Source organism: Pinus tabuliformis, chromosome 3_2 (genome assembly GCF_031772625.1).
Source record: "Pinus tabuliformis cultivar Carrire ecotype Pingquan chromosome 3_2, CPIR1, whole genome shotgun sequence".
Classification (NCBI taxonomy): Eukaryota; Viridiplantae; Streptophyta; class Pinopsida; order Pinales; family Pinaceae; genus Pinus; species Pinus tabuliformis.
This window is the reverse complement of record NC_142302.1, coordinates 466,423,589-466,711,946: the sequence shown is the minus strand read 5'-3', so window position 1 is coordinate 466,711,946 and position 288,358 is coordinate 466,423,589.

Below are 288,358 nucleotides of genomic sequence, written 5' to 3'. Positions count from 1 at the left end.
TCATAAACCTGGAGTTTGAAAATTACTATTAGTAATTTATAAAAATTATAAAATTAATAGTTGATTTTTATTTTATTTTTTTGTTTTAACGAAGCTAAAATGTTTAACATACATTAAATTACAACATCCATTTTTACTCTTGATCGGATCAAATATTTTTTCACTCTATGCTAGTTTGCATATCACGATATTTGATACCTCTCGGGGGTTAGTAGATCTAGAGTAAATATGGATCTATGCTGGTTTAGTTCCCCATTTAAATAAGCTACATTCTAGGTGAATACCATGGGTCAATACCATGTGCCATTTTGGTGAATACCATGGGTCAATACCATGTGCCATTTTTATTTTTATTAATACTAATATTAGGGTTAATAATGTTTTTTTGCATGGTATTAATAACAATCTAGTCCATGGTATTTGTCCCATAGTATTTTGCCCATAGGTTTCACCTAAATATAATGCATTTTTTTGAGTGTTCGTAAAGTGACTTATGAGTAAATATATAAAAAAAAATAAATTATTTTTTTACCATTCCTCTCATTTATTTATATTTTTATTAATTTACCATACCTCTTTTACAAATATGGTATTTGGCCCATAGGATTCACTTAAATAAAACCTCTTTCCTATTTACCATACCTCCACTTTACTTATATTTTTATTTGTTTACACCCTTGCATGTATATAAGGTGACTTATGGAGTAAATATGAAAAATGTTTTATTTATTTACCATACCTCTCATTTATTTATATTTTTATTAATTTACCATACCTCTTTTATAAATATGGTATTTGGGTCTTTGGCCCATAGGATTCACTTAAATAAAACCTATTATTGAAAATGGGTGAATGGATTCACTTAAATAAAACCTATTCTTGAAAATGGGTGAATGGAAGGTTGTAACTCCTAATTTCAAGGGCTAAATTTACCTTTTTTACCCTCTCCCTTAAAATAAGGTGGGCTATTTGAGGTGATTTGTAAAAATGTACTATGATACAAAATATTCGCCCACTAAAAATTTAAAACCCCTTAATTTCGCCAAAGGGCGAACATTCGCCCCTAAAATTTTCAATGGTTGTGAAATGTTGTTTGCAAGGAATGAATGGTGCATGTTTCCTGAAAATTTTGTGCCAAAAGTTCATCTGCAGCATGATATTGGTCATTTCTCAAATCTTCGGAAACATTAGGTTGAGAAAGGAACAACTCTACCAAATCATCATTATTATGTTCTTGAAAATCATAGATTTGGTTGATGCTAAAAACAGATTGAACTTCTTCCTTGTCATTATATTTATCGTCAAGCCATAAATTGTGTGCTACTGCTGGTGATTGTGTTGATGGGTAAAGAGTGAGTTGTTTCCTTTCAGTTCCTCGTGAAATGATCATATTACCCGATCGACATCCTATGAATGCATCAGCAGTTGCTAACCGTGGTCTACCAAGGATGATAGGGTGTCCTCCTAAATTGGATTTTGGCTGAAGAACTAAAAAGTCCACTGGATACTCCCAAGAGTCCAGTGAAACAATTATGTCCTCCAAAATCCCTTCAGGAATCACTTTAGACCTATCAGCGAGTTCTAGAACAATTGTTGTGTGCTGCAAGTTTGTGAGCTGGAGTGTTTTCATGGTTTCAAGAGTCATCACATTTATTGCGGCCCCAAGGTCAATTAAGGTGTTTGGAATATGTATGTTGTTAATGATTGTAGTGACTTTGGGAATACCAGGATCAACATACTTTTCCATTGAAATGGTGTTTGTCATAAGGCCAGCTAAATGTCCAATAACATGAATGGTTTGTGGATCAACTCTTTTCCTAGTAGGATTTTTAAGGCACAATTCTTTGATGGCTTTAGTATATATTGGAATGTCTTTTATGGCTTGTAGTAGTGGAATTTTTATATAGACATTCTTTAGCTCATCTAAAACGTCAAACTGTGGTATAGACATGGGAAGTTTTGTTTGGACCAATCTATCTGGAAAAGGTGGTGGATGCAACGGTTGCATTTGTTTATTTTTGATGTCATCATTTTGTTTCCTTTGAATTGGAGTTTCATTTTCATTTTCTTCATTTTCTTCTTGTTTATCAGCTGTTGGAGATTCTTTGTGAAGTATCTTACCAGACCTCAAATTGATATTTTGCAAAGGTAATGTGGGATATGATGGTCCCTCATCTACATTATAAGCTGGTCTCTTTGCTCTGTTATTTGGATTTGGTACAGGTTGAGCAGGGATTTGAGTAGGTCTAGAAGGTTGTGGGTTAGATGGAAGTTGTAATTGTGGTGTATTTATTGGTGGAGGAGCAGGTAATGCTTGTTGAGTGGGTTGGGGTTGATGTGGGTAAACAACTTGCTGCTGAGAATATTGCTGATATGGTTGAGGATATGGCGAATATGGCTGATGATATTGTTGATATGGCTGCGAATATGGTTGGTTTGGTTGAGGATATGATTGTTATTGTTGAGAGTATTTATGAGATGGTCTCCATTGTTGTTCTGGGTAGTTTTGGTGCTGCCATGGCATGGGTACATTCCATGAATTCTGAGCATACATCTGATCATGTGCAGGAAATTTCAAATTCTGGTTTGGGAACATACCTTGAGGTGCAGGTTTTGGCTGCCATGGTCTCTTTGCACCCATGAAATACACATTTTCCATATCTGTGTTAGCTGCCACATTACAATTCTGCAAAACCTTGACTTTAGAGCAATGAAATATATCATGATTTTTAGTACAAAAGGCACAAACTTGAATGTTTTCTAATGGGTAGTCTTTTAAGGCATGTTTCTTGTCTTTGAATGTTTTCTAATGGTACATTGAAGTAAACTCAAGCAACGAGAGTATTAACGCATAAAAACTGCTGGAGTAAAACCGTGACTATATTTAAGTGCTGAAGATTGCAATCACATACAAGAGTTCTGTTCTCAAACGATGCAAAGAGATAATAATCGTAACTGTTCCCGAAAACAAATAATACGCAGTCTTTATCTGCTTGTCCCTATCTGAATCGAATGTACATTCATTAAGCAGATGTTTCTGCTTTTACAATGGAATGACTTTTGGTCATTTCTAATCTAAACCAATTTCCAAAAAAAACAAAACGAAACTGGTTTGGGAAACCATGGCTTTTACTTCCTTTGTAACCAAAAGGCTGGGGTTTGACCAGCGTTGACCGCATAACCAGGAGCTTTTGATTTGCTATAGAATCAATTTTTCACCATGCATGTACATTCCAAGTCTCATTCCTATCCATTGCTTTGGCTTGCCTGTCATGCCATGTGTCAGATGATAAACCATTTACAGGATGTTATGACTTCCTGTAATCTTTTTATTTAAAATTCCTAATTTCTAACATAAAAATTCATAAATTAACTTTAATGCAAACTAACAACTATAATGCTATTAATTAATCAATTTCGATGGATATAAGGGGTCTATGGAGGAAAAAGGTAGACAAATGATGGTGTTTCTAGAAGAAAAAGATGGTAATGGAATGGTACCAACAACCCCCAAATAGGATCCTCCTAAGTCATCCGCTGATGATGCCTCCAAACGAAAGCTGAAATATCCTTGCCTCATTTGTGAGGAAGATCATTACACCAAGGATTTTCCTTGACGTGCAGAAGTTAGTTGTTTATTGAAAGGGACCCTGACTATATTAAAAGAGATATTTCCATCTCAACAGACTAAGTTGGTACACCAACCACAATCCTCTGCCTCATCTGGTTCTTAGGTTTACATGATGATGGGTTCATTTCCTATCTCTGTAGCCACTCGATTGAAAGATTATTAGACCCTTTAAAAGAAGATGGTAGAAAAGGAAGCCAATGATATACCTTCTACTTCTGCTCCACTCAGTTCTGTTCCTATCCATATCGAGAAACCTAATAATGAATCTGTCACCCGACTACCTCCCAAAGGTGTGCTTCAGAAGTTGTCCTATCATTTGAACACTAGAACTACTCAACATTACAATATTGTCAAAGATTTAGCTCAAGCACCTTCGATGATGTCTGCTTTGGAAGTTCTCCAAACTTGTCCAACATAGTGGAAATCATTATTGTTTGCTGTAGGAGGCATCGATCCTACTGATTCGAACTTGATTACTTTCGATCTTGAAAACCATGTTCCTCGTACTCCTCATCAAATTTCATTTTTGGTTCAAGTTATTATAAAAGGAAATATGATCCATGGGACTATCATTGATGAAGGTGCTTCCACCTACATCATGTTTATTTCAGGTTGGAAAGCCATTGGTTGTCCACCTCTAAACGAGTCCCTGAACACCTTGGAGGCCTTTGATGGTAGAGGCTCCCATCCTTATTGTATTCTCACAAGTTTTCCCATCACTTTGGAAGGGAAGACTGTCGAGTTAGAAGTATAAGTGGTAGATTTGAATCTGAATTACAACCTTCTACTTGGGCGAAGTTGGACTCATGCCATGTTTTGTGTGGTTTCCTCTTTGTTATGAGTGCTCCTTTTTCCTCATGAAGGGAAAATTGTCACCGTCGATCAATTTTTCTTTTTTATCTTCCAGTGCTTCAAATGGCAACGTCCCATATGTGGGAAATATCAATATTCCATATGAGAGCATGGGGCAAGTATTTTCAAATATTCTTCCTTAATGGGAACTTTTTCTCTCCCACCTTCGCATGTTGCCTCGATCAACATGATCTCTATCTCTACCGACCCCTGGATCATTCCTTCTTTATCAGGTTGATTCATTTGGTGACACTATGCTGCTAAGTCCCTTAGAACAAGCTTATCTTGAAACTATATCAGCTTCCGCGTCTACTTCAGAAAGTCATGATGTTCTTAGTATGCACCTGGATACCTATTCGCAATCTCCTTGGCTTGGTTCTTGGGATTCTTCGATCCCTTGAACGAGATATTCCCCATTGAAGATAGTATTGTTGAGGTTATGTCTCTTGACGAAACTCTTTGGAATGATGCCCATCATCGTTCCTCGTTTCTTCCAAGTCTAAGTGAGATTCCCTCGTGTCTCGAGGATTTTTTTCTCATAACATGATGCATCTACTTCAAACACCTGTTTTGGTGCATGAAGTTTTGCCCGAAGGTAATATGGGAAATATTATTGCAACCATGCTAATCGACATTTCCATTAAACCTGGAATTGTCAAGAACATTCACATTGGGGTTTCCTATTCTCCTGATGAGATCAAGGTTTACACTGACCTTTTCAAAGAACTTTGTGATGTCTTCACTTGGTCGTATGAGGAAATGCCTGGTATTGATCCAATTATTATGGTGCATGAAATACCCACGTATCGTAACGTGAACCCTGTTCATCAACAACTCTGTCCTGTGCATCCCAGGAAGGCCACTTCTATTAAGGGAGAAGTTTAAAAACTTCTAAAAGATGGTTTTATTTACCCTATCCCATTGACAGATTGGGTCTCTAATATTGTACCTGTTACTAAAAAGCAGGGAACAATCCGAGTTTGTGTTGATTATTGCAACATCAATCGTGCATGCCCTAATGATAACTATCCCACTCCCTTTATTGATTAAATCATTGATGAGTGCACTGGGAGTGAGATCTTCTCTTTTAAGGATGGTTTTTCTAGTTACAAGCAGATTAACATATTACCCGATGATCAACACAAGACCGCTTTCATCTGTTCGTGGGGGACTTTTACTTATAAGAATCTCCCTTTCGGTTTTAAAAATGTTGGTGCTACCTTTTAGAAAGCAATGTCATATGCCTTTCATGATATTAAACACATTGTTCAACCTTATCTAGACGACTTACAAGCTCATTTTGCTAAGCATCGTGACCATCCGAACCACCTTCGAGCAATCTTTCTACGATGTCGACACTATAATATTCATCTCAATCCGCATAAATGTGTCTTCTGCATAGAATCTAGTAAGCTCTTGGGTTTTGTTGTTTCCAAAGAAGGCATCCAAATAGATAATTTGAAAGTTGAGGCTATTGTAAATTTATCCCCTCCTTCATCACTGCACCAATTGCAGAGTTTGCAAGGAAATGCTAATTTTCTTCGTCGCTTTGTTCCTAATCATGCTAAGCTTTCCAAGGGATTTACTTGCTTTCTCAAAAAGGGGATCCCATTCATTTGGGATGAAATTTCCCAAAAATATTTCGATTCTCTAAAGAAAACACTCATCAGTGCTCCTTTATTGCATCCCCCTCACTATCATCGCGATTATTTCCCATACTTAGCTGCGGCTGATAGTACCATTGCTATGTTGTTGGTTCAGGATGATGATTATGGCAATGAACATGTGGTTTATTTTTGAGTCGAAACCTTATTGACACCAAAACTTGATATGCTCATGTAGAGAAACTTGCCTTGGCAGTAGTCCATGATGTTCAACGATTTCGCCATCAAATTCTTATATGGAAGACCACAGTGATTTCTGGCTGTAACTCCATGAATTATATTCTGACTCCTTAGTTGTTTGGGGGAAAATACTCTAAATGGATTGTTATCCTGCAAGAGTTTGATTTGGAGTTCAGTGTCGCCAAATTGAAGAAGTCACTCTTTTTTGCCAAATTAATTTTCGCCCTTCCTTCTGGAAACACCTCCACTGATTTTACTGAGAAGATTCCTCGACCCATGGTTTGAAGATATTATTTTTTATCTTCAGACCCAAAATTTATGATCCGAGTTGTCTCGATCCAACTAACGCCACATTCAGCATCAATCTCAACCTTATTAGATTATTGGCGAAACGTTGTACCAAGTCGGTGTTGATTATGTTCCTCGCAATTTTTTCACACTTGAAGAGGCTGAACGAGTTTTGAATGATTGCCACTCTAGGACATGTGGTGGTCACATGTTAGGCTATGCCACTACTCAAAAGATCCTTCACACTGGTTATTTATGGCCTTCTATCTTCAAAGATTGTATTATGACAGTTCAAAAGTGCCATGAATGTCATATTTATAACTGCAAATAGCACGCCCCGCCAACAACCTTACACCCAGTTGTTATCATTGGGCCCATTTTCTAAATGGGGCATAGATTTCATGACATGTAACCCTCGCTCGACCAGGGGGCATGCTATATCAAAGTCATTGTCGAATATTTTACTAAATGGGCCGAGGTGATGTCCACATATAATTCTGACGGTATCACTGTTGCTCAGTTCCTCTTTAACCATGTCATAGCCCATTTTGGCATCCCTCAAGCCATTATCACTGATCACGGATCACATTTTCATTAGTACATGATGGCAGAGCTGACTACTTAGTTGGGTCTTCACCATGATAGCTCAACTCCTTACTACCCATAGGCCAATGGCCAAGTTGAAGCAATTAACAAAGTTTTGATTACTATGCTTCAACGAACCATTGGGAAGCATAAAAAGGATTGGAATCTCATGTTATTCTTGACTCTTTGGGCTTACTAGACTTCGACTAAGACAACCATTGGTTTCACTCCATTCCAGTTGGTTTATGGTTTAGAGGCAACACTCTCGATCGTGTGTGAAATTCCTTTGTTAAAGCTAGCTATCGAGCTACTCCCCAATACCTCGCCTAAAGAGGAGTAGTTACTTTATCTCAAGAGGCTTGATGAGACCCATCGTATTGCTACGATGGTGATCGAAGCACAAAAAAAATGAGCTAAAGCTCATTTTTATCAAACTGTTTCTCCACGAGTTTTCACTGAAGGTGACTTGGTTTTGTGTATGACCAAGCCAACGATAAGTTGGGAGCTAGAAAATTTGAACCTATGTGGCATGGGTTATACATCATTAAATATGCCTTGCAAAAAGGTGCCTATGAGTTGGTTGACTATGAAGGTAAAGCATTATCACAACCCAAAATGGACTTTATCTGAAAAAGTATTATGCTTGAATTCCGTGTAATTACTTTTGTACATTAGTGTGTGGATTCTGTTAGGGCCTAAATCCACCTCAGGCTGAGAAAGGCAGGTCTAGGGTAACATCAAACCACACTTAACCTAGTAGCTAGCCCTACCAGGTCAGGAGAGGGCTCTCTCCTTGTCAATCTCAGGAGAATATAGAAAATGAGGCTTGAGATGACTAATATAAAGACTAATTTTAGGCTAGGTATATGCTCAGAGGAGTTTAATTGTTGGATCAAATGTGAAAGGCAGTTTTGGGTCCGGGGAATGAACTTAGTCTTGCAGATATTTTTGTGGGGCGAGGTAGGCAAATGCTTTAGTACTTTGAATTAAATGACATGGGAAGTCTTAAGACTTGTGACGAGTTGGAGAGGGCATGAAAGTATTAGGAATCCTCTTCAAACAGTAGAAAACATGTAAAACTAAACAAACCCTAAGGTAGAGCATTGCAACATCAATGATTTCCACCTTTATACTTGATTCATTTAGTTAAGCTGAATAGAGAGAGATGATGGTACACATAAACACATGATAACTTGAATCACAAAAGGAAAAACAATACTAAATCACTTTGCCACAAGAATCCCACAAAATTCCACAAACCCTGGTCTATTTCCTTGCCAAACTGCAGAGGTGAATGTACAATAATGCTCAAAGCATTCACAAGAGTCCAACCTTTACAAATGACTGAAAAAACACATGATATAGACCTCCAAACCACCTATGCTATCCATCAGGGGTTGAATCCATGAGAAGAGGGGTGGTTTCAACCATATCTAAATTAGGAACACAAAAGTAGGCAGTGGAACAACTTGCCTCTAAAACCTAGGAAACTGATTCAATCATCTCCAAACCACCTACAACTGATGTATCTACCTTATCAAGTCAATTTTTATCATTTTTACATCATAGTACATCAATTTACATCAGGTCACATCATGAATTTTACCATAAGATAGAAAAAGTTAAACTAGAAAAAAACTAGGTGAAAAACAGAGTTTTTTTAGCAAAATTGGCACTTTTTCCTCCTGTGCGTAGCACCACTTTTTCTATGCGTAGCGCTTTTTCCCAGCTGAATTTGGAGGCCTTCCCCTTCACCAAATTTACTCCAAGTTGGCTTGTTGGAAAGATCTACCTATATACTTTCTAGGACAAGTGGATTTTTTGAATTTGATGCCCATCTGTCCCTCCAAAAATCAGTTCTCCCAACACTGCTTCTTGTGTGGCCAAAAAGTGGCAGAGAGGGCATTTTTTGGGGTGTTTTTGACCCTTTTGGAGGTCCAAAACTTGTCAATATTTCCTAGTAATTTCTGGGCATGCATAATTTTTCATAAGGAATCCAAAAATGCAAAGTTTTCTTCCAAAGGAGGTCATTATCAAAAGCGAGCGCCAGGTGGTGCTACGCACCTGCCGGAAAAACCTGCTTTTTCCATGAAAAATTCAAAATTGCCAAAAAGTTTAGTAAATTTCTTGAAATTTGGCATGAGAGATTTGCATCAAGTACTATACTAGGCCAATGAAGCTTCAGCCAAGATCTTGAGCTTATCTTGCTCTTTCTTGCTCCTCAAAGTCTTCCTCAACTTGGCTTTTAGGCACCTTATCCTAGTTTTGCAAATTTTGTTTCGTGCCAAATAGTGATAAGCCATGTGCCGCAACATATTTTTCTCCTTATTGGATTTCTCAAGCAGCTTCTCCAAGTGCATATTCACCCTCTCTAGCCAAGATTCCTGGTCAACATCAATCTCTTGCTCAAGGGGTGTCAATTTGACTTTCTTTCTTTTTGCTGCTTGCTTGTTTTCCCTTATGGTTTGCAGCTCCATGATTGTCTGTTTATCCTCCAACTACTTGTTCTATTGCTCAAGGTAATTAATGATCCACTTAGCCCTTTCAAGGTTAAGAAATAAGGCATGGATGTTAGCTTCTTGTTCTTTGATGATCTCCTTGAGTCTTGAGCTTTGGGAGCCCAAATCAGTATCCTCATCCTGAATCAAAATAAAATCTCTCTCCTAACCTTCAGAAGGCCCTTCCTCATGCAATGGTTGCTTCCATTTATCCTGTACCTGTTCTACTAAAGAAGAAGGCAAAGCCCCTTTCACCCTGGGTGAAGATAACATTTTCCTGTTGTCTAGTGAAGGAAATGAGACCCCTTCCACCCCAGGTGGAGATAGTACTCGTATGGCAGTTGCAAATAATCTCCTTGTGCCTTTTTCATAAGTGACAAATACTGGCACACCTGTAGCTTGAGTCTTATGAACCTCTGGTTGATTTGAAGGCCCCCCCCTTGAAACACTGATGGGGTCACTTGAGGGCTTTTGAAAACCTCATGTGAAATTAAAGTATCCCATGAAACATTCAACAAACTCAGCTGATGCAAAACAACAATCTTGATCAATGAAAAATGATAAATGTTGTTGAACTGCTGATGAAGAGATTTTCTTTGCACCAATGTAGCCATTTTCTCAATGTTTCTGCATATGAAATAGGGGAGGTTCATCATCCTCACTCTAATGAAATGCATCAATAATCTAACCTGATAAGTGTACAAGTGAGAAAATCTCCCTTCATAGGTGAAGTTTCAGGCTAGGCAATAACTCTCCAAAGGCAGTAAAACTAATTCGTATGATTATTCCATAGGTAGGTTATTGTTATATACATTAGGAGTGATTGTTCAGTTCATCTCCCGATGACTGTTCACATTCCTGATTTATTTATTTACAAATTCCCCCAATCACGAAGATTAGGTGTCAACATTCCCCCCCTTAATCTGAAGGGATGTTGGTGAGTCCAAGCATCATTCTGAATCGTTCAATCTTTTCATTTCCAAGTGCTTTGGTGAAGATGTCTGCAATTTGCTCATTTGTGGAACAATGACGGAGATGGATTGTTTTGGCCTCAACATGATGTTGAATAAGATGATATTTAGTATTGATATGCTTTGTTCGATCATGGAACTTTGGATTCTTGGCCAACTTTATTGCAGAGGTGTTATCAATCATGAGTGGAGTTGATTGTACTTGTTTTACATGCAAATCTTCAAGAATTTTCCTGAACCACACAATTTATTTCGTTGCTTCAGCTGCTGCCACGTATTCTGCTTCTGTTGTGGAATCTGTTGGAACTGATTGTTTGTGTGATCTCCAGGAGACAGATCCTGATCCAAGACTCATAGCATATCCTGAAGTAGATACCCCAGTTTCTTTGTCTCCATCGAAGTCTGAATTAGAGTATCTAGTCAAGCTGAAGTCGTCCACCTGTGTATACTTGATTCCAAGGTCTTGAGTTCCCTTCAAGTACCTTAGAACTCTTTTTGCATCAGACCAATGTCCCTCACAAGGCTTTTGCATGAACCTGGAGAGGATTCCAACAGTAAATGAAATGTCTGGTCTGGTAGTAGTGAGGTATATGAGACTTCCTACAAGCTATCTATACTTTGTTGCATCCTCAAATTCCTTTCCTTCAATAGATGTGAGCTTTAAGTTTTGTTCCATTGGAGTAGAAAGAGGATTGCACTCTGTCATGCCAAATCTGTTTAACAAATCTCCAATGTATTTCTTTTGAGAAAGAAATATGGATTTTGGATGTTGGGTTACTTCAATGCCAAGATAGTAATGAACATAGCCCAAATCAGTCATTTCAAAACTTTACCCCAATTCCTTCTTTATGGATGCAATGTAGCTTTCATTGTTCCCTGTCATTAAAAGATCATCTACATATACCACAAGATACACAACTATTTTGCCAACTTTCTTGACAAATAAAGTTGCATCATCAAGATCAAAATGATTGAAGTTGAGTTTGAAAAGATGCTCAGTTAGTTTTTCATACCAGGCTCGCGGTGCTTGTTTGAGGCCATACAAGGACTTCACAAGTTTGCATACTTTATGTTCATGTCCTTTCACAGCAAATCCTTCAGGCTGGGACATAAAAACATTCTCTTTTAGATCTCCATTCAAGAATGCAGTTTTTACATCCATTTGATGGACTTTCCAACCGTTCTGAGCTGCTAGTGCAAAGAGTGTCCGGATGGTGGCCCATTTTGCTGTGGGGCCAAAAGTTTCCTCATAATTGACCCCTTCCTTTTGTGCAAAACCTTTTGCCACAAGCCTAGCTTTGTGCTTGTCAAGTGATCCATCAGCATTGTACTTGTTCTTGTAGACCCACTTGCAGCCAATTGGTTTGGTTCCAAATGGAGGATCAACCAGCTTCCAAGTGCCATTTTTTATGAGGGCATCATACTCCTTTTGCATCGCTTCTTTCCATTCATCATGAGAAGCAACTTCTTTGAAGGAAGTTGGTTCAAAATCTATAGACAATTTCAATTCACAATCATAAGTAACACCCATATTAACAGGTGAATTAGAGTCATCTACATCACCTCCATTTTGTCGGTTTGAATTTCTAGTTCCTGTTTTTCCAATTTCATCAGGATGAACACTTTCAAGTGTCTTTGTCAGCCACTTTGGGGGACCTTTCTGAGATGGTCCAGACCGCTCTGTTGATTGAGTTGGGACTGAATCAAGATTGAGTCTCCCAATTCTATCAATTACATCACTTAAAGCATCATCCATTGTTGGAGTTTCATGCAGGGGAGATTGTTCTTCAGAAGAAGATTCCACATGTTGATCTAGTATAGGAATCCCCCCTTCAAGATGTGGAATTTGATTATCAAATTCTTGAAATGATTTCATTTTTGTGAATTTATCCAAGCGATCAAGTTGCCGCTCAACAACATTGTCAGATTTGGATGATTCAAGAAAAATTACATCTCTAGATACAACAAACTTTTTATTTACTTCATCATAGAGACGATATGCTTTGGAGGTGTTTGAATACCCCAGGAAGATACACTTACAACTTCTAGCACCAAGTTTGTTTCTATGTACCTTTGGTATCAAAGCATAACAGGTGGAACCAAAGATCCTGAGATGTTTTACCGAAGGAACATGTCCATACCACAATTCATAAGGAGTCTTGTTTCTTATAGCATTAGATGGACATCTATTCTTTATATATGCAGCACATAGAACAACATCAGCCCAAAACATTATCTTTACATTTTTGAAGAAAAGCATGGATCGTACCATATTCAAGATTGTTCTATTCATTCTTTCAACTACACCATTCTGTTGGGGATTATAAGGCACAATTGTTTGATGTTTGATCCCATGTTGGCGAAGATAGTTTTCAAATTCATTTGATGTATATTCTTTTCCATTATCAGTGCGAATAGACCTAATATGAGATTGTGCATCATTTTCAATCCATTTATGAAAATTCTTGAATGTTTGAAAGGCATCAGAGTTGTTCTTCAATAAATAAACCCAACACATTCTGGTGTAATCATCAATAAATGTCATGATATATTTATTTCCATTTGCAGAAGGAACAGGCATTGGACCACATAAATCTAAATGAATGAGTTCAAGCTTCCTATGTGCTCTTGAATGTGAATCATGAAAAGACTGTTTGCTATGCTTTCCTAGAATGCAAGCATCACATTGCTTATGTTTCCTAGGAATTGTAGGCAAACCAGCAACACCATTTTTCTTCAATAAGCGGAGACTGTCATAGTTTAAATGTCCAAATCTAGCATGCCATAATAAACTTGATGGAAGTGTACCTTCTTCATGATGAGAAATATATGAGAAATGTTGTGCATGAGCAGAGGTTCCTTGCAGTTTGAGAAGCCTTTCTTCTTCTATTCCCCTCATGACAAGTGAGTGATCAGATGCTTTTCTTACCTCAAGCTTGCCATCAAACATATGAATGGAGTGACCTTGCTGATGGATGTGAACCAAGGACAACAAGTTTCTTTTGAGCTGTGGGAGATATAGAACATGATCTAGAAGAAAGACTGGAAGGCCAGGCAGTTTAAGCCTAATTGTGCCAAGCCCTGATGGCTTGATTTTTTACTGATCTACAAAGTATACTGCTCCATCAACATTGTCAGTGAAATCTTCAAAAAAATCTTTTCTAAGTCATGTGACAGGTTGCTCCTGAATGAAGCAACCAATCATTTTTGGAAGAAGCAAGTGAAGCATTAAACAAATCTTCATTTACTCCAATGTTACATTGTGCCTCAATATAGTGAGTGGATTCAGGTGCTTTACCTTTGTTTGTATCATCAGTTTTACCTTTATGTTGGTTTCTTTTCTGCTCAATTTTGTCCCATGGTAGCTTGCATGTAGAAGCATCATGTGATCCATTTCTTTTGCAGTGAATGCAGTGTAAGTTTGCCTTTTCTCCTTGAGAATGTCTGCCCCCCCTACCTCTGAAGTATCTTCCTCTTCCTCTTCGTCCACCTCTTCCTCTTGTAGAATCTTGAGCAGGATGCTTTTCTTTATGAGAAAGGCACACAGTCTCTTCAGAAGATTCAGGGGCTGTCTTCTTTCCAAAGGCTTTCTCTCTTTCAACAAACTTTTTCACAAGAGAGTCAAAGGTTATATCTTTAAGATTTCCATTTGCTTGTAAAGACTCAAGATAATTGGAGTAGGTAGGATAGAGTGCCTTGAGAAAAGAAATAAGAGGGATATCCAACTCGACCTTAGTGGATTTGATATCATGCATTATAGACTTTACTTCAGATGCAAGAGCAAGAGGATCATTATTTTTCAGTTCAAGAGTGAAGAGTTTAATCATGAGCTGAACAACTTCAAGTGCATAATGTGAGTCATAGAGTTCTTTCAACTTTTGTAAAGCTTCAAAGGCAGTTGAATATGATGAAATATGGCGTCTCACCTCTTCATTTACAGATGCTGCGATTAATGCATAGGCTTTGCTGTTCTTGTTTTCCCAAATGACGAGCTCTTTGTCTGATGTAGGTTGTACTGGGTCATTGTCTCCTTCTCCGACACACACTCCTTTCCACAACTCATTGAAGATGAGGGTGTGTTTTATCATCCGGGACCATTCAAGATAGTTCTCCTTGCCAGTGAGAACTATTCCTACCATAAAGATGATTGAATGCATTCTGTAAAAAAAAAACTTCTGCTGATAGAAAAAAAATTCTGCTGATATACAGTGAAATTGTACTCAAAAGGGCAAAAGATTTCAAATTCTTTATGCACTAAGTTTTCTTCAAATGTCTGCAAAATTTATAAAATATCCTCCCCTTTTATTTTCTTTTAAGCAAGAGCTCCACACACAAATGAAAACCATTCAATATATATATAATCTGGACCACAGACTTGGACAATATATATATACACCCACAGTGCTCAAAATTAATACCCACAGTGTTTTCCCCGGATTCGCACCACGTTATTATTCAAACCTCAGCTTTAATACACATTCAATACTCGAATTAATACACATTCAATACTCAGCTTTAATTCAACAGCGTTAATAATGCAAACGCATTCAAGCCTTAATTCAACAACGCATTCAATATTCAAAACGCTGTGACATGGCATATACAGCGACAAGCGGTTCATGCAAACGATACCACTCGTCCGGGCGGTGCCAAGGTAAGGAACGGAGGTGATTCGACAGCTCTTCCAGTGCCGATAGATCTCTGAATCGCTGTAACCTTGCCATCAACACTGTAACCTTCCAATCGCTGTGACCTTGCCGTCAACACTGTAACCTTCGAATCGCTGTAACCTTGCCGTCAGCACTATAACGCCGGGAATCATCAAAAAGTTTATAACAGGTTCAAGCTTTAAAGAGCTTATAATTATTATAGTTTTGAAGTAGAGGACAAGACCAGGGTGGCGAGGAGGATTGTATCAATTAAAGAGGAGCCGAAGCCTATTTTGCAGCACAAGGAAATGACACTCGATGAAGAAGGCGACTCTGCGATTTCATGCAGTATACAGATAAGAAATTCGATCAGGCGGAATTCGATCACTATAATGTGCAAGATCACAACCCTCTTACTGTTGCAGGCACCTGTGATCGTTTGAAGGAAGTAGGAATAAAGGGATTGGACAGCAAAACACACTTGAAAATACTGTTACGATGGATGTAAGAGTGAAACTGATATTCATAGAAGCGCAGAGAGCGAAATGAGCTTGGACAGGTCTGCATAGAGGCACCAACGCATCTCTGGGCATGTCAGGCCATGGACAGAGGCAGAGCAGCACTATATCTGGTCAGGCAATGGACAGAGGCAGAGCAGCGCTCAGGACAGAGGCAGTGGCAAACTATTTCAGGATAGAGGCAGAGCAGCGCTCAGGACAAAGGCAGTGGCAAAAATGAAGGGAGTTACAACTATTTTTAGAACTAGCTCTGATACCATGTCAGGCCAGGCAGTAACTCTCCAAAGGCAGTAAAACTGATTCGTCTGATTATTCCATAGGTAGGTTATTGTTATATACATTAGGAGTGATTGTTCAGTTCATCTCCCGATGACTGTTCACATTCCTGATTTATTTATTTACAAATTCCCCCAATCACAAATATTAGGTGTCAACATGAAGTATTTGATAATAAGATTCATGAGTGGAGCATAAGTGTCTTGTAGGTATATGAAAGGAAAGACCCTACTGATTTGCTTTTGATAACTAGCCTTGATATAAGGCTCATAATGCTCTTTGCCCACAAGCTATCCTTTGTTCCACTGTTTACCTACATTTGGAATACCTGTTGCTGTAGCTATAGTTTCAGGTGTCAAAGTGAAGGAAACACCTGCTAAGTTCACTTGGCCATTGTGAAGATGAAGGACAAATAGCCTGGCAAGTTCATGGTGGTATTTCACCCTCTCCAACATCTCACAAAACTGGTAGCAAGACTGATGTTTAAAACATGTTACTACAATAGGACAAGCCAATAACTCTATGAGTGTAGTGGGCTCCTCCTGGATGTGTTTTCATCCCTTATGTGGTTTTCTTGGTGCATGAATATCTTGGGAGGAATCACTCACATTTTCCTCATCCCTTTCATAAGTTGAATATGTTTCCATATTTTCCATTATATGGTGCAAAATGATAAGTATGAAGAGATTTTATTTCAAGAATAGGTGACTGCTGTTTTCTTCTTTGGGATTTGATGAATGGGACTGATGAGCGAAAGGTTTTGATGCTTTCTATAGGGTTATTAGGGAGTGATAGAGTTTTGGTAATGAAGATTAGGGTTTGGGAAATAGTGGGAATTAGGTGTTAGGGTTTGGGAAAAAGGGAGTAAGATGAGTGTAAATGAAAGAGGGAAAGGGGAATAAAATTAAGGAAATTTAGTGGAGAGGGATGGGATATGGGAGAATTACGTAGGGGAGTAAAAATAGCAAGTATGATAAAATTACAAAACCTTGGACATTTTTGCAATGCAACTGTGAAGCAAATTAGCGTTTGATTTTTCACCTATCTAAACACCATCAATGATGATAAAATGTCTTGCTATGGCAAATAGGAGGCTTTACTTACTTGGAGGAATGATGTTGCAAAATTTTGGAGCTTTTAGAAGGTCATTTGAATGAATTTGTGGCTTGGTAGACTAGTGCACCACGCCAACACCTAGGTGCGCTGTTCCTGGAAGGTACGCCATGCCAGTCCAAAGTTCTGTGTAAATCCTTCACCCGGTGCACCGTGCCTATGCCTAGGTGCGCCACACGAATAGGGATTCCAAAACTTTGTTGTGATTTCCCTCTTTTCACCTCAAATCGCGATTTTCTCCTTGTTCTCTCACTTTAGCACAAAAAATGATGTCTTCAACACAAAGAGCACTTTATATACTTTTGATTTTAATTTTTCATTTAGAAAACCCACTTTCTAAAGTTTTCCTTTTCACTTTGTTCTTTAAAAACTTTGTTTTGTAGTTTGGCTCTCTTTTTGTCATTTGATGGACTAATGCTTGGATTTTCTTGTCTCTTTTGTAGGAGCTGGAGTGTAGGAGTTTGGCAAGGTGACCCAGGGCTGCATTTCTGAACTTATTACATATAGGAGAATTAAAAACTACATGAAATTTTTATACATAGGACATAAAAACTCTGTTTTTCCTCGAGCCAAAATGGTGATGCCTTGTCTATATGAGGGCGGACCCAGAACAGAAACAAAAATAAGTCATCGAGTGGGAGATGTAAATCTCTAGGAAAACCTGTAAAGGTGGTGTGCTGGAAATGTGGAAAGGAAGGGCACTACAAAAGGGATTGTAAATCTAAATCTCCTGACAAAGGAAAGGGATTTGATGAGGCTCTTTCTGTAGAGGCGAAAACCACCTCAGATGAAGGTGGGGATGTGTACTTGGCTTCTTCAAGTACACATGTAGATCATGAGGCATGGTTGATTGACTCAGGTGCATCCTTTCACTTCACTCACCATAGAGAGTGGTTCTACGAGTATTGGAAATATGATGGTGGTGATATCTTCTTGGGGGATGACAGGAAGGCTAGAATCATTGGTCACGGAAAAGTAAAGTTGAAGTTGCAAGGTGGAAGGGTTAGAAAACTTCCAGGTGTTCTAAATATTCCTGCATTAGCCAGAAATCTGATTTCTGTTAGCAAGCTGGATGATGCAGGTGTAAAATCAATGTTCTAGAAGGATACCTGCAACATGGTTCGAGGAGCACTGGTATTGATGCGGGGAGTTTGAATTGGAACTCTGTACAAGCTGCAAGGTAGCACTGTTATTGATGGGTGCAATAGTTCTATGGTTCCTGAAAGTGGAGCAGAAAATCTAGTGGTCTTTGGAGAGAAGACCATGTTGTGGCATCAAAGGCTTGGACATATTGGAGAAAAGGGCCTTCGAATACTTCATGGTAAAGGTATCATAGAAGGTATGAGTAATAGCTCTCTGGATTTTGATTTCTGTGAAAATTGTGTATATGGGAAGCAGAATCAGGTGAGTTTCCCCTTTGGTAGTAAGAGGGCGAAATAGATATTAGAACTTATGCACAGTGATGTGTTTGGACCTATGAAGGTTCCATCACTGGGTAAGTCTGCGTACTATGTATCATTTATAGATGACTTCTCAAGGAATACATGGATATATTTCCTTAAGAAGACATCTGAAGTCTTTGATAGGTTTAAAGAATTTAAGGCTCTGGTGGAAAACTAGACAGAGAAGAAGATAAAGGTGCTGAGGACAGATAATGATGGAGAGTTTTGTAGTAAGGAATTTGAAAAATTCTGCAAGGAGTGTGGTATAGCACGACAGAAGACTACTCCATATACACCTCAACAAAATGGAGTTGCAGAAAGAATGAATAAGACATTGATGGAAAGGGCAAGAAACATGCTCAGTGGTGCCGGGTTGGACAAGAATTTTGGGTAGAGGCAGTGGATACTGCTTGTTACCTGGTCAACAGGTCACCTTCATCAAGGTTGGAGGATAAGACTCCACAAGAGGTATGGACTGGTAAGAAACCCTCTCTTTCACATTTGAGGGTATTTGGATGTGATGCATATGTACATGTTCCAAAGGAGAAACAAACCAAGTTGGATAGTAAATCTGAAAAGTGCATCTTTGTTGGGTATAAGGATGGTTTAAAGGGTTATAAGCTTTGGAACCCAATCACATGAAAGGTTGTGTATAGCTAAGATGTGGTGTTCAGAGAGGTGAAAGATGTTATTAAACATGAAGTCCAACAACAGGAACCTGAGAAGATAGAGTTTGAGCTAAAGGAGGAAGAATCAGACTCTACAACAGAGGAGGAATTAGAAGATGAAGAGCCACAAACTTCGGCAGTGAGAAGATCAGTTCGAGAAAGAAGGCAGCCTGAAAGGTATAGTCCATCTGCTTTTTGTTCAAATTTTGCTTTATCTATTACTGACGATGATCCTAGAACTATGAAGGAAGCAGTAGATTCAGAGGATGGAAAAATCTGGAAAGAGGCCATGGTTGATGAAATGGCATCTTTGCACAAAAATGAGGCTTGGGATTTGGTGGAGTGCCCAGCTGGAAGGAAACCCATTGGTAGCAAATGGATGTTCAAAAAGAAGACAAATGTAGAAGGAAAAGTAGAGAAATACAAAGCTCGGTTGGTAGCAAAAGGTTATTCCCAAGAGCCAGGAATTGATTTTGGCGGTATTTTTTCTCCTGTTTCCAAGGTAACTTCTATTAGATTACTTTTATCTGTTGCTGTTGCTTTTGATTTTGAGGTAGAACAGATGGATATGAAGACAACATTTCTTCACGGGGATCTGGAAGAGGAAATCGACATGAAGCAACCTAAAGGCTTTGCAGCGAAGGGTAAGAAAGAACTAGTATGAAAATTAAAGAAGTATATGTATGGGTTAAAACAGTCACCAAGGATGTGGTATCAGAAATTTGATACATTTATACGTGGACTTGGCTTCACTAGAAGCAAAGCAAATCACTGTGTGTATTTTGAATTAATTGGTGACCGTGTTATTTATCTAGTCTTGTATGAGGATGATATGTTGTTGGTTGGAAATGACAAAGAAATTGTCCAGGATTTGAAGACCCAATTGTCCTCCAAATTTGACATGAAAGATCTTGGTGCTGTGAACTATATTTTTGGCATGGAAATTAAAAGAGATCGAGCAAAGAGGAAGCTCTAGTTAAACTAGAGGAAGTATGTCAAGACAATACTGCAGAGGTTTAATATGCAGGATAGTAAATCGGCGAAGGTTCCCATTCCTGTAGGTGTGAAGTTATCTGCTGAACAATGTCCCAAGACACAAGAAGAGGAAGAGGACATGTCTCGTGTTCCATATGCAAGTGCAGTCAGTAGCCTGATGTATGCAATGGTCTGTACTAGACCAGACATTGCACATGCAGTGGGAGTATTGAGCAGGTTTATGTCAAAACCAGGAAAGGAGCATTGGATAGCAGTGAAGCGTGTTTTCAGGTATTTGCATGGCACTAGTGATTATGGTCTGTGCTACCAGGGAAGACCAAGATTGGACAGAGTGTTGGATATTCGTGGCTTTGTTGATGCAGACTAGGCTGGAGATCTGGATCAGAGAAGATCTACAAGTGGGTATGTGTTTAACCTATTTGGAGGTGCAGTCAGTTGGATGAGTAAGAAACAATCTGTAGTGGCACTATCAACTACACAGGCAGAATACATGGCAGCCACTCATGCAAGAAAGGAAGCAGTTTGGTTGCAGAGATTGTGTTCAAGTATGGGGTTAGTATAGGAAGATATAAGGATAGACTGTGACAACCAAAGTGCAATTTTCTTGGCAAAGAACCCTGCATATCATTCAAAGACAAAGCACATTGATGTTCAGTATCACTTTGTGAGGGATATGATAGAAGACAAAAAGGTGTTGCTGGTAAAGGTGGACACTTTGAAGAATACTGCATATGCATTGAAAAAATCTATGAGCTCTGAGAAGTTCTCTTGGTGTAGAGAGACAATGAGAATTTCAGGGCTGGGAAAATGAATAAGCTCTCTTATGGCCCCTTGTGGAAAGAAAACAACAAGTGGGAGAATGTTGGGTTGTGTTATATTCTTTCCACGTAGTTAACAGGGGGTTTGAAGGGCACTCGTAACCCCACTTTATGGGGTCTGGGGCAGTGCCCCGGAAAATTTTGGTTTTGGACCCTATGTTAGGTTGGACGGACCCACCTATGGTTTTGTGCATGATTTTCGCACATGTTTTTTGGACACGATGGTTTTCAGTCCATGGTATTGGACGCGATGGTTTTTGGTCCATGGTATTGGACGCGATGGTTTTTGGTCCATGGTATTGGATGCTTCGGCATGTATAGATATGTATTGTAACATTGAAAGGAACATAGTGAAAAATCAAGCCGGTAGTCCCAGTTTTGGGATCCAATGGAAAAATCTCTGTGTATATGTGTTTTATGTGTTATGATCTCGCATTGTTTATTTTTCTGTGTTTTAGAATTCGTATGCAGGTAATTTCTGTATGGGGTTAAAAGCTACATATCATTCACTCTACCATCAACGAATGTAACAACCCCTGCTTGATTTCCATGTAAAAAATATAAGACCAAGGTCATGGGACACGTATTCCAAGCCAAATTTTGGGAAAAACATCCTAGTGGGCGTTCATTTGATTTATTAGGGCTAATGAAATTGGCAAAGGATTTGGAAAGGAAAAGAGGCATTAGTTGACATTTATTTATGAAAATAATGGAAATTAGGAGAAAAGGAAGGTGAAAGGTTACAGGTTGCATGTGAGGAGGAAATTGAAGGAATAATGAAGAAAAATTAAGAAATTATAGGCCTCAATGATGAAAAGGCTTCTAAGGATCAGTTCACAGACTTTTGTCAGTTCTAGCTTGGAACTCTCTCTCTATTCTCTCTCATACTCTTGCACACTTAGAGTTTCTTGGAGCATTCTTGGAGCATGGTGGCATACTTTGGATTTGGAGCAAGAAGGAAAAAGAAGAGTAGGAAAGCACAAGAGGACATCGGGATCAGTGGCTACAATGAGTTTTTCTTGCAAGTACTGAGTTACATGTATGATTTCCTTGCTAGTTTTGGCATGCATGGAACATGCATGTGGTTTTTTGGTCATGATCTGTCATTGGCATGGAGGATTGTCTGGATTGACAGTGGTTTTTCCTAGCCTTTCCATTTCCTGGATAGCCATGGTGTTATGGGTTTATCTTTGTTTTCTGGTTGGTGCTCATGTTCCTTATGGTTGTGGGTTGAGTTACTAGTTCCTGGAGCCTTGGTGGAAAAAAATGCTTTGGAAGCCCTGTAATAACTTGGGTTGAGTTAATAGTCCTGGAAACCTTGGTTGGAAAAACACTCTGGAGCCCTTGGTGGGCTCAATTACTAGTCCTAGAAGCCTTGGTTGGACAAACGCTCTGGAGCCCAATGGTAGCCATGGGTTGAATTACTAGTCCTGGAAGCTGGGTTGGAACAAACACTATAGAGCCTCGATAAATTGGATGGAGACTGATCTGGTGATGGTTAGTGATGTACGATTGTGAGGTGGAATCATTGGTTGAGGGTTGAGGTGGTTTGGCCTCTGGAAGCCCTGGTTTTTTTTTGTTTTGGTTATTCCATAAGATCCCACATTCATGCATGGAATATGGCACGAGAGTGATTAGCTGAAAGAAAGACTTGGTTCAACCCAGTCTATGGTCCAGTGGTACATGGAAGTCCATGACTTAGTTGGGATTTTCATATGTTAATAAGAGGTAGTTTTATCTTGCGATCTATGAGAATATGTATTGATTATGATGGTGATATTATGGCTGAGTGGCGATGGTTTATATGTTGGTTATCTATTGGTTTATATGCTAGTTATATGATGTATATTGCTTATGGCTCTTGACATGTTTGATGAATATGTGATTGGTTATTGAATGCATGACCTATGTAATTTCCCAATTTTGTGAGCATGAGAGTCACTAAGGAGTTTTTCCCAACTTTAGTAATATTAATTAAAAAGGGGAAAATATTATTGGAGAAAGGTGGCTATATTATTTTATCAGAGAATAACAACAAATTATTATTTTATTAAATGGTAGCAAAATTGATTTAGTGGAAAATGGCCCCCACCAGTAAAATGTTGAAAAGTGTGCAACAAGAAATGCTTGTTGAGAGTGCAACAAGATGATGGAGCTTAGTGAAAAGAGTCGCCTTCACTAAGTGGGCCCGCAGGCTATTTTTGGCGCAAGTCTATTTTTAGACTATATCTATTTTTAGACATATGGATCATGTCTATGGATTGCAGGTTGCTGTTTATGGATGATTGGTCAAGTTGGGAAAAATAGATGGACTTCTATTTTTGATCAAAGTGTGAGTGATCACAGTGTGAGTGATAAAAGTCTATTTTTAGACTGGTTGTCAAAAATAGAAAAGTCAAATATTATTGTCTCATAATAATATTTGGACTATAAGCTTGATCTTATTCTCTTGGAGCACTTCAGTTTGAGCTACAGAGGTGGCACATGCAGCTGTCAGAAGGAAATACACTTTTCTTATGAGTCAGTTGAGTTGTTGCATGCATGAATTCAGTTAGAACTCAATCAGTTGAGTTTGGTGGAGTTGATTGTGGAGTTGATGGAGTTGTGTTCAGTTTGACTTAGTTAAACTAGTTGTAATTAGTCTAACTGCAGATAGACTAATGATGAGTTGTTAAACTAATTATTAACTCATAATACAACTATAGAATACATCAGTTAACTCAGTTGCATGTCAGTGCATGTTCAGTTCAACAGGGACAAGTGGTAGAGAATCAGATTGCTATCAGTTGTGACTATAGTTGTGCACCAGATCTTGCACAATCAAGGGATTGAGTATGCCAATGAGTTTGCTCACGTATTTGCCCAGTATTGTAGCCTTTGCTCACGTCCAAAAAAGTGTGAGTGATTATTTTGAGGTGAAATACGAGTTTGGGAAGCCATTCTCATCAGTTCTTGAGCAGGTATTGAGCTGTGGAGGCAGGCAAGCAATGGAAGAGATTTGGAGATCAGATCTGAGCTGTATTGTGTGTAACAGGTGGAGATACTTGTGAGAAGTATTATGCTGTGTATTGTTACATGATTCAATCAATATAAAATACAGATAGTGTGGGGTTTTTAGCGAGATGCTTTCCCCGGGATACATACTGTGTTAATGAGTTTGATTGATGCTTCTATGTGTGCCTGTGAATGTTTTTGCTTCTGTAAATTGATGATCAACATAGAGGAGATTATGTATTATACATGTTCCGCTTATAATTGTATGATCAGGATAATCTTTGTGAATATGTGTCATATTATTCAAAATTTCTACATAAAATAATATTAAAAAAGGAGTCTAGAGGCATGAGGAGAAATTATAAAAGGAGGATGAACTCATTTTGTGGATTATCTTTGATCATTTGATAATTCAACATTAGTTCACTTGAGATTCTTAGCCAAGACAACCATGTTGTTCAGCACCAGGAATTTCCGAGTAGGAATTCCACCCTCATTTCAGAGAACTTCGAGTGTCTCCCTAGTGAGACACTTTGGCGAACTCAATTCAGAGTTTCCATTGGGCATATTTGCAAGTTATTTCAGCGAGTACGTTCTTCTTATAGGGAGAAAAATTAGTTCAAATTTCTTGTGGGGGAACCAATTATGGAGGAGAAGAACATCAAAGGATTTTCGAGGGTTTTCCCCCTAATTTAGCCAAAGATTTTGTGGTGATGAGAAGGGCTGAGTTGAGAGAATTCTTGGGGCTGAAATTCTACATTTGTGGAAGTGCATAGGGGTTGGAGGAATAGAGGTTGATGAGAGATAAGGGTTGGAGGTTGGAGGTATTCCTAAGGGGAGAATTTAGCCAAAGTTGGGAGAGATTTCCAGTGGTGTATTTGGGCTTAATTCAACAATATCAGTTTTGTGGGGCATTTTCTGGCCAAATTGGGCAATTTGCACTTATTGGGGGTCACAGGGGGTTGGTGGATTCATTGAAAAATTTGCACCATTTTGTGGGTTCAACTTTGGCTTGGGGATAGGCCAAATCCTTTCTCTGTTTTTTAGGTTTTTGGTGGGGAGATTAAGATTAATTTGAAGAAATTTTCTGAGCACTTTTGGAGGCTCAAACAAGGGTTTCTTCTAGCCAGCAATTACAGAATTTCTAGGGCCAACACAGAACATGTAGGAGAAGCCTTTCCTCTGCATCTGGATAACATATTTCTCATCTGGGATTGTTTAGCTTGCATTGGTGAACCCAGGTGCACACATTTCATGCATTTTACTCTTTGCCATATATAAGAAAATGACTGAATTTTGTTGGAGTTTCGGTGTAAATTGTGGGTGGTTTATTGTTGTTTAAATATTTTTGTGTTGTATGGTATTTTACTTTGTTTATCATTATTTTTCCTTTTCGAAACATTACAACCTACTAGATTTTATTACAGCTAATATGAGAGGGCATTAGAACTTCTTGGTGATTCTCAGATAGGTATGCGATCATTATGTTCAGATGTATATTTATGAACTATAGATTTCACGTTCATTGTGTGTTTGACAAAATTTCTGTCATGGTTAGGCTTGGTTAGGTCAATTCCTTGATCAATTTTTGTGTTAGAGACTTTGTCTTGGTGTCATTCGTTATCTTGGAAAGTCTCATTAAGTTTTTGGCAGTGACCTGGAGTCTAGCCCTTAAAAGGTGGCATAAATTTCATTGTCTCAGGCACAAAATTGGCCAAAAAATATTACAGTCGCACCCTTGCAGTGGTTATGCATGCAATTGGAGGCATACAGTCACATGGATGCAGGCTTGTGCATGCGACTGGGAGTCCAGATTAGTGAAAAGGAAGTTAATTCAGGGTTTCGACACATGGAAGGGTGGTTCAACCCTTGGGGATATTGTAGCACTTGAGGAAGGATAATAAGGTTTTGTTTTGTCAATACTTCCTTAGGGTGATCTAGGAGGTTGAATCATATCATAGTAACTCTTCGACGCATATTTAGCTTGGTGGACCAGTAAAATTGGGTAAGTGTGGGAGGAGGGTGTTACAAAGTGGTATTAGAGCAGGTTTCGGTCTCTCTAGGTGATGTGTGGTTTCCATTATCTTTGGGTGATATCTAATACCACAGCGTGGTATCAGAGTATGGTTGTGTTCTCTTTGGGTGATATTTGATGCCACAGAGTGGTATCAGAGCATGGTTCAAAACTTGGACTAGATGGGCCAGATGCTTTTGTCTTGCATGCATGAAGGTTGTATATGTGCTTGTTATGTATGCATGGTGGTGGTAATTGTTACAATTGTGTTGACATGTAGAAGTTGATGATGTTATTTTTGGGATGCGTTTGTCTTGGATGCATGTCGGTTGTATATGCATTTGTTATGCATGTCAGTGTCTATATGTTGTTATGCATGCATTGTCATGGTGAAGGTTGTGGTGCATGAGGTTATTGTATGTATTTATTTCATCATGATGTTGTCGATATGATATGATGATGATATATTAGCTAAGATAGAGCATGATATGCAGATCATCAAAGTGAGGTTGCAACACTAGAACTTGGCGTAAGAGCAGATCGTCATATAGGTTTGTATGGTTGGTATGCAGGTATGTTGGTTAATGGTTGTTATAAGCATTAGGGTTATGTACATGTATGTTAGTCTATGGTGCTTGCGGTTAAATGTATGATAAATGTTAGTTAATCAATGTGATTATATGTACATGTGTTAGTTAGTCATGAAGGATAATAACTTGTTGTTATATGCATTGTGGCCATATGTATGATGGTTATGGTCATTGTACTTAGGATCTTGATGTTATATGTATCATGCTAATCTATATTGGTTTATGCAGATGATTGTGGCTATGATACTCAGGTATGAGTCGATATAATTGTGATATTATAACTCACTAATTTGGATTGACTTGTGCAAATGTGATATCCTCCCCTAAGATACATTGAGTTATGAGTTTGATTGTGTCGTCTATTTAGTGTTTGAGTGTTTGATTGTGTCATATAGTTGATTTATCTAACATGGTACGTTTATAGTTTGTTTGAATTTTATTGAGCTTTGCATTTTGCTGCCCTATGGAGAAAAGCATAATCTAACGATAGGCCATAAATTACTTGATCTTTGAACAATGAAGGTTGGAAGAAGCATTAGCTTTGTTCTCAATTTGTTTAGGCTTATCCTTATATAAGTTTGAAGGGATAGTGGAGTACAAATACTTGAAGCATCCTATTTTTCCTTCATCTTTGAGTTTCGGCCCTCCATTAGGGCATAATTATGTGCTCTTTGGACCTAATGATCAACCAAATTTCAATGGGTTTATGGCATAATTTTTGGGCTAAAAGGTTTTTGTTGGGATAAATATCTTATTGTAGGTTTGGTCTCTTATCTTTATAGCTCCTTCAAACTAGCGAAGAAGCTAGAAAAGACATGATTCTTGTGTGGCCTCATCTCTGGATAGTTTAACAATTGCAATGGCATGATTGCGTTGTATTGTCTTATGTGTAAAAAGTTTGTGAACAATTCGAACTACTATTTGCGGTCAACTATAGATTTTGAGACAAATATCTAAGCATCACAAGCCCTGATCTGAAGTGTGGGTCGATGGTTTTACTTTTGATCTTTGCAATAGTCTCTTAAAGCATCAATTATGAGCATAAAGTAACCATTTCTCTGCCATTTTAGAAGGAGAGATCCCTTATCCAATTTGGTACAAGACCAATGACAAGAAAATACCAAGAACTGTAGTGACTTCTATGGTATGAAGGACTAATCAATTGTGTCAAAATTCTGTTGCAGTATTAGGCTTGCTTTTAGAGCTATACAGAGGATATTGACCTTCATATTTCTTGACAAATAAGGAGAGACATACATGTATTCCATCATGGTAAATCCAAGCTAATTGCCATTGTCTTGAGCAAGTTGGGAAAGTCCAAGTCTAACAAAGTGACGCAATGAAATAAACTGATAGGTTGTGCATCAAATCAAACACTAGATATAAAGTTCCCTTGATCTACATAATAATGCGCACATACGACTGAATTATCAGTGCGTTGGATAAGTGCATATAAAAGGGCATCCATTTCAAAACTACTTGTATGCATCAAAGTTGCTGAGCATTGACTCTTTTGTGTGGATATCAGTTTGTTTGGAGGCCTCATATATGGAATCTGTGAGGGATTAAATAAGTGGAAAATGATTGTACATTTTTGAGGATTTTGGATCTCCTTAAACATCAGATTGTATTTATTCATCTATGGTTCACTTGGTGGCCCTGAGGTTCATATGATAGCGGCTCTTTCTCATTGCTCATACACAATGGCATCACATTGACAGTCATGTTTGTATAATAGTTATTTGAAGGCATGCAATATTGACAGTGACGAACCTTATGATGGTTTGGTAGTAACATGTATGACAATATTCTATATCACATGGATGTGATGCATATGAAAATGACATTGAAGCATGACAATCAACTATATGTAGTGACCTTGTTACATAACAATGACCTTATATAGAGCAGTGATTTTGTCAAGCATAATAGTAACATATATGGTAGTTTGACAATGGTATGGTGGTATGCATGACAATGATATATATAAACTTCATGACATGATAGTGACCTTCACTATAAGATAATGATCTAGATAAGGCAATTACACATTAATGGACGGCTTGACTTAACAATGATATATGATGGTAACCCTAATGATATGACAAAGAATCATTCTATGACTTGAGATCTGAAAGTGACCTTGAGGCATGACAAATTGACTTGATAGTGATCCATATAACAACATCATATACAATAGAAACCTTGATCCTTGATGTGAATGTAACTTAGACGTATGACAGTGACCCTGTAATAGAGATCTTTGATATGGCAACTACAATAATGATGATGTGTATGGTTGTATGACAATGAAGCTTGAATGAGCTTGACAAGGTTATATATGTTGTTTGGTAATTTAATTGAACTTAAATTACTTACATGAATTATCAACCAGGACTAGTAAATTGATGAAGTGTATGTGCATTGTATGTTCTAGAAGTCTTTTATTACTCACACAAATTCTAAATTAAATTGAGTTATCGAGATGCACATGTCTTCTATGAGTAACTTAGTTATTCCTATAAAATAAGAATAACTCTAAAATGATGATCACGCTCTCTTGGTTTCAAACGAAACTACTTTTGCTTATAAAATTCCACACTTTGTTTTGAAATAAAAATCTCACACTTCTGCATAAATATAAATCAATCCCACACTTTGCACAAATGAAAATTATATACACACTCATTTATAGAAATGAAAATTACTTCTTAATCTCATACTTCAATAAAATCACACATATGCATAACACACTTTCATGAAAATAAAATGAAACAAACTCTCTCTTAAACACATTCACATTTGCCTAAATTAAAGATCACACATGTTTGAATTTAACAATTAATTCTGCGAATGAATCTACTGCCTATAAGAAAGACGAAATTTTGTCTATTTGACTGAAATGTAAAGCTATGTCACTGCTACTATGCTCTATCCATGTGCATTCAAAATATGAACAATATAAATGATTAGAACAATGATCTTGACTCAAATCTAAAAGAAATCGAAAACAAAAATACTCAATTGAATAAATATAAATCTATGAAGCTAATTACTAACTGCAAAAAAGGAAATCCTTACTGTCTTGAGGGGGCCCTCCATGAGAAGCAAGAAATCACTACGTTATCGATCAAGCAGTTAACCACGAATGAATTATTACTAAGAAAACAAAATGATTCTTTAAAAACAAAGTATCGATAACAAAATTTCAGTCTTGCTATCGCGTCGTTACTATTATTTTCATTTTTGCTAAGAGACATATTTATAGAGCTCATGGAAGTTAATTGTTCAGATCTATTCACCTAATCCCTATCAATATAAACTAAATTTAACTTGAAAAGATAAAATCATATAATTCCCTCATGATTTGCTATCATCAAAGAAAATCATGAGGCACCAATCTCATTCTCGCTCGCTTGTTGCTGACTACGAAGGTTGACTTCACCTTTGACCGCATTACTAGGACCTATTCCCATCATTCCGAGTCATGAGAGTAGGAGGAAATCGTTGAGTGCTTCAATTGACACCTACCCATATATTTCGCTTCCCAACTGGCACCTTGGAACCTGTCCAACCATGAACTGGGCTGCAGAATCATGTATTAGCTGTAGAATCATTGTAATTCAGTAGCTGAAGTAAACATTAAACTAAATAATAAAGAACATTATCATTTTATGAAATAAAAGACAATTGTATACCTGTCATGTCATAATTCCTGTAACTTGATGCCCAATGTGTTATTATGAAGATAAAAAAGAAATAGATGGGGTGAAAAAGGATGTCAAAAAGAAGCAATTGTGAGGTTCAACATTCCCCCACACGGAGGTCATTGCATGTCCTCATGAAAAATTTCAAAATTGATGAACCCTTCCTGTTATTGAACTTCTTCAGATACTTGAGCCAAAACATCTAGATTTGTCCTCTTTGCTTTCTTCTTGGTGATTTCCATTCTCGGTTTCTTCATTAGAATCTTATACTTCAGACTTATGACTTTTCTCTTAAGGGATTTGTTCTTTTCTTTTAGCTTCTTATTCTTTTCGTACCATAGACCAAGATGTAAGAGAATGTTTTCATTCTTGGTTCTCTGTATTTCATTCTGCACTTTCAATGTTTCATGCTCCTATTTTAAGTGCCTGTTTAGTGTCTCCAATTCATAAATCTCCTGTTTGAGAGTATTTATAATTGGAGGTTCTTGTGGACTATCAAAATGAATTTCTTTTTCCTGATTTGAAGAGGATGCAGTGGCCTTTTCTGTAGCTCTCTTCTCCAAATATTCTATATAATCATATATTTCTTGTTGGACTGGGTCAATTTCGGGTGTTCTTCTTGCTGGACTAGAAATTGGTGAAAAAATGGTTGGTGATGGAGCCCTTGGCTCTTCTTCTTCCTCTAGATTGACAAATTCTATGGACCATCGAGATGGTTCCTTCATTGTTTTATTTAGTCTTTCACTCCTCCTTACAATGGATGAAGTATTAGTAAGAGGAATTTGCTTTTGAATTTTCCTTTGTTTTGTCATTGCTTGCTTTGTTTCCTTTGCTTTTCTTTTGGGTGTGCTTTCTTCCTTATCACTGAATTTCTTTCTTCTAACATTTTTATTTTTGAGATTCTCTAATACATATGCAAGGGGAGTTTCATCTTCTGAGGGCTGCTCTTGTTGTGGAGGTAGGTCATCATTAGGGTTTATAGATAACCTTCTTCTACTTCTCTTTATTTTGTTGTTGGGTTCTTCCTATTCTACCTCTTTAAAGTGGTTTTTGACTAAGAAAATTTCCCAATCATCTCCTATATTTTTGAGGTGGGCTTCAATCAACATTTTTATCAGACCATGATGATACATGGTATTCTCAATAGATTGTATTTTTCTCTGAGTGTTACCAGTCATTTTCTTCAAACTATTGAGTAAGAAATAAGGCAAATTAATTTCATTCCCCTCAAGGAAATGCATCATCAAATGTACATGATAGAAAAAAATACTGCCAAATCTACCTTCACAAGTAATAAATTTTTGAATGACCAATAGTAAATTTCTCCATTTGTTTTTAAGAGTTGTACTTGGGATTCCTTTCTTAAAGACTGAAGTGTCCATACCTGGGTTTTTGAGAAATGTTTTCCATTCACTTCCTTCAATTCCTCTGTTTTTGAACCATCTTTCACCAACCCTAGGTAGCCTAGTTACTTCTTCTATGAAGGATTCTATCAATACTATCTTCACATCTCCAATTTCTTCCTTAACTCCATTAAATGCTCGGGCAAAGGACTTTGTAACTTCTTTTTCATAGCCATTAAGTTTCTCTATAAACTCCAGCCATTGTGCCTGCTGTAACATCTGTCTAACTTGTGGATAACCCTCCATGAATTTATTGCCATATGAATATGTCCTCACAATAACCTCCACGTTGGAGAAGTCTTAACCCGAAACTACTTCTTTTGACAAGGTTATGGAGCAAAAATGGCTTTGGAAAATAGAGTATGGATGAGGGAGAAATTTTCAATGGAACAGGGTTTATGGAGTGGAGTATATGCACAATGATGAGCGGTGAATGGGCTTATGGCCAACTTCGTTGACAAGACATAATATTTATGGTTAAGTCCAAAGTTGGAATAGTAATGATTACTTTAAGTGGCGGTAACAACGTCTATTTTATTTCATAATCTAATGTTTCTTACCTTTATTATTTAATTTAATATTCACATACCTTTAGATTCATGATTCTGATGTTTTCATTGATCTTTTGTAGGTTGTCCCTGGATGCCTTCAACTGCAAGCTTGACCATTTTCTTCTTATGCCAAGATATTGAATTATCCTAGTTGATTCCTGTCAATATCAGCAGCAGAATGTTGTTAAAGCTTCAAATTCTCAACAATTCTGTAGCTACTTATTTTGAAAAGAAAAATAGGGTTACAAGAAAATTGGATTAGAACAAGGTTTTAAAAGAAAATCTAGGGTGCCAAGGGTACTTGGTTTTCATTGTATATTTTCTTTATAAACATGCAAACAGTGTTGTTTTTCATTTTTATACAATTTTTATTTATTTATTTTTCAATATTTTTACTATTTATTAATTTTTTTTTTAGAAAACAAAAGGTTTTTGCGATCAATTTGGAGAGGAAGGAGAATCCTTCCTAATTACCTTCAAATCAATATTGTCTTGCAGATATTTAGCAAACTCCTCCCTTGTCAATGGTTTTAACAATGTAAACTTTGAAACGGGAACTATAAACTCAAAATGGGAACTCTGGCCAAAAAACCCCAAAAAACATAAAAAACAGTGCTAAAAACGAAAAGTGTGTATACTGGAATGATGTTTTTATTTTTTAGGCGTCAATTTTGAACATGTTTTAAAAATGGCAGTGACTACGAAATTTACTATGAAATTTTCGTGCAAAATATAGCTTCAAAATGAAAGTGATGATACTGGAACAATGATTTTTTTTTTAGGGTCAATTTTCAAAAATGCTAATAAAACCAAATTTTTATGTCTCAAACAAAGTTTTTTATGAGGAAAAAACACATTAATGTTTTTGGTAGAATATCATTTTTCTTTCCTAAGGATAAATTTAACATGTTTTCAACCATAACATGCTAGATACAAAAGAAATTGAAATTTTTTCAACTATAAAATTAAAAAACCATGACACTATGAACAAATTACATCACTAAATGAATTCAAAAGTCATTATTTGTATACTGAATAAAACATACATTATATCTCTAATTTAATATTGCATTGTAGATATTTTAAACAATAAAATTTATCATAATTAAGACATATAATCCAACAACATAAAAATGCCTCATAACTTCTCATTTAACACCCTATCACCAACCCCCCACTCTCGACACTCTGACCTCCTTCAACCACACCCCGTGCCCCTGCCTCCTTACCCCCTCTCCACATCCCCACATGACTCGTCAACACTCCCATCCCTACCCGCACCTGCCCCCTCACCCTCTAACCCGCCCCCCCACTACACCCCACACCCATGCGGTCCCCCCTACCCCCTACCCATGCGCGCCACCCCCCTACCCCCTACCCATGCGTGCCACCCCCCTACCCCCCCCTAATCCCCCTACCCATGCCCCTACCCCTAACCATGCGCCCTACCCCGCCCATCCCCCTACCCAACCCCCCTACTCCTCCACCCATGCACCCCCCTGGCCTCCCCCGTACCCCCCCACCTCTAACCCCCTACCCCAAGCACACCCCCCCCATACCCCCCCTCGCTCCCCCCCTACCCCCGCCCCTCCCCCCCCCCCTAACCCCCTACCCCACGCCCACCCCCGCTCCACCATACCCCCCCACCCACGCGACCCTAAAACCCCTGTCTCCCCTCCTCCCACCCACCCGACCCCAACCCCCCCCTCCCCCCTCCCCTACCCCGCCCACCCCCCCCCCGCCCCCTCCCCCCTCCCCCCCCACCCCCCCCACCACCCCCCGTACCCCCCATATCCCCCCACCCACGCGGCCACGCCCCCCCCCCCCCCCCGCCCCCCCCCCCCCCCCCCCCCCCCCCTACCCCCCTACCCCCCCCCCCCCGCCGCTCTCCTCCCCTCCCCCTCCCCCCGCTCCCCTCCTCCCCCCTCTCCCCTCTCCCCAGGCCTCCTCCTCCTCAGCCGATGACCAAGGACAGTGCCACCCACGCAGCCCTCCGCCCCACCTGGCCGACGGCCCGTCGATTCCCGGAATCGACGGGCCGTCGTCCGGGCGGGGCGGAGGACCGCGGGGGTGGCGCTGTCCTTGGTCGTGCCACCCCCATGACCCTCCGCCCTACCCGGCCGGCGGCCGGTCGATTCTTGGAATCGACTAGCCACCTGCCAGGCGGGGTGGAGGGCCGTGGGGGTGGCAAGCCCACAACTCTCCGCCCTACCCGGCAGGAATCGACCGGCCGCCGGTCGGGCGGGGCGGGGGGCTATGAGGGTGGCACTGGCCTCGGCCGCGCCACCCTTGCGGCCCTCCGCCCCGCTCGGCCGGTGGCCGGTCGATTCCAACCGGGCGAGGCAGAGGGCCGTGGGGGTGGCGCGGCCAAGGCCAGCACCACCCCCGCGACCCTCCGCCTTGCCCGACCGGCAGCTCGTCACCCCCGCGGCCAAGGCCAGCGCCACCCCCGCGTCCCTCCGCCTCGCCCGGTCGGTGGCCCGTCGAGCGCCACCGCCGCGGCCCTCCGCCCTGCCCGGCCGGCGGCCCGTCGAGTGCCACCCCCGCGGCCCTCCACCCCGCCTGGCCGGCGGCCCATCGATTCCGGGAATCAACGCGCCGCTGGCCGAAATCGACGGGCTGCCGGCCGGGCGGGGCGGGGGGCCGTGGGTGTGGCACTGGACTTGGCCGCGCCACCCCCGCGGCCCTCCGCCCCATCGACCTAGGCATCCGGCTGGGCGAGGCGGGGGCTGCGGCTACCGCCACCCTCGCCCCCTACCCCGCCCGACCGGTGGTCGATCGATTCCGGGAATCGATCGGCCACCGGCCAGGCGGGGTGAAGGGCCACAGGGGTGGCTTGGCGAGGGGCCGCGGGGGTGGCACTGGCCTCGACCACGCCACCCCCGCGGCCCTCCGCAGGCTGGGCGGGTTGGAGGGCCACGGGGGTGGCGCGGCCGAGGAGGCCGGGTGAGAGGGGGAGGAGGCCGGGTGAGAGGGGGAGGAGGCCGGGTGAGAGGGGTAGGGGAGCAGGGGAGAGGGGGAGGGGAGGAGGGGGGGAGAGGGGAGCGGCGGGGTGGGGGGGGGCGGGCGGAGGAGGCCGGGTGAGAGGGGGGGAGAGGGGAGGGGAGGAGGGGGGGGAGAGGGGAGCGGCGGGGGGGGGGGTGGTAGGGGGAGAGTGAGGGGAGTATGGGAGAGGGTGGGGTGGGTGGTGGTGGGTGTGGGTGGGGGAGGGGGGGGGTGGGGGGGGAGAGGGGGGGGGGTGGGGTGGGGGGTGGTGGCCGCGTGGGTGGGGGAGAGTGGGGGAGAGGGGGAGAGGGGGCGGGTGGGTGGGGGTCGGGTACGGGGTTGGCCACGTGGGTGGGGTGGGTAGGGGGGAGAGGGGGGCAGGGGTGGCCGCGTGGGAGGGGGTGTATGGGGGTTAGGGGGGGCCGTGGGTGGGGGTTGGAGGCGGGGGTTGGGGGGGTGCCGCGTTGGGGGGGGTTAGGGGTTAGGGGGGTTGGGTGGAGGGTTAGGGGGGTTGGGGGGGGCATGGGTAGGGGGGTGGGGATGGGGGTTAGGGGGGGGCGTGGAGGGGGGTTTGGGGGGGTGCGTGGGTAGGGAGTAGTGGGGTCGGGGGGCGGTGTTAAGGGGGGGCGTGGGTACAGGGGTGGAGGGGGGTTTGGGGGGGTAGGGGTGTGGGCGTGGGTAGGGTGTTTGAGGGGGGGTAAGGAGTGGTGTAGAGGGGGGGGCGAGTTGGGTAGGGGGCGCTTGGGTGTGGGGTGTAGAGTGGGGTGGGGAATGGGTAAGGGTTGTTAGAGTGGTGGGTCATGGGTAGCGGGGTTAATGATATTGTCAAGCTTCAAGGGGAAAACAAATTCAAGGATGCAGCTTACATGGTAAGACATTTAAAAGTTATATTTGATTAATGTTGAAAAATACATTTATGTACAAGTTAACTGAACTTTTACTATTTCATGTTACAGGCAAAAGTCAAATCTTATTAACAATGAAGATCAACAATTTATAAATGACTGTGAGTTCATTCATATTGATAGTTAGGCAAAAGATGATAGCCATATGTCTATGATTTTTAATCGGGTGGATGGAAAGAGTCATAGCCAAATACTGACTTATGATGTTGTTGTGAGAAAACTAACATATGAAGACAAAGAAACAAAAGGAGAGATAGTTAACATTTATCAAAAACCACAATTATTGATTAACTATCTTATAGACATATGTTCAAATGAAGGAGATTGGGTTCTGGATTTATTTTCTGGCTCAAGTAAGTTTTGTTATATGGAATTGAATTTCAATATGTTCTTTTTTTAATTAATATGTCATTGTACTAATTTACTTCATTATTTTTTTGTGCTTGATAATTAGGTACAACACTAGGATGTTGTCTTCAAAAATGAAGAATTTGCATTGCAATTGAGAAAGATCCATTACAATGCAATTTCATTCAACAAAGAATTAATGCTCTTTAATTTCTTCCAGATGCAATGCAAGAAATTGGGTTGAAGAAAGGGGACTTTAGTGAATCACGTGTGGCAAAAAAGGCAAAGGAACCCCAACCACCATTACATGGAATGTTTGGAAAGACATACATTGGGAGATTCGCAGACATCAAAGACCCATTAGAAGAGGAAAATGAGTAAAAGGAAGCAGAAAATATTGTGGGAGAAGACAATGATGAAACTCTAGAGGACGAAGAGTTTGGATTACGTGACATTGTTGATTAAATTTAAGTTATACTTGGAAATCAAGCTTTGCAATGTTTTGACTTTGACATTTTATGAAAAGAATAATCAATCAATTAAAGTTGTTATGTGTTCAATATTTGTAATTTGTGATTTTCGCATTGATTTTTAAGTTAATTATTATTTTTTGAAAAAAAAGTGATTATTATTATTTTTTTGACATGAAATTCATAAAAAAAACTATTATTTTAACCATTTTTAGTTAAAATTTTTGTATAAAAATTTTGATTTTGACATGTCAATTCTAGCAAAAAATTATCAAAACGTGTAGGTTTTTTGTTATATTTATGCTAAAAATGGTTATTTTTATGTCCATTGTTAAAAAATATTGTTTTTTATAAACAATTATTTCATGTGGATTGAAAAATTAATTAAGTATGTATAAATATGTAGATTATCTAAAATTCAAACTATCGACTTTCTAATTTAAAAATGCAAAACAATAAAAACCCCACTACAAAAAAAATTAAAATTAAAATAGGAAACAAGAAAATATGAAGAAAACGACCACTTCAAAAACTATCAAATTTAGAAAATAATTATTTACATTTCATACACTAGAAAATTTAAAGTCAAAAAATAGGTCTTTTAAAAAAAAGGGTGTGATGCAGAATACTTACTTTTTTAAATCAGCATGAAAATCACTACCATTCTAAAACGTAATGTACATGAAAAAAATTAAAGTTCCAAAAACTATGCTCTAAAAAAAACATGTGTGTTCTGCATCACCCCTTTCAAAATCAGGTCATTTTTTTGCTATCTCTACGAAACGGGTAACAGTATCAGTTCCTGTTTCAAAGTTTACATTGTTTTTGTGATAAATTCTCAATCAATGACCAATTACAAGGAAGGTCACTTTTTCTTCATCAATGGTTCTAATCCTGAGTGCAACATTATGAAAGACAATTTCAATATCATAAGGTCCAAGCCAATGAGTTTGAAATTTTCCTTGAAAACATTTAAACTTTGAGTCAAAAAGCAATGCCCAATCTCTTGGCTGAAATTTCCTTTCTTTTATGAACTTGTCATGCCATCTTGATCTTTGTTGTTTAACTATGTTAGTTCTTTGAATATCATCTTGTCTTATATCATCTAGTTCATTCATTTGCTTCATCCTTTGTTTTTATGCTTCTAATAGATCAAGACCCAATTTGACTACTGTCTTGAAAGCCTTTATCTTAAACTCAATAGAAAATAAGACTTGTTTTCCATAAACAAGTTCATAAGGAGTGTGGCCAATTGCATTTCTCCATGTGGTACGATATGCCCACAAAGATTCAAGAAGATTTCTGCCCAATGTCTTCTATGCAGATGCATAGTCTTGGTAAGAATTGTTTCAATTACTTTATTGGTGGATTCCACCTGTCCATTTACTTGTGGATGATATGGAGTAGAATTTCGATGTTTGATTTTGTATTCCTCCATTATCTTTTGTACCATCTTGGATGTAAATTGAGTACCTTGATCTGTCACAATTTCCCTTGGGACACCAAAACGGGTAAAAATATCCTCGAAAATAAATGAAACTACAACATTTTCAGTAGCAAAAGGAAGTTCTTTAGCTTCTACCCATTTTGTAACATAATTAGTGCAAAAAATAATATACCTTTTTGTCTTGATGGTGGATTAATTGGGCCAACAAAATCCAAAGCCCATTTATCGAAAGGTTCAATGAGTACCTGAGGCTTTAGAGGCATTTCATCTGAAGGAACATGTTTTCCCATTCTCTGACAATTGTCACATCTCTTAACATATTCCTTGGCATCCTTAAAAAGGGAAGGCCAATAATATCCTAAGAGAAGTACTTTGTAAGTAGTTCTTTTATCAGTGAAATGTCCTCCACATGGTTCATCGTGATAAACCTTTAATATCTCTGGTACTTCATGTTCTGTAATACATCTCTGAATGATTAAATCAAGTACTCTTCATTTATCCATGAATAACATGCACTAGCTTGAATAACCTTTCTTTTCTCTCGAGGAGAAAAATATGGTGGTAACTTCCCTATAACCAAATAATTAGCAATATCTGCAAACCAAGGAGATTTAACAGATACTACAAAAATATATTCATCAGGAAATTATCTTCGACAGGAGCATCATTATTATCATTTTGTATCCTAGATAGAAAATCAACAACTGTATTTTTTTTCTAGGTTGATCCAAAATAGTAATATTGAATTCTTGTAACAATAATAACCATCTTGTAATTCTTCCATTAGTGATTGGTTTATTCATTAAATATCTAATTGTAGAATGATCTGTATGTACAAAGGTTTCATAACCAATGATGCAACGTCTGAATTTATTGATGGCATGGACAACAACTAAAAACTCCTTTTCTATTACAGTGTTATTTAACTCTGAAGGAGTCAAATTTTTACTGGTGTAGTAAACGGCATAAGGAGTTAAATCTATTTCTCCTAATACAACTCTTGAAGTTGTATCAGAGGCATCAATCGAAATGTGAAAAGGTAGTTTCCAATTTGGTCCTTTTAGAATGGGTGCTTCAGAAATCTTTTCTTTCAATGTTTCAAAAGATTTTTGGCAATCAGAATTCCAGATGAATTCACAATCTTTTGCGAGCAATTTGAAAAGTGGAGAGGAATTTTTGTAAAGTTTTCTATGAATCTTATAAAGTAACTAGTAAAGCCAATAAAACTTCTAACATCGGTTTGACAAGTTGGAATTGATAATTTAAAAATAACTTCTACTTTAGATGTATCCACTCTAATTCCATTCCCTGAAATATGGTGTCCTAAAACAATTCCCTCGTTAAACATCATAGAACATTTTTCATGGCTTAATGAGAGATTTTCTTCTTTACATCTAATGAGAATTTTTTCTAAAATTTTAAGAGCTTCTTCAAAGGAATTTCCATAGATAGTAAAATCATCCATATAGACATTCACACAATCATGAATTAGATAAGCGAAAATGCCTAAAACTTCCCTTTGGAATGTTGTAGGTGCATTATATAACCCAAAAGGAAGTACTCGGTAGGCATAGGTTCCCCATGGATAGGTAAAAGTAGTTTTATCTTGATCTTTTGGAGCTACTTGGATCTGGTTATATCCACTAAAACCATCCAATAATGAGAAATATTTCTTTCCTGCCAATGTATATAAAACTTGATTTATAAAAGGAAGTGGAAAATGATATTTTAAAGTTGCTTTATTCAATTCCCTATAGTCAATGCATACTCTCCATTTTCCATTCTTTTTAGGAAAAATTACCAATGGTGAAACTCACAGGCTAACTGATATTGGATAAATGAAATTCACATTTAACAATTTTTCTAGTTCCTCTTTAACAATTTCCTTTAAATTTGGATTCATTCTTCTCTGAGGTTATCGGATTGGTTTGGCATTTTCTTCAATATAGATATGATGTATGCAAGTATTGGGATCGATTCCTTTCATGTCAATGTATTCCCATGCATAAGCAAAGGAATGTTCTTGTAACATTTTTATTAATTCTTTCTTTTGAAATTCTTTAGGATTACTATTGATATTCAAAGTTTTCTTCTGGAAAGATATATATTAAATAATTTCTAATTTTTTCCATAGAATGTAAAGACAATTGATGAGATGATGAGATGATAAATATTTAATATTACATTGTTCTTGAAAATTTTGATTAGATTCACAATATGAGAAAGACTCATTATTTTCAATTAAATTCAAAATCTAATCTTCTTCATCTATTTGTGAAGTAACAAAGATTGGTCGTATATCAATATCATCATCTATCCATTCTTCACTTTCTACCTCTATTGTTGTTTTTGCAGGGGGATACATTGTGAATTTCTTTGTTGAACTTCCATAAGAAATAAACATATCACCAAATATACAACTTATAAAATCATCAACTGTAGCTAACCATGGTCTTCCTAGAATTAATGGATGTCCTCTTAAATTATTCTTGGGTGTTAAGATCATAAAGTCAATAGGATATTCCCAAGAATCAAAGGATACAAAACTATATTCTAAAACACCATCAGGTTTGATAACAGATTTATCTGCTAATTGCAATAATGTAGGTGTATATTGAAGATTAGGAAGTTTCAATTGATTCATAGTTTGTTTACTCATGATGTTTATAGTTGCTCCTAAATCAATCAATGTATTTGGAATTTCGATACCATTGATGTGTGTTTTCACAATGGGACTTCCTTGATCAATATATTTTTGAATTGTTGTTTTTCCCATCATGATATCTGTAATTTTTCCAACTAACTAAATTATTTTGACTTATTTTCTCTTTCTTCCTGGTCTTTTAATACTTAACTCCCTGATTGTCTTTGCAAATATTGGTATTTATTTGATAGCTTGTAACAAAGGATTTTTTATGTAAACATTCTTAAGTTCATCTATGATATCATAATTAGGGAACATAATCTGTTTTTCTACCCCTTATCAATTTTCAATCTTTTAGGAAAAGGTGGTGTTTGAACAGAAACTAAAGGTTGTTCTATGATGGGAGTTGAGTTTATTGGAATATCATCATAATGTGCAGGGGTGGCTTGTTTTTGAGATTTTTCCTCTTGATTAAAATATTTCTCTTCCTCAGAGAGATTTTCTTTTTTAGATTCATGAATAACAGCTGAGGTGACTTCTTTCCCAATATTCTACTCGATCTAAGTTGGACATTTTTTAGATCTAATGGAGTTATCATGTAAGTTTGGAAATTTTGTCCTTCCACATTGTAAACAGGTTGTGAATTTTTATTATTATTCGGGTTTGGAAGTGGTTGAGCAAGCAGTTGATTTGCTCTTTGAGGAAATGGTAATGAAAGTTGTGGATTTGGATTATGAGGCTGAGTTGGTTGAACGGGATGAGGAAAATATTGTGGTGGAAAAACATGATAGGGTTGTTGATATTGAGGATAGAGGATACTTTCCATAAGTAGTTTTCCATACTTGTGCCGAAGGCTGAGGCCAAGATTTCGAAGGCATGGGTGCAGTCCAATTGCTTTGTGATGGCTGTGCAAATGTTTGAGTTTTAAAACCTTGAGTCATATTTGGTTGTGATTTTTCCATGGTCTCTTAGAAATAAAACAGATGGGTTCTACTTGATTTGGTATTACTTCCTCTTGATAGACAACTTTAAGACCTGGTATTGAAGGACATTCCTTTGTATAATGATTTTCTGCACATATAACACAAGTTTCTACACTTTTTAAGTCAAGAGGGCATTCTCTCAAAGCAGGCTTCTTTCTACATTTTGGACAAAATTTAGATAATGCAACATTTTCAGCCTTTTTCTTGTTTTATAATTTAAGGGTATATATTTGTTCACTAAGACTCCCCAAAATATATGTTTTAAAATTGCCAAGCAAATTGCCTAATTCAACCCTACTTATTGTCCCAACTGTAGATTTATTAATCCTAGACATGACAGGATCTCTTGGATTTTTCCTAGTTCTTTCTTTACCTCTTGAATGTGTATGCATAACTCACAAATATATCCAAATCTTAGGTGAGAAATATCTCCTTTGCCCATCAAATTGAGAATATCAATCCACTCATCTCTGATGGATTTTAATAAGAGAGATTTCAAGGTTTCTTCATCTAGATTATGCATTTTAGCCCTTTTAACATTATAAGCAAATATTTCAATGAAATCTTCAAGATTTTCATCTTCTTTTTGCATCATTTTAAAGAATTCATCCTTAAGATTATGGGGCATAAAATAATCCTTATATTTCTCCAAGAATATAGTTTTCATTTGTTCCCATGTTCTTATAGAATGTACTCCTAAGCCCATGACCCGTTTTAATGATGCATCCTTAAGAGTTGATGGAAACAACTTCAACTTTTGAGTGTCAAGCAAGTAGTCATAATATCTACACAAGACTTAAAATTCAAAGAGAAATGTTTCAGGATCTTCACTCCTTAATCCATGAAAATTTGGAAGGATGGAGGGTGAGATATTTTTCATTATGGCCGTGGTATCTTCCTCGAGGATGGGAAATCCAAAAGGATTTGGATATCCTCTACCACCTCCTCTTTTTATTCCTCCACCTCTTCAACCTCCTCTATTTCCTCCTATTCCACGTCCAATCCTAGGTTTTTCACCATTGAAATTATGTACCTCTCCTTCCCCTTCTCCAACCATTGTAGATTCTTCAGAACTAATATATGGTTCCAAAATTGGATTTTCTAGTTCCTCTTCTAGTTCTTCTGGTTCTTCTATCAATGGTAGGTTAAAATAAGTTTCTTCCTCCTCTTCTTCACTAGGGATTTCTAGTTCTTGTCCTAGAAGTTGCTCTCCAGTTGAAGATATAAAAATTACTCCTTCTGTTGGGGATGTAGGATCTTCTTCTTCTATTACAACTTTAGTTGATGAATTTGGTGAATCTTTAGGTTGGATTTCAGATCTAAGTACCTTAGGAAGTTTTTGTTTTCCTGCAGTAGATGGAATATGAGTTTGGGTGGATGGTGTGGAACTACGAGGTCGTGGTGGGGTGAGTGATGATGTTGGGATTAAGCTTCTACCTCTACATACAAATCTACCTCTAGAATCTCTTTCCCTATGCATATCATTTTTGTTTTTTTTAAGTAAAAATAAAAAGACTCCTATATACACTTCACCGACAATGATGCCAAAATGTTTGGTAACTTAATTGAACTTAAATTACTTACATGAATTATTAACTAGGGCTAGTAAAATGATGAAGTGTATGTACACTGTATGTGCTAAAAGTCTTTTGTTACTCACACAAATTCTAAATTAAATAGATTTATCTAGATGCACATGTCTTCTATGAGTAAATTAGTTATTCCTAGAAAATAAGATTAACTCTACAATGGTTATCACACTCTCTTACTTTCAAACAAAACTATTTTTGCTTATAAAATTCCACACATTGCTTTGAAATAAAAATCTCACACTTCTGCATAAAGATAAACCAATCCCACACTTTGCATAAATGAAAATTATATACAAAATCATTTACATAAATGAAAATTACTTCTTAATCTCATGTTTAAAGAAAATCACACATCTGCGTAACACACTTGCATGAAAATAAAATGAAACAAACTCTCTCTTAAACAAACTCACATCTGCTTAAATTAAAGATAACACATGTTTGTATTTAACAATTAATTCTACGAATGAATCTACTTTTTATAAGAAAGATGAAATTATGTCTATTTGACTTAAATTTAAAGCTATGTCATTGCTGCTATGATCTATCCATGTGCATTCGAAATCTGAATAGTAGAAATGATTAGCAAAATTATCTTGACTCAAATCTAAAAGAAATCGAAAATGCATATACTCAATTGAATAAACATAAATCTATGAAGCTAATTACTAACTGCAAAAATGAAAATCCTTACTGTCTCGAGTGGGCCCTCCATGAGAAGCAGGCAATCACTACGCCATCGATCAAGCACTTAACCACACATGAATGCTTACTGAGAAAATGAAATGATTCTTTAAAAATAGTCTTGTTGTCGCGTCGTTACTACTATTTTCATTTATGCTGAGAGGAATATTTATAGAGCCCATGTAAATTAAATTTTCAGAGCTATAGGCCTAATCCTTATCAACAGAAACTAAATTTAAATTGAAAAGATAACATCATATAATTCGCTCATGATTTTCTATCATCGAAGCAAATCATGAGGCACAAATCAAGTTCTCGCTCGCTTGTTGACTTCACCTTTGACCAGATTAATAGGACCTGTTCCCATAATTATGGCTGACGAGAGTAGGAGGAAATCATTGAGTGCATCAATTTCCACCTACCCATATATTTCACTTCCCAGCTAGCACCTTGGAACGTGTCAAACCACAGACTTGGTTGTAGAATCATGTATTTGTTGTAGAATCATTGTAATTCGGTAACTGAAGTAAACATTAAATTAAATAATAAAGAACATTACCATTTTATGAAATAAAAGACAATTGTACACCTTCCATGTCATAATTCTTGTAACTTGATGCCCAATGTGTTATTATGAAGATAAAAAAGAAATAGATGGGGTGAAAAGGATGTAAAAAAGAAGCAATTGTGAGGTTCAACATATGTATGACTGTGATGTGATGATAATGACCTTATATGACAAAGAGCTCATATGGTAGTAACCTTTATGTTTGCAGTGTATGCGCAATGTATGGTTGTGATCTATTTGACAGTATGATGCATGGAAATGACACTGTGACAACGACATATGGATTATGACAACGTGATGTATGGCAACTCATGTGAAAAATGCTGTGAGGCCGAATGAATAAGTACAAAATAATCTTGTGGGACAGAAAAAGACAGTGGTAGTAGCAGCGGTGGTTGAAAAATAGGGTTTTATGTGCATAATGATTTGATTGATAGAGATTGTTTTGCAAATTCTTATTTTGCAGTTTCCTATTGATATCAAGCACATGTGGATCCACTCTAAAAAATGTGAAACATGGTCTGCCGATTGATCAAGGTGGTAGGGTGGTGCAAGGCAAGAGAGTGGAGTCTCCTTTAGTGAACACTTTAGGGTAGGAGGGTGGTGCTATGGCAGGTTGAAGCTTGCATAGGGCATTGGAGCATACTTCTGGTTGCAATTAGTAAACAAGGTGTTGAAGCATCCTTTAGGTTGAAGCTTGTAATTTAGGGTGTTGGAGTGTCCTTGTGGTTGCAACTGGTAGATAGGGTGTTGGAGTGTCCTACAAGTTGGAGCCCATAAATAAGGGGTTGGAGCCTCCCTCAATTGACGTTGAAATATTGATGTACATTTTATTGAAGAAAAAAATTGAGAAGCGTTTGGTGGTTTTTGTCCCAGAGGGGTTTCCACCTAAAAACCTTTTTTATCTACTTTTTTTATGTTTTCACATTGTTGAATGGTGTTGTTTTCTTTTAATTTATGTTTTATCTAATAATAATGTTAATTAATGCTCCGTGAAGATAAAAATAAATTGATTGAAGAGAAATATGGATTCACCCCCCTCTCAGTATTTCCAACAAACTCAACTCAATGCCAACAAAAAGGTCATTGAGTCATAAGAATTTAATCACAAATCAAAGCATAAATGGTCAATGATGACATAGAATGGTATGATCAATAGTATGAATAAAAAAACCTTGCTTGGTCATTTCTTACATGAATATGTTTTGGAAGTGATTATATATGATTGAGTGATGAAGAGTTATACATGAAGAGTATTGCAATGCTAGATGCTTCCTTAATATATATATATATATATACACACACACACACACACACACACACACATAGAGAGAGAGAGAGAGAGAGAGAGAGAGAGAGAGAGAGAGAGAGAGAGAGAGAGAGAGAGAGATAAATTAAGGAAGCATCTAGCATCTTCATATATAACTCCATCACTCAATCACAAACAATCAATAACCAAAGATAAGGAAAGTAGTAATCATTAATAATTCAATCAATAGAAGCAACTTCCTGAAACAGGTAAGGTCAACGCCATCACAACATAGCCATTAAATATAGTTGACATAATAAGAACCTCACATAAATTGCTCAGTAACTAAAGTAAGCTTAACAAGGAGACATATCAATTAAATAAACTCAACAAAGCAATGAGATAAAAGGGAAACACCACCATAATAAATTACCCATGCAAATCTAATCAGATAGAGAGACCATTCATTACGACAAGAAAAAGAAGTGAGTTAGATTCATTCATGAGAAGGTACAAAGACCATAGTAACCACAATAAGTTAATCACTACTAAAGCACCATATCATTCATGTAAGGTTCACATAGTTGAGCCAATTAGGTGAATCGATTTAAGAACACTAAATCATCTAAGAGGGAAAGTCACATAAAAAATCACAAATTACAAAGCATATCAAGATGTGAATAGGGAGGCTTAAACAAATTAGGGGGATCCTACAACCTAGGATCTAGGTTCTATTGAGGTCCAAAAAATATGGAAAGATAGTTGGTGAAACCAAGAACCTATGATGGAATCCATTGAGATATGAACAAGAAGCAAAGATAGATTCATATACTTTTTATAAAACTAAAAAGATTGGAATACAAGTGAGGTCACTAAAGGCCTCCCTTGCTATCAAATTAGTGATAATTATCATGAACTAATTTGATGAACTTAACTCTTGTGCCCAAGGAAAGTACTAATGAGATTTTTTAATCTTAGAAAGAATCAATTATCTAGGCTACAATCATAATCACATTGATTGTTTAGATTTGAGGTGGGAAAATTTTCCACAAGCATGGAAAATTCTATCTCTAAAGTGTTGCTTCACCACCCATTAGTCTTTGTAACCCCAATGGATTCACCACAACATCACACTACTTTCTCCACTTCTAGTCAAATGTCCATGTCCTTGATGGAGGTCATTCACCTCACCCTACAATAGACAAACTTTCTTTCCCATCTTTTTTAAATACATTATGTAGGAATTTATGGGCAAGGAAGAAGCAATCATTTACAAGCTTTATGGGTTGATCTCCCTCTATTAGGACTTCTTTAAGATTTTCCATGCATGGGTGTTCAATTATCCCCTTTACATTCTTATTTGACTTTTGATTTTCATGTTTCCCAAAATCAATTCATTTGATGTGTTGATCCAGGTGGATATTGGTGGCCACCCGCCTATCCCACTTGGACCCCCACAACTGTCTCTTTCAGTTTTTTTCAGTTTCCTTAATTATAGCATAGTTTACTATTTTTAGCAGTTTTTTGGGTCCTAAACTTCCGGAGTCGTTTTGAGGCCATAAACTGATGTTTCTCATCCCAGAGTTGTATTCCTCATATATATATTTCTAACGAGCTATTGTGCATGTCTAATAGAGATCGTATGCCAAAGTTACGACCTCGGGAAGTTGATGTACCAATTTACCCAAATGGGGTCCACAATTTGGCATTTCATTTCCTAGGGTTATGTTTTTGGATGTTTAGGGTTTTCCATTGTTTCTCAACAATAAATAGGCCTTCGAACCTCATTGTAAGACAATTCAGAGGCATGTAGCCACCACATCTCTTCTTAGAGATCAACTACTATCACCCTAACCGGTTTATTTCCATTTCTATTTGTAAGCATATTCTAGTATTTTACATTAATGAAATGAAGTATTATTTCCACTGCATCTCTATCTTTATGGTTATTTTTATACTTTATTGGGTTACTATATAAATCTAGATTAGTAGTATCAGAGGCGGTCTGCTCTTTCTCTTTTTTTATTTGCATGTCCCCAATGAGGTCGGGATATGAGGAGTTAGGGCTTGAACTGGTTGAACCTTTGCATGACCAACCTTGCAAATCCTGACAGCCTCCCATGGCAGATGAAAAGAAAGATGAGGGGGTAGGAGATCCTATCAAAATCTTGCTCGAAGAAGCCCTCGAGCGACAAATGAACGCGATGATGGACAACTTTGCCCAAATCCTTCAGCGGCTACCCAGGGGCGACGTAGCTACTTCCAGTAGCTACTCTGGAAACGCCACACCCTTTAAGGTACAAGTTAACTTTGAAATCCCCATATTCGAGGGTCACGTAGATGCAAATGCCATAGATAAATGGTTAAATTTGCTAGAGGGTTATTTTTTTGTTCATGATTTTTCTAGCCAAGAAAAGATTACTTTCACTCTTCTCAAAGCAACCCCCCACGTCAAGGATTGGTGGGAAACCTACTGCGAGTAGAAGGGTGAAAGTACGGGCTCACTATTTTCAACCACACCCACTTGGAATTCATTCTGGGATGCCATTAAGGAGAAGTACTAACCTATCAAGAGCTATGAGGACAAATACATAAAACGGACCACGTTGCGGCAGGGAAGGGACCAAGATGCACCAGAGTTCACAAATATTTTTCATACCCTTCGCACAAAGTTGGGTATCAAGGATTCTAAGATGCATTTGGTACTCAAATACCATGACTGCCTACATAGATACATCTAGGATGAGATGGAGTTCCTGAACATCTCCTCGCTCGGCATGGTATACCGATACGCCGTCAAGATCGAGCAAAAGTTTAAACAAAAGAAGCGAGATTTTGGATCTACGAATCCGAAGAACAAAGGACAAAGTGAAGGTGGGGTGACCCAAGACAACTCATCGAAGCTGCAAGAAAAGAACAACACCACGAAGTCAAAGAAGGACACAGGAAAGTGGTGTGAGTTCCATAAGAGCCCCACTCATAACACAAGTGAGTGTCGGAGCAAGCAGTCGTTGGTGGTTGAGTTGAAGGCTTCAAAATCAGATGCATGTTCCGACCCTAAGTCAAAGCTCGACAAGGAGAATGACAAAGGGAAGCAAATCATTGATACGGAGCCCAAAACCACTGTTGCCACCGCCAAGGTCCAAAATATTAAGCCCGAAGATCCAGAAGAGGGGGAGCGTCTTTTCCACTCATAGGTGTGGGTGAAGGGTTCGCCGCTGCAATTCATTGTCGACAGTGGCAGCCAAAAGAACCTCATTTCAACAAAGTTCATGAAGCGACTGGCACTACAAACCATACCACACCTGCAACCATACAGGGTTGGGTGGCTTCACCAAGGACGAGATCTCCAAGTCCGCCAACAGTGCCTCCTTCCCTATAGCATCACAGATGAGGCATTATGTGATGTTACACCTCTTGATGTTTGCAATGTATTATTAGGCCAACCATACTTGTGGAGGTGACATGATGTGTATGAGTCAAGGCGCTGTGATATTATTATTTCTTTGTGTAATACATTATATAGGATATTGGAGGTAGCCCCACCTACTGCCACTTCTTTGATCTTGCTAAGAAAGATAGTAAGATCGTCTCCCAGACTAGGAAATTTATTTTCTGTCTGGTTTGCTCCCAAAGTAAGGGGAAGATCGTCACCACATCCATGACCCTCGCGAAGGGTTACTCCACGCAGCAATAGTAGAAGGATACAATCATGAAAGAATACAGGAACATCTTCTCCTCACCCACTATCAAGTCAAGCATTCACTCGATCTGACTCCTAGAGCACCTCTACCCAACGGGTCGATATATCACCACTCCATTCTCGAAAATTCTAAGTAAAAGCAGCGACATGATCAACATCAGGTACCACAAAAGTTTCAAGTGGGCGACAAATTTTGGTTGCATCTACAAAAAGAATGCCTTACAAGAGCCCATCAAAAGCTCAGACCACTCTGATATGGTCCTTACACCATTACCAAGACTGTGGGAAACAATGTTTTGGAGAAAAACATTCCCCCATTCCTTCGCTTGCACCGAGTGTTCAATGTGGACCACCCTCAACCATGCTTCCCACCATTACTGGACACATCAAAGGTTGCAGAACAACTCACGAGGGACCAAGTTCAACAGGTTTTTCCTCATCTCATGGAGGAACTCAACGTAATGGGGACCATTTATTCCTAAGGGGGGAGGAGTGATCTAGATGGATGTTGGTGTCCACCCACCTATCCCACTTGGACCCCCACAACTATCTCTTTTAGTTTTTCAGTTTCATTAATTGTAGCACAATTTAATATTTTTAGCAGTTTTTCGGGTCCTGAACTTCCAGAGCCGTTTTGAGGCCCTAAATGATGTTTTTTGGGAAAAATGGGAGCAACATGGGGCCATGGTATCATGTTTCTCATCCCAAAGTTTTAGTCCTTGAATATACCTTTCTAACGAGGTATTGTGTGCGTCAAACAAAGATCGTATGCCAAAGTTACGACCCTGAGAAGTTGATGTACCAATTTACCCAAACGGGGCCCATGGTTTGGCGTTTCATCTCCTAGGGTTAGGTGTTTGGATTTTTAGGGTTTTCCATTGTTTCTCAACAATAAATAGGCCTTCGAGCCTCATTATAAGACAATTCAGATGCATGTAGCTGCCACATCTCTTGTCAGAGATAAGCTACCATCGCCCCAGTTGGTTTATTTCCATTTCTGTTTGTAAGCATATTCAAATATTTTACATTAATGAAATGGAAGTATTATTTCTATTGCATCTCTGTATTTATGGTTATTTATGTACTTTATTGCGTTCCTGTATAAATCCGGATCATGTGTATGAATGGATTCCTTAAACAAATTGTTTTGTTAGTCAAATCAAAGTGTTGAAATAGTCAAAGGGTTAGTCATCTAAAAGATTTAGCTCCATCTAGCAATTGTGACTATAATGTGATTTCCACAATATACAGTCAAACCATATATACCTCAACCCCATAACCACTAACAAGTCATCTAAAAACTTTTTAGGTTTCATCTCCTAAGTAATACAATTTTGTACCTACTCATGCAACAATAGGTTGTAAACAAGCAAGTTGTAAGATGATCACATGCTATAAACAAGAATGACATAAACTAATTACATGTTGTAAACAAATATATCACAAGCTATTTTCTTGTTGCAAACATCAAATTCATGATCATAACATGTCACAATCAAGAAAAATAAAAAAGAGAATGAAGATGCTTCAAACCTATAAGCTAATCTAACAAAGCATTAGACTCAAGAAGTAGCTAACTACAAAAACTAAAATAAAATCAAGTAGTCAAACTTATTTTATGAAATCAAACTTTGTGTAGGAAAGAAGATCATTAAAGTAAAACATTAAAGGAACATTAATCTATGCAAGAAATCAAATCTTGACATATCCAAGCTAGTCCTACTTAGGGATGAACTAATTGAAATATTTCTTCAAAAATTGACTATTTTTTGGAAGGAGGAATTTGTTCCCCTCTATGTCATGAATATGATAACATTATTGAGCTAATATTTTTTGCCACTTGATATGTTCGTAATGAGGGTGGAATTTGAAAATCATTTTCCCTATCAAATACGTTGAAAATTTTAATATATAAGTTTACCGAAACAACCAAATTCTATCCCAAAATGTGCATCTACAATTCATTTTTCCCCAAAATTTCATTTGTTTCTTTGTTAATGATTATAAGTAGCCAACCCCACAAAAATCACTAGCTGGCAATAAATGAGAAGGTACAAGTTTACATGTTAATAGGTATAAATAGTTGTTCCCACATTGCAACCCACTAGTCATAAATGAGATGGTATATTATCGATATGACATTAATTAAATTAAGAGTGGTTTTTTGGTCATTGCTTCACCTTGGAAGATTTGATGGTCGTTGATTTTCATATTATCTAATCCCATATTAAAACTCTTCATATTACAAATTTGCACCAATCATCTTGCATGATTGATCTATATTTACTATTATAGCTTGTATGGACATTGGCATGGTTTCGATACCAAGCAACCCCTAGCTCCCAACTTCCAACCTCTAAAAATACATTTCTATCTGGTAGAAATGTCCAAAAAAAAGCATTGTTGTGTTTGGGCCCTGACTCTAAGTTGAGTATCATTAATGTTATGTTATTAAGAAAGGTTAATTGAGTGACTAGGGAGAGTTATACCTTGAAAACTATGTTGTCATTAGTTTTCAACTTAGCTTCAATTCTTGTGTGAATATTTCCACAACATGTCATATTATTGATAATTTTTGGAGTGAATTGTGTACTGGATTGAAATATCTAACATTTCGAGGTGACAAACTTCCCTGACTCATTTCTTTTATTCAACTTTCTATGTCCCAGATGATGGGTGGAGTGCCCACCCGAAAATTTGGACATTTAAAACTAGTACACATATTTCACTCCAAAAAACTATTAACTTTTGTTGTTGAAGATGGAAACAACTCTTGAGTTGAGCATTGTGCAAATTGGTGGAAAATTAGAAGAGTGAAGTTCGAAGGTTTTGATGCCACATTCTCTCTATGGCTTGTATGGTGTGCTTAGAAATCCAAACAATGCAACTCTCAATTTACAACCTCCAAGGTGTGTTTATATTCTATCCTTCATAGTTGAACATGAAGTTATCTTTGATTTAGCATAGGAACATGAGAATTGCAATGGGGAATGAAACCTTGGCGTTTGTAAGAGTAGTTGGATAGCAATAGATAATAATTTTTTGTCAAACAATCCAAGTGTACAATTGGAACTTGATGAACTACAGTTTATGTTGGATTTTGAAATAACATATTATGATTTTTGTATATATCCTTAGACTATTCAATTTTCCCCATTTTTCATTATCTCATTTGGAAGAGAGGAAAATAAAGGCAAAATTTAAAGTTGATGCTAAATTTGTTAGGTATTTGTGTGGCTTAGAATCCATATACATTCTTTTATTGTTTTATGGCATGTTATAAACCTTATAAATGTTTTTGGAATCTATGTATAAATTATTTTTGAATCTACTGATTTTCTTCAATTCCAATTAATTGATTTTAACCAAAATCTGAAAAAATATGTAAAATGGAAATGAAAACCATTAAAAGTTGAGGTTTTTTATAGAGTTTAACTATCTCTAAATTCAAGGCTTCTCTTCTAGATTCCCCCCTGTTTTGAATATTGGATGCTTCCTATAGATAATGCATTGCTTGGATCCATTGAACTATTATATGGACAAGAATTGATGGATTTTTTTTTGTAAGTTTGGCAATGATGAGGCGACATCATGGTCATGTCCAATAATAACACTCGAATATGGTGGGGAATTAAACCGATGAATTAACATATAGGAGTTCCTTAACAACGCACATGATCACCATCTATCCAAGACTCCATGGATGACAAGATTTGATGGATCACTCCCACTCCCACCCCCACCAAGGTTGTAGAGTGCACCTAGTTTATGTGTAATTAGGTTTTTTTCTTAGGTATGATCGTAAACCCAAGGTTACCACTATTTTTCATTGTTAATAAAAACCAAAGTGCTAAATCCATATATCTATAACCTTATAAATGTTGAAACTATTTCATATTTAGGCCTCTCTTAGCTTCTATCTACCACTATGGTTTTTGAATTAATGTTACATGGAGTCTAAAAGGGCGTAGTATGTTGCAAATTCCTTTTAGTTGGGGTAGTATATAGAAATTCTAGTGCATCATTGGAGATGAAATCTTAGAGGAATGGTGTGGTTTAACATAAGGTGCAAGAGCTTTTTAAGACCAATATCTAAAGAAAACTTGGTATGTATGTCCCTTTTAATGTAACGCTCCAATATGACTATAACACAATGTTTAAAAGTCAAATAACTCCTTTTCACCTAATAATAAAATGCCATGCAAAGTCCACATTCTAACTTTCCTTTTAAATCTTGTATAAATTCCTTGTAGATTCGAATTGATAATTGTAACTGAAACAATAGACTTGAATCTACTCTACCAACCACGAAAACAATAAACGACCACGAAATCATGAAGCATACAAGAGAAAAAATTCAATCAACACATTACACAATGATTTCCCGAGGAAAGACACAACTAAAAACCCCTGCTATTTGTATATTGCAGTATTAAGAAAATATGAGAAGATTACAATGATTTTCTCAAGCCCGAGCAACCTCTGCACTATATCTATCTTTCTCACAACTTCCTAGACAAGCCTAGGCCAATACTTAACCAAATTTTGGCTTGCCCAAGTCCCTATTTCCTTGTGTCGATTCCTTAGGAATTATCCCCTATTAATTATGGAAATTCCTCTATTGGAATTTCTCAATCCATCGTAGGCCTTCCTTTGACTGCATGCTTCATCTGTACAATTTGGATGATTATACATTTGATAGTACATTGTCATTCAACTCCAATCTCAACTGGGTAACTCTTAGATCTGACATGCATGAGTTATTTATGAGTGAATCATGAGTTAACTAGTTGAACACATAAAGCAACACCCCACTGTCTGACCTCCTACTAGTTCCTCCATTATTTGGAACTAGTTTAACTCACTTTAACTTAGTTAAATTGAATTAAACAATTACAACTCAAAATAAAATCAACTAGGGCTCCTATAAAGTAGGAGCCACTCTACATGACTCAAGTTAGACTTTCACCTCGAATTAACTGAACCAACTAAGTCAAATTAACTTATTTAACTCGTACAAGTTGTCTTGTGATGCTAAATTACAAGTTGTCTCCTAATTTAATTCAAGGGAAAATTAAATGGGGATTTTGTTCTTGAATTTTCAACACTCCCTCTCAACAAGAAAGGGATTATCATATACCCCAATCCTGCATCTATGGAACTCAAATTTTCCTCTTAACAGTGCCTTAGTCAAGATGTCTGCATCATGTTCCTCTCCAAGAATGCACTCTAGCAACATGATTCTCCTCTACACACATCTCATATATGGTGATATCGGATGTCTATATGCTTGGACCGATCATGAAAAAATGGATCCTTATAGAGTTTGATACAACTCGGATTGTCACAGTAAATCATTGTATGATCCATATGATGACCAAATAACCCAACAAGTATCTTCCTCATCCAGATAGCCTCACAAGATGCTTGACTATCATCCTTGTACTCTGCTTCTGCCGAACTAAGTGCAAATGATATTTGGCTCCTGTTGTACCAAGAAATTGTTGCTGACCCAATACTAAAGATTACCCCTGATGTGTTATTCATGTCGGATGGACTCCCTACCCAAGGTACATCTATGAAGCCTTGCAGCTTCACTCCCTTTATTTGCCTATACCAAAGACCAAACTGAGTGGTGCCTCTGAGGTATCTAAACACATGTTTAGCTTCCTTCCAATAGATTTTGGTTGGCTTAACCATTGGTTGACTAATCTGGTTAAATGAAAAACACATGTATAATTGTGTGTTCACCAAATGCAAAAGTGAACCCACAAGTTGCCTATAAATAGTAGCCTCCACTACTTTACCTGAAGTAACATCTTCCTTCCTCCAATTTCCTACTAAAGGAGTCTCCATGGGTTTTCTGCTCTCCATGTGGAACTTCCTCAATATCTCATTGGCATACTTTCCCTAAGAGACAAACAATTCCTCATCTCCTTTCCATCCTTCGATACCAAGGAAATAATGCATAAGCCCCAAGTCCTTTATCTTGAATTCTGTTGCAAGATCCTCTTTGTAATATTTCACCAACTTCTCATCACCTATTAGAATTAAATCATCAACATATAATACTATAATCAATAATTTACCTTGAACCATAATATGGTAAAGGTTTGCATTTGCTTCACTTTTGGTGATTCCCAACTTGGTGAAATAACTGTCAATCCTGGTGTACCAAGAACAAGGTTCTTCTTTCAATCCATACAATTCTCGCTTGAGTCTACACACATGTGACTCTCTATTGAAGGTCTAAAATCCTTCTGGATGCTCAATGTACACCTCTTCCTCAATCACTTTGTTGAGGAATGCTGTCTTCACATACATATGATGTATCTTCCATCCAATCTACGCTGAAAGTGCTAGAATAGATTTGATTGAAGAGTACCTTTCTACTGGAGAAAAGGTATCCTCGTAATCAATTCCCTCTACCTGAGAGAACCCTCTAGCCACAAATATGACCTTGTGTTTCTCGACACTCCCATCTACTGCTTTCTTTACCTTGTAAAGCCATCTAAAACTCACCACTAACTTGTCTTCTACTCTTGGGACCACTTCCCAAACACTGTTTTTGATAATGGATTCATACTCCTCTATAATAGAATCAAACCATAGTGGTTTCTGCACTTTTTTCTCCAATGAGGATGGCTGAAGATCTGCACTCTCGCTCATCAAATCCATGTCGCTAGTGTACCGATCTGGTGACCTCCTCTGCCTGCGTTGTGATGTGGGTGCTCCCACATTCTCTCTAGCGTCATGCATCAATCTTTCAGCTTCTCTAGTGTGCTTCCTACCATCTCTGGATGTCTCTGCATGAGTGGGTGCTTCCATTCTCTGCTCCTCTGCTTGTGGTTTCTCCACAACATCCTGAGGTTCTTCCTTTGGAGCTAAAATCTCCTCATCTACATGTAACTAAATCTCCCTCTCAAGGGAACATCTCATGGCCTTCTCTTCATCGAACTTCAAATCTATACGAATAACTTTCATCCTATGAGATGGCAAGTACACCCAATAGTTGTGAGTTGTATTAGTGTGCCCCACAAATATGCCCAACTCTACTTCCAGTTCTAGATTTTTCCTTGCATGCTTGGTAACATGACAGTAAACTAATGAAAAAAATATCCTGAAGTGTGCCACATCTAGTTTCTTAGCTGAAAAATATTATTCTAGTGTACTCATCCCAATAATTCGATGAGAACTCTTGTTCTGCACATATACAGTTGTGTTGCATGCTTTAGCCAACAAGTGCAACTGTAGGCCTTGATCATGCAACATCGCTTATGTAGCTCCCACAATACTTATGTTCTTCCTTTCAGCCACCCCATTCTTCTGTGGGTTATGGGGTGATATTAACTCCTGTCGAATTCCTTTTGAAGCAAAAATTATTGAATTCATTCGACACATATTCTCCACCATTATCGCTCGTAAGAGCCTTCACTTTCTTGCTAGTGTTTGTCTCAGCAAGTGCTTTAAATTCACAAAATTTAGAGAACGTTTGATCTTTCTTCTGGATGAAGAAAATCCAACATTTACGTGAGAAATCATCTATAAATATTACATAATACTTGTTCTTGGCCATGGAGGCTGTCGAGAATGGTCCACAGACATCTGAGTGAACTCTTTCAAGGATCGCGTGCACTCGATTGTCCTTATAATGAAAGGTGGATTTGGTGTATTCCCCAATGTACACCCTTTGCATGTATCTCTCTGCTCTAGTGCACCCTTGGGAAGTCCTATATAAATTTGGTGCATGATCTTCAAATCTCCATGGTGAAGATGGCCCAATCTTCTACGCCATAATTAACTGATCTCTCGACTCTGCACTTTCTCTTCTTTTTCGCTCAAAGCTGCACAATATTCTACATCCAATTTGTAGAGGTTCTTCACCTGAACTACGATCTGCTTCACTTTTCCTGAGGCTATGTGAAGAAGGAAACCCTTTCCTTTTCTAAATATCACATCGTAGCCATGATCCTCCAACATGGCAACTAAAACTAAATTCTTCTTCAAACCTGAAGCATACATGACATATTTTAATGCGAGAGGAGAACCAAAATCCCTCTGAAAAGTAACAGTATTGATTTTGGTTGTGCTATATCTTCCATCATCTCCCATCTCGATGTGCATCTGGAGTCCTTCTCCTCCAATTCACTGAAAAATCTTTGTTTTCGGTCATATGGAATGAGGCTCCACTATCCAGATACCACACACTACACATCATCGATGTCACCATGCATGTAATGAGTGTGAAATCCAACTTGAATTGTGAAGCTAGAGCTTCACTTACCTCTCCTTCTGAGGGATTCTTGCTGACATTCTTGTGCAGACACTTCATCACATGATAGTGTCCCAGCTCATAACACTGAAAAAATTTAATCTCTGACAAGTCCTTCTTCTTACCACCCTAACTAGAATCCCCTTTGGATTGAAACTTATTTCCTTTCACTTTATTTTCCTTTCTAGCCAAGGCACAATTCTCCTCATCATCCTTCTTGGATGAGGTACCATCTCTAGTGTTCCGCCTTATCTCTTCTTGCACCAAGTTAGACCACAAACACTCCCACTTTGGTAGCTTCTCCCTCCTATTTACTGAATCCTGGTAGTTGTGTGAGCTCTTGGGAAGGACTAGAAGTGCTAGGTTGACCAGATCATCTTCAACAATTGTAATTTTAATGCTCCCAAGCTCATCCTAACATTGGGTGAACCTGCTCAAGTTCTGTGGTATTGTGTTTCCCTTCTCCATCTTGATCTTTTGAAGCTTGTCCTTTAGTTTCAGCTTCATATGGTCACAACTGTTCTGAAACAAGTCTATCAAGCTTGCCACATTGCAAATGGAGTTTCCTTCTCATGGAGGTTCGATACAATATTATCTCGAAATCCTTCCAATATGATCCTCTTCGCTTTTGCAACACACTTCTTCCACTATGCTAGATCTTCAACATCATATGTTATATGTTTAGGAATATTAGTATCTACAAATTCCTTCAACTTGTTATCTTCCAACACTGCCTCCATCATGTCCTTCCAAGCAATATAATTCAAACTACCCTCAAGGGCATATTTGAGTCTCAATCCATAGAAGGCCATCCTGCTAGCTATGAAGAATGCAATTTGATTTTGCAAAGACAAACTCTTATTCTTCTCTTCTATTGTGATTTTAGCTCTGATACCATGTAGAAATTCCTTGTAGATTCGAACTTCTAATTGTAATTTAATAAAAAAATAGACTTGAATCTACTCTACCAACTGCAGAAATAATTAATGATCGAGAAATGACGAAGCATACAAGAGAAATAATTCAATCAACACATTACACAATGATTTCCTGGGGAAAGCCACAACTCAAAACCCATGCTATCTGTATATTGAATTAGTCAGAAAATATGAGAAGATTACGATGTTTTTCTTAAGCCCGAGCAACCTCTGCACTATCTTTATTTGTCTCACAACTTCCTAAAAAATCCTAGGCCAATACTTAACCAAATTTTGGATTTCCCAATTACCTATTTCCTGGTGTTGTTTCCTTGGGAATTAGCTCCTATTAATTAGTGAAATTCCTCAATTGGAATAGCACAATCCATCATAGGACTGCCTCTAACTGCATGCACCACCTATACAATTTGAATGATTATACAACTGATAGTACACTATGTTATGAAACCAGCTCACAAAAAGATAGAAAATATAGATCAACGACTTCAAAATCAGCCTCTTCGAGGGGGCAACCTATTTGACATTACACAAGTGAACAATTCTTGGATGATACAAATGACAAAACCACCTTTCTATATATATGAGTCTAAGGGGTCACAATATAATCAAATCCGACATAACAATAATAATGTAAGGGAACAACAATAACAATAGTGGGATTCTATGGGGCACAATAATAACAATATGGGCACAATAGGGGCACAACAATAACAATAAGGGCTACAATGACAATAGTAATGGGGGAATCACTAGTATTATAGGGACCTAACATGCCCCTCTCCTTCAAAAAAGTGTTGTCCTCAATGCTTGAGTAGTTCTGGATGCTTCTGTATAAAATTCTCATCCTCCCTTGTGGAATCTTCAGAAGGTAAGTTCTTCCACTTGACAAGATACTCCGAAATTGATCGATTTCGTAGCTATTGAGTTCTTGTTTCTGTGACTGCTTTAGGTTCCAATATTATTTTTCCTTCCTTGTCAAGTTTTGGCAATATTGTTTGAATTGAGAGCTTGTCAAGAATAACCTTCTTTAAGCATGAAACATGGAAAACTAGGTGCACTCAGGAAGCTGTAGGAAGCTCCAATTTGTATGCCATAGTACCAATCTTTTGCAATACCTTGTACATACCATAATACTTTGGTGATAATTTAATATCCTTCTTATCTTACTTGAGGGGAATTTTCTTATATGGTTGTAGTTGTAGAAATACCCGGTCACCTATATCAAAACTTCTTTCCCTGTAATTTTGATATGCATGTCGTTTCATTCTATTCTGTGCCAAAGTTAGGTTATCCTTTAAGAGTTGGAGAACTTGTTGTTGATGCTCGATGCGATCTTCCACTGCTTGAACCTTGGAATTTTCTCTTAAATATGATGTGATGGACGGTGGGTGATATCCATAAAGTGCCATAAATTGGGTCATTTTTGTTTCAGTATGGAATGAAGTGTTATACCACCATTCAGCCAAAGGCAACCATTTGACCCATTGTGTCTGATTATCAGATACAAAGAAATGAAGATATCCTTCCAAACATTTGTTTACTATCTAATTTTTCCCATCAGATTGAGGATGATAAGATGAGCTATGAGCTAACTGAGTACCAAGACAAGAAAACAATTATGTCCAAAATTTCCACTAAAAATGGGATCTCTGTCGCTTACAATAATATTTGGGTTTCCATGTAGCTTTTGAATTGTTTCCATAAATGCAGTAGAAATTGTACTGGCTTTAAATGGATGAGATAATGCACAAAAGTGTGCATACTTGGTAAGTATGTCAACTACCACCATGATGACACTCTTTCCTTAGGACTTGGGTAAATCTCTGATAAAATCCATTGAAACCTCCTCCCAACGTTGACTTGGAATGGATAAAGTTTGTAATAGACCCGGGGTCTGTCTTGTTTCAACTTTATTTTGTTGGCAAACCAAACATTCCACCACAAATTTTTGAATATCAGATTTAAGTCCATCCAAAAAATTTCCTTCTTAACCCTGTTGTAAGTTTTTAAAAATCCTGAGTGCCCTCCTAAGGGAGAGGCATGCAATTCCATAAGAATATTTTGTTTGAGTTTGGAATTCTGACATAAGTATAAGCGATCTTTGTACCATAATGACTCAATTTTCTAGTTAAATGTATCAGATGTACTGGGATCTTGTTGTAAATTTTGAATGAGTACCCACACTTCTTCGTCATTATTCCATTCATCCCTTGCTTCGTTTATCCAATCTAGTTGGATAATAGAAATGGCACAAAGAAATGCTTCCACATCCTCATCCTTTCTTGAGAGTGCATCCGCAACAACATTTTGCTTCCCTTTTTTGTATATGATTTCAAAGTTATAACCCAACATCTTTGTGACCCATTTTTGCTGCTCTTCTGAAGATAATATTTGTTCTAAAAAGTATTTAAGGCTATCATGATCCGTTTTTACCTTGAAATGTCTTCCCATTAGGTAGAGTTGCCATTTCTTAAGTGCATGTAGTGTTGCTAACATTTCCTTCTCCTTCTCATAAATAGCTTTGTGTAAATACTTTCCTTTGATTGGACGACTTTCAAAAGTAATTGATATTTCTTCTTATATTAAAACAACACCAATTCCATTTCTTGAGGCATCACATTCCACAATAAAGGTTTTTTTGAAGTCTGACATAGCTAAGACCGGTGCTTGGCACATTGCTTCTTTAAGATGTTCAAAGGCCTTTGTTGCTTCTGCAGTCCATAGAAATGCATCTTTCTTCAATAACGTTGTTAGAGGTGTTGTTCTTCTCCCATAATTCTTAACAAACTTGTGATGATACCCTGTTAACCCAAGAAATCCTCAAAGATGCTTTATGGATGTGAGGATTTTCCATTCCTTAATGGCTTTAATTTTTCTAGGGTCGACCTTAACACCTTCATGAGATACAATATGATCCAGATATTCCACCTCTTTTACTCCAAATAAACATTTGGAGCTTTTTGCATATAATTGTTTCTCCTCCAATAGTTTGAGCACCCTGTCAACATGTTGAACATGATCCTTCCAAGACTTGCTATAGATTAGTATATCATCAAAAAATACTAGAACCAATTTTCTAAGGAAGGGTTTGAAAATGGAATTCATCAAACCTTGAAATGTAGAAGGTGCATTGGTAAGGCCAAAAGGCATGACCAAAAATTCATAATGACCCTCATGAGTTATAAATGTTGTTTTTGGAATGTCTTCAATCTTCATTCTGATTTGATGATATCCTGAACGAAGATCCAAGTTGGTGAAGTAAATTGATCCATGCAATTTATCAAATAGTTCATCAATGATAGGAATGTGAAATTTATCTTTAATAGTGAGCTTGTTGATCTCTCTATAATCCATACACATGTGCCATGATCCATCCTTCTTGTGCACCAATACTACTGAAGCAGAGAAAGAACTTTGACTTGGTTGAACTATACCAGTCTCTAGCATTTCTGCAACCATACATTCAATTTCACTCTTTTGGGCATAGGGATATCTGTAAGGCTTGATGTTTGGAGGAACATTTCCTGGAATCAAATGAAGAACATGATCATGATCATGGATAGGTGGGAGACCTTTGGGAGTCTCAAATTCCTTGGAATGATTATTCAAGACTTTGTGGAGATATGGAGAAATAGATGATTTCAATTTGGGAACCTCTAGCGAACATAATTGTGCAATTATGCTTCGTTGTTATTTATTTAAAAGATTTTTCATTCCATTAGAGTTGAGTATATTTCTTGGTTTCCCTGTGATACCTCTTAATTCAACTTCCTTTCCTTCCAAAGAAAATTTCATGAAAATTTCTTGAAAATTAAAATCTATTGTACCCAAGGATTGTAGCCATTGGAATCCTAGTACAACATCAGCACCACCCATTGGAATGGAAAGCATTAGGCTATTCAATACATATTCTCCCATGGATAGCTTGATATTATGGAACTTTCTAGAGCAATTTATGGTTACTCCACTTGCAACCATCACTTGACACTCTGGTGCTGGATATAGGAAGCAATTCAATTCCTTGGCTATCTTACAATGAATAAAATTATGGGTGCTGCCCGAATCAATCAACACTACTAACTTTTTCTTCCTGATATGTCCTTCTATCTTGATAGTTTGAGGAGTGGTAATTTTGACCAATGCATTACAATATATGTTCGGATTCATTTCTTCTTTCTCTAGGGTTTGTTCCTAGTGTATATCCTCTTATTTTGACGATTTTTGTTCCTTCTCTTCCTCCTCTTCACGATCTATGTAAAATAATTGTTTCTCAGCACACTTATGACCTTTAGTGTGTTTGCTATCACAACTATAACAAATCCCTTTTTCTCTTTTTTCTTCCAATTGTTTGGGTGTAAACCTTGTTACTAGGTTGTGGAAGGTTAGGGAAAAAAACACTTCTATCCTTATAGTTGTGAGTCGTAGGCTTCCTTGTTTCCATAATTTTGCTTTCCATTTTTATTTCCAACCTGAATGCCTTCTCCAATGAGTTAGGTTCCCAAAGGCGAACCTCATGTTGGATGTTATCCTTTAAATTCCCTATGAAAACATCAATCCTATGCTCCTCTGGAATATATTTTACTCTTATATTCAATTTTTGGAAGTCCACAATGTGCTCCATCATTGAGCCCTTTTGTTTAAGGTTTATCATTTGGCTAAAAAAAGTGTTGCTTTTTGTATCCTCATAATGTGCTATCATTTCTTCCGTAAAAATTGCCCAAGTGACAATTTGTTTACGAGAGAAAAGCCATCGATACCATACAAACTGATTTGGTTCCAAATATAAAGTTGCAATGCATACCTTTTGTGTGTTTTGCACATTATGGAGATCGAAATATTGCTCCATTTGTAGTATCCATGTTATGGGATCCTTGCCATCAAACTTCCTCATATCGATCTTTGGAACATGGTGGGTCTTCAATCCAACATTAGAGTCTATGAAATCATGATTAACATTTCTTTTTTTCTCATCATGAGTTTCCTTTACTACCCTTTCACCATTAGTAAGCATTTCTTGTAGCAACTTAGTCAAATCTATCTTCAAATCTTCCATGTTGCCTTTCAGTTTTTCTTCTATACCATCCATCTTAGCATCCATGCCATTCATCTTAGTTTCCATGCCATCCATCTTAGCTTCCCTGCCATCCATATTAACTTTCACGCCATTCATCTTAGCTTCCACACCTTTCTTTAAACCATAAATCTTAGCTTCTATTACCTTTTGTAAGAGTGAAATTTGTTGCACTTGGTCTCGTAATTTTGATATATCTTGTTGCATTTCTTCCTCTTGTTCATGAGTCATGCTAGAGCTTTCAGGTTTCTTACTAGGTGTTTCCATTTTCTTTCTTCAGGGCATCAATTAATGATAATTATGCTTCACTATGCCCTTTGAACTTCAAACTAATTTTTCAACCCAAACATATGCAAAATTTTAAAAAGACTATACACCTTTTCTCGCTTTGTAGAAGCTTGATATTGAATCTTTTTTATATCTGTAATTACGGATCTCAAAGGTCTTAAATTTCTTCCTGCGGTAGCCCTCTAAGTCCTCTTTCCAATTCCACCAGTCTGATCAAAATTGGGTTCTCCAAGAAAGAGTTATTCCCAATCTCCCAAGATGACTCGATTATATAATTTTTCAATGGAGCGAACTTGTATGACATGCCACGTGTCACTGTTTCGACCTTCAGATCTGAAAAATATACAACGAAAACTATAGTCTGTCCTCTTTCTTTAAATTCTTACTAAATTTCAATCTTATGTTCAAAGAGAAAATTATGATGACTTTCCCAAGGTCACCTGTTGGAATGTAATTCAGGAGTCTACAAAAACCCTAACTTCCTCATATCATATCTTCGAAAATATAGCGAGACAAGATCTGAAATTCGGATCCGAGGTTCAGAACGATTTTGGATCAAATGGGTTTTTGTTTTATCTTATGAAACTTCCTAGAGAAAAAGTTATAGTAAAAATGCCACAATGACTTGTTTGGAGAAGCGAAACCCTAGAATCCAAACCTCTAATACCAAATGTTATGAAACTAACTCACAAAAAGATAGAAAATAGAGATCAACAACATCAAAATCAGCCTCTTCGAGGGGGAAACCTCCTTTACATTACACAAATGAACAATTCTTGGATGATACAAATGACAAAACCTCCTTTTTATATATAGGAGTCTAAGGGGTCACAATATACTCAAAGCCGACATAACAGTAATAATATAAGGGCACAACAATAACAATAGTGGGCTTCTATGGGGCACAATAATAACAATATGGGGACAATAGGGGCACAACAATAACAATAAGGGATAAAATGACAATATTAATGGGGCAATCACTAGTATTATAGGGACCTAACACACTGCCCTTGAACTCCAATCTCAATTGGGTAACTCTTAGATCTGACATGCATGAGTTATTTATGAGTGAATCATCAGTTAAATGGTTGAACACATACAACAACACCCCATTGTCTGACCTCCTACTATTTCCTCCATCAATTGGAACTAGTTTAACTGAATTTAACTCAGTTAAACTGAATTAATTAATTACAACTCAAAATAAACTCAACGAGTGCTCCTATAAAGTAGGAGCCACTCTACATGACTCAAGTTAGACCTTCAACTCGAATTAACTGAACCAAGTAAGTCAAATTAACTTAGTTAACTTGTACAAGTTGTCTTGTGATGCGGAATTATAATTTTTCTCCTAATTTAATTCAAGGGAAAATTAAATCATGATTTTCAACAAATCTCCTAATGAAAATGAAGAAATTTTTTACCACTAACATCAATACATGTGAGATTGATTTTCTCATAACTTAGACTTTTTCATTTAATGTTTAAAATTTAACTAGTCCATTTCACCTCATAAAAAAAATCATGGGAAGTCCAAATTCTAACTTTTATTTTATATCTTGAAATGAAAAGGAAGCAAATTTCTTCCATTAGCATCAACGAATATGAGATTCTCATGATTTATACATTTTCAAAATACATAGACATTGAACCCTAATTTTATACTTCATAAACCCGAACACATACTAAGAACCTAACAAACTTAATGAGTGGGCAAGCCCTAAGGCATAAGTACTCTTTAACAATTGCAATTTAGATGGTAGTTGTCATAGGCGTATAGTCTACCTAAATTTTTTCTTTGAAAACTTGAGTTTCTCCCAAAAAAATTGGCACTTGAGACTATGTAGCACCACATTCAATTGGCCACAAGTGCTTGGATAGCCTACACCTTCTACAACTTGAATATGCCTCTTCCTTTATAATTTATTGATAGTTTCATCTTAAGCTATAATCCATAAAATGTAAATAAGTCTTACTCAACCAAGTTTATTCAATAGTAGGCACATGTCCAACTTTGGCCTTTCAAACATCACAACAACACTTTATGAAATACAATATTTTATTACTTAGCCAAAATGAACCAGAGCAAGGAATAGTAAGCATACAACAATTATAAGGAATCCACAACACACATGTATAGATGACACCCAAGGCAAGTTACTTAACTTTATTATAGGAGAATATCATAGATATACGACAATGGAGTTGAAACCTCCTACCTACAACTCTATTACATATGCAAAATGAGTCTAAGGTAATACAACTTTATTCCTACTGCCTAACAAGCTTGCACAATCCAACCCCTAAAGTTACCATATGCAAACCTCATATTGATCCTTTCTTCTTCTTCTTCTCTGTCATGTCCCCATTTTTATTTTCCACTATAGTACAACCAGGATGGGTTTCCAGGGTATGTGATGGCTAGGTCGCAGGAGCAAGATTACATCATCAAGGGTCCCAAAGGAGTTTTGAGGAGCTTTTATGGGATCCAATGGAATTCATTTGGCATATTCCATCATCTGCACAACTTGCCATTCTTTCTGTTTCATTTCGACAACTTTGAAAAATTAGCATTATTAAGGGGCCTAACTTAATTAATTATGCTTGAGGTGGCATTTCGGGAAGATTATTTGATGGAATACCTCAGAGTAATAGCTTGTTGGAACTAAAACAAGAATATATATAGGTTTGGATGTTGAGAAGTGACTTCCAGTAGCCGGAGAGAATATAGTGGGCGATTTACCATTTTCTTTAATTAAAAATAACTTTAATTAGTCATTTAATTAAGGAAAAATAATTAATTGGAGGAAAATACCCAAAAATGACTTAAGTGAAATAAAATAAAATTAAAAGGTTACTTAAAATAAATTCAATGGAGGAGCTTCTAGAATAATAAAAAATAATAAAAACAAGGTGCTTAATCTATCCAGATATATAAAAGAGGAGGAGGAGGTCATTTGGAGACATATTGGATTTGTGTATTGTCTTTGTGGTGAGGTTTTGAGAACCCAGTTCTCTACTTCGGTAGTAGCCCCTGGACAGAAACTATAGGGTGATTCAGTGAAAGTGAGCAAGCACCCATCTCTTCCCTTGGTGAATCCATCCAGGATTCACAGGTTACAACTTATTGATTTTCAGTTTGTTTTGGAGGCCAATTGCGAAATTATTGTAGATCTATTTGGGGCCATCATCTCAACCATATTCCTTCTCTTATATCAACTTATTTACATATTAATAAAATAAGGTTGAGATCTTCTGCATGTTTATATTGTCTGTTATTCATTTGCAGATTCTATTTCCCATTTTTGCAGTGAAATTTTGTGGTTTGATATGTGCAAATTGTTTATAGTGTTGATGGCTTAAATTTCTAAAGCTATTTTCTGAAAATTTTATATTTGGGATATTATAGTGGTATCAGATATGGTTTTCTTGCCAGTGGGTTTTAATCACAGATTACTTGAGAGTTTATATTGAAGGTGTCGGAAGAAATTATTTCCAAAGGAAGCAATATTAAATTCTTCTATTTGTCGGAACTGTGATTTTGTTGCAATAAAATATATTTTGCTAGAGAAATAAGTTATCTTTGTGGATAAAATTTTTTTAATCTATTTTACAGAGGATAATTGTTGCAGGTGCATAAAAAAAAATGTTACCAGACCAGATTTATTGCAGGTGAATTTCCAGTCATTAGCAAGTGCCCAAGTGATACATATTGTCGGAGCCAAATTAGTCTATTTTATTGGTCCAAACTTATTTTGTGAAATTGAATTCATTTTGCAGGGATGGAATTATTTTTCTCGGCCAAAATGATCTTACTTGGCCAAAATTATTTTGTTGGGCCTAAATTCTCTTGATGGATAGAATTATTTTGTTGGGCTGAGTTTATCTTGTCGTGGCAAATTTTTCTTTTTGGGTTGAATTTCTTTTGTTGGGTCAAATTATTTTGTAGCAATTGAATTTATTGGAGCCCAATTTAATTTCCAGAGCTAGATTTATCTATTGGAGCCAATTTTATTTTCCAGAGATGGGATACTTTCTGGAGCCGAATTCATTTGTTGAAACTCAAATTTATCTATTATGCTGAGATTATCTATTGGGGTCAATTTTATTTCCAATAGCTAATTTATTGTTGGGTCAAAATTTTATGTGCTAAGGAGCCATTAGTTGCTGGGTAATCTTCAAGAGAATATCAAAGTTCTTGATTTGATATATTGTTTGTATTCTTTTTTATCAGATTAATATTTCCTTAGAAGTTTATAATCTTGCTTGCAAAGTGTTCGAAGAAATGTCTTCTCATAAATTGTTTGACAAAATGCATCAAATAAAACTTTAAATTTTGTTAGGAGTGAAAAACTCACACTAAATTGGGGATTTCTGGAGAAATTGAAATTTGTCCAAGATTTTTTTGGTTTTTCTAGGTTTTATGAGAGGAGTTCGTGGTTAAAATTTTAGAATTTTCTGGACAATATTTAGGTTGTAAATCTACATTCTTTCAACATTTCGTTTTATTGGTAAATTGGGTAATTCACACCACTTTGTGGGATTGATTTGGCTTAGAGTTAAGCCAAACCATTTTTAGGTTTTTATGGTTTTGGAGTGAGGAGATCCAAGTTAAATTTTCAAAATTTGTTGAGCAGTTTTATGGTAGAAACTTCAATTATTCATCAGTAGCAACAACAATATTTTTTGGGCAGTGTGTGCTACTTGTTTGGGAAATTTCTAGCACTTGGGTCTATTTCCTTTCATCTAGGTTTTGCATGCATGCAGTTTGGTATCAAATTCATTTGAGCATTATAATTCTCTCAAGCATTTTCTCGCATATTTATTTATGGTGCAAGTGGTTCCACTTTATCTGCAAGATATTTGACAAAAGTACTACTTGCTAATTATTTGTTAAAATTTCTCAATGAATTTTTTTAATATTTTCTAAGTTAGTGAGAGAGTATGGTGAGTCTACATGAAGTGTTCATATTTGGACCTCTATCTAATTGTTGAGTATTTCTTGAAGTGAGAGGCCTTTGTATTGAGTCAGCTACTATTATGTACTTTTTTTGTTGTTGTTAGTCAAAGTCATGCATAAAATAGCTTAATGTACTTTTCATTCTTTAGCTAAAACATGGATCAAAACTTCATAAATTCCCTTTATAAATTAGTAGCAGAAATCAAAAAATCCCTTTCTAAGGGGATACTTACTTTGCTTCAAAAGGAGCAACCACAAAAAGAACATGAATTGGGGCCCAAAATTTATGCACTTGGAACAAATTTAAGATGTATGGGGGTTATAATAAAATCCCTTCTTAAACTAGAAGAACTTGCTTCACTCCTCTCCAAGGTGCATCAATTAGATGGGAAGAACTTGATTTGGGCTCTAAAGTTAGCTATGCTTTCTCTCATACAACACAAGTTTTTGGAGCATCCTTGTGTAGGGGTAAAACTTCCAGCTACTTCTTGTCTCAATAGTATCATGATGTTGACCACACCTATACCTTCTTACAGTGATGATATAATGAGGAGAGCGTTTAGACTGATAGTGGAGATTGTTCAGGATTTGAATAATAGTGAGGGTACTACCATTGGGAAGAAGGCTAAGATTCTAGAAGTCATGGCCTTGGTTAGATCTTATGACCTCATGTTTGAGCTAGAGTGTGATGACTTGGTCTCGTAGATGTTCCAATGCTTCTTCAACATAAGCAAACATAATCTTGACACAATCATACACACATGCAATCCATTTTTCCTCATGTATGGGAGACTATGATGCCATTTGTAGGAGGTTTTAGTATAGATTATTTGCCATTTGGAGGAGAGAACAATTAGTCTGACTTGTTCCTTATGAACTAGATGAAAGGTTGGTTAAGCAGAACATTGGTCTGTTCAGGAGACGATTGACCCAGGAAGAGTTGCAGAGGATTGGTGGTGACCAACCATGCAACAGGAATGGGTTGAGGAGGAAGGGCCTTTGCTTCATCTGTAAGGAACCTTGGGGACCTGGCCACTCATGCTTGAGTGATGAGTCACTAGTGACAGTTTAGCGTGAGAAACATATGGTGGAGCATGATTCAACTGAGGAGGATGATATGCACAATATTCATGATGAACATTTTGTGGAGAGCCAGTTGGAGGTTCATGTTGAGCCCATGAAAGAGGAGGATGAGCAACCATCTTTTGCACCAAGCATTGATGAGGAGTAGATAGATGCACAAACAACCAGCATGGTTGTAGTACTTGCAGACACTTGTCGTCAGGGGGTGCTAGAGTCTGGCAAGATAGTTTTGCAGGAGGTTAGTAGACTGGAGGAGAATGGAGATCCCTATCAGATGAGGGAGATGGTGGTGCATCCATATTTGGGTCTACACATTGATGAGGTGCAAACAGATGCAAAAACAACCAAAAAAGTTGCAGCATTTTTAGGCAGCAACCCTCTCCAAGAGTACCTAGAGAGGGATTGCAGCACAACATGCCCACTTTGGCCCATTATAAGGAGAGGATCAAGATTTATTGGGTTAATATTGTTGATGGACTAGACAGAGCAACATGACTTGAGCATGGACCAGTGACAACATAGTGGATTGTTCCCCTACATAGGTATCCATGCATTTGATTCTTTCCATGAATTGGTATCCTATAGATGGAGTGTCATTCTTAGTCATGAGTGTGGTTCAATAAGGGCCCTCAGAGATAGGGGACACTACATGCCCTAGTTGGCAACAGGGCATAGGTTGGTTGTCCATCAAAATTCCTTCATAACATCAAAATATTGGGGTTGACCTAGGTCTATGCCAACAATTGGACTAGAGAGAGGTGATGAGTTGGTATTCTACTTGTGGAGTATCATCTATGGCCAAATAAAAAGTACAGTCACGGTCATGGGATTTGGGTGATGATTGGCCATGGTGGCATCGGGAACCGGGTAGATATATTGGTAGCAAGATGATTCAACAATGGGCTTGGGATCCAGGTATTGAGGGATCTAGTCATGTTTGTGTAGATTTTCCTTTAGATTCACAGCTCATGTAATGCACCAAAACACAAGACAAGAACCTACTCTACTCTTTAAAAGAGGAAACCAATAGATCGATGAAAAAAAAATCGACAAGAGGAAGATAATCAAGGACACATAAAACAATTGTTTCTATGGGGAAACCCATTGCTCAAAACCTTGTCTATCTATTACATTAATCATAAATATGAGTGATAATACAAAGCTTGTTCTCCCAATTCCTGCACAAGTATGATCAACTCTCCACCTCACAAGCCCACACTGACCAACACTTAACCAATTTCTACTGCCTATTGAGCCCCTATTTCCTTGCACAATTCCTAATAGAAATAACCCATATTTAATTGGGAATTCCTTCTTCCATAGCTACGCAATCCAAATCTAGGTCCTCTTCTGATTACATGCATGATATGTATAAGTCAGATCATTCTATAACTGATAGTACATTATCCCTGCACTCTAGTCTCAACTGGGTCTTACTTTGAACTGACATGCATGAGTTTCTCATGAGGGCATCTTCAGTTAGATGGAGTAGCACTAAGGATTAGTGCACCAACTCAATACTAGACCTCTACTAGTTCCACAAATAGTTAGGACTAGTTTAACTAAGCATAACTCAGTCAGACTGAGCTATCTAATTACAACTAAAATAAACTCATCCTGGACTCCTAAAATTTAGGGAGAACATGTACATGACTACAAAAGGACTTCCAACTCGAAATTCCTAAGCTAATTAAGTTACTTAAACTTAATTAACTATTTACAAGTTGCTATGAGAATATAATTCGATTTTAATTCACAGTTTAATTCAAGGACAAATTAAATTGGAATTTCTTGTCACCATTTCTCAACATTCCCTCTCAACAAGAAATTGATTATCAGCTACCCTAATCCTATCTCTGTGAAACTCGAATTTACACCTTAAAAATTCCTTTATTAAAATGTTAGCATCTTATTCCTCCATGGGAATGTACTCCAACAACATAATCCACCTCAAGACACAATCTTGAATATGATGATATCAGATGTCAATATGGTTGGATCGATCATGAAAAACTAGATTTTTAGAGACTTTCATACAACTCTGATTATCACAGTAAATCACAGTTGGATTCATCTACTGAACAAACAAACCAACCATAATCTTCCTCATCCAGATGGCCTCACATGCTCCCTAACTTACATCCATGTACTCTGCCACTGTCGAATTGAGTGCAACCAATCTCTGTTTCCTGCTGTACCAATAAAATGTTGTTGATCCAATACTAAAGATCCCTCCTAATGTGCTCTTCTTGTCGGATGGACTCTCTTCCCAATATGCATCGATGAATCCTTGAAGCTTCACTCCCTCTGTTAGTGCCCTCGAGGTATCTCAGCACATGATTTTCTGCCTTCCAATACAACTTGGTAGGCCTAACCATCGCTTGAATAAACTGGTTAACTGCATATCACATATATGGTCGTGTGTTCACCAAATACATGAGTGAACCCACAAGCTTCCTGTAAACAATAGCATCTACTACTTCCCCTGAAGTAGCATCATCCTGCCTCCAGTTACCTGCTAGAGTAGTCTCCATGGGTTTGCTTCTCTCCATGCGGAACCTCCTGAGTATCTCATTGGCATACTTTTCCTGAGACACAAATATTTCCCCATCACCCTACCATACTTCCATGCCCAAAAAGCAATGTATGAGCCCCATGTCCTTCATCTCAAACTCTCTTGCAAGATCCTCCTTGCAAGACTTGATTATTTGATCATCACTTATTAAAATCAAATTATCGACATATAACACAATGATCAACAATTTACATTCCACCATTGTGTGGCACAGGTTCACATCCACTTCACTCTTGGTGAAGCCCAACCTAGTAAAGTAGTTATTGATCCTGGTGTACCAAGCACAGGGTGCTTACTTTAGCCCATACAATGCTCTCTTGAGCCGGCACACATGTGACTCATAGTCAAAGGTTTGAAAACCTTCATGTTTCTCTATGTACACCTCTTCCTCATTCGTGTCATTAAGGAAGGCTTTCTTTATATCCATATGATATATCTTCCAATCCATCTGTGTTAATAGTGCAAATATAGATCTAATCAATGAGTACCTTGCAACAAGAGCAAAGGTCTCATCATAGCCAATCCTCTCTACCTATGAAAATACATGGGCCAGAAACCTGGCCTTATGCTTCTGATTACACTAGAGGAGACCTTCTCGGGGAGAAAGTCGGATGTGTTGCACTTTAGGATTTTTTGAGCCTTTGTTTATTGCTATGTCTCCAAAGAATCAAGGAAGAAGCTTGAGACGACAACAAATTTGGGGGTATTTGTGGGTTACATAGAAACTCCTCACAAACACCGTATGGACTTACTTTCCCTCAGAATGAAAATTGTGTGAAGGGATGTAAATTTTGATGAGGAGAAAGTGATGCAGTGCTCTGTTGAGAGGGAGCTTCAAATCTCACCAAAAAAATAGCATTTAGATCCAAAGGGGGAACCTCAAAAAGTTGTGTAGAAACCAAAAAATTGAGGAGCGGAGAGTTGAGATTTCCACTGAAGCAAAACCATCCAGAGAATAAAAAAAAAAAACCATGGAAGTTGATAGACTTGTGCAAGATGCAAGGGAGAATGTGGGAGCTCTTTCAAAATTGTAGAGGCAAAAGAGGTCACCTGAGAGGTACAATGGCTACATGGATCTAATGACTAAGCTAGTAGAGAATGAACCATCCTCTTTCAAAGAATCAATTGAGAAACATGTATGGGTTGATGCAATGGTGGAGGAGTATAAATCCATTTTAAATAACAGTGTTTGGGAGGTGGTCCCAAGACCAATAGATAAATTAGTTGTGGGTTCGAGATGGATATTCAAAGTTAAACATGCAACAAAAATAATCATAGAGAAATATAAGGCCTGATTTGTGGCCAAAGTATTCCCTCAATTTAAGGGAATTGACTATGAGGAGACCTATGCTCCTATATCAAGGTATTCATCCATTAGAGAAATTCTTTCTCTAGCTATGCATATGGGGTGGAAGATCCACCAAATGGATGTAAAAACAACATTTCTCAATGGTTTATTGAAGAGGAGGTGTACATAGATCAACCAGAAGGCTTTGAGACATTTGATCGAGAGTCTCATGTGTGCAGACTCAAGCGAGCATTGTACGGTCTCAAACAAGCACCTCGTGCTTGGTAAACTAGGATCGACAACTATCTCACTAATTTCGGCTTCACCAGAAGTGAAGTAGATGCAAAAATCTATAATATCTTGTTAGAAGGTAAATTACTTATTATTGTCTTATATGTTGATTTAATTTTAATTGGTGATGAGCAGTTGATCAGATCTTGCAAGGGAATTTGAAATGAAGGAGATGGGTCTCATGCACTACTTCCTCGAGTTGGAAGTATGGCAAGGCGATGGGGAACTATTTGTATCTCAAGGAAAATATGAAAACGAGATACTACAAATATTCCACATGGAGAGTTGTAAACAAATGGAGATACCTCTAGTGACCAACTGGAGGAAGGAGGATGCCACATCAGGTGAAAAGGTGGATGCTACCATTTATCGATAACTAGCGGGTTCATTAAAGTATCTTGTAAACACATGACCATATATGTGCTATGCAGTTAACCAGCTGAGCCAACTTATGGTTAGGCCAACCAAATTATTTTGGAAGGAAGCTACGAATGTCTTACTGTACCTCACAGGCACTACCTAGTTTGGACTATGGTACAAACATATCAAGGGAATGATGTTGTGTGGCTTCACAAATGCAGATTGGGCGGGGAGTCCATCAGATTGGGCGAGGAGTCCATCAGACCAAAAGAGTACATCAGGTGGAATTTTCAGTGTTGGGTCTGCAACAATTTCTTGGTACAACAATAATAAAATATATCTGGCGCTCATCTCGCTAGAAGCATAATACATGGTTGCAAGTCAAGTAGCATGTGAGGTGATCTGGATCAAAAAGATTCTTGTGATACTATTTGGTTAGATGATGGATCCAACTGTGATCTATTGTGATAATCAAAGTTTCATTAAGCTGTCTAAGAATCCTATATTTCACAATCGATCCAAGCATATAGATATCTAGTATCACCATTTATAGGACACTGTGCAAAGGTAGATAATGTTGCTACAATACATTCCAATAGAGGAACAAGATGTTGACATTTTGACAAAGGATTTTTCAAGGGGGAAGTTCAATTTCTACAGGTGCAGGATAGGGGTGGTTGATAATCCCTTTATTGTTGAGAGGGAGTGTTGAAAAATGTAGCAAAAAAGACTCAATTTGATTTTACCTTGGTCAAATTGAGAAAATTCAAATTTCCACATCAGCAGACAACTTGGAAGTAGTTAACTTGTGTGACATGGATTTTGTCACTTAGTTGGCTCAATAAATTCGAGTTAGAGGAGTTGGAATTTAGTTTATCATGTGTGATTTCTAATTTGTAACAATCAAGGTGAGTTATTTCAAGTTGTTTTCAATTAAAATAGTTCTAACTATTGGAGGAACTAGTGGAAGGTCAGTTGTGGTGAAGTAAAATTATGAGCGCGGACACAAACGATTCCTCTAGCCCAATAATGGGTTTAGCCACAACCGATACATTCTATGAAGATTTCTGTAGGTTAGAACCAATTAATAGGGCCTACCTCTAAGTACACTTATCTTGTTTGGTGATGATTTTGCTTGCTCGCTCCATCTATCTCTCGTTTCCTTCTTCAAACACCTGAAACAAGTAAACAACAACAAACAAAAATTGTGATAATAGACAAATTGTAATGCAACCTACTTAACAAGTAAAGAAAATTAAGCCATAAACATGTATGATGAAACATTAAGTAGGAAATCAATCGATAGTTGCATATATATTGAATCAAGAAGAGATTACAACCATTGTCTTGATGTTTTCGTTCTCCTTCGACAAAACCAGGTTCCCACACATTTCCGTTAGCATTACATGATGGCATCAACAATGATAGTTTTAAGGCTCTTCCCTTTAGGCTTCACACTAAACCAAATTCACACTTCTCCCTCACATAACTAGAGAGCTACAACAATGAATAGCTTGTTGTTTACTCCAAACTTAATTAGCACTAGCACACCAACATTAACACTAGCTTGTGCTTGGGAAAAAGGGAGGTTTATATAGCATGAATGGATGGGAGATGGTTCCTCTTCTCATGGGAGAAGGTATTATCTCTTGAGGTAGTTCCATCTTTATATGGGAAAGGAGCCCAAACTGACATCCTCAACTCCATCTGACTCAACCATTTACCAGACTTCTGTTACGAAGCTTCTAGAGTTGGAAGCTTCGGCTCCTTATTTAAATTTTTTTCCAAAAGAGGATCAGCGCAACTAGAACAAGGCTCAGTCACTTCGATCAGCGCTAGGGACAGTTCTAACCCCTGCATATCGGCGTAAGGAGAACAAGGGTCATTAGTACCGGTCTTGTAAACTGGGAAAAACATAAGATTTTTTGGAAATAATGCAAAAAGGAATTGTTCTTCTCATGAAGAGGGACACAATGGGAGTTTCGTCATGAAGGGAAAGCATGTAGGGTTCACTGTAGAGTTCCTCCAGGATCAAGGAACAAGGAGTACAGGGGAATGACAAAATGCTGTGTAAAAGATGCCCCCTAAAACATGAAGGCCGAACTAGAGTGAGGGATGAAATGCTTTATGAATCAATGTGGGGAACCAGAGTCTGTCGTTGGAAAACCTACAAGCAAGTACAGATACATATACATAACTAAAAACTCTATCAAATGATACATGAATCGTGGCATGGATGTAGCCATCGAGATAATGATCATGTAACTAGATCTAGGTATGGGTGCAACCATCCGATAAAGAGGATCATATCGAAACCAAGGTATGGTCATAGCCATCCAATAATGAGAAAGATCACATATGATAACTCATGGTATGGTCGCAACCATCCATCTGAAAGAGACATGTATATCAACATAATCATGTCACACCGCTTCGCAACCTGGACATTTGTGATCTGAGGCTAGGGTCTTGCGCTCCAACACGACACAATCAAAGTACAAATTCTAACATGTGAATAGATGTGTTGACGTCGAACATGCTAGAAAATCGCTTGATTACCAGTCAATGATGTAAACTGTTAACAAGTGCGAGAGAAACCACCAATAATGACAATGGTCCTCAAGGTACTATCAACACAATCCACAAAATGTGAATAGAGGAACTGAAATCGAACACCCGTGAAATCACCCGATCGAAAGCCATTGATGTGAACTTGTTGTCAGGTGCGAAGAACCTGCCATTAGGGCATGCAAGCTCTAAGGTGCTAGAAGGGAGTCTCTTGATAAACTTCCAGGATAATGAGGTGAAGTCGACAGGAAGTGACCATGTCAAAGGAGGGCCATAATGCATCCCACATCATCGACACAAGACAAAGGGATGCAAAATGATTTTGGATGATGCAGAGAATCAGGGGTAAGTGTAACTGTAGAAGGACAACTCTTGAGCATATTGGCGACACGACTGGAAGTTTGGTAGCTTTTGGATCCATAGGATCGGTCGTCATGATGATGTGGCAGAGATCAAATGTAAGGAAAAAATGAACGGCCCAACCCAAGGAGGTCAATGATACAAAGGAGGATATCCCATCTCAACACGAAACAAGAGTGAGCTGCTAACACAACTGATTAGATTTCAAAATTTCCCCCCACCATTTCTGACAGGTACCCCAGTTATTTTTTAATCACAAGCTTGAAGGGGATAGCATATGCTTGCATTGTAAATTCATCCTTCAGTCGAATCCAACCTAGTAATTTTAATGAGCCCTAGGAAGGAGAAGCTCATGTTCGTCATGGTGATGAATCCGACGTCATTTAATATTTTAACAAGTTCGACAAAGGTGAAACTCGATATCTTTTTCATGTTTAGAGAGTTTGAAAAAGACACGGAAAAGAAAACTCCACATGGTCCCTTTTCGTACATTTGTGTCTCTTGAGCCCGAAAAGGTAGAAAACAATACTTGAGAGAATCGCTTGACCATTTCAGTAAAGGAGTACATTTTTCGTAAATAATGCATCCTAGCCCGAAAAAGGGGTAAACTTACACTGGGTGCACGACGTTTCACATCCGTTAACAAGTTTGAAATGATAAGGGATCAACTATATTTTCATTTTTAAAGGGTTGGAAAAGAGCTTGAAAGTAGACCCCCCCATTTTATTCTCTTTTATGAGTCAAAAGGGAAAAATACTCAGTAATCTTTTCATTTGAGTTTTACGAGTCGAGAAAAAAGTTGAAACGTGACTCGGAATTATCGTCGAACATCCATCACTTGTTGTTGCACATAAAAGGTAAAGTGCATTATCCAATTCTTGAGGCAAAATAGGTCGAAACATTTACAAAACCTAATATTTTCATGAAAAAATTGAATAAAAGGGAGGAAAAGTAAATATTTTTTACCATTTACCGTTTACCATTTTACCTTGCTGTGAAAGACTTTTCACCCAATTTTGCCCTAATTGTTTCGGAGCAGATTGCGGGAGATCCAGGAGGTCGTTCACCGAGCTGCCAGTTGCAGGTAAGAGCCAAAGCCCTAAGCTCCATTTTCATATCATTTATTCCTATTTTCATCCATTTTTTGGATTTTTGATGGAGGTTTTGTCAAAAAAAATTCACCCTCAATTGGCACGACTTCCGGGCACAGAATCACGCTGACCGAGGGTGATTAAAATGGTCTATCACGTCGTCGGTGCATCTGTTTTTAAAACAGGCACGTCAATGCCGTGAATAGGGAGAAAATCAGTTTCCCTTCAAAACCACCGTTGGAATCCAAATTTATTTGGCCAAAAATGTTTATTGACATAAATATATGGTTTTTGCAGGAAAGAATTGTCGAAAATGGTAGACTGGAAAGAACATGAGCATGAAGATGTGGACACCCAGGCACTAAATGATCCAAATTGCCTAAACGCTTTGAGGAACTATGGGCTCGTCAATTTCTTTCTCACACCAAGAATGCAGGCCCAACCTGAGCTGCTTTGATACCTGATTAGTCTCTGGGACATAAATCGAGAAATATTCATCATTGGTGACCAGGAGATGGAGTTAGAAACTTTAGACATATATTTCATCATAGGACTGTCTTGGAGAGGGGAACCAGTCAAATTATATGGGTTATGACTGATTGGGGCAAGTATATCCATGTTGCTTACCGAACATTTCCTTGAAGCCCTAAAATCCAAGAGTGGCAAGATTGAGATTGCCACCATGCGAGATCTAACACTGAGAGTGCTACTATTGACGATCAAAAGAGTGGCAGGGTCCCAAGCAGTGCATGAGACTAACAAGTCGAAATTTCTATATGCCATCGACTGTACAACACCGATGATCTTCAACTAGGAAGAAGCCATGAAGATCAACATACAACGCCAACTGACAAAAGCTAAGGTGAGGAATCTGAAGCAATTTTGCTTCAGATCCGTACTAGTGACCTTTTTCTTGGAACAGGTGCCACTATTCTAGTACCAGTTGACTGAGGTAGATCCTCCAATGCCATGTGACCCACGGATGGCCCGTTGGAGCCATTTGATGCCTAGGATCACTGGGGGCTAGCATATGTCTTACAGGCCCACCTTCTTTTCATGGCTACGACAACAGCTGATCGTCGTGGAGGATTGGCCATACAGTGGCACCAACTTCCATGGAGATCTAGACATGCCACTGCCAGATGGAGAGGATTTTGATGATGAAGGTAAAAAATCAATTTTTTAATTTTGTGATTTTTTAGTTGTTTTTGATATATATGTGTTTATAACATTTTGTTTTGCCAATGCAGATGTTGGACCAGAGTGTCCTACTGGAATGTGCTAGGGGCATCACCCGCCAATTTGATGTCGCTCCTTATTAGGAGGGGAGTGACAACGAGGAGGAGATTGCAAGGAACCTTGAGGGGTTGACTCGTGGTATCCCAGAGTATGCTTGGGTGGGAGACATTCCTCGTCAGTACCAGAGACACACGTTGGGAGTATCAAATCAGATCCATTGATTGTTGACTCGTGTTGCACAAGCCGTGTCATGCTACCATGATCACCATGCTGATTAGTTCCTAGGTACAACATTTTACATTTTTGACGCCTGCATGCCACAGATATATGAGGCCTGCGAGCCGCAAATGTTATTTTGAACACACATATTATTTTGAACACACATGTTATTTTGACCACACACACACACACACACACACACACACACACACACACATATATATATATATGTTTTATTTTCTTGCTTGCTAGTACAAATGCTTTGTTTTGGTTTTTCACATGTTTCATAAATGTCTATCCAACACATAATTAGCTAATGCATCTATCAATGTATTCATGCGTCTACGAATATGATGATATGTAATGTAATCAAAATACCTTTCTAGTAGACGAATACGGAGATACATTCTCAATATTTGAGGGTTTTAGACGAAATGTTTCCTGTTGAGTTGAAGGACAGCAAGTTGTGAATCCAAGTTGACAACCAACTCGCGAATGTCAAGAGCAATGGCTTTTGACAACAGTTCGATGACTGCGCTGTATTCAACAATGTTGTTAGTTGTGCGACCTAAACAAATACCTTGAAGATCAATCAACTCACCGTGAGGGTCATAAATAGTCCATGCCGTGGAGGATAGATTCTTGGTACTATAACAAGCACCATTAGCGAAACCGATGTGAGGAGTCACAAACATTTGCAAAGCAGGGAAAAACATAGTAAACATGAAAGCTGTTTGAAAACTAACACACCAAACCACACTGCACAAAAATGAATGACACACTAATGTACACAAGTAACCATGCAAGATGACCTAAGCATAATACTTCTTGAGATAAAGCCTGTTTCGAGGCTTGTCCAAAGGATTGCCTTCATAATCAATAAGCCTGTTTCGTTTTACAATGTAGGGTCCATGCCACATGGGTTCGAACTTGCCTTCCCCCAACTTATCATTAGCTTGGTCGTATAGTAAAACCAAATCGCCCTTAGAGAATGCGTGGGGGGAGACTGACCAATCGAAATGGGACTTGACTCGCTTCTTTTGTGCTTCGATGACCAAAGCAGCGAGATGACGAGTCTCATCCAACCGTTCTAAATATAAGAGGTGCTCTTCCTGAGGTGATGTTTCAGGGAGAAGTTCAACAAATAACTTGAGTGAAGGAATCTTGCATTCAATTTGAAATGTTGCTTTTAGACCATAGACAAGCAGGAATGGTGTGAAACCAGTTGCGTCTTTGGTCAAGGTTTGGTAAGCCCATAGAGCTGAAAAGAGCATGAGATGACAATTTGACTTGTGCATCCCAATAGTACGTTGAAGCATTGTAACCAAAACCTTGTTCACAGCTTCAACTTGACCGTTGGCCTGAGGGTAATACGGGTTTGAGCCATCATGGTGCAAACTCAATGTAGAGGTCATCTCAGCCATCATGTAATCTCGAAAATGGGAGCCATGGTCTGTGACAATGGCTTGAGGTACGCCGAACCTGGAAATAACATGATTGAAAATAAATTGAGCCACCGTTTTATCGTTTGTAGAGTATGTAGGCATCGCTTCGGCCCATTTGGTCAAATAATCCACAACAATGATAATATAACCATGCCCCCCGACTGAACAAGGGTTACATGTCATATAATCAATGCCCCATTTGGAAAAAGGACCAACGGTAATGACGGGGTGTAGGTGAGCGGGTGGGGCGCACATCTTACGTTGGTAAATTTGGCATTCATGGCACTTGCGAATAGCAAGGATGCAGTCCATGAAAATGGACGACCAGAAATAACCAATGTGAAGGATTTTTTGAGCAGTAGCATAGCCAGACATATGACCACCACATGCCATAGAATGGTTGTCATTAAGAACTCTCTCAGCCTCCTCGAGAGTAAGGCATTGACGAAGCACTGAATCGACACTGACATGGTATGAAGTATCGCCAATAATACGGTAGGGTTGGGAGTGATGCCGAATCCGTCCTTAGTAAACGCAGATCGGAACATGGATATATGGAGATACACAATGATATCATCGTACCGTGGGTCAAGGGTGCTGATTAGGAAAAGAGTCTCGTCGGAAGTTGTTCATCTGCACCAGTAGGGAGAGACGTAGAAGGAAGGGAACAAATCAACTCAGCGAAAACTAGTTACTTCTTAGATTTGGCAATGGTAAACACCAAATTGAATTCTTGCAGGATGACGATCCATTTAGAATACTTTTCCCCCAGTAACTGACAAGTCAGGATGTAGGTGATGGGGTTGCATTCAGAAATCACAGTAGTAGTGCATAAGAGAATGTAGTGCCGAAAACGCTGAACAACCTGTATGGTAGCCAAATCCAACTTCTCAACATGGGCATAACGCGTTTCAGTGTCGAGGAGATTACAACTGAGGTAGTAGATAACGTGTTCATTTCCTTCATCATCGTCTTGGACCAATACCATAGCAATAGTGCTAGGGGCTGCAACTAGGTAAAGGAAGTAATCACGATGATAATCCGGGGGATGCAGAAAAGGAGCATTTACGAGGACAAACTTGAGGTCATCGAAATAATTTTGGGCAACCTCATCCCAGACAAAGAGTGTCCCTTGTTTGAGCAATCGGGTAAATCCTGTAGCTAGCCCAACATAATTGGGTATGAAACGATGGAGGAAATTTGCCTTTCCTTGCAGGCTCTGGAGTTGGTGCAATGAAGATGGAGGGGGTAAATTTACAATGGCCTCGACTTTAAGCGGATCAAGGTGAATACCGTCCTTGGAAATGATAAAGCCGAGGAGTCGTCCAGATTCTATGCAGAAAACACATTTATGTGGGTTTAACCGAATGTTGTAGTGTCTACAGTGAAGAAAAATCTGCCAAAGATGGTCAGGGTGATCTTGGCGCTTACGAGAACGAGTGAGAAGGTCATCCAAGTAAGGTTGAATGATGTTGCGAATATTGTGAAACGCATAGGACATCGCCGCTAAAATGTAGCCCCAGCATTTTTGAGGCCGAAAGGGAGCTTTTTGTACGTGAATGTACCCCATGGATAGATAAAAGCTGTCGTTTCTTGATCGGCCGATGTAATGTTAATCTGGTCATAACGAAAAAAATCGTCCATAAAGGAAAAAATTTTGCTCCCAACACATTCATCAATGATATGATCAATGAAGGGAGTAGGGTAGTTATCCTTAGGACAGGCACGATTGAGATCAAAGTAATCAACGCAAACACAGATCATGCCTTGTTTCTTTATCACCGAGACAATATTTGACACCCAGTCTGTAAGAGGGATTAGATAGATGAATCCAACTTTGAGAAGTTTCTCAACTTCACCCTTAATAGCAGCGACTTTCCTAGTGTGCACTGGGAGGAGCCGTTGGCGAATGGGTTTCGCATGAGGATAAGTTGGTACTTCATGCACAATAATGCTAGGATCAATGGCATGCATTTCTTCATATGACCACACAAACACATCATAGAATTCTTGAAACAGACGTGTATAGGTCTTGATCTCGTCCGGAGAACAAGTTTCCCCGATATGGACATGTTCAACGATACCAGGCTTGATAGAAATATCAATTGGAATCGTTTGGGTAATATTACCCAAATTTCCTTCCGACCATACTTCATGAGTCAGGATCAGTGCCGGAAGCGGGAGGGAAGGAAACTGAGAAGAGAATTTTTTGAGACCAGTAGACATGATCACCGGGCGAGGCAAGAACGAGGAACGATGATGAGTATCATTCCAAGTTGGTTCCTCAAGAGACATTACTTCCATGATACTTTCGTCAGCAAGAAAAGTCTCGGCTAAGGGATCATGAGATTCTGAAGTGCTAAGCCATGGGGGTCGAGAATACGTATCGAGAGAAGTCCTCGAAACACTAGAATCAGAGGATATAAAACTTGAGGCCGAAACAATCTCCATTTAATTGATTTTAGTAGGACTAAGTACCATAACCTCGCCCTAGGTATCAACAAGATCTAGTGAAGGTATGACCCAAGGGCCAGATTTGACCGAGATCATGTTGATAGAGGCAAATGAGGAGGTGGGAGCAGAAAAATTCCCATCAAGGTAGAATCTTTAAAAAGACTTGCCCCCACACTCTCATAGGGAGCACCAATGTGCTTACATACGGAACATTGCCATCCGAGGAGGAAGAGGCAAAGAAGGACAGCTCGTCGACAGTGACGATCTTCCCTTGATGGGGAAAATGAATCACGTGGAATAGGGAGGAGGCTACGACATGCATGACATGGGTCTAGCTTCTGCTAAGTAGAAGCTTATAATTGATATTAGCGTCAAAAATCTCTACTTTGACTTGTACTATCTTGCCCTCCAAAGCAGTGGCAAGGTTAGGTAAAACATCGAAGGGTCGCAAATCGCGCCCGTCGAAAGCTTCCAAAGCGTTTAGGGATTGGTTCAAAGTAGGGGAACAATTGGCCTTCTAGCATGCGATTGACATGATGCAGGTGGAAGAACCTCCATCAATGATAGTCCTGTGGATGGTCTTCTCATTGATGATTACTTGAATGAGAAAGGCAATCTGATGAGGCAGGTGCAGAACATGGTTCACTAGATCAGAACATATCAAATTGGAATCAGTAGGATCAATACCCCCAATAGCTGACAGCAAAGATTTCCATTGAGATGGACAACTTTTGAGCACCTCGAGAGCCGACATAGCTGACGATGTCTTAGCCAAATCCTCAACAATATTATAGTGCTGAGCGGCCTGAGCGTTGGGATTGTACAAGGATTTCCTTAGCACACCTCGAGAGGGTGGACGAATAGCGAAATTAGGGTTAGGGCGCTCGATATGAAGAGGGCTAGAACTCGAGGTAGAAGAAGAAGGGGTGGCCTCTTTCTCTTTCTCGGCTGTCGAAGCAGGAGTTTGGTAATCTTTTGATCTAGTAGCCACATTAATAGGTGTACTCATCATGAACACTTGAGATCCTGAGGAAGCAAATGATTGAGGTTGGTCTACCATTTGAGTCTGCTGAGACGGAAACAGCTCTTTCAGGGCAGCTTGGGTCCCTTTGAGAAAATGACTAACTTCGGATCGTCGAGGACAATCCTTGGTATTGTGATTCTCCTCGCAAATGAGGCACAGATACTTAGGCTTCCGTTGTGAAGAATCACCAAAAGACGACTTAAGAGGACCCTCTTTTGGGGCATCGGATTTACCCTTGCCTTTCCTTTCTTCTTACCTTTCGAGGATTTGTCCACTGTGGTATACTGAACAACGTGGACCTCTGAGGTTTTACCAAGGCCAGCTGGATTCTGGGAGGAACTATTGGAAGTAGTGTTTGAGACTAACTTCTGTTTGGAAGAAGATTTAGCGGAGGTCTGGGACACTGAACCAGTTACTCCATCAAAAAGAGGTGTAGCCTACGACTTTGATGTTGTGGGATCAGATGATGGCCGCGGAGCATCGGGTAATAACTCATACAATGTTCCATATTGAGAATAAACTAGATCTAAGTATTGGGCACGAGCAATGGCTTGTTCTTCGGTAACACATCCACCCATAGCTATATCGCGAGCAATGGGAGCTACGAATGACTTGGTAAACCATTCGGTGAGCAACTGATCAACAATCTCGAATTTGATCAGGCAACATCTACGTCTCCATTCATGGATGTGATCGGAGATGTGTGTTGCAATATCTTGCTTAAGCGATGTGAGAAAATAGGTGCTAGTTTCATAGCGAATCGGCAACTGGAAATGCATGAGGAAAGCCATGGTTAAAGAGTTGAAGTCATGGTAAGTACTTCGAGGAAGCTCGATGTACCACTTGGCTGCAACACCTATGAGGGTTCGTTGCAAAAGACGGAGACGAATAGAATCGTCAACGTAAGAATTTGAAGAGCACAAGAGGTGATATGTCATCGCATGGGCTTGAGCATATTCTTTTGCTTTCCCACTGAACATAGGACAATCACTCGGGATCTTGGACAAAACCGGAGGCCAGTATGGCGAATGAAGGATTGGATCATTTGTGAGGTGAGACACATCTAGAAACTATAGTGTGGCCGAGAACGATAATTGAGTATTAAAAGGCATTGGAGGTCGATAAGCAGGTCCAATCAAAGGAGCCCATCCCTGCTAGTAAGGATTTTGGCCCCATAGTGGGGGATTTTGGCCATATGGTATTTGATTCTACCCCCATTATGGGTTACCTTGGCCATAGGGAGGATTTTGACCTTGAACACCTTGGAACTGTCCGGTCATAGGTTGTTGATAAGCAACATACGAGCTAAGAGGTTGTTGAGCCTGTTTACCTTGGACACATGGATATTGTAGCTGTTGTCCTTGAACATATGGGTTTTGAACCTGTTGTCCCTAAACAAGAGGATTTTGGACCTACTGTCCTTGGACATAAGGATTGTACACTTGTTGCCCTTGGACATAGGGATTCTATACCTTCTGTCCTTGAACAAAAGGATTCTATGCTCGTTGACCTAGGTGATGGGCCTCGATATTGCAACAAGAATGCTACAACTCCCAAGGCTATCGACTTTAATTATCGACCCGGGGTTCATACAAACTTAAGAGGTGTCAGCACTATATGTGCAGCATACAATGTGTCCTTCCTTTGTTGTCATGATGTAATGGAGTGCATGTATTGAAGTCAAAACCTACACTAATTGCATAAAATGAAATGTTTGAAATGGAAATTTAACCTATTGCAAGAAAGAAAGTACAAGGAAAGAGATGGAAATTCAATGCTAAATCACACCATTTCCTAATTAACTGCCAAGAAACTATGCTTTGCAATAATGCTAAATTATCATGAACCAAATGCTACTATCTAAGCATGGAAGTAAGAAGCATCAAACATCACTAATGTGCAAGTAAAGGGACTGAAATAAATCTGTTTTTGTCTTTTTGTCTTTTCATGCAAAATCAAATATGCAAACTAATTTCCTTTGGTGATGTGGCAGGTGAATTAAGGATGTTGGAGGTTGGATGGAAAGGTTAGGAGATGGTTGGATGGTGTGGGATACTCTTGGGAGACCTTTTGTGACTTCCTAGAGGTTTTCCCTCAATTCGGCCTCAAAACAGTCCATTTCAGGAAAACCTACAGGATGTACTAAAAACCTACAGGAAAACCTACAGGATGTACTAAAAACCTACAGGATGATCCTGTAGGAATTACAATGAACCTAAAAGATACATCCGAGAGAAAAATGTGAGGTGTTGGAGGTGATGGGAGGCCTAGGAAAGGTGTGTGATGGGTGGAATGGAGTGGGAAAATTCCTAGGATCACTCAGAACTCAAAACCAAAGTTGGGAGATGGATGGATTTGCTCAAAAAGCTTGGAAGAGTTTCCTTGTGAAATGATGAAATTGGCGAGGGTTTAATGGCTAAGCAAATAAAATCCAAATTGGATGGGATAAATTTTGTTATTAACTATGATGTCTTAGGTCCCTATTCCAATTGAAATCACTCAAAAAGACCTATGTTAACCCATGCAAAAAAAATAAAAAAACATTACTAGTCGAAAATCTAGAAATTTGAGAACTAGTGAGCTAGTAAATCTAAGAAATGCCTAACCAAATCAAGTGCAAATGCAATGGGGTAATTTTTTTTATGAACTAGAATTTTTTTTTGATCTAATGCAAGTGGAATCAATTCGATTGAAGCTCGTTAGCATGCTCTAAAAAAATAGCAGAAATTTACTGTTCTTTGCTAAAAAGGAGGTCCAACAATCTAGATTTGGGTATAAGAAGATTAATCCAAGCAGCTCAATGATTACTATAAACTTCCAAAGATTTCCCAAGGATGAAATAATTCTTGTGATCCTGCAAAAGAACTTACATCAACCATTTACTCAATCCTACAACAAGAAATCATTAACACTAAATGCAGAAATAGAAAGAAATAAAAACTAGAGATGCATGTGAATAAGCAATGAAAAGAAGGAAAGAAGATGATACAAAAGGGCTCTGAGGTTCCTGGGATGGCCAAGCCCAAGGAAACTCAGAGACCTATGGAGGAGAACAAGATTTAGAAGTTGAACATGACATCAATCTTCATTATTTTCATCAATATAATTACATCCCTGTAAGCAAATACAATGGAGCTGCAAGAATATAAACTCTCTCCACCATAACACTAATGAAAATGTCCCCCTAGAGGAAAATTTGACTTGTTACTTATACAAAATGATTAGGAATCGTTCCCCATGAATGGAGGAAGCTTTCCCCACCAAAATCCCTTGATTAGTGGATCTAGTCCCCAATACTAGGAATTTGCATTAAATGGCTGGGAACACACTCCTAAATTTTCTCAATCATTCCCTAGATGCAAATTCGACTTGGTACTTATACAAAATTATTAAGAATCATTCCCCATGCATGGAGGAATATTTCCCCACCGAGATCCCTTGATTAGTGGATCTTCTCCCTTGATTGGTGGATCTGCTCCTTGATTAGTGGAACACATTCCTAGATTTTCTCAATCATTGGAGTTCCACAATTTGTGCCATAATTCAATAATACTTGTTGACTTGTTATTTATTATTGATCCTCTAGTAGTAGGGAACAAGTCCCTAAATTATCTCCTCCTCCAACTCTTCATAATATGCCCAATATTCTCATAATATTCCACAAAAAATAAATAATATTAGGCACAAATATTCAATTATTCATAAACCTTCCAAATGAATATATTAAAGTTAAAAATAAATTATCTAATGCAAAAAGAGAGGTTTAATGTGCTGAAGGATGGTCATAGGCCTTAATTTATGTTTTAAATTAGAGGCACGAGCCTTAATTTATGTCTAATTTAGAGACCCATGATACGCCCTTGCTGAAAGTGTTTCTCATCCTTTGAGCTACTTAGTGACCTCATTGTGCCTCATCCATGGCCCTGGTGGCCTCTCAATTGTGCATTAAGAATCTTGGCTATAAGCTCTACAAGGACAAGCCAAAAAAACATATTTGTGCAAAGAAAAATCCTTGTTTCTTGAGACCATTAGTTTGCCTTCTTCCCCTTATGCAAGATAGTTCTTGATTATTTTTTTAGTTTGGCAAGGTCTTCCACACTCTTATCAACATTATGCTACCTTGTTCCACCATTTATTTACCTTAGGACTACCTCCTGTAGGATTTCTGGGTTACTATGATCCTGTAGGTTTACAAGGGATCTTGTAGAAAACATAGTCCCTTTGTAAATTGAAGTAAAGGAGTGGAAAAAATGACAAAATGGTGGAAGAATGAATGGTAATGAGAAGAATGAATGGTAATGAGTGGTAAAATAAAAATGTGAGTGACAGAGGTCTCTTTGTGATCCTCCTTTGGTCTTTGACCGTCTTTCTTGCTGACCCGCAAATGGAAATTTCATGAAAATGGAGAGGATGCTCTCTTTGTTTGTTTTTGTTTTGTTTTGTTTTTTTACAAGAATGAAATGGGATGGATGAATAATGAATATATAGTGAATATGAAGTGGATGGAGGGCTTGGAGTGTTGTGGTGACCTTGGCCTTTGCAAAAATTTCTTCTTTTAACTACTGTCCTCATTCCTTGAAATCATCACCCTTCATAATTTGACTTTTCAACATTGCATGAGTGAAGGAGTGAGTTGCAATTAACTAGCTGAAGGCGGCTGCAACTGCTGACCAATCCTTAGCTTATAAAAATATTGCATACAAATTTCTAAGTACAATATGCTCAAGAGAAGAGGTCAAGAATATTGCATACATGTACCTACCTGATGGTTGTTGGAGAGACATGCATGTTGTTGCTGAGTTGATGTTGATGTGCAGGTGTTGGATGGTGATGCTGATGATCTTGATGTTGCTGCTAAGCTCTGGAGGAGCTTCTTTGACCTTTGGATCTCCTTTAAAACTGCTCACTACCAATCCTGTAGGTGATGTTCTATATCTTGTAGGTTTACAGGACAACGACTTGTTTTGTCCATATCTCCCAAACGATAGATTGGATTGAGCTGAAACTTTTTGAGCATGTTACCATCAACATTATGCACCTCCCCATAGAACAATTTTGGTCAATGGATGCACGGAGATTGAGAAAAACTAAAAATGGATGAAGGTGATGGAGGCCAATTTCTTGGAAACCGTGCACTGGAATTTGCTGAAATTGCTTGGGAATGTTATCATCATCCATATGCATCTCCCCATGAAATAACTTTTTAAATGGATGCACAGGTATTGAGAAAATGCAAAAATGATTGAAGGTGATGAAGTCCAATTTCTTGGAAATCGTGCACTAGAATTTTCTGACATTGCTTGAGCATGTTACCATCATCCATATGCATCTCCCCCTGAAACAGATTGGCAAATGGATGCATGGTTTTCAAGTTATGGCAAAAATAAATTTCTACTCTATGTATTTTTGTATCTTGTAGTAAAACAGAGCATCCTATAGTTTTTTAGGACATCAAGGAAAATGAGTGGTAGAAGCTTGAGAATGATGGGTGGATGGTGAAAATAGATGAGGGTGATGGATTGGCATGACCTTGGCCTTGTTGGAGCATTTGAGTGAAGTAGGAGAAAGTCAAAATTTGACTTTTTTTTACTAGGCTTGACCAATTTTCCTTTTGGTACCACTTGTTCTTGTTGCTTGCAGATGTTGGAGAGTACATGCATGCATGGAGAAATGATTCTTTTTTTTTGTTTCTTTTTTTTTCTTCTAGGCTTACTAGCCACCTCAATGAGGTTTTCAACTAGTAGGTCTGCCTAGGCTCCTCAAAGGAGGTTTTCACCTAGGATCTTTTTTTTTTTTTTCAACCCATTGACCGCCTCATGGATGTTTTCAATCAATGAGCCAATCTGAGGTGCCTCCAAGGAGATTTTCACCTTAGATTTTTATTTTTTCTCTTATTTTTCATTTTTTTTTCTTCTACCCTACCCTACTTGAAAAACAAAATCACTTTCAAGTATAAGAATACTTCCAATGGAGCGCTGTGCACATCAAGATGACAAACAAAATGATGTGGAGGCTTGAAATGTATGCTTTGACATGTACATGGATTTCAAAGACCAAATGATTTGTCTTTGAAAGGATCAAGCATAGTTGAGGAAGAGAGTGATGCTGCAACTTAGTGACTGTCTAGAATCATATTTCAATGTAGTTGTGATGTCCTTGGTCCTTTTGCTGATCTGGATGATTCTTCATGTCTTCTTCTACCATGATCTTCAAATCTTCCTCTTTTTGTTGATTTTTCTCTCGAATTCATGGAGGATTTGATGGTAACCATGAGGGAGTTCTCTCGATCTTTGATTTTGATGTCTACTCTTCATTAATCGCAGCCCATGGTTCTGTGGTTTTCTTATTTGAGTCTTCTTCTTTTGGATGTGGTCCTTCAATGATATTAAGAGAATTTCTTTTTTGCAATACCCTTTCTAAGCTATGGTGAATACCATTGAGCTCAAGAGGACATGTTTGGAAGTGTTGTATCTCAGCATTGTAAGCAATTTGAGCTACTTCAACGTGTGAGTTTGGAAATGGTGGCACAAGTAGTTGAGTGGGAGTGTATATTTGAGATGGATATGAAGGGGGTTGTGGTTGTGGTGGAGGTGAATGGTAGGGATAACATGGAGTTGGGTATGGAGGATATTGAGGAAAATATTGAGGATATTATGGATGGCTCCCATAAGTTCCTTGCCAACCTTGTTGCCAAGATTGGTTTTGGGGTTGAGATGGCCAATGTTTCCAAGGAAAAGGTGTGTTCCAATTACTTTGAGGTGGATATGCATAACCTTGAAATTTTGAATTAAGCTCTTGCATCATATCAAGCTGAATAGGCTACCATGGTCCTCTTGGAGCTACATAACATATCTGCATTGGCAATTGACTTGCTCCATTTTCCTCTTGGTGAACTTCCTTCAACCTTGGTAATGATGGACAATGTTTAACATCGTGTGATTCTGCAACACAAATATCAGCATTTTCTTTTCCTTCATCTTGCATTCTTAACATTTCTACTTGTTTTGTTAGATTGCTAAGAATTTTGTTTTAAAATCATCAAACAACTTTCCAAGTTTAGCTTGACTTACTGATCTTGATGCTGATTTACCTAGTCTTCCTTTTCCTCTTAATATGTGTTTGCATGTTTCACAAATTTCCTCAAATGATAATTTATATACATCACCTCTACTCATGAGATTAAGGAGATCAATCCACTCATCCCTAATTGTTCTAAGAGGGTTTTTAGTGTGTCGGATCTAAATGATGTAGTTTTTCCCTCTTAACATTATACGTGAACCTCTCTATTAGATCCTCTAGACTCTCATCTTCTCTTTGATTCATTCTAAAGATTTCTTCTTTAAGATCATGATCTTTATATTTTTCTATGAATATATTTTGCATATCATTCCATGATCTTATTGAATTAATCCCTAAACTCATGAACCATTTAAGAGCTCTATTCTTCAATGTTATCGGAAACAATCTCAATTTTTGAGTTTTTAATAAGTAACCATAAGATCTACAAACAATCTCAAATTCGAAGAGAAAGGTTTCTGGATCCTCTAACCTTAGACCATGAAATTTTGGAAGAAAATATGGAGGGATGTTCTTCATGTGCACACTTCCATCAGTATCTTGAATGGGAAATCCGATAGGATCTTCCTCATTGTCATCATCGTCATCAATTTCTTCTACATTCTTCGCCATCTTCTTCTTCTACCTGCACCATGTGATCAAATGGGGGGGTTGGTTGGTGTTGGAGAATTTTGTTTTTGTTTTTATGATTGAATGAAAACTATAATGCAATGTAATTTTCTACTTTTAAAATTAAATATGCCTAATGAATTTTGTTTTGTTTTGTTTTTGCAATAACTAAAAAGAAATGAATCAACTAGGGAATAAAACAATGCATACTTTGACACATCCCCGGCAACGGCACCAAAAAGTGATGGGCCTTGGTATTGCAACAAGAATGCTGCAACTTCCAAGGCTATCGAATTTAATTATCAACCTGGGGTTCATACAAACTTAAGAGTTGTCGGCACTATATGTGTGGCATACAATGTGTCCTTCCTTTGATGTCATGATATAATGGAGTGCATGTACTGAAATCAAATCCTAAACTAATTGGAGAAAATGAAATGTTCAAAATGGAACCTTAACCTATTGCAAGAAAGAAAGTACAAGGAAAGAGATGGAAATTCAATGCTAAATCACACCATTTCCTAATTAACTGCCAAGCAACTATGCTTTGCAATAATTCTAAATTATCATGAACCGAATGATACTATATAAGCATGGAAGTAATAAGCATCAAACATCACTAATGTGTGAGTAAAGGGACTGAAATAAATCTGTTTTTGTCTTTTTGTCTTTTCATGCAAAATCATATATGCAAACTAATTTCCTTTAGTGATGTGGCAGGTGAATTAAGGATGTTGGAGGTTGGATGGAAAGGTTAGGAGATGGTTGGACGGTATGGGATACTCTTGGGAGGATTTTGGTGACTTCCTAGAGGTTTTCCCTCAATTTGGCCTCAAAACAGGCCATTTCAGGAAAACCTACAGGATGTACTAGAAACCTACAGGATGATCCTGTAGGAATTACAGTGAACCTACAAGATACAGCCAAGAGAAAAATGTGAGGTGTTGGAGGTGATGGGAGGCCTAGGAAAGGTGTGTGATGGGTGGAATGGAGTGGGAAAATTCCTAGGATCACTCAGAACTCAAAACCAAAGTTGGGAGATGGATGGATTTGCTCAAAAAGCTTGGAGAAGTTTCCTTGTGAAATGATGAAATTGGTGAGGGTTTAATGACCAAGCAAATCAAATCCAAATTGGATGGGACAAATTTTGTTATTAACTAGGATGTCTTAGGTCCCTATTCCAATTTGAATCACTCAAAAAGACCTATGTTAATCCATGCAAAAAAATAAAAAAACATTACTAGTCGAAAATCTAGAAATTTGAGAACTAGTGAGCTAGTAAATCTAAGAAATTCCTAACCAAATCAAGTGCAGATGCAATGGGGTGATTTTTGTTATGAGCTAGAATGTTTTTTTGATTTAATGCAAGTGGAATCAATTTTATTGAAGTTTGTTAGCATGCTCTAAAAAAATAGCAGAAATTTATTGTTCTTTGCTAAAAATGAGGTCCAACAATCTAGATTTGGGAATAAGAAGACTAATCCAAACAACTCAATGATTACTATGAACTTACAAAGATTTTTCAAGGATGGAATAATTCTTGTGATCCTGCAAAAAAACTTACATCAACTATTTTCTCAATCCTACAACAAGAAATCATTAACACTAAATGCAAAAATAGAAAGAAATAAAAACTAGAGATGCATGTGAATAAGCAATGAAAAGAAGGAAAGAAGATGATACAAAAGGGCTCTGAGGTTCCTGTGATGGCCAAGCCCAAGGAAACTCATAGACCTATGTAGGAGAACAAGATTTATAAGCTGAACATGACACCAATCTTTGTTATTTTCATCAATATAATTACATCTCTGCAAGAAAATACAATGGAGATGCAAGAATACAAGCTTTCTCCACCATAACACTAATGAAAATATCCCCCTAAAGGAAAATTCAACTTAGTACTTATACAAAAGATTATGAATCATTCCCCATGAATGGAGGAAGCTTTCCCCACCAAAATCCCTTGATTAGTGGATCTAGTCCCCAATACTAGGAATTTGCATTAAATGGCAGGGAACACATTCCTAGATTTTCTCAATCATTCCCTAGAGGAAAATTTGACTTGGTACTTATACAAAATGATTAAGAATATTTCCCCACCGAAATCCCTTGATTAATGGATCTTTTCCCTTGATTGGTGGATCTGCTCCCTTGATTAGTGGAACACATTCCTAGATTTTCTCAATCATTGGAGTTCCACAATTTGTGCCATAATTCCATAATATCTTGTTGACTTATTATTTATTATTGATCCTCCAGTAGTAGGGAACAAGTCCCTAAATTATCTCCTCCTCCAACTCTTCATAATTTGCCCAATATTCTCATAATATTCCACAAAAAATAAATAATATTAGGCACAAATATTCAATTGTTTATAAACCTTCCAAATGAATATATTAAAGTTAAAAATAAATTATCTAATGCAAAAAGAGAGGTTTAATGTGCTGAAGGATGGTCATACGCCTTAATTTATGTTTGAAATTAGAGGCACGGGCCTTAATTTATGTCTAATTTAGAGGCTCATCACTAGGACATTAGGATTTTGGGCTTGATGTTGCAGGACTTGTCCCTGGCTTTGTCCTTGCAAGGGTTGACCCTGATGATATGTATATAAGGGTTGCTGCTGCCCGGGTTGGTTCTGCTGCTGCAAGAGTTAAACTTGCGGCTGCAGAGGTTGACCCTACGAAGACATAAGCTGGGAGGTTTGCGGAGCATATTGTATCTGCTGCTGCATGGTTTGCTGCAATTGTTGCGAGGGTTTCCCCTGCGGTTATTGCAGTTGACCTTGTTGCAGTATCATTTTCCCTTGCTGTTGCATGGATTTCCCTTGTGCAATAAAGATTTCCCTTGTTGCTACAAGGGTAATTGAACAGTACCCGAAAAATTTCCGAACTTAATCTGGCCATAGCCACCCTGAAAAGTGGATGAGCCAGGCTGAACGTACTGCCCCTACTGAAGGACGTAAGGTGGATTGACCATTCCTTGAGAACCATATGGAACATAATTAGTTTGGTAATGAACCTGAGCCTCATAAGGCTGCTGATATTAGAAATTGCTTGACCCAGACGGACCAACGAGATTTTGAACCTGTTGGTACTGGACATTGCTTGATCTAGCAGGACCAGCAGGGTTTTGAATAACGCCAGAAGAAGGCTGGTTCATATTAACCATGTGAGCCTATGAGCTACTCACATTGGTGATGCTTGACACCATATAAACACTCAGATTCTTCCCCCTAGGTAGTGGCACAACTTGGCCACTTACTGGAGGGATTGAAGAATTGACAGTAACATTCTTCGAGACTGCCAGTTCAATTGGATGGGTAACTGGGACGGACGATACAAGAGGGTTCAGAATGGTGGGTTGCATCGGGACTGAGGTAACGACCTGTTGGGAGGGCAGGTTCACAATGAATGGACTTGTAGTAGGCATGGTGCCAGACGCCCAAACAGGGTTATGGTAAACTGACGAGGCATTAGGTGTACCTGAAACCAATTGTGCCAAAGACACATAATTAGGCGGCAATTCCCGATACACACTGATGGGAATGCTCCTTGTATAGGGGAAAACTTCAGGAGGAAATGGATGTTCTTCCTCCTAAACAGTGTGTGGAGTAGAAATTTTTGACTCATCCAAAGAGCATTGCCTTCGGGTTCCATAGCTGAGAACAAACGACGGTGAACAACTGAAGAGGTACAAGGAGATAATTCCAAAGGAACACCCGATTGATTGTACGGACTGTACAGACACTGCGATGATATCACAATAGGGTCAAACAAAGGATTCATAGGATAGATAACTAGTCCAAGCTGACCGTCAGTGGTCAGCGAACTCTCAGGAGTTTGGACGAGATTGTCTGGAGATTCCGGGTCAAAATTAGCAGGTGACCCAGTATTTGAAGTAGGTGGAGGATGAGATGACAAAGGTTGAAAGCTCAAAATAATTCCGAGTTCAACACCTTGGTCCTCGAGTGACTCTGGTAATTCAGGAAAATGATCCTCAGACAATCGTTCAGATGGAGGAGAGGAAGAGGAACTAGGTGAACCAGATGGTTCAGCCACAATGACCTTGTCTTAGCTGACAGGAAAAGAGAGAGGTAAACTTCAAGGCTTTAAAATGTTCTTTAGGGAAAACTCACGATTTGGTTTAGAAAAGACTAACAGGATGTTATAAGATCATGGGAAATCAATTTTTTAAGACATATAAATAGACTAGTTCTCTTTCATATTTTAAGAGTCGAGAAAGAAACAAAGATGACTCTATCACTTTCAATTGGAAACAAGCTCAAAAGGACAAGTACTAGAATGATATTTTAAGTTTAATGAGTCAAAAAGATCGAATGACTACTCAGGATTATCTAGGTAAAGAGGATTACTAGGCAACCGTGAACTGCAGAATACCTCCCGGCGAATCGAGAAGTACGGGTAGACGATCTCCCTGAATGTTGTGTTCGGTGTATCACATTTACAAGGCGGCCGAATCGACTTCCTATGGGTGAAGGATTGCAGCCTAGAGGGGTCTCCCATTATATACTCCACGGTACGGGGAGCACAAATCCGTACTAGCATTGTCTAGTGCCGAAGCTAACGACAGTTGCTAGGTTTAAAGACGTCAGAACACGTCTTTAGCCTAGACCTTCTAGATGTGATCTTTAGATGTCAAATGCACCTTAGGTTAATTGAGTTCATTTGAAAGTTTATCTTGAGTTATGTCTTAGTTTTCAGGCCTTAGTGATGTGACTCGAAAGACCCTAAATGCATCTAAATGAGACAAGACCCTTTCAATTCGATGAATTGCCTACACTAGAGAGGGTAGAAAACACACAATCAAATGAAAACAACCAAGCAACCGAAAGAAAAATGATTTTTCACTACACTTTTTGAGAAAATAAACTATTGAAAAATACATTCCAATTCCTAAGTTCCTAACAAGTACACTCCTAACAGTAATTTCAAAAGAAAAGAGAGTTATTTTTCTTTTCAAATGCCAATGCAATCCTAGTCTTCAATGATGCTAATTACCGTAGCATACTGATGCAACAAACTTAGAATTTTATACTTTTCATGAAATGACGAAATGAATTTTCTCATAAAACACTTCAATGGGAAAGTTTTCGAGACAATTAGCTCCCAAGAAACTGAAAAACAAGAAAAGAGAATTTCTTTCAAACTAATGAAACAACGAATTTACCAAAAACAATACAAGCATTGTGATCCATGACGGAAAAGAAACGTTTAGACAAGCAAACGAAAACTTTTCAAACTTGTGTAATGGAGGCCAAAGTCGTAGAAGGACCATAAACAAAATGTAAGGAGTAAATGCACTAACAACTTGACTTACCGAGTTCACAATTAGCTGAATGGATGACAATCTAGATTCCCTAGTGCCACTAACCATCCAATGACCCAGTAAATCAAGCAAAAAGATGACAAATCAACAAGCCAACAAACCAAATGAAAAGTAGCTTTCTAGTTAGGGAGAAGACAATCTAAAAAGCTTACAAGGTCGAAATCATGAGAACAAAACACGCTGGTCAAGATTTGGGGTAAACCCTAATCTTCACTTACAGGCATCGGCGCGACTGCCTAACTGACAACGAGTGCCAGAAGGGGGTTGGCGTGACTGCCTAACTGACAATGAGCGCCAGAAGGGAGTTGACGTGACTATTTCTCAGCATATCACACTGATCGACACAACTGTCAACGAATTAAGCGTGTTGAACGAGGATGCTAAGAAAAAAATAAAAAATTTTAAAAGTGGGGACCAGATTTGCTACTATGAATTTCAAATCCAGACCATTAAGCAGAGGAAAACAAATAGAACTAAAGGGAAATGGCAAAAATATAAAAGTTCACACAAGACCATGAAGTTCCAAGCAAACAAAGAGAAGAATTGGATCCCCAGTATGGTCGCCAATTTATGGTGAAGTAAAATTATGAGTGCCAACACAAACAATTCCTCTAGCCCGATAATGGGTCTAGCCACAACCGATACATTCTATGGAAGATTTCCTTAGGTTAGAACCACTTAAGAGAGCCTACCTCTTAGTACGCTTATCCTGTTTGGTGATGACCTTGCTTGCTCGCTCCAGATATCTCTCGTTTTGTTCTTCAAACACCTGAAACAAGTAAACAACAGCAAACAACAACCGTGATAATAGACAAATTTTAATTCAACCTACTCAACAAGTCAAGAAACATTAAGCCATAAACATGTAAGATGACACATTATGTAGGAAATCAATTGATAGTTGCATATATATTGAATCGAGAAGATATTAGAACCATTGTCTTGACGTTGCCGTTCTCCTCCGACAAAACTAGGTTCCCACACACTTCTGTTACCATTCCATGATGGCATCAACAACGATAGTTTTAAGGCTCTTCCCTTTAGGCTTCACACTAAACCGAATTCACACTTCTCCCTCACACAAATAGAGAGCTACAACTATGAATAGCTTTCTGTTTACTCCAAACTTAATTGGCACTAGCACACCAACATTAACACTAGCTTGTGCTTGGGAAAAAGGGAGGTTTATATAGCATGAATGGATGTGTGATGGTTCCTCTTCTCATGGGTGAAGGTCTTATCTCTTGAGGTAGTTCCATCCTTATAGGGGAAAGGAGCCAAAACTAACATCCTCGACTCCATCCGACTCAACCATTTACCAGACTTCCATTACAAAGCTTCTAGAGCTGGAAGCTTCGAATCCTTATTTAAAAAACTTTCCAAAAGAGGATCGACGTGATTGGAACAAGGCTCAGTCACTCCGGTCGGCGCTAGGGACAGTTCTAACCCCTGCATATCGGCGTGAGGAGAACAAGGGTCATTAGCGTTGGTCTTGTAAACTGGGAAAAACATAAGATTTTTGGGAAATGATGCAAAAGGGAATTGTTCTGCTCATGAAGAGGGACATAATGGGAGTTTCTTCATGAAGGGAAAGCATGTAGGGTTCACTGTAGAGGTCCTCCAGGATCAAGGAACGGGGAGTACAGGGACAGTGACAAAATGTTGTGTAACAGGTGAAGTTCAATTTCTACGGGTGTAGGATAGGGGTGGTTGATAATCCCTTTATTGTTGAGAGGGAGTGTTGAAAAATGCAACAAGAAAGTCTCAATTTGATTTTACCTTGGTCGAATTGAGAAAATTCAAATTTCCACATCAACAGACAACTTGGAAGTAGTTAACTTGTGTGACATGGATTTTGTCACTCAGTTGGCTCAGTAAATTTGAGTTAGAGGAGTTGGAATTTAGTTTAGCATGTGTGATTGCTAATTTGTAGCAATCAAGGTTAGTTATTTCAAGTTGTTTTCAGTTAAACTAGTTCTAACTGTTGGAGGAACAAGTGGAAGCTTAGTTGTGTAGTGGGACTTCAATCTAACTTGATCATCCAATTATCTGATCAATCAGCCCAAAATAGCTAGTGCATGTAGAGAATTTGAGTTCCCCAGTTGTGGTGGAGATTCCAAGGCAATGTAAAATCAGTTGTAGACTAGTCTTGAGTGTACAGGTGTTGCATGCAGTCAAATGATTAACCTGTTGAAGAGTGTAACTAGTTTCGGTCTTCATAATTATATTTGAGTCATGATGTAATGTATTTTTCAAATAAAATAAAATAAAATTATTATTAAAAAATTAACTTATTAAAGCATGGGTTTCATGCTTAGGTCAATTGTGTTTAGGTCAAAGTCTCCATTGAAAACCTCTAGGGTTTATGCTAAGTGTCATTGTCCATGCCATAATGTAAAATACCCTTCTTGGGTTTTATTTGTCAAGAAAGAAATTTATTTTATTATAAAATAAGTCAGTTAGTCCTCCTCCACCAAGTCAACCTCAATAAAGGAAAATTCGGTCTCAACAAGGGAATTTGACCTCACAAACTCACTATTTATTGGAGCAACTCGACTCATTTGGTAGAAAATCTCACACAAGTTCAAATTACAGTAGCTGGTAGTAAAAAAAGTGTGAATTTCAAGAAAGAAGATGGAATCAAATTTTTTGGGGTCTCTCTCTCTCTCTCTCTCTCTCTCTCTCTCTCACATGCAACGGAATTTTGAAGCTGAATCAAAGCTAGGAAACTACATCGAAGCTGTGAAGTTGCATCAAGATCGAAGTTGTGAAGTTGCATCGAAGCTGTGAATCTACATTAAGGTCGAAGGTGTGAAGCTTCTAGGTTGGAGCTATTGAAGTTTATAGATCAAAATTGCAGTCCTAAAGTTGGGTCGAAGTTCTGAAGCCGGGGGTCAAAATTCTGGGTTGAAGCTGCAATTGAGAAGCTGGCACTTGGTAACTTTGAAAGAGACCATCTATCAGACAGAAGAGCTGACTTGGTGGAGGAGGAATGTATTTTGGTCTAGGGTCTTGGTCTATCTCAATTTGAATATACTGAAGGAAGAGTTCTCACTGGGTTTTCCCCTATAAAGGGGTTTTAACCCTGGTTGAGTGCCTACATATGGTGTCCATGATCTTCATGTTTTTACTTTGATGATTACTTGATGAAAATAAGATAAAGGAAGAACATAAAGAATATAATAAGAACATGATAATATCACAAGTAATTATTAACATAAGAAAATCTTTCTGCATTTTTGATTTTCTAACATGGAATCAGAGCTAAGGTGAAGAAGGAAGAAAAAGGCAGGTTGAATATCTGCTAAAGAAAAGGAGATAAAATGAAGATCATTAAGAAGGATCATACAATAAGATAGGCCTACTATCTAAAGGAACTATGTCAAACTCAATGAAGGGAGAAAACAAACTAGAAGGAGCCTCCAACTATAGGCTATGGAAAAATAGGATAGATATCATCCTCGAAAAGAACAACGTTTTGGATATTTTTCAAGGAAAAATCAAGAACCCTACAGATGAAGCAAGTGAAATAGAGAAACAAAAATTCAGAGAAACCAAAATATTGGATATGAATCTAATATTGGATGGAGTTAAGGACAACCTAATTCTATACATATCCAACATAAATTCCACTCAAGAAATGTGTGAGGATTTCACCAAATTATTCACCATCAAGAACATTGGTCAAATAGCAAGCCTCAAGAATGAATTAAGGACTATTAAGATGACAAAAAAAGATATTGTATCATCCTACTTTATAAGGATATCTAGAATTATATATGAACTCCAAGCAATAGATGAACTTTTACCATAAAAAGAGCTCGTAATTACTCCTCTTTTATAACTACCGAAATCTTGGAGTGTTTTTTTCTTCAGGACTTAACAGTTGGAAGGATACTCCATAATTTGAACAAATGTGGAATGCAAGCAGTCAAGAAGAAGCTCAAGTATTGTTAGTAAACAAAAATAAGGAGGATGAAGAAGAAAACACCTCTAATTCCTCTTGTGTGCACCACAAGAAGAAGGGAACCTTTAAGAAGTTCAAAGGACCAAAGAAGAAAGTTTACCTATCCAAGATTGAATGTTACAATTGTCGCAAGATGGGTCATTACAAAAACCAATATCCGAAGAATCCAAGGAATAAGAAGAGAGACAGGGATAAAAAAAATACTACTGACGAAGCTCCATAGAAGAAGAATAAGGCTGAAGAATCAGAAGTCAAGGACTTATACTACTAAGTCCTATATTACATATCCTTCTTAGTTTTGTATTGTTTTCCTTTATGTTTTGGTTTCTAGAATTTGTAGGTCTAACATGTCTTGTTAGAACATTCTTTGAATTATTTTGATAAGTTATAGGTATCCCTCGAGATTGGAATAAGAGGGAACCCTTACCATTTTACCAAAGATAAGTATCTTGTTCTTTGTCTCCTCTTTTATGTTTTCCTTTTCTCTTATATCAAGTTTTGTGTGTATTATATGCTAATGATCTTTTTCTTTATATTTTCCTTGATTAGGAAAGCTTGTTCAATGCTCAAGGGTTATGGAGGAGACTTCAAACGATAGACTTAAAGCATGAAAGAAGTTATGATGCAAAGGAATCCCTTCAAAGAATTGATGTCCTACAAGGTTTGTTAAGGAACAATGTCTTAGACTATAATTTTTCTTATAAAGTTATCTTCATGTAAAAGGTATGTTCATTGTATTTTGAAATTTTCATTACATTTTTGACATCGTTATGTCTAAGGTTTTGAATCACAAACATTCTTGTTAGGGTGATTAATCATTAGATTGAATCTACCCTCACGATATTGTTTGATCATTCTTCTGTAACCCTAACCTTTTGGGTTCACTCTAAACCCCATCCTCTTAGGGCATGCCAATGTTGATTATGAAACCCTAGTCTACTTCGGGTTATTAATGTAGTCTAGAAATCCTATTTTTAGGGTTTTGGTATTGTTATGATATAAACCCTAGTTCTTTAGGGTTTATTGTTAATGTCTTGGTTATATAATGAATCTCTAAATTTTTAGGGTTTGGTAATTGAGAGTTCATAAGAAAAATCATCATAACAGTGATAGTAAGATCCTAGGAATGAAACCCTAGGTGTATATTCGTCTGATCGAAACCCTAGTCTGAATAAAATTATTTTATATCTAACTTTGATGTATTAAAGTTTGTGTCTTGGGTTTACCTAGTAGATATGAATATTGATATAAGATGTTAGTGCATGAAATCCTAGATATGTATATGCTAGTATGCTAACCTAATTGTTGATATTTTATGAATTCTAGGGTTTCTAACGAAGCCCTAGTAGAGATAAATATTCGAGGATATAATGATATTGTTTTCTGATATGATTTATTTTTGATAATAAAAACTAGGGTTTGAAACAAACCCTAGTAGAATATAAAATTGTTGAAACCTTAGATGTATATTAGGATTGTTATTTGATTGAATTATTGATATCTAAGGATTTTTGTCTTGAACATGGAGTCTAAGGGTTTTTAACAAAACCCTAGAAAGAGGTTGGAGTATAATATGTATCTCTTGCTAATTATGAACCTAACTAGGTTTAGGTATTAGATGTCTAAAGTATTTTATTGTTTTTATGCTTCCATTATATTGACATAATTTTGATATAGTTAACTTCATGCTTCTGTATATGTATTTTGGTTGTACTTTCTATTCAAGTTTTTGCAGGTACATAATCTTCAAGATGATGAAGATGTCTGTATGATATTAATAAGCATGATGAAGGAAGTTATATGAATGATGATAATAAAAATGACCTTGACACCATAAGAATGAACGAAGCCATGAAAGGTTATCCGATGTTATAGAAAAAGAAAGTGGTTGATCTCCCTAACTTGAGAGGGAGCCTAGAAAGAGTATATATCCCAGTTGAGAGGGAGGGCATATTATGACAGTGAATACTTTGAAGTAAACAAAAGTATTATTGATAAATATTCAAGAAGCTGAAAACTAAAGACTTGAGAGGATCTAAGGATATATTTGGTGCTGCTGAAGAAATGAAAGAAGAAGAAAGCAACATTGGGATTATTGAGGACCCTGAAGGTTTTTGTTTACTTGTAAAGATATTTGAAAGTTTATTGCTGATTTGGTTTTATATTTGTACAGGTAAATATCTCCATAAGAAGGCTAAACACTTTGGAAACATGCTTGGAAAAATGGATATATCTAATTTAGTTTATTAGGGAGAGATGAAGCATAGAATGTTGGATGCTTGGGAGGACATTTTGTTGGCCCATATGTTGATGTCTAGATCTCGAAGAGGGAGGGTGGCGTTGGTCATGGAGCTCCGACCTTGGATACACACCAAGATCCTTGGGTTGATGGTTAGAAAGTAAGCCTGATGGTACCTATAGTGGCTGAAAGCTTGAGTCCATCTTAGTCCCACCTCGATATAATCGCTTGGTCAGGTTTCTAGTCTACAACACTAAGTGCGCTAGAACTCTTCGTAGTTCATTTTCAAGATATTCCATGTACCTCTATATATTTGTAATTATGAATACCTCTATATATATGTGCATGCGTGTTGTTTCTCATTGCATGTTTTTGATTGATGTTCTAAATTGTGAATTCAATTCCGTGGATCAGTAGAGTAGGATTGTGTCTTGTGATTTCGATTAAAATTTCATGAGCAATTACAATTATACACCATAATTTATTCACCAAGATGAGGATTTTTTGAAGTTGTTCGGCCTTGGAGGAGCCTTGGACCTTTGCTGACCCATATTGTTTCTTACCATGAGAGTGTTTGCATAGTTTCTCGGAGAAGTAGTTATTCTAATATCATCTTGATTTCATTTCTTGGGACTAGAGATATGAAGGATATGGCTCTTAGGTTTTACCTTGATTTTTCTTTTAGGTGACTTAGGCCTTTCATCATTTTTGCATGAAATCTCACTTGTATAGGCAAGACCTATTTTGTAAAATGGTGACCTTTGGAAACTAAGGATGTTATCTAATAATTGAGAACTTTTCAAGTTCTTATTGAGCTTGTCAACTTCATTTCTCAAGGAAATAATCTCTTCTTCAAGCCTCTCATAATATTTTTATTTCTTTATCAGTTGGATCTTCATTACTTCTTCTACTATATTTGCTTCTTCTCGCTGAAGTTTTAGGAAGTTGACATCCTCTTCATGTCTTCTTTCTTGCTGATGCAATTTTTCTTCAAGATTGCTAAATTTCTTAGATATTTCTTCTTCTTGAATCCTTAGGAGAAATTTTTTTCCTTTGTATGGTCAAGGTCTTGATTATTCTCTTCAAGCTCTTTGTTTTATTTTCTCAATCTATTTATTTATTTTAGAGAATACAATAGTTCTGCTTCAAGGTTTACTTCAGCCTTTTCTTCAATGTCTTTTTCATCTTCATTGTCTTTCATGTTTTTGGTGTCTTCATCTACTTGCTTTGTGTTAGGATGTTCCGACACATAGGAAATAGTTAAGTATAACTTGGTCTAGTGTAGAGTTAGGTAAAGTGTGTTTCTTTACTATGTACTTTTGTAACTTACAATTCGATGGTCATGATATGTAGTGATCTAATGGTTCATTCTCTCCTCCGTATCACCGACACTTGATTCGTGGCTTAACACCCGATTGGTCCATGATCTCTATTTAAAGAGCATGGAGGGTCATTTGTAGGGTAACCATTCATGAGAGAAGATTATGTAAATTTTCATTTTTTTATTAATAAATTGCCTAAAGTGGCCGTGTTGGCTCAGGCCGTGTACTGTTTCCCTCTTTGAGACTTTTAACCACATCAACAATACTAGTGTATTGATTTGTGATCTGTTTGTGAGTGGTGTCCTTTGGTGTTTTGTCTGAGGAACTTACCCTGTAAATTCCTACATGGTATCAGAGCTATTTGAGGGCCGCATCCATTGGTGATCCAAATTTGAAGCCGGTAGAACTGCATCCGACTGTCGTTTCCTAGATCTACTGTTATTGACTGCTTTCAGGCTGAGAGGACTACTCTATTGTGTTAGGAGCATATGTTCCAGTGAGGAACCCCTTTTGTTTGACGCGAAAAGGTTTCCGATAGCCCTAGCTATGTCATTTTTAAGATATGGAGGTATACAATGTTTATTTGCAGTTTTTAGTTATTTTCTCTCTGTTTATTTCGGTTCATTTAGCTCTTTGTTTTTTTTATTATCGGATCTATACCATTCATTTCTACGTATGCTCTTTGCCCCACAACTCTGTGTGATCTGGACAAATTAGAAACAGAAAGGAAGGATTTTTCTCATGCGTATGCTCTTTTCCGGCGCGCCTTAGTGTGCTCTCGGAAAACCAGAAACATTGAGGAAAATAGTTAGTTTCCGGCTAAAGCTATCTTCAAGCCGTAAGGTTTGTTTGTTTTTTATATGTCCGTGTTGAGTTTTGTGTTTTTTGTTTTGTAGGCAAAAAAGAGCTTTCTCAAGTAAGCACACACCCCAAAGCTTCAGTGACCAAAAAAAAAAACCCCTTCCTCTTTTCCAAAAATTACTAACCTTTTAATCTAGCTCACTTGGTCCAAAGCTACTTTATGAGAATAGAGGTCTTGAGTTCAAGTCTTTCTTTTTGTTGAGATAATTAGATTAAGTTTGGAAAGGGGACGGATTTTTATTTTAAATATAACATTATCATTCATTTCCGCACATCCCCGCACTTCGTTGACATCTTCAACAACTTTTCTTCAAAAAGCCATAACTTCTTCATCCGGAAGCCGTTTTCAGAGCCATTTTTTTAATCAGCCTAATTTTTCGACATCTTTCCATTGGAACACTTAGTTTCAGCATATATAGCTTCAATTTCTGTTAAAATGGAAAGTCCATGCCAAGTTATTCTTGACAGCACCAACTACTTCAATGGTGGTCCTACACTGTGGATTTACTTAGAAGTAAAGGTATTTATAGAATAGCCTCAGGCAAAGAAGCCAAACCGAAAGATGAAGATAAGGCAGCCAAATGGGAAAATAGGAAAGATCAAGCACGTGGGTTGATAGGGATGTCTATTTCTCCATACCTTAGATTCCATATCACAGAACTTGATACTCCTAATGAAGTAATGAAACAGATCACTAAAGTTTTTGGAATTAAAAATGAACTTAGAGCCCATCAACTCGAAAATGAGTTGCTTACATTGGACCCCAATAATTTTTCTTCCATTGAAGATTTTTTTCCAAGTTCAAGACCCTTAGACTTCTCTTGGAAGGTGTTAAGGTTAAGAAAGAAGATGGTAACCTTATCTATTCCATTCTTACTAAGTTGGGACCAGCCTACTCTGTGTTTGTTTCCACCTTCCATTCTACAAGAGAAGCCTTCATTTCTCAAGGACAAGACTACAAGTCCCCTTCCTTTGATGCCTTTTGTGATTCTTTAATAAGAGAACAAGAAAAAATCTTACATCTTGGTCTTCTTAATCTTAGAAACTCTTCTAAGAAATCCTTAGCCGCCCAGCAACAACCAAATTCAAAGAATCCTAAGAAGCCGTATCCTAAAAAGAATGGTCCTAAACCAAACAAGGGTCCTAAGCCATTTCAGTCTCAAAATGAAAAATCATTTCAACAAAATGATAAGGCAAATAAAAACAAAGGGAAGAAGACTGATAGACATTGCCACTTTTGTAATCGAGATGGCCACTTAGAATCCAAATACTTTAAGAAGATGGAAGCCTTGGAAGCATCAATGAAGAAGCATAAAATCCATTTGGAGCACTCCACATCTTCAACTTCATCTTTAGGAATAGCATTTTCTGCATGTGGTTGTCAAGCATCTCGGTCTGGATATGCACTAAATGTATCTTCTTCTTCTCATTCTCATGAGTGTCTCATTGATTCTGGAGCTTCTTATCACATGGCCAAAAACAAAGCCATGTTTTCTTCTTTAAATGATTGTAACACCAAAAATATATATGTTGGTGACGATAGATCTCTTAGTGTTGTAGGGAATGGAACTGTTCATATAGACAATGGTCAATTCAATAATGTATTATGTGTTCCAACCTTATCCTGCAACCTTCTATTTGTATATCAGATAACTCATTCAGGTGAAGGTAAAATCATTGAATTTTCACCTCACGATGTTGTAATTAAGGACCTAAGAGATCATAGACAGATTTTAGCTACTGGCATTGCTGATGATTCTACAAGGTTGTATAAGTTTAACAACTTTGGGTCATCAAATCTTCCCTCGGTATTTGTTGCTCATAATGATGAAGTGAGCAAACTTTGGCATGAGCGATTTGGTCACTTAAGCTATCGCTCCCTTCAGAATCTATGTAAAGAAAATATGGTGACAGGTCTTCCAATGGTATCTTGCAGAGATGGTGTTTGTTCCAGATGTGTACTCGGAAAACATCATCGAGATAGTTTTGAAAAACGTGCCTCTTGGCATGCCTTAGCCCCTTTACAACTTGTGCATAGTGATTTATGTGGTCCACTTCCAGTTGTTTCATTATCTGGCTACAAGTATTTCTTAACTTTCATTGATGATTTCTCCTGACGCACTTGGGTATACTTCTTAAAACTCAAGAGTGAAGTATTTAACATGTTCTTGGCCTTTAAGGCCTTTGTTGAAAAACAATCTGGACATCAAATTCTTAAGCTAAGATATGATAATGGCGGAGAATATGTTAACAACAAATTCATCAACTTTTTCACTGAGAATGGAATTCAAATGCAACATACTGTTCCATATAATCCACAAAAAAATGGTGTAGCTGAAAGGAATAATTGCACCTTAAAGGAAATGGCTAATTGTATGCTTCAATCTAAAGGACTTAGCCTTAATTTTTGGGCAGAAGCAATTAACTGTGCAAATTACATAATAAATCGCACTCCTACTAAGGTTTTAAAGAATATCACTCTAGAAGAAGCATGGAGCTCAATTAAACCAAATGTAAAGTCACTTTCGTGTTTTGGAAGTGAAGCATGGGCCCATATTCCAGATGAGAAACATAAAGCTTTAGAACCTAAGAGTGAAAAATGTATTTTTGTTCTGAAGATGTCAAAGGATATAGACTTATTCCACTTAAGTCCAAAAATGTTATCATTAGAAGAGATGTAAAGTTTTCTGAAAATATATCGGCCTACGAGCCTAGTTCAGCGGATGTGCCATCTCTCTCTATCCCTTCTACTTCTGAAAATATTTCTTCTTCAGATGATGACAGCGAGGATGACAATCCCCCCCCCACCTTCTCAAGATCCTCCTTTAGCTCCCCAGCTTCCAAAATGGGTCCGTGCTACTTGGGATGCAGCAGGTTCTCTTGCCGATGATCCTACAGATCAACGACGTACACGTTCTTAGTTCGATAGAGCCTCTTCTTTACTAGCTCAAGCTTCAGCTAATTATGATCCTGACACCTTTACAGAAGCTTCAGGCCATCCAGATTGGGATGCAGCTATGAATGAAGAATATTTTTCATTATTGGCAAATGATACATGGGATCTTGTTCCCCTTTCAAAGGGATGAAAACTTGTTAGATGCAAATGGGTTTACAGAACCAAGTATGTACCAGATGGAAAAGTTGATAAACATAAAGCTTGTCTTGTTGCTAAGGGTTTTCACAAGTTGAAGGCATTTACTATACTGAAACCTTCTCCCCTGTTGCCAAAATGAACTCTATCCGCCTTGTTCTTTCCCTTGCTGCCTCTTTCAAATGGGAAGGCCATCAGATGGATGTTAAATCTGCCTTCTTGCATGGGGACTTGCATGAAGAAATCTATATGGAACAACCTACTGGCTTTATTCAAACAGACTCCAGCCTTGTATGTCGGCTTAAGAAATCCCTTTATGGTCTCAAGCAAGCCCTCAGGCTTGGTATGCCAAAATGGATAACTTTCTTTTGGAAACTAGATTTTCTAGGTGTCATTCTGACAATACTGTCTACACCAAGAAAGTGGGCAAGTCTCTTATAATTCTTGTTCTTTATGTTGATGATCTTATCCTTACTAGTAGTGATCCCAACCTTATAAACCATGTGAAGTCCAGCCTTAATAAGAAGTTTGAAATGACAGACTTAGGGCACTTGCATTATTTTCTTGGTCTTCAAGTATTGCAATCCAAGGAAGGTATTTCCCTTTCCCAGTCCAAGTATGCATGTGATGTTCTACGCCATTTTCACATGGAAGACTGTAAGCCAACCCCTTCTCCCTTTCAGTCTGGAGCCAAACTTTCAATCACTTGTACTTCCCCTGAAGTTGATGCTACCTTATACCGTCAACTTGTAGGAAAACGTTTGTATCTGACCCATACTCATCTTGACCTTTCCTTTGTTGTTGGCCTTATTGCTCGGTTTATGCAAAACCCACATGAAAGTCATTGGAAAGTAGCTAAAATAATACTTCATTATGTTCAAGGTACAGTTCAATTTGGGATTCATTACAGTGCAAAAGCATCTCCTCTATTGGTTGGTTTCACTATTTCTAATTGGGCAAGTGACCCTGATGATCAGAAGTCTACTATAGGTTATGTGTTCACTCTTGGTTCAGGACCTATTACATGGGCTTGCAAGAAACAAAGTGCCATTTCTCTTTCTTCAACAGAAGTAGAGTATTGTGCTATCGTAGAAGCTAGTAAGGAAGCCTTGTGGCTTCGTCAGATCCTCTCAGAGTTTGGCTTTCAACAACAACATCTGACTACACTATGGTGTGATAATCAAAGTGCCATTCAACTATGCAAAGATCAAGTCCAACAACAGTGCAGCAAACACATTGAACTGCACATGCACTTCATAAGAAAACTCATTCACGACCATGTTCTTGAAGTGCAATATTGTTCAACAAATGATCAAGTTGCAAACATCTTTACAAAGGCTCTCACAGAGGCGAAGTTTACTAAACTTTGATTTATGGTTGGGGTTCAAGAAGTTGTCACTAAGGGGGGATAGGTTCTAATGCCTCCTTCCTTCTCCTATTGTGTCATATTTGTACATCCTTCAATCCTATCCCAAGTTGTTCTTAAGGGGGGATGTTAGGATATTCCGACAAATAGGAAATAAGTATGGAGGTTTATGCAGTGCATTATATTAGATATCATTTTGGGATTCAACTGCATTAAGTAAGTCATTCACGTATGACCATTTCCATGAGAGGTAGTTGTAACTGACTAATTTCTCATGATTTTTGAATAGTTCACTTAGCACTCATTGCATCAAGTGATGCTCATAGGGGCGAAGAAGTTAGATTGAAACTAGTGAAATGAATCACATAGTGTCAACCATCACTTTCGGGGCATAGGAAATAGTTAAGTATAACTTGGTCTAGTGTAGAGTTAGGTAAAGTGTGTTTATTTACTATGTACTTTTGTAACTTACAATCTAATGGTCACGATATGTAGTGATCTGACGGTTCATTCTCTCCTTAGTATTACCGACACTTGATCCATGGCTTAAAACCTGATTGGTCCATGATCTCTATTTAAAGAGCATGGAGGGTCATTTGTAGGGTAACCGTTCATGAGAGAAGCTTATGTAAATTTTCATTCTTTTATTAATAAATTGCCTGAAGTGGCCGCATTGGCTCAGGTCGTGGACTGTTTCCATCTTTGAGGGTTTTAACCACGTCAACAAGACTGGTGTATTGATCTGTGATCTGTTTGTGAGCGATGTCCTTTGGTGTTCTGTTTGAGGAACTTACCCTGTAAATTCCTACACTTTGATTCATGATCATCCTTGTGCTCTTGTTCCACATGCTCTAGTTTTGATTCTGTAGGGCATAAAGCCAAATTCTTCGTAGATTTTTTATAGTTTTTCCCAAAGTATTTTAGCTAAAGAACATTGACCCACCTTGCCTTTTACAAAATCTGATAGACCACTCAAGATTGCTTCCATCTCTTTTGTATTGTATTATTTTGACTCATCTATACTTGTGTCTCTAGTAATAACTAATTCCCATCACAACCAACAAAGTTACTGATCAAATACGAACTATTACCTCAAAATGAGAACTCTAGCTAAAAAACCCCAAAAATTTTGAAAAAACAACCTGAAAACAAAAAATTTTGATACTTCCTTGGAGGAGCCTTGGACCTTTGCTAACCCATATTGTAGCTTACCATGAGAGTGTTTGCATAGTTTCTCGGAGAAGTAGTTATTCTAATATCATCTTGATTTCATTTCTTGGGACTAGAGTTATGAAGGATATGGCTCTTAGGTTTTACCTTGATTTTTCTTTTAGGTGACTTAGCCCTTTCATCATTTTTGCATGAAATCTCACTTGTATAGCCAAGACCTATTTTGTAAAAAGGTGACCTTTGGAAACTAAGGGTGTTATCTAATAATTGAGAACTTTTCAAGTTCTTATTGAGCTTGTCAACTTCATTTCTCAAGGAAATAATTTCTTCTTCAAGCATCTCATAATCTTTTTCTTTCTTTATCAATTGGATCTTCATTACTTCTTCTTCTCTCTTTGCTTCTTCTAGTTGAAGTTTTAGGGAGTTGACGTCCTCTTCATGTCTTCTTTCTTGTTGATGCAATTTTTCTTCAAGATTGCTAAATTTCTTAGATATTTCTTCTTCTTGAAGCCTTAGGAGAAAAAAAATTCCTTTGTATGGTCAAGGTCTTGATTCTTCTCTTTGAGCTCTTTGTTTTATTTTCTCAATCTATTTATTTCTTCTAGAGAAGACATTAGTTCTGCTTCAAGGTTTACTTCAGCCTTTTCTTCAATGTCTTTTTCATCTTCATTGTCTTTCATGTTTTTGGTGTCTTCATCTACTTCCTTTGATTCATGATCATCCTTGTGGTCTTGTTCCACATGATCTAGTTCTAATTCTGCAAGGCACAAAGTCAAATTCTTCGTAGATTTTTTATGGTTTTTCCCAAAGTATTTTAGCTAAAGAACATTGACCCACCTTGCCTTTTACAAAATCTGATAGTCTACCAATCAAGATTGCTTCCATCTCTTTTGTATTGTATTATTTTGACTCATCTATACTTGTGTCTCTAGTAAAAACTAGTTCCCATCACAGTGAACAAAGTTACCGATCAAATAAGAACTATTACCTCAAAATGAGAACTCTAGCTAAAAAACCTTAAAAAATTTGAAAAAACAACCTGAAAATGAAAAGTGTTGATACTGGTATAACATTTTTTTTTTTTGGTTGCAAAAAACACCCTCAAAACAAAGTGTTGATGCTAAAATAACATTTTTTTTGTGGTAAATTTTCAACATTTTTTAATAATGACTTAAAACATCAAATATCATGACTCTGAAAAACCTTAAAATTTCAACTATAGGCACAAGATTAAAGATAAAATGTTACGTCTCTGAAAAGTCTTAAAATTCCAACGATTTCTAGGTATGACATTAAAGATAAAGTATCATGTCTCTGAAAATCCTTAAAATTCAAATGATTTCTAGGCATGACATTAAAGATAAAATATCACCCCTAAGAAAAGTCTTAAAATTCCAACAATTTTAAGTGATGGTGTTAATATTCTTTTAAAAAATTATTACCATTTGCTTTATATTAATTTATTTTTATTTTAAATGTATCATATCAATAACAATAATATATATATATATATATATATATCTAAGTAATACTATTCTATTGATATGAAACAAAATAAAAATACAACGAGGCGCCGGCCTCGGCGGTGCTGAATAGAGTTTTGTAAAAAAATATCACAAACCTAAACGCGACTGCCCCATCGAGGGGGAAACCAGTCTGTGCGAACATAAGAAAAGACCCACGCAGGGGTCTCAAGTTTTAACATCAAAAAAACCTGCACAGGGGACCTAGATTGAAAGCTAGCGAGCCAAACCAGAAGGAATGTTTACAAAACAAAACATAGCAAAAACCTCAGACAACAGCATATGAAACCTCCAGCTAGCAGTAAGGCGACACCTGGCAACCTAGTCGTCAGTTAGGATGGACCCCCTGGAAGTCGTCTGTAGCAGGTTCTTCAACAATTCGACACGCATACTTGTACCACTCCTCCTCCTCTGCTGACGTGCCACGCAATATGCCACGAACTGGTTGAGTGCTAGCAGAGCTGCCCTCTGCTGCATGCTTGCCTGACGTGTCGCCCTGGACGTCACCAATTGCCTTCGTGCCTCCTGCTCTGCCATTGGTGGCATGCTGGCTGCCAACCAGCTCCTCGCCATGCGGGGTGGTAGAGTTCTCAACCATCTGTTGCTTTCCTGGATCTCGGGCATTCCTATTCCGCTGAGCGGCCCTCTGCTGCTCACCGTTGGTTCTTGTTTGAGCTTCCTGCGGATCAATTTCCTCAGTGAAGGTTATGGTAACAGTGGCGGTGATGACAGGCCGAGGTAGAGAACTATGGAAGTGGAATTGAGTCGTATGAGGAGAGGGAAGAGGGGGAAGGGGAAAATTGGCAGTATGGATGGCTGCATTCATTCTGCGGTCACCCTGGAGCTGAGACCGCCCTCTGCCACTACGTGTGTCTGGGTATCTGCTGGAGAAGGTGCCATGGGAATGAGGATTGGATGGAGAAGAGGAGGGAGAAGCAGATTTAGGGCTGGCCGTAGCGGAAGGAAAAATGCTTCCGCCACGACTGCCCCCTCTTTTACTGTGCATGTGGTGTTGAATGCGCGCCATGATTGAATTAACCTCAGGGCTAACACTTGGGGAAGCAGAGGAATTACTGGGATTGGAATGGCTGTTCAGAGGGAAAACAAAAGGGGTTCTAAGCGTGATTCAACTTACAGTGGGTCGTTTGGGAGAAATGATACCCATTTCCCACATCCACGCAGCTGAGCAACCAACATCGTCTGCCAGTGATGGTGCGAGAGCTTGGCTCCGCAGCCTGAGGAGGGAAAAAGCAGTTTATTAGGGGAGGGAAGAATGAATTATGGTCTGTGGAGGCCATATCCTTATGCTCATTACAAATTTCTCGACTTGAGCACCATAGTAATGGTGCCTGCAAGTCGCCATGAATTTGCCATAAATTGGCCTGGGAGGGGACGCGGGTGGCCATGTGGCCAAGCCACCCGCCGTCCTTCAATCTAATCACCATTAATTGCATCATGAACACGTGCATCTGAGTAATAACAATTTATTAAATATAATGTCTTTTTTATATAATGTATTGAAGTCATTCAATAGGAAACACCTCAATTATGATGAATGAACAACTTTACAAAACAAATGAATTTATATGTGATTATGGAGTTTTTTATACTTTGCATTAAAACATTTATTTTTTTGGAAATTTGTGTAAATATTTTAATTTTAAATAATTTTAAGATTTTGAAATTTGCAAATTGAATTTAAAAAAGTATATTTCATTATTCATATATATGTATTTTAATAATAATAATAATAATAATAATAATAATAATAATTTAATATTAAAATTTTATTTCTTTTGAATTTAATAAATCGATAAATATATTGAAAGTGGGCAAAAAAAAAGAGAGTTTACCCAAAAAAAACTTCTTGTTTCCAAAGTACAATATCAACAAAAAAATTATTCTCCTAGACTTATTACTTATACATGACTTTTATTTTGACATATATATCTAATATAGAAACATTGAAAAAATAAAAACTAAACAAAAATATAATAATAATAACAAGTAAATAAAAATATATATTAAAACATTAAAAAAAATTAAAAACATGACCTAAAAAATATCCAATATAAAAAATGCCAAAAAAATTCAAACATAAAAGAATGTAAAAAAAAATAAAAAAATTAACTTATAAAAGAAAAAAAATTTAATAAAAAAAAAAAAAAAAAAAAAATCTCAAAACACATAGTTTAGGAAAAAAAAAATTAACAAAAATAAAAAGGAAAATATACAAATAAACAAATAATATTGATGGGATATTAAAAAATACAAAAAAAACATTAAAAAATAAAAAATAAACAAAAACATTAACAAAAACAAAATAAAAACTTACTCATATATATATATATATATATATATATATATATATATATATATATATAAAGTTATTAAAAAAAAAAATTGAAAAAAAAACAATAAAAAAATTAATTAAAAAAAACTTAAATTAAGAAATAAATAAATAAAACTTAAAAAATTAGGCCCATGTTGATTTCGGGAATCGATGTGGCCTGCAGGGCCTCGGTTGTGGGTGGAGCGACACTACACAACGCTTCCCCGCCAAGACTTGAGGCCTTGTGGCCAAGGCCTAGATGGGCCATGGTCGTCCAAGGCCGCGGGGCCTCGGGCCTGGTCCCAACCATGCCTAAGGCCCCATGACCCTGAGTGGCTGAGGCCGAGCACGACCTTGGCCGCCCAAGGATGCGGCACAACCCCGCCATGCCTAGGCTTGAGGCCCAATGGCTCTGGGTGGTTAAGGTCAAGCATGACCATGGCCGCCCATGGTTGCTAGGCCTCGGGCCTGGGCAACTAGTTCGATTTCGGGAATTGACCAAGGCCTAATTTTTTGAGGGTTTTTTTTTTTTTTTTAATAAGATTAATTTTTCTCTTATATATATATAGTTTAACTTTTTAAAAGAAAATAATTATTTTTTTTAAACTTTAAAATTTAAAATTTTTAAAAGGTCGATTTCCGTAATCGACTTTGCCCTCTGTTTTTTATTTTATTTTTAATGTTTAAAAAATAAATTCAATAATTTTAATGATTTTTTAATTTAATTTTTGTAAAAAGAATTGTTTTAATTAAGCAAAGTCTTTCAATAGAAATTACATAAGAGAAATTTTTGGCCAATTCGTTTTGAACCAACAAGTGTGGTTCATGATACTTTTTATATTTTAATGGTTTGTTTGTTTGTTTTGTTTTTTTTTTAGTTGTCCTTTTTATTTATTTTTATGTTCTAATTTTTAATTTTTAAGATTTTGTTGTTGTTTTTATTTTTTTTTTGTTATTTTTACTTAAAATTTTATGAATAATTTTATTTTGCAAAAAAGACTTCAAATGTCATCATTTTTTGATATAAACTTCATAGAATTTGTTAATTTTTCAATTTTTTTTATTCAATTTTTTCATAAAAACCTTATATTTAACATGTCATTTTAGCCAAAAGGTTGTGAAATACGTATTTTTTTAATTATACCTATATGCAAAATGTGGATTTTTTGTTGAGTGTTTAAAATTATTATTTTTTAATGACAACCATTTTTTGTGTATTGAAGTATTAATTAGTGATAAATAAATATATGAAAAATCCTAATGTCAAAATATTAATGTTATTATTATTTTTAAACTTTGCAAGAAAAAAAAATTAGTATAAAAAATCATTGCAAAGAAAAACAAAAAAACACATGATTAGAAAATCCTTTAAAAACAAACTTGAAAAATGGTTAAATAATCAACATTTAAAAAAAATGTGCATACTTAGGACATAAAAAAATTTAAAATGTCAAAAATATGCCTCGTAAAAAAAATGTTGATGCTTTTTAAAATCCACATGAAAATTACCAACATTTAAAAAAATTATCCACACTTAATACATTAGAAAATTTAAAGTGTAAAAAATAAACCCTCTAAAAAAGAATGGGTTGATGTTGCATCAACATTTTTCAGAATCAACATGAAAATCACTAACATTTAAAAAAAATATGTTTATATTTGATACGTAAGAAAATTTAAAGTGTCAAAAATATCCTTTAAAAAATGTGTATTCTGAATAACCACCTTTCAAAAGCGGGTGTTTTTTTTTGCTACCTCAAAAAAAAAAGTAATCAATAAAGTTCTCATTTGATCGGTAACTATGTTAGCCAAGATCCATAAAAAGAATTTGCATTTTGGGGCTCCATAATTGACAATTTGTTTCATCAAATAAGTGATATTTTCCAACTTGATTAACTTTTGATTTCGTGACTGAGGAGGAGATATCTTCAGAGGGTTTGGAGCCTTTCCTTCTTGACTTTGATATTTGTGTTCATAGGATCTACCTTGCAGTTGTTAGACTATGCTTGAAGGTACTAGCTTTGATACCAATTATTGGAAATACTTGTGGCGGGGGGGATCAATATATCTTTACAATTGTTATATTATGCTTGTTAAGATCACTAGTTAACCAAAACACAAGATGTACAACAAGAAAATAATTGTATTAATGAAAATGATGAGGACTATAATCCTCTTATACAAAAAATTCAAGCTCCAACTTGTACAGCGAAATCTTTAACTCCTTCTAGGTTCCAAGCTTGAATGAGGACTCCAATCCTCAAATCCCAATCTAGGTTTCTCACAGGGCTTCAACTTTGTATGAGGACTCCAATCCTCTTGGGCACCAACCCTCTCAACTTGCTTCAATTCTTTAAGGTGGCTTCAATACTGCTTCAAGACTTCGAAAAGATTTTTCAAAGTCTTAAAAGATGTCTCCAACAAGGCTCCAATAATGCTTCAAGGATGTATCTAAGAGGTATTCAAGATTAGCTTCAACAAGCCTTTCATATCAACTTCATGTATGCAACAATGGGCCTCTAGAAGTTTCTTCAAAGGTCTTATATTACTACTAGGAAACTAGCTTCACAATATTCTCTAGGATGATACTCCAAGGTCTACCAAAAGTGTCTTAAAAAATCCTCCACAAGGTACTTCAAGACGCCTTCAGATCAACTCCATGAGATAGCCTCAAATATCTTCAATACTGCTACAGGATGTCTTCAAAAATTCCTTCAAAGAATTCTCCAAGATAGTGACTTTGGGCTGCTTTAGGAATCCATTCAAAAAGGTGTTCAATTTTGTTACACTTGCTCCAGGTTTTCTACAAGAAATTCTTCAAACCTTGCTCCAAGAATAGCCTTCAAAGTATGTCCAAAATTACCTTTAGATATCCTTCAAAATTGCCCCTAGATAATGCCTTCAAAACTGCTCTAGGATTGGCTGAAGGTTTGCTACAACATGTGACTTCAGGATTGTTACAAGTTTGATCTCAAGGTTACTTCAGATTTTCTTTAGGATTGCTTTAGATATTCCCCAAAAATGCCTTCCAAGAAATTTCTTCAAGTCTTTTAAAGGATGCCTTCAATGTTTCTCCAGGATACCTTCCAAATGTGCCTTCAAAGTGTTGAAGAATCTAGGGCAAATAAGCTTAGTGTGATTCTTTGTTACTTGATAACAATTTGTGGAGTCTTTTTACTTTTACTTGTTAGCTTAATATTCTTCTTCTTATTATTAATGCATGTGTGTGTACTTCATCAAATTTCTATCAAAACATAAGAACAAGAACACAAGATGTTGGCTCTCTGCCAAGGCAAAAACCTCTCTTCTCTTTAGAGGAAAACCATTTAGTAAGTTTCTCTTATTGAATCTTCTTATTGATCATTTCAAAACCCTAGACCCTTGACTAGAATGTCCTCCAAGCACAAGTAAAGTCCTTCCTTCTTTCTACACTTTGTTCCCCTACACTTCCTTCTTCCGACACTTCGTTTCCTGACACTTCAACCTCCTTCCAACTTTGTTGCACTTGTTATAGAGGAGATACCTTGATGAGACCCTTTCCTTATGATGATCCCTTCCTTCTCTTCACCAACTGAGCTCTTTCTTCAAGGTGTAGGTGCAGACTTGATATGACTGTCCTGTTGCCCTAGATTTCTGCACGTGTGGTGATTTGCTTGATATGGTAATCTCTTTTCTTCCTTTGCTTGAGTGTCCTTCTTCTTCACTTTATTGGGAGACTTTATAGGTTGAGTTTCTTAGCCCAATTGGAGATATGCCAATTGTGGGTTTCTACTGTTATGACCGCATGAAACCTTCCATGTCCTCACACATGTGACTGTAGAATGCCCTAGAAACAATCCTTTAAGATTCAATGTTCTTCCTTCCTTCAATGGTGCACTAGAGGCTCCATTTCTCATATCTTTTTCACCCTTTACTTGCTCATTTGTTGCGATGATTTCAGAGGTAAGTGAGTGTGTTTTTGTGGAGTGGACAACTTCTATATATAGAGGATTTTCCCTCCTTTTAGGCCGACTAGAAGGCTGACTTCTTGTGCTTGCTTCAAATGTTTCTTTGGTGGTGTAACATGCTTGAAGGAGCTTCTTTTATGGTGCCTTTGCATAGGAGGGGACTTGACTTGCTTGGAGGTATTCTCTTGACCCTAATACATGGTGTAACTTGCCCTTAAGGCCTTCAACATTTCATTTTGACTATTTGACTCACCTATAGCTCTTAACATGTGCTAGACCTATTTCAATGAGCAAGAAACTCATTGATATATATTATAAAAAAAAATATTTCTTTTCTTGAATAACAGATATCAAAAGTATATTTATGAAGACCAAACCTAGTTGCATTTCCTTCAACACAAAGTACCCTCTAGAACTCCTCAAGGACTACTTCAGAACTGCTCCAAAATATGGTCTTCAATATTGCTTCAAGAATCCTTCAAGGACTGCTCAAATAAGGTCTTCAAGCTACTCAAAACTTGAGATCCAAATATTTTTCATAGGGTTGAAGTTTGCTTTTACAAGTTTGAAGTATGCTCCTTTAAGGTTTTCTTTACTAAAGTTTGAAAATCAATGGATAAGAGGGTTGAGTTTCAATTAGGCTCTACAAGGCCGAAATTCATAGCTAATGAGGGTCGAGTTTCAGGTTTCTTCATGACCGAAATTCAAATCTAATGAGGCTGAGATCAAGTCTGTAACAAGGCTAAGATTTAGGCCACAAGAGAGCTAAGAATAGTGAACAAAGACACCTCCAAAGATGACCCAAACAACACCTTTCTTCACCAGTAGAGAATGCCTAAAAAAACAACGTCTTAAACACTCCACAAGTTTCTCTATGGTTCATGAAGTATGAACCTTTTCACCACCATAGATTCGAGTTATTTCTTTCTTCATAGCCAAATTGGATAAGTGTTTCCTTTTATTTATATGTTTGCACCCTCACTGAAATGCCATGACTATAGAGGGGCCGACTTGAACTCAATATAGGCAGACATGATTAACTGATTTAGAGTCGAATAGAAGAAGATATTATTAGGTAACTAAATGATTAACATTCGTCCTTCTCTTCTCATGCAATTAATTGTATTACTCAGTGTCAGAAGATTAATATGAACTTGAGTGGCATGCATCATAAATAATGAACCAACAAGAGATGCATTATTTTTTGCACAACAAACTATATTTTGTTCGTTAATTTCTATATCCTCAAACCAAACAGAAGTGATCTCACTTCTTGTAAAGAGATATCTTCAATTTTTCAATAATTTCTTGGTTATGGTGATTATCTCCCACAAAGAATTAAAAAAAAAAGCAACAGACATCCCAACCTTAAGGCAACCCTCAAACACATCAATAGATCGTTATTCATATACCCTCAGTTTATTTGTGCAAATGTTGGGTTTGGTAAGTGGAGGCGGTCCACAACAATTCTCATGTAACACGACAGAGTTAGGTTTGTTTGTGCAAATGTTAGGTTTGGTAAGTGGAGGCAATCCACAACAATTCTCGAGTGCCACAACATAGTCAACATTCAAGGACAATCTTTTGAGAGTCGACATTAGGGATTCTTCTACATATGTTATTTGTTGTTCCTTTATGGCATCAACTCTCTATCTCTTACAGACCATCTCCAGAATTGCTTCATTGAACTTCATGCTCAATCGACTTGGCTTGACATCAATGAAAAAGCTCTCAATAAGGGGGTAGGGGAGGGAGGAACAATGTAAACTTTGAAATGGGAACTATAAACTCAAAACGCGAACTCTAGAAAAAAACATGAAAAACAGTGCTAAAAATGAAAAGTGTGTATATTGGAACGATGTTTTTTTAGGGTTAATTTTCAACATTTAAAAATGGCAGTAAAACCAATTTCTTTTGTGCAAAAAACTTTTTTTTTTAGGAAAAAAACACACTAAAGTTTTTGGTAGAATAACATTTTTCTTTCCCAGGTATAATTTCAACATTTTTTAGTAATGACAATAAAGATAAAATAATGGGATCCAAAACACATTAAAATTCCATCAATTTTCATCCATGTTGTTGAACATATAATAACATGATACTAAAGATCGCTAAAATTCTAATTTTTTTCAACCAAAAAAAAAAATGGAAAATTTTCAACCATAGAATTAAAAAACTTTAAGTTTTCAACACATTTAAACCATGACATTATGAACAAATTACATGACTAAATTAATCAAAATGTCAATACTTGTAGATTGAATGAAACATAAATTATATCTCTAAGTTATTGTTGCATCATAGATATTCTAAACAATAAAAATCACATAATTAAAACATATAATACAACAAACATAAAAATGACTCATAAATTTCATTTAACACCATATGGAAATCAAAATTTTTATCTCAAGATACGATGCAAACATCAGTTATATAAACTGTCTTAGACAATTATTCAAAATCAGCCATATTTTCTTGAACACCATCAGAATTCACATATTCAAATGAATGACTAGACGCAGATGAAGATATTCCATATTCTTCTCTTTAATCAACTAGTGTCCCTTTTGAGTCCACATGCATGCCCACCATTTCAAGTTTCATAATTCTTCTCGATCTACGACTCGTTTCAACAGACTCCCATCTCAACTTTGTTTCTTCTGGTAATGACCTTTTCAGAATCTCTATCGTCTTGAAGCGAAGAGTTCCCCTCTTTTTTAAATTGAATTCATAAACAAGTATGTCAACATCCTCCAATTTTAAGAGGTCTGCATCGATGATTTGTATTTGTATCCTTTCTTTTTCTCTTTCTGCCAATTTTTTTAACAACTACCATCTTTGACTTATACACACCATTGAATGGGTGTGTATTTGTGGCATACCAATGTACTTCAACACGTGCAACATCTTCATTTTCTATAATGAAATTTTTAACCTTAGCAACCCAAAATGGATAGCCATTGGGATCTCCATATGCTAGCACCACGATCATGCAACCCTCCTTAATATCTTGTACTAAACCCCTGTAAAGGTCTTCCATGGCTTCATGTTGTGCACGAGATCTTCTAGAACCAATATACATTTCTCTTTCCTCTACCTGTGAATAATTAATAATACCTTGAGATTGTTGTTGTTCAACAATGTTTATTTCCTCATGTTCATTTGACACATTTTGTGGCCAATTAAATGGAGTTTTCAAAGGTATATCTTCATTTGTTGTTCTCGAAATGATATCACTTTGATTATTGAAAAAAGACTCCTACCAAACTGAATCAACAATAACAAAGTACTTATATGTATATCTAATACATTTTTTTAATTTCTTCCAGGAAATCAGAATAATTTATATCTCTATTCTGCCTACATGCATTATGAAATTTAGCAGCTGATTGTAATAACAATATATTTGACGCAAATATTGGATGATATGGAATGAACTTCAAAAATTCCAAACCTGATGACGATGCCCATTCTGCAGTAGTTGAATACTTCTTGCCCCATATTAGTGTTTTCCCATCAAATTTTTTGATACGAAATTGATGTTGGAAGCTAAAGTCATTAAGTTTTTCAATGCATTTCACTCACCATTAGATCCTAGAATAAACCTTTGCATGTCAATAGTTTCTTCCAACACATCAAAAATAGACTCTGGCATGTATGATTTCTTAATACATTCAATTAATGATGGCAAGCTCCCAACTTCCTTCCTCCTCAATGTGACTGAAAAACGATTGAATATCTGATCAATATAGTCATGAGTTTGCCCAAAAATAAGGAAACCAACCTTTACCTTCTAAAAAATTATCAATTCAACAAGCATGTTTAGATATCCAAAAAAAATCTGATTTTTGTTTTCATGACAAGTGTTGTCCAATTGTAGATACAAAACTTCAGGAATATTACCAGACCAATGAGAAAGCACATCATGAATTATGGTTATTGTTAGATTTGCATCATTATAAATATTTGGAGTTGTGAAGTATACCCTTGGCAACATTTTCCCATGAAGACCATACAACCGATCAAGTGATACTGAATAAAATTATCCTCCTTTAAATTTTTGGGTGTGCAAACAAAATGTGGTAGAAGTGTTTTCTTCTTGTCCATACCATCAATTATCAAACCCAAATATTTATTTGGATTATCATAACAATTCATTCGATGCTTGTACAACTTTTTCCTTTCACTTGCTTTTTGTTCACGATGCTCTTGAAGCGCTTTGACAATGGAATTTACACAACATAAAAGAAAGTCATTAATAAATACGTTTTCATAGTTAATGACTATACAATTTTAAAAATTATTGTTATGAATGCTTACCTCTTTCTGCTCCTTCACATTTATCCCTTTTTTATTTAAGAGAAGCACATGTACTGCAAATCCCCATCCTTGTCTTCTTAGGAATACAGACATTGTTGAATTCTTTCTTCCATATCTTCACAAAATATTGATATGTAATAAATCGACCATTTCCTTCAACACCTTCTACATATTCTTTGTATAATTTGTAGATTTCTCACCTTGAGAAATTATTTGGAATATGTATTGTCTCTCTATTTGGAATACACTCTCCATGCTTTGAAAAAAGTCTTTCATTCATGACATTGCAGTATTTGATAATGTCCCAAATTGTCGTTTACGACATATTTCTAAATAAAATGTGGTATCCTTTTCTAAATTTTATTGTATTATTGATAGACGAAAATTACCCATTGAATGAAACATTTTAAAAGCCTTTCTACAGATAAATAAAGACCCAATATGATAATCATAACCTACAATGTAGATTGCATGCACCCCACTAAACATGAATTTTGCATGCTTTTATTCATTGACAAATATCTCTTCCTTTTCTCCAATGAAAACTTGAAATCCATATGTTTCAAGCAATCTTTTTGACAACATTCACTTGAAATGAGAGCAATGATAGAAATTATTCTCGTCAGATATTTTTCTCTACCCCTTGTATAACTAGAACATCTTGGATTGATACGAAAAGGTTTGCTCCTACTCCTTGATACAATATTTGATGGTAACATCTCCATCATTGGATCATCATCTGTATAAGCATTGCCATCATCATTATGAGGAATATTATCCTCACTATGATCATTTGTACTTTTAAATATTGACTTGGATGATATTCTTCATCTTTCCCTTCTTTAGTGCTATCCTCATAGTCGTTAGAATTAGGAATAAATGGAAAATTTGACTCAATGTTTATTGGATATTCTTCATCATGTGCATTGTCAGTGTTGCTCTCATAGTCCATAGGATTAGGACTACGTGGAAAATGTGACTCTTTACTTACTGGAAATTCTTCATCTTGTCCTTCATCACTGCCGCTCTCATAGTCCTTAGGATTATGACTAAGTTGTTCATCCTACCCTTCATCACTGCTGCTCTCATAGTCCTTAGGATTAGGACTAAGTGCTTCATCGTACCCTTCATCACTACTGCTCTCATAGTCCATAGGATTAGGATTAGGTGGAAAATGTGACTCTCAATTTATTGGAAATTCTTCATCCGCCGCCTTCATCACTGTTGCTCTCATAGTCCATAAGATTAGGACTAAATGGAAACCATGACTCTCTATTCATTTGAAATTCTTCATCACTGCTGCTCTCATAGTCCATAGGATTAGGACTAAGTGGAAACCGTGACTCTTTATTTATTTGAAATTATTCATCATGCTCTTCACTAGTGTTACTCTCATCGTCCATAGGATTAGGACTAAGTGGACACTATGACTTTCTATTCATTTGAAATTCTTCATCATGCTCTTCATCACTATTGTTCTCATAGTCCATAGGATTAGGACTAAGTGGACACTGTGAATCTCTATTCATTTGAAATTCTTCATCACTGCTGCTCTCATAGTATTGATTTCGGGTAGCATTGGATGTGCTCTAGCCACAAAAATTGGTGGAAAGGCTAAAGCACATGAGATCTCGAAGACCCAGAAATGGTATGGGAAGAATCTAGCCGGTTTGGGAGATATTAAAATAATTAATATTTTTAATGGAGTTCCTAAGTCTAAACTTAGGAAAAATAAAATATTAATGGGTATTAATATAGAACTAGGTTAGAAGGGTCCAAAGGTCATGGATCAAGCCAAATCTAATCTTAGCCATTGATTAGAGATTTAGTATCAGTCATTGAATTGTCAACGAGAAAAGTATAAGAGGAGGATTGAGGGTCACTTGGAGAACACACCAGGTTGATCAAGAATTCGATTTTCTGGGGCAAGGCTTGCTGATGAAACTGAAGGAGTGATAAGAGTTGCAGCTAAGGGGCAGTGAATATAGAAGCAGAGAGGTAGAGAGGGTACCGAGAGCATCAACGCAGAATCCGAGAGAGAGGAACACAAAGCTAGCTAGAGGCCATGCAGAGGCAGCCCAGAGTTTTGCAGTGCCTGAGGAGAGACACCGTGGGTGACACAGAGGCTCCAGAGGCTAACGTAGGGCTAGCTGGGCTGATGCTAGGCCAAAGAGGCTGACGCAATCCCTAGAGGCAAACACTGGATATTTCATTTGGTAGATTGGAGCTGAGAGTTGTGGGATTGTTCACCCGGGGTTTTTTAGTCGGAATATCTGTCTCCAACTGAGAGGTACTACTACCGAGAGAATTCTATGTTGGGTGAGTCATTTCCAGCACCCATATTATATTATGAAACTGCTTAATAATAAAACCCTCAGATAGCTACACCAGTTTCCTGCATTGGGTTTTTCCGGGGACATTAGTCCAAAAATAACGATGTCACTCGTGTGCTTGTTTTTCCTTCAGTTGATGATCTGTATGTGTTGAGATTGTACTTGTATTTATTTTCAGTATTTACATGGTAAATACCTTGTTAATTAATAGAACAAGTAGGAAGAAATAAATCAGAAAGTACAAGAAGGATTTCTAACAGTTAGACTTAGAAATCCCAACATGGTATCAGAACATGGTTGCAGATCACAGGATAACTGAGGGCATCATTCGAGCATAGAAGAAGCAACATAAAGAGTTGTCCCGAGTGACAGAAGTTGTTCCTAGTGGAAAAGTAACAAGGAAGGGGTGATGCAGTGCCTGCATCATTAGTTTTTGCTGGGAAGAGGATCAGCGCAGTAGCAAAGAGGAGCAAACCTAACCCACGCAGTTCCCAGTCATCTTTCTCAGTGAGGAAGGATTGATGCCCGTGGCCAAGAGGTGCAGATTTTGTTGGTGCCAGGATTGCGCAAAGCCTAGAGGCTCTAGCCTTCAGTTTGCTAGGGCATAGGAGGCCGTGGGTAAGTTGCGGAGTGAAGCTAGTGGGGTACTGTGGTCAGAACAATACCTAACAGGGCAAGACCAAGGAGGAGGAAGTTGCTACCGAGGATTTCTAGTCAAGAAATCCGAATCAGTGGTGCAGTTGCACTAACAATCGGAGTGGGGGCATCTCGACATTGGCAGAGGGTTTTCCAGGAGGGAAATCGAGGCTCAAAAGGAGTCACACCAAGAACTTCCAAGAGGGAAGTAGAGAGACTTGAAAGAGTCGGAAGAGGAACAACAAAATGGCAGTGAACGGGTAAGATATCAGGACAAACTGGACGAAGCCTCAAACTTCGTAGTCTGGAAGGCTAGGATCTTGTCCATTCTAGATAGGAATAATCTCAAGGACTTTGCCTTGAACACGATAACAGTCCCAGTTGACTCAGATTTGAACGAAAAGTACCAGGAGACAATGGCGAGGGCCAAGAGCATCATCCTTAACGGGGTCAAGGACCATGTAGTATCACATATTTCCAAAAAGGACACGGCAAATGCAATGTGGGAGGCCCTAACGAAATTGTATCACCATACTTCTGTGCAGAGGAAGATGCTACCGGAAAATCAGCTACAGTCATATAAGATGCAGAAGGGAGAACAGATAAACACCTTCCTCGGTCGATTGAAGGAGATCCGAGATCATTTGACTTCCATAGGGGCCGTGCCAGATGAGGAGATGATGGTGAGGATGCATTGAACGTAGTCTTAGAGGATTGGGAGGTATTTGTCTAGAGCATACTGGGCATATCGACCCTTCCAGATTGGGAGGAACTGTGGGCGGCTCTTCGTCAAGAAGAGATCAAAAGGCTAACCAAGGGAGGAAGTAATGGCAAGGGGGTCAGAATCAAGAAGGAGGAAGAGGAGGATGCTGCCGTAGCGTCTAAGGGAAAGAAGAAGAGAAAGAAGAAGGACCTCTCCAAGGTCAAATGCTTTCATTGTGGGGAACTAGGTCACTATGTGAACCAGTGTCCTAGGAAGAAGAGCAAGGGAGAGGCTTTTGAGACCAAGGCAATGCCAGCAAGGATGGAAAAAGAAGTGGAGATAGATGACGACTGTGCCATGAGTGCTCATGTGCCACTTGAGAGGAAGTGGGGAGACATCGAGCTGTAGTCAAACAGACTAAATATAATGAGGGGTAGGATCCTTGAGGTACACAACCTTTTGGATTATACCTTGCTACGGGAGCCCCGAAGAGAATTAGCAAGACTGGAGGATGTCAGTAGAGACAGATGCAGATGGAGTGACAAATGATGCTACAGTGAAAGAGTCCCGAGACAGCGTGAGGCAACAGTGCGAGATGCATGGAGTTGTTACAGCATCACAGAGGTTAGTAGTGGGAGAACTTGTCAACAATAGAGGGAGATTCAACATCGGGAGAGTCTTTAGCCTAACAAGGATGTAAGAGTTGGGTGGATCAGTTACTTCCTTCTCAGTAACTAGGTTGCAGTGCAACAATTAGCAATGGAAGTGTTATGGGCAACACGATGCAATGTGAGGAGAAGGGGATGCAATACAAATGCAGCAGTGGCAGTGGCAGGGCCGTGGGCAGCAGCATGGATGCAGAGGAAGTTGTCGTACAGATGCAGCAGTGGCAGTGGCAGGGCCATGGGCAACAACATGGATGCAGATGAAGTTGTCGTACAGATGCAGCAGTGGCAGTGGTAGGGTCATGGGTAGTAGTACATGATGTAGTAGTGTAGAGGATGTTGGGTGGGGAGGCTTAGCATCAACACAGGGACTGATGCTGGATGATCAGTGTGATACTCAGTGAGGAGTATTACTAGAGCATAGTCCTCGCTAAGAGGGAGTTTTTATTTTGGGTAGAATCGGATGTGATCTAGCCATGAAAATTGGTGGAGAGGCTAAATCACATGAGATCTCCAAGACCCATAAATGGTTTAGGCAGAATCTAAGCAGTTTGGGAGATATTAAAATAATTAATATTTTTAATGGAGTTCCTAAGTCTAAGCTTAGGAAAAATAAAATATTAATGGGTATTAATATAAAATTGGGTTAGAAGGGTCCAAAAGTCATGGATCAAGCCAAATATAATCTAAGCTGTTGATTAGAGATTTAATCTCGGCCGTTGATTTGTCAATGAGAAAAGTATAAGAGGAGGCTTGAGGGTCACTTGGAGAACACACTGAGTTGATCAAGAATTCGATTTTCTGGGGTAGGGCTTGCTAATGATATCGAAGGAGTGATTAGAGTTGCAGTTGAGGGGCAATGAATACAGAAGCAGAGATGTAAAGAGGATACCAGGAGTATCAACACAGAAGTCGGGAGAGAGGGACATAGAGCCAGCTAGAGGCCACGCAGAGGTATCCAGAAGCCACATAGAGGTAGCCAGGAGCTACGCAGTGCCTGAGGAGAGTTAGTGTGGGTGATGCAAAGGCTCCAAAGGCTGACACAGAGCCTCCAGAGGATGACACAGGGCTATTTGGGCTGATGTTAGGCCAGAGAGGCTGACCCAATCCCTAGAGGCATACATTGGAGATTTCGTGGGGCAGATTGGAGCTAAGAGTTGTGGGATTGTTCACCTGGGGATTTTTAGCCAAAATATCTGTCTCTGACTGAGAGATTGTTAAAATTGGAAACTAGGGAAAAACTCCATGTGGGTCACCTCATTTATGGTAGCTTTTATTTTTCCTAGATTCCTCTTGTCGAGAGGTGTAGGATTGATCTAAAGATCATCCGATTCCGACAAGTATTTATGGAGATATGAATTTATTTGTATTTACTTGACAAATTGTCAAGATCGGCTAGCAGTTAAAAGTGTGGCACACATACCCAGTGAATCATATAAATACAAGAGAGGTTGATTCATTTTCTCATCATCTCATCTCACTCATTCTTCTCTCTCTCTCCTTAGCTTTGGGTTATAAAAGGAGCATCTCACACATGGGAAGAAGGAGGACGCATTAGGGAAAGGAAGACGCATTAGGGAAAGGAGGACGCTGAAAGGAGGATGCTAAGACTGTTGAAGGTCTCTTTGACCTATGTTGAGCAAGCGTTGACTCATCAAGGGTGTGGATTTGGTGTGGCTACCTCTCCTAGGAAGGTCACAGATTTTGGCACAAAAATCAAGGCAATCCATCCACAGGTTTAACCAGCATTAACTGCCCTAGTCTTGGGCAGCGGGTTGACTTTAGTCAACAACAGTTTGGCTCTATTTTTGGGGCTGTTCAAGGGCTGTTTCTTTAGGTTGTTCGAGGGCTATTTGACTGGAAATTGACCAAGCAAATTGGAGGTCAATTTCAACTCGTTTGACCAAGTTTGACTTTGTTGATCTAGGGTTTGCTGATGCTGATATAAAATTACAGAATTGTGATTTTGTACTATTTCTCTCTGCTGAATTATTGAAGATAAAAGAAAATTTAATCAAAGGGTTTCCACGCATTGGGGTTTGTCCCTGACTAGCTGCCACATCTTGTGTCTCTTGTCTTGGCTTGTTTTCTGTTGATCGTTTAATGTTCTATCTGCACTTTACTTAATGTATATGTGATTGCTAATCTGTGGCTAATAAGAAGAAAAGAAGTAAATTGCTCTAAGCATAGAACATACCATAATTTAACATGGTATGAGAGCTGAGGTGAAGACAAAGCCCAAACAAGAGCAAGAGCAAGAGCAATCACTGAAGAGAAGGTTGGCAAGTCTATCCTAAAAACATCATGGGGTCCTCAACACTCTTCCCCACTGAAGACAAGCTCCTTGAGAAGTCTGACTATCACAGATGGAAGATGTCTCTCAATCTAACTTTAGAAGATCAGGAAGCGTTGGACCATATGAGAGGCAATATTGTTGTGCCTCCATCAAATGCATCCGCTGCCGCCAAAAGAAAGTGGTCCAAGGGAGAAATCAATGCAAGGAATATCATCTGGAACTCTATCGACAAGCGCCTGGTGGCCTATGTTTTCGAGCTGACAATGTCCAAGGAAATCTATGATAGATTGGTGAGTTTATTTAAAGTTAATGATGCAAATCAAGTTTTGTTCCTCAGAAATAAGCTGAAGGAAATTAATAAGGGGAAAGATGAGAGTATGCAAGCATATTTCTTAAGGATCACTGAGATCAAGAATGATCTCCTATCTATTGGGGAAGTAGTTCCTGACAGGGGAATGACTATCACAACTCTTGGAGGATTGCCACCTGAATGGTATATGTTTAGGTCTACTCTTCTCAACAATAATGTCATCCCAGGATTTGAGGAATTGATGGCTAGATGTATTCAAGAAGAGACAAGGATGGAAGAGCAAGAAATGCCCGACTTAAAGGCCATCCCTCTGCCTTTTCTTCTCATGCTAAAAGAAGAAACAATTCTCGAGCTAAATCCAAAGGAAAGGCTGGACCTAAGGGTGGAAGAAAAGTTAGATGTTACAATTACAACAAAATGGGCCACTATGCGAGGGAGTGCTGATAAAATGGACTCACACCATGACGATGACCAAAATCACTCTCTAAGCAATCAAAGGAATGGCAAGTCAAATGGCAGAGGTAAAATAAATGTCAGAAATCAAGGAAGAGGACAACCCTTCAAGAAGGTAAGAAACTCCAGAGATGATTCTAACATTGTTAACAATTAGCAAAATGAATATTGTCTACCAACGGCCCTCTCTACTATTGCTACCCCGGACACGCTGGGAAATTGGCTTATTGATAGTGGTGCCTCAAGGTACTTCACTGGTTTCAAAGAATCTCTCTCTAATCTGATAGAGAAGGAGACCAACCTGGAAATTGTTCTTGGGGACAACGCAAAATATCCCGTGAAAGGCGTAGGGAATGTCACTCTTCAATTGAATCAAGGTAATACAATTCATTTGCAAGAAGTCCTCTATGTACCTAATCTCAAAAAGAACTTGGTGTCCATTTTGGCAATGGAAGACAAAGGCTACAAGGTAACCTTCATCGATGGCAAGGTACGTGTATGGAAAAAGAATTTTAAGGAAGCCTTCACTCTTGGGTTTTGAGTCGATTCATTATATCATGTCGGAGGAAGTTTGACGGGTGTCATGTCTTGTGACACATCACTTCAGTATGAACTATGACATCAGAGGTTTGCTCACCTTCATTAAAAAGCTCTACCCAATGCAAGACAAATGGTGACAGGGATGCCCGAGTTCTGAGTAGAGCAAGAAGGTGTATGTCCTAGATGTGCCAAAAGAAAGCTCAAAAGGGGACCATTCCCTTCAAGCCAAAGTAAGACCTACGATATATTGTAGTTGGTTCACTCAGACATATTTGGTATGATCCCTGTGAACTCTTTGGGAGGATGTTTATATTACCTCACTTTTACAGATGATTATTCTCGCAAGACTTGGATATACCTCTTGAAAAAGAAGGATGAAGTGTTCACTTGGTTTCGTCACTTCAAAGCCTTGATCGAGAATCAAACTGAAAAGAAGATCAAGATCTTAAGGACTGATAATGGGACTGAGTATGAATCCAATGAGTTCCATGAATTTTGCAAAGAGGCTGGCATTAAGAGAGAGACTACAACACCATATACTCCTGAGCAGAATGGTGTGGTGGAAAGGAAGAATCATACGATTGTGGAAGTTGTCCGTGCTATGCTTCACGATAAAAAACTTCCGAGGTTTCTATGGTCCGAAGCTGCGAATACCGCCGTACATGTGCAAAATCGATGCCCTTATCAAGCATTGGGTTCCAAGACTCCCGAAGAGATGTTCACTAGTAAGAAACCTGATGTATCTCATTTTATAATTTTTGGAAGTCCAGTATATTTTCATGTGCCGGAGGAGAAGAGGAACAAATTTGGTGCATCTGGAAAGAAAGGAATGTTCGTGGGCCATAGCAAAAACACTAAGGGCCATAGAATCTATGTGGCTGGTCAAAGGGAAATCTAAATTAGCCATGATGTCACCTTTGATGAAGATATGGATCTTAGCAAAGTTGACAATCTTCCTACTCAAAGGGGATCTAAAGAAGCTGACACCAGGGAACCCAAGTTAAAGGAAGATGATATGATCCCTGATGTGGAAGAACCTTTGGATCCTATCAATCCCCATCCGCAAGAGCCTTCATCTTCTACAAAGAGGAATTCATGGCTTAGGGGGACACTTGATGATGCTGAAGGGCACATTGCACCCAAGGGAACCTTACGGGAAAGTAAGAAGCCAACCAGGTATCAGGGATACTTGACCATCATGAGCACGATCATCCAAAATGAGCCTTCGTCATTCGTAGAAGTTGTCAAGAATCAGGTATGGAAGGATGCTATGACTGAGGAATATGAGTCCATCATGAAAAATGATGTTTGGGATGTGGTCCCCAGACCCTAGGACAAAGCAGTTGTCACTTCGAAATGGATCTACAAGATAAAGCATGTAGTTGATGGAAGTGCGAAAAAGTATAAGGCTCGTTTTATCACTTGTGGCTTCTCTTAGAAGGAAGGTATAGAATATGACGAGATATTTTCACCTATTGCCCGATAAATCACCATCCGCTCGATCATAGCCCTTACTGCTTCGCAAGGATGGAACCTACATCATATGGATGTAAAGACCGTGTTCTTGCATGGTTCGATCAAAGAGGAGGTCTATGTGGAGCAACCCAAAGGATTTGAGATTCATGATCGAGAATCTCATGTGTGCAAGTTGAAGAAGGCCCTCTATGGGCTGAAGAAAGCACCCCGAGCCTGGTATGAGAGGATCAATAACTACTTGAAGAAGCTGGGATTCACTAGGAGTGAAGCTGGCCCTAACCTTTACTTTAAGGTTGAATATCACAATCCTCTCATACTGGTGTTGTACGTTGATGACCTCTTTTTAATAGGTGCAAACCCTCTCATTCACAAATGTAAGAGGGAGTTGGCTTCTAAATTTGAGATGAAGGACCTAGGATTGATGCACTATTTCCTAGGACTAGAAGTCTTGCAGAAGCTAGGGGAGATTTTCCTATCTCAAGGAAAATATGTGGTGAAGATATTGGAGAGAATCGGTATGGTGGACTACAAGCCTGTGACTACCCCGATGGAGCTTGAATTCAAGAAATTAAGTGGTAGTGTTGTCGGACCCGTTTTATGAAATGATGCTGAGTATCGTCAACTCATCGTAGCATTGATGTTCTTGGTGAACTCTCTTCCGGATATATGTTTTTCAGTCAACATGTTTAGTTAACATATGGTTGAGGCTCACCACTCACATTAGATTGGTGCCAAGAATCTATTGACATATCTTCATGGCATAATCACTCATGGGTTGAGATATAGTGCTGGAGATGTGAGACTACATGGATATACTGATGCTGATTGGGCAGGCAGTGTGGTGGATCAGAAGAGCACTTCTAGATGCTATTTCTCTTTGGGATCTGCCTCGATATCCTGGATGAGCAGGAAGCAGAATTCGGTGGCTTTGACCACCGTCGAGGCAGAGTATATTGTTGCTAGTATGGCCTCTTGTGAGGCGGTCTGGTTGTGAAAGCTCTTCAATGAGCTGTTTGTATTTACATTGGATACCACCGTTATGTGACAACCAGAGCGGTATTCGTTTATTAGAGAATCTCGTATTTCATGATCGCTCCAAGCATATCGATATCAGGAACCACTATATTCGGAATATGGTGTAGCAGGAAGCAATAAGGCTCCAATATATCAGTACAGATGAACAGGTCACCGACATTTTAACGAAGCCCCTGGAAAAGGTCAAATTCTCAACTTTCCGAGAATGATTTGGTGTCGTTCAGAGACCCTTTTATGAGGGTCGAGTATGATGTATTGATCTTTGGGAGCTCCAGGGGGCGCGGGGTACTTCTTGGAGTGACATGCGACCACAGGGTGACTCACCATCCCCTAGTGGTGCACTATGTACAGGGTGAAAGGTTCAACCTTCCCCTATGACACCCTATGGCGACTATAGGACATGATGATTAGTTCTCTTGTGGGCTAGGATTATTAGTTCTCCGTGGTGACTGTAGGAAAGGATGATTATTTCTCATGTGGGCCAGGATGATTAGTTCTACATGATGACTGTTGGACAGGATGATTCGTTCTCCTGTGGACAAGATGATTAGTTTTCCTGTCAAGACATCCTACCCATGTAGTCTGGGACTCATGGGAAGTACCTCTCATCTGATCAATGAGTAGGGAAATGGGGTTAGGGACCATTAGTAGTACTATCGATGGACGCATCATTGTATCTACCATACTCCCTATGCTAGGATGACCTCCATTGATCTGGGATCAATGATACTGATCTGGGATCAATGACACCGATCTGGGATCAGTGAGAGTGGTATGACACACTCTGAGACTGACTTCGGGTCAGTGGAGGATTGTATGATACATCCTTGATTATTTATTCTTCTTCATAGTTCGATCAGAGCAGAGCAGAGCAAAGTAGGGCCAAGTAGTGCAGGGCAGTGCATTTGATGGCTGGGATAGTAGCGATGGTCAGAAGGATTGCAGATGGAAACTAAGGGCCAAACTCCATGTGGGTCACCTCATTTATGGCAGCTTATATTTTTCCTAGATTCCTCTTGTCGAGAGGTGTAGGATTGATCTAAAGATCATCCAATTCGGACAAGTATTTATGGAGATATGAATTTATTTGTATTTACTTGACAAATTGTCAAGGTCGGCCAGCAGTTAAAAGTGTGGCACACATGCCCAGTGAATCATATAAATACAAGAGAGGTTGATTCATTTTCTCATCATCTCATCTCACTCATTCTTCTCTCTCTTTCCTTAGCTTTGGGTTATAAAAGGAGTAGCTCACACGTGGGAAGAAGGAGGACGCATTAGGGCAAGGAGGACATTGATGTGGTTTCCTCTCCTAGGTAGGCCATAGATTTTGGCACAAAATTCGAGGCAATCTATCCACAGGTTTGACCAACATTGATTGCCCTAGTTTTGGGCAGCAGGTTGACTTCAGTCAACAATAGTTTGACTGTGTTTTTGGGGTTGTTCAAGGGCTGTTTCTTCAGGCTATTCGAGGGCTAGTTGACCAGAAATTGATCAAGCATATTGGAGGTCAATTTCAACTCGTTTGACCAAGTTTAACTTTGTTGATCTAGGGTTTGTTGCTACTGATATAAAATTACAGAATTCTGACTTTGTATTATTTCTCTTTGCTGAACTATTGAAGATAAAAGAAGATTTGATCAAAGGGTTTCCCTGCATTGGGGTTTTTCCCTGGCTAGCCGCCACATCTTGTGTCTCTTGTCTTGGCTTATTTTCTGTTGATTGTTTAATGTTCTATCTGCACTTTACTTAATGTGTATGTGATTGCTAATTTGTGGCTAATAAGAAGAAAATAAGTAAACTGCTCTAAGCATAGAACATAACATAATTTAACAGAGGTACTATTGCCGAGAGAATTCTCTATTGGGTGAGCCATTTCTGGCACCCAGATTGTATTCTGAAACTGCTTAATAATAAAACCCTCAGATAGCTGCACCGGTTTTCCCGCATTGGGTTTTTTTGGGGACATTAGTCCAAAAATAACGGTGTCAGTTGTGCGCTTGTTTTTCCTTCCGTTGTTGATCTGTATGTGTTGAGACTGTACTTGTATTTATTTTCAGTATTTAAATGGCAAATAACTTGTTAATTAATAGAACAAGTAGGAAGAAATAAATCAGAAAGTACATGAAGGATTTCTAGCAGTTAGACTTAGAAATTCCAACACATAGTCCATAGGATTAGGACTAAGTGGAAACCACGACTCTTTATTTATTTGAAAATCTTCATCATGCTCTTCATCACTACTACTCTCATAGTCCATAGGATTAGGACTAAGTGGAATATTTGAATCTCTATTCATAGTGGAAGAATTTCTGTTATATTCATCAATATAAATAGAGTTGTTACATGACGAAGATGTTGATTCTTCACAAAGTGAAACTTTGCTATCAGAAGAATCCATGCTTTTAAAACAGAAGAGGTTGAATGATACAAATGCACTCTCTCCTCATGATAATATATAGCTTAAAGAATGAAAATTTCCCTCCAAAGTTTCCCTCCAAAAATTTTCACTGAAAATGTTTCCATCCAAAAATTTTGTTTCATGTATTTTCCTCCATATTTTTCCTCTACAATTTATTGAAAAATTTTAACTAAAATTTTTTTATGAAATTAATCTTTTAAACTAAATCTTTAAATTAAAATTGTAAACTAAATTTTTTACCTAAATTAATTTTTTACTTAAACTATGTAGCATTTATTAGACAATTGAATGTTTCTTTTAATTTTTATTATATCTTCTATCACACATTTAAAATAAATTGCTATATCACCGTAACACGATTTATATATTAAGTTTAGAATAAAGGAAAATTAATACTACATTCACCATGCGATAAAACAATTTCGTAATGTCTGCTTTATCATAATTTACTATATCGCCATAATAAGATTTATATGTTATAGTTTTTATAAAAACAAATTAATCCCATATTCACCGTGCGGTAAAACAATTTCATGATTTCCGCTATATCATAAATTTCATTATCACTATTCCTCACATCACATCAAGGCTTTTCGAGATTCGTTAAAAGACTTGGAGCTATTTTGTGGAGCAGCTACATTGTTATCGACAACATATTCAACAGAAGATTATCACATTATCACATTTGAAATGTTCGTCTCCCTTTTGTTGTGTGCAAGTTTTAAAATTCAATAGGTTTACTAGGAGTTATGTGTCACTTGGGTTTCTATCTTCGTGTAAAATACCAGTCCAAAAACATATTCTAGTAAAATAATATTTAATTTTTTATTAATGAAATTTAGATTCTTCTAGAAATTAAAATTTAGATGAGCCAGGCTTATTTGATAGCCGCATGGCAGGTAGAAGGCCACTACGTCCGCATGGGGCATGGTGGTCCCGTTCATGCCCGTTGCCAGCACCAAGCCCCGTAGCTCAGCTTGGCAAGGTTGAGGGTTGATTATGAGAATCGGGCCTCTACCCCCATGGGCCTGTTGGGTTGTGGGAGTGGGGAGGGAGTGGATGTCGCAACCTCCTCCCGCCCCACCCCCACGGGCCCGTTGGGCCACGGGCGTGGGGCGGGAAGAGGCTACATTTTTTTACTTTTTTACTTTTTATTTTTTTTAAAAAGGTTATGTTTTACAAAATTATTTATGATTTATGATTATTTATCGTTTTTAAATTTTGTTTAGTTTTGTTTGTTTGTATAAGATATTGTTTTTTTTGTAATTTACTGATTTATATATGTGTATATTTTTTGCAGGAAAATGGCATCAAAGAATATTTGTGTGAATCTTTCTGTACCAAAGAATACTAAAATTAAAGGTGGATCCTCAGAAAACACTGCTGAACGAACCAAACCTGAGCTAATAACTACAAAACTATCAAGTGCCTCAAATGATAAGAAGACGATTTCATACTGGAAGAAATCAAAAGAAGTGAAGCTTACAGATAATGTATGGTATGTGAAAGATAGAGAAGGTGAACAACAACTGCAGATATATCTATATGTTGATATCCCTAACGATAGTGGACTTTATGAGGTGCTAGGAAAAGTCATAGACAACTGTTTGATAACGGACACTGAAGTTGTTTATGTACTTACAAAACTGCCCAAGTCACATGACAAGATTATATATCAGTTATTATTGTCAATGTATGACACAACAGAGGAATCTACAAAGATGCGTAAACAAATTATAAATGACATTGCGAAGATATGGTAAGTATTGTTATTTATATTTATGTGTTTTGCGTTATTGTAAATGTATCATTATATTTTTATAACTTAGTTTTTATCGACATATGATATTTTGTTTGACAAAATTTTATTGAAAATCTTTCAATTATGTTGGGAGGAATTCATTTCATAGAGCAAGATATTATGAACGTTGTCAACAATTTCTACTCAGGGTTAGAAGAAGATATGGAAAACAAGCAAAAAATAGTAATTCATGATGCTACAAAACTACATCCAAAGAATCAACAAAGAATGTCTATAGTGGATAAATCTAGAAAAGGTAGACATGTTACTTTTGAAGATGAGGAAGTTGAAACTGGCGTTGAAGAATATGTTGACATTACCGAGGATGAGATTAGAATTGATGAGAAAGGAGAAGATCCATAAAAGACCAAAAGTAAAAATTCCCAGGAATGTCTTTGTTCTAGTTAATGATGAGAATGTTAGGAGGAAGAAAATGAAAGTTGATCATTCTCAAATAGTCAAGGCCAACAGTGAAGATCCTAGTGAAAATTCAAAATAAAGCAGGGAAACCATTACACCAGGAGCTGATTTTGAGGATGGAATTATTAAAACAAAACAAAATGTCATTCGACATAACTTGAAAACGACAAACTTAATTGAGGGCAGTCGTACATTTCAACTTAATGTGAGACAAATATATAAGCCAAGTGAAAGAAATTTAAATATCAAATTAGAAAGCCACACCACCTGCATATTCACAACTTGATGACATTGATGAATTACAATCCATATGCTCATGTGGTTAATTATGTGCTTCTTGTTGATCCAGTTCAAGTTCCCAACAAAGAAGCATTTGATAAGTCAAAATGTTTTGAATAAAATTATTATGTGCTTGGGGGGAACCATTCTATAGAAGCTCAAAGGAAATTGATGGAGGAATATCCCAATAACCCACATTTTGAAACAATGAAATGTATCATTTATGCTAGTTTATCAGATATAGAAGCAAAATTATTGGCATGGGATCACAATAGAGATAATTAATATAGGATGTCTATGAATTTCATCAAAAATGTTAGATTTATTCATAATGAATTTGAAGAAAAATGTGGCGGGGATAAGATAAATGTCACTCTAGAATTTCAAAAGGAATGTTGTATGGAAATAGGCTATCAAATTGAGGAGAAAATCAATTCAAAAGGCGGCAAAGTAAATTCTGATATATTCAGAAGTATTGATAACATTTTCCAGTTGGAATTTAGAACTAGAGAGATATGGGAATTGATTAATGAGATTTTTAGCATGTGGGAAAACATTGGCATTAAAAACCAGAAGGTCAAAAAGTCTAAACCATTGATATGTAGTAGCAATAAATCAGGTCCTGAAATGAAGCAGCTTCTAGAAGATATGACTATCACACCTTGGAGAGAATTGCAAGGAGTGAAGGATGAAAAAATTGTCAAATAAATATTATCTCGCGTGAAGTCATGGGAATTATCATTGGACGAAATGTCTAAGGAATTTCAAAAGTAACTTTGTTGAATTATTTTTATTTATTTCTAGATTATAATTTTCTTTTAAATATAACATATTATTATTGGTAGTATTTGTTATACATATCATTATATTAAATTTTTTTACTTTATCTATTTAGTCACAAATTTTACATGAAAATACAAGAACAAATGGTTAAATTGTTGAATGAAGATAGTTGGGATGATGTTGTACGCAACTACCTGGATTCAAGTTCTACATCAACACTAAAAGATTTTTATCTTGCACTTAAAAGGGTATGTTGATTTATACATTCATTTTTATTCATTTGTATACTATTTTTATTTTATAACTTATACATATATTTGTTTATTTTATTAAATATGAGGAAGGATGCAAATGGAGCACCAGATAGTTTTAGAAGTTTTATTAAAAAAATTAAAATCGAAAGACTGAGAAAGCAACATCTTAGGAATGTTGAATTTGATCCAACTCTTACTCATTTCATTTGGAATGGGCTTGACGCTCTTCAATATCAAGTAATACAAGGTGACTGTGAAGACATTGCTAAACTTATACCTAAAAGGGATTATTCCATAGTTATTGCAGATACTCCCCATGGTTTTAATATCCCAAACATTGACTATGATAGTGACCCTTATACTTATCAAGCTCTTAGTAAAGTGGTTAAGGGATTTGTAGAAGTCACATCATCACCATTATGGAGATTTGTGACATTTCATTTAGACACACAATTGATAATGTTATTGACAAGTTTCAAGGGGAAAAAAACTCAAGGATGTAGCTTACATGGTAAGATGTTGAAATTGTATGTTTGATTAATGTTAAAAAATTCATTTATGTACAAGTTAATTGAACTTATACTATTTCATGTTACAAGCAAAAGTCAAATCTTTTTTTTTTTTTTTTAACTGTAACGGTTATGATTTTTATTTATTGAAAAAGGATGGTGGGTCTTTGCCGAGGCGACCCCTATTACATGGCAGATTTCCTTTTTTACAGCCTTTCAGCTATTACAATTTCACTCTTTTTGGAAGAGTCTTTCCCCATTTGCAGTTAAGCTCCCTTTCCTGAGAGTGCATCCAATGTTCGCCATCCGGTCCGCTTCGCTGTTGGAGTTTCTGAGTATGTGGTAGAGCTTGTATGAGTTGAAGTCTTGTAACACTCTCTTCAGCCTGTCCATAATTTTATTGAGGCCAACATTGTTGAATATTTCCCCTTTGATTAAATTTTTAATTATGATTTCTGAGTCTCCGAAAACTTGGAGACCTTTGATTCCTTTCTCCCTTGCTATCAGACAAGCGTTGAGTAACCCAAGGATCTCAGCTTGATTATTGGTTTTCAGGCCTAGTCCCCATGCAAATGAATCTCTTTATGTCCCATCCGCTGAGTAGATGACCCCTCCAGCACCGGCTACTCCGGGGTTCCCTTTGGACGCCCCGTCAAAGAATATGGAAGTTAAATTTTGGGACCTCCACCATATCTGGAAGATGTCGTCTGGTTCTCTTATTTGCCAATCTGATTTAGCTTTCAAGGGATGTAGAAGATATTTTCGAGGGTGAGGTTCAAGAGCCAGCCACCTCTTTTCTTCCAGCGTGAGCAGAGGATCATCTTTGTGGTAATGTTGTTGGGCCGTTTCCAAGAGGAGAGACTTTGCTTTGGCTGCAACTTAAAGTGGGGATTGCTGTATGTCTTTGAATATCTGCTGGTTACGGGCCAACCAAAGCTACCAGCAAACGTATTCTGGTATCGCTATCCATACCTTGCGCCAAAAGGACTTGAGAGGGATGCGCTGAGGGTAGAAGGCATTCCATGTGGCTATGAAATCCGGGACAGAAATCTGAGGTGGTATGGAGATCTGGGAATCTTGTAGGATGAGTCCCCAAACCTCTTTGGCGAAGAGACATTCCAGAAAAAGGTGCTGGGTAGTTTCACTGTTTCTTTTTCATAGGTCACATCTATGAGGCCCTTCGATCTTCCTCTTTACGAGATTATCTCCAGTTAAAAGCTTGTTGTGCGCTAAAGTCCAGTAGAAAAAATTGATTTTTGGGAGTGCCAGCGGCTCCCAAACCTGCTTCCAAAAAGTGGGCGAATGCTTACTGTTCTTCGAACCTTGGAGCGCTCTATAGCCTTCAACTGATGTGTATTTGCCTGTCCGCCCCCATCCCCAGCTGTCCCTCTTGGTTCTGTTGATCGGCGTAGCCTCTTCGAGGAGCTCCTCCAGAAGGTTTTGTTGGTCAATTAAATGCGCAGATGCTCCGTGGAAGTTCCAGCCTGCCCATTCATCGCGTCTGTCCCAGTTTGACAAGTCGAAAACGTTGTTTATGTCTGCTCTTTCTAACCATGCCCTGAGCTCTGCGATTTCCTCATTCTCAGCTAAAGGTTCACGCACCATTATGCGGTCTTTCCACAAGTGTGTGCGCTTGCCATTTCCGATGATTCTGTACAAGTGTTGCTTGAAAAAATTGCTGCTTTTGCAATAGAGTCTCTAGACCTGTGTACATGGAATTGAGCTGTCAAGATGCATTATCTTGAGAGCGGCGTTGTCTGTGTATTTTGACCGTAAAGTGATGCTAACGGGGTGAGAAGGGTCGTGGATCAATTTCCACAGAATCTTGCCTCCCAGTGCTGTGTTGACGAGGGAGGGATCGCGGATTTGCAATCCGCCCTCAGTGATCGGTCTCTTGACCAGGTCCCAGTTTACAAGGTGATTTTTTTTTCGTTTCCTTTCCCTCCTTGCCATAAAAAATCCCTGAGAAGTAAAGTGGTCTGTTCCATTACATGTTTAGGAGCCAAGAGGAAAGCTGCTTGGTAAATCGGAAGAGCAGACAGCTGGGATTTGATGAGAATGGTTTTTCCACCTTTTGTTAACCAGTATCCTCCCAAAGCTTTGATTTTGGATTTGATTTTGTTGATGATATCAGTCCAGAGAGACCTCTTGTTCATGCCTGAGATTATTGGAAGTCCAAGATACTTGAACCTGTCCCATTGTGCATGCCCTTTGAATCCTAAGATCTTCGCGATACTATTGATCTCCTGCTGATCTGTATTCCAACTGAAGATTTCACTTTTGTTCTCATTGACTAGAGCACCAGATACCCTGCAATAACTTCGCAGGACATTGTCAAAGGCTTTCGCTATAATGGAGGAGGCGCCTCCCAAGAATAGGGAGTCATCCGCAAAGAGAGCATGATTCAGGGGGGCTGATCCATGGGAAGGCTTGAGGCCAGGGAGGGAGCCAGCATTTCTTTCAGATGATAGTCTTCTGCTAAGAGAGTCCGCCATGAGGATGTACAAAAAGGGAGAGAGGGGGCATCCTTGCCGGATGCCTCTTCGAGCTTGGAAAAAATTGGTAGGGCGTCCGTTGATAAGGGGGGCAATCCATGGGGAATCGATACAAGATTTTATGAGCTGAATAAAATGCTGCGAGAAGCCAAAAGACTGCAATACTTTGTAAAGGAACAAATGATTAACTCTATCAAATGTGTTTGCCATATCAAGTTTGATCAACATACCTTTCTCCCCACGCTGCTTGCTTGAGTGGATGGTCTCCTGTACATGTATGACATTGTCCAGGATGTTTCTGCCTTCCACAAATCCTCCTTGAGAGCTGGAGATCAATCTTTTGGGCATAGGCTTGATTCGATTGGCTAAGATCTTGGTTATTATTTTATAAGAAGCATTGCACAGCGAAATAGGCCTAAATCTTGCAAAAGAGTCAGGGTTGGATTCTTTAGGAATTAGGGCTAAATAGGTGGAGTTGGTTCCTCCTCCTATCTTAGCTTTTTTCATGAAGCCTCTTATCATTTTAAGGAGGTCCACTTTTATGACTTCCCAGCAAGCTTTATAAAAATGGATTGTGAATCCATCTGGCCCAGGGGCCTTATCAGCTTCCATGGACCAGATAACCTTGATGATCTCCTCCTCTGAGATGGGTCTGCAGAGCGCTATATTGTCTTCAGCGTTGACTAGGAGAGGAATTTTGGTGAGGAAGTCTACAGTTTCCTCATCGCTGCCTTGGGTTCCATCATTGTATAAGTTCCTGAAGTGATTTTCGGCAGCGTCTTTGACCTGATTGAATCCTTTGCAAACTTGGCCCTCCGTAGTTTTGATTTCAGCTATATAGTTGCGGGACAGCCTAGCTCTGTATTGTCGATGGAAGAATGAGGTGTTACAGTCCCCCGCCTTCAACCAAAGACTTCTTGATTTTAGCCTCCAATGTTCTTCTTCAGCACGAAAGGATTGGTATGTGGAACGTTGTGCTTTTACTTCCTTGTCTAGTAGTTCTGTTGTAATGTCAGCATTTTCCATATTTATCTGCAGAGAGTGCAGCGTCTAGACTGCCTCTTTTCTTTGATTGGTTGGAGTGGGGTCTAGCTTTTTGATCCACTCCTTCAATGCTAGTTTTGTGGCCTTTAGCTTTTGTTCCCATATATAGCTGGTGGATCCTGTAACAGGTTTAGCCCAGGCAGCTTTCACTGTATCCATGAATCCCTTTTTTTCGAACGAAAGCGGACTGAAACGGAAGGGGATGGGCCCCAGATCTTCTTCATCCTCCAGAAGAAGCTGAATTGGCTTGTGGTCTGAGGTTAGTTTAGGCAAAATTTTTGATATGATGATTTTTTTGTTCATCATGAGGGTGCTTTGGACTAGGAATCTGTCCAAGCGGGCAGCTATGTGCTCCAACCCAATTCGATTATTTGACCAAGTGTATCTCCCACGAATTGGGTTGAAGTCAAGAAGGTCCCAGTTCTGGAGGAGCTCCTCCACAAGTGCCAACATGGGATCTCTGCTGCCTGATCTACCCCTTTTCTCTTTTGGATTCAGCACTATGTTAAGGTCTCCTGCTAAAATAATATTGCTTGGGGAATGTTGTTCTAGGAAAGTTGAAAGAGAGTTCCAACAATCTCTTTTCTCAAAATAGTTAACAGGGACATACATATTGAATAGCGAGATATTCAACTTACTAGCTTTATGCTTGAGTTCTGTATAGATCCAGTGCTGAGTTTCTTTGGAGTTTTGTAGCTGGAAAACGATGTCTGACCAAAGAGTAGCAAGGCCTCCAGAGGTACCCCTGGCACTGATTGCCTTGCCTATATTTTTATTCCACTTTGACTTACTGATGCCTAGAAGGGCTTGCCCTTCAATATTGGTCTCTTGGAGCATGAGGATTTATGAGGGTTCTGTTTTGAGTAGATCCTTGACTGCTTCTAGTTTAGAGGGGTTCCCCAGTCCTCTGCAGTTCCAAGAGACTAACTTCATTATTTACTGAGAGGAGGATTGAGGCCTCCCTTGGAAGGCCTCGGTCTGGTATTTCGACTGATGGACATTTCTATTGTGGCTTGGCTTCCTTGGGTTTTGAGTCTCTCTGCCTCTTCTTCTCTCATTTCTTTTCGGGATTTCCTTCCAACTCTTTTGAAGGGGTGCTCGTAGGTTTCATCCTCTGATGAACCTGAGCTTTCTATAGCTTTTTTCTTTGCCACTTCTGCATATAAAGGGTTGGATGGGTTGCCTTGGGTTACTTCGGCTTGACCTGCTTTTTCTCCTTCTTTTCTTGGAGGGGTACTTTCTTCCTGTGCTCGATTTTCCTACTCTGGGGCAACAGGATCGATCTGTGTGCTTGTTGTCTCTTTTGTTTTTGCTTCGCCTTCTTGAATAGGCTTAGAGCTGCTTGGGATTCTTGATGTGTTTCCTTTGCCAGTGCCTTTTTTTGGTAGGGTTGTTTTCTGAACTAGAGTCCATTGTTCCCCATTTTGTTTGTCTGGTTGCTCTTCTGCCCTTTTCTTACAGTGCTTGGCGAAATGTCCATGCCCGTGGCAGTGTCTGCATTTGAAGGGTAACTGTTCGTAGTCCAACTCCTGGATATGCATCCATTCGGCGACAGTGAGCTTGATTGCTTCCGGTAACCCCTCCTCTAGATCGACTTCCACACAAATGCGGGCAAAAGAGTACTGATCTTTTCTTGCGGCTTTGTCTATGTATTTACCCAGCGCGTTTCCGATATTCTCTAGGGATTTTTGGTTCCAGCAGTGGAGCGGCAGGTGGGGAAGTCTCACCCAGACCGGGACAGCTGATGGGACGTCTTGGGAGGGGTCAAAATCTGGGGGCAATTTGTTCAAATACAATCCCTGCGGTCCCATAAAGTATGGGCCATTTCTGAAAATTAAACTTCTATCTTCTATGCTTTCAAAAACAAAGACGAAGTATCCTTTACCTACAAAGTAACTTTTGACGTCTTCTTTGATCAGGGGGTTCCAATTTCTTTGAGTCCAGTCTTCTACTGATTTAGGAGAGGGCTAGAGACCCGTGAACTGCCCAATAAGGCCTCTCTCTGCCAGATTTAGAGCTGCCTTGCACGTCTCTTCTTCAGAGAGGGCCACTGAAGGGATTTTTTTCATTTTCTTGATGAACTTCTGTTGAGTCACCGATGGCGCTCGTTTCGAGGCTACTTCGATCATTGCTTTAAAGGCTATCACTTCTGGAGGCGGAGTGGAGAGGCCCCCTGAAGAATCCATGGAGAAGGCGTGTCAGTGTTGTGCGTAGGGGTGCAGCAGCCACGAGGGTGCACAGAGGAACACCCAACAGCCAAGAGATGCGCTGCCCTTCTGCACTGCCAAGAGTCTGGAAGTTTGGATCGATCTGCGGCTTCAGTGAAGGTGAGCCAGAGGCGGCTAGGGCTCCCGCGGCGCAGCATTCGTCCTTGTTTTAGCAAAAGTCAAATCTTCTTAACCATGAAGATCAACCAATTATAAATGATTGTGAGTTCATCCATATTGATAGTTGGCCAAAAGATGATAGCTATAAGTCTATGCTTCTTAATTGGGTAGATGGAAAGAGTCATAGCCAAGTACTAGTTTATGATGCTGTTGTGAAAAAACTAACATATGAAGATAAAGAAGCAAAAAGAGATATAGTTAACATTTATCAAAAACCACAGTCATTGATTAACTATCTTATAGACTTATGTTCAAATGAAGGAGATTGGGTTCTGGATTTATTTTTAGGCTCAGGTAAGTTTTATTATATAGAATTGAATTTCAATATCTTCTTTCTTAATTTATATGTCATTATACTAATTTACTTCATTATTTATTTTGTGCTTGATAATTAGGTACAACACTAGCATGTTGCCTACAAAAAGGAAGAAATTGCATTGCCATTGAAAAAGATCCAGTACAGTGCAAATTTATTCAGCAAAGAATTAATGCTCTTCAATTTCTTCCAGATGTAATGCAAGAAATTGGGTTGAGGAAAGGGGATTTTAATGAATCATGTGTGGCAAAAAAGACAAAGGAACCTCAACCACCATTAGATGGAATGATTGGAAAGGCATACATTGGGAGATTTGCAGACATCAAATATCCATCAAAAGAGGAAAATGAGAAAAATGAAGCAGAAAATATTGTAGAAGAAGACAATGATGAAACTCTAGAGGATGAAGAGTTTGGATAACGTGATATTGTTGAATAAATTTAAGTTATGCTTTGAAATAAAGCTCATTTTTTGTAACTATTAATTAGTTATACTTGTAATGTTTTGACTTTGACATTTTATGAGAAAAATAAGTATTCAATTAATTTTGTTATATGTTCAATATTTGTATTATGTGATTTTCGCTTTAATTTTTGCATGAATCATTATTTTTTGACATGAAAATCATAAAAGCAAAACTATTATTTAACCATATTTTGTTAAAATTTTCCTATAAAAATTGTGATTTTGACATGTCATTTCTAGGAAAAAATGATCAAAATGTGTAATCTTTTAGTTGTATTTATGTTCAAAATGTTTATTTTTATGTAAATTGTTAAAAATTATTATTGTTTTAGAGACAATTATTTGATGTGCATTGAAAAATTAATTAACGATATACAAATATGTAGAATATCGAAACTTTAAAATATCGACCTTCTTTAACTATCCAAAAATATAAAGACCTCACTACAAATCACTAACATTCTAAAAACTAATGTACATAAAAAAATTTAAAGTGTCAAAAACTATGCTAAAAAAAAATATATGTATTCTGCATCACCACTTTTCAAAATTGGTTGATTTTTTGCTACCTCAACGAAACAGGTAATCGTATCAGTTCTCATTTCAAAGTTTACATTGTTGAGGGGCGTTAGCCTAGAGAGAGAAGGAAATAAGAGCGTGGTCCATGAGGTGGATGGAGGAGACGGTCCATTGATGAATAAAGGGGAGTAAGTTCTAGCTAGAGATGACATAATCAACTACACTCACCCCTATGCCATGTGGGTGACATGTGAAAGAGAAGGAATCAAGGAAACAGGGGAACCCATTAAGGATCCACAACTAAGTCTCTCATAGTTGTGGTAGGTGTTAACCATAAGTTGTGAGAGGACCCAACTCAAGATCAAACATTCGATGAAGCCCCAATGTTGTTGAATCTAACTTTTGGACCATTATAAAAGCTCTACACATGAAATTTTTCCCTACAAGAGCAAGAGGTACCTAACTTTAAGGAATAGGTGCAATACAAAAACATCATGAGGTGAATCCCATGGTTTGAAGTTGAAAATCAAGGATTTGTTCTTTAATCCTTGAATTTTTAGGTCAAAGTCATATATGCCTTATAAGTGGAATGATTTCCACACAAGAACATTTAGGGCCATATTTCAAGAAGTGGACGCCCCGTCAAAGAATATGGAAGTTAAATTTTGGGACCTCCACCATATCTGGAAGATGTCGTCTGGTTCTCTTATTTGCCAATCTGATTTAGCTTTCAAGGGATGTAGAAGATATTTTCGAGGGTGAGGTTCAAGAGCCAGCCACCTCTTTTCTTCCAGCATGAGCAAAGGATCATCTTTGTGGTAATGTTGTTGGGCCGTTTCCAAGAGGAGAGACTTTGCTTTGGCTGCAACTTAAAGTGGGGATTGCTGTATGTCTTTGAATATCTGCTGGTTACGGGCCAACCAAAGCTACCAGCAAACGTATTCTGGTATCGCTATCCATACCTTGCGCCAAAAGGACTTGAGAGGGATGCGCTGAGGGTAGAAGGCATTCCATGTGGCTATGAAATCCGGGACAGAAATCTGAGGTGGTATGGAGATCTGGAAATCTTGTAGGATGAGTCCCCAAACCTCTTTGGCGAAGAGACATTCCAGAAAAAGGTGTTGGGCAGTTTCACTGTTTCTTTTTCATAGATCACATCTATGAGGCCCTTCGATCTTCCTCTTTACGAGATTATCTCCAGTTAAAAGCTTGTTGTGCGCTAAAGTCCAGTAGAAAAAATTGATTTTTGGGAGTGCCAGCGGCTCCCAAACCTGCTTCCAAAAAGTGGGCGGATGCTTACTGTTCTTCGAACCTTGGAGCGCTCTATAGCCTTCAGCTGATGTGTATTTGCCTGTCCGCCCCCATCCCCAGCTGTCCCTCGTGGTTCTGTTGATCGGCGTAGCCTCTTCGAGGAGCTCCTCCAGAAGGTTTTGTTGGTCAATTAAATGCGCAGGTGCTCCGTGGAAGTTCCAGCCTGCCCATTCATCGCGTCTGTCCCAGTTTGACAAGTCGAAAACGTTGTTTATGTCTGCTCTTTCTAACCATGCCCTGAGCTCTGCGATTTCCTCATTCTCAGCTAAAGGTTCACGCCCCATTATGCGGTCTTTCCACAAGTGTGTGCGCTTGCCATTTCCGATGATTCTGTACAAGTGTTGCTTGAAAAAATTGCTGCTTTTGCAGCAGAGTCTCCAGACCTGTGTACATGGAATTGAGCTGTCAAGATGCATTATCTTGAGAGCGGCGTTGTCTGTGTATTTTGACCGTAAAGTGATGCTAACGGGGTGAGAAGGGTCGTGGATCAATTTCCACAGAATCTTGCCTCCCAGTGCTGTGATGACGAGGGAGGGATCGCGGATTTGCAATCCGCCCTTAGTGATCGGTTTCTTAACCAGGTCCCAGTTTACAAGGTGATTTTTTTTTCGTTTCCTTTCCCTCCTTGCCATAAAAAATCCCTGAGAAGTAAAGCGGTCTGTTCCATTACATGTTTAGGAGCCAAGAGGAAAGCTGCTTGGTAAATCGGAAGAGCAGACAGCTGGGATTTGATGAGAATGGTTTTTCCACCTTTTGTTAACTAGTTTCCTCCCAAAGCTTTGATTTTGGATTTGATTTTGTTGATGATATCAGTCCAGAGAGACCTCTTGTTCATGCCTGAGATTATTGGAAGTCCAAGATACTTGAACCTGTCCCATTGTGCATGCCCTTTGAATCCTAAGATCTTCGCGATACTATTGATCTCCTGCTGATCTGTATTCCAACTGAAGATTTCACTTTTGTTCTCATTGACTAGAGCACCAGATACCCTGCAATAACTTCGCAGGACATTGTCAAAGGCTTTCGCTATAATGGAGGAGGCGCCTCCCAAGAATAGGGAGTCATCCGCAAAGAGAGCATGATTCAGGGGGGCTGAGCCATGGGAAGGCTTGAGGCCAGGGAGGGAGCCAGCATTTCTTTCAGATGATAGTCTTCTGCTAAGAGAGTCCGCCATGAGGATGTACAAAAAGGGAGAGAGGGGGCATCCTTGCCGGATGCCTCTTCGAGCTTGGAAAAAATTGGTAGGGCGTCCGTTGATAAGGGGGGCAATCCATGGGGAATCGATACAAGATTTTATGAGCTGAATAAAATGCTGCGAGAAGCCAAAAGACTGCAATACTTTGTAAAGGAACAAACGATTAACTCTATCAAATGTGTTTGCCATATCAAGTTTGATCAACATACCTTTCTCCCCACGCTGCTTGCTTGAGTGGATGGTCTCCTGTACATGTATGACATTGTCCAAGATGTTTCTGCCTTCCACAAATCCTCCTTGAGAGCTGGAGATCAATCTTTTGAGCATAGGCTTGATTCGATTGGCTAAGATCTTGGTTATTATTTTATAAGAAGCATTGCACAGCGAAATAGGCCTAAATCTTGCAAAAGAGTCAGGGTTGGATTCTTTAGGAATTAGGGCTAAATAGGTGGAGTTGGTTCCTCCTCCTATCTTAGCTTTTTTCATGAAGCCTCTTATCATTTTAAGGAGGTCCACTTTTATGACTTCCCAGCAAGCTTTATAAAAATGGATTGTGAATCCATCTGGCCCAGGGGCCTTATCAGCTTCCATGGACCAGATAACCTTGATGATCTCCTCCTCTGAGATGGGTCTGCAGAGCGCTATATTGTCTTCAGCGTTGACTAGGAGAGGAATTTTGGTGAGGAAGTCTGTAGTTTCCTCATCGCTGCCTTGGGTTCCATCATTGTATAAGTTCCTGAAGTGATTTTCGGCAGCGTCTTTGACCTGATTGAATCCTTTGCAAACTTGGCCCTCCGTAGTTTTGATTTCAGCTATATAGTTGCGGGACAGCCTAGCTCTGTATTGTCGATGGAAGAATGAGGTGTTACGGTCCCCCGCCTTCAACCAAAGACTTCTTGATTTTAGCCTCCAATGTTCTTCTTCAGCACGAAAGGATTGGTATGTGGAACGTTGTGCTTTTACTTCCTTGTCTAGTAGTTCTGCTGTAATGTCAGTATTTTCCATATTTATCTGCAGAGAGTGCAGCGTCTGGACTGCCTCTTTTCTTTGATTGGTTGGAGTGGGGTCTGGCTTTTTGATCCACTCCTTCAATGCTAGTTTTGTGGCCTTCAGCTTTTGTTCCCATATATAGCTGGTGGATCCTGTAACAGGTTTAGCCCAGGCAGCTTTCACTGTATCCATGAATCCCTTTTTTTCGAACCAAAGCGGACTGAAACGGAAGGGGATGGGCCCCAGATCTTCTTCATCCTCCAGAAGAAGCTGAATTGGCTTGTGGTCTGAGGTTAGTTTAGGCAAAATTTTTGATATGATGATTTTTTTGTTCATCATGAGGGTGCTTTGGACTAGGAATCTGTCCAGGCGGGCAGCTATGTGTTCCGACCCAGTTCGATTATTTGACCAAGTGTATCTCCCGCGAATTGGGTTGAAGTCAAGAAGGTCCCAGTTCTGGAGGAGCTCCTCCACAAGTGCCAGCATGGGATCTCTGCTGCCTGATCTGCCCCTTTTCTCTTTTGGATTCAGCACTATGTTAAGGTCTCCTGCTAAAATAATATTGCTTAGGGAATGTTGTTCTAGGAAAGTTGAAAGAGAGTTCCAACAATCTCTTTTCTCAAAATAGTTAACAGGGACATACATATTGAATAGCGAGATGTTCAACTTACTAGCTTTATGCTTGAGTTCTGTATAGATCCAGTGCTGAGTTTCTTTGGAGTTTTGTAGCTGGAAAACGCTGTCTGACCAAAGAGTAGCAAGGCCTCCAGAGGTACCCCTGGCACTGATTGCCTTGCCTGTATTTTTATTCCACTTTGACTTACTGATGCCTAGAAGGGCTTGCCCTTCAATCTTGGTCTCTTGGAGCATGAGGATTTCTGAGGGTTCTGTTTTGAGTAGATCCTTGACTGCTTCTAGTTTAGAGGGGTTCCCCAGTCCTCTGCAGTTCCAAGAGACTAACTTCATTATTTACTGAGAGGAGGATTGAGGCCTCCCTTGGAAGGCCTCGGTCTGGTATTTCGACCGATGGACATTTCTATTGTGGCTTGGCTTCCTTGGGTTTTGAGTCTCTCTGCCTCTTCTTCTCTCATTTCTTTTCGGGATTTCCTTCCAACTCTTTTGAAGGGGCGCTCGTAGGTTTCATCCTCCGATGAACCTGAGCTTTCTATAGCTTTTTTCTTTGCCACTTCTGCGTATGAAGGGTTGGATGGGCTGCCTTGGGTTACTTCGGCTTGACCTGCTTTTTCTCCTTCTTTGCTTGGAGGGGTACTTTCTTCCTGTGCTCGATTTTCCTGCTCTGGGGCAACAGGATCGATCTGTGTGCTTGTTGTCTCTTTTGTTTTTGCTTCGCCTTCTTGAATAGGCTTAGAGCTGCTTGGGATTCCTGATGTGTTTCCTTTGCCAGTGCCTTTTTTTGGTAGGGTTGTTTTCTGAACTAGAGTCCATTGTTCCCCATTTTGTTTGTCTGGTTGCTCTTCTGCCCTTTTCTTACAGTGCTTGGCAAAATGTCCATGCCCGTGGCAGTGTCTGCATTTGAAGGGTAACTGTTCGTAGTCCAGCTCCTGGATATGCGTCCATCCGGCGACAGTGAGCTTGATTGCTTCCGGTAACCCCTCCTCTAGATCGACTTCCACACAAATGCGGGCACAAGAGTACTGATCTTTTCTTGCGGCTTTGTCTATGTATTTACCCAGCGCGTTTCCGATATTCTCTAGGGATTTTTGGTTCCAGCAGTGGAGCGACAGGTGGGGAAGTCTCACCCAGACCGGGACAGCTGATGGGACGTCTTGGGAGGGGTCAAAATCTGGGGACCATTTGTTCAAATACAGTCCCTGCGGTCCCATAAAGTATGGGCCATTTCTGAAAATTAAACTTCTATCTTCTATGCTTTCAAAAACAAAGACGAAGTATCCTTTACCTACAAAGTAACTTTTGACGTCTTCTTTGATCAGGGGGTTCCAATTTCTTTGAGTCCAGTCTTCTACTGATTTAGGAGAGGGCTAGAGACCCGTGAACTGCCCAATAAGGCCTCTCTCTGCCAGATTTAGAGCTGCCTTGCACGTCTCTTCTTCAGAGAGGGCCACTGAAGGGATTTTTTTCATTTTCTTGATGAACTTCTGTTGAGTCGCCGATGGCGCTCGTTTCGAGGCTACTTCGATCATTGCTTTAAAGGCTATCACTTCTGGAGGCGGAGTGGAGAGGCCCCCTGAAGAATCCATGGAGAAGGCGTGTCAGTGTTGTGCATAGGGGTGCAGCAGCCATGAGGGTGCACAGAGGAACACCCAACAGCCAAGAGATGCGCTGCCCTTCTGCACTGCCAAGAGTCTGGAAGTTTGGATCGATCTGCGGCTTCAGTGAAGGTGAGCCAGAGGCGGCTAGGGCTCCCGCGGCGCAGCATTCGTCCTTGTTTTAGCAAAAGTCAAATCTTCTTAACCATGAAGATCAACCAATTATAAATGATTGTGAGTTCATCCATATTGATAGTTGGACAAAAGATGATAGCTATAAGTCTATGCTTCTTAATTGGGTAGATGGAAAGAGTCATAGCCAAGTACTAGTTTATGATGTTGTTGTGAAAAAACTAACATATGAAGATAAAGAAGCAAAAGGAGATATAGTTAACATTTATCAAAAACCACAGTCATTGATTAACTATCTTATAGACTTATGTTCAAATGAAGGAGATTGGGTTCTGGATTTATTTTTAGGCTCAGGTAAGTTTTATTATATAGAATTGAATTTCAATATCTTCTTTCTTAATTTATATGTCATTATACTAATTTACTTCATTATTTATTTTGTGCTTGATAATTAGGTACAACACTAGCATGTTGCCTACAAAAAGGAAGAAATTGCATTGCCATTGAAAAAGATCCAGTACAGTGCAAATTTATTCAGCAAAGAATTAATGCTCTTCAATTTCTTCCAGATGTAATGCAAGAAATTGGGTTGAGGAAAGGGGATTTTAATGAATCATGTGTGGCAAAAAAGACAAAGGAACCTCAACCACCATTAGATGGAATGATTGGAAAGGCATACATTGGGAGATTTGCAGACATCAAAGATCCATCAAAAGAGGAAAATGAGAAAAATGAAGCAGAAAATATTGTGGAAGAAGACAATGATGAAACTCTAGAGGATGAAGAGTTTGGATAACGTGATATTGTTGAATAAATTTAAGTTATGCTTTGAAATAAAGCTCATTTTTTGTAACTATTAATTAGTTATACTTGTAATGTTTTGACTTTGACATTTTATGAGAAAAATAAGTATTCAATTAATTTTGTTATATGTTCAATATTTGTATTATGTGATTTTCGCTTTAATTTTTGCATGAATCATTATTTTTTGACATGAAAATCATAAAAGCAAAACTATTATTTAACCATATTTTGTTAAAATTTTCCTATAAAAATTGTGATTTTGACATGTCATTTCTAGGAAAAAATGATCAAAATGTGTAATCTTTTAGTTGTATTTATGTTCAAAATGTTTATTTTTATGTAAATTGTTAAAAATTATTATTGTTTTAGAGACAATTATTTGATGTGCATTGAAAAATTAATTAACGATATACAAATATGTAGAATATCGAAACTTTAAAATATCGACCTTCTTTAACTATCCAAAAATATAAAGACCTCACTACAAATCACTAACATTCTAAAAACTAATGTACATAAAAAAATTTAAAGTGTCAAAAACTATGCTAAAAAAAAATATATGTATTCTGCATCACCACTTTTCAAAATTGGTTGATTTTTTGCTACCTCAACGAAACAGGTAATCGTATCAGTTCTCATTTCAAAGTTTACATTGTTGAGGGGCGTTAGCCTAGAGAGAGAAGGAAATAAGAGCGTGGTCCATGAGGTGGATGGAGGAGACGGTCCATTGATGAATAAAGGGGAGTAAGTTCTAGCTAGAGATGACATAATCAACTACACTCACCCCTATGCCATGTGGGTGACATGTGAAAGAGAAGGAATCAAGGAAACAGGGGAACCCATTAAGGATCCACAACTAAGGCTCTCATAGTTGTGGTAGGTGTTAACCATAAGTTGTGAGAGGACCCAACTCAAGATCAAACATTCGATGAAGCCCCAATGTTGTTGAATCTAACTTTTGGACCATTATAAAAGCTCTACACATGAAATTTTTCCCTACAAGAGCAAGAGGTACCTAACTTTAAGGAATAGGTGCAATACAAAAACATCATGAGGTGAATCCCATGGTTTGAAGTTGAAAATCAAGGATTTGTTCTTTAATCCTTGAATTTTTAGGTCAAAGTCATATATGCCTTATAAGTGGAATGATTTCCACACAAGAACATTTAGGGCCATATTTCAAGAAGTGGGTATGACCTAGACTGGGTTATTATGTTTTTTTCATCCATCTCGATGCTTTCAGAGTGCAAAAAGTGGAGGAATAAACTCATAGGACCATTTTTACCAATGGTACTAGTTTAGAAAATTTTGGGTCAAAAACTTCAGGGGCCATTATAGGCCTTAAATGGAAAACAATTGTCATCCAAACCTTAATATTGACCTAGATTACATAATCTGTAGGTCGATGTCTTTCTAACAACACAAGAATCACCTCAATTGGAGCTCATGTGAGAAAGTTGTCTCTCGAAGTTGACCTGTCAAAATTGACCACCATAATTCGAAAGGATGCCACATCAGCCCCCATCACTCATGGAAAAGGGGTTATCCATGTTATCATGATGAATAATACTCTACAATAATCTGTATTGTAACTCTAGTTAAGAGTTGGAGTAAAACCTAACCACTAATAAGCTATCAGGTTGTGTTATAACCCAACCACTAGGAAGAAAAGGGGTTCCATTCTTTCTGAGCGCATTTTGTTCCATAAACAAGAAAATTAGCCAAGAGGGATAGCGAGAGAGAACATAAAGGATATTTGTGCACTATAGTAGTCCATAAGCCACAAGCCTTACTTCTTTATACTCATAGCCATTTTCTATTCATAGAAAGAGAGTCTTACCTTTCAGTTGGATTTCTCCCGAAAGGGTTTCCCAGGTTATATCTTGTGTGAATTATGGTTTTTGAGTTGTTATTTTGTTGTTCTCTATTTTTTCATAATTATAATTTGCATGCATACAAAATAAACAATAATTTATAGATCTAAAAATCCAAAGAAAAAAAATCCTCGTAATGTAGATTTCATATTTTTAAGTATAAGTTTATTAGATATGATGTGATGAATTTTCCAGTGGAATATTCACAATATTTTATGAATCATATTGATATCATAGAAATTTTCTTAGGGAATATTGTGGAGATTTGCAGAGGATCTAGATCGACTAAGCCAAAAGTCATAAAACCCCAATCATGGTTGATGAATATGTGAATAACCCTCGTGATGCTATAGAGGAGAGGTTTTTGTTGTTGGAAGCACAAGTTGCAAATATTCACTGTAATGTGAATCCTCTCATGGTGGCCTTGACCAATAAGCTTATACTATTTGGAGAAGATGTGGGATCTAACGTAGAGGTCTGATCAAAGGGAAGATCATGAAATCGAGAATAAATAGAGAATGAGCCAAAGAAATTACCCAAAAAAGATCAACCCAACTTGACTGTCGTGAACCATTCACAGTCCCTATTCACATTAGAGGAAATTTCAGCCTAAAGGTGGTCTCTTAAGTAAAAATCAAGAAATTAATTAAAAAATGTCATGTAGACAATTTTTTAATATTACTTTATTTTTATCTATGTTCCGCAATATTTAATAAAAAATTAATATATTTTTCTGATTTTTTACTTTTATCGAAATACATTAATAAAATACACACACACACACGAATTTATATATAATTGTCTATATTTATATTTTATATTTAACTACTTATTTGTGTTTTTTTAACGGTATTGTCTACTGACGCCATAATTTATCCTGGAATATACTTTTTGGTTGGAATCTAATAATTTTTCCTTTATGAAATACATTTTTTAAACTATTTTATATTCAACTATTTAATTATTTTATATTTAGAATATTTTTTAACTATTTAACTGTTTTATATTTAACTATAACTATATTTTATTTTTAACTATTTAACTAATTATTTTTTATATTTAACTATTTTTTTGGTGTTTTTTGGGGCATTGTTATTATTGTCAAATGGGCCCACATTTTAATTTATATTTTTTTACTAATATCAAGATTTACATTGCATTAATAACTTTTTTGATATTCTAATTCATATGGCCAATAAGGTAGTTAAATAATATTAATAAAATATTTTATGAATACCCAAATTAATAATAAACTATTTCGCCGCTACCCAAATTAATAATAAATTATTTCACGGATGCCCAAATTAAACAATTTTAAACTATTTAAGACATGTACTTCTTTTTAAATTTAAATGATTTTGATTGGTTTACATACTATGACATGGAAATTACATGAAAAATTCACGGTCACTTTGAATCTAAATAAAAACTCACAAACCCTAATTCACACAAGATATAACCTGGGAAACCCTTTTGGGAGAAATCCAACTGAAAGGTGAGGTTCTCTTTCTCTGAATAGAAAATGGCGATGAGTATAAACAAGTAAGGCTTGTGGTTTGTCGACTACGATGGTGCACAAATTATCATAATATCAACACTCTGAATCTAAACCACTAGTTGCAACAATTAGAAGTTTATTTTAGTGTTCATCATATAGAGGAAGAACAAAATATTTCATTTGCGTAGTTGAAATCAGATGGCCATGCCTTGACCTAGTGGGAAAGCCACACAGAGACATTGAGGTTTGAGGGAGATCCTCCAGTGACTAATTTGGAGGGCTTTAACACGATCATAAAGTCACAATTGTACACTATCAAGTATGTAGAGGACCAGTGAATCCAATAGAACTACTTAGGCAAACGCAGAGGCAGAGTGTAGCACACCACATAATTTAGAAATATGGACATAGTGTTAAGTATCTCCCCAAAATAACCTAGATGTACTTCTCAAGTATCTGAGGGGTCTACATAACCATCCACAAAAGCAAGTGATGTTCAAGCCCAAAACAATGGAAAAGGCTTGTGTACAGGTCTAGTAACTTGAGAACATAAGCCTTAAGAAATAGGAATCAAGTGGATCGAAGCAAAAGTAGCATCAAAACGCTTATAAGGGAAGAAGAAGTGGAAAGGGGGAAAATATAAGAAGATGACAACCATATCACACCAATTCAAAGACCCCAACAACCACTATAACATTAATGGTCATACAGAGGAGAAGTGTTGGAAGTTGAAACCAATGCTTAACCCGAAGAATAAAAAGAAAATAAGAAGAATCTCATGGCCACTGATTCGAGAAACTAGGTTGAAAGGAGCTCAGACATGGATGAAAATATCATTTGTACATCAATGTAGAAGGAGGGAATCTGAATAGCCTTCAACAATGGAAGATAATGAAAGTACTAGGCTTTTAAATATAAATATACAAGTTTGAAAGACAAATATTAATGCTATATTTGTCTCGGGATCGCAGGAGAATCTCGTTGCAGCAGATCTAGTCAGAAAATTGGATTAGAAGTTCATGATCATTTGACCTCATATCCATAGTAATGGATAAACAAGGATGCAAAGATAAAAGTAATACATAATGAAAAAATAGATTTGTTATCAGTAGAACTAGATGTGGTTCCCCTTGATGTATGTGGAGTGGCGTTTAGAAGTCCCTACATGTATATGTGAGATGAAATCTTCACTCGTGGAGACAACCAATGTCGGCTCATCAAGGATGGAAAAGCGTTCACTATTAGCACACACAAAGGCAAGTCAAAAACTTATTTAGTAAGTGTCAACCAAGCCACGAAACTGATCAGTTTTAGAAAGAAGTATGCTTTATTGTTTTAAGAGAAAATAAGTCTATAGAAGAGTCAGTGAGAACAAAGGCATCCCTGGAGGGGTATACTAAGAGACAAAAACAACAATTAGAATATTTTCTACATGCATATATGGATGTGTTCTAGGATCCTAAAGGGCTACCATGTTGGAAATATTATCAATACTAAGAATGGGGGTGAATCATTATTGGACACTTTTAACATTTGTTTAAAACTTCAATGTTTACATTAATTTATAAACAAAACTTATCTTAAATAACTTCAATGTTTACAAGTACCGACTTGAAGGAGGCAACAACCCCCTAGTTTAACAACACCTACCAGGAGGCACCGACCCCCTAATTTATAGGGTTCAACCTAAAGGAAGCTACAAATCCCTTTCCTTGCTCCACCCTTGCTTTAATAAAGAGAAATAAGGACCCCCCTACCAGGGATATTAACCCTCTCACATACACTGCACAAGAGGAAAAAACTACAATAGTACTTGTTGTCCAAGGTGCAGACCTATAATAGCCTTCTAACTAGACCTAGAAACTTTCAAAAAGTGTGCCAAATTCCCTTCCATAGATAGCCTCTCCAATCCACCCTCTCCTCACTTCTGGTTCATGAGATATGAACCCCATAAACCCTTATTTTCTTCACTTCTTTTAAACAAACCTGAATTTTCCTTGAGTGAATTTCTAAAATTCCTCCTACTCATGCCTATATATAGTGCTCTTCAGGGTCCAAACTGTCATTGTCGAGCCAACTTTTCACTGGCTAGGTTGACTTGTTAAAGACATCATAATTATTAAACTTAAAAAATTCATATCTCCTCAACCGTGATGAGTTAAAGGGAGTTCCATATACCATTGGAAATATATTGTAATAAGCTTTCAAACCATCTATATTATGCTTCCATTTGAGCTATGTAAATGGAGAAAAATGCATTCAAATAAATGGTATCAAATTATATTTTTCTTGGACAACCTTTGACATCAATGACAACTTTTAACAATCTCCCCCTTTGTCATTGATGGCAACCAATATACTCCCTTGTGATCATGCTCCCCCTATCTCCATGCTTCTTGGTCTTTCTCTCCAGCTTTGACATAAATGGAAAATAGAAATTATTATGTTTTGGGCTGCTTCTTTTGAACTTATGGCTCTCTATAATAATTCACCTTTATTTTATGTCTTTTTATCCTTTCATTCCTTGTTATCCTTGGAGCTCATTTGTGTGGCTTTAATCTTGTTTCTCTCCTTTTTGTCTAGGATATAAATGATATTTGATCTTCTTATTGTTGTTATGATATGAATTTATAAAGGAATGAAATGAATATATATTTAAAATAGAAACATAGAGATACAGTGAAATTGAACTTCAATTAATAAATAACAAATGTTGAAAACTATTTACATGCAGAATGAAAGCAAACTAACTCAGACGATGGTAGTTTATCTCTGAGAAGAAATGTGATGACTACATGTCTTATCAAATGTGTTACAACAAGGCTTAGATGCCTTTTATCACAAAGAAACAATGAGAAACCTTAAACATCCAAAAACCTAACCTTAGGATATGAAGTGCCAAAAGGTATGGGTCCCGATGGGGTTAGTTGGAATGTTAACTTGCTAGGGTCGTAACTTTGGCATAGAATCTGCAATTTTGCGCACACAATAGATCATTAGAAATGTGTATCTTAGGAAAACAAATTTCAATTTCAAGAATCCCAAAAAACATCGTTTAGGCCCTCAAAATGGCTCTGAAAGTTTAGGACCCAAAAATTGCCAAAAATAGAAAACTACCGAAATAGGAAATTGTGTTGAAAAATAGGAAACTAATAGAAAAAAATGCTAGGGGTCCAAGTGGAATAGGCAGGTGGGCACCAATATCCATCTAGGTTAGTCCTTCCACCTTAGGAAGAAATGGTCCTTATTGTGTTGGGTGTCTCCATGAGGTGAGGAAACTTTTGCTGAACTTGGTCCCTGGTGAGCCACTTGCCTTGATGCAAGAGTTGTCCAAATTTAACAACCAGATACAATTGTATCCTTTATTAGCAAGTTCTATTAATTTTTGTTTCATGATCCGACCAGTTGTGGCTTTTTCAGTGTAATCTGGGTTGAGATTTGTTTGGGTCAGCTGCTCTACAATGTCTGATGTGTCCAATAATGGTGGAAAGTATAGCTGAAGGTGATCCACATTGAATAATGGGCGTAGGCCAAGGAATGGGGGGATACTCTCAAAATTGTTGTCACCCACAACCTTGGTGATGGTGCAAGGCCCGTATTAGAGTGGTCGAAGCTTCCGATGAGCTCCAGAAAGGCGTTCCTTCTGAAAATTCAACCAAACCTTGTCGCCTACTTGAAACTTATGTGGCACCCAATGTTGATCATGACATTATTTATACTTAATATTTGCTTTATCCAGGATATCATGAACTTTCTGGAGGTGTGTTAAATGCGTTCAATAAACTTGATGGCCTTATCAGCTTCAGATTGAATATGTGCAAATTGAAGAGCTATTTTTTAGTTGTGTTTCGCATAGAGGAGATTCTCATCCCATGTTCATGGATGCTTATAGTTGTACATGCGTAATATGTGCACTATCATCGTGGTTACAACCTCTATCTAGCCATTAGTCTGGGGGAGGAATGTAGTCGACTTGGTGAGCTTGGTGTCCAACAATGACGAAAGGCTTGATCAGAATGTGCTTAGAAACCTACTATCCCAATATGATATGGTGGTCTTCGGGATCCCAAAATGCACCCAAACTCGTTGGAAGAAGAGCTTGGCAGTGAATTTTACTGTGATAATCTTCTTGCAAGAAGAAAATATGGCCATATTAGAAAATCTATCAACGACCACAAAGACATACTTACTTCCATGCTTGATATAAGGAAGTTCAGATATATAGTCCATGGAGATGGATTCCCAAGGTCAACTAGGAGTAGGCAGAGGAGTGTACAAGCCTTGCTTCTTAATGGTTGGCTTGGTGATGGCATAGGAAGTGCATGATCTTATATTCTTGTCAACATCTTGTCAAAGTTTTGGCCAATAAAAGTACTTCTAAAACACTGCCATTGTATTCTCCACAACAAAGTGTCATGTGACCCGGTTATAATGTGCCTTCAAAATCAAATTGGCACCCTCACTTTAAGGAACACAAATATGTCCCAAATATCACAACAATCAATCTTGGAGGTGGAAGTCTTGAATTGGCTTTCTATCCATCAACATCTTGTAGGTGGCAACGAATTCCGAGTCATTTTCATATAGTTGCGTCCATCTAGGGGTCTTGTGCCCACAAGGGTTGAGAACTATGCTCAGTGCCAATATCAGGGGTTGACTGAGGCAATCTATGACATTATTGGTGCTACCCTTCTTGTATTTAATGTACAAATGGATTTTTTATAGGTATGTAGACAATTTCTAATGGTAATCGTTCTACAACTTCCGCTATGTTTTCATAAATTGAAGAGGTCAAAGATCTGTGTGGATGATCATCTCCTTCCCCAAAATATAATGTTTCCATTTCCAGGCATGCATGATAGAATACATTTACTTATCATAGGTGGGGTACCTTTGAACAATATCTCAAGAGTGTTTCACTATTATAAGCTATTGGATGCCCTTGTTGAGGGAGCACTGCACCAATAGCATACTTAGAGGCATATGTCTCAATCTCAAATGGTTTCTATAGGTATGGAAAGGTGAGGATTCGAGCAGAGAAATGGCAGTGTTTATGTTCAATGAATGTATTTTATTGTGACTTGGACCAAAAAAGCTTGGCTTTTGCTCCACCCTTGGTAACTTGACTCAAGGGCCAAGTGATATGAGAGAACCCAAACACAAATATTTGATAGAAATTAGCAAGGCCCAAGAAGTTGTGAGTTTTGTTAAAGTTGTCAGATCAACCAATCCTGAATGCCTTAGATCTTAGCTAGATCCACATGCACACCTTTCTCATAAATTATGTAGCCTAGATATTGGACATGGTCCATGCCAAAGGAGCATTTCTCTAGGTTGACACATAGATTGTGTTGAACGGTGTTATCATTGATGTGAATGTTAGTCAATTAAAGCTCTTATATTTGTCTAAATTAAATAAAGTTGGAAGCCCCACTAAAGGATGGTTGGAAACCCTAGTTATAGGGTTTGGGTTTCCTGGACTAAATAAATACCCCAAACTTGTTAAGGTTTTTTGAAGAATAATATCATTGAACTTACCTTAGATATCATTTCCATTGAATTATCCTCACCAAGCTAATTCTGGTGGTATGTGGCATACCTTGAAATGCTTCACGGTTTGAAATTTATGCTTGATCGAAGTTGAAGGAATAAACTAGCGGGTTAAAACCCCAACACCATGATGATGAGGCATGGCTTTAAAAATTGGCCTAAGGCACAATTTCTCATCGTAAAAGGTCAAAGGGTAATTAAATAAATAAGTTTAATTAAAATTAAAATTAAATTTAAAACTAAAAGAAAAAGAAATTAATTAATTATGTATTAATTATTAAAGTATAAAATGATTAAAAAGAAACATTATTAAAAATAAAACACTAAAAATGTTTCTTTTAAGATCACCAAAATATTTAACAAAGTATAAAGTTTTAATTTTATTGAAATTGAATTAAGGTTTTGAAGTTTTAATTAAAATCAACCTCAAACTCTTGGTTGGCTTCAAATATTTTCCTAAAACTAAGGAAAATTCTATTGCCCTTCCCAAATCTATATAATGGATTGAGTTTCCTCTCCAATGGGTATCAAACTAAATTATAATCCCTTGAGAACATATAAACAAACTTGGACCCTGTGGAGAATTGGTAGATATGAAGAGAGGGTTTTAGGAGTTTCTTTGTTTTGATTTGGTTGGGATTCGTTTGATACAATTATGTCTTAGGGAAACTCTCTTTTGATCATCAAAAGGGTTATTTTCTCAAATATTCAACCTCCATTTAAGGCTACAAGTTTTAGGTTCATGTCTGAATATGTGCATCTGCTCTTGACATCTCAAGACCATGTAAAAGACTGTGTTTGATGAAAATTTTTGGCTCATCTCAAATTTGTGAAGAATATCAACGAAAACCAAGATCTATTGGAGTCTCAAACCTTAAGAATAATGTGTGAAGGTTTTCTGCATTCACTATCTGATCTTTGTATAAAGTATGACGTTGTGACCATAATTGCAAGGAGTAATGAGTTGCAAAAGTTTGCAATCTTGAAGAACAAACTCTGACTTAATTGATTGCAGTTCAATAGTTAGAAGACTATAAGGTCTCCAATTAGTTTCAATATATTTCGAATCCTCTTCTACAGTGAAGACCTACTCTTCCTATGCAGACTTGAGTAACTCCATTGTAGTGATTGAAATGGCCTCATTTGAAGCTTAGATGGGAATTGAATTAATGAAGGATAACTTGTGTACTATGATCTCATTTCTAGACAACTTGTAAAGAAACTACATAATCTAGTGAATTACTTTTAGCCTTGTTTTCAATAAGAAATACACACATAACTATATATAAGCCTAGTCAACTGAAAAGGACTATGAAAATAAGTCATAAATCCTAAGGGGGGAGAAATATGAAGCACGAAAGTAGGAGGCCACCATAAGGGTTTAGGGTAAAAACCCTAGTTTTACTGCAACACCCTCCTGCAGGCACCCGGACCCAGACGACCGACAGATCTCTGTTTTCGTTGCAACTGCATCTGTCTCCATCTGCCGGCGGTAACAGCTAACAACATGGGTGATGTTATGGAGGTCGAGGAGCTTGATTATTCCGAGGATCCTTTCCCCAACCGCGTCATATTTGGAAACCCTAACCTCATATCACCGGCATCTGGCTCATCTCCCCCATCCATTCCTGCTCCGTCAAGCACTGCATCGGTGGTTACCTATCTTGGTCACAGTACAGCTCCGCTGTTCTTCGGGTCACTTTCCATTGATTCTCCCGCACTTGACTGCCCTCCTTTATCACTGGGAACTCTTCACATTCTCACTGCAAACACTCCACCTTCGCCCTCTTTTGATCCAAATCCACCGACAGACCACCTCCATCCATCTAGTTCGACTCTTTTCACAGCTCCGCCAGAGGACCTCTAGGCATCCAGGGGTCAAAACCCTCCCATCTCTGCAAACTCCTCGTCGGGCTGTTTTGAAACCCCTGTGGTGAAGGTCAAATCAGTGGCTCATACAACTCAGGAGGGCTCACCAGATCCGTTGTCAGACCATCCATCTACCCCACGAACTGGGAAATGGAAGACGAAGTGTGTGAAGGCTACCACAAAGGACATCACAATACGTTTTGGCGAAAGTTTTGCTATTGGGGAAGCTGCATACATGGCTAACACTGTGCTGGTTGGACATGTTCGAGGCCGAGCATACTCAACAAACAGGCTCACCTTATGGGTCCAAGAGATTTGGGGAAGTATGCTTAAGGAACTGCTTGAGGTGCAGGTATTGCCCAGGGGTTGGTTTTCTCTTCATTTTGCAAAAGAAAATTACACAGATCTGGTCCTCGCAAGATACTGGCATATTGAGATGGCCCTTGTACTCCTCAAGAGATGGAGTCCCGTTTTTGACCTAGAGAGGGAGAAAATTGGGGCGGGACCTCTTTGGGTTTGCTTGCCAGGGCTTCCATTGTAGTATTGGTGAGAGGAGGTTTTCATCAGAAATGGAAATGCAGGGAATGAAGCACTGGCTCTAAATCGCTCTCCTAGATTGGGTCCACATCCTCCGGTCAGCAACATCACCCCGAGGATGGTGGAAGGAGTTCACAGAGCACCATCGCCCCCCTCATAAGAGCTCGTGTTGCAGCTGAGGCCACAAAATTATCGGGTATTTCTTTGACCTCTTGCCCTACCTCATTTGCTTATTGTTCATCTCTTGTTTCATCCACCATTAACACATCGATGGCTCACTACACTATGGCTCCATCATTACCTTCCATCGCCACCACCGCGCCATCTTTTCCCACTCTATCATCCAATTCCACCTCCCCATCATCAAATGGGAAGTCATCATCTCACAATTACAACCTCCGCTCTCGTTCTCACTCTGGTGGTCCCCCATCTCATATCTCCGGTTTGGGACTTACCCAACCTGGTTCTGTCATCCTTTCATCTCGTGGGAGAAAATCAAATCTATCCATAGCCATCAAATGGGCTGGGGCAGAGGTCGCCTCTGGTAGACAATCCACTTTGGAAGGGGTTCTTAGAGCACTGAACACCCCGGGCAGGGTTCCCCCATGAAGTGTCTCTCATTCAATTGCAGAGGCATGGCTAGTGCCTCCAAGAAACTAGCCTTGCGTAGACTTTTCGAAGTAGAGCCTTCTGACATCATCATGCTGCAAGAAACCCTAGGTGAGGCCGATAACATCACCAGCACATTAATTTCCTTATCTCCTGGATGGAATTTTTTGGCCACGGATGTTGTGGGTCGATCAGGGGGCCTAGCCATTGGCTACAATCCTCGCAACATCAGGGTCTTAGCATCCTGGGGTGGCCATGGATTTATTGGCTTAGATATTTTCTCAGCGGAGCTTGGTCTAAACCTGAGGGTCATTAATATATATGGTCCCTGCCATCAGTGGGAAAACTTCTGGCAACATCTGTTAAATCTATCGATTTTTTCTCCTAATCACATCATTCTTGGGGGAGATCTCAATTTCTCTATGGGATTTGGAGAATCTTGGGGGTCACAAGCACAAGTGGACTCTATCACTGGCTATATGACCAACCTTCTGGAACAACACAATTTGGTGGATATCCCCATGAATAAGCCACTCCCTACTTGGCAAAACAAAAGGGTGGGGGATGCTGCACTAGCAAGGAGATTAGATCGTTTTCTGATAAAGGTCCCCCTTATGAATCAACTGCATCATTACAAACAATGGGTGGGTTCAGGGGGCATCTCAAATCACTCCCCCATTTATCTTGAAGTGTTTGGCCCCCATCCTAAACCAAAAGCTCCATTTAAATTTAATCATGTCTAGCTTCAGGACCCTGAGTACATAAACATGGTCTCGGATTATTAGAATGCCAACCCTATTGATAGACATGATTCCTTGACAAAGGGTTTCTTCCACAACCTATCCCAGCTCACGCATCTATCTATCAAATGGGAAAAAGAGAAACATCAGAGGGAGGAGCTATTATTATCACAAATTGAAGCTGAGTTGAGCATATTGCTCGATGACCAAAACCTGGGATTTACTTCAGCTAACGACAAAGCTCACCTGATTGAGCTAGAAAACCAAAAGGCAAGGATTTTGAAGGAGAAAGAGGAATCTTGGCACCTCAGAAGCAGAGCTATATGGTTAAAAGCAGGAGATGACAACACAAGATTCTTTCAGAACTATGCAAAAGGTAGAAAAGTTTCAAATACAATATGGAACTTACCTCTACCTGATGGGGGAGTAGCTGACACCTTTAACAAACTCTCCCATCTTGGCACCTCTCATTTCAGGAATCTCTTCAAAAACCCTCCTGGGTCAAATCTAGCTGATATCATCAATGTGGCAAGACATTTTCCCCAATTTGTAAATGATGATGAGGCCGAGGAGCTAATCGCCCCTGTTACTGCTGGCAAACTAGAAGGAACGCTGAAATGGTTCAAAAAGGACAAGAGTCATGGGCCGGATGGGTGGACGATAGAATTCTATCTTGCATTCTATGAACTTCTGGGGAATGATCTGTTAAAAGTTGTGGAAGAGTGCAGAATATCTGGATCCATGTACAATGCTGTCAATTCGACTTTTATTGCCCTTATCCCGAAATCTGATTCCCCTTCCTCTTTCAATGACTATAGGCCTATCTCATTATGCAACTGTCTGTATAAAATTACATCCAAGGTCATTGCAAATTGTCTTCGACCCATTCTTTCTTGCCATATCGTCCCCCAGCAATTTGCCTTTCTCTAGCATCGCCAGATCCATGAAGCTATTGGCTCGGCCCATGAGGCCATCCACTCAATCTGGACTAAACACCTAAAAGGTATCATCCTAAAGATCGACCTGTCATGATTTCATTGCTTGGATTATGGCTTGCATCACCTCCCATACCTACAGTGTACTCATCAACGGATCTGCCTCCCATTTCTTTCATGCTGAGCGAGGTCTCAGACAAGGCTGTCCCCTCTCCCCCCTACTCTTTCTGATTGTTATGGATGGGCTTAGCCATTTACTAGCTACTGCTAAAAGAGATGGCAGCCTTCGTGGTCTCAAGATATCTGATTCCTGCTTCCTCACTCATCTCCTATTTGTGGATGATGTTCTCATTTTCCTGGATGGGAGCATAAGAGACACTCTCACTTTCTCCAAAATTCTCTCCTTCTTCTTGTTGGCTACAGGTATGCAGGCTAATCATGAGAAATATACCATTACTTTAGCCCTCACTTCCATCCAGGAGTCACAACTTGCACAACAACACTTCCCTTATTGCATCATACCTCTAGACAGGGGGTTCAAATATCTGGGATTTTGGATTAAGCCTCTCAGCCAGAAAATTGCAGATTGGGTCTGGCTTGTCACCAAGCTGGAAAAAAGGCTTTCTAACTGGAGTCATAGATACTTATCCAGAGCTGGTAGATTAGTACTCATCAAATCTGTTCTTGAGGCCACCCCTGTTTTCTGGATGGCATTAGCATGGATCCCTAGAAACATTCTGGCCCGACTACAACAACTTTGTAGCAGATATCTCTGGAACGGCCACCAAGACAAAAAGATCTTTGCCTGGGTCAGTTGGAATAAGATCACCTTGCCTAAAAAATGGGGAGGATGGGGGCTAAAAGACCTACCCCTATTTGCACAAGCCCTGGCTGCAAAAATGGGATGGACTCTATTGACTGGGCAGAATCTATGGACTACAATTTCATATCACAAGTACATTTGGCCACATCAAATTATGGATTGGGTCATGCCGAGCTGGCCTAGAACTGGTATTTCATCAGTGTGGAAGGCCCTCCTACACTCCCTGCCTAGCATCAGAAACAATCTCGTTTGGAGAATAAATGACGGATCAAAGGCTCGCATTGGAATGGATCCCTGGACTGGGGGAGGAGGTAGATTCCAGCTATCAAGAGAACTCATCCAGCACCTTCATTCTCATGAGATAAAGGTTATAGCACACATAGTGGATCCACTGAACACCAACATATTCACACAAGGATGGAAATCTGCCCTGCAGCTCGATATTCCACCACAGTGGCATCAAGAATGGCATGATTACACAAATGCACTATGTGAATCACACATCAGGATCAAGGAAGGACCAGATGAACTCGTCTGGAGTCTTGTTGAGAATGGCATTTATTCTCCAAAGGCTGGATATCTCAATCTGATCTCACACAAATAGCCAGAGCAGACAACGTTTTGGTGGAAGAGTATATGGAAACTTGTATCGCCCCCAAGAACAAGACTGTTCTTTTGGTGTATTCTCAGAGATAAAGTTCCCACGGGAGAGTCACTATCTCACCGATCTTTCCATGGCCCTCACTGGTGTGTCTTATGCAAGAATTCTTCTGAATCGACATTGCATTTATTCCTTCAATGTAATTCTCTAATCAATCTATGGCAGAATATCTCCTCATCAATTCATATTACCGGGAAATGGGAGGGTGACAACATTGGTCGAGCATGGGAAAACTGGTGCAATCTTCATCATGGCACTAGATTACAATGTCTACCCTTAATCATCTGCTGGCATCTATGGCTGGCTCAGAATCGAATTATTTTTGAAGACAGACCTATTTGTTGGCCGCATATTACTGCCCGAATCATATCTGCCTATCACGAGTTGCCTGAGCCACACAAACCTCGGCCTCGTAGACCACATGATCCTGCACCTATTGACAAAAAATCTCCTTGGGCATTCTTTGATGGTGTTGCATAGCACCATGGATGTGGCGGTGGATTCATACTATACATTAATGAACAACATTTCTACAAAGTAAAGATGGGGCTTGGCGAGGGAACAAATAATTTTGCAGAGCTCATTACACTCCGTCATCTACTGCATTTTTCATTGGGTCATAACTGCATGGATTTAAACATATATGGTGACTCAAAAATCATAGTTAATTGGTTCAATAATATTACTGTCTGTCACTCACACACACTCAGTAATATTCTGGATGAAGTGAATTTGTTCAAAGCTCAGTTTAACACTATTTCATGTAATCACATTTACAGGGAACATAACTACAGTGCTGACGGGCTTTCCAAGGAGGCCATGGTACTTCCCTGAGGAGAGTGGATGATACAGGAGCAGAGAGGCTCCAATGAATATCGCTACTATCATCGGCCCTATAATGATCAAAACTACCACAAGGTAGAGAGCCCCTAGATTACAGTTTTTTGGCTCTATTTTTGATGGATATGCATGGCTCATACATTGTATATATTTTCACACAGGCTATATTTCTTGTATATATTCTTAGACCTTCAGCAAAGACAACACCCTGCGTGGTGTATGTGGAACTATTGTAGATGACCGACATATTTATAGCTTTTTATTTATACTATTATATCAGATAGTGACTGAACACCCTGCGTGGTGATGACTGCAACATGAACTCAAAGTTTTTGGCAAACTGAACAACAATTTTGAAAATGCCCTCAGTGGCAAAGGACAATACACCATATGCTGAAAGCATCTACAACATGTAATTTTTCAATCATAATGAAAGATTATGATTTTTCCAGTGGAAAAAGACTAGTCGACTTAACTGAAGTAAGAAAATGAGTTTACTCAAGCGACAGTCCAAGCGGTATTAAATATTGGTAAGAAGTTGGCCAATCAAGGTATGTCTATAGCCATATATATATTTCATCAGCTTCAATGATAACGGATAAGACATTGAACAATTCTATAAATTCATGGCATGAATTAGCAAAGGCCTTTTTAGATAAAAATAACACATATATACATTTTGAGAGATATATTGTTACAATGATAATGATCAAGAAGGTTGTATAAGTTAGTTGTAACATATGCTACAATAGTGACTATTGTGACATTATTTTGTGCCTATGGGTATCATTTCCAACAGTCAATATTATTAGATTTGCTACAGTAGTATCTTTACTTTCATTCTTATAGAAAATTGTTATAGAAAATAGTGTAAGGTGAAGTGGCTTACAATAGTAAGAGGTTCATGTTTCATTAGTTTGCAGAAAGGGTCTATGTTTCATCATTTTTGTAGCAATTTTGAAGGGTGGATTATTAAGTATTTATGAAATAGCACAATAATTTTTCAGTGAACAACTTCAAGGATAAAATGCACAAGGCCAATGATTGATTTCAAATTTTGTTGTGTAAAACAATAACGTTGCTTGCAAGTAATATTTGACCGGTGTATGAACTTGACATTTTATTAACTACACAATATACACATCACTGATCTATACATATGTTGTTTGTAACAATATAGCAAATATTTAGTAAGGCAATATTCCTGTCATGTGTCAATGACCACAATGTTGTGATAATGATCTCCTATACAGTGAATTTGTGACAGTATCAATGATCTTACGTTGATATCCTTTGTGAAAAATTTAACATGTAATGTGTGGACGTGGTTGTGACTAAAACTCTATACAATAAATCTTATATTGTGGCATGACAATGATCTACATTAGAGTTCACTTGGTATTCGACAATGTATTTTGGTACTTGACAATGTTCCTACTACATGACAACTTCTTGATGATAACAATACCCTAAGGAAATTTTATGGCTTGATGTTACGATAGTACTTGACTGACATAACACAGTGATACTTAGCAGAGTTGGTTTTGCCAATATTGTGTGGTAGTCAGTTGATGTGGTAGCTAGGGTTTGATATGTAGTTTGTGCAGTGGCTTGATTTAGCATTGGTAATTCAGCAAAGGCGGGATTTTGTTTGAGGTACGATTGTGCAGTGGTCAGATTGAGCATAATTTAGCAGTGAGGTTGACATAGTTTGACAGTGATATACATACCAAGCAACACAACAAAACCTTCATTGTAGTTTCTTTATATTGATTTAGAGAACAGGGGGATCCAGTCTGAAAATTGTGAAACATGGTCCACTGATTGATCAGGGTGGTAGGGTGGTGCAAGGTAGGTGATTGGAGTCACCTTCAGGTTGGAAACTGAGAACACTTCAAGAAAGAAGGGTGGTGCTAGGTCAGGTTGGAGCCTGTAACAGGGTGTTGGAGTGTCCTTTAAGTGGGATATGATAAAGCACATGGCATTGGAGCATTCATCCAGTTACAATTGGTACACATGGTGTTGGAGCATCTGTCAAGTTGGAGTCTAATATCTAGGGAATTGGAGCATCCTCCCAGTTGTAGTTGGTAAACAAGGTGTTGGAGCATCCTATAGGTTGAAGCCTGTAAATTAGGGGGGTGGAGCCTGTTAAAATTATGAAACTGCGGTCAAATTCCACTTTGGACTGCTCATATGATGAAGATAATAATTGCAATAGATTCATCTTTTTTAGAGGACCAAAATCGACCTAAATATCACCTCATTTGGACAAGAAGAAGATGGTTTTTGAATTTATGTTCCCATTCATGTATATTGGATCAGGTCGACCTCAACAACAAGTGTACCCTCATGGAACCCTATAAATAAAAGAGACCTCACGATCATTTGGACACATTAATCAAGACATATTCTCTTCTCTTCTATTGTCTTGGTTCACACAGGTCTGATAGAGAAAGTTCAAAAAAGGGTTTGAAACTACAAGGTTGAAGCTCGTACGGATCTAGGGTTTTTGTTCATTGATCCCACACACATAAGTAATTTTGACTCTAGATTCATGCAAAAAGTGGTTAAGGGTGTGAATGGGAAGCCTCAGTCACTCACACGTAAGACTGAAGGGAGTGTCTATGGTTTCTGAAGAAGATCAGGCAGTTTGGTCCCCAGACGTATGCACAAAGTGGTTAAGGGTGCAACTGGGAAGTCTTAATCACTCATACATAATCCTGAAGGGAGTGTCTAGGGTTTCTAAAGTAGATAGGGAAGTTTGATCCCTAGATGCATGCACATAGTGGTCAAAGGTGCGACTAAGAAGTCTCAATCGCTTGCACATAAGCCTGAAGGGAGCATCTAGGGTTTCTGAAGTGGATCAGGCAGTTTGGCCCTCAGAAGCACACATATAATGGTCAAGGGTGTAACTAGGCAGCCTCAGTCACTCACACAATAGCCTCCAGGGTGTGTCTGTGGGTTTCAGGAATATCTAAGTGTATTTGTCCCCAATCACATGCACACAACTCACTAGGGAGTGACTAGGACTTCCATAGTCGCTTGCACAACTCCTTCTCCGTGCGACCAAGACTAAAAGATGAAATTTCAATATTCGGAAGACTCTGCTCAGTGACAAACATGTTCATCATTTGACTATACATAGTGACAGTACATTGCAGTCCTCAGAATCAGGGTTTTGAGTATAAGCATGATTAGGTTCATTTCATGGATGTCATAGTTGTTTTACTAGTTAGTTGCATAGACAAAGACATGGATCATTGTACTCTATTTTGCTGAATCATTTGATGATGATCTAAGAAGAAGAATAATTTACAAGGGATTTCCCCATAGTGGGTTTTTCCACGATCTCACACCAATCCTATTGTCTCTATGTCTGCATGTTTTTCTTCTATTGTTCCTATATGTTTCGTTGCATTGATGATAATGATGTGTGGTTATATCTTCCGGATCCATCGCATTTTGTTGTTTTATGCATCGATGTTTCGAACCATCCTCTGTGGTTCATCATCAGGATTTAGATTTGTGATTTCTCCCTTCCATATAGGTTGAAAATAATGGATTTGAGACTTTTGCGATCTGCATTATGTGTGGTTATATCTTCCGGATCCATCGCATTTTGTTGTTTTATGCATCGACATTTCGAACCATCCTCTGTGGTTCTTTATACATAGTTGCATATGCTAATGAATAATGATGTAAATATGAATAATGTAATAATGATATGGGGTGAACTTAATGTGTTAATGAAAGAATTCAATTATCTAAGAAAAGAAAAATATAGCCCTATGAAAAATTAACATGGTACTGAGAGGTGGGCTGTAGAAAATCCATGGAGATCACCCTGATGATGACAACATTAATGGAAGAAAGAAGAGGATGGTGGATACCTAAACGAATTCTAGGGTTTGAAGAAAACCTTAAACAATTTGTGTATTAGGGTTTGATGAATATTATGAGGATAAGGTTTGAAATAAACCCTCGATTATGTGAATATTCTCAAACACTTGTGAAAGGTTTGATGAAGTTGTAGGAATTTACAGGGTAAGTTCCTCAGATAGAACACCAAACGACACTACTCACAAACAGATCACAGATCAATACAGTAGTATTCTTGACGTGGTTAAAACCCTCAAAGAGGGAAACAGTCCAAAGCCTGAGCCAACGCGACCACTTTAGGAAATTTATTAATAAAAGAAAGAAAATTTACATAATCTTCTCTCATGAATGGTCACCCTACAAATGACCCTCCATGCTCTTTAAATAAAGATCATGGACCAATCGGGTGTTATGCCACAGATCAAGTGTTGGTAATACCGAGGAGAGAATGAACCATTGGATCACTTCATGTCTAGAACATATCATGACCGTCGGATTTTAAGTTACAAATGTACATAGTAAAGAAACACACTTTACCTAACTCTACACTAGACCAAGTTATACTTAACTATTTCCTATGTTTCGGAATATCCTAACATCCCCCTCTAAGAACAACTTGGGATAGGATTGAAGGATGTACAAATATGACACAATAGGAGAAGGAAGAGGCATTAGAACCTATCCCCCCTTAGTGACAACTTCCTAAACTCCAACCATAAATCGAAGTTTAGTAAACTTCGCCTCTGTGAGAGCCTTTGTAAAGATGTCCGCAACTTGATCATCGGTTGAACAATATTGCACTTCAAGAACATGGTCATGAATGAGCTTTCTGATGAAGTGCATGTGTAGTTCAATGTGTTTGCTATGCTGATGCTGGATTCGATCTTTGCATAGTTGAATGGCACTTTGATTATCACACCAAAGTGTAGTTGGATGCTGTTGCTAAAAGCCAAACTCTGACAGGATCTGACGAAGCCACATGGCTTCCTTACTAGCTTCTACAATGCCACGATACTCTACTTCTACTGACGAAAGGGAAATGGAACTTTTTTTCTTGCAAGCCCATGTAATAGGTCCAGAACCAAGAGTTAATACATAACCTGCAGTAGACTTCCGATCATCAGGGTCACCAACCCAATCGGAATCAACAAAACCAACCAATAGAGGAGATGCTTTTGCATTGTAATGAATCCCAAACTGAACTATACCTTGAACATAAGGAAGTATTCTTTTAGCTACTTTCCAATGACTTTAATGGGGGTTTTGCATAAACCGAGCAATAAGGCCAACAACAAAGGAAAGGTCAGGACAGGTATGGGTCAGATACAAAAGTTTTCCTACAAGCTGACGGTATAAGGTAGCATCAACTTCAGGGGAAGTAAATGTGACTGAAAGTTTGGCTCCAGACTGAAAGGGAGAAGGGGATAGCTTACAGTCTTCCATGTGAAAGTGGCGTAGAAGATCACAGGCATACTTGGACTGGGAAAGTGAAATACCTTCCTTAGATTGCAAGACTTGAAGACCAAGAAAATAATGCAAGTGTCCTAAGTCTGTCATTTCAAAATACTTTTTAAGGTTGGACTTCACATGGTTTATAAGGTTCGGATCACTACCAGTAAGGATAAGATCATCAACATAATGAACGAGAATGACAAGAGACTTACCCACTTTCTTGGTGTAGATAGTATTGTCAGAATGACACCTAGAAAAGGCAGTATCTAAGAGAAAGCTATCCATTTTCGAATACCAAGCCCTAGGGGCTTGCTTGAGACCATAAAGGGATTTCTTAAGCTAACATAGAAGTCTAGAGTCTGTTTGTATAAATCTAGGAGGTTGTTCCATATAGATTTCTTCATGAAAATCCCCATGCAAAAAGGCAGATTTAACATCCATTTGATGGACTTCCCATTTGAAAGAGGCAGCAAGGGAAAGAACATGGTGGATATAGTTCATTTTGGCAATAGGGGAGAAGGTTTCAGTATAGTCAATGCCTTCAGCTTGTGAAAAACCCTTAGCAACAAGATGAGCTTTATGTTTATCAACTTTTCCATCTGGTCCATACTTAGTTCTATAAACCCATTTGCATCTAACAAGTTTTCATCCCTTTGGGAGAGGAACAAGATCCCATGTATCATTTGCCAATAATGAACGATATTCTTCATTCATAGCTACATCCTAATCTGGATGGACTGAAGCTTCTACAAAGGTGTCAGGATCATAATTCGTTGAAGCTTGAGCCAATAAAGAAGAGGCTTTATCGAACTGAGAATGTGTACGTTATTGATCTATAGGATCACCTGCAAGAGCATCTGCTACATCCTGAGTAGCATGGACCCATTTTGGAAGTTGAGGAGCTGAAGGAGGATCTTGATAAGGTGGGGGAGGATTGTCATCCTCGCTGTCATCATCTGAGGAAGAATAATTTTCAGAAGTAGAAGGGATAGAGAGAGGTGGCACATCCGCCGAACTAGGCTTGTAGGCCGATATATTTTCAAAAAACTTTACATCTCTTCTAATGATAACATTTTTAGACTTAAGTGGAATAAGTCTATATCCTTTGACATGTTCGAAATATCCAACAAAAATACACTTTTTACTCTTAGGTTCTAAGGCTTTATGCTTCTCATCAGGAATATGGGCCCATGCTTCACTTCCAAAAACACGAAAGTGACTTACATCTGGTTTAATTGAGCTCCATGCTTCTTCTGGAGTGATAATCTTAAAACCTTAGTAGGAGTGTGATTTACTATGTAATTTGCATAGTTAATTGCTTCTGCCCAAAAATTAAGACTAAGTCCTTTAGATTGAATCATAAAATTAGCCATTTCCTTTAAGGTACGATTCTTTCTTTTAGCTACACTATTTTGTTGTGGAGTATATGGAACAGTATGTTGCATTTGAATTCCATGCTCAGTGCAAAAGTTGATGAATTAGTTGTTAACATATTCTCCGTCATTATCAGATCTTAGCTTAAGAATTTGATGTCCAGATTGTTTCTCAACAAAGGCCTTAAAGGCCAAGAACATGTTGAATACTTCACTCTTGAGTTTTAAGAAGTATACCCAAGTGCGTCTGGAGAAATCATCCATGAAAGTTAAGAACTACTTGAATCTAGAGAATGAAACAATTGGAAGTGGACCACATAAATCACTATGCACAAGCTGTAAAGGGGCTGAGGCGTGCCAAGAGGCACGTTTTTCAAAACTATCATGATGATGTTTTCCAAGTACACATCTAGAACAAACACTATCTCTGCAAGATACCATAGGAAGAACTGTCACCATATTTTCTTTACATAGATTTTGAAGGGAGCGATAGTTTAAGTGACCAAATCGCTCATGCCAAAGTTTGCTCACTTCATCATTATGAGCAAAAAAAACCGAGGGAAGAGTTGATGACCCAAAGTTGTTAAACTTATACAACCTTGTAGAATCATCAACAATGCCAATAGCTAAAATCTGTCCAAGATCTCTTAGGTCCTTAATTACAACATCATGAGGTGAAAATTCAACGATTTTAACTTCACCTGAATGAGTTATTTGATATACAGATAGAAGGTTGCAGGATAAGGTTGGAACACATAATACATCATTAAATTGACCATTATCTAGATAAATAGTTCTAGTCCCTACAACACTAAGAGATCTATCATCACCAACATATATATATATATATATATATATATATATATATATATATATATATATATATATATATATATATATATATATATATATATATGGTGTTACAATCATTTAAAGAAGAAAACATGGTGTTGTTTTTGGCCATGTGATAAGAAGATCCAGAATCAATGAGTCACTCATGAGAATGAGAAGAAGAAGATACATTTAGCGCATAACCTAACTGAGATGCTTGAAAACCACATACAGAAAGTGTTATTCCTGAAGATGAAGTTGAAGTTGAAGAATGCTCCAAATGGATGTCATGCTTCTTCATTTTTGCTTCCAAGGCTTCCATCTTCTTAAAGCATTTGGATTCTAAGTGGCCATATCGATTACAAAAGTTGCAATGTCTATCATTCTTCTTCCCTTTGTTTTTATTTGCCTTATCATTTTGTTGAATTGATTTTTCATTTTGACATTAAAATTGCTTAGGAACCTTGTTTGGTTAGGACCATTCTTTTTAGGATACTTCTTCTTAGGATTCTTTGAATTTGGTTGTTGTTGGGCGGCTAAGGCTTTCTTAGAAGAGTTTCCAAGATTAAGAAGACCAACATGTAAGAGTTTTTCTTGTTCTCTTAGTAAAGAATCACAAAAGGCATCAAAAGAGGGGGACGTGTAGTCTTGTCCTTGAGAAATGAAGGCTTCTCTAGTAGAATGGAAGGTGCAAACAAACACAGAGTAGGCTGGTCCCAACTTAGTAAGAATGGAATAGATAAGGATGCCATCTTCTTTCTTAACCTTAACACCTTCTAAGAGAAGTCTAAGGGTCTTAAACTTGGACAAAAAATATTCAATGGAAGAAAAATTATTGGGGTCCAACATAAGCAACTCATTTTCAAGTCGATGGGCTCTAATTTCATTTTTAATTCCAAAAGCTTTAGCGAGTTGTTTCATTGCTTCATTAGGGGTATCAAGTTCTGCAATATGGAATCTAAGGTCTGGAGAGATAGACATCCCTATTAACCCACGTGCTTGATCTTTCCTATTTTCCCATTTGGCTGCCTTATCTTCATCTTTAGGTTTAGTTTCTTGGCCTGAGGCTATTCTGCAAAAGACCTTTATTTCTGAGTAAATCCACAATGTAGGACCACCATTGGAAGTAGTTGGTGCTGTCAAGAATAACTTGGCATGGACTTTCCATTTTAACAGAAATTGAAGCTATAGATGCTTAAACTAAGTGTTCCAATGGAAATATCTTGAAAAAATAGGCCGATTAAAAAAAACGGCTCTGAAAACGACCTGCAGATGAAGAAGTTATGGCTTTTTGAAGAAAAGGTGTTGAAGATGCCGACAAAGTGCGTGAATGTATGGAAGCGAATGATAATGTTATATTTAAAAAAAATCCCCTCCTTTCCAAACTTAATTTAATTAGCTCACTTTAAAAAATGTTTTATGTGACCCACTTTTATAAATAAGTGAAGGTCACTTTTACAATGGTATTTTATGAACTACTCACTAAATTGTAACTTAAATAAAAGATAAAGAGACTTTAGAATTATAAGTGACTCACTTTTTATAATGGGTGAGAACACTTTTACACAAAGTAACTTTAAAACATAAGTTACATGTGCTTTTTGAAAAGGTAACTCAACAAAAAGAAAACAAAAAGAAAAACTTGAACCCAAGACCTTTATTCTCATAAAGTAACTTTGGACCAAGTGAGCTAGTTTAAAAGGTTAGTAATTTTTGGAAAAGAGGAAAGGGTTTTTTTTTTTTATTGTAAGACATTGAAGCTTTGGGGTGCGTTCTTACTTGAAAAATCTCTTTTTTCCTACAAAACAAAAAACCACACAACACAACATGAACATGCAAAAAAAACCAAACCTTATGGTTTGAAGTTAGCTTTCGTCGGAAACTAAATATTTTCCTCAATGTTTTTAATTTTCTGAGATCACATTAAGGCACAACGGGAAAGAGCATACACATGAGAAAAATCTTTCCTTTCTATTTCTGATTTGCCCAGATCGCACAGATTCGTGGGCCAAAGAGCATATATAAAAATGAAAGGTATAGATCCGGTAATAAAAAATAGAGAGCTAAATAAACCGAAATAAATAGAGAGATGAATAACTAAAACAACAAATAAAGATTATATACCTCCAGATCTTAAAAATGACGTAGCTAAGGCTACCAGAAACCTTTTCGCAAGAAACAAAAGGGGTTCCCCACTGGAACAGATGCCCCGAACACAATAGAGCATTCCTTTCGGCCTGAAAGTAGTAAGAAATAGTAGATCTAGGAAACAACAATCGAATGCAGTTGCACCAGCTTCGGATTTGGATCACCAATGGATGTGGCCCTCAAATAGCTCTGATACCATGTAGGAATTTACAAGGTAATTTTCTTAGATAGAACACCAAAGGACACTGCTCACAAACAGATCACAGATCAATACACTGGTATTCTTGACGTGGTTAAAACCCTCAAAGAGGGAAACAGTCCACGGCTTCAGCCAACATGGCCACTTCAAACAATTTATTAATAAAAGAAAGAAAATTTACATAAGCTTCTCTCATGAACAGTCACCCTACAAATGACCCTCCATGCTCTTTAAATAGAGATCATGAACCAATCGGGTTTTAAGCCATGGATCAAGTGTTAGTAATACCGAGGAGAGAATGAACCATCAGATCACTTCATGTCTAGAACATATCATGACCCTCAGATTGTAAGTTACAAATGTACATAGTAAAGAAACACACTTTACCTAACTCTACACTAGACCAAGTTATACTTAACTATTTCCTATGTGTCCGAATATCCTAACAGAAGCCCTAGATGGGATAGTCTCTAGTAGGCCCGATTGATTGATTGAAGGCAACATTGGTATGTGGACAATGGACATTAATGGCTCTTGGAGGTTGGTTCAAGAGGGAGAGGATCACCTCATTGAAGATAAGTATTTATTGACTTATGATGCCTCTTACTTTTGTTTAGACTTATGGATCTAATTATTATGTTTATTTTTTATACTTGATGCATATGTATTTTAGTATATGGATGTTTCTAACCTCCTTTATGAGATGTGATGGGTGGATCCTTATTTAGGATCATTTGAAATGCAGGAAGGATGGATAGAAATGGAAAAAGTAAAGAGGCACTACATGAATAGGTGACATGAGTTGCCTATGTCTAATGAGAAGGTGCACAGGTATTTGAAGACTAGAAGGTATTGTTTCAATGTTATGTTTCAACTATTAATCCCCTAAGGTATGATGAGAATGTCTCCTTATAAAATGGTCCATGCATATGAAAGTGACTTGGATTTATGTTTCCTATGATGAAATGGTGCACTTGGCATTGAACATTTTTATCTTCTTGAATTCTATGAGGCTACAATAATGTTGATACATTGATATACTTGATGTTTGGATAACATATATCTATTGGATATCTTGATCCTATAAAGAAGGCTAGCACCTTGACTCTAGTAGATGATACTCTTGATATTTGTCATACATAAGTCATGATGGATGTCATATAAAAGGATAGCTCATTGAATCTTTATAATACTTGTGATGAACATGATGAAAGTATAAGAAAAAGATTTGAAACTCTTGTTCTGTTGGTAAAGTTCTATTGAATGACCTTACTTGATCCTATTGATAATGAAAATCATGGTAACCTTGATGATAGAGGTATAACTATGAGGTTGATACTCTAGTTCATGTCTTGATATGATGAGTAACTATGAAACTAAATTCCCAAACTTGATGGATTGACTTGATAGAAAGTGTTATTGTGTTCATAATCTCTGAGATATGATGTTACATATTTATGTTTCCTTGAGCCTAATCACTTGATGAAAGATTGATGTCATGGATATATGTTTGATTTGATGATCTAACAAATCTGCTATTACATGACATTAATATAGATAGGTTGATGACATGAATGAAGAGGAATGAAGTGGATTCCCATTCAGAGGGAGAATCTCTCCTCAAGATTATTACTCATATTACCATTTGCATTATATTTTATGTATTGTTGGAGTATGATTAATATGCATCTGACATTGTTGAACTGCAACAAAGTTCTGATCTGGCATAAGAAGAGTTGTTCTCTGACCTAAAGCCTCAGTCACATGGAAGAAAGGCTAGAGGTGTGACTATATCCCCCCAGTAGCACAGATCAAGCTCAAGGGTGCGACCAAGGCACTGAGAAGAGTTATGGACTGATTCGACCACAATCACTCGCATAACATCTTGAAGAGTGTGACAATGGGTCCCATTTGCATAGAGGAAAGCCTATGGGTGCGACTATGCCTGCAGATCAAAGAAAAATGAATTATTGTGCATGAAATCAAATGTTCACCTGAAGCATGTCAGTCCTATAGGCATGAAGCAGACAACAGAAAGATTTGAGAGCAGGAAAAGTTTGAATGTTTTCTATAATTTTAATATGTAGACTGAACTTGTGTTTGTAGGTGACTGGGATACAAATATGTCATTATCTTTATAGTTTGAGTTACAAGAGTTTGACTAGAATTGGTTGGCTGATATAGATGATCAATGTCTAGAGTTCTGTCATGATGTTTGACAATGAATTAGAACTTGGACTTGATGATTAAGATATGTTTTGGACTACAAATATGGTTTTGATCTAATGATTAGTGATTCAATTTGACGACTGATGATTCTCCTTGATGACAATGATATATGAGCATAATGACTTCCAATGACTTATGTGGGTATTTGAGAGTGGGTTGGTATTGGCCTTCATGTTCCTTGCAAAATTGACAGTATGAAGATGGAACTTGCATATGCCTTTGTGTTTGGTGACATAAATGACTTGTATTATGATTATGAAAATGACATGATGAAGTTTGGATTGGTATTGAATGATAGATGACAACTTGTTGGCATGATAATAAATGAAGTCAAAACTTGATATGAGCTCTACCTGTCACCTGGTTGAAAGAATTGATACTGTGATATTGATGACTTTGATAATAGTTTTGATCTGGCTTCTAAACTTCGATGAGTTGATGGTACAATATTGATTTATGAAAATATAAGCAAGTTGATTTGGTAAAGTGTTATGTTTTTAGAGAGCATTGCATGAAGCAAGCTCCCCAATCGAGATAAGTCTGTATTGACTATTATCTGGTGAAGTCAGGATGATGTGTTCCAAGGTATGACTTTGATTTTGGTTTTGGTTTTATATACTGATGATTTATTATTGTCAAGTGATGAGCCTATGATGATCTAAGTAAGAGGGAGATGGCTTCTGAATCTCGAAATGATGTATCATGGAATTATGAATCGATTTCTGGAATTTGGGAAAGAAATTTTATATTGCAAAGATATTGAAAAATGTTTTTGAATAATGGAAATGCAAATCCTTGGATACTCTAATTGAATTACAAGATGTTGTGAAGAGATATTGTTAAACTTGAATTGGCAACTGAAAATTGATTGAATAATTGTTGTTTCATTTTTAAACATTTGTCCATATATATGATGTGTATAGAACCTGCATAAATTCATGATCAAGCTGCTTCATTCACATAGAGTTTCCATCGAGAATCCTTTGAAATATTTGCATGAGATGTTCTATCTTTGAGTCTGAGATATTTCTCCTATGATATGTGATTGCATGGATGTATTGTTGTTGATAAATATTATTGTTGATGTGCACATATGAGTTCTACCTTAATATGATATTTTCCATGATATTATTGATGAAAGGTCTATATCTTTACACTCGACCGAGATTGATTATGATGTTGCTAGGATGGCTAGCTACGAGGTTGGATGTAGAATCTCCTTAGAGATCCGTCTAATCAGGATCTAAATATGACATGGATACATTGTGATGACAGAGAATCCCATATATATAATTGGAACTGAGACAAGCTTAAGCTTGTGATTGGCACCTCCTTGAGAGGGAGGATGATTATGGTATCCCTTTGTGGTTTATATGATTATTTATTATCTAACATGATATTTGATTTGATTTCCTATATGAAAAGGAAACATATGCTATTGAGATAAGAAGATACCATATTTTAGTATGATGAGAGTAGTGATGATCAAGGACACTGAGCCAACTCTTCCTCCCTCTCTAATCTCCAAGAGTGAGGAATTGAGATAGACGACTCTTGGGGTTAAGGGAACTCTAGAAAATATGGTATGACCCCTATATGTTACCCATAGGGTTGGAGATGTTTCTCCCCTATATTCATAGGGTCAGAGAATGTTTCTCCCATGTCTAGTCCTCGCAAAGTATACCCCAGTTGGCATCATACCCACAAGCAGGGATTTTCGGGAATACTGCTCCCCATTTGGCCAACGGGTTGAGAGTGTACTTGGGGTGTACAACCCAAGTCGATTATGATGAAGGAGTTCTACCACATGAATATTCAAGGTCATTGATGGGAAGATCAGTAGGAAATAGGATGGGTTGTGACTACTCTATGCGGTTCCAGGTTGAGACTGAACTCCCTGATGTGATACCAGGGTCGAGATCTTCTCTCCTATGTGTTTGGATATCCTATTGCTCGACATGGGGTGAGAGTGTCCCGTAGGACATTCCCCACTATCATGGACATGAGGTAAGAGTGTCCATCAGGACCTTCCTCATTGTCATTGGTTTGAAGGTGGAGGAGTGCTACCTGATGATATGCTCTCTGATGATGATTGATGATGATATTCTGGGTAGTATCCCAGTGACAAAGGTTCTTGACCATAGTCTAATGACAAATTATTCTTCTTTTAGATTCGAGAATGTTCAACATATGAGCAAGAACAATCAAGAGATAAGCAAGAATAAACAAGGGATAGATCAAGATGTAGATTGATGATTTGTGACGATTACTTTATGTTGTCATGGCATGATGACTACATGACAAATATGATCAATGGCAACACGTGATGACACTTGAATGACATATTGATCAATGAACAAATATCTGCAAGTGGAATTCTCCCTAGTTGAGAGGGAGTGTTAAAATTATGCAAATGTGGTCAAATTCCACTTTGGAACACTCGTATGATGAAGATAATAATTTCAATATATTCCTCTTTTCAAGAGGACCAAAATCGACCTAACGATCACCTCATTTGGACAAGCAAAAGTTGGTTTTTGAATTTATGTTCCCACTCATGTATATTGGATCAGGTCGTCCCTATGCATATGTATAATTGGAGAGGTAAACCTCAACATCAAGTGGACCCTCATGGAAGCCTATAAATAGAAGAGACCTCAATATCATTTGGACACATTGATCAAGACATATTCTCTTCTCTTCTATTATCTTGGTTCACACAGGTCTAACAGAGACAGTTCGCATAAGGGTATGAAACTACAGGGTTGAAGCTCACACAGATATAGGGGTTTTGTTTCTCAGTCACAAGCACAGAATTGAGTATTTTTGACCCCATACACATGCATAGATTGGTCAAGGGTGTGACTGGAAAGCCTCGGTCGCTCGCACATAATCCTGAAGGGACCGTCTAGGGTTTTTGAAGCAGATTGGGCAGTTTGGTCCCTAGACACACGCATAGAGTGGTTGAGACTGGGAAGTCTCAGTCGCTCGCACATAAGCTTGAAGGGAGTTTCTAGGTTTTTAAAAGTAGATCAGGCAGTTTGATCCCTAGATGCACACACAAAGTGGTCAAGAGTGTGACTAGGAAGTATCAGTCACTCGCACATAAGCCTGAACAAAGCATCTAGGGTTTCTGAATTAGATCGAGCAGTTTGGTCCCCATACGCACACACAAAGTGGTCAAGGGTGCAACTAGGCAACCTCAGTCACTCACATAGTAGCCTGCAAGGTGCGTCTGGGGTTTAAGGTAGATCTGAGTGTATTTTCCCCCAATCACACACATACATTTCACCAGGGAGCGACTATGGCTGCCATAGTCACTCGCAGGGCTCCTACTCTGTGCGACTGAGACTAAAAGATGAAATTTTAGTATTTTGAAGACTCCACTCAGTGACAACCATGTTCAAAAATTGACTACATATAGTGACAATAAATTATAGTCCTCAAAATCAAGGTTTTGAGTATAAGCATGATTAGGTTCATTTCATGGATGTCATAGTTGTTTTACTAGTTAGTTGCATAGACGAAGACATGGATAATTGTACTCTCTTTTGCTGAATCATTTGATGACGATCTAATAAGAAGAATAATTTACAAGGGTTTTCACCATAGTGGGTTTTTCCCCGGTCTTAGACCAATCCTAGTGTCTCTATGTGTGTGTGCTTTTCTTCTATTGTTCCTTTGTGTTTCATTGCATTGATGATAATGATGTTGCTCTTTATACATAGTTGCATATGCTAATGAATAATGATGTAAATATGAATAATGTAATAATGATATGGGGTGAACTTAATGTGTTAATGACGAAATGTAATTATCTAAGCAAAGAACAATATGTCCCTACGAAAAATTAATAGAACCTCCTTCAATTGGAGCTGAAAACTTGATGTAATTAGTTTTGAAAGAGAAATATTAAGAAGTGTTCAGTGTTTTTTGACCCGAAGGGGATTTTCCACCTAAAAAATTGTGACTATTGTCTTGATTATTACACATTGTTGAATGGTTTTGTTTACCATTTATGTTGATGAAATCTTCAAAGATAATTACTTTTCTGAAAGATTAAAAATACTAATTGATAAGAAATACTAATTCATTTCCCTCTCAGTACTTCCAACAATTGGTATCAGAGTTAGTTCCTTCATTAGCACCTTAAGAGCTGGAAGGTAGATCTCAGAGAGAAGAAATGGGAAAATAAAAGAAGCAAGTTTCCAAGCGTTCAAAGGAAGTTCTAGGTGTTGAAATAATTTCAGATCCTATTAACGCTAATAATAGAAAGAAAGTTGGGGTGGCAGAGGGGCAGGGATTCTCATTAATCCCGAAGGAATCAACGAAGATAGATATGCTTGGGGCCTTTGTAGGAAGACTATCAATCAAGATGAAGCTTATGGTTTGTTTCTTGGTCTAACATTGGCTCAAAAGAAGGGCATTAGAAAGTTCTAGGTCTTAGGAGACTCAATGTTGATCATAAAGCATATGAACTATATTTCATCAGCAAAAAAAATGAACCTGAATCAAATTATTAAGAGATCCCAAGGGATGATTCCCTTTTTTGACTTTGTGTCCTTTTTCCATATCCTAAGAGGGAATAACCAGGAAGCAAATAAGAAAGCAAATTTGGCTTGCCAGTTGAATGCAGAAAAAAGTATAGTGAACGAGGTCGAGGAAACGATATGCATTCCCTAATCTTATTCATGGGCTTCAATTATTGGTTTGAGGATGGCATTCTTGGCTCAACCAAGAGGTTAGAAAGTATCAACAACTTGGATTATGCAAGGTTAGTTGCACATAAGCTTTCCTTACCACACCCCCCCCCCCCCCCCGTCTTTGCTTCATTCTCTCTCTTCCCCCACCCCCCCCGCCCCCTCCCCCTCCCATCTTCTCTTTTAACACCTCTCCTCCCTAACCTTTGTCATCCTTCTTCCACTCATCTTGTTAAACCTCACATTCTTACCATTCCCACTCTTATTGATTTCGTTATGACCCTGTTAGGCAGATAAATTCCTCTTACTAACAACAACAATCTCCCTAGATCCTAAATGGAAAATAGAAATAATCATGACAATCGAACTGACTCTTTCCCTAAGTTGAACTTGTTTGAATTATAAGCAGTATAGCTAATGGATGAGCCTCTTACCTATTTCACGAAATTCCTGGTGAAGATATTTTGTTGTGACTTGATGCAGTTCTTCACTGCTTGATAAGACCTGCAGACATAGACCAGAAAAGGATCAAAAGAACATGTGATATAATAATCCAAACAACTTAGCCTAGTGATCAAGGAAATTAGGGATTGAATTTGCCTTAATAAACATTATAAACAATTGTAAACCATTCATCATTCACATAATACAAAATCGATGGGAGAAAGTGTTTATTTGTATTAATCAAAAATAAGAGGAGCCTTACAACCTTCACCTTAATGTCGTGAGGTCCCTCCCAAATGCCTTCAATGTCCTCCTTAGATGAAAAGCTTTCCAATCTCAAACTAACAACATAAGTTTATTTTCTCTCAATTCTGACCTCCTCAAGCCCTCTACCCTCTAGTCATTTTATAGGCTAAGAGGAGGAAGCGTCAGATCCATGAGAGAAGGACGAGACTCCTTTATTGAGGGATTAGGTTACCATGAGAAAAGGGATGGAGATGCACATTCTGAGGGTTATAGTTCAAATAGTCATCACCTAGAATCTTTTAGTTGGAAAATATTCGACCAACTATGTTTCTAGAATGTACTTTTTATTTTTACTTTCTAGAATTCACCTGCGCGGGTTTATAGTTACAGACAGAGCGTAGCTCTACACTGATCTTAGAGTCAATTTCAGTGCATGCGCGGGAAAATCTAGATAAATCAGCGTAGGTGGAACTTAACAAGGTGTAACAACTATTTGACTCAAATTTCTCATGTACTTCGACATATTTTGGGTTGTTTGACTTCTGAGGGAGCTGGTTCAAAATGTTCACGGATGATTAAAATATCCATAAAATGATCAAGTGTCATGGTGAAAAATTGACATGTAACAGATTTCCCCCTAAAGTGCAATGTCTGAAAAAACAAGTTTAAAGATTGAAGCGCTTTATCATTCCAAGGATCAGATCAGAGGTAATGGTCAGAAACCTACAAGGAACATTCAAGGAACATAATGAAAATATATATCAAAAAATAATCTTTGAGGTAGGCATTCCCATACTCAGAGTAAAGCAAACTCAATGAATGAGCATGGAAAAACTAAGATCATATAGATAATAAACACAGTATGGACGCAACCACCTGTCTACATAATCATGAATATAAAATTTCCTCGCAACCTGGATTGATGAAACTAGATCCAGGGTCTTGATCTCCATCTCTCGATCCACAGTACGATTCTAACCATGTGAGTGAATGTCTCGAAGTCAAACATGGCAGGAACCACTTGATTATCGATTAATAATGTGAACCGTTAACAAGCGCGAGAGAAACCACCAATAATGACAATGGCTCTCAAGGTACTCCCAGTACAATCTATAAAGTGTGAATAAGTGATCTGAAGTCGAACACTCATAAAATCATTCGATCGAAGGCCAATGATGAGAACCTATTGTCGAAAGACAGAAACCTGCCATTAAGGCATGTATGATTCAAGGAACTAAAGGTTTTCAGATCATCTTCCTAGATTATGAGCTAAGGTCAATAGGAAGAGGTCCGTCGTAGGAAAGCCTACTACACGAAACATGATATCAAGTTTTTGAAAATAGTTTGCAAGGACTAACTCAAGGATGGCCAACACAAATAAAGGCATATAATTTGTAAAAGGTTTTGAACTGAGGTTGAACTTCTCTTGAACACATAACGACACGACAATGACTTGGTAGCATTTGACTTAACGACAATACCCAAAACCATGAATACTTTCAATGAGGTTTGATTAACTGTAAGGAAAATGGATTTCCCAACCCAGACATGAATGTGATGGGGTGTCATGTTCAAGAGAGACATGCTAACTTTTAAAACTGAAAATGTAAAATGGACACCTTCCCCAATTCCCCCCCCCCCCCCTCATCACTGGCAAGTACCTTTTTATTTTTTACAATCTTGAGGAGGATAACATATTCTTGGATTGTAATCTCATCCTTCGAATGAGTCCATCGAAGTATTTTTGACGAACCCTAAGAAGGAATGGTTCGATCTCGTCATGCTTAACGAGTCTTATACTGTTTAATTTTTACGAGTCCAGTAGAGGAGTATCTCGATGTCATTTTCTTTTAAGATTTTGAAAAAGGCACACAAAGGAAACTCATTGAGTTCTTTTACCGTAAATTTTTAACGAGCCCAGAGAAAGTAAAGCTCGATGTTTTTCATTTTTAGAGAGTCGGGAGAAAAACATAAGTAGACTCCATTAGGTTCTTTTTCATCATTTTAGTCTCTCAATTCTGAAAAAGGATAAAATAATACAAGAGAGAACTCTATTGACCATGTCTGGTCAATGTATACCTTTTTCGTGAACAGTCCTAGCTCAGTTCGTAAAAGGGATAAACTTATATTGAGTGGACGGTTGTTCATTTACTTTTACAATTTTGAACAAACAAGTACACGACAATCTTTTCATGTTTTAAGAGTTTTAAAAAGGGCTTAAAATAGGACTCCATGGTTTCTCTTTTTCGTAAGTTTTAACGAGTTCGAAAAAGTGATAAAAATATACTCATTTTACCGAATTTCAATTTAATTAACGAGTAGGAAAAGACAGAAAGAACTCGGCATTTTCATGTACTCTTTACGAGCATGAAAATATAGCAAAAGAACTTTGGTATTTCCATAAGTTTAACGAGTCTTGAAAATAATAACCGAAATGGACTCGAGATAGGTTTCATTTTTACACAAGCTTGAAACAAAGAAAAATTGTGCTTGAGGGTGGTTTCATTTTTACACAAGCTTGAAATAGAGAAAATTGTGCTTGAGGGTGGTTTCATTTTTACACAAGGTTGAAACAGAGAAAGTTGTGCTTGAGGGTGGTTTCATTTTTACACAAGCTTGAAATAGAGAAAACTATGCTTGAAAGTGGTTTCATTCCCCCAGCATAATTACATAGGCACATGCCCCCAAGCTTCATTTCATTCACCTAAGTATACTATCGGTTACTAATAGGAAGATGAAATGAAGGCTTGTTTATGAGATCAGAAAGACTCGACATAAAATTTATGAGATCTAGTTAAAGACTCAACGGTAATAGGGGAGGATTTGTTTCATTTTTTAACGAGCTTAATACAGGAAAAGAACTATGCTCAAATGACCTGTTTCATTTTTTAATGACGTCGACACAGGAAAAGAACTATCCTCACAAGGATCTATTTCATTTTTTGACGAGGTTGACACAGTAAAAGAACTACCCTCATAAGGATCTGTTTCATTTCTTAAGGAGGTTGATACAGTAAAAGAACTATCCCCATGCACTTGTTTCATTTTTTAACGAGGTTGACATAGTAAAAGAACCATCCTCATAAAACCTTGTTCATGGTTTTTATATGGAAGAAACACATGACAAGGGATACCCCTTGATCATGGTTTCCAAAAGGTCTTCATTAGATGGAAGAACATTTCTTTGAAATGAACACATGTCAAGGGAATATATAGGGTGAATAAAATCATATTCAAATGCCCCCATTGAAGTTTTGACCACGTCAATTACCGAATCTAAGTCAAAAGAAGTCGAGCAGACAGTGAGAGGATTCCTTGCATTAATAACTGGAAACATGGGACTGGTTGCCACATAATTAACCCATGATAGGGTAGGTACTACTTCCATAGAAGGAACATTCAGGGTGTCGGAATTATGAGGCTTCATCCATGTGAGGGAAAAGGTGACTATGATGAGTCCCTTTGCATAACCTACAAGGAAACCTGACCTTAATATTTTTCCCCAGAATATGAGAATCGTTGGTTGATGGATCAATAATAAGTTGATAAGAATTATTTGACCATACTTCCAAAACCTTAAGAATACCAGGACAAATAATAAGGAAGTGGTCACCCTTACAAAGCTTGCAAGGGTATTTTGGCTTACTATGCATGGTAGAAGTTCCCTCAGCATTACCAATACTTACAGTCGTGGTTGGTTGGTTCACTTCTTTCTTATATTGCATCTTCTTCTTCTTCCCTTTCTTCTTCTTCTTAGTCACCTTGTTACTAACATCAAGCCTTTTTACCAAGTGAAGAAGAAGAAAGGGAGAAGGACATAATGGATGAAGAAGGTAAAGGGTCAACAATAGGTTGGTGATGTTGAGATGGTGAACTTGGTTGAGGTGAAAAACTCGATTGAGCTGGTACAAATGGAGTATTTGGAATTAAATAAGTTGAGAACAGCCATATAGGTAAACATATCATGAATACGAGAAGTGACAATGTAGCCATATAAGGAGGACCGACATTTCCAAGATTGGGAAAAGGAATAGGATTCTCGTTAATGGGGTTTCCTTGGTCGATAACTTCCGGATGGGTAGCCATTAGATTCAATCCAAATAAGCTTTTATTATTAAAATTAAATAATATTCACAATCCACACCTAAGGTCTTGTAAAAAGTAAAAACAAACAAAGTAACACATGCTAAAAAATCTAGGCATTCAAACCATACAAACTCACCTTTCACAGAGATCAATATTTACTAGTTTGTGATGAAATCAAACATCGCAGAGATCAAAGTGAAATTTTTTTATAGATATGAGCGTTTGGAACCAGTTACCCTGACAACCTACTTAATGAAACAGTTTGGCGCAATTAACTCTGCTATAAACTATCTCGAGAAAATATTACCCTCCAAAAAGTCCAAGTGAGTTTAGTCAACGTCTGTTCCAGGTACAACAAGACCTTCCCTCTATCATCACCTTAGGTAGATTCCTAGGATTATAGTCACTAATTTTACCAAATACAACAATTTTACCTAGGGGGACAGTCGTAGATCGGACGTACACGCAAGGGTAGAGTAACAAAGCTCAATCCCCTTAACAGCTCCTCCACATGATCAATTGGAGGTTTACTTTCAAGTGACCCCAAGTACCTTTCGGTATCATTGTAATACGTGAAAATTGCTCTATCTTAGACAATGAAGTGGGTACAATCACTTCACCAGATCCGACATGATCTCGTGCTTAACTCATGTATAATAAGATCTTCCCAGAGAAAAATGGAAATAAGTGGATTTTCTCTCCCTAACTCAAGATTCTATTATTTTTCTGTAGCTTTGGAAAGTTGACTTCCTTCCTTATTCCAAAGTCATACAACCTAATCTACTGTAGGTGGAAAGAGCCCTAAAAATAAAAAAAATTCTAGATGAATTTTATTAACATTGTGTTATTAAGCTATTATTTACTCAATAAGTAAATGGATGTGAAACTGATGGTATTACGACTTGACTCAAAACTCTAATGCATCAAATATGAAATTTGTAATATTTTCATTTCGATGAATTCTAGCTAGAGTAAGTAAAGAGGTTCTTCTTTAAAATAATAACTCCAAAAATGTACCACTTCTAATTTTCCAATGCAATCCAAAGCTCTAAGTTGCAAACCATGTAATGTAATCTATGCACCATTTTCCTGAAAACTATGCAAATGTATTCTATGCACAATTTCTGTGAACACCATGCAAATGTAATCTATGCACAATTTTTGTTCATGAAAAGAAAATTCTAACCATGCAAATTTAATCTATGCAAGAGAATTCTTCAAAACAAACGCAAGATGATTCCAAATCAGTGAAAAAACAAGAAGAATATTTCCCCTTACTAATACAACTAAAGAACCAATCAAGTGCAAGTAAAGGAAATCAGGTGAGAATTCCAAAGATCATAAATAATGACACTCAAAGGTGGTTAACACTCAAACATAATTCAGCAAAAACATGAAAAAATTGTTAAGAAACCGAGACAAATCTTTGAGCAATGACCAAAGGAATTCAAATTCAAAACACCCAAAGAAATCCTTAAAATGAAAATGCTTGAATGAATGTTATGAAATCAATGCTTAAAGTGTAATTCTGATTAAACTTCAGTACTGGAATAAAAATGACTCTTGTTTTCAATGCAACACAAGAAGCACATCTCATCAAAACACTAACTCTTAAGAAATCCTACCTTTCAATCCTTGAAAACGGACAAATCTCAAGAAAAATCCTTCACAACACTCGATCAAACACACGGAGACTAATTGGAGTTGGAGACAAATGTAATGAAACCTTAAAAACACAAATTCAAACTTTAATGAGAGGAAAAACTGGTTTTTCCAAAAATTCTTAGAGTATGCGCAAGTAGACATTATAGTACAGTGTGCATGCACACTGTTAATAAAGTTAATATGCACAGATATGCGCTTTGTTTCTAAACAGAAACCGTGCAGGTCGAAAAAATTAAAGAAAAAATTAAAAAGCATCCAAACAACTCATAAAATCTGAAATATCATTAACTTGTCAAGACTTAGATAAAGCTATCAAAACAAGTCCGAGAATAAAAAACAAAGAGATGGAAGAGAACAGGACGTTCCCTAGTATGGTCAACAATTTGTAAGGCAGATAAATTCATCTTTTTGACAAGAGTAATCTCCCTAGATCCTAAATGGAAACTCGAAACAATCATGACAATTGAAATGACTCTTTCCCTAAGTTGAACTTGTTCAAATTATAAGAAGTATAGCTAATGGATGAGTCTCTTATCTATTTCACGAAATGCCTGATGAAGATCCCTTGTTGTGACTTGATGAAGTTCTTCAATGCTTGATAAGACCTGTAGACATAGACTAGAAAAGGATCAAAAGAACATGTCATATAATAATCCAAACAGTGTAGCCTAATGATCAAGGAAATTAGGGATTGAATTTGCCTTAATAAACATCATAAGAAATTGTAAACCATTAATCATTCACCTAAGACAAAATCAATGGGAGAAAGTGTTCATCTGTATTAATCAAAAAATAAGAGGAGCCTTACAACCTCCACCTTAATGCTGTGAGGTCCCTCCCAAATGCCTTCAATCTCCTCCTTAAATGACAAGCTTTCCAATCTCAAACCAACATCATAAGTTTTTTTTCTCTCAATTCTAACCTCCTCAATCCCTCTACCCTCTAGTCATTTTATAGGCTAAGAGGAGGAAGTTTCAGATCCATGAGAGGAGTATGAGACTCCTTTATTGAGGGATTAGGTTACCATGAGAAAAGGGATGGAGATGCACCTTCTAAGGGTTATATTTCTAATAGTCATCACCTGGAAGCTTTCAGTTGGGAAATATTCGACCAACTATGTTTCTAGAATGTTATTTTTATTTTTAATTTCTAGAATTCACCGTATGGGTTTATAGTTACAGACAAAGCGTATCTCTGCGTTGATCTTAGATTAAATTTCATCATGCGCGCATGCGAAATTTTCGATTGCGCAGTTGGAACTTAATCAATGGTGTGACAGATATTCGACCAACTATGTTTCTAGAATGTTATTTTTATTTTTAATTTCTAGAATTCACCCGTATGGGTTTATAGTTACAGACAAAGCGTATCTCTGCGCTGATCTTAGATTAAATTTCAGCGCATGCGCGGGAAACTCTAGAGAAATCGACGCAGGTGGAACTTAACAAGGTGTGACAGCTATTTGACTCAAATTTCTCACGTACTTCGACATATTTTCGATTGCTTGACTTTTGAGGGAGTTGGTTCAAACATGTTCATGGATGGTAAAAATATCCATAAACTGATCAAGTGTCATGGCAAAAATTGACATGTAACAGACCCCCTCCCCCTTCTCTTTCAACCTCCTGCTCCTTGGTCCTTGTCGCATCGTCCCATGCTTGGCCTAGTTTGTCCTTGTGCCTCGTGGCAAGGGTAATCATAGCATGTTGTAGAAACGTTTATGTGTCCTTCATATTGGTACTATTGTCGCTTTTAAAGGCACCTGCAGCACGAGTGCTTCAGGAGACATGGAAATCCTCCTAGAGATAACCTCTGGGTTGATTGTATACCAGTGCCTAGGACATCTTAAAGATAGGAGTGCATGGAAGATTATGAGTGAGGTTTCTGTTGCACTCCAATTGTCACATAGTTAAAAATATTATAAAGGGGGCTTGGTTCAATAGTCTGTCATGCAGGTAAACTCAAGTCGATACTTGGATCCAAATGCTCAAGGGATAAATTGGGTCACCCTCAAAGAGAAATATCTAGTTATGGTGGCCAACACACAACAACAGGCAACTTTATATTGAAGTTGTAGTAAAGTGAGGAGGAGGAAAGGAAGGAGGGAATTCGATGCAGAGGGCTATAAACAGGATAGAATACTAAGCAGCAATGTTCCGACCGAAGGGTGGAATTTGATACATAGGGTTGTAAATAACACAAAATCCTATGTAATGATGTTCTAGGAGAAATATGGAAGAGAGAGGAGGTGGGAAGATATAAACATCAGAGTGCTTATTGAGGTTTCATACCAGGTATAACATGGATACCTCTATCACCAAACAATGTGAGTAAATATGTGCTCATACAGGTATTACGAGTTAATCTAATAACACAAGTAAATATGTAATTACTACAAGTATTGTATGCTATTGAATAACACAAGTAAATTTATAATATACACAGGTACTGTTCTCTATTTAGCATCCAGGATAAATCCATGAATCACGGAGAAACTAACAATCTCATTATACTATTTCAGAGAAGGAAAAACACATATGAAATTAGATTACAGAAGGGAAAACATATTGCGCATTGATCTGCTTGGAATCACCATGAAGTTTCATTAATACTTCAAAATGGATCCAAATACCAATCCATCTCATTTGTCAATACATAGCTCAAGTCCCTCATGAACAGGGAATCTTCACCTGAGCTCCAGCTGTCTCACAAACTAGCTGTCTCAGCATGTAAGGCTCTGCTGCCCAAAATGGTTACCATAAGGATTTGATCCCTTCTTATAAATAAAAAAAAATTACGAAGTAAACAGAAAATAAAGAGAACTAGATGATGGATGATGTTATTGTCCTGCACTTCCTACGAAGATATCTAGTCAGGCCACATCTCTATTATCATGCGTCCCTCTAGCTTCTCAACTAGTCCCTGTCACTTTCACCTAAACTCCCTGAGTAGCTTGTTCTCTGGAGTTGGGAGTGGGTCAACTGTGAATGCCTGTTGCAGAGTAGGAATGGAGCATGTCCTGGAAATCCCTTTGATGTGTGACGCAGTGGAGCATCATGCCTCCATTTACTGTCTGAAGTCCTGCGACGGAGCAATCGAATTCATTTCAGGGGCCCATGTAGTCCTTGGTTTCTTGTTGCAGGGGCTCCTAAAGGATTAGCCCATATCACTCCCCAACTAATCCATGCCTTCATTTAATACCTCAGTTGCTGACCCATCCACCTTTAAAGCTCTGTGAAACACTATCGGCGCCCTGATATGCTTGGTGGTGCACTTAAGGTGTAACATGGAGGACTTTCTGGTGTTGGCCCTTATCACTAAAACATTATGAAACAAGTGAGTTCCGATCCCCTTTAGGCCCCTTTGCTTCAACCCCTTTTTGTAATTCTCTTCATATGATTGGGGTCTAGAACTAGGTGTTTAGCCCTAAGGCACTAGATCCTTTAGATTCCTTTCGAGGGCCTTTTTCATTTTATACATGGAATCCCACACTTCGAAAATTTCCAATGCTTGTCTTTGATATCTCCTCTTGACCCTTGCAATCACCGATTAGCGGGATTGGGCCCACCCAGGGTATTGCAGTCGCAACATGGGAGAGGGAGCCTCTTTACCTCCTTTCATCATGTTGGCCGATTGTTCGAATGTGAACTTTCATAAGGTATGACACATAAAATATCGCATCCGGGAGGGTTGATCGCATATCATAATCACAGGTCGAAAGGGACTTTGGCAGAGGAGGCACTTTGCTTTGTGCATTCACCGATTTATGATTTGCAATGGGTGACGTCATTACTGCCACATGTCTCTTTATGAGAGGTGACATGTGTTGCCCAGAAATTCCCCCATACGACCTTGAAAATGCCAGATCAGCGTACCACGTGTCCTCCATATTGCCACGTCATCTTCGTACTGCCACGTCATCTTCGTACTACCACGTCATGCTGACATAAGTTTCCCCGTGGATTCTTAGGACCAATAGGATTCTGCCACATGGCCCCATAAAGGAGAGAGAAAAGGGCACATCCACCCTTGGTTTTTACTTGAATTCCTTTGTTAAATAAAATCAGACCCTCCTGGCACTTTAGCACTAAAGCCCAATTTTCAACAATTTTCATGATATCGACATTTGACAATTTTCATGACCAAGTGCTTGTGTGCACCCTTTTTCTCCTGTGATCGCCGATAAGCAATATCGACGATCTACATCGTGAACCACAGATATGCTATGTGTCATGGGCCTCCGACAGCCAATATGCGATATGTGCAGGCTCTTCTGATCACCGATAAGCCAAAATGTCGTGCCTTGGACCCTTTGATAACTAATTTGTGATATCGACGCTCTGCTGATCACATATTTCGTTGTCTTCCCCTACTACCACTTCAGAAAATCCCTGATTATGATTTGCGATGACCCTGACCCTTAGTCATTTTCTCTTTGTTTTCTAGTTTTCAAAGGGTCCCTTCAATCTACTCTAACTTCTGATCTAGGAGTCCATTTTTGGACTTTTATTCCGAGCAATATGAAATGGAGAGGGTCTGATTAAGCATAGATAGCCTCTGTGGCTTGGAAGGCGGCTTCAAAATTCGCTGCTCTTTCTTACCCTTTTCACAACTGAAAACATATTTAGTAGTGAGTGACAAAAGGTACTACACTTGGGCTTAGGAGATCACACAACCTGAGAATCTGGCCCCCACAGCATGGATTATGTTTTAAAGGTTGGCGTCCCAGCACAGGTGAAGGAAAGTTAATGGTAGTTTGGGAGAAACATTTATTTCCTCTGCTAAGAATTTCTCTGGCCACTCATGGGAGGAAGGCATGGGCGAGGATGAAGGACCAGGTGAAGAGCTGGGAAATTATGGTTGATAGTTGGGAAATTAAGGAGGAGCATTGGGATCTCAACTCCATTAGTACCAATCTTCGGTACAACATCAATATCCAAACTTGCAGCTTCTATTTAAGGAGTAACGGTTTGATATGCTATTATGGCTTAAGGTTAATCTCTTTCTCAAGTGGCCTCTGTGAAGGCCTAGCAGCTGAAGCTGGGGTCTCTAAGCATCTATTGTGGGTTTTGGGTCAAAGCGTCGGCCTACAAGGGGGTATCTGGAGGAGTTAGCTATTCCAAAGGGAACCTGTGTGTCGAATTACAGATTTTTGGTAGTCTGAGTGAGGCCACGAACTGTCAGGATAAGCAGAGTTGGGTGGGGGATCTAGAGTAGAACTTCACGGGAATTCTGGAGTCGGGAGTGTTACACAGTAATTTGTCACCATTGGTCACCGTCCCTGTTACCCCTTTCCCGCACTTTGGAGGACTCATTCCGGGACCTGTGAGAAGTGACATAACTTGAAAACACTTGCATTATGTTCCCCTAAGTATGGACTTCATATGCCTTGAAGACATCTCCTGCAGAATATCCTTGAAAAGTCCCCTTTTTCCATTAGCGCGGATCCCCAGTGTATCACCCGCGCCAATGGGGGAAATTCTCCAAAGAGGGCACACCCGTTGGCGCTCTGTCTCAGAGTCTTACTTGCGCCAACCAAGTTTGGGAAAGCTTTTTAACAAACGCACGCCCGAAAGTTTTTTCCTTTCGACTCATGAGGCTTTTCAAGGATAATGCCAATCTCATGGATGTCAAGATTCATCGTATCTCTATCCATAATAGCTTTTCGAGGATAATGCTTATCCCATGGATGTCTAGATTCATTGTATCTCTTCCTCCTCCATCTATAAAAGCTTGTTCTGGTGCATTTGACAGGCTAGTTTTTGAGCATAGGAGAATGATACTATCAGAAATCTGAGAGATTGCTGTAAGATTCTTCTTTGCATTCATAGTCAAAGAGAGAGAGGCTTGTTCCCAATCCTGGAAAGCTTTGCAAGACATATGTAGCTGATCATCCAGCCAAAGGAGGATTTGACGTCAGAACTTTAGTTGTATTCTCCTTTGTTGATTATCAATAATAGATGACTATCATTATGGTTCCATTCTTGTTGTTCATTGTGATGATGTTTGAATTATATCTTTTCTGACCGATATATAATTGCATCTGTTGGATTTTATGCTTATATTCGTGTCGTTCTTTGCATGTGCAGGTGTCCATTCACGGAGATCGTGAGGATCGTGACCAGCCGGAGCAAAGGAACGGGAGTGTCAACTCTTCTACAACACTAGCGTTGGAATCCAAGTAGGTTCTCATAATCCACCTTTAATTTGCAATTAGGAACTTGCGTGATAGCATTGTTTGATTGTTGCTAGACCCATTTTGGGCTAGTGGGATCGCCTCTATCCGCAGAGGGGATTTACCTCTCCAACAATTTGGCGACTCCAATGGGGAACGCTATTTGTTGTTTGATTCGTAAACTTTGGATGGAGCCTGAAGTACGGCCTGGTAGCCTTCGAAACACTATTGCTCTGCATTAGCGAAGTAGATCAACGCCACTTCAGTCAATATCCGGTTTAGTTTATGAACCGAACAGCTTGGAGTTTGTCTTGCACTTTGATTTTCTCTTGTTTGCTTGCTTAGATAAGCTTTCTGGGTTGAATTTTTAAGTTGTCTCTTGCTGCCTGGTCTGTCTGGATACTGTTCATCAAGCCCTTGACTGCTTGTTTTTATTTTTAAGCTAGCAAAATTTATTAGCACGATTTTTTCCCTGACATTCACGCCAGTGGGCGCATGTTGCACAAAAGCAACTCGCGCTAATCCCTTAATAGCGCGAGTTACAGCCTGACAGTCGCGCTAGGCCTGTGAACTTTTCCAGTTTGCTTGTTTGGAAGCCTTCTGAGCTTGGATTTCTATCTTGTCACATCTTTTTCAACTACTGGAGTGTGTCAGAGCTTTGTTTGATTGGTTATTGACCTTCATCCTTCGGGTGTTTACCTTTTTCCATCGATTTCATATCCCAGCCCTAGAGCATCTAGTGGCTTTGTACATCGAGCCTTCCGTGGGAGTTTTTGGTTCTTTGATTATCCAGTCGACTTCTTGGCTACTTTTTGCACTTGTCTAGTGGTTGTCAAAACTTTTTATTGTGTTCTTCGAGCAATCTACCTCTTTTTTGTTTGGATTTCGGTTGGCTTCGTTTGGGCTTAGATCACATATCTCATTGAGGTTTTTGTGATTTTTCTTGGTTTGAAAGATTGTCTTGGTGTTTCAGAGTTGATTCTATTTTCATTGAGTGAAATTTGTCTTTTTACTCTTTGTTATTATCTCTCAAAATTTGTTTAAGTGCATTTTGCCATCGAAAAGAAAACAAACAATCTCTTTTGCATTGCATTAGTTAATGGAAATTAGAGTTCTTCATATGTTATTAACAATTAGTCACTTTTAAAAAAAGAAAAAAGAAAAAAGTTTCGTTTATTGCCATTAGCTACATTAGAGTCATTGTTGATTGTTTGATGATCATTTTGTTTGATTGAAATATCTCAACTCTTCTGTAGTTAGCATTCATCGAATGGAATGATATATTTTGGCATATAGCTTGCATTTAGGAAATTGTGAGAGATTACATACGATAGGACCTAGAAACTGAAACCTAATCAAAGATCAACTGTAAAATGAACTGAATGAATCTAAAAACGCATTGGAACTTAACGCATACATCTAGATGTCTAGGCTAGAGACGTGTTCCGGCATCGTTGAACCTAGTCACTGTTGTTTCACATTATGGTTGCGTGATTCCTCCTTTTGTGACTCGATAGTGGTCTAGCACGGATTTGTGCTCCCACGTACCGTCGAGTATATGTGGAGACCCCACTAGGTTATCATCCTTTATCCACAGGAAGCCGTGTCTGCCGCCTTACAAGCCATAATGCACTGAACACAGCATTCGGGAAGATTGACTGCCGTACGGAAGTCCTTGGTTTTCATATGATTTCTAAGGTGTATATGCAGTTTTACGGATTGTTTAGTAAACCTTTTGCCTAGTTCTCCAAATTAGTCACTTTTGATCCTTTTCGGACTCCCTAAAAGAAAAGGTTCACTTGAGAATTTGTCACTTTGGGCTAACTAAATATTCGAAGGAGACTAGAGTCACCTTTTCGTCCTTTTCTCGACTCTTAAAACATGAAAAGGTCAAGTTCAGTTCCTTTGTCTTAAAATTTATTTGGCCGCGACTCACATGCACCCGGTTAGATCTTGTTTGCGTTAGTTTGAGTAGGGTCCTTTCTCGTTAGCTTCCCTAGGATTTTGTGAAGTTTTCATCTTGGCGGAATTACCAATTTCGTCTTCATCCTTTGCCAAGATACCGGTTGTGAGTGATACTCTTCCTGTTATTCCGAGTATACAACTGCTTAATTATCGTGCTCCAGGCGACGAGACTTACGAATTTCATTGGAACCCCGTTTGGGAACCTTCTAAGGACGGTATCCCTTTTTGGGAATACACTTCCCCTCGTGTTTTGGCCCCACTATTTTCTTCTTATATGGAGGAAGTATCCCCTACTTTGACTGAAGAATCCGTTGCGACGAGCGGTGAAATTCCCACCGCAACAGAACCTATACTTGTTAGTAGCACCCCTACTACTGGGAGACTACCTCCAAGCTATAAAGCATTAAAATATGTTATGTCTTCTGGAACTCCCTCCACGAGTTCTATTTGGTCACAACTCGCCATTCCCACCATGGAGCCTTTTACTCCACAAAGTCGCAGTACGTCTGTTACCTCAATCCCAACCATTCCAATGGTATGTGTAGCTTCTTCGACTCCCGTTTTCAGTCGTCCTTTGGCCTCTATTCGGAGTCTTTGATCCTACATCAAACGTCCTAGTAGAGGGGCCATACGACCAGTATTTACCACATCTTGGTAGGCCTTTGTCGTCTCAACCGACTGTTGAGATTTCAGTCTCGTTGTCAATTGATTGGGGCCCCACCTATTATCATGGTGGCCAAGTATCGTCTGCGCAATCTCAAGGACCACCTAATCAAGACCAATAGTCTCACACAAGGCAACCTGGGGGCCAACAAGGACAATCCTTCCAGGGACAACGTTTGGCCTCTGGTGGTCCGTCTTTCACCTCTTATGCTCAACCTTCTGGTAACTCAGGTCAATCTTTTGTTCAACAAGGCCAACCTGGTATCCAGCAAGGTTATCCTACTGGACAAATTGGTCAATCGTATGTTCACCCAAACCAACCTAATGTCCAGTATGGTCCAACATCTGGACAAGCTGGTCAATCTACCGTCCAATATAGTCAAGCACCTGGGCAAGTCGGCCAGCCTCAAATTCAATTAGGCCAACCAACTGCCCAGCCCACTCGGCCATCTGGTCCGTCAGGACAACCCTCAGTTGTGTAACAACACCTCCACCCCCAACAAATGCAACCTTCTGGGTAGGTGGGCCAACCTCAATATCAACTAGGTCATCCTTCCGGCCAGATAGCCCAACCTACAGGACATCCTTCTGGTGCTACTCAACCTGGTTTTTTGCCCCAGGCCCCATTCAGTCTTCAAATGCAAGTTGGAATTCAATCCCAACCAGTCTATCAAACTCAGCCTGTTTCTCAAACTCAGTTTGGAGTCCAGCCACCTTATGGTTACCAACAACCCCAAGGGCAACCTTCGTTTTCCCCATATCAAAATTATCAACAACTGCAGGCAAATCCTTATCAGAATTATCCGCAACTATATGGTGCTCCTGCAGGACAGTTTGGTAATCCATGGAACACTGGGGGGCAGAACCAAAATCCCTACGGAAAAAACCCTATGGGGCCAAATCCGTCCGGACAAAGCCCATGGGGGCAACCGCCAATTGGTTGGAACCCAGGTGTTCCATCCTACCCGCAGCCCCAGATGTCCTTCAATCCTTAGTTACCTTTCTTAGCAACCTTAGAATTACCGGATGTGTCCAAACTAACCAATGATCCCATTCTCCATAATCCGTATTAGCCTCCGATTCCAACGAAAATTCCCAGTGATTGTCCCAAATTCGATGGTAAAGCTAATGAAGATCCTCAAGCTCATGTCATGACCTATCACTTGTGGTGTTCATCCAATTCGTGGCTTGATGATTCGATTCGACTTCGCTTTTTTCAAAGGACTCTCACTGGCTCTGCAACTAAGTGGTATATTGAGCTCACTCGCGGATCCTTTCAGGATTTTAACTCGTTGGCTATGGCATTTCTTACTCATTTTTAGTTGCCCATTCGATATGAAACAGGTACACACCTCCTGACATCCTTAAGACAGACAACGGCTACGCATATCTCTGATCATATCCATGAATGGAGACGGCGTCGACATATGATCAAGTTTTGGATTCCCGACCAACTTCTTACCGACTGGTTTACGACTTCGTTCGTTCCTCCAATAACACGGGACATTTCCATGGGGGCATGTGTCACTGAAGAGCAAGCTATCGGGCCCGCTCAGTACCTGGACCTGGTTTATTCCCAGTCTGGTACATTGTATGACTATTTGCCTGATGCCCCGAGACCAGGAACATCCAAAGCCCCGCCGACACCCACTGTTGACGGTATTATTGGTTCTGTTAACTCATCCTCGAAGAAAAATTGTTGGTACTGATGTGGATTCGCCAAAAGACCAACAAATGCTTCGAATGAACACACTTCTTAGGTTAAACCCACTTCGATTATTACTTCCGAGGTCAATGTCGTCCAGTCCACCACAGTAGACAAAGCCTCGAAAGGAAAGAAGAAAGGAAAAGGGAAGAATAAGCGAGATCAACCTAAACAGGACTCCCCTAAACCTCCACCCGAGGGAGGTGCCAAGTGCAAACCCAAGTATCCTTGTCTTATCTGTGATGACGATCACTATACCAAATATTTCCCTAGACGGTCCGAAGTTAGTCGTTTGTTGAAAGGCACCCCTGGGACTCCTGCGGTGCTCAAAGAACCCTTTCCCTCGCAACAAACTCAAATGGTGGCTGACCCCTCTCAACCTTCATCTTCCTTCGGTTCTCAAGTATTTATGGCTGGAACGATATCTGTCCACATCAGTACTCGAACAAAAGAATATTCGTCATCTACCGGGAAAGAACCTGAGGTCCCGTCTAGTACTCCTCCATCCAGTTCAGGCCCGCTCCACATCGAGAGACCTAGCATTGAGACGCCTATTCGACCCCCTCCAAAAGGAGTACTCCGGAAATCTTCTTACAACCCAAATGCTCGTGTTGCACAACACTACAATATTGTTGAGGACTTAGCTCAGACTCCGTCGGCTATGTCCGCTTTAGAAGTTCTCCAGAGCTGCCCTTCTCAGAGGAATTCCTTGCTATCGGCTATCGGTGGCATAGACCCGGCCGACTCAGATTTGATTACTTTTGACTTGGAACTCCATACGCCGAGACTGCCTCACCAAATCGCATTCCTCATATAGGTTATTATTAATTCCAAAACGATTCATCGTACAGTCATTGATGAAGGTGCTTCAACTTGCATCATGTTTGTTGCCTGTTGGAAAGCTATTGGTTCTCCGACGCTGAGCCAGTCTCCCACAACCTTGGAAGCTTTTGATGGAAGAGCATCCCATCCCTATGGTATACTCCAACGTTTGCCCATCTCTTTGGAAGGGAAGACGGTCGAGATGGAAGTTGAAGTTGTTGATGCTAATCTTACCTACAACCTCCTTCTCGGACGTAGCTGGACATACGCAATGCAAGCTGTAGCTTCATCTTTGTTTCGTATCATCCGTTTCCCTCATCAAGGGAAGATTGTTACCGTCAACCAGATTTCATTCTTTGCTTCCTCTTCCAAAGGCAACATTCCTTTTGTGGAGCATACCTCCAAATCATATGAGAGTCTGGGAGCCGGGCTTTTTAAAGATCCTGCCCTCATGGCTATTTTTCCGCTCCCACCTCCTAATGTCGCTTCCGTCAATATGATTACTACTTGTTTTGATCCGTGGATCCTCCCTCCAACTGATCAAGTAGATTCTTGGGGCGATGAGATGCCGTTGAGTCCTTCCGAGCTCAACTACGTCGAAATCATTACTGCATCGGCTCCCTTTTCTGAACCTGCCCCTTCGAGCAAGGTTCTCGACTCGTTCGCTCCATCCTCATGGCTTGGAGATAAGACTTCTTCGAACTCTTTAAAAGAAATATTCCCTTCTGACGAAGCTATTATTGAGACTATGTCTCCCGAGGAACCTCCTTGGCAGGATTCTCATCATCGATCCTCGTTTCTCCCTGCCCATCAGGATATGCTTACTTGTCTCGAGCGGTTTGCTCCTTGTCTCCCATTTCAAACCCTTCAAACACCTATCCAAGTTTATCAAGTGTCCTCTGAAGGAAATATGGCGAGCATCACGCAAACCCAGCCTATTGACATCTCTGCAAAACTAGGGATTGTTGAACATCTTCACATTGGAGTCACTTGTACTCCGAAGGAGATTCGACTCTATACCAATCTTTTTCGCGAATTTCGTGACGTCTTTGCATGGTCCTACAAAGAAATGCCCTGCATTGATCCTAGCTTAGTGGTGCATGAGATACTCACGTACCCGGGTGCTACGCCTATTCGTCAATGTTTGCGCCCTGTACACCCCCGCAAGGCTGCAGCTATTAAGGCGGAAGTGGAAAATCTTCTTAAAGCTGGTTTTATTTACCCTATCCCACTCACAGATTGGGTCTCCAACATCGTGCCTGTGAATAAAAAACAGGGTACCATCTGTGTTTGTGTCGATTATCGTGATATTAATCGGGCCTGTCCTAAAGATAATTTCCCCACACCATTCATTGATCAAATTATTGACGAGTGTGCCGAAAGCGAAATGTACTCTTTTATGGATGGTTTTTATGGGTATAACCAGATCAATATTGCTCCCACTGATCAACACAAGACTGCTTTTATCTGTCCATGGGGCACTTTTGCCTATAAGAAGCTCCCTTTCGGTCTCAAAAATGTCGGTGCTACCTTCCAATGTGCAATGTCTTATGCTTTTCATGACATTCACCACATTGTACAGCCATACCTGGATGATCTACCAGCTCATTCAGCCAAACATCAGGACCACCCTACTCACCTTCGCGATATCTTTCTTCGCTGCCGACACTACAGTATCAGACTCAATCCTCACAAATGTGTCTTCTGCGTTGAATCTGGCCGACTTCTCAGGTTCATCATCTCCCGAGAGGGCATTCGTTTGGATCCCCTTAAAGTCGAGGCTATTGTGAATCTTCCTCCCCCTGCTTCTTTACAACAATTGCAAATATTGCAGGGTAAAGCAAACTTTCTGAGACGATTCGTTCCAAACTATGCCGAGGTGGCTAAAGGTTTCACACGGTTGCTAAAGTGAGATGTCCCTTTCCATTGGGATACTGTCGCTCAGGAATCTTTTGAGCGTCTCAAGGGTCTCCTTATTTCCGCTCCATTGCTCCGTCCTCCAAACTATCATCGCGACTACACTCTGTATTTGGCTGCCGCCGACACCACTATCGGCATGGTTCTCGTTCAAACTGACGATGATGACATTGAGCATGTTGTATATTATCTCAGCTGCAACCTTTTAGACACGGAAACTTGATATGCTTATGTCGAGAAGTTGGCTTTGGCCGTCGTTTGTGCTGTCCAACGCTTCCGTCACTACATTCTGCTGCGTACTACCACCGTGATTTCTGATTGCAACCCCATGACGTACATTTTGTCACGCCAGTTGCTGGGGGGCAAGTACTCAAAGTGGATTGTCATCCTCCAAGAGTTCGATTTGGAATTTACCACTGCCAAGTCCAAGAAATCCCTTGTATTCGCTGAGTTACTTTGCTCTTTGCCATCTTCTTCCACGCCCTCTCACTCAAAGGATCTTATTCCGGATGAGACTTTGTTTCTCATTAGCACCCTCGATCCCTGGTACGGGGATATCATCATATATCTGCAAACGTCCTCCTTTTGCCCCGGCGTGTCCAAAGATGCTCGGCGAAGGATTCGTCATCAGTCTCAACCATACCGTATCATTGGGGATACACTATACCGCCTCGACGTCGACTCTGTTCTCCACCGATGTCTAACTCTCGAGGAAGCTGAGCATGTTTTGAATGACTGCCACTCTAGCGCCTATGGTGGTCACATGTCCAGATATGCCACTGCCCAAAAAATCCTCTGTGCTGGCTACTTTTGGCCCTCTATCTTTAAGGATTGCATTCTTGTCGTCCGCTCTTGTCATGAGTGCCAGATATACTAGTGGAAGATGTGAGCGCCTCCCACTCCATTGCACCCTGTTGTCACTGTCGGCCCTTTTGCAAAATGGGGCATTGATTATACGACCTGTAACCCTCGATCGGCCGGGGGGCATGGGTTTATTATCGTTGCCGTCGATTACTTCACTAAATGGGCCAAGGCGATGCCCACATTAACTGAAGACGGTCACACAGCGGCGCAATTCTTATTCAATCATGTTATCTCGTGATTTGGCGTCCCTCAAGCCATCATCACTGATCACGGGAAGCATTTCCATAATCATATGATGACGGAACTAATAACCCAGCTGGGCTTACGGCACGATAGTTCAACTCCTTACTACCCTCAGGCTAATGGCCAAGTTGAAGCTATCAACAAGATTTTGGTTACAATGCTTCAGCGTACCATTGGCATGCATAAGTCTAACTGGCATTTGATGTTGTTCCCTGCCTTGTGGGCCTACTGAACCTCCGTGAAAGATGCCACCGGTTTCACTCCATTTCAACTAGTTTATGGACTGGAGGCTACCCTTCCAATCGAGTGCGAAATCCCTTCATTAAAATTGGCCGTCGAACTACTTCCCAACACTACTCTACTAGAAGAATGCCTTCTTTACCTGGAATGGCTAGATGAGACCCATCGCCTAGCCTCTTTGGCCATTGAAGCACAAAAGAAGAGAGTCAAGACTCACTTCGACCAGACTGTCCATCCACGTTCCTTTGTTGAGGGAGATTTAGTCCTACTATACGATCAAGCAAATGATAAGCTGGGAGCAGGAAAACTCGAGCCTATGTGGCTAGGTCCTTACATTGTCAAGAAAGTTTTGCAAAAAGGGGCCTACGAGCTAATTGACTATGAAGGGAACCCTCTCGGGAAGCCCCGAAACGGGCTGTACTTGAAAAAGTACTATGCGTGATGCTTGTACACTTTATTTTGTACATATATGTACTTTAGCAGGTGTGTTGTATGTGTGTGTTTTGGTTTTGAAGGCGTGACTGTCGCTTATTGTGTCTTTTGCTTCTTGTGCAGATGTCTGATACACCTTATGTTGGTTTCGCTGATGGTGCCTGCCGTAGTACTCGTAACTTGTCCTCTGCGGCATGGGTGATCTATGATCCTCATGGCGAGTTGATAGATCTTCAAGGTGTGTGTTTGGGTCGTACCACTAACAATGGCGCCGAATATTGTGCTGTAATTGAACTACTTGCTGAAGCAGTTAATCTCGGCATTCGTACATTGATAGGGAACCTAGACTCTCAACTTGTCGTCCACCAGCTCAACGGGCGATATTCCGTCAGAGACCATCGTATTCTAAGGTTGTATTTACGTGTGAGATTGTTAGAAAGGAACTTTGATTTCATCACATATCAGCATATTCTGAGACAATTGAACACATTAACTAATGCATTGGCTAACCATGTATTAGATAGACATTTGCGTAATATGTAAAACATCATACAAGAAAGCATATAAAGCGTAATAATAAAACCATAGAAATAGGCATATGTATATATATATATGTGTGTGTCACAATGTTTGCACCACGTGCATCATATAGTCCAAAAAATAATACATGTTCCTCTCAAATACATTCGGAGACGACATGTCTCTCAAAAAATATGCAGGAAAAGGAAACCTAGGAGTCTAGTCCCGGTGATGCTCATGATAGCACAACACCGCGCGCACCAAGCATCTCAAAAGACGATGGACACGATTAGGCACCCCCACTATGTGCCTCTGGTACGCTAGTGGCATATCTCCCAGTATAGCATAATCAGGAATCCCTCGGGCGAGTCCCTCGAGATTCTTAATCAATTCATCTCCCTCGGCACCCTCTTCCTGAGGGTCAGCTGCGGGCTGGTTCCTCCGAGTGATGGGAGACATGCCAACTGGTCGCTCTAGGCCAACATCTGCATGTATATACAATTGTTGTTAGGACAAACATGTATTAACAAAAAAAAAACATATAAAACATCAAAAACAAAAAGAGATCTTACCCAGCTCTTCGTCCCACTCCTCTCCCTAGGGTAATGGGAGATCTGGGTCTCCGATGAAGTCAGTCCCTGCATAGGGCCAATCCTCCACCACAATCAGCTGACAGTGGAGCCATATGAAGAACTCGGGCCTCCAGGACATCTACTGGCCCCCTCCTCCCCTGGGCATCAGTGTTGCCCTGCGAGCCATCCTAGGCTCTCGTGGCAAAGGGTCAGCCACTATAGCTCCCTGTCCCTGAAAAATTGGTAATCGTTCCAAGAAGAACGATACCACGATCAAGCCATACCCAAACTGCTTTACTTTTCCTCGCTTGCACTCTTGATATTAGTAGTCACTGCGGTGGCCCAGTCAAAGATCGTAGGGTTTAGACATTCTGTGGCCAACAGAAGATGGTTCTTGCTTGCCTCATGGGGTGCCTGCACTCCTGCAGCTCGAGTAATGGTGAATAGTATCACCCTAAGAACCAAGTCCGGAATGGTGGGAATATCCACCTTTGCACTGTTCTTTCCAAATTGCGCCCCTGGGCACACTCGGTCTCGAACTTCAATCATCTTCTCCCCAGAAGGTCTACTCCCGGTCAAAATAGGCCTCACCCCTCTCCGTGATAACCCCGTGATGAAGTAAACATCGGACACATCGAGCCCCAGCACTTGGTCCCGTAAACGGAACACTTGGTCATCAACATCCCACAAATCAATTATGAATTGTAGTAGCTCGGGCTGAGCGCGCATGTAAGGCGTAAGAAAGAATTTCTTAAGCCCACAGTCCCTTAGGGCGTTCATGCACCCTTCATCCTCAAGGGCCAAAGCATCCTCGGCATCATGTTCTCGTTCCTTCCATTCTACTACCATTTTTCCTGCTTTCCTGCACCCACAAGAACATATAAACCACAATTAGATCACTGGTAAACTTGTAATCCAGTTAAATTCAAAATGCATTGGGAAATCTTAAACGGAAAATTGAGTTGCGTGGTTGGCGCGACTTTTCTAAAACAGTTGCGTGGTTGGTGCGACTGTTTCTAAAATAGTTGTGTGGTTGGCGCGACTGTTTTAGAAACAGTCGCGCCAATGAGCGCGACCCTTTTAGAAAAATCGCCCCATTAGCGCGGGTCCGTGCCGGATACCCGCGCTAATGGGCGAAGCCCTAAATTTTTTAATTCCCCCTTGCAAAGGTCAATCAAGAAGCAAAATGCATGAAAAATGTATGGAAATGGAGCTAAGGGAAGCGCCTCTTACCTGAAACCGACGAAATCCCGAATGGTTGCACGGATTGACCGTAATCACCGTCTGAAGTTCACTCCCCAAACAGACCACTGCTACTATTCAGAGAGGTAAAAAGTAAAAGTAATTCTATTTTTACCATTTTCACCATATTTATAAACTTTTTGACTTATACTTAGGTTTTAAAAGTTACTTTTTGAATATCTTAATATATCTTTGGTCAAAAATGGATTTTACGCTTGCTTTTTGTGCAGCGACAGGTCTTTTACCCAACCTCGATGGTGAAACGAGTGGTATTTTATACTTTTTCGAACTCGGTAAATACACGAAAAAGTCACTGTGGAGTCATCTTTCAGCTCTTTTCTGACTCGCTAAACATGAAAATATCACTGAGTTATCCCTCTTGACTCGTTAAACGTAAATAAGAGGCGGTCGTCTTTAAACTCTTTTCCGACCGTGTAAAAACGAAAAGATCGTCGGACCCTTGTCGTTTCAGGTTCGTTAACGGTTACAAAGCGACGTGGTTTCGATCGCTTTTTTACTTTTTTAGGTCGAAATCATTACTCATTAAAAGTACTCCTTGATCGTAATGGTCGGGCGGTTCTTTCGAGCATTGTTTTATACTTTTTCGGACTCGAGAGACACAACTTTACGAAAAAGGACACCCTTGGATTTTTCTTTTCTGCTGTCTTTTCAAACTCTCTAAACATGAAAAGACGCCGAGTTCTTCCTCTGTCAAACTCGTTAAAACTTGATGACATTGGAGTCCGTCGAGATGACGTTACAAGCATATGCTATCCCTGTCAAGCTTGTTAATAAAAATAACTGGGGTACTCGCCAGAAATGGTGGGGGAAAATGGAACTATAATTATTATCGTGTCGACAGTATGTCGCTCTTGAACATGGCACTTGTCTGCTCTCGTGTCTGGGTGGAGACTTCTCATCTCGTTTTTCACTTGCCTCCATGGATTTGGGTAATCCTGTTTGACCTCTCATCTGCTCATTGCCTCGTCACCATGACCTTTGATCCATTGATGTCAAATACTGCCATGTCCACTGTCGTGCCGCCGATATGTTCAAGAGAAGTTGACCTCTATAGAATAACAACCTCCCTCTGATAGCTCGCATAATTATGATCCACCACAACATTCTTTCTCTGTCTCATGTCGATGATGTGGGAAACACTATGGCCCACCTTCGATCAAGGTCACTTCCTGTCGACTTCAGCTCATTATCCAGGAAATTGATCTAGAGACTCCCTTCTGGTGCCTTGGAGCCTGCATGCCTCAATGGCAGGTTCTTCGTGTTCGACGTGAGGTTTTCATCATTGGCCTCCGATCGAATGATTATACGGGTGTTCGACGCCAGCTCACTGATTCACACGCCGTAGATTGTACCTATAGTACCTTGAGGGCCATTGTCATTATTGGTGGTACCTCTCGCATCTGTTAACAGTTTTCATTATTGACTGGTAATCAGACGATGTTCATGCATGTTCGACTTTAACTCATGTATTCACATGCTTGAACTTGTACTTTTGTTCGGGTCGAGATGGAGCGCAAGACCCTAGATTTTGTCTATTGGAATCCAGGCTGTGATTTTGTGGATTATTGTCACATGACTCATTCATTGGATGGCTGCGACCATGCCTGAGTCTATTCATCGATCCTCACCGGATGGTTGCGCCCATACCATGGATCTAGATTATTATGTACTCTGTTATGGATGGCTGCGCCCATACCACATATATCATGTACTTGAGCTATCAGTTGTATCTCTCTATGCAGATTCTCCGGCGGCAGCTACATGTGTTCTTGTAAATCATTTCACCCCTCTCTCTCTCGGGCCTCATGCTTTAGGGGGCATCTGTTACACAGTAATTTGTCACCATTGGTCACCGTCCCTGTTACCCCTTTCCTGCACTTTGGAGGACTCATTCCGGGACCTGTGAGAAGTGACATAACTTGAAAACACTTGCATTATGTTCCCCTAAGTATGGACTTCATATGCCTTTAAGACATCTCTTGCAGAATATCCTTGAAAAGTCCCCTTTTTCCATTAGCGCGGATCCCCAGTGTATCACCCGCGCCAATGGGGGAAATTCTCCAAATAGGGCGCGCCCGTTGGTGCTCTGTCTCAGAGTCTTACACGCGCCAACCAAGTTTGGGAAAGCTTTTTAACAAACGCACGCCCGAAAGTTTTTTCCTTTAGACTCATGAGGCTTTTCAAGGATAATGCCAATCTCATGGATGTCGAGATTCATCGTATCTCTATCCATAATAGCTTTTAGAGGATAATGCTTATCCCATGGATGTCTGGGTTCATTGTATCTCTTCCTCCTCCTCCATCTATAAAAGCTTGTTCTGGTGCATTTGACAAGCTAGTTTTTTAGCATAAGAGAATGATACTGTCAGAAATCTGAGAGATTGCTGTAAGAGTCTTCTTTGCATTCACAGTCAAAGAGAGAGAGGCTTGTTCCCAATCCCGGCAAGCTTTGCAAGACATATGTAGCTGATCATCCAGCCAAAGGAGGATTTGACGTCAGAACTTTGGTTGTATTCTCCTTTGTTGATTATCAATAATAGATGACTATCATTATAGTTCCATTCTTGTTGTTCATTGTGATGATGTTTGAATTATATCTTTTCTGACCGATATATAATTGCATCTGTTGGATTTTATGCTTGTATTCGTGTCGTTCTTTGCATGTGCAGGTGTCCATTCACGGAGATCGTGAGGATCGTGATTGGCCGGAGCAAAGGAACGGGAGTGTCAACTCTTCTACAACACTAGCGTTGGAATCCAAGTAGGTTCTTATAATCCACCTTTAATTTGCAATTAGGAACTTGCGTGATAGCATTGTTTGATTGTTGCTAGACCCATTTTGGGCTAGTGGGATCACCTCTGTCCGCAGAGGGGATTTACCTCTCCAACAGGGGGGTCTGTGGTATTTTGGAATTGTGGGTCCCGAGCATTCTGGAGTTGGGGGTCTGTGGTATATTGGAGTTGTGGGTCTATGGAATTCTAGAGTGGGACATCTGTGGCATTCTGGACAAAATCATGAGCATGCACAACAATTCAACAGAGGACATCTCTATGTCTGGCTCCTGGGGCTTCCGCAGGCCTAAGACAAGGGGGTCGAGGGAGGGAAAAGCTCGAGAAGGCGGCATCAATAGGGAGGCATGTAACGACTATGTGCAGGAACATTTGGAGATTCGGGAAGGTTTGGAAATTTTGCAGAGATGCATCCAACAGTAGAAATTTGAGACTCTGGCCATGCAGAAGCAGTAATTGGAAAAGAAAGAGTGTATCCAGCAATTGGAAAACGAGGTGGATGCATTGCATTAGAAAATTGAAAAATTGAAGCTCAAGATGGAGGACAGTAGCAAGAGAAATGAGGAACAATTCATTGGATTGGATCTAAACAGTGACGCCAATGGAAGAATAGTTTGTTCTCTCACTCTGGTTTTGAAAAATGTTTTTGAATGGCACACTAAAAATGTATATATTTACTATTTCAGTTCTATCGATTATATAGCCATAGGCTATCAGAAATGAGAAATTTTTGTAAGAAGCATGGGGAAAAATCTCAGGGAAGGGATGGGGAACAATTGATGTATCATAAGACCTCAGTGGGCTCGAAAATACGATGTAAAATCCAAATTTTTCATGTGAACAGGTGTGATAGATATATATATATATATATATATATATATATATATATATATATATATATATATATATATATATATATAGATATCTATATATATATATATATATAAACACTACTAATTTTTGTTAAAAAAAATAATAGTAGGAAGAAATCTTTTGAAGAAGAAGATGAAGAGATGTAAAAGATTGAATTTGAGAACAAAATTATCATAGTTATAAAGGAACTTAAGGGTGAAAAATAAAATGTCAAAATTCTAGAAGCAGAACTAAAGATAACAAAAGAACATGTCGGAAGCCTTAGTAAGAAGAATGAAGAATCAAATGAAACCATCAGCAACCTTAAAGTGTAGCTGGAAGAAGCCAGAAAAGTTGAAGAGTTACTTAGAAGTGAACTTGAAAGTAACAAAGAATGGAAGAACACAGAGAAAGAAAATCACACACTCAAGAAAGAAGTTTCTTTTTTGAAACTTCAAGTGCAAGAAGTAGATAGGAAAGAGAAAGACCTGGGAAAATAACTAAAAGAATATGATCAAAGGTATGTATCTAAGAAAAAGGGATTAAATACATTTGTTTCAAAAATAGATAGACTCAGGAAAGAAAATGAAAAGAAAAAGGAACAAATACAAGTCCTCAATAGAGAAGTAGAAAAGATCACTCTTCTGAAGCTACAAGTAGAAGAGGTAGAAGAAAGAATGAAATTATTGAAAAACCAATTTCAGGAAGACCTCTCTCAAAAGCAAGAAATTGACGTTTCCCTACCTGAAATAAATAAGCTCACGAAAGAAAAAAATTCAATGATGAAAGGAAGAACAATGACACATCTAGATTGAACATGAAAGAAAAGAAAGTAGGTTAAGCTCCATGTGACAAAGGCACAAGCTCCAAGACTTCATAAATACAGATCAAGGAGAAGACTGGTCAAAGTAAAGAACTAAAGAATATTAAGAATTTTTTAGCTACAAGGAATGATGTTGAAGCAATCATGGACAAAGGACAAAAAAAAATTACACCACCACCTTCGAAGAAGAATGAATACAGAAGACAATCTAAACAAGATAACTCATCTAGGTACACTAATTCAATTAATGGTTATTGTTAATCTTCTACTATGTTTGGACATATGGCTAGGAATTGTAAAGATTATGACATGCACAATTATCAAGGGAATTAACAAAACATTAGAAGCAGGTTTGCTGGATCGAAAGACATTTCAAAGCAATTTTGCCAGCAGAAAGTATATGTCATTTGCTCAAACATTTAGGCCCAACGTTTAATGCTACAAATTCCATAATTATGGGGACATAGCTCGCGATTGCATGTACAAAATGGAATCAACCATGAATGATAAACTTAACATCAGATACAAGAAGGTATGGAGAAGAAAATAGGTACAAGAAGATCAAGCATATAAGAAAATATCAGCAGCCATGCTTTCAGGTTTCATAAAGGAAAAAGGTCATGATCAATCAACAGGTACATTGGACGATGACATGGCTCAGGATGATCCAACCAAAGAGTTCGGTGATACATTATTTTGAAACATATAGCTTGTTGACTCTCTGAATTTTGAAGAGGGGAGTCTATGTAGCAACAATTGCACATTTTGAAGACTTATTTATTGATAGGCTAACAATTAACAGAGATGCAACATTATGTACAAAATAGCAACTTCGGGATTCTAATAAGATGTGTCAAGTTCATGAAAGGGGAGAAGAACAGTTAGAGGAATACAGGTCCACAATGATCATCATCTCTTTAAAAATTTATAGATCATTAGAATAACTCAAGGAGTTATTAGCATTTAGGGCCCGATGAATAACATGTTAGAAATGCATAATTGTATAAATTCATTACAAGTTATGAAAGGAAAAAATTCAACAGAGGCAATCTGTATAAAGCATACATTAAAGAATTTTTTGTTGAAGAATGTAACTAGGTTTGGTCTTCATAAATTGTATTTGAGTCATAACAAAATGTATTGATCAAAAGAAAGAAAAAGAATTATTATTATTATTATGACTTATTAAAGCATGGGTTTCATGCTTGGGTCATCATGTTTTAGGTCCAAGTCCCTGTTGAAGACTTCTAGGATTTATTCTGAGTCATTAGAGTCATTGTCCATTTAAAGATACCCTTCTTGGGCTTTTGAATCATGTAAAAAGATTCATTATTGAGTCAAATTAGGTATATTTCAGCTCCACACCAAGTCAGCCTCAAGGAGATCAAGTCGGCCTCAAACTAGGTAATTCGACCTCACCAGAAGCCTATATATACAAGCAGTTCAAATTCATTTAGAGACATATCACTCACAAGTTCGATATCCAAGAGAAGGAGGTAGAAAAAGTGCGAAATTCCAAGGAGGATTGTTGGAAATATCAAGATCGAAGTTTTTGGGTTATCTCTCTCTCACACACGTGTGGATTTTTTGGTCTACTACTGGAGGGTCGAAGTGTTGCCACTGGATCGAAGTCTAAATGTTGGGTCGAATTTTTTTTTGGGCTAACTCTTGGGTTGAAGTTGTTTTTGGGCTAACTCTTGGGTTGAAGTTGTTGTTGGGCTAACTACTAGGTTGAATTTGTTGCTAGGCTAACTACTAGGTCGAAGTTTTTGTTGGGCTAACTATTGGGTCGAAGTTGTTGATGGGCTAACTGTTGGGTCAAAGTTGTTGTTGGGATAATTGTTGGGTCGAAGTTGTTTTTGGAACGAAGCTTTTTTGTTGTTACAAGTTGTTGCTGCTAGGTCGAAGTTATTGAAAGGATTATCATCTACAGAAGAAAGAGAAGGAAAACTTGGTGTGAAGGAAGTGTGTGTCTAAGTAAAGAGTCTTGGATTATCTCGTGAAGTTATTAAGGAAGAGTTCTTGACTTGGTTTTCCCCTAGATAGGGGTTTTTCCCTGATTGTCTGCCTACATCTGGTGTATGTGTTCTTTGTGCTATTGTTTTGGTAATTGCTTAATGAACTAAAAGATAAAATATTAACATAAGAAAAACATAAGAATATCACAAGTAATTATCTATACAAAGAAAATCTTTCTTCATTTTTAATTTTATAACATGGTGTCAGAGCTAAGGTGAAAAAGGGAAAAATGAAGCTCAAGGATCTATTGAAAAGAGAATAAGGAATTCTAAGAAGCTTTGAATAAGGGTCATCAAAAAGATCGTATAAGAATTCAAGTCTATCATCTTCAAGGACAATATTTAACTCAATGAAGGGAGAAAATAAACTAGAAGGGGAATCTAACTACAGGGTTTGGAAGAAGAGGATAGACCTCATCCTTGAAAATAATAAATTTTTGGATCTAGTCAAAGGAAAGGTAAAGAATCCTACAAATGAGTCAAGTGATGCAGAAAAGGTAAAATTTAGGGAAACAAAAATATTGGCCATAACACTAATGGTGGATGGAATAAAGGATAACCTAATCCCCTATATATCCAACATAGACTCTACTCAAGAGATGTATGACGCATTATCAAAATTATTCACTATTAAGAATCTTGGTCTAACAACAAGTCTTAAAAATGAACTAAGATCTATAAAGATGACAAAGGAAGACATTGTGGCATCCTTCTTTGTGAGAATAGCTATATTAAATTATGAACTCCAAGAAATTTATGAGATAGTACTAGTGAAAGAGATTATAATCACTGCACTTCTAGGTTTACCAACATCATGGAGTGCCTTCTCATCAAGTCATAACAGTTGGAAGGAGACTCCTACATTCGAATAACGATGGAATGCATGCAGTCAGGAAGAACTCCAAATTTCTCTTGTAAGCAATAAGGAGAATGAAGAAGAAAAAGTTTCAAATGCCTACTCCGCTCATCACAAGAAAAAAGGATCATTCAAGAATTCTAACAGGCTTAGAAGGAAGATAAACATATCCAAAATTGAATGCTACAATTGTCACAAGATGGGTCACTATAAAAGCGATTGTCCCGAAAATCCAAGAAATAGAAAGGGAAATAGATATCATGAAAATGTTGTTGAAGAAGGATCTCCAAAGAAGCACAAGATCAAAGAATCAGAAATAAAGGACTTATACTACTAAGCCCTTCTACTTTAAGCTTTTGAATTATTTTGTATTTTGATGTCTAGAACTTATAGGTTTAACATTATTTGGAAAAACATCGTTGAATTGTTTTGTTAAAGTTATAGGTATCCCTCGAGATTGGATTAAAAGGAAGCCCTCACCATTCTGAAAAGATAAGTATCTTACTTGTATTATCTTTCATATTTGGTTTTCCTTTTCTATCTAGATGTGTTTACACTAGATACCAATCACATTGCTTTTATATTTTTCTTTGTTTATGAAAAGCTTGTTGATATGCTCAAGGGCTATGAAGAAGAACTCACAAGACAAAAGCATCGAAACTTATATTAGAATCGATGTCCTATAAGGTTTGTATAAACTCAAAGGTATGTATTAAACTATAAGTTTTGTTTATCTTCATTATAAAGGTATACTCATTCGTTTTAAGGAATCTTCTTGACATTAATAACAAGTGTTATGTCTAGGACCTTTGAATCATATAGATTCTTATTTGGGAAGATCAATCATTAGATTGAACCTACCCTCATTAAAATCATTATGTTTGTGGAACCCTAATAGGTTCTCTATATAACTCTAACCTAAGGGTATGTCAATAATAATGCGAAAACCCTAGTCTACTTAGGGGCTACTAATGAAGCCTAGAAAATACTACTCTTTTGATGTTTGGGGTTTTGATGGTAATATCATGTGTTAAGCCTTGGTATTATTATGGAAACCCTAGTCCTTTCTGGTTGGATGGTAATGTGTTCCTAGACCTTGAGGTTTTGAGTAAAACCCTTATGTATCGAGAGTTATCTCTTAGGAATGAAACCCTAGGTGTATGTTTTTATGTCTGATCAAAACCCTAGCCTAATCAAGATCGTTATATGTCTAACTTTAAATGTATTGATATTTGAGACTTAGGTTTGTCCTATATATGTTATGATATGTGTGTGCATGATTATCATAGATATGTATTTGTGCTAACCTATTTGCTGATAAGTTCTAGGGTTTTTAACCAAACCCTAGTAGAAGTTCGTTATTTAGTTGAAATCTTAGATTGTGTTGTGATTGGTTGTGATGGTTGAAATCTAAAACTTAGTGTCTCAAGTATGGAATACAGGGTTTGCATTAAATCCTGGTCGAAGTATAACATATGAATTCTAAAGTTGTTTGATGCATTGTCGAACTATACTTGTTTGAATTGCTTCTAGGGTTTGCAATATATTATTGTAGGGTATGTTATATCTCTGGAATAAATATTGAGGCCCTAGATAAAATGAGACTGATATTTTAATTGAGTTATTAATGTGATCTAGGTGTTATAAACTAACTCGAACAAGAAGTTGAAAAATAGAAGTATGTATCTCTTGTTGATTATGAACATAACTAAGCTTTGGTATTTAATGCTTCCATGATTCTGATATAGTTAACTTCATGCTTCTATATGTATGAATTTGGTTGTACTTGTTGTCTAAGTTGTGTAGGAACATGATCTTTAGGATATTTGTAAGATAAGCATGAGAAAGGAAGTTATATGAAATGATGATCAAGATGGCTCTGATATGACAGATGGAAGCCATGAAATATTCTCCAATGCCATATAAAGAACTTGATCTCCCTTAGTTAGGAGGTAGTTGAGATAGAAGGAATAATATCTCTCAAGTTGAGAGGGAGGGCATATTATAGTCATGATGGATACTTTAAAGAAGAAATTGGAGAATTCATATTGAGGTGTTCTTGAAAGAAGGAAAGCAGTATTTGGTTGTTACGTTTGAAGTAGGAAAGGAAGTTGAATGATTAAGGAAACATCTGACAAGATTGTTTGGAAAACCTCGAAGTCCTACTATGATGAATTAGGTAGCATCAAGAAGTCATAAGACCTCAAAGGTTTATGTTTACTCATGGGTGTTAGAAAATTTGTTACAAATTGGGGTTGTGACTGTTCAAGTAAATATCTCGAATTTTTGAAAAGCATGCTAGGTTAAAGATATTTGATGTGTTGAGGTATTAAGTGTGTAAAATTCCTGGGAGGACATTAGGTCGGCATATATGTTGATGTCTAGTTCTTAAACTAGAAGGGAGGGTGGTGTTGGTCATAGATCTCTAACCTTGCATTACGCACCTAGATCCCTGGGTTGATGGTTAGCAAGTAAGCCTAATGGTACCTAGAGAGGCTCGAAGCTTTAGTCAATCTTAGTTCCACCCAGATAGATTGCCCTGGTTACGAATCTAGTATGTGGCACCGTAAGTGCCTAAACTCTGTTGGTTAAAGTTGTCATTGATGTCAATATGGAATTGTTGGAGATGGAAAATATTCTTGTGATACATGAATAACTCTAACCTCATGCAAACCCTACGTTCCATACTCATAATGTCATAACCCTATATGCAGTATTCCTTATCTAACTAGAAACTCCAACACCCTAGGCATTATTGAACCCTATAATTATGAGGTCCTTACTTTATTGAAGTAAACCCTAAACCCTAGGTGCCAAAGGAAAAACCCTAGCATTATTAAAGATAACACCCTTTCCCTAAACTCTAGCTATTTCATGAGCAAAAGTTAGCTAACAAACCCTAACCATGCAAAACCCTAATCCTAAGTTAAAAACCCAAAAAAATAGTATTCTTCCTTAAAAACAAATTATTAAAATATAAAAAGTATTTATATTAGACCAAAACCAAAAAAGATATATTCATTCCTTAACTTACTATTCCACTACCCCCATTAAAAAAAATTACTAAAATATTAAAAGTAAAAACGTTTATATAAAATTCATGTGAAAATGTCGGCTACAGGTCGGTCGGTTTTCTTTATGACATTCAAAGTAACACGCATATATATATATATACACTAATGCATTGAATATGGGAAAAATACATAAGTTCGATAAGAAAATAGTGTGAAGGAAAAATTTCACAACTCGTGAACTTACAAGAGACAAAATCGATATTCGTTGGAACACTCAAGGTGACATCAACTTCTGCAAACCCGAAAGACTATTTTGTATCACTTATTCAGAAGCATGCATGAGGACCTATGGTGACTCCCTCTTGCGGCCTTAACTAAGACCCTCTTGTGGTTTGTTTTGAAGCTAGACATGAGGCTTGTAAACCATGGAGGCTCAAACTTAGAATTTGGAGCTCGGACCTATAGTGGACTATTATTTTTAGACTCATGCATCAACCTTGGACCTGTGGACAGAGAAATTTCAAAATGATAAGAACTATGGCATGTAATCTCAAACATGTGGATAGGACAAATTGAAGCTTAGACCTTAGCATCTCAGTCCTATACAATATCTCAGACCTCTAGTAACCTTGGATCACATTTGTGTTAGTCATATGAGCAGACTCCTAGCAGCTCGGATCTGAGACTAAATATCTCAGACTTGTGATTGTGACAAATTCAGCCTTAACAATAGCGTTTTGGGATTTCTTGAAGACATACTATTGAGTTGCCTTGTGACACCCTTGGAGCAGAGTCGCGGCATAGAAGAGCAGTTTTGAAAACGGATACTTTGGAGCAAAATATAAGAACAACCTGAGAGAAGGATTGAAGAACAGTTGTTGTAAAAACGTTTTTGAGATTAGAGAAGAATTACCAAAGAAGAAGTCACAGTTACCTCTGGAGATGAAGTTCACAGTCACCTAGGAGCAGTCTCTGTTGCAAAGAGTTTGAAGACCTCTTTGGAGTTGGTTTATAGACTTTCTTGAGGACTTTTTGAAGGACCTATTGATACTTAGAAAACACCATTGAAGACATCACTTGAAACATAAAACTCTTATTGAAGTAGCTTCTAGCAGAATTGATTGGAGAGTCACTTCTTTGTTGCAAAATTGGAGCACCTATTGGGTTGACAGTTGAATTATAGCAAACTTGCAGTGACTAATTTTTCCTCATTCGAAGCTCAGATATGCATTGAATTAATGAAGGGCAACTTGTGTACTATGATCTCACTTATAGACAACTTGTAAAGCGGCTACAAAAGTTAGTCAATTAATTTTGGCGTTGTTTTCAATAAGAAGTACACACATAACTATATATAAGCATATTGTTCCTTCAAGGAGATGAGCCGACTTGACTGAAGTAAGAAAGTGAGCTTACTCGAAACAATCCAAATGGTGTTCACTCTTGGTAAGAAGTTTGTCAATCAAGGTATGTCTATAGGAATATATATATTTCAATATATTTCATCACCTTTAAGGATAATGGATAAGACACTGAAGTTTCAATCTGTGGTTATGAATAATTTTGTGAATTCATGGCATGAATTAGCAGAGGCTTGTTTAGATAAACGGAACATAGATATACATTTTGAGATATATATTGTTACAATGATTAAGATCAAGCAGGTTGTATAACTCAGTTGTATCATAGGCTACAGTAGTGACTTTTATGACATTATTTTGTGCCTAAGGGTCTCATTTCCAACTGTCAGTGTTATTGGATTTGCTACAGTAGTATATTTACTGTCATTTTTATAGCAATTTTTTAATAAAAACCAGTGTAAGGTGCATTGGCTTACAATAGTGAAAGGTTCATGTTTCATTGCTTTGCAGAAAGGGTTTATGGTTTATCATTTTTGTAGTAGTCTAGAAGGTTGGCTTATTAAGTATTTCTAAAATAGCACAATAATACTTCAATGAACAACTTCAAGGGTCAAATGCACAAAGCTAATGATTGATTTCTAATTTTGTTGTGCATAACAGTAACACTGCGTGCAAATAATATTTGACTACTGTATGAACTTGATATTTGATTAACTACACAATGTAAATAGCAGTGATCTATACATGTGTTTTTTGTAACAATATAACAGAGCTTTAGTAAGGAAATATTCCTCTCATGTGTCAATGAACAAAGTGATGTCATAATGGTCTCCTATATAGTGAACTTGTGACAATATCAGTGATCTTACCTTGATAAACTTTGTGAGAATTTTAACGAGTATTGTGTAGACATGTCTGTGACTAAAAATATATACAATAACTCTTGAATTGTGGCATGATATTGATCTACAAGAGAATGCACTTGGTATTTGACAATGTCTTTTGGTACTTGACAGTGTTCTTTGTACATGACAACTTCTTGATGATAAAAATACACGAAGGACATTATGTGGTTTGATGTTATGATAGTACTTGACTGACATAACACTGTGATACTTAGCAGAGTTGGTTTTGGAAATATTATGTAGTCAATTGATGTGGAAGCTAGGGTTTGATATGCAGTTTGTGCAGTGGCTTGATTTAGCATTGTGATTGAGCATAGGCGGGATTGTGTTTGAGGTACAATTATGTAGTGGTTAGATTGAGTAGAATTGAGCAATGAGGACGTCAGGATTTGAAATTGATATACATACCAAGCAAAGCAACAAAATATTCATTATAGTTTCTTTATATTGATTCAGAGCACAGGGGGATCCAGTCTGAAAATTGTGAAATGTGGTTTGTTGGTTGATCAGGGTGGTACAAGGCAAGTGATTAGAGTCATCTTCAGGTTGGACCCTGCAACAAGGTGTTGGAGTGTCCTTTTAGTGGGAGCTGTAATGCATAGGGCATTGGAGCATCCGTCTAGTTGCAGATGGTACATAGGGTGTTAGAGCATCTTTCAAGTTACAGCTTGAGATCTAAGGCATTGCAGCGTCCTCCCAGTTACAGTTGGTAAACAAGGTGTTGGAGCATCCTATAGTTTGGAGTCTTTAAATCAGAGGGTTGGAGACTCCTTCAGTTGGAGCTGAAAAGATGCTGTAATTATTTTTTAAATACAAACATTAAGAAGCGTTCAGTGGTTTTTGACCTGGAGGGGGGTTTCCACCTAAAAATATTTGTGTCTACTGTCATGATTATTGTGCATTGTTTAATGGTGTTGTTTACTATTTATGTTGATGAAATGTTAAAGATAATTAATTCTTTGAAAGATTAAAAATACTAATTGATAAGAAATATTGATTCACCCCCCTCTCAGTATTTCCAACAACTTATGTTGTGACAAGGTTTGAAGGACATGTCGAATATGTTGCATGTTCTCTACCCAACTCTTGTTGAAAATGAGGATATCATCCAGATGTACAACCATGAATGAGTTGGTGAATGGTTGCAAGATGTCATCCATCAACCTTGTAAAATTTACAAGGGCATTTGCCAACCTAAAGGGCATGACCAACCACTCAGAGAGACCCTCCTTGGACTTGAACGCAACCTTTATGAAAATTCCTTGAAATGTAGCAACTTGAATTAATTCTCCTAATTGATTAGTAGTTTATTAATTTTCTTATTATTATCAAATTAGTCACACTACAATTTCTTCACCTAATAAAATAAAGACTGCAGAAATAAAATGTTGGAACTGAGAAATATGCTAGCACACACACATAAAAATGACACAGCTATTTTTGGACAAATGCCCCCTGAAAAACCCAATGTGGGAAAACTGGTGCAACAGCTAAGGGTTTTTATTATTATAGAGCAGTGAAATTCTGAGTATAATACATATGGATTCCCAACTAACTATCCAGTCTAAGATAAATACTGGAAAAATAAACTAAGGGATTCTGGAAAAATAAACTAAGGGAAATTACCATCGTCTCCCAACAATCCCGACATACACTGACAACTCTAAGAAAGTCGTCCAAACCCTCTATGCAAGCTTATGTGTCACCTCACACAACCTATTAAATGATCAACCTAGAATTACTACTATTCAAGTCGTCATTCCTGGTATTATTCAAGAATCGATCCTCCTAATATTCTGGAAATATTCCAGACCTCTAGTAACTGAATCCACCTCCAACTCAGCTAAATCGAATTGTCTCTGTGCAAGCCTCACGCATCCTCCTAGAGAAATAATTCATACTCCTCTCTTTTCCCCTCCAGAATTGGAAAACTTCCTCTGGATCACTATCTATGCCCCTCTCTAGCTCTGCATCCCCTCCCTGGCTTGAACTCTGCTACTAGCTAGTTCAATTTGCCCAAAGAACTCGCACTACTAGCTCTCACTCTATGTTTTTTTCTAGATGAGTCTTCAATGTCCAAGATCAAAACTTGATAGATGGCTAAGATCATCTCCAAGTCGATCCATGTGAGATTCTAGAGAATTCTCACCTTTCTCAATTAATTACCATTAATTAACCAATTTTCCTAAGTTAGACTTAGGAAAAATTTAAATGATGGTCAAGTAATTTAATTGTACTATATCTAGCTAGAATTTCTAGAAATGATTTTTGGTTTTTGGAGATCTCCTATGTTTTAGCCTCTCCACAATGTTTGAGACTAGAACACCATTTGATGCTACAAAAACTAACACTCCCTCTTAGCAAGGAAGGTGTTCTCCAACTATCTCCATAACATCCTCTATACATGTTGCTGATGTTTGGAAATTATAGTTTCCTGCCACTGTCCACCAACCATTGCGCTAACTCTGATTAATATTCTATCAATTGTGGTTGAACCATGTTGCATTTGTGTTGCTACTGACACTGCAATGTACAACCTGTACTACTGCCAACTCTACATTGCAACACAACTAACACTTCCTCTCACTATTGATGTTTCTACTGCAACTACTGCAACTGAGAAGAATCCAAAATACTTAATCAACTATGACCACATGTTGCAACTGTCTCTTGAGTCTCTGATTGTTACTAGCCTCTGCATTGTCCACTGAGAATGCTTGTGCTACAAATTCTTTGTGCTCCTCAACATATGACTGCAACTAGTACTAGAACTATCCCTCAAGAACTAACTACACCATCTGACACCGATCCATCTAGTACTGAAAATTATGGTCCCCTATAGCAAGGGAAATGATCCAAGAAGAAACACCTATCTAATGCAGTCTTCCTTGGATCCTACCCAAAACTGCAACTCTAAACTCTAATCTACTCATATTGTTGTTTTTACTACTATATTGTTATCTTTGCACTATTGTTGCAACTTTTACAATAATGATTATGATCTCCCCAGATCCTGAAGCACTAGCTTCCATAGGGTTTCTCCCTCTGAAGTTGGACTCCATCTGAATCTCGATCTCCCTATGCGAAATTTCTTTGCTCCCTCTTGACAACTCACATTGTCCTCCTGCACTAGAAACTGAACTATGTAGATCTTTCCTAGGAATCTTCTCGCTAGAATTGCACCTACATAGTATAACTGGGCAATTCGCATTTCTCATGTCACTACAACTAGTTCTTAAATTGTTTGTCGAGTAGTGGCTACAACTAGCTATACAAATTTCATCTGTAACTGACTGCACTTGCTAACACAAAACCTATTACAATGATATTATGGGCTCATGTAGAAAAGGTGATGGTCCCAATCCAATATATTGGAACTGATCTAAATAATCTCTTTGTTACAACTATGTTGGACCTGTTACCCACCATTTTGTGGGTGATATCCCTAGGAAAAAAAATCTAAAAGATGGTCCTCATCTAGCAACCTGCAGCCCCTTGTACCCACCAACTAATTCGTTGTTCCATTTATCTACCACCTGAGCCATCCATGTGGTCCCCCACTCATCTGTCATGATCGTATGTTTGAAGGTGGGCCTCCCGAACCTAAAGGTATGCCTTGTCATTTGGTAATTGAGTATTGTAGTTTGCTTATAATGGACACTTCTGGGCAAGGACTAATGTGGGGATTTGGAAGAAAGAGTGGGCTAGGTTTGTGCTCTTGTCCCCTAGACCTCTTTTGGATGTTAACCTTGGACCCTAGTATTGTGGGATCTATTTTACTAACCCTTGGGCTTTAGGGATGGTAGTAGATGGGAAACCCTGATTTTGGTTGTGTGGTCCCGCTCCCTCATCCATATATATTACTCCCCTTCCACTCATTATAATCCCATTCATAATTTCTCCTACTTGGGTCAACATTCTTCCATTGGGTCCATATAGGGTTAGCCTTCCCCTTCCCCTTGCCCATACCTTGGGTCGGTCCTAAATGATGCATCGGGGTTGATACAACTAAAAATAAAAGTAAAAGCATAATTGGTTGCATTCAAAAAAAAAATGTACCACAAAATGAAAATGATGGTCATGACAAACACATTTAGCACATGGGAAAATGCCAATACATGATCTCTACCCCATCATTATGTCCATCACCCCAGTTCATACAAGATCTGGATGAGCCTCCTTTATCATTTAGGAACCCATGATTGTCCCAACCTCTAGTGAGAAATGAAATGCCCTACCTTAAAGGGGGGTATCCACTATTATATCTCACACATCACACTCTTATCCCTTGAGCCCCAAGGAGTCAATTAAAAAAAAAACATAAAAGGCAAAAGGCATATAAAGAAGGGAGGAAGAATCAAGGTTAGGGCACCTCATGTACCACGATTTCTCCCTCCTATACATTATATACCTATGTGTGGGATTCCCTTCTTATTAGCTAGCCTTATACCCTAGCATGTGACCCAGGGATTCCTCTTTCATCCCCTACTCCATTCATCTCTCTATCACATGTCACCACCCTTTAAAGGATGTACCTTGGACATATTATCCCCTTTAGAAGTAGAAACCACCTAATAGGATAGTTGGTTAACCCCATTTGGATTTTGGAGAAATTAGCACATTCCAAAGTCCACTATGGAAGTGCATGCCATTATGAAGTCCCCACCTATTTTCCATGGTTTGTAAGCTCTTTTACTCGATTTCCTTGATAACATGTTGTACTAGAAGGCTAGGGGAAGCATTGGATCTTATGCAAGATTGCAGCTGGTCTCCATTTTGGATTTGGTCTCCATATATGGGGTCCTAACCCTCCATAGTGCTACATTGGCACATGTAGGGTGTGTGTTGAGATTCATGGGTCTCCATGATAGTAGAAAACACTCCATGGATCCCCAGATATGTTAAGATATTACTCAAGATTCACCTATTGGATGATGAAGATGCACTGGGTTCACCTTTTCACATCCAGCCCCATAGTTGTACCATGCACTTTGCAGATGAACCAAGACTTTTATGCTGATGTGACATCACTTACACCATCATTTATTCCCTTATAGATGGTCTACAAGCATCTTCGACTCGCTGGGATACCCATGAGGTCACTTGTGTGCCCTCACACCCATTGGGAGAACCACAGGTTTATTATGTGGAGAAAAAGGGGCCAACCCCTTGTCCATTACTTTTGGAAGTCCTATTCATCATTATGGCACTTATGGAATTCATCAGGCCTCTTAGAGAGCCCAACGACATGTGCTATTGATCATTCGACCTCGTGAGAGGCTTGTTTATGAGCTAGTTTGGTGGGCTTGTCACCAAAAGTTAGTTATCTGCACATTATTTTTATTTTAGGGGCTAATGTAGGCTCACGTAGCTAAATCAAACTCATTAGTAATGTATAAATACAAATGATGAGAGTTCATTTCTCATCATCACTTGGTTTGGAATTGCATCTCTCTAGATATTTTCTTTATTCCTTCTTGGTGGATGAAATTTTGGAGCACAGATGAATTTTGATGTTGGATTATCTCTTCTTGTATTGGAGCTTCTTGATTGGAAATTTGTTGATGGTTGGATATATTCTCTTACATATAAGTGAAAATTTTGATGTTTTTCTTTCTTTTACTTTGTCACATGAATTGATGATGGTATTTTCGCTATAGTAGGGCTTATTGTTGCATGCATTTACTGCGAAATTGTGGAATTATGTTTCTATATAGAATCTCTCTATGTATGGGCCATGTATGCTGAACTAATTTTCATATGGATAATTCTAAGGTTGAATTTATCTTGATAAACCATCTCACCTTGCAAAATGAAGTATAAAATCTCTTAAGGCCACTCTCCTTTTCCCTATTGAAAATCGAAGTTGATCTTGAAGCCTCCTTGACCTAGAAAAAAAGTCCATTATCATATTCTTCTTGAATCCAAATATCCCCAAAGGATTAGGCACTGGTATACCATAAGGTGATCGCTTAAAGAACCATTTTTCTTCACCTCTCCTTCTTTATTCTAGGTCTAGCCACATTAGGTCTCCTAGGGCATCATTTTCTCGACAAACCACCCATAGAAAAACTTCGATCTCTTGACCTTTCCTACGTTGGTGTATCTCCTAGGCCTCCCCCAAATTTGAGGAAATTTTGACGGTAGGGTTGTGAGATATCCCAAGCCCTAGCCTTGAGATTGGTTTTTTCCATAAGTTTCCCTAGCCTATTTCTTCATAGGGATTATTTTGCACCTTTAAGTAAAAATATTTTCTTTGATCCCCTTCTCCTCCTTGTTTAGGTCAATTTCATCATTGGTTTCTAAATTCCCTCCTCTTGACCTATCTTGGGTACACTTGGTCCCGTTTGGTAACATACCTCATCAAAATTGATTCTTCAAAAACCATTTGGGAAACGAAGTTCCATAAGGAATTTAGGGATTTGGAAGCTCCTTTACAATTTATACTCCTTAAACCTAGCCTCCTCCTAGAAGTATTCTTCCATTTGCATGAAGAAGAGGTAAAGCTTCATAAGATGAAATGTGAATATAATGAGAACCCTACTAGTGCTCTCCTCCTAGAAGCATATTACCAAAATCATGTAACAAATACCTTATCTATTGTTCTTCAATAGAAAAGGGAAGAAGAAAGGTCTCACTTGTTAACCAAATAAGATGAAAATAACCTTGAGGATCTTGGTGATGAGAAAGAAGATGAGCCCTCGTTGGGTTCGCAGGATGAGCAAGATGATTTTGAGAGCACGTGTGTTGAGGCGGATAAGGCTATGGAAAGTAAAGACTACACTAACCTTACCTTTCTCGAGGGTATCACTCTTGATAACTCTCCTTTTGAAAACCTTGAGGAAGTTGATCCCATGATCTCCTTGGAAGATGACATTGGAGATTATTTCTGCATTGAAAAGGAGAAATGGGAAATTATTGGGGCTCAATTTGATTGTGCTCCCGTTTATGATAACGACAAAGAGGATGAGGCTGAGATTGGTTTTCCCTTTATCCCTGACATTACTTGTGATGTCCATCAATACCTTTGGGAAAGAGAATTATTATTTTGCGTTGCATGAAGAGGGACAATTGGAAGTAATTGACTCTCCTTTTAAAGAAACCCAATCTTTGAAGCTTATAATGAAGAAATAAATGAGACTCCTACCTATCCTCCTTATGAATATATATTCAAATCACCTGAGTCTTTGGATTATGGTTTTGGGGAAGTAAAACTTGTTGAATATGACACCTCACCTGATCCAAGTGGCTCCAGAGACACACACATGACAAGGAGGACTCAGGAAAGCTCAAAAATCAAAGTGTTTGGATTATACCCGAACTAGGACTAGAGCGTAGATCTCGTCTTCCTGATCGCGGCAATGTGAACGGTTCGTCAATCCGAGTCTGGATGCGAAAGTTAGAAGCAGTCAAAGTTGGGTTGACTTTTTTATCACTGGCCAGCTTAAGGAGGCCACAATTTGGACTGAACCCGGTCATCGGATTCCGGCCAACTCTGGCCGGATTTCAGACGAAATTGTGAGGTCGTTAATTTGACTCCTATGGCTTAAAATTTGAATTTCAATAATGTGCCCTTATTGTAATAAAACAAAAATAAATAAAAATTAAGGGGGGTGGGGGCCACCAACCATACCACCCCCCCAACCCACATATGTAACTATTACAAAGAGGCCGGTGGGAGTTGAACCCACAGCAAGCAGGTCCACCAGCTTCACCCATGTGGTGGCCCCATGTGGCACCACCAAAAACAAACAGCAACCTTAATATATGAGCAACGGTTCATGTATAACGGCGCACGGAGGCAGGGACGGTGGCGGGGCCGCCCAAAGTGGGCCCGACCCAACTAGCAATGTTAAAAATTAAAAAAAAAAATTGTTATGCAATGTATAAAATGGGAGGAGGCATGATTTGACCACTTGACCTCCCCCTTAATAAATGGAGCCCTAACCAACTCAACCAAACCACTTTCTTGTTAACTCCACCTACAGAAATTTATATAAACCCAGAATTTATTCAGTATACAAGAAGATGGAGCAACCAGGAGCGGGCACGCATTTTGAGGCAGTAATTTTTAATTATTTTTTTATGCAGGTGGAACCATGAATATTGCAGGAGGTCTGAATTTTCACTGTCAAATTTTGACAAATTTTTTATGGATTCAACACCTCTCGTCGCCACGAACACAATGGCATTGTCCATTTCTCCATCAGAGTTATGCATTTTTCGGCCATTTTTCAGTATGGACGTGGAACCATGATTGTTGTAAAAAACAAGGAGCGGAACCATGAGCCTTGAAATTTTCCCAAGGAGGTAAAATTTTGTCATGTCGGAAAATAGTCAAGTTTATACTTGTTTTTCACGGTTTTCCGCGAGATCGCAATGGTGAGATCAGATTCACCATTTGAGTTGCAGATTTCCAGTCCACCCATGGAGCAATTACTTTGAGGAATCTAGGGGGAATGTAAAAGATTCCTTGAGGCCCAGATTCTCGATTTCTCAAAATTCAAAGTTTGGACAGTCGATTTTGCACTACTCAACACCACAAATCTGATGGTGCGTTCAGATTTCTCATTCTCTCATTCTATTCTTCAGCCACTTTTCTAAGTGGAATGTAGGTTTCAACATCCATGTGTAAGTAGTTATGCGATTGATGTCGTGAGATCAATGGTCTGAGCAACTTCAGCAGTTTGACATCCGCTTGTTCAAATGGCCCTTGGTTATGAGGTATATGTTGTGTTCATGTACTTCTTCTTTATGCATTATGTTGCACAGATCCTTGTTGATGCTTGATGTGGGATCTTGTTTATTACTCGTTTTATGATTCTTGCTTGATGTGACATAGAATCGCCTATGTGATGTACTTGTTGTCATGATTCATCATGTTATGTTTTAAGATCCCTTTGTTGTATGTTGATGGGATACTCATGTTTTCGTCATGCATGTTTGTTTTGAGATCCCTTTTATGCCATGTTGGCCGGATGCTCATCGTGCATGAGTTTTGTGTCATACTAATAGGAGTCTTTTCACTGAGATTTCTTGTAGTGGAACATCTCTTAGAACCACTATTGCGTGAGGGAATTTTCCTTGTATGATAGCGACATCATCCCTTGTGTACATCATTACTATTGACAACACTTAAAGCAGCGGCCTACACCATCTTGACACCGGGGCCTGGAGACGTAGTCCCTCCTGGATGAACTCTGTTATCAACGGCTTATGTTTTCATGTGCTGATGATTGTCTTATTCCTCTTCTTTACAACATGCAGATGTATTCATTTATGTTCTTTTAAAAATTCAATTTAACACATCACAAAAGTAAAAGGTCTTGGAAGGGTCCTTTGTCACACCCGGACCTGGATCATCACCCTTCCCTTTGCCTTTCCCTCTTGTTCATCATCTTGAGTTTTCGTCAAGTGAGTCCTTCGTCCCTTTTCATATGATTTCAAGTGACCATGACCCTTTCTCTTCTGAATATGGTGTCAAGGAAAAACCCTTCACAAAATATACATTATCTCCTTTGACTCATCTCTGAGATTATGATCTCTCCACAAACTCCCTTCTCCAATGTGACAATCACTGTGGGCAACCTATTTGTTGCACTTATTTTGTCCCTTACCTCTCGTTCCCCTCTCATCATGACCTTGTGGTGTCTACAAAGCATAATATTATAAGCAAGGATTGTGATAGGGAGCTCTTAAGAGTGATGTTTCATTCCATCATTGTGTAGTTAAAGGAAAAGCCCCGCACATCTAGATTGACCTATTCACCTTCTCTTAGGGCTTCCTTTTACATCAAATGGGGATCATCTTTTTCCCACCTCCAACCCACTTTACCCTCCATTTGATTGTGTCCACATTCGCTTCGGGTTTTGTTTCATGTGTAATCATACTAGAAGGCATATGTACAGTGACTTGAAGATATGTTGGTTGAATTGGCTTTATGATTACACTTAGTATTGATCTTACCATATGCATGTTAAGGTAGGATGCATTGCATACTGATTTTCGCATTAGAACTAATTTCATATGATATTTCTCATGATACATTAGCTGCATTTAGATTTAAAAACTGCATTTGAAATTTTATTTCTATGAGTTAATTTTATGGGTCTAATCCAAGCATGTGTGATCATGAGACATTGTGAAATCATGTTTCCTTGTGTTTGTCATATATTATATGTGCAGGTAATAGGTCTACGGTAACCAAGAGATTTATGTAGTTCTCGTGACCTCCCATTCGAGTAGCTTCATCCACTTTTTTGAGAGATCATGTCCTAGTGGGAGCCAGATGTTACCCACCATTTTTTGGTTGATTTCCCTAGGAGAAAAAAATTTTCCAAGATGGTTCTCAACTAGTAGCCAACAACCCCTTGCACCCACCAACTAGCTCATTGTACCATTTCTCCACCACCTGATCCAACCATGTGGTCCCTCACCCATCTGTCATGATCATATGTTTGAAGGTGGGCCTCCCGAACCTAAAGGTGTGACTTGTCATTTGGTAATTGAGTATTGTAGTTTGTTATCATGGAAACTTTTGGGCATGGATTAATGTGGGGATTTGGTAGAAAGAGTGGGCTAGGTCTATGCTCTTGTCCCCTATACCTCTTTTGGATGTTAACCATGGCCCCTAGTCCCATGGGATCTCTTTTACTAACCCTTGGTCTTTAGGGATGGTACTACATGGGAAACCTTGATTTTGGTTGTGTGGTCCCGCTCCCTAATCCATATATATTACTCCCCTTCCACTCATTATAACCCCATTCATCATTTCTCCCACCTGGGTCCACATTACTCCACTGGGTCCACATAGGGTTAGCCTTCCCATTCCCCTTGCCCATACCTTGGTTCGGGCTTGAATGATGCCTTGGGGGTTGATGCAGCTGAAAAGAAAAGTAAAAGCATAATTGGCCGCATTCAACAGGAAAATGTACCACAAAATGCAAAATATGGTTAGGACAAACACATTTAGCATGTGGGAAAAATCCAATACATGAGCTCCACCCCATCATTATGGCCATCATTTGAGTTCCTACAGGCTCTATATGAGCCTCCTTTATCATTTAGGAACCCATGATTGTCCCAACCCCTAGTGGGCGTTGAACCACCCTACCTTCAAGGGGGGTATCCACTGTTATATCTCACACATCATGATCTTATCCCTTGAGCCCCAAGCAATCAATTAAATAAAAATCATAAAAGATAAAAGGCATATAAAGAAGGGAGGAAAAATCAAGGTCGGGGCACCTCATATACCATGATTTCTCCCTCCTATACATTATATAGCCAAGTGTGGGCTTCCCTTTTATTAGCTACCCTTGTACCCCAGCATGTGGCCCAGAGTTGACCCTTTCATCCCCTACTCCATTCATATTTCTATCACATGTCACCACCCTTTAAAGGATGTACCTTGGACATATTATCCCATTTAGAAGTAGAAACCACCTAATAGGATACTTGTTTAACCCCATTTGGAGTTTCGAGACATTAGCACATACCAAAGCCCACTCTGGAAGGCATGCCATTATGAAGTCCCCATCAGTTGTCCATGGTTTGGAAGCTCTTTTGCTCGATCTCGTTGAAGACTTGTTGTACTGGAAGGTTAGGTGAGAAATTGGATCTTATACAAGATTACAAGTGGTCCCCACTTTGGGTTTTGTCTCCATATACGGGGTGCTAACACTCCAGAGGGCTACATTGGCACATTTACGGTGTGTGTTGAGAGCCATGGGCCTCCACGGAAGTAGAAAACACTCCACGAATTCCCGGATATGTTCAAAGATTACTCATGATTCACCTATTAGACAAGGAAGATGCACCTGGTTCACCTTTTCCCAACCAACCCCACGGTTGTACCATGCACTTGGAAGATTACCTAGGACTTGTATGTTGTTGTGGCATCACTTACACCATCATCTAATCCCTTACAGATGGTCTACAAGCATCTTTGACTTACTGGGAGACCCATGAGGTCACTTGTGTGCCCTCACACCCATTGGGAGCACTACATGGTTATTATGTGGAGAAAAAGGGGCCAACCCCTTGTCCATTAATTTCAAAGTCCTATTCATCATTATGGCACTTATGGAATTCAACAGGCCTCTTAGAGAGCCCAACGACATGTGCTATTGATCATTCGACCTCTTAAGAGGCTTGTTTATGAGCTAGTTTGGTGGGCTTGTCACCAAAATTTAGTTATCTGCACATTATTTTTATTTTAGGGGCTAATGTAGGCTCAATAGCTAAATCAAACTCATTAATAATGTATAAATAGAAATTATGAGAGTTCATTTCTCATCATCACTTTTTTTGGAATTGTATCTCCCTAGAGATTTTCGCTATTCCTTCTTGGTGATGAAATTTTGGAGCACAGATGAATTTTGATGTTTGGATTATCTCTTCTTGTATTGGAGCTTCTTGATTGGAAATTTGTTGATGGTTGGATATATTCTCTTACATGTAAGTGAAAAATTTAATGTTTTTCTTCTTTTACTTTGTTACATGAATTGACAATGGTATTTTCACTATACTAGGGCTTATTGTTGCATGCATTTACTGTGAAATTACGGAATTATGTTTCTATATAGAATCTCTCTATGTATGGGCCATGTATGTTGAATGGATTTTCCTAGGGATAATTCTTTGGTTGAATTTATCTTTATAAGCCATCTCATCTTGAAAAATGAATTATAAAAGCCTTTAAGGTCACTCTCTTTTGCCCTATTGACAAGCAAAGTTGATCTTGAAGCCTTCTTGAACTAGAAATGAAGTCCATTCTTGTATTATTCTTGACTCCAAATCTTCCCAAAGGATTAGGAACTGGTATACCATAAGGTGATCACTTAAAGAACCATTTTTCTTCACCTCTCCTTTACTCTAGGTCTAGCCACATTACGAATCTTAGGGAATCATTTTCTCGACAAACCACCCACATAAAAACTTCGATCTCTTGGCCTCTCCTACATTGGTGTATCTCCTAGGCCTCCCCCAAATTTGAGGAAATTACGACAATAGGGTTGTGATATATCCCAAGTCCTAACCTCGAGATTGGCGTTTTCCCTAAGTTTCCCTAGGCTAGTTCTTCATAGGGATCATTTTGCACCTTTACGTAAAAACCATTTCGTTGAGCCCCTTCTCCTCCTTGTTTAGGTCAAGTTCATCATTGGTTGTTAAATTCCCTGCTCTTGACCTAGCCTAGGTACACTTGGTCCCATGTGGTCCCATACCTCATAAAAATTTGTCCTTCAAAAACCATTTGGGAACCAAATTCCATAAGGATTTTCGGGATTGGGAATCTCCTTTACAATTCATACTCCTTAAACGTATCCCTTAAACAATAATCCCCTTTTTCGAGAAAGCTATGTACCTTTCTTAAAGAGCAAGCAGGTCCCATTCTTGAGTCTCCCCATGGAAAGGATCCTCAAGATCACTTCACGTCCATATTAGTTGATCTATCCTTCATAGGTGATTCTCTATATATCAGGTCTCCTCCCATCGGTGAAAGTCTGTAAAGAGTAGGAATATTTAGTTGTGGTGATAGTGTACTTTAGCTTCACTTTTTCTCTTGACCTAGCAAGTGCCCCTCTAGGACCCCCTACTAGTTTGATTAGTAACAAGACCCTCCCAATCTTGATATGCATAGGTATCAAGCCTCTCCTCCTCCTCGATTTGGTGCCTCACTATCTCCTTTCGAGCCTTGTCCCTTACTAGGAAACTGCTTCGCTTTGCAACTTGCACTAGACAAATTATACTCCCTCCAACACCTATCTCTAACAATTGGAAGTTGGTTTGTTGCCTAGGTCTATGTTTTGTCTAACTCGCATGACCTCTTCTAGAAATCTCATACAACTATCTTTGGAAAGCTGCAAAAATCTACAAAACTCAAAACTGGGACTACTTTTGAAAACTCCCTCTCTTCCTTGTTGCCCTGCTACTGCTACTCACACTCCTAGGGAATGTGTAGCTCTACTCATGTCTGTCAGGATGTTTCTTATACTCAGTAAAGTGGGTAAACAATCTCTCATCAAACTGGAATGTATATTTTTGTCAATGGAACAAGATCTATTATTGGTGATTATCAAACTGGAAGGGGTGTGATGTAGAGATACTTCTCTAACCAATGTATGCCTTAAGGTGCTCACTGAGACTACTCACTCATCCTTCCGGACGTCCATCTTTGGGAGCTGGAACATGATCTGAAATCTCAGCAACTTGAACTGGTTACTCTAGTAAACTCGCACAACTTATTGCAATTGGAATTTGTGGGTTTCCTCTTGAACCTAGATTTGATACCCTTTTGAGAAAACTTGAAGTCTCCTCCTTTGTGTGTTATTTCTCTTCCACCCGGCACTAATTTTTTTATTGCATAACTGTTGCTAATCAAATACGCCTAGATATGCTCTGTGAATTCACTGATCTGCTTCACTAGAACTTCTTATCAACTTCACCACTACCTGATGGAACTGCTTCTCAACTTCACCACTACCTGATGGAACTGCTTCTAGGCTCTTTGAATTTTCCTACCACATGAACTGGAAAATTTACCCCTCTGCCCAGTAGTTCAAACTGTCTAGCTAGCTTTGCGCAAATATAGATAAATTGTGTTGATGCTTCCTCTGAACTAGGAATTTATCCCTCTCACTGCTGAGCTCCAGATCTAATCAAACTTGCTTTGATTCCATGTGAAAATTCCTTAAAATGCAACAACTGGAATTAATTCTCCTAACTGATTAGGATTTTATTAATTTTTTTATTAATATCAAATTAATCACATTGCAATCTCTTCACCAAATAAAATAAAAGCTACGGAAATAAATGTTGGAACTAGGAAATATGCTATCACACACATAAAATTGACACAATTATTTTTGGACAAATGTCCCCGAAAAAACCTAATGTGGGAAAACTTGTGCACTAGCTAAGGATTTTTACTAATATGCAATAGTGAAATTCATATTACAATAAATATGGATGCCCAGATGGCTATCCAATCTAAGAGAAATACTGGCAAAATAAATTGTGGAAATTACCCTCATCTCCAAGCAATCCCGACACAAACTAATAACTCTAAGCAAGTCTTCCAAAACCCCTACACAAGATTTTGTATCACCTCTACATAGTATGTCACACGATTAGCCTGAAATTGTTGCTACTCAAGTCGTCTTGCCTATTTTCGTTCTGGAATCGATCCTCCTAGTCTTCTGGAAATATTCCTGGCCTCTGGAAACTGAATCCACCTCCATCTCAACTAAATCAAATTGCTTCTATGTAGGCCCTACGCATCCTCCTAGAGAAATAATTTAGCCTCCTATCTTTGCCTCCCTGGAACTAGAAAAATTCCTCTATATCATTGTCTTTTCCCCTCTCTAGCTCTACGTCCCCTATCTGGATCGAAATCTGTTATTGGCTAGCTTTCTCTGCCCAAGGAACACGCACTACTGGCTCATACTTTATGTTCCTTTTCCATCTACCCATCGACCTACTCTTATGATCTTTGGTTGAGTCTTCAATGGCCAATATTAAAACTTAGTCGATGTTTGAGATCATCTCCAAGTCGATCTATGTGAGTTTCTAGAGAATTCTTACCTTTCTCAATTGATTAGTATTAATTAACAAGTTTTCCTAAGTTAAACTTAGGGAAATTTTGAATGATGGTAAATTAATTTAATTGAGTTATCTCTAGCTAGAATTTCTAGAAATTATTTGTGGGTTTTGGATATCTACTGTGTTTTAACCTCTCCACAAAGCTGAGACTAGAACACTCCCCCGTAGCGAGGAAGGTGTTCTCCAATTGTCTCGATAACATCCTCCATACACATTGTTGGTGTCTGACAAGTATAGCTTCTTGCCACTGTGCTTAATCTGATTCATCTGTTATCAATTGTAGTTGAACCATTTTGCATCTATGCTATTCCTAACACTACATTTTATAACCTATATTGTTTCCAACTCTGCACTGCAATCCAACTAAAAATTCCTCTCATTTTTGTTGTTGATACTACAATTGTTAAATTGGCAACTAGGGCAAAAATCCATGTGGGTCAGCTTATTTATGGTAGCTGATATTTTTATTGGATCCCTCTCATCGAGAGGTGTAGGATTGATCTAAAGATCATCCGATTCCGATAAGTATTTATGAAGTTATGAATTTATTTATGTTATGGACAAATTGTTAAGTCAACCAGCATCTTATGTAGGCTCCGAAGCCCAACCGATGTGTCTATTCAACCTCTACGTTTTTAGTATAAATAAGAGAGGATTTGGAGTCATTAGGGACACCTCTTCATGTGTAGTATCCTCCTCTCCACGTCTGGGTTTTTGGTGAAGGAGAGAGACACCATGAGTGATACGTTGGTCTTCAAGTGATGCCCTAGCTGTTGTAGCTTGCCCTAGCTGCAGAGATCTGGCCGTAGTAAAAGAGGTCTCACACGCAGCCAAAGGAAAGGTTCTATCCACATTAAGGAGACTCCTTACACGCAGTTCATGAAGTCAACGTGATGAATCTGCTCCATTCTCCTTACACGCAGTTCATGACAACGTGATGAATCTGCTCCGTTGTGGAAGAGTCACAGTCATAATGATTTGCATGAGGAGACCATTATACACTGATCATAAGGAGACCTTAAACGCATACATAAGGATATATATACGTAGGGCAGAGAGATAACACAATGTAGCAACAGTTATATATATATATACGTAGGATAGAGAAACAATATAACGCAGCGAGATCTGTATATTCACAGGAAATGATACAACGTAGCAACAGCTATATATACGCAGGCAATAATACAACGCAGCAAAGCATATATACATGTAGAAATTTCTCATTTCCCACCCCGGTTTTCAGTTTCACCTTATTTCTCCAAAATAGTTAAATGCCCTTTCCCATATCCATACATTCACAAATAAATTTTGCTGAAAACACAAATTCTAGAAATATTACAGAATGTTGGAAAATGCATAAATAAATATCAGCACATATAAACAGCCATTCAACACATTTAAACACAGTGATTTTTGGTCAAGGTGACCCTGGAAAAACCCCCTACAACTCTTGGGGAAAACCAATTCGAAAGCTCTTTCTTATTTGTGGAAAATGCTTTTACAGTGAGAGAAAATATTTAGCAAAAAAAAAAATCAGCAAGCAAACTTTTACAACTTATCTCGTTTTCCGTGCCTCACAGCCAACTTAAAAAACTTACAAACAGCAAAACAGAACAACAATAAATGTTGTACGGCCTCCTCGACTTTTGTGCCCAAATTTCAGCCTTAAATGTTGCTATACGCACTGCCTAGAAAAGCGTGTAGGCTGCCATAAATGTTGTTGTACGGTTTTCCTCGATTTCTGTGCAGAAAAACAATAGTACAGTTGTACGTATTTCTGCCTAGAAAAGCATGCCAAGGTACATCCACTTGTTGTACAGTGTCCCTTGAAAAACGTGCCAGCAAACTTCAGATTTTCTGCTCCTCGATTTCTATGCTAACTTGTTGTACGGCCTCCTTGGAATCTGAACCAAAACTGTTGTACGACATTTCTAGAAAATCGTGCCCAAAGTCTGCCTTTCACTGTGTGCTAACTCAGTTGTACGGACTTGCTGAAACGCTGCCTTGGAATGTGTGCCAAGCTATTGCCTCCTTCTCCTCACTGTCCAGAAATCTCCCTTGCTTTCTTGCTCTCCTTCTCTCAATCTGCTCATGAAACAACTAATGACCTTTTCCTCCTTTTCCTCCTTTAATCTAACCCTAAGTGACTTTTGGGGAATCCCTAAATCCAATGGCTGAAATAGATTGAGATCTAGGGTTGAGATTAAATGCTCATTTAAATCTCACTTTCTATTTTTTAATTCACCCCACTTTAATAAAGACCCACTTAGTCATTTATTTCCAAAGTCACTTTTCCTTTCTAATTTTATATTGACTTTATTAAAGTCACTTTAAAATTAGACTTTAGTAACTTTATCACTTAAAGTCACTTTTAAATTAGAATTGAATTTATAAAAATTATAAAGTCACTTTAGGAGAAAAATTAAATTCTTTTGGACACTTTTCCCTAGGCCAAAGATCAAAGCCTTAGGGAACCACCTGTCCTCCGGTACCAAATTTCAACACTCCCTCTTACCGAGGAAGGTGTTCCTCACCACACCCATCTTGTCTCTGAAGTAGACATGCTTGCCTCGTGGTAAGGCTTTGGTAAGAATATCTGCAACCTGCTCATCAGTGGGAATATACTCAAGCTTCACAGCTCCCTTCTGAACATAGTCTCTGATGAAATGATATTTGATCCCGATATGCTTTGACCTGTCATGAAATACTGGATTCTCCGTGATTTAATGCAACTCTGATTATCACAGTAAATCACTGAAGGTCTCAATGGTTGACCAAATAAGCCAAACAACATCTTGCGAAGCTAGATGGCCTCACAACTAGCTAGACTGGCTGCCATATATTCTGCTTCCGCTGAACTCAATGCTACTGACTGCTGCTTCCGGCTGAACCATGAAACTACTGTCGAACCCAACCCAAAACAGCACCCTGAAGTGCTCTTCCTATCAGAAGCACAACTTGCCCAATCAGAATCAGTATAACCTGCCAATCTCACTCCATCCCTCTGCCTGTAGTCCAGACCATAATCCACTGTTCCCTGCAAGTACCAAAAAATGTGTTTTGCAGCCACCCAGTGAACCTTCCTAGGCTCACACATAAACTGACTCATCGTGTTGACTGCAAAACAAATATCTGGTCTAGTGTTGACCAAATACATCAAGGAACCAATCACCTGCCTGTACAATGTGGGATCCACCAACTCGGAATCCGAAGCATGAAGCTTCTTCCAGTTGGTGATCATCGGTGTCAACATGGGTTTACAATCCTCCATGTGGAATCTGCCAAGGATGTCCACAATATACTTCCCCTGCCCTAGGAAGAAATACCCCTACTCCTGCCACACCTCCAAACCCAAAAAGTAATGCATCAAGCCGATGTCCTTCATCTCAAACTCCACCGCAAGATCTCTCTTGCAATGCTCTATGAGTCTCTCTGCACCTGTAATGACCAAGTCATCCACATACAGCACCAGAATGAGAGGCTCCTCACCTATCACAATATAGTAAAGGTTCGGATCTGCCTCACTCTTTGTGAAACCCATTCCCTGCAAGTATGTATCTATCCTGGAGTACCAAGCTCTGGGAGCTTTCTTTAGGCCATAAAGGGCCTTCTTTAGTCTGCACACATGGGACTCCTTTCCATGCACCTCAAAGCCCTGTGGTTGCTCAATGTAAACCTCCTCCTGTATGAAGCCATTGAGAAATGCAGTCTTCACATCCATCTGGTGGATCTTCCAACCCATCTCTGCTGCTATCGATATAATGGAGCGGATCGAAGTATATCGAGCCACGAGAGCGAAGGTCTCCTCATAATCAACTCCCTCTACCTGGGAGAACCCTCTAGCCAAAAAGCTCGCTTTGAATTTCTCAATGTTGCCATCTGTTGCATGCTTTACCTTGTAAAGCCATCTGGAAGTAACCACGGATTTGCCCTCAGGCCTCGGCACGACCTCCCAAACATCATTCTTCATGATAGAAGAATACTCCTCCTGCATGGCCTCTCTCCAAACCTATTGGCTAGCTGCCTCCTCATAGCTATAAGGCTCAGAGTCAAGGATGCTAGTAGCCATTTCCATATAGCTACAAAACCTCTCAGGTGGTCTACTCTCTCTAACCGGCCTCTTAGGCTCAGCAACAGATGTGGCATCTCTCAAGGTGTCCTGAAGCCACTTGGGCTTCCTCTTCCCTGAGTGTACTTCTCCCATTGGAGAATGAAAATCCTCCTCATCATCATCATCAGGACCCTGAACTCCTCACTATCTATCTACTGTCCTCCTGCCTGCACCTGAACCTATAGAAGTTGAGGTATTGTGTGAATTGTCCATCAGTGGACTCCCTAGTGAACTGCTCTGTGGACTGCTCTGCATGCTACCTGGACCACCATCCCTCTGGCTCGGCGAGCCACTGCTCACTGACAGACCTGACATCCTCATAGATGTACCTCCAGATCCCCCTGATCCCTGCCCACTAGATCCCTGCGACTGACTCAACTGCTGTTGAGGGTCTGGCTGATCTAGATAATCTAACTCCTGTGACCTCCTAAAGGCCCTATCATCCTCGAACTTCACATCCCGCCTGACAACAACTTTCCTCTATGCAGGAATGTAAATCAGAAAGGCCTTTGAGGTCTCACTGTAGCCCACAAAGATACCCTTCTCTGCGGTGGGCTCTAGTTTGGTCCTCTTCTCCTTGGGTATGTAGGAGTATGTAATGCACCCAAAGATACGAATATGACCAATATCAGGCTTCTTCCCAGAAAAAGCCTCCTCTAGAGTCATGTGCCCCAAGGCACGATGCGGACTCCTGTTCTGCAAATAAACAGCTGTGTTGCAGACCTCTACCCACAAGAACAATGGCAACCCCTGATCATGTAACATGGCTTTGGTAGCCCCTCCGATGGATTTGTTCTTCCTCTCCGCAACCCTGTTCTGCTGGGGGTTATAAGGAACAATGAACTCCCTCCTAATGCCTGCCTCCGCACAGTAGTCAACAAACTCTCCAAGGGTGTACTCTCCCCCATTGTCCGACCTCAAGGACTTGATCTTCCGACCTATTTGTTTCTCCACAAGAGCTCTAAACTCCTGAAACCACTTGAAGACCTCACTCTTGGTCTTCAAGAAATAAATCCAAGTCCTCCTAGAGTGATCATCAATGAATAAAACATAGTACTCATATCCACTCAAGGAAACATGAGACATCCGACCGCTCACATTGGAATGAATCAAATCAAGTATCCCAGTCGCTCTGCTGTCACTGCTGGGAAAAGGGGATTTGGCAAACTTGCCCATCGCACATCCTCTGCAAGTATCAAAGTGATCAGTACTGAAATCCGGCACACATGTAGTGATCTCCCACAAGGTCCTCAAGGCTCCATGATACATATGCCCCATCCTGCGGTGCCAAATCTCACACAACTCAGAACTGCTAGCTCTGTTGTCGGTACTACTGCTCAATGCCAAAAGGGGCTGGAATGCAACTTGTACACCTTTGCATGGCATACACCTATCACTCTAGCTGAATCAGCTGGAGTGCCCCTGGGATACATCAACACCTGTCCTCCCCTGAATAGTACCTCATATCCTTTGTCCTCCAAAGCTGAGATGGATATGAGGTTCTTCCTCATCCCTGGCACATAAAGAACATCTGACACTTTCAAGGGAGGTTTGGACTCCCTCTGAAATGTCTGTGTCCCCACACCGACTGCTCTAAAAACTCTGTCATCACTGAGTACTACTTCTATATCAGTGCCACTCTCTGAAAGCTCTGAGAAGTACTCACGGACTCCTGTCATGTGACATGAAGCCCCACTGTCCACATACCAGATACCCGAAGATGCTCTGCTAATCGAGGGAAAAGCATGCTCCCTCTGAACCTGTGTGGCAGGTGATCCTGCACTAGAGGACTCACACGCAGTGAACCCAACCTCCCGGTCAAAACGATCTGCAAAGTTCTCAACCTCTGCTGAAGCTGCCATGCTCTAGTTCTTCCCCTTCTTCTTCTTCTTCTCCAGACACACAACTGCATAGTGTCCCATCTTTTGACAATTCCAACACTTCACCTTGGAATAGTCTTTCTGTGTGTTACCCTGTTTACCTTTACCTTTGCCTTTGCCCTCACCATTTCTTGTGGAAGCCTGCTTCTTCTCTTTGCCTTTCTTGCCTCCTGCCAACAGTGCTACATCCTCATCCTGCTCAATTGGCTTGGCTGCCCCAAGCTGACCTTTCCTAATCTCTGTTTGAATGCAATCATCCCAAAACCTCTCCCATGTGGGAAGGGTCTCACGTGCACAAACCCCATCAGAAAAGTTCATCCATGAACGGGGGAGGCCATTCACTGCAATCCGCACCAACTCAATGGGTGGAATGACCTCTCCAAATGCTGCCAACTCATCTCTCACATTAGTAATCTTTGTGAGATATCCAGCTGCACTATCATTACCCATCTTAATGGTCTTCAGCTTCTCCTTCAGGACCATTTTCCGGTTCTCATTGGTACTCTGGTAGAGATTGGAAAATGTTGTCCACATCTCATGGGAATTTCTCTTTCCTCTCACATGAGGAATGCAATGGTCTTTGACTCTGTCTAGAATCAGTCTCTTACCCTTGTTGTTCTTTCTATTATAAGCAGCCAACTGAGTAGCATCAGTAGGCACAACAACAGGGTTTTGTGTAGTATGCACCATAATGTCCCAGACTTCTGCCTCCTCAAAAATACTCTGCATTCTCTCCTTCCAAACGTTGTAATTGGTATGCCCATCCAACCTATCCTCCACCCTCAATCCCAATGACATCCTGCTGTCCTAAAACTAAAAAATAGCACTGCTGTAGTAAAGATAAAACTGTTGTTTGTGAAAAATCAGCTTGCTGGAATTTTCTGAGTGAAAAATCACCAGGCTATAATTTTCCTCCTTACTGTCTCAAACTGCACTTCAGCACTCAAGCTCTGATATCATGTAGAAATTTATCATTTCCCACCCTGGTTTTCATTTTCACCTTATTTCTCCAAAATAGTTAAATGCCCTTTCCCATATCCATACATTCACAAACTGGAAAATAAATTTTGCTGAAAACACAAATTCTGGAAATATTACAGAATGCTGGAAAATGCAAAAATAAATATTAGCACATACAAATAGTCATTCAACACATTTAAACACAGTGATTTTTGGTCAAGGTGACCCTAGAAAAACCCCCTACAACTCTTGGGGAAAACCAGTTCGAAAGCTCTTTCTTTTTTCTGGAAAATGCTTTTACAGTGAGAGAAAATATTCAGCAAAAAAAAATTAGCAAAAAAACTTTTACAACTTATCTTGTTTTTCGTGCCTCACAGCCAACTGAAAAAACTTTAAACAGCAAAACAGAACAGCAGTAAATGTTTTACGACCTCCTCGATTTTTGTGCCCAAATTTCAGCCTTAAATGATACTGTACGGACTGCCTAGAAAAGCGTGCAGGCTGCCATAAATGCTGCTATATGGTTTTCCTCGATTTCTGTGCAGAAAAACAACAGTACAGCTGTATGGATTTCTGCCTAGAAAAGTGTGCCAAGGTACAACCACTTACTATATGGCCTCCCTTAAAAAACGTGCCAGCAAACTTCAAATTTTCTGCTCCTCAATTTATGTGCTAACTTGCTGTATGGCCTCCTTGGAATCTGAACCAAAACTATTGTACGACCTTTCTAGAAAATCGTGCCCAAATTCTGCCTTTCACTGTGTGCTAACTCAGCTGTACGGACTTGCTGAAACGCTGCCTTGGAATGTGTGCCAAGCTGCTGCCTCCTTCTCCTCACTGTCCAGAAATCTCCCTTGCTCTCTTGCTCTCCTTCTTTCAATTTGCTCATGAAAAAAGTAATGACCTTTTCCTCCTTTTCTTCCTTAATCTAAACCTAAGTGACTTTTGGAGAATCCCTAAATCCAATGGCTGAAATAGATTGAGATCTAGGGCTGAGATTAAATGCTCATTTAAATCTCACTTTCTATTTTTTAATTCACCCCACTTAGTCAATTTCCAAAGTCACTTTTCCTTTCTAATTTTATATTGACTTTATTAAAGTCACTTTAAAATTAGAATTTAGTAACTTTATCACTTATAGTCACTTTTAAATTAGATTTGACTTTATAAAAATTATAAAGTCACTTTAGGAGAAAAATTAAATTCTTTTGGACACTTTTCCCTAGGCCAAAGATCAAAGCCTTAGGAAACCACCTGTTCTCTGGTACCAAATTTCAACAATACACACAAGAAATGGAAATGTATATATATATGCAGGCTATGGAAATAAATATCTATGCAGGCAAAAAGGACATATTAGGTGAAGTCATAAGGACGCAACTGTGAGCTATGTATTGGGTCAATACTCAAGCTAATCACAGTCTAGGTCATGGAACCGTAGTAAGTTCAGTTGATATATATTATTGTCTTGCTACGACATGATATATGAGATCATAGGCATCACGATATATGAGCAGCATGATGCATGATGTATATGGGTAGCATGATATATGAGCAGCATGGTGCATGATGTATATGGGCAGCATGATATATGAGCAGCATGATGCATGATGTATATGGGCAGCATGATGTATGGGCAGTATGATGTATGATATCATGAGCATCATGATGAATGAGATCATGTGCATGGGCAACATAATCATGCATGGAACATGGACAACATCATGATGAATGTAATCATGAGCATGCCCAGCTTGATGATGGATGAGACCATGGAAGATGAGACCAGCTCATTCATCTAGATCCAGCACTATGATGGGGCAGCATGGTGCTACACGGTAAGGTGCAACAAATGGACAAGATGTAGCACTATGAGTCACCTTAGAGAATCAGTTGAAGCAATATGTCTTCAATTGATCTCTTCAAATATCAAAAGTCAAAGTGTTGACTTCTATTGTAAATGTACTATCTCTCTCACTTTCTCTGCTGAACTTTGAAGAACATAAAAGAAGAATTGATCAAGGGTTTCCCCACATTGTGGGGTTTGTCCCTGGCTCACGCCACATCTTGTGTCCTCTTGTCTTGGCTTTTTTTTTGCGATTTATATTTATATTCTATCTGCAATTTACCTTAATGCCGATGTGATTGATAACTGTGAAAATTTAAATAAATTTCTCTAGCATAGAACATACCTAAACTTAACAACAACTAATGCAACTTAGAAGAATCCAAAATACTGAACCAACTATGACCACATGTTGCAACTATCTCCTGAATCTCTGACTACTACTAGCCTTTGCACTGTCCACTAAGAATGCTTGCATTGCAACAACTTTTTGCTCCTCAACATATGACTATAACCAGTACTACAAATGTCCCTCAAGAACTGATTATTCCATCTGACACTGATCCAACTGCTACTAAAAACTACGGGCCCCTATAGCAAGGGTAATGATCCAATAAGAAACACCTATCTGATGTAGTCTTCCTTGGACCCTGCCCAAACCTGCAACTCTGAACTATGATCTACTCATACTATTGATGCTACTACTCTATTGTTATCTCTTCTCTGTTGCTTCAACTACTGCAATACTATGTTTGGTCTCCCAAAATCCTGAAGCACTAGCTTCCATAGGGTTACTCCCTCTAAATCTAGACTCCTTCTAAGTATCAATCTCCCTATGGGAAATATCTTTGTTCCCTCCTAACAACTCACACTATCCTCCTACACTGGAAATTGAACTGTGTAGCTCTACCTTGGGAATATTTTGGATGGAATTGCACCTACATACTATAACTGGGCAATTCACATTGTCTGTGTCATTACAAATGTATCTCAAGTACTGAATGCAACTACCTATGTAGTTTTCAACTAAATAACTGACTGCACCCGCTAACAATAACCCTAAAACAATGATACTATGGGCTCTTGTAGCAAAGGTGATGCTCCCGTTGCAACAAACTGGAATTGATCTAACTGATCTTGTTGAAACTACACTAGACCCTACCTAGATTGATATGCATAGGTATCAAGCTTCTCCTCCTCCTAGATTTGGTGCCTCTCTATCTCCTTTCGAGCCTTGTCCGTTACAGGGAAACAACTTCACTTTTCAACTCACACTAGACAACTCGTATCCCTCTGATAGTTGTCTCTGGCAACTGGAAGTTGATTTATTGCCCATATCTGCATTATGGCTAACTTGCATGACCTCTTCTGGAACTCTCATACAACCATCTCTAGAAAGCTGCAAAAATCTACAAAATCAAAATTGAGACTGTTGTTGAAAACTCCATCTCTTCCTTGTTTCCCTACTATTGCTACTCACACTCCCTAGGAAATGCACAACTCTTCTCCTTTCTACCTCGAAGATCTGTCTCTGACCAATTTATTTCTTTCAGCTACTCAGTGAGACTACTCTCTCAGCCTTCAGGATGTCCTTCTCTAAGGATTGGCACGCAATCTGAAATCTCAACAACTCGAATTGGCTACTTTGGAAAACTCGCACAACTTATAGCAACTAGAATTTATGGATTTCCTCCTAAACCTGAATATGTAAACCCTTCTCATAAAACTATAAGTATCCTCCTATTTGTGTTATTTCTCTTCCACTCTGTGCTTATTCTTCTACTACATAACTGTGCCCATATCTGCTCTACGAATTCACTGATATGCTTCACCAAAACAGCTTCTCGGTTTCACCACTGCCTGACAGAACTACTTCTGGGCTCTGTAAATTTTCGTGCAACTTGCACTGGAAAATTCACCCCTCTACCCAGAAGTTCGAACTGCTTGGCTCGGTTCGTGAAAATGTAGAGAAATTGTGTTGTTGCTCCCTCTGGAATACAAATTTCTCCCTCTCACTTCTTTGCTCCAAATTTGATCAAACTTGTTATGATTCCATGTGAAAATTCTTTGATACGTAGCAACTGGAATTATTTCTCCTAATTTATTATACGTTTATTAATTTTATGACTAATATCAAATTAATCCTACTACAATTTCTTCACCAAATAAAATAAACACTACAGAAATAAATATGTTGAACGAGAAATATGGTAGCACACACACATAAAAATGACACAATTATTTTTGGACAAATGTCCCCAAAAAAACCAATGTGGGAAAATTGGTTCAGCAATTGAGGGTTTTTATTATTATGCAACATTAAAATTACGAGTAGATTAAATATGGATGCCCAATTGGCTATCCAATTTGAGAGAAATAATGGCAAAATCAAATTAGGGAAATTACCCTCGGCTCCAAGCAATCCTAGCACAAACTGGCAACTCTAATCAAGTCGTATAAACCCTTTGTGTAGGCTTTTGTGCCACCTCTGCTCAACCTATCACACAATCAACCAGGAACTACTGCTACTCAATTTGTCACCTCTGTTGCTATTTTGGATTGATCCTTCTGGTCTTCTGGAAATCTTCCCGGACTCTGGCAACTGAATCCACCTTTAGCTCAGTTAAATCGTTGCACAACCTCCTGGAGAAATAATTTTGGCTCCTCTCTTTGCCTCTCCAAAACTGGGAAACTTCCTCCATATCACTGTCTTTGCCCCTCTCTAGCTTTGTATCCCCTCTCTGGATTGAATTCTGTTGTTGGCTAACTCGTTCTGCCCAAGGAACTCATACTATTGGCTCTCACTCTATGTTTTTTTCCATCTACCCATAGACCTCCTCTTTATAAACTCCAGTTGAGTATTTAAAGGCCAATATTAAAACTTAATCGATGGCTGAGATCATGTCCAAGTTGATCCATGTGAGTTTCTAGAGAATTCTCACCTTTCTCAATTAGTTCCTATTAATTAACTAGTTTTCCTAAGTTAGAGTTAGGAAAATTTTAAATGATGGTCAATTAATTTAATTGAGCTATCTCTAGGTGGAATATTCATAAACGATTTCTGGGTTTTGGTGCTATCTTGTATTTTAGCCTCTACACAAAGTTTAATACTAGAAAACCATTTGATGCTACAAAAATAAACAGTATTCCATACATCTATGGGTTTTATTGGAACTTGGTGATAACCGAACTTCAAATCAATCTAGCTAAAGTACTTATCCCCCTTGAGCTGGTTAATAAGTTCATCAATCTGTGGGATTAGGTATCTGTTCCGAACTTTGATTTTGTTCAATTCTCAATAGTCAATGCAGAATCTTCAGGTCCCATCTTTCTTTTGCATGAGTACAATTGGGCTCCAACAAGGTGAGGAACTTGGTCGGATGTGTCATTTTTGTAGTAACCCCTGGATATGCTACTTGATATCTTCATTTTCAGAAGAGAGCGACGATATATTGGCCCATTAGGTAGAGTTACACAGGGGATCATATCAATCAAGTGTTTGACCTGGTAGTGTAAAGATACCCCCATGGTTGAGGAGAAGATACCATGTACCCTTCCATGACCTTATCCACTTTCTTCTATTGCATGAAGAATCCCTTTTGGAGTCCATGGATATGGCCACAATCTTCCCCTTAATTTGACAGTGAATCAGGAAGAAAATATATTTTCCAATCTGGGAGATGATCTTACTTCATTGCTCAGCAAATATCAAAGAAATGATGGTACATGGTGCTACCTCTGGTATCTTGTATAGTTTTCTACCCAAAGTAATAATAACAGTATGATTTATGGACTCTTACATAGCATGACACTTCCACAAGTATGGTTGGCCTAATAAAACATCAAAAAATTCAAGGGAAGCAACATCACACAATACCTTGTTCGTGAAAGGCTTGATCTTGTAGGGTAGGCAACACTGTTAGTTGACGCAAATATCTCGCCCTTGGTGTAGACACTTGATGTTGTATGGATGTGAGTGTGGTGTTGTCTCCAGGGCCAATCACTTAACAACCTTTGCTGAGATGATGTTATTTTGACTCCCACTATCGACAATGAATTTCAATGGAGCACCCTTTACCTACATCTATCAGAAGAAGAGATGCTCACCCTCCTCTAGATCTTTAGTCTCACTTTTCTTAACCTTGATGGTGGAAATGGTGGCACTAGGTTCTCCATCAATGATTCTTTTTCCCTTGTTAGGTTCTAGCTCAGAGTCAAAACATGTATCTGACTCTGAAGCTTTCAGTTCGGCCACCAATGACTGCTTTGATCAAAATTCACTTGTGTTATGAGTGGGGCTCTTGTGGAACTCACACCACTTTCTTGTGTCTTTCTTCATCTTCCCATTTCTATTCTTTGCTTGCGACTTCGATGGGTTGACCTCGTTCGTTCCACCTTGGCTATGTCCTTTGTTTTGTGCTTTGGGGGTGGCCCTTCCCTACTAACAATGTAAACTTTGAAACGGGAACTATAAACTCAAAACGAGAACTCTGGCCAAAAAACCCCGAAAAAACATCAAAAACAGTGCTAAAAACGAAAAGTGTGTATACTGGAACGATGATTTTATTTTTTAGGGGTCAATTTTGAACATGTTTTAAAAATGGCAGTGACTACGAAATTTTTGTGCAAAATATAGCTTCAAAACGAAAAGTGATGATACTCGAACGATGATCTTTTTTTTAGGGTCAATTTTAAAACTTTTAAAAAAATGCTAGTAAAACCAAATTTTTATGTGCCAAACAAAGTTGTTTATGAGGAAAAAAACACATTAATGTTTTTGGTAGAATATCTTTTTTCTTTTCTAAGTATAAATTCAACATGTTCTCAACCATAACATCAACATCAACGGTGCTATGTTTTTTTTTGTTTCAATCCCACCATCTACTTCATGAGTAACATATTTCAATCTCTTGATGTCAAACACCATCCATTGAATTAATGGTCGGATCAATAATCCAAATCTATTTCACGTGACAAGCTCCTACAATCTCTTATATAGAATCTACTTTGTATATCAATGTTGTGTCATGAGATTTCAATTTGGCTATTCATTTCACGTTTACTGGTCTCTAAGTGAATTTACCAATTATTAACAAGTGATATAGAGGTAATTACATACTATAATTGGCTCAATTAAACTAGTCAACAGTTAATACTAATATGTACAATAGTTTAAAATCAATTTAACAATTAAAAATTCTTACAATGATAAAACTAGTTTTTTATGTCTGCAAAAATTCAATTCAACAAATATACTATTTGTAGAAAATAAATCTATTACTAGGGCTACAATGTTGCTATATAAATTTACTACAACTACTTTTTATGAAATAATTGCAAGGGCTATTGAAAGAAACAAGGTATAACCACTAGGAAGAAAATAAGGTATACTTATGAGCCTAACTTTTAAAAGATAACATATGTATACTTATGAGCCTAACTTTTAAAAGATATTCACATCTCTTACATATCTAACATTTAACCATCTAACACTTATACATTGACTCCATACTAAGTTCTCAAACTAAATTGTAGAGAGGCTCATACTTTAGGGACATAACAACATTTTAGAACATACTTTAGAGATGTACAACATTTTGCGGAATTCCTCGGGGCCTCTGACCTGTAGGAGTATAACAACATTTTTCCTAATTCCATAAACCAAATCCAACTATTAGATATAATAATTATTCATATAATCACCATAACAATTATGACTCTTATAAAACTAATACTCCTCTTCATGTTTACTAAATTATACTATTTTTTAAAATATAATTAGAATTCAATCTAAAAAAAAATGAACATGGAAAAAAAAGGTATTAATAAAATTTTCCATATCCATAGGACTTCACTTTTCTTTAAAATGAAAAAACCTTTGATATAACCATAAAATATGGTATAAATAAAAACTCAATTCTTATTTAAAATGGATCAGGCCTTATGTTGAAACATAAAGAGAGGGTATAAATAAAACTGGCATCTCCATGTGTAACCACAATCTAATTTAAAGCCTTAAATGGAACCATATGGAAAGGGTAATGATAAAACTTTTCACCATGGTCAATCCCTTATGGAACCATGAATAAAGAGGAAAATAAAACTTGCTATTGCTCTTATGTTTTTTTTTTCAATCCCACCATCTACTTCATGAGTAACATATTTCAATCTCTTCATGTCAAACACCATCCATTGAATTAATGGTCGGATCAATAATCCAAATCTATTGCACGTGACAAGCTCCTACAATCTCTTATACAGAATCTACTTTATATATCAATGTTGTGTCATGAGCTTTCAATTTGGCTATTCATTTCACGTTTACTGGTCTCTAAGTGAATTTACCAATTATTAACAATTACCAATTATTAGACAACATCTATTAATGTAAATGACATATAAAAATATAAGCATTTTCCAAATGACAACATCTCTACCATACTTAACTATAAATGCATCTCACTACTCTTTATCGGCAAAGTGTGATAAATTTATTGCGTCCTCATCATGAGCTTGTGATATGATCTTGGTATTGTGCTTATCCTCTGCGATGAATTCTCTTTGATTGTTAACTGATCTTGAATTAACATGGTAAATAGAGAGCCATGTTTTTCATGAATGTTTCGGAGGCCATCCAATGCACCAAATACATAATTTATACCTTTGAACTGGTTGAGAGCACTAACTCCAGGCCGCCTTTAATAATCATCGGTTATTGACCACCTTTATATTATTGTGAGTAACATGAAGAGCAGGAAAACTTGACAAGCATACCTGACATTAAAGTTAATTTAAAATACTTTATCAATATTTCTTTGAATAGGTACCCATCTATTGAACGATACCATACCACTTCCGCTGCTCAATGCCTTAGCAACAAAGTTCTTCGTGGATAACTATACACTTTTTTTATTGATGCATTATATTTGTTCTACCATTTCGTGTACAGGTAAATGTGAAGTGGTGACTACCTGACTTATAATAGTGATTCTCAGATACGGCGTGTCATGCCCCCAAGCCTACGGTAACTTTTTTTCCATGCCCGGCGGGGTGCGGCACCACCGTGTACGTTCTTTTCGTTAATACTTGTACATATGGACTACGCCTTAACGGATATAAACATGCTTTAACCGTTATCTTATAACCATGTGTAAGCATAAACTTCATAATTCATCATAAACCATTCATAACATTTCCATGTGCAATTAAACCGAACAACAATTGCAAACAACCATGTAGAATGGGAGGGGCAAATCCCGAACGAGTCCGCCCAAATAATCAATATATTATGAACCTTCAATAATACATCAATATACAAGTGTGCCGGGCAAAGTCCACGGCCAACACTTAGATTCTTTTACAATATTACAACAAGGCGTAATACAGCCTTAAGCATACACCTTTATGTACCTTTGTCCAAGAGCGGGCCCCCACATGGGTCACCAAGACGCTCCTCCAAATCCTACACAAGACCGTGTACAAAACTCCCTTGACCGTAATAAACCTTCACATATCCCAATCAAGAAATGCGAGCCTTCTTATTCTTCATGCGCATGAGAAATGCACATTTCTCCAAGACCTTCGCACTTTTCCTCTTGTCTTTTATACGAAGACTCCAAGCGAAGTTCCAATGATGAGAATGAGCTCCATCTCTCATCCATATATATACGCTCTTCCTTATGTTTCAAAGGGGGTGTCCAATCCATGGCCGACCTCACCTTTCCACATATAATCCCACGTATATCTTTAAATTACATTATTTTATTCTTATTAATTCACACATATTTATATATGTGTACTCCTCCATATAATATGCTTCCTCCTTATGTTTTAAGGGGTGTGATTCACTCACGGTTGCCCCCATTATATACATATGAGCCCTCACATATTATATTTTAATGCGTGTAAGCCTTCATAACATCATACGCCCATACATAAAGTTATGTCGGCCTCCATTATGTGTAAAACCTTCCAACCAGGGTATAAACACTTCGCATCATCCATTATTCGCTAAGTGTCGTGCGTGCTCGATTATGTCACAAGCTTTCGTCGCATTGTGTCGACCTCTCGTCGCACTGCAACCGCAGCTCGTCGTTTCGTCGCACGCTGCCCGCTACCTTTGATGTTCGTCGCATCCGCCCGTCCATCGTCCGAAGCTCGTTGCACATCGTTCCACCGTCCGTCGTATGCCGTTGCCCATCGTGTAGCAAGGCGTGCACCCATGGGTCGCCCGCCCATCGCCGGGTCCGCCCATCGTCGGGTCCGCCCATTATCGGGTCCGCCCAAGTGTCGGAGGTTCGCCCATCCGCTCGTCGCACTGCCCATCGTCATGCCAAAACGCGCCCGTCATCGTGCCAAGGAGCGCCCGTCGTCGTGCACGGGGCATCTGCCCATCGTGCACGCCTGCCCGAGACTCGAGAGCGTCACACTCTCCTCCACCTGAAGTCGTTGTCGTCCTCGACAACATATCATCTCGGTAGCTCTTCACCAAGATCATCATCAACGGGAAGTCATCTCGATCACCATATGTCGTCCTTATGTGAACTTCTGCCATGATACTCCAACAAATGATAACACATTTCTGCACACTACATGTCCTCATGTCTGAACTAGTTGGGTAGCTAGTCCAACCGTCACGTCCAAACCATGAGAATGCACATCCTCATGTCACCATCGGTTGTTCCTCAAAGCGTCCTGTCACATCCCCGACTCATCAAGAATCAACTCCCATAATCCATGCTCAGGTCCATGAAAACTCCATCCATCTCATCTGCAACATGCTGTCCACGAAGTGTTGGTGTCAATGTGCTAAGTCTGCCACATCTATCCCAACATCATCATGTGTGTAAAGTAGTTGAGTCTCGGCTCAACCCATGCCCAAGTGTAGCCACCAAGGCATCATCAACATCATCGTGACCCCATCACCTCAAAGTGTCCTATATCAATCCTCCACATCAAGTCACCCTTCCAAGCCATACATGTACTTTGGAAGTATGCATCCCATACTACATCAAAGTCTTCCGACCTCGGCTCCTCAACGCTTCAAATCCTCTAAGTCCACCATGTATGATGTCCCAAAAGTCACAACGATCTCATGTCATCATGAGCTCCTTCACCAAAGGTCCACCAACACTATCTCTTGGTCTCGGCCATGAGAAGTCCATCTAAGCATCACCATCACGAGTCCCTTCCATCACGGCTTCTCTACCAAAGTGTCCATAAAGACTATCTCTGGGTCTCGGCCATGAGAAGTCCACTCAACAGTGTGCCCTCCAACATGTCCATGAGTCATGCCGGGCACTTAGCCATGTGGCTAAAGCATGACCCAAATCATCCATAATGTTCATCAAGTTCCACCCTTGTCACGGGGTCTTGCACCTTCCATCTCAAGGTAGCAAGCAACCTCAACAAATCCTTCGGCAGGTAACAACCCTTGCTTCTCCATACAAGGTTCCATCATAGTCATCCATGGTAAGATGTCTCCTTGCTTAGGCAAGCTGATCTTGCCCTCTCCTACACATGATCCATCTACCAAATGTCCAAATGAAACACAAGTATCCATACTTACTTTATCAATATGAGGCTCCTTCATATGAGTGACCTCACCCATCCATGTCGATAAGCCGCACGATCCTGGTTCAACTTGATCACCTTCAAGTTTTGCCTCCATCGAGTCCTCATCATCATGTGGTTCTTCCATGTGAGTGTCCATCCATGCTGCCAAACTATATGACCCTGGTTCAACTTGATTAAACTCAAGTTCGGCCTCCATCATATCCTCATCATCACATGGTCCTTCCATATGAGTATCTTCGTCGGTCCATGTCCATGAGCTGCATGATTCTGGCTTAGCTTGATTATCTTCAAGTCTAACCTCCATCATAGTTAAGTCTTCAACATCTTTGGCCATCATGACTTCCTCTTCCTGGTCTGCAACTTCATCCATTGCCTGACTGATTTGAAGAAGTCCTTCTCGTCCAAGCATCACATCAATGCCATCTGTATTTATCACTACGAAGTCCAGCTGACCTCTACATCTTTCCATCTGTACGGGTACACCTTGTATCGAGCCTACTGCCAAATTCCACGAGGTTATTTCCCAGTTCTCCATAGTAGATATCAGCCCCACTTCTTCTACTAACCGTGCCGATATAAGGTTATATGAGCCACCCGTGTTTGCCAACGCTTGAACATCTTTGCCACAAATCTTCAAGGTTACAAGACCTCGGTTGTTCTCCATGACCTTATCTTCACGAGCAACCCTGCTCAAACTTGAGTCTTGAAATCTTCACGAGCAACCCTGCTCACCAGCTCTGACCGAGCTCTGATACCACCTGTCACGCCCCCAAGCCTACGGTAACTTTTTTTCCGTGCCCGGCGGGGTGCGGCACCACCGTGTACGTTCTTTTCGTTAATACTTGTACATATGGACTACGCCTTAACCGATATAAACATGCTTTAACCGTTATCTTATAACCATGTGTAAGCATAAACTTCATAATTCATCATAAACCATTCATAACATTTCCATGTGCAATTAAACCGAACAACAATTGCAAACAACCATGTAGAATGGGAGGGGCAACTCCCGAACGAGTCCGCCCAAATAATCAATATATTATGAACCTTCAATAATACATCAATATACAAGTGTGCCGGGCAAAGTCCACGACCAACACTTAGATTCTTTTACAATATTACAACAAGGCGTAAGACAGCCTTAAGCATACACCTTTATGTACCTTTTTCCAAGAGCGGGCCCCCACATGGGTCACCAAGACGCTCCTCCAAATCCTACACAAGACCGTGTACAAAACTCCCTTGACCATAATAAACCTTCACATATCCCAATCAAGAAATGCGAGCCTTCTTATTCTTCATGCGCATGAGAAATGCGCATTTCTCCAAGACCTTCGCACTTTTCCTCTTGTCTTTTATGCGAAGACTCCAAGTGAAGTTCCAATGATGAGAATGAGCTCCATCTCTCATCCATATATATACGCTCTTCCTTATGTTTCAAAGGGGGTGTCCAATCCATGGCCGACCTCACCTTTCCACATATAAGCCCACATATATCTTTAAATTACATTATTTTATTCTTATTAATTCACACATATTTATATATGTGTACTCCTCCATATAATATGCTTCCTCCTTATGTTTTAAGGGGTGTGCTTCACTCACGGTTGCCCCCATTATATACATATGAGCCCTCACATATTATATTTTAATGCGTGTAAGCCTTCATAACATCATACGCCCATACATAAAGTTATGTCGGCCTCCATTATGTGTAAAACCTTCCAACCAGGGTATAAACACTTCGCATCATCCATTATTCGCTAAGTGTCGTGCGTGCTCAATTATGTCACAAGCTTTCGTCGCATTGTGTCGACCTCCCGTCGCACTGCAACCGCAGCTCGTCGTTTCGTCGCACGCTGCCCGCTACCTTTGCTGTTCGTCGCATCCGCCCGTCCGTCGTCCGAAGCTCGTCGCACATCGTTCCGCCGTCCGTCGTATGCCGCTGCCCATCGTGTAGCAAGGCGTGCGCCCATGGGTCGCCCGCCCATCGCCGGGTCCGCCCATCGTCGGGTCCGCCCATTGTCGGGTCTGCCCAAGTGTCGGAGGTTCGCCCATCCGCTCGTCGCACTGCCCGTCGTCGTGCCAAAACGTGCCCGTCGTCGTGCCAAGGAGCGCCCGTCGTCGTGCACGGGGCGTCCGCCCATCGTGCACGCCTGCCCGAGACTCGAGGGCGTCACACGGCGGGTGGTGGGGGCGATTCTCAGAATCGCCTATTTTTAATTTTAACGTGAAAAGCATATATTCATTTAAATTTGTAAGGTAATTTTATTTTAATTAGTACAAGTAAACTATTTATATATTATTAACAATATATTTTAGATAATAGTGATAATAGTGATTGGGGGCGATTCTGAGAATCGCCGGGTGGTGGGGCGATTCTCAGAATTGCCTATTTTTAATTTTAATGTGAAAAGCATATATTCATTTAAATTTGTAAGGTAATTTTATTTTAATTAGTACAAGCAAACTATTTATGTATTATTAACAATATATTTTAGATAATAGGGATAATAGTGATTGGTGGCGATTCTGAGAATCGCCGGGTGGTGGGGCGATTCTGAGAATCGCCCAGCCACTGCCACTATGCTTCTAAATTCAATCTTAAATCCTAAGTTCAATATTACTATTTAACTTTTCCACACCTTTTTGTATTTATCAGAATACCATAAAATTACATGAAGATCACTAGTCTTGTGGATGAAAGCAAATTGTTAGGGCCATATTCGCTACCCACGAACATTAAACAGATAGAAGTTTAGATCTGGATTCCACGAGGTGACATTTTCAAATTCAGAAGGTCTCCCTTCGCTTCGTAAGACTTATAATAATTTGATAACATTCACCCGCGCAGTACGCACAATTGTGAAACTGTGATTGGCAGTCACATTTCTGCTGTTATGCTATCACGTGCTTCTTTTTGACATGTCTCAAAATTCAACCACGGGTGCCCTGTAACAAACACCATCCATTAATATAATATAAAAAAGAAAAGAGGTTAATTCATCATCTGTGCTAAAATGAGATAAGGATTATGGTAGTCATCAGGTTACTTACTCAAGACTTGTGTAGCATTCAAGCGGTGTTGTGGATCTTTGACGAGCATGCGTGAGATGAGGTCTTTGGCCAGCATTGAGATTTTGTTCCACACACCATTTTTGAGATCAACATCTTTTTTCAAAATCTTACGCTTGAGTTCCAAGAAGTTGTCACCCTCGAATGGGAATTTACCACTGAGTATGGCATACAACAACACTCCAGCGCTCCAAATATCCACGCTCTCCGTATATCCTTGTCCATTCAAAATTTCGGGAGCAACATAGGCTGGGGTTCCCATTTTATCATACAGAAGTTTACCTCCTGCAATTTCGCAATATTTTTATTGCGGTATGATAATTATTTAAGATAAAAAATAAATTTGTGTACTCTTTTTTTGAAATTACAAAATATATTTATATAATAACTACAAGATGCTACCCAAAATTATAAAAATTCCCGACCAAAATAACGGTTACTTAACCTAAAAACTTTATCACATGAAGTCTGAAATTAAAAATACGATACCTTTCTCAAAGAGCGTAGCAAGACCGAAGTCACCCAACTTGACTACCGGATGCGTGAGGCTGCCGGTCAAGAAGATGTTTTCCAATTTGATATCTCTATGAACAACACCCTTTGCATGGCAATACAAAATGCTCTCCATCATCTGCTTGAAGATCATGGCAGCTTCCAATTCAGCATCAGGTTTGTAACGGCCGCCTCTCTGCATAACCGTTTTGAACAGATCTCCTAGACTGCACAGCTCCAAAACTAGATGTGTATTCTGCGAATCCTCGTAAACCCCATGAAGTTTCACAATGCCGTTGTAACCGGAGACCCTACACATGACGTTTATTTCATTGAGGATCATATTGAGCGGTGTCTTATTTTTGTTGAGGGATTTGCAGCAGAAAGCGATGCGTATGGCCCTGTGGAAACATATACTAATTTTATGACGGGGAACCACGCTCAAGTCCACACCATTGAATTCATAGTCATCGTGAATTGAGCAATTATTAATTATGGGCATCACTGATCTCTCTTCTCCCTCCCCCATGCATTGCTTCATCTTGATTGCGGGCGTCCTCGTGCAGGCGCCACCCGGGCCGCCCGCACCCTCGCCCGGCAGGCAGGGCGATTCCGGGAATCGCCCTGCCTGCCCGGCGAGGGCGCGGGCGGCTCGGGTGGCGCCTACACGAGGGCACCCGAATCGCCCTGCCTGCCGGGCGAGGGCGCGGGCGGCCCAGGTGGCACCTGCACGAGGGCGCCCCCCCTCGTGCAAGCGCCACCCAGGCCGCCCGCGCCCTCGCCCGGCAGGCAGGGCGATTCCCGGAATCGCCCTCCTGCCTTCAAACTCATCAGGAAAACCTTACAATCTGGATCATTTGTAAACTTTTCAATTGTTTGATCTCTCGCCTGAATACTCATATTTCCAGTCAGTTGAGTGCATTTCACCCCTGACTTCTCTAGAGAAAAAGCAATCAAATCCAAAAACGATGTAAACTGGCTAAAGACTATTGCCTTTGCAGCAGCATCCTTCTGTGCCATCAATGCAATCTCTTCCCTCAAGGCATCAATCTTCGTGCTGGTTTGAAATTCATCAAGATTTATTTTACTCAAAATACTCGAGCACCTATAACCCTTGATCTTGTTTGTGTTCTCCTGGTTATTTGCATTCCTTCTCCCGGTTAAGTCAATTGTGAGAGGTGTTGAACAAGATGGGCATGAAGACTGTCCAGAAGTTGAGGTATATTCTTCTATACAACCTCTGCAGAATGTGTGTCCACATGATGCACTAACTGGATCATCACATTGATCATTACAGAGACTGCAAACATTTTTAGCTGTAGATGAATCAAATGTGTTGTTATGGCCATTTGCAAGTGACATGGAAGTTTTAGAATAAACCACCAGGTATGGATGATCTACTTCCTGGCGCAATCTTGTGAGCAGATCAAAGATATGAGCATAATTGTTAAGCAGTGTTCCCGCAGTTATATATGTGTTAAACTGTGATTGACTTTGCGTATATAAAGCTTGGTAAAAGTCCTCCTCTCTTGCATCGAACGCATCCCGTCTTAGAAATGCTACTCTGGGAGGAAGGGCAAGATCTGCTGCACGTTCAGACTTGGTACGCCTTAAAACTATGCTATCTAGAACTTTGTACTTGAGCAAAATTAGAGCCTGGCGACCTTCATATTTGTAGCCCCATTTCTTGCTTAGTACTCTAACGCCTACATATATAGTACACATATGAAGATTGAGCCGTTCTCCAAACAAAATAGAGCAAGTCGGTCCAGATCTTCTATTAGGAATAGAAAGTACGTATACTTTACATAGAAAAATATAATATTATAAACCAAATAAATATAATATTATAAACCAAATATAGTATCGGTATTGTTTTACTTATTGTTATTATTATAACAGGGATTTAAATGACTAAATATAATTTAAATGATATTTTTTTCCTCCTCCTTAAAATTTTGAAATATATTTTTTAAATAATTTTTTCATTTTATTAGAGCATATTTTTTTTAATGAAGTGTTCTTCTCTTATATCTTTAAATTTAAAAAAGATATATGATTTCTTAAAACTCTAAACATAAGAGAGAATATATAAGTTTTCCTATAACTCTGAACCTGAGAAATATAATAAATAAGCTTTCTAAATATGAATGATAGATGCCATCATCATCTTTAGCATGTTGTTCTCAAGATCAAACCTTTTCATCTCATAACCACAACTAGGAATTGAAAGAGACAAAAGTAACCATACTAGAACTCAAACATTAACCTAAGTGGCCTTGTACAAAATTAACTAGAAATAGAAGGTCAAAAAGCATAATCATTCCATAATTAAGCGGCAGAATCAGAATCTCATCTATAACCCAGATGGGTGCTTGCTTTTGGATCCTTTGACATTCTTTCTGTCATTAGAGGAATCCCACAATGTTATTGAATCTATTGAAAATTCTTCTTATTGATTTCAAAGGTTGTGCAAATGAAAGACAAGATTGTGTAGTGAAATAACAAATTTTGAGACCTTTCCAACCATATGTGGCACTCCCTATAATTCCATAGAATAAGGAGATAAGAAATATCTTGTCAAGATACCCCAACCAAAATACAAGTAGGCCCATTTGGATACCCTATCTTTGAAGAAATTTTTACTCCAATTACCTAGGTCAAATGGGAGCTATTGTTGGAAAAATTATTCTAGGACCTTTTCAATAGTATACAGAATGATGAGCAAAAATGCATATTGCAATATTCATTATACATTCCAAGAACATCTAGAATACTCGTGCAGGCGCCACCCGGGCCGCCCGCGCCCTCGCCCGGCAGGCAGGGCGATTCGTAATATGTGATTTTTGCATTGATTTTTAAGTTAATCATTATTTTTTGAAAAAAAAAAGTGATTTTTATTATTTTTTTGACGTGAAATTCATAGAAAAAGCTATTATTTAACCATTTTTAGTTAAAATTATCGTATAAAAATTGTGATTTTGACATGTCAATTCTAACAAAAAATTATCAAAACGTGTAGTTTTTTAGCTATATTTATGTTAAAAATTGTTATTTTTATGTCCATTGTTAAAAAATATTGTTTTTTAGAAACAATTATTTCATGTCGATTGAAAAATTAATTCAGGATGTATAAATATGTAGAATATCGAAAATTCTAAATATCGACCTTCTAATTTAAAAATGCAAAACAGTAAAAACCTCACGAAATAAAAATTTAAAATTATAATAAAAAACAAGAAAATGTGGAGAAAACGACCACTTCAAAAATTATCAAATTTACTAAATAATTATTTACATTTTATACATTAAAAAATTTAAATCCAAAAAACAGGGCTTTTAAAAAAGGAGTGTGATGCAGAATGCTCACTTTTTTAAATCAGCATGAAAATCACTACCATTCTAAAACTTAATGCACATGAAAAAAATTAAAGTTCCAAAAACCATGTTCTAAAAAAAACATATGTATTCTGCATCACCACTTTTGAAAATCGGGTCATTTTTTGCTACCTCTACGAAACGGGTAACAGTATCAGTTCCCATTTCAAAGTTTACATTGTTTACTTCAGATTCACTGATCTAAAGTCTCTCTTCTTCTGTTTAAATTTATGCTTTATATTTAACAACATATCAATATTTCACACCAAGTGAGTAGATGTTCAGGAACTCAATTTATGCCTGGATATATTTGTGCAAGCAACCATAGTACTTGAGCACCAAATGTCACTCAAAGTCCTTGATACCTATCTTTGTGAATAGGGTATGAAATATATTCGTGAATCATCGAACTGCTTGGTCCCTTTCCTCCCATAGCATGGTACATTGTATGTACTTCTCTTCATAACTCCCAACAGGGTAATATTGTTCCTTAACAACATCTCAGAAACAGTCCGAAGAGGGTGTGGCTGAAAATAGTGAGGATTCCTCAGATCTTTGCCCACAATATTTTTTCCACCGGTCCTTAACATGGGGGGCGGCCTTAAGGAGTGCAAAATTAATCTTTTCTCTATTAGAAAAGTCATATAATTAAAAATACCCTTCTAGAATATTTAACCATTTATCTAGAGGATATACATCTATCTAGCCTTCAAATATGGGAATGTCAAAATTAACTTGTACCATAAAGGGGGTGGCACCTCCGAAGTGATCGTTGGATGAATATGCTTTTCCAATTGGTATCCATTGAAGGATTTGGGAAAAATTATCCATCATCTCACTCCTTTGTCACTCAAGGGCTTCTTCAAGCAATAATTTGATAGGATATACTGCTTGTCTGTCTTTTCTTCTTCCATGGGAGGCCATTAGAGCTCGTGAATACGGACTTGCAAGAGTTCAATTAGTTCTAGTTCCAACTCCTTATACCCCAACCATGTTGGGGACATGCACAAAAAAATAGAGAAAGACTAGACTATTTTAATATCGTTGATCCAAATTTATGAAGGAACGAAATGAAATATAGATTTAAAACATAAACACAAAGATACAATGAAATTGAACTTCAATTAATAAATAGAAAATGTTGGAAACTATTTACATTTAGAATGAAAGAAAATTAGCTCGGGAAATGGTAAGTTATCTCTAAGAAGAGATGTGATGGCTACATGCCTTCTCAATTGTGTTATAATGGGGCATGGAGGCATTTTTATCATGAATAAACAATGAAAAACCCTAAACATCCACAAACCTAACCCTAGGACATGATGCACCAAAAGGTATGGGCCCCGATGGAGTTAGTTGGAACATCAATTCCTGGGGTCATAACTTTGGCATACAATCTCTGTTTGGCATGCACGACGTCCTGTTAGAAAGGTCTATCCGAGGACAAAAACTTTCAACTACAAAAAAACATGGATTTGGATTATCCATGCTTGCATGTTTCCCCAAAAAACGTTATTTATGGCCTCAAAACGGCTCTGGAAGTTTAGGAATTGAGAATTTCCAAAAATAGAAAACTACGGAAATAGGAAATCATTAAAAAATAGGAAACTAATAGAAAACAATGTTGAGAGTCCTAGTAGAATAGGCAGGTGGCCACCAATATCCACTTGGATCATGTTGCAACAAATATTCATGAGTCTTCTTCTCTGATTTCACATCTTGGGGAATAAAAAATGAGATTGTATCCTTGATCACATATTTTGCTAACACTAAGGAGATTATTCTTCAAATATTCAACCAATAAGACATTTGTTTCTTTTATATTTTCACTTCCAAGACTTACTACACCTTTTCCAAGTATCTTGATAGAGGAGTCATTTCCAAATGCAACATTGCCACTTTTTCTTTTCCCCAAACTAATGAATTTTTTTTGGTCTCCAGTCATGTGTGTCGAGCACCCACTATCTATGTACCATTCATGTTCTTTATTTTTAGCAAACAATGCTAGTCTACAATATTCCTTTTTTCCTTTTCCTATATTGTAGTAAATTTATCTTTATATATGATAGGAGCATCATCTTTTATATTTATGCAATCTTATGCTTTGTGACCAAGATTATTGCATGTGTAGCTTGCAATGTTCCAATCCCTCAATGGATCAAATGGATTGTAATTTCTATTAACAATCCATGAGCATTTCCAGGTCTATGGTTGTCCTTTGTATATCCATAATCATTTTTGTTTCTTCTATAGTTATTTCTTGCATTGATTTTCCAATAAATTTCTTTATGTAAAAGGTTTCTACAAGAATAATAGTGACCAAGCAAAATATACCTGGTATGAACGAACCTTCTTGATGGCTCAATTTTCCTCAATTCTGATCTTTTGGTCCAACTAGTGGTGACATGTTCATGTTTTTCTTCAACTCCATTTTTCTTTTGTTTATACATTTCAAAACATTCGCATAGCTTCTAGCCTTTTCTTCATTTTCCCTTACTAGTGGTTTTCTGTCTACTTTATCTATGATTGTTGTTTTCAAATTGTTGTCATAACCAAGTCCCATTTTATTAGTAGGTGGTACTTATTTGTTGATCATTTGATCTAATCCTTTAGTACTTCTTTCAAATTTCAAGTAATCATTTAACTTTTTTGTTGTCAACGTCAAATCCTTTCTTATGTGATCCATTTTCTCTTTTAATTCCTCATAATCTTTGACTTTACTGTTAATCAGTGGTTGTCATTGATGTCAACCCAAGCAGCACCAAGGGCTACCCCGATCTTGCGTGGGAATTTTGACTTGAAAAAATTACTCTATTATGAGTCAAGGATCTTCTAGATGGATTCCACTCGTCAAGATGTTTCCATTGATATATGGCACGCCAAGTAATTCTTCACGGTTTGAGAGATATTCATTTTTGAAGTTAGTACCCCAAGTTAGTGGGCTAAAACCCTATGGTGTTGCAGCATGGCACTCATAATTGGTTGTGGTAATTGAATAGTCAATAATTAATAATAATAATTAGAAAAAAAATCTCCTAAAATCCCTCCAACGTTCACTTGTTGAGGACCCTCTCAACTTAAGACATTCATATAAATAATGACCCTCATATCCTCCTCTAGTAGGGATTGTGTGGCTTCAAATAGGTCATCGTGGAAGTTTCACTATAACTTTTTTCTGCGAAGCTTCGGAAGCTGAAATTAACATCCGTTTGGGCTGAAATCTTGATGAATCGCATGACCGACTTTCAGATCTTGTTCGCTATATTTTCAGAGATGTGATCTGCAGAAGTTAGGGATTTTTCAGGCTCCCAAATTCCATGTCAAACAGGTGGCGTTGGGAAAATCATCATAACTTCCTCTCTGAGCATTGAATTCAAATTTCGTAAATAGTCACAAAAAGAGGACGTACTTTAGTTTGTTGAGTAGATTTTTCAGGGCCGAAGGTCGCAACAGTGACACGTGAAACTTCGTACAAGTTCGCTCTACTTAATCAGTCTATAATCAGGTCATCGTGGAAGATTGGGCATAACCCTTTCGTGAAATTTCCAATATTTATTAGACCTATGGGATTGGAAAGAGGACTCAGAGGGCTACCATAGGACAAAATTTCAGACCTTGGCGATCCATAATTACATAGATACACCAAATTCAATATCGAGCTCCTAGAAGACAACAAAGAGCATGCATTCAAGGATCATTGCAGTGAGGACCACACATCAACAGTGAAGGGTAAGTCTCCTACAGAAATGTATATATGATTAGTGTTTACATTTGAAATATGAGTATCATCTTTGACATATGTTTTTGCAGAACAACGTAAGTACATACAAGGTCTCGAATGTATCTCTATGTCTCTATATGTCACAGTTAGTTTTGATACCACATTTTGGATGTCCTATTCTTGATACTACACATTTGATGCTACATATTCTTGATGTTACACCAAGTCTGCTAAATCTCTATGATGTTGTAATTTCATGTTACTTTTCTTGTCATAGTTGATAGAATGGTCTTTGTTGTTGTACTTAGAACTTGGCCCATCACAAGTCTAGGGTCTGTCATCAATTTTTATTGTATATATCTTTAGGTCAGTTTTGGATATGGTCTTGCATAGAGTCCAAGCCTATATCAAGAGTGGGAGTCTTTGTCTATTGTTGCAACAATTCAACAACAAAAGTGACAAGCACACTTCAGGTACGCATTGTAATTTTAATTTGTATTTATTCATTATTATGCACTTACATCTGTTTTGTAGGCAGAGGTAAGTTGAAGGGTCTTTTGTTTTGTTTTGGGATTAGTTTCAAGGGGAAAATTTTGCATGTAGGTAGAAGAAGATTCAAGTACAACAGCAAGCAAGAATTCAAGAGCAAAAGTATTAAATCAAAGGAAGCATTGCAGCAAGACATCCTTTGAAGACATGAGAACCATCTGTATCTTTTGAAGAAGTGTCAAGGCCAAGAGTCATCATTGTAAAGTTGTAAAGGAGTCATTTGTAAAAGTTTCATCATCAGAAGAGTCATTATTTTAAAAGAGTCAATCTGCCTAGAGTCAAAAAAGCATTATTGGTAGGTATAGGAGCTTTTATTGGGATGATGTCATGGTTCGGTTGTAGGTCATAGTGTGATTGGGTTTTCAATCAAAATCATTGTAAATCATATTGTATCGTGGATTTTTGTCCCTGGTATAGGAATCCACACTCTTGTCTCATTTCAGTCATTATAGGGTAGCAGGGAGTTGTTAGGTTGGTGCATGAAGTCGCCTACAGGTTGGATCATGTGAACACTTCAGGGTGGTAGGTTGTTCTAGGATGTTGAGGCATCCATTCATTTGACCACTAAAGAAAATAGGGCATTGGGGCGTCTTTCTAGTGGGAGCTAGAGAAGAATGATTTTCTAGAATTCTAGGACGTTGTTGCTTTCATTTCAATTGGGGCTAAAGATTAAAGAATTTATTAGAAAAGCATTTGGTGGTTTTTGACCCAGAGGGGGTTTTCCACCTAAAATTCATGTGTCTGTTGTGTTCTTTTATTTATTGTTAATACTGCATAAAAATTAATAATAATTGAAGATTAACTAATGATCTGAAAATATATAAAAGTGATAATTGCTAAGTTATACTGATTTAGATGCCCTCTCAGTATTTCCAACAATTGGAATCAGAGCCAAGTTCCTTCAGTAACCACTGGAAGTCAGTTTTCAGAGCACAGAGATGGGAAATTCAAACAAGAAGGTTACAAGGATTTCAAAGGAAGGTACAGGTACAACAAAATTTTAAGAAAGTGAGTATTGTGTACCAACCCCTAATTTTGATGCAGATAATTACTGGATATGGGAATCCAGGATGGAAGTAAATTTACAAGCACATGGAGTATGGGAGTCAATTGTTTATGGAGACACATCTACCGACAAAGTTAAAAGGTCCAACTCAAAGGCCATGAATGTAATTTTGAATGTTTTGCAAAATTCTGTGAAAACAAAAGTTGGTCAATGTTCAACAGCGAAAGTTCTTTGGGAAAAGCTTCATAATCTCTATTCAACAAAGAAATTAGGTCAAGATGTTATTGAAAATTTGGATCCTTCTAATTATGATGAAGAAATGGGATAAATTAGTAAAATAGAGTTTCAAAATCAAGTGATCAAGGTGATAAAGGAACTCAAAAGTCAAAAGGAAAAGACAAGACTGTTGGATGTAGAATTGAAGACAACAAAAGAACTCATCAAAGAAAATGAAGAGCCTGAGAAGATGATTAGTAGTCTTAGAACTCAATTAGAAAAAACCTCAAGAGAGAAGTCCAACAGAAGCAACAAGAACTCGACACGGCATTTGCAGAGATTAGCAAAATCACACAACAAATGCAGGAAGCAAAAATTGAAAGGAAGGAATCTTATCAAAGATACATATCCGTTGTTAACAAAAAGCAAAAGGAATTAGAAACACCTTTGGTAGAAATAAACAGGTTCTCAAGCTACAAATACAGGTTCTCAATAGAAAAGTAGAGAAGACCACTCTTCTCAAGCTACAGGTTGAGGAGGCAGAAAAAAGAAGGAAGATATTGAAAAGATGGTTTCAAGATCTTTCTCAAAAGCAAGAAGAACTTTATGCAACCCGTGATGAAATCAACAAACTCAAGGGATCGTAAAAATAACACTTACAAGATAAGACAGATGAAGAAGCAAAAATGAAGGCAATTAAAGATGGTAAAGCTCCAGTTAATGAAGGTACAAGTTCCACATCTTCGCAGGATGGTTTTAAGAAGGAAGTTGATCAAAGTGAAAAGCCAAAGAAGAATGTTGCAGCTCCAAAGAACAAGACCAAAGTAATCAGGAACAAAGGACCACAACAAACTGCAACAACGCCTCCAAAGAAGAATGAAAAATATTCCAGGTATGTTCGTTTATTTAATGGTTATTGTTTTTCAAGCACTAATTATGGACATATGGCCAAGGATTGTAAAGTTATTGACAGGAACAACTATCAAGGACCATCACATCTGAATGAACCATTTAGGTACGCACATTTATTTAATGGTCATTTCTTTTTATGTGCTAACTATGGACATATGGCTAGGTATTGTGAAGTTTTTAACAGTTACAATAATTATCTCCAAACCCCTAGAAGCAAGTTTGTAGAATCACGAGACAGGTTCTACGATGATTTTGTCATAACATAATACATTTTACATGGGCCAAACATTAAATGTTTCAAACACCATAACTATGGCCATTGCGCTCGCGTTTCAGATATTAGATGGAATCACCTATTGACAACATTGAATGCTTCAAGTGTCATAACTATGGGCAAATGGCTAGAGATTGCAGGAATAACAAGGTCTGGAAAAGGCAACAGGTACAGGAAAACAAAGCAGATAACAAGGTATCAGCAGTTATGCTTTCAGGATTTGTAAAAGTAAAAGGTCATGAGGAATTAGCAGTTGCTTCAGATAATGACTCAAGTCAAGATGGCCCATTAGGTGACTCACTCTTTTGAACAATCTAGCTTGTTGACTCCGTAATGTTTGTAGAAGAGGAGTCTATGCAGCATTATATTGCACAAGTCTACAATTAACAGGAAGGTAGTTTAAACAAGATGGTAGTTTCATTACAGGTTCAGGGGGAGCAAAATAGCTGAAGGATTACAGGTTACCAGGAACAAGGCAAGATTAGTCTGCAAAGGATATGCATAGGTTGAAGTAATTGATTTTGAAGAAAAAATTTCTCCGGTTTCCAGTATGGAAGCTATCAAGATGTTTCTCGCTTATGCTTGCTCAAGAAAAATCAATGTCTACCAAGTGGATGTTAAGTTAGCTTTTCTAAATGGTGAATTGGAGGAAGAAGTTTACATTGAACGACCTAAAGGTTTTCTGCTCTCTGACAAAGAAGACTATGTGTGCAGATTAAAGAAGGCTCTATATGGTCTCAAGCAAGCTCTTAGGGCTTGGTATACTCGTCTTGAAGAATATATACATCAATAGGGATTCAAGAAAGGAAGTGCTGACAAAAATCTTTATGTGAAAGTGAATCAAGATAACCTAACAATTATTGAAGTATATGTGGATAATATAATCTTTGGAAGTAGTTATGATAGATTAAGTAAAGACTTTGCTACAAAAATGCAAAGTGAGTTTTAAATGTCTATGATTGGAGAACTGACATACTTTTTAGGGCTTTAATTTCTCAGCAGGATAAAGGAATATTCATATATCAAACCAAGTACATCAAAGAAATGTTCAAGAAATTCCAGATGTAATATTGCAAGCCAATCCTTACCCCCATGGTAACATGTTGCAAGTTAAGATTAGAAAATTCGTCAAAGGATGTGGACCAAAGGTTGTACAGATCCATGATTGGTAGTCTCTTATATGTGACAGCCTCTTAGCCTAATGCGATGTAGGTAGTTGGACAAGCAACACCAAAAGAATCTCATATTATTTTCATCAAAAGAATTCTTCGGTATCTTAAGGGCACAATGGAATATGGTCTATGGTATCCAAAAGGAAATGATCTGGTCATCCAAGCTTATATGGATGCAGATTGGGCGGGACGTGTTGATGATCGTAAGAGTACCAGTGGAGCAGTATTCTATCTAGGTGGTTGTCTTGTTTCATGGTTAAGTAAAAATCAGTATTCAATCTCGTTATCCACAGCAGAAGCAGAATATGTCGCAGCAACAACTTGTTGTACTCAAGTTCTATGGATGAAGAAAACTTTGCAAGATCTTCAAGTCAAGTTCAATGAGCCTATTACCATCTTTTGCAATAACACCAGCGCCATCAGTATCTCCAAGAATCCTGTGATGCATTCCAAAACGAAGCTCATTCCGATTAAATATCATTTCGTTAGAGAGAAGGTCGCTAAAAAGAATATCACGCTTAAATATGTTGGCACAAAGGAACAAATTGCTGACATCTTTACCAAACCATTACCTCATGAAGCATTTGAGTATCTTCACCAAAATATTTGGATTCTCCCAAGTTTTCATTAGACTCTTTCTCTTATCTACTCGAGTAGAAAGGGGGAGTGAAGGTGTATACAGGTCCGTAGGATTGTTGTTTGTCAGGGAGAGTTACCCTTTGCCATTGATGACAAAGGGGGAGATAAGTCAGTAGGAAAGTTTTCATGATCGCAGGGGGAGTACTTGTGTTGCCACCAATGCCAAAGGGGGAGATTTTTTATTAGTGGTTGTCATTGATGTCAACCCAAGAAGCACCAGGGCCTACCCCGATCTTTCATGGGAATTTTGACTTGAAAACTTACTATATTCTGAGTCAAGGATCTTCTAGATGGATTCTACTTGTCGAGATGTTTCCGTTGATATATGGCACGACAAGTAATTCTTCACTTTTTGAGGTATATTCATGTTTGAAGTTAGTAACCCCAGTTAGTGATCTAAAACCCCTATGGGGTTGTGACATGGCACTCATAATTGGTTGTGGTCCTTGAATAGTCAATAATTAATAATAATAAAAAATTCTCCTAAAATCCCTCCAACTTTCACTTTTTGAGGACCCTCTCGACTCAAGACATTCATATAAATAATGACCCTCATATCCTCCTCTAATAGGGATTGTGTTGCTTCAAATAGGTCATTGTGGAATTTTCGCTATAACTTTTTTTTGCGAAGCTTCAGAAGCTGAAATCAAAACTCATTTGAGCCAAAATCTTGATGAACCTCTTGACCTAATTTCATATCTTTGTTTGCTATATGTTTGGAGATATGATCTAAGGAAGTTTGGGTTTTTGCAGGCTCTCGAATTCCATGTCAAACAGGTGATGTTGGGAAAATTTTCATAACTTCCTCTCTGAGCATTGGATTCAAATTTCCTAAATAGTCACAAAAATATGACAGACTTTAGTTTTTTGAGTAGGTTTTTCAGGGCCAAAAGTCGTAACAGTGACACATGTCAATTCATACAATTTCGCTCTACTAAACCGGTCTATAATCAGGTCATCGTGGGGGATTGGGCATAACTAGTTTTTGAAGAATCCAATCTTAATCAGACCTATGGGGTTGAAAAGAGGACTTAGAGGGCTACCACAGGACAAAATTTCAGACCCTAGAGATCCGTACTTACATAGATAAAACAGATTCAATATCGAGCTCCTAGAAGGCAAGAAAAAACATGCATTCAAGGATCATTGCAATAAGGACCACACATCAACAGTAAAGGGTAAGTCTCCTATAGAAATGTATGTATGATTAGTGTTTACATTTGAAATATGAGTATCATCTCTGACATATGTTTTTGCAGAACAACATAAGTACATACAAGGTCTTGAATGTATCTCTATGTCTCTATATGTCACAGTTAGTTTTGATACCACATTTTGGATGTCCTATTCTTGATACTACACATTTGATGCTACATATTCTTGATGTTACACCAAGTCTGCTAAATCTATATGATGTTGTATTTTCATGTTATTTTTCTTGTCATAGTTGATAGAATGGTCTCTGTTTTTGTACTTAGTACTTGGCCCATCAAAAGTCTAGTGTCTGTCATCAGTTTTTATTGTATATATATTTAGGTCAATTTTTTATATACTCTTGCATAGAGTCTAGGCCTATATCAAGAGTGGGAGTCTTTGTCTACTGCTGCAACAAATCAACAACAAAATTGACAAGAACACTTCAGGTACACATTGTAATTTTAATTTGTATTTATTCATTATTATGCACTTACATGTGTTTTGCAAGTAGAGGTAAGTTGAAGGGTGTTTTGTTTTGTTTTGGGATTGGTTTCACAGGGAAAATTTTGCATGCAGGTAAAAGAAGATTAAAGTACTACTTCAAGCAAGAATTCAAGAGCAGAAGTATCAAATAAAAGGAAGCATTGCAGCAGGAAATCCTTTGAAGACATGACAGCCATCCGTATATTGTGAGGAAGTGTCAAGGCCAAGAGTCATCATTGTAAAGTTGTAAAAGAGTCATTTGTAAAAGTTTCATCATTGGAAGAGTCATTATTGTAAAAGAGTCAATTTGCCTAGAGTCGAAACGGTATTATTGGGAGGTATAGGAGCCTCTGTTGGGATGATGTCATGATTGGGTTTCAGGTCATAGTGTGATTTGGTTTTTGGTCAAAATCATTGTAAATCATATTGTATCATGGATTGTTGTCCCTGGTACGGGAATCCACACTCTTGTCTCATTTCAGTAATTATAGGGTGGCATGGAGGTGCTAGATTGGTGAATGAAGTCACCTACAGGTTGGATACTGTGAACACTTCAGGGTGGTAGGTTGGTCTAGGATGTTGGGGCATCCATTCAATTGAAGACTGAAGAAACTAGGGCGTTGGGGTGTCCTTATAGTGGGAGCTGGAGAAGAATGCTTTTCTAGAATTCTAGGAAGTTGTTGCTTTCATTTCAATTGGGGCTGAAGATTAAAGAATTTATTAGAAAAGTGTTCGGTGGTTTTTTACTCGGAGGGGGTTTTCAACCTAAAATTCTTGTATCTACTGTGTTCTTTGATTTACCATTATTACTCCATAAAGATTAATAATAATTGAAGATTAGCCAATGCCCTGAAAAGATTTAAAAGTGATAATTGCTAAGGATTATTGAAGCAAGATTCCAAGTAGCACCAAAGAATCTCATATTATTGTCATCAAAAGAATTCTTCGGTATCTTAGGGGCACATTAGAATAAGGTTTATGGTATCCCAAAGGAAATGATCTGGTCATCCAAGCTTATACGGATGCAGACTGGGTAGGAAGTGTTGATGATCGTAAGAGTACCAATGGAGCAGCATTCTATCTAGGTGGTTGTCTTGTTTCATGGTTAAGTAAAAAGCAGTCTTCAATCTCGTTATCCACAGCAGAAGCAGAATATGTCGCGGCAGCAGCTTATTGTATTCAAGTTCTTTGGATGAAGCAAACTTTGCAAGATCTTCAATTCAAGTTTGATGAGCTTATTCCCATCTTTTGTGATAACACCAGCACCATCAGTATCTCCAAGAATCCTGTGATGCCTTCCAAAACGAAGCACATTCCAATTAAATATCATTTCATTAGAGAGAAGGTCGTTGAAAAGAAAATCAAGCTTGAATATGTTGGCACAAAGGAAAAAATTGCTGACATCTTTACCAAACCATTACCTCATGAAGAATTTGAGTATCATTTCCAAAATCTTGGGATTCTCCCAAGTTTTCATTAGACTCTTTCTCTTATCTACTCAAGTAGAAAGAGGAGGGGAGGTGTATACAGGTCCACATGATGGTTGTTTGTCAGGGGGAGTTACCCTTTGCCATTGATGACAAAGGGGGAGAGAATTCAATAGGAAGAGGTGTCATGATCGCAGAGGGGAGTACTTGTGTTTCCATCAATGCCAAAGGGGGAGATTGTTGATTAGTGGTTGTCATTGATGTCAACCCAAGCAGCACCAGTGGCTACCCCGATCTTACATGGGAATTTTTACTTGACAACTTACACTATTATGAGTCAAGGATCTTCTATACGGATTCTACTCATCGATATGTTTCCGTTGATATATGGCACCCCAAGTAATTCTTCACGGTTTGAGAGATATTCATGTTTGAAGTTAGTAACCCCAATTAGTGGGCTAAAATCTTATGGGGTTGTGGCATGGCACTCATAATTGGTTGTGGTCATTGAATAGTCAATAATTTACAAACAAATTGCTCCTAAAATCCCTCCAACATTCACTTGTTGAGGATCCTCTCAACTCAAGACATTCATATAAATAATGAACCTCATATCCTCCTCTAGTAGGGATTGTGTGGCTTCAAATAGGTCAACGTGTAATTTTCGCTATAACGTTTTTTCTGCGAAGTTTCAGAAGCTGAAATTAAAACCCATTTGAGTCAAAATATTGATGAACATCCTGACCGAATTTAAGATATTTGTTCACTATATTTGCGGTGATATCATATGAGGAATTTATGGTTTTTGCAGGCTCCTGAATTCCATGTCAAACAAGTGACGTTGGGAAAATCATCATAACTTCCTCTCTGAGCATTAGATTAAAACAAAGCAGATAACAAGGTATCAACAATTATTCTTTCAGGATTTGTAAAAGCAAAAGTTCATGAGGAATTATTAGTTGCTTCAGATAATGATTCAAGTCAACATGACCCATTAGGTGACTACTATTTTGAACAATCTGGCTTGTTGACTCCTTAATTTTTGTAGAGGAGGAGTCTATGCAATAGTATATTGCACAAGTCTACGATTGACAAGAAGGTAGTTTGAACGAGATGGCAGTTCATTACAGGTTCAGGGGGAGAAAAATAGTTGAAGGATTATAGGTTACCATGAAAAAGGCAAGATTAGTCTGCAAATGATATGCACAGGTTGAAGAAATCGATTTTGAAGAAACATTTGCTCCCGTTGCCAGAATGGAAGCTATCTAGATGTTTCTCGCTTATTCTTGCTCAAGAAAAATCAAGGTCTACCAAATGGATGTTAAGTTTGCTTTTCTAAATGGTGAATTGGAGGAAGAAGTTTACATTAAACAACCCAAAGGTTTTCTTCTCTCTAACAAAGAAGACTATGTTTTCAAATTAAAGAAGGCTCTATATGGTCTCAAGCAAGATCCTAGGGCTTGGTATGCTCGTCTTGATGAATATCTACATCAACAAGGATTCAAGAAAGGAAGTGCTGACAACAATCTTTATGTGAAAGTGGATCGAGATGACCTAACAATTATCGAAGTATATGTGGATGATTTAATCTTTGGAAGTAGTGATGACAAATTAAGTAAAGACATTGCGACAAAATGCAAAGTGAGTTTGAAAGCTCTATGATTGGAGAACTAACATACTTTTTAGGGCTTTATTTCTCAGCAGGATAAAGGAATATTCATATATAAAACCAAGTACATCAGAGAAATGCTCAAGAAATTCCAGATGGAAGATTGCAAGACAGTCCTTACCCCCATGGTAACATGTTGCAAGTTAAGCTTAGAAAATTTGTCAAAGGATGTGGACCCAAGGTTGTATAGATCCATGATTGGTAGTCTCTTATATGTGACAGCCTCCCAGACCGATGTGATATAGGCGGTTGGACAAGTAGCAAGATTCCAAGCATCACCAAAAGAATCTCATATTATTGTCATCAAAAGAATTACTCGGTGTCTTAAGGGCACAGCAAAATATGGTCTATGGTATCCTAAAGGAAATGATCTAGTCATCCAAGCTTATATGGATGTAGATTGGGGAGGAAGTGTTGATGATAGTAAGAGTACTAGTGGAGCAGCATTCTATCTAGGTGCTTGTCTTGTTTCATGGTTAAGTAAAAAGCAGTCTTCAATCCTATTATCCATAGAAGAAGCAGAATATGTCGTGGCGGCAACGTGTTGTACTCAAGTTATTTGGATGAAGCAAACTTTGCAAGATCTTCAAGTCAAGTTTGATGAGCCTATTCCCATCTTTTGCGATAACACCAGTGCCATCAGTACCTCCAAGAATCCTGTGATGCATTCCAAAACGAAGCACATTCCGATTAAATATCATTCCGTTAAAGATAAGGTCACTGAAAAGAATATCAAAATTCAATATGTTGGCACAAAGGAACAAATTTCTGACATCTTTACCAAACCATTACCTCGTGAAACATTTGAGTATCTTTGCCAAAATCTTGTGATTCTCCCAAGTTTTCATTGGACTCTTTCACTTATCTACTCGAGTAGAAAGGGGCAGTGGAGGTGTATACAGGTCCGCGGGATGATTGTTTGACAGGGGGAGCTACCCTTTGCCATTGATGACAAAGGTGGAGAGAAGTTAGTAGGAAGAGGTGTCATGATCACAGAGGGAGTGCTTTTGTTTCCATCAATGCCAAAGGGGGATATTGTTGATCAGTGGTTGTCATTGATGTCAACCCAAGCAGCACCAAGGGCTACCCCGATCTCGCATGGGAATTTTGACTTGAAAAATTACTCTATTATGAGTCAAGGATCTTCTATATGGATTCTAATCGTCGATATGTTTCCGTTGATACATGGCACGCCAAGTAATTCTTCACGATTTGAGAGATATTTATGTTTGAAGTTAGTAACCCCAGTTAGTGGACTAAAACCCTATGGGGTTGTGGCATGGCACTCATAATTGGTTGTGGTCATTGAATAGTCAATAATTAATAAAAACAAATTTCTCCTAAAATCCCTCCAACGTTCACTCATTGATTACCCTCTCAACTCAAGACATTCATATAAATAATGACCCTCATATCCTCATCTAGTGGGGATTTTGTGGCTTCAAATAGCTCATCATGGATTTTCGATATAACTTTTTTTATGCAAAGTTTATGAAGCTAAAATTAACATCCATTTGATCTGAAATCTTGATGAACCTCTTGACCAAATTTCAAATCTTGGTTCTCTATATTTTCGGGGATATGATCTAAGGAATTTAGGGTTTTTGTAGGCTCCCAAATTCCATGTCAAACAGGTGACGTTGGGAAAATCGTCATAACTTCATCTCTGTGCATTGGATTCAAATTTCGTAAATAGTCACAAAAAGAGGATGGAATTTGGTTTTTTGAGTAGATGTTTCAGGTCCTAAGGTCGCAACAGTGACACATGTCACTTCGTACAAGTTCGCTCTTTTGAACCAGTCTATAATCAAGTCATCGTGGGAGATTTAAAATAACTCTTTCCTGAAGAATCCAATCTTGATTAGACATGTGGGGTTGGAAAGAGGACTCAGAGAGCTACCACAAGATGAAATTTCAAACCCTGGAGATTCGCAGTTACATAGATACAATATATTCAATATCGATCTCCTAGAAGGCAAGAAAAAGCATGCATTCAAGGATCACTGCAGTAAGGACCACACATCAACAGTCAAGGGTAAGTCTCCTACAGCAAAGGTATGTATGACTAGTGTTTACGTTTGAAATATGAGTATCATCTCTGACATATTTTTTGCAGGACAACATAAGTACATACAAGGTCTCAGTTATATCTCTATATGTCACAATTAGTTTTGATGCCACATTTTGGATGTCCTATTATTGATACTACACATTTGATGCTACATATTCTTGATGCTACACCAATTCTGCTAAATCTATATGATGTTATAAGTTCATGGTACTTGTCTTGTCATAGTTGATAGAATGGTCTCTATTTTTGTACTTAGAACTTGACCCATCACAAGTCTAGGGTATGTCATCAGTTTTTATTGTATATATCTTTGGGTCAGTTTTGGATATAGTCTTGCATAGAGTCCAAGCCTATATCAAGAGTGGGAGTCTTTGTCTACTACTACAAGAAGTCAACAACAAAAGTGACAAGCACACTTCAGGTACGCATTGTTATTTTAATTTGTATTTATTCATTATTATGCACTTACATGTGTTTTGCAAGCAGAGGTAAGTTGAAGGGTATTTTGTTTTGTTTTGGGATTGGTTTCGCCGTGCAAATTTTTCATGCAGGTAGAAGAAGATTCAAGTACAACTTCAAGAAAGAATTCAAGAGCAAAAATATCAAATCAAAGGAAGCATTGTAGTGTGACATCCTTTGAAGACATGACAGCCATCCGTATATTTTGAAGAAGGTTAAGGCCAAGTGTCATCATTGTAAAGTTGTAAAAGTGTCATCATTGGAAGAGACATTATTGTAAAAGAGTCAATCTGCTAGAGTCAAAAAGGAATTATTGGGAGGTTGAGGAGCCTTTGTTGGGATGATGTCATGGTTGTGTTGCAGGTCATAGTTTGATTGGGTTTTCGGTCAAAATCATTGTAAATCATATTGTATCGTGGATTTTTGTCCCTGGTACAGGAATCCACACTCTTGTCTCATTTCAGTCATTATAGTGGTAGGGAGGTGCTAGGCTGGTGCATGAAGTTTCCTACAGGTTGGAGCCTGTGAACACGTCAGGGTGGTAGGTTGGTCTAGGATGTTGGGGCATCCATTCAGTTGACTACTGAAGAAACCAGGGTGTTGGGGCATCCTTCTAGTGGGAGCTGGAGAAGAATGATTTTCTAGAATTCTATGAATTGGTTGCTTTCATTTCAGTTGGGGCTGAAAATTAAAGAATTTATTAGAAAATCGTTCTATGGTTTTTGACCCAGAGGAGGTTTTCCACCTAAAATTATTGTGTCTATTGTGTTCTTTTATTATTATTATTATTATTGCATAAACATTAATAATAATTGAAGATTAACTAATGCTCTTAAAATATTTAAAAGTGCTAATTGCTAAGGAATATTGATTCACCCCCCCCCCCCTAGTATTTCCAACATTTACTTCTCCTTCAAACCACAAATTATCTTTTCAAGCTCAGGATTCTCTTCTTCACACCTTTTTAGTTTCTCTTTTAGTTCTTTGTTTTTGTTTGTGAGCTTGATATTTTCTTGTTCAACACACTTCATTTTTTCTTCAAAGTTGTCTTCATCTTCTTATTCAGTTTTTGTATCATCTTTGATTCCCCAAAAGGTGTCTAGTTCCATATTTGTTTCTTCAGCATCAAACTTAAATGTATTGTTTATGAACTCTTCTTCATAATCGATATCATTTGTTTTAGAAATTTTATGGTTGTCATTCTGGGTTTCTTGAGCTATGAAGAGAACTTCCCTTACATTGCCTTCTTCTCCATCACTTTCAGTTGAAGAACTACTATCCTCTTTAGAGTAAAGACTCTTTTTCTTGTATAGGATTATATTTTCTTTAAAATGACATCTTTTAGCATAGTTTCCTATTTGTAGAATTTCCTGCAAATTCTCTACAAATCTACCTATGAGATCTATGTAGAAAATATGACTATAGATTAACTCAATAATGCAATACACCAAAGCAAAATACTATATTCTACTTCTACTATCAAACTTGCAGAAGCTTAAAGATCGAGTTGAATTAGAGTTGAACACATATTACCATAAGAAGAAGAATCAATACACATGAAACACAAAAAATACTCAGGGAAAGCCTCAACTAAAAACCCCACTATTTGTGTTATCATACAAGGTGGAAATACATCAGAATTATACAAAGTCTTAGCTCTCACAGCTAGCCAGCTCTCAGTACAATCCTCCTGGATGCTCACAGGAAAACAAGGCTTCTCACAAACCTTCTCCTCTACCCTCCAAGCCTCCTATTTCCTTGCGCGATTTCCTCTGGGATGATCTCCTTCACCCAGTGTAACACTGGTCTCACACACTGCTCTAACACACTGTTAGAACTGCACAATCTGCAAGGAACCGTCTTCCTTCTACATGGATGAGTTTCCTTTATAGGAAAACTCATGCAACTGATAGTAACTTTTCCTTGACATTTAGCTCAACTGGGTCTTTCTCTAAATAGACATGCATGAGTTTCTAATGAGAGAATCTTCAGTTATCTGGAGTACACTAGTTGGATGTATGCATGCATTAACTAACTAAACTCACAATTAGTTCCTCAAACAATTTGGAACTAATTTAACTGGACTTAACTCAGTAAACTGAGCTAACTATTTATAGCTCAAATATAACTCAATCTTATCTCCTTAATTAAGGGATAATCTCCTTAATTTAAGGGATAATTGTTGCATGACTTCAGAAAGACTTCTAACTTGAATTTCTCCAACTAATTAACTCAAGATGAATTAATTAATTATTTTTCCAGCAACTGGTGAGACTAAATTCGAATTTAATTCACAATTTTAATTCAAGGACAAATTAAAATTGGAATATATTGGATTCTATTTTTATCATTTCTTGTTGATATTTTCAACACTCCCTCTCAACAAGAAGGAATTCAACTTGATCCCGATCCTGAACCTTTGGAATGTTCTGCATGCAACACTTCTCTCTAGTGTTGTTGCTCCAGCAACTCCAGAAACAAAAAAAAAACATCCAACCTGAATCAATATCATGCCTCTATCATCAAAGTCTCTAACTTCTATTGCCTCTGTCAACTGAAAACTTTGCATTGTTGCTGACTCTACCTTTCTGCACTTGTCAATCCTTCTTTGCACTCTTCAGTATCTGACTGCTCTAGCCTCTATCATTTTGATCTCTGGCTGCATCATTCCCACTGATTCCTCCCGCTACTATGTACTTTGGGCTCCTGTAGTAAGGTACGATCCATGAGATAAAACCTCTCAATGGACCCTACCTAATTTCAACCTTCTTGGGACTATCACTTCACATCGCCCCACCTCACACCTGGAGGTACGGCTGCATGTGATCCCTCTACTGACTTGGCTCGAAATTTCCCCTATTGGAGGTATCTGCATGAGTGGATGCCTCCACTCAGTCTCCTCTCAGCATCTCCAATTGTGGCTCCTCCATAATTGTCTAAGACTTCTTCTGGGGTTGTATGTTGAGAGGTAATTTACTCTCCCTTTCAACCACCAAATCTCTAACATTTGCCTTGCTCCTCAAGGCTTTGAATGCATCTTGAACCTCAAGAGCATACAGGTTATTGACTCGTGAACCGATCTATTTCACCTGTCTTGTGGTGATGTGTTTAAGGAAAACCTTTCCCTTACTAAAAACAACATCGTAGCCTTTGTCCTCCAACATCGTGATCAATACCAAATTCTTCTTCAGTCCAGGCACATACTTCACATCTATCAAGGTGATAAGAGCTCCATGCTCCCTCTGAAAATCAACCTTGCCCATTCCTGAAACACTATACCTTTCATCGTCACCCATCTCTATGCGCATCTTGAGGTCTTTCTCCTCCAAGGTACTGAATAAACTTTTATCGTCAGTCATGTGGAATGAGGCTTCACTGTCAAGATACCAACCATAACCCATCATCGATGACACCATGCATGCGATGAGGGTGAAGTCCATTTCAAACTGAGAGGCCAATGCCTCACCTTCAGATCCTTCCAAGGATCCCTTCTTGGACTTCTTCGATGGGCAGTTAGTCGCATAATGATCCATCTCATGACAATTAAAGCATCTCACTTTAGACTTGTCAACCTTCTTCCCTCCATGAGAAGAATTTGATTTGGAATGAGAATCCTTCTCCTTCCCTTTCCTTGCCTTACTTGCTAAGGCCAGATTTTCTTCATCATCCATGGATGAAGGACCATCTCGTGTGCTCCTCCTAATCTCCTCCTGCATGAGATCCGAACACAGTTGTGCCCAATCCGGCAGTTTCTCCCTTCCATTCACAGAGTCCTGGTAGTTATTCTAGCTCTTTGGAAGGCCAAGGAGATTGAGGCTCACAATATCATCATCGACATTAGTTATTCCCACACTTCCAAGCTCATCTCTGCAAGTGGTAGGCTTGTTCAGATATGTGGAAATAGTATCACCGTTCTCCATCTTGATTCTTCAAAGCTTATCCTTGAGTGCCAATTTCCTCTGGTCGCTATTGTTCTGGTAGAGGTCTTTCAATGTCTTCCATATTGAATATGGAGTATCCTTCCCATGGATACTCAAGACAATATGGTCTCGAACTCCCTCAGGGATAATCCGTCTCGCCCTCACCACACACTTCTTCCACTCAACCAACTCTTGTGCATTAGTTGAACCTGGCTTTGGGATTTCTTGATCAATGAAATCCTTCAAGTCGTTGTCTTCTAATACAACCTCCATGTGATCTTTCCATGATATGTAATTCGAGTTGCCTTCCAAGGCATACTCGAGTCTCAAGCCATAGAACGCCATTGGCCATCCTTGAATTATGATAAGAATTCGATTTTCACTTGCAACCCCGAACTTCAAACTTCGAATTCTCTTCTCCGTATACTGTTCACAGCTTTGATAAACTAGGCTCCGATACCATGTAGAATTTCCTGCAAATTCTCTACAAATCTACCTCTGAGATTTATGTAGAAAATCTAACTGTAGATTAAATCAACAATGCAATATACCAAAGCAAAATACTATAATCTACTTCTACTATCAAACTTGCAGAAGCTTAAAGATCGAGTTGAATCAGAGCTGAACACAAATAACCATAAGAAGAAGAATCAATAGCAGTAAAAAATGAAACACAGAAAATACTCAGGGGAAAGCCTCAACTAAAAACCCCACTATCTGTATTATCATATAAGGTGGAAATACATCAGAATTATACAAAGCCTTAGTTCTCACAGTTAGCCATCTCTCAGTACAATCCTCCTGGATGCTCACAGGTAAACAAGGCTTCTCACAAACCTTCTCCTCTGCCCTCCAAGCCTCCTATTTCCTTGCATAGTTTCCTCTGGGATGATCTCCTTCACCCAGTGTAACATTGGTCTCACACACTACTCTAACACACTGTCAGAACTGTGCAATCCTCAAGGAACCTTCTTCCTTTTGCATGGATGAGTTTCCTTTATAGGAAAACTCATGCAACTAATAGTAATATGTCTTTGACATTTAGCTCAACTGTGTCTTTCTCTGAATAGACATGCATGAGTTTCTAATGAGAGAATCTTCAGTTATCTAGAGTACACTAGTTGGATGCATGCATGCATTAACTGACTGAACTCATAATTAGTTCCTCAAACAATTTGGAACTAATTTAACTGGACTTTACTCAGTAAACTGAGCTAACTAATTACAACTCAAATATAACTCGATCTTATCTCCTTAATTTAAGGGATAAGTGCTGCATGACTTCAGAAAGACTTCTAACTTGAATTTCTCCAACTAAATAACTTAAGATGAATTAATTAATTATTTTTAAAGCAGCTAGTGAGACTAAATTCGAATTTAATTCACAATTTTAATTCAAGGACAAATTAAAATTGGAATATACTGGATTCTATTTTTATCATTTCTTGTTGCTATTTTCAACACTATTTTACCACAATTGAAACATTTAAAGGGTAACTTACCTTTGTATATTTTGGTTCCCCTTTTTAGCTTCCTTATTCATCTGATTCATCACTTGGTCATGCTTCTACCCTGTGTTATTTGTTCCTCATCTTCTTCGAGGCCTTAAAGGATACTTCTTGATTTGGATGTCCATATTTTGTATCTATTCTCATGTCATATGTTGTGAGGGTGCCATATAGTTCATCCATTGTCATTTTGGTCAAATCCCTGGTTTCTTCTATGGAGGATACCTTAAAATCATATCTCAAAGGAAGAGATCTCAATACTTTTTGTACAATCAATGATTCTTAGACTTCTTCTCTTAATCCTCTAATAACATTGACAACTTCATCTACTCAGAGTAAGTAGGTTGCAATATCTTCTCATACATTCATTTTCATATTTTCAAACTATGCTCTTTGTAGTTGAAGCTTGACCTTTTTGACCTTTTCATCTTCTCCATAAAGACTTTTAAGTTTCTATCAAACCTCTTTAGCTGTGTTTCACCCCATCACCTTGGTCTTAATGGTTCTTGATAATCCATATGTGATACCATGATAATACTTTTAATTACAAATAAATAATTTCTTCTCATCAGGATTAGTTGGAGGATTTTTGGAACTTTATATACATTAACAATAGAGAGCCAAGCATCCACTCCTAAAGCCTTCAAGTAAAATTCCATGTTATTGCTCCATAAAGCATAATCATTTCCATCAAATATCTAAATTGTGTTTGGAGATAGGCCTTTCATTTCATCCATATTTATTCAAGACCTTCCTTCCAGTAATTAGACTATTATAAAGGTAACCTTCTCTGATACCAATTGTTGGAAATATTACCAATACTGAGAGTGGGGGTGAATAAGTATTAGAAACTTTTAACAATTGCTCAAAACTTCAAAGGCAACATGAAACTAATACTTATCAAAAACACATTAATTTATGTATGAAACTTATCTTAAATAGGTTCAATGTTTACAACTACCAACTTGAAGGAGAAAACAACCCCCTAATTTAGAAGCACCTATTGGCAAGTTGCACCAACCCCCTAATTTACAGGGTTCAACCTGATGGAACTGACGAATCCCTTTCCTTGCTACACCCTGTCGCCCTTACTTTAATAAAGAGAAATAAGGAAGGATGGGACTTTGCACGTATGTATATATTACAAGGCATTGAACAGAATTAAGCTCAAGAACAGGTACCCCTACCCAGAATAGATGATTTGTTGTATAAATTGCAACAAACTAAATACTTCACCAAGCTGGACTTAAAGTCTAGATATCAAAAGGTTCGAGTAAAAAAAGAAGATAGTTGGAAGATTACCTTCAAAACCAGGAAAGGTTCATATGAGTGGTTAGTCATTCCATTCAGCCTATGTAATGCAACAACTATGTTTACGAGCTTAATGAATGATATATTGTGCCCTTTTATAGATTCATTTGTTATTGCCTACTTGGATGATATAATGGCATATAGTGCTACCTGGGATGAGAACATATCACATTTGATGCAGGTGCTAGATAAATTAAAGAAGCACCAACTACTAGCAA